The following is a 269,308-nucleotide window of genomic DNA, read 5'->3' as shown; positions in this document are numbered from 1 at the left end:
TTGATTCTAGATAGATTCTGAGCTAGACTCTGGATATGAAATAACAAATATTTGCAGTAAGACCAAAAAAACAAAAAACAAACAACAAAACCAACAAGCAAACAAACAAACGAAAGGGAAGCCAATAGAAAATTAAGCCAGTAGAGAAAAAAAATAGAAGTAGGAGAGATTGGGGAGAGACAAGGAGTAACAGCAAGGCAGCAAACTACAGAAAGATAGAAAGATAGGTAGAAAGACCAACAGACAGAAGGACAGAGAAAAACAAGGAAAAGTATGACTAAGAACTAGGCATGCAGCAGGCAGGTGTACTTGTGCTGAGCATAACAAAGGGGCCCTTAGCTTCTAATAACATAGCAGCATAGATTAAATTACTGTTTCAAAATGTCTTAAAATGCCAGGGGAAGTAACACAAATATTCCTTTAACTGTGCAGCTGAGCCTTCAAGGAAGGAAAGTGGTGCTCAACCAGTAAGCCTCCGACTGTGGTCTCACGTCCAGTCTTAGATCCCAGGGCTTTGGGCTGCAAAACAAGGAGTTGAAAGTGAGACCCCTGCCATCAGACATGAGAAAGACTACACCCTACATAAAAGTGCAGACTTGTGAAAACCACCCAGTAGCCTAGATAGTACACACAGCCATGATATAACTCACATGTTCAGGCATGCCACAAGTTGTCCTGGAATCCATCTGAGCTGTTGATGTGAAGTTGCAGGTTAGGGAACCAATAGTAGGGGAATCTTCTTGCCCTTGGCTTCATGTTTCCATGTGGAGGAGCTTCCTTTATTATAACCCTATTGCCCTCTCTTGATCCCTCACCTCTCCAGAGGAGGAAGAGCAACTTATCTAACTAGGAGGTTGGCATATGAATTGGACACGTTTTACTTCAGCATTTTCCTTTTCTTCTATAGCTTTTGGGATCTGCCAAGCCACAGAAAGTATGCATTTCCCTCTGCTTGTTCATGTTTAAAGTTCCAGAGAGGCAGGCAGGGCCCACTGTCTTTATGACTAGATAGTAAACCTCTTTAATATGAATATACTTGCTATTCCTGTTTACTATGACTCTTCGTTGGGCCTCCTCAGACCCTAATATGAGCCTGCTGACCCTCAGGTTTGGGGGTTCAATTTACACTGCTTTGTGGCTCCATAACACAAAGCCTTATAAATTAAAATAGAACATGAGTCCACACAGGAGATCCTCCTGAGATGCCTGAGAAAAGTAAGTAGAAAACTACCATGTGGGAAATGTCCTACCACACCAGGATTCATGGGATTCAGAAAGACAAAGCCCACTGAAGACAAGTTCACAAACCCAAATAGATTATGATGGTGATAGAACTAACATTTCTGAGCAATTCTTATGTATCATAAACTTTCTAGTCATTGTAAATGTAACATTAATGCATACTATCTCATTAGGATAGGTTCTTTTAATATGTTCTTTTTACATTTGAGGAAAGTCAGCCATGAAGAGTTTGTCTGCTACTAGTTCAAGATCACTCAGCTAACAAATACCAAATTCAAAATTCAAATCCATGTGTTCTGATGTCAGAGTTTAGTCTCAACCTTTTCCCAAACTTCTCCATGGAACAGGCAAATAAGCCATGAGCAATGTCAGAAGACAAAACAAATGATTTTAGAATGCCAAGCATTTCAAATAATAGCAACAGAAAAAAAGACTATAAATAGGTGTTGAGTGACTGCAGACATTAAAAGAAGAAATTGGAAACCTAAGAACAGAACAATATGAAAGAAACTTCCATAAATGAACAAAACAGTCACTGAAATTGAAAACTCAATGGGCAAGTTAAACAGCAAATTAAACATAACCAACTCTTCAGAGAGAACCAGATAATGAGAAATAGATTTGAGGAAAATACACAAAAAGCAGCAGGGAGAAGATATGGGAACTAGATAGACCGTGATGTCCCAACACATGTCTATTAGTCACTCTACAAGGAGAGAACAGACAAAATAGGGAAAGGCAAAATATGCTAATGTCTGAGAACTTTCCAGCAGCGTAGAAAAGCAGCAATGTTCATATTGAAAATAACAATGGGTTATGTATAGGATAAAGAAAAGTAAATCTGGGTCTCCTAGGTGGCTCAGTTGGTTAGGTGTCTGCTTTCAGCACAGGTCATGGTCCCAGGGTCTGGGGACAGAGTCCCCTATTGGGCTCCCTGCTCAGGGGGAGACTGTGTCTCCCCCTTTCTGTGGCCTTCCCTCTACTCATGCTCTTTCTCTCTGTGTCTGAAATAAATAAATCTTTAAAAACAAAAAGAAATGAAAAGAAAAGTAAATCCAAATCTAGGCCTCTTCATGAAAAAAGCAGGAAACTGAAGATAAGTTGTTGGAAGCAACCAGGGAGAGCAAAACCGAATGGCTAAGAAAGAATATATCTCAGACCAGCAACAGTAGAAACCAGTGAACAATAATACCATATCATCAATGTTTAGAGAGGACATCACTGTCAACCTGTAGTAGAATCCTAGACCCGCTGAAACTTGCATCCAGGAATAAGCGTGTCATGAAGAAATTTTAAGACAAAATTTCAGAGCAGTTCCCGCTTAGAGACTGGAAAAAAATTAAAAATACTAAAGGGTGTACTTCATGGAGAAGAAAACTCAACCCAGAAAGATCTTATGCTGCAAATAGTGAATTTAAAAAGGAACAACACTGAAACAATCTCCAGGCAGATCACAAACTAAACCACACAACAAGTCTCGATAAATGTGAGAATGAACTCCTATCAAGCACCTTGTCTAACACAACATTATGACTCCAGAAATCAATTACACAAACAAATTGGAAAAACTCACAAACACATGGAGGCTAAACACCATGTTACTAACCAATCAACAGGTAACAAAGACGTCACACAGGAAATCCCCAAATTCTTTCAAACAAATGAAAATGGAAAACACACCACAATCTATGGGTCACAAAGAAAGCTTTTCTAAGGGGAAGCTCAACAGTGGGCAACACGGGCATAATACAAGAAACAAGAAAAATTGCTATTAAACCGTCAAAACTTACATCCAAAGAAACTAGAAAAAGAGAAAGTCCAAAGTTAGTAGAAGAGAAATGATAAAGATCAGAGTGGAAATAAATCAAATAGAGACTAGATAATGTCAATGAAACTAAGAGGTGGCTCACTGAAAAGACAAAAAAAAAAAAATATGGATAAACCTTTAGATAGACTGATCAAGAAAAAGAGTGTGGGGCCAAAATAAATAAAATCAGAAATTTTTAAAAAGGGAAAAATTGGTAGGTAAATATTAATTAGAAAATAAGGATTTTAATTAATTTAAGAGTATGAAAACAAGCAGAAATTAATATTCTACAAAGAAACTTGTATGAAGCTGAATTATTGGAAGAGGTGAGGAATTCTCAGGTTCTTGTGTCATCCCCCAGGAGGGAAAGAAAGCCACGGAAGGGGCACAAACTGTAATAAAGCATCCTAAAAAACACACAAACACTCCAAGCTGCAGTATCCAGCCTCTTGTATTCCATGGCATTGCCTGGTTTGTGCTGCCACAGGGGGAAAAAAGTAAGTTCATTTCTCACTCTAGCAATAAAGTAATTTTCACTTTGAAAAGGATAAGTAGGGGGATCCCTGGGTGGCTCAGCGGTTTAGCGCCTGCCTTCCGCTCAGGGTGTGATCCCGGAGTCCCAAGATCAAGTCTCACATCAGGGTCCCTGCATGGAGCCTGCTTCTCCCTCTGCCTATGTCTCTGCCTCTCTCTCTCTCTCTCTCTCTCTCTCTCTCTCTCTGTGTCTCATGAATAAATAAAATCTTGAAAAAAAAAAAGAAAAGGATAAGTAGGGTGCTGGGTAGTTAAGCATCTGCCTTCAGCTCGGGTCATGATCCCAGGCTCCTGGAATCGAGCCCCACATTGGGCTCCCTGCTGAGCCGAGGGCCTGTTTCTCCTTTTCCCTCTGCCCGGTGCTCCCCTTCGTTGTGCTCTCTCTCTCTGTCCAATAAATAAATAAAATCTTAAAAAAAAAAAAAAAGAAAAGAAGAAAAGAAAAGAAAAGAAAAGAAAAGAAAAGAAAAGAAAAGAAAAGAAAGAAAAGAAAAGAAAAAAAGAAAGAAAAAAAGAAAAGAAAAGAAAAGAAAAGAAAAGAAAAGAAAAGAAAAGGGAAGTAAAAAAAAAAAAAAAAGAAAAGAAAAGGGAAGTATATTTGACCACTCATGTCAGAGTGATAGAGCTGTCACACGTGGCCATGGGGACTCCAAGAACCAGGTTTGATCTCTATGGCCATGTGGCAGCCAAGGGTTCAGGCTATCCTGGGCTTTCTAACTTCACATTGTCCCCAGTTTCATGAAACAAACACTCTGCTTCCAGCCCCTTGGCAAACGGCACACGGGGGGTTCACGTCTCAAGATTACACAGGGTCCATTGTGCAGATGTCGGGCTTGACGCAGATAAAATCATTTTGATGTCGAACGTCTAGCCGTTTGTGTGCCCAGGCTGGTTCTTACTGGGGCCTCTTCAGGCACAGAGTAAAACCAGGGGAAGTGAACAAAGAAGTAGCAAGGCGCACTCTGCATTGGAGGAGCAGGATCTCACATGGCAGGGTGAAATGGATATTTGTGGCCTTCTCAGGAACTTCCTCTTCCCTCAAAATTAGAGTCAGAGACTCCACGGGTTATAAGAGCCAGACTTTGGAAAAAAGGACAATAAGAACAAACCACCTTTTTTACACTTGTTATTCTGCCCGTGGTGTTCTGTGTATGATTTCCAGGACAGGGATCCGATTCTCCTGCACTATCAAAGCATCAGGCTGGATGTAATGCGCCAGCTCAATCGGCCTTCATAGAGGGGGCCAGATCAGCTTGGTGATATCTTCAAGGACAAGGCAGTGCCAAGACTGAACCAAAAGTCCCAATCAGGCTGCCCGAGCATCTCATCTTCTCCCCTTAGCCCTTTCCCTGGACTCATAGAACAGGTTAAGGATTACTATTTCTCTCCTTTTAGGTTGTCTGCCTAGCAGGCATTACTTTGTAATCTCTGAAAAACATGGCAGATGTGTCCCAAATTGCTCTTTCTTCTGCCTTCATTCAACAGTTACCTGGCGTTTGACTTCCCATTACCTAGATCTGTTTTTGTGACCTTTTTTTTTTTTTTTAATTTGTTATGTTTTGGCTTTGGTTTTGTTTTTTTCTATTAGAAGGAATATTTTGTCAATCGCTGGAAGGCACAAATAAGTCCTTCTCCTTTCTCTACGTCAAATCTTCACCTGTGAAGTGAGTGGTGGGTGGCATGAGTTGTTTTCCAGGATCCCTGCTGACATCCCCACTGTGTGCTTTGAGATCTGTCAGCAGACTCCCCGTGTAATCAGACTTGTTTTTCTGCCACACGAATTCTGGAGATTTCTGATTTCACATTTTGTCATTCCTCTCCACACTCTTTTACTAGATTGGGAAATTCCAAATAACGATAGTAATAACTACCATTGATTTAGCACCTGCTTTGTGCTTTGTATTCAAAGCATGTTAATATACTAACTCCGATCTTTACAAACACTCTGCAGCTTACATACTATGAACTGAGTCGTATGAACAGGGAAGCCGAGGCCCACGGAGGTTCAGTGACACGGCCAAAGCTACCCAGTATTGGCACCAGAATTCAAATCCAGGTCCAATGACTCCTGGGCCCACACCCTGCAAACTCTAACAGACAGCCTCTTCCTCAAAGACAGACTATAGCCTCACGAATGTTGGGTCTCCTGCCACTAGGGTAAAATCATGTTGTCCTAGGAATTATGGGGTAAATAAATATCTCAGTTTCCTTTCCACTGGGCATGTCCACTGCCCTCCCTCTGGTGCTTCTTGGAGTCCATCCTCATCCTGTAGCTTTAAAGATCCCAAACAAGGGCCAGTCTTACCAAAATCACATCCCTAGTGGCTCTTGCCTGTGCTGTGTATCATTCTCCCACTTCTGAAATTCTTCAGCATGCCCTACCTACATATTATGTATTTAACATATACTCCAACAAAGCCAATCCCTAAGCACACAAAAGAGTAGAATGTTCTTCTCCCTCAATTTCTCTATCATGAAAAGTTTTACCGCATCTTGAAGACTCTGCTCAAATATCACTTTTTCAGGAATGTATTTCCCGACTCTCTCTAGCCAAACCAATTAAGTACTGAGTGTTCCATCAGTATTTGGAGCTCATTTCGACTATAGCACGTGTTACATTATATTGTAGATATTTGGTGCAGGTCTTTAGCACTCCAGTATCTATAATATGTGCCCCTAGGAGGCAGAAACCTCTGGTTCATCTTTACTAGGTCCTGACACATAGAAAGTATTAAAAAATTATAAACTTCAGAGGTAAAGAAGGCAAGCATCTATAATCAAAGGTCTCTCCAAATAATTGTGCTTATGGACTTTTTCTATTGGAATGTATTTGGTATTGTCATTAAAAATCACCAGAAGAGCAATTAACAGGGGCGCCTGGGTGGCTCAGTTGGTTAAGTGTCTGCCTTTGGTTCAGGTCATAATCCTGGGGTCTTAAAATCAAGCCTAGCATTGCACTCCCTACTCAGTGGTAGCCTGATTCTCCCTCTCCTGCTCCTCTTGCTTGTGCACTCTCCCTCTCTCTGTCTCTGTGAAATAAATAAGTAAAATAGAATCTTAAAAAAATAAAGAAGAGCAAATAACAGGATGGGAAAACAAAGAAGGCTGGAATAAGAATGAAAATAATATGAGAATGGTTAAAAAACAAAGACTATGTAGTGGAATTGTCCATGAAAACAAGCAGCTAATTTAAATTAGGAACTAGTCACAGGAAATAATTTAAGAAGAGCTTATGTTGGAAATAGAACCTGTCAGCTTTTTCACAGTTACGATTAACAGCTCTTAGAAGAAGGCATGGAGAGAAGGTCTCAGCACATGGACACTCAACCCATGGTGGTTGCCTGATAGATTGTCATTTGAGGCATGTGACTTGCAGGTTGGTTTTTCTAGTTCATGTTCTTGTGTACATATTAACTGCTTTATCCACATAAAAATTACAAATATTCCAAGAATCACTGTGAAAATATGCATTTCTTGAATACTTTATGAACATGAATTATCACAAAGCAAATGCAGAAGCATGGAATGAAGGAACACAGAACAGTCGAATTGGTATGGCCTTTGGAAGTTCAAATCCTAATACTGCCCTACCCCAGCTGTGTGATGTGGTAAATCCTGCTTCTTTTATCTAAATCTTAGGGTTTTGGGGAACCACTCCTTTTTCGTAATAAAGTTGTTAGAAAAGTTAAATGAACTAAAATGGTGAGTTGTCTCTTTGGACCTTCCTTCTAAAAATTGATTGTTTTGGTGCAGAGGATAAAAGTTGGTAGCTGGTTCGAATCTTTCCTAGTCTTAAATGAACAGCCATAAAAAGCAAAATATTGTATCTTATTGAACTTGCATTTCAATCAAGTCCAATGTACACCTCACACTCTTCTTCACTTCGCTGGTGATGCTTTCACTAACAAAGTTCAAGTTTGCTCTTTGTCATTGCAACAGTACCAGCTCCATTGCAAATTGTTCATGATTTCACTGCAATCTGCATGTTTACTAACTTTGGGTTTGAGTCCTGCATCTTTTAATCTGCCATTTTTATATCAAACACATTTAAGGATCAAATAAAAGATCACTTAGGGATGCCTTATTCTTCCTTTCCTGTTTTCCCTGTCTGCTCTCATTTCCTAGAGAGTCTTTTTCTATTTGTTCTGAAGTGCTTTTCTTGAAGGCTGTCTTCATAATTCAAATGAGGTGGACAGTGGACAGGTATTTGTAAGGCAGGAGTGGGCCACCTACCAAGATATGTAGTAAGCATGCTTTCTCTCTAAACTCCCTTGTTCGGTAAACAAGCATGAGGACATGTATGCTATATTTATAGCCCCTTTATCCAAATGAAACGGAGTCCCTGAGAAGGCCAGGAGAGCTGGGTGATGGCAGAGCTGAGGTTTATACTTGGACCTGTTTGATTTCACAGCCTTGGCTCTTCCAGCTCATCTTAGTTAGGAAGCTATAACCAAGTACCAAAAAACTAGCACTATGGTATGGAAACAACAGAAACTTCTTTCTTACAGTTGTAGAGGTCAGAAGTCTGAGATCAGGATGCCAACATGGTCAGATTCTGGGGAGGCTCCTCTTCAGGTTGCAGACTGCCACCTTCTCCTTGCATCTTCATATGGTAGAAAGGGTGAGGGAGCTGTCTGGGGTCTCTCTTATAAGGGCACTAATCCCATTCATGAGGGTTCCACCCTCACAGCCCAATTATCTTCCAAAAGCCCCATTCTTTGTTACTGTCACACTGGGAGTTAGAATTTTAACAGATGAGTTTCAGAGAACACATTCAGTCCATTGAGCTGCCATGTCCAGCATCTTCTCATGCTATCTCTTTCTCCAAATGTCTGCCATGAGTGTAGTTATGGATACCTTCTTCCTGGATCACTAAGATTGAGAGCTGGCCATACCTATAGGGTGGAATCCACTCTACAGATTAGTCACCCACTTTGCTCAAGTCAGGCCTTAAAACCAATCCCCCACCAGGAGACATAGTCAACTGCCCACTGACCTTTAGGCCACAGCTGCCACCTGGTCACTTCAGAATTTTTTTGCCAAGACACCAGCAAGCAAGGTGTAATGGTAATCAACTGTGCAGGGGTAATCAACTGGGATTATCTGTAACAGAGCCCCCGCCGCTGAGCAATGGGCCTGCAGAAGAATGAATTTGACACTCAAGAGGTCTACAGAGCTTCACTTGATGCTTCCCTGCCCAACCTTGACAGAAAGTGCTCAAGTACTGAGGCTAACCCCTGAAAAGAGCCTGTTGACCAAGGTCTGAGACCAAAGAGATGAGGATCTGTGTTACCAATCAGGTAAGACAACTAAACCAGCATAGATATCAACTAGAAGTAAAGGGAACCTAGATAAACCAGAAAAATGATGCGATTCAGATATAGCCTGAAGACCAGCTGCAAAAGTGGAGCTATAGATCATCCTGCTAACCTTTTTTTATAAGTTTCTCCAAGAAAAGACTCCATCCAAGATCCAAGAGAAGCTGGTCTCAAATGGCTTACATGTAGCACATGAAGCAAGCAGATCTGAACAGAATGAGGGGCAGAAGGTAGCAGATATTGTGGTGTGTCACTCTGATCTCCTTCAGGCCCAAAGCATTCATCTTCCCATCTGCCAAGAGTGTCTGTCCCCTGATGACTGTGCCACTTTGTCTCTTCCTGGGAATTATCTTAAGCCAGAGGGATCTGTCTGCCAACCCCAGGGGCAGTCCTCATGCAATGACTAATCTCTGCAGAGGTACAAAACTTAGAACTCTTGCTCCAAATTGGGACAACCCTGAAGGGTCATCTGTCCCCCAGAGCCTCCCAAGCTTTTAGTTGAGTTCTCTGTGCTAAGCGTATTACAGTTGAATGTCTCCCTCTGCCTATCCCAGCCTTTCCTTACTCCCTCATTGTGTGTTCCTAATAAACCTCCTGAATATATATATTTGATGTGTTTCAAAAAAACCTGACTAGACTCTATTTATAGTCTGTTTATTTCTTTAATAAATGACAATAATGGAGTTGACTCACATTCTACTTGTTCTTTATTCTCCACCTCTCTGTCTCAATTATACATCCAATAAATGAATTTACTGTGATCTATTGTCATTCATGCCTGTACACCACCATAAACATGTTTTCTCTCCATCAAGTATTTAACTCTGTATTTCCTTCATTATATTTTCTATATGATCCAGTAGATTTTTTTGTCTATTTATTTCACCCCATTGCCTGACTCTTGAGCAATTAAAATACTCTTTCTTGGAGAGATTGGGATTGATTTTCATGACTACACAATGTAAGATATTCATAGCTATTCTGTGATTCTGTCTTTGTTGAGTGGTTTTCTGCTTGCTGTCTCTCCAACGTTAGACAACTCCTGTTGACTTCTGATGCATCGAGACTGGCTGAATGGCTTTGTACTTTCCACTCTTTTTGTCATTCATCTGGTTGTTTTCAGACTTGGGACCCTGGCACCCATAGAACAGAGCTGCCAGATTAAGGGAATAGAAATATAAGACAATTCAATCTGAATTTCAGATAAACAACAAATATAACTTGAGTATGGGTGTGCATCCAACATTACATGGACATCCATGTAATGTTTAGGAATGTACTTAAACTAAAAGTTATTATTGATATTAAATTTGAATTTAAATGGATGTCCCATATTTTATCAGGAAATCCTACCACAAAATATATTTGAAGTGGGTAAACACCGTAGAACAGTCATCATAGTGTTCAGAGTACGGGATTTGGAGACAGGTTTGAGGACAAGCTTTTCTCTATTAGCTATGAGGCCACAAGCTAGTAGCCTGAACTTGCTCAACCACTGCTTTCTTTTTTTTTTTTTTTTTAAGATTTCATTTATTTATTCATGAGAGAGAGAGAGGCAGAGACACAGGCAGAGGAAGAAGCAGGCTCCATGCAGGGAACCTGACCTGGGACTGGATCCTGGGTCTTCCAGGATCACGACGCCTTGGGCTGAAGGCAGCGCTAAACCACTGAGCCACCCGTGCTGCCCACCACTGCTTTCTTAAACTATAAAATGGGCATAATTGGCTTTGCCCTACTTCCCAGGTCCTGATAAGGATCAGAAATGTGACAGGAATGTACTTTATATAAGGTCAATGCATAAACAGAGGCTTTATTTTTTTCTCTTTTTTTTAATAATAAATTTATTTTTTATTGGTGTTCAATTTGCCAACATACAGAATAACACCCAGTGCTCATCCCGTCAAGTGCCCCCCTCAGTGCCCGTCACCCGTTCACCCCCACCCCCGCCCTCCTCCCCTTCCACCACCCCTAGTTCGTTTCCCAGAGTTAGGAGTCCTTATGTTCTGTCTCCCTTTCTGATATTTTCTACCCATTTCTTCTCCCTTCCCTTCTATTCCCTTTCAGTATTATTTATATTCCCCAAATGAATGAGAACATATAATATTTGTCCTTCTCTGATTGACTCATTCCACTCAGCATATTACCCTCCAGTTCCATCCACGTTGAAGCAAATGGTGGGTATTTGTCATTTCTAATGGCTGAGTAATATTCCATTGTATACATAAACCACATCTTCTTTATCCATTCATCTTTCGATGGACACCGAGGCTCCTTCCACAGTTTGGCTATTGTGGACATTGCTGCTATAAACATCGGGGTACAGGTGTCCAAGAACCATACGATCCTCTCATTAGATGCAGAGAAAGCATTTGACAAAATACAGCATCCATTCCTGATCAAAACTCTTCAGAGTGTAGGGATAGAGGGAACATTCCTCAACATCTTAAAAGCCATCTACGAAAAGCCCACAGCAAATATCATTCTCAATGGGGAAGCACTGGGAGCCTTTCCCCTAAGAGCAGGAACAAGACAGGGATGTCCACTCTCACCACTGCTATTCAACATAGTACTGGAAGTCCTAGCCTCAGCAATCAGACAACAAAAAGACATTAAAGGCATTCGAATTGGCAAAGAAGAAGTCAAACTCTCCCTCTTCGCCGATGACATGATACTCTACATAGAAAACCCAAAAGACTCCACCCCAACATTGCTAGAACTCATACAGCAATTTGGTAGCATGGCAGGATACAAAATTAATGCCCAGAAATCAGTGGCATTTCTATACACTAACAATGAGACTGAAGAAAGAGAAATTAAGGAGTCAATCCCATTTACAATTGCACCCAAAAGCGTAAGATACCTAGGAATAAACGTAACCAAAGAGGTAAAGGATCTATACCCTAAAAACTATAGAACACTTCTGAAAGAAATTGAGGAAGACACAAAGAGATGGAAAAATATTCCATGCTCATGGATTGGCAGAATTAATATTGTGAAAATGTCAACGTTACCCATGGCAATTTACACGTTTAATGCAATCCCTATCAAAATACCATGGACTTTCTTCAGAGAGTTAGAACAAATTATTTTAAGATTTGTGTGGAATCAGAAAAGACCCCGAATAGCCAGGGGAATTTTAAAAAAGAAAACCATAGCTGGGGTCATCACAATGCCAGATTTCAGGTTGTACTACAAAGCTGTGGTCATCAAGACAGTGTGGTACTGGCACAAAAACAGACACATAGATCAATGGAACAGAATAGAGAATCCAGAAGTGGACCCTCAACTTCATGGTCAACTAATATTCGATAAAGGAGGAAAGACTATCCATTAGAAGAAAGACAGTCTCTTCAATAAATGGTGATGGGAAAATTGGACATCCACATGCAGAAGAATGAGACTAGACCACTTTCTTACACCATACACAAAGATAAACTCAAAATGGATGAAAGATCTAAATGTGAGACAAGAGTCCATCAAAATCCTAGAGGAGAACACAGGCAACACCCTTTTTGAACTCGGCCACAGTAACTTCTTACAAGATATATCCATGAAGGCAAAAGAAACAAAAGCAAAAATGAACTATTGGGACTTCATCAAGATAAGAAGCTTTTGCACAGCAAAGGATACAGTCAACAAAACTAAAAGACAACCTACAGAATGGGAGAAGATATTTGCAAATGACGTATCAGATAAAGGGCTAGTTTCCAAGATCTATAAAGAACTTATTAAACTCAACAGAAAAGAAATAAACAATCCAATCATGAAATGGGCAAAAGACATGAACAGAAATCTCACAGAGGAAGACATAGACAGAGGCTTTAAATTGCCTTACGATAAATACCTAGAAGCTCTGTTTTTGGTCAGCGGGTATGTCTACTGTTGAGGCTTTGGACACACATTTACAAAGTGCTCTCCAAGAGTCTTGAGATAAGTATGTGAGAATGTCTGCTTTTTCTCCCAAACCAATGCCAAATTTTACTAAATAATTTCAGCAATTAGCTTGTTATGTGGTTTTATCGAGTACACTTGATGAAAACCAGTATCTATGATCCAAACTCCCAGTGGAGTGTCATCTCATGTGAATAATGGGCCTATTATCGGGGGTGGAGAGCCTAGACTCCTTCACAGGATAGCCCAATTAGGTCCAGCACAGTTTTCCCTCAGCAAATAATATGTAAATCACTATTACCCTGAGTCCAACACACCAGCAAATGTCAAGATTTAAATTGCCCCAGCCAAAAAGCCTCTGCCCACTCACAAAGAACAGCTGATTATTTGAAGATTAGTTTACTGGGATCTTATTGAAATGGGTGTAAAGGCAGGACATATACTAGGAGTTCAGTATAAATGCCAGCTCTGCCATTAACCATCTCAAAGCCTTTAAGACAGTTGCTTAACTTCCATGGGCCTCAGCAAGTTGAGCTAACTCATCTCTCAGCTTTTCCAGTCTCTGAAAATCTCTGAATTTAGAGTTTGAGATTTAATTACTCTTCCAAGAATCCTAAACTCCAAGTCACATCTCACCTACAGCTATAATTCATTCAGCCCAATAATCTGTCTGAAGCAGGTACCAAGAAATGCTTCCTAGGCTTTATTCACTCATTATTTTATAGATTATTTATGCTGTTCAAATAGTGTTCAGTAAATAAGAATAAGTAGCTTTGGAAACATTAGGCAAATTGTTAAAACAAAAAATAATAATAATAAAGGAGCCAAGAGTAGGACAGGAAACACTTGGGCTGAAGAAAACTTTAAAAAAAAAAAGAGAGAGAGAAAGTATGTGTGCCTGGGGGCTGGGGTGACAGAGAGAGAGGGAGAGAGGGCATCTTAAGCAGGCTCCCTGTTGAGCGTGGAACCCGAAGCAGGTCTCAATCTCACAACCCCTGAGATCAGGAGCAGAACCAAAACCAAGAGTTGGACACTTGAAGGACTGAGCCACCCAGGTGTCCTGGCTGAAGATAACTATTATGATAGAATGTTCAATTTAGCAATAAGTTTCCTGTATTGCAGGCAATGCAATCAACCTCAGTTGACATAGGTCTCAAAAGCTGACCAATGGAAGCATAATTGCTCATTAGGAAAAACAACATTTCTGATTTTGTTTCCTTGTGCTAAACTATAAGTGGACCTTACAAAGATCTTGATTGGTTGGTTATATCATTGGAATATCACATGCACATACCCACACACATATTATATTTTATATAAAATATTTCAAAATTCAGGATGACTATCTATAGGTAACTATCTATACTTGTGCTATCTAATAGAGTAGCCATTAGTCATTCATGCCTATTAAACATTTGCTCCAATTGAGATATGTTCTAGTGCACAATACACACTGGATTTCTTTATTTTTTTCAGATTTTCTTTATTTATATGAGAGACAGTGAAAGAGTAAGAAAGCACAAGCAGGAGAAGCAGCAGAGGGAGAGAGAGAAGCAGGCTTCCCACTGAGCAGGGAGCCCAAAATGAGGCTGGATTCCAGGATCCTGAGATCATGACCTGAGCTGAAGGAAGATGCTTAACTGACTGAACCACGCATCTGCATACTACATACTACATACCACATGCTACATACTACATACTACATACTATATTTCAAAGACTAAGCAGAAAAAATACATAAAATATCTCATTACAATTTTTATATTGATGTTTAAAATGATAATATTTGGCTATATTGGATTAAATAAACTATATTTTAAATTATTTTATTTAAATAATTTATCTTAATAATAATTTATGATTTTATTTTTTAATTATTAAAACAATTTCAACATCTTTCTTTTTCCTTTTGAAATGTGGTTACTGAAAGTTTAAAGTTAGGGGTATGGCAAGCCCTCCTGACTTGCATTATATTTCTGTGGACAGCCCTCATGTACAATAATGATAGTAATAAAAGCATCAATTTATGAGCAGCCAGCAGGTGCACACAGTGTGTGGCCAGTATCAAAGTGAGGAAGAGAGATTATAGCTAGCCCCCAATTTTGAAAAACTAACATGTGAAAAGGCATAAACTAGTTTCCCCAAAACAACTCTTCTCATATTTTAGAGTTCTGAGTCCTCAGGTCTTATTGATCAGCCATTCATTTTAATCATATTAATCTTATTAATCATTATTTAGAGATCAGAGAACTGAGTTCAGATCTAGTGGACTTGGATGTCAACCCTATCTATGCCCCTGGCTGACTTTCCCCCAGGGCCTCACTTTACCCTCTTGTGAATTAGATGAGCTAAAAGCTAACATCCAGTAAGTGTTTATTACGCTCTAGGCATTCATCCAAACACTGTTCATATGAACTTATGCAGCATTCATAACAATTCTATTAGAGTTCCTTCTCCATCTGAATTTTTCAGGTGAAAAAAAACTGGGTCACAAAGAGGTTAATCAGCTTTCCAAAAATCACACAAGCTAAGAACTAAGGATGCCAGGTTTGAACCAGTTCACTTAGCTCCAGAATCCAAGCACACAAGATCCAGAACTGGATGGAAACAATCAGAAAGTGCATGATCTTAAAGACTTTTATAGGCATAGTACACATACCTAGCTGAACATCCACCTGCTTTTATCATCACCATTCACTGGCAATTTTAAACAAGGTCAGTGAGAAGGTGCACATTCCTTCAAAATAGCTGCTATTCTAAGTTGAAGCAATTGCTGTTAGTACAGTTGACTTTTACTAATGTGTACACAAACCAAAGCAGCATGTTCTTTGTCCATTAATAAAACTAGAGGTCTATTCAAAGAACTGCCCTGACATGGGCAGATCTAGCTCTGCACATTGTTTTTGAGAGTAAGTGTATAATGATGAGGGATCTTTGGGCTCCCCTCAGCTGTACATGCGGCTCTAGTGTCCAGCAGGTGAAGGAACATACCCCTCGATTTACCCAACAGGTGAGAGATAAACAGAGACAGTGCCATGATGTAAAGAGAAAAAAGAGGAGAGTTCCTTCTGTCATTCCACATGATCACTCGGGATGCTTATTTCTGTTTAAAATTTTAAAGACTGAAATGGTATGTAACACAAGGTGTAATATTTTTATTCAGCAAGTACAAATTTCACTTCATACCTGAAATATATTCATCCCATTTCATGGCTATTATGCCCTAAAGAGGAAGGCAGTACCAAACACAGGTTTGATAAGGATTATGCAGCTTCTTGAACGTCCTGCTTTGCCCCCCAAAATGCTGTGTTTTATGGTTATATCAACTCTCATTCTTCACCATCCTGAGCTGGGCAGCTCTGAGCACCCAAAATACTTCTACAAAATGAAGCAGGTAATAAATGAAGTTAGTTTATACCAGGTCCCAGGGGTGTCTTTCATTTCATCCGATGCTTTGCTGGACCTTCTCCACTATGTTTCTCAGAAACGAGATTTGCCAGATCACCTTAAAAGTGGTGTCTACAGTTGAGGAATAGGGACGCCTGGGTGGCTCAGTGGTTCAGTGCCTTTGGCTCAGGGCATGATCCTGGTCCTGGGATCAAGTCCCCCATCCAGCTCCCTACGAGGAGCCTGTTTCTCCCTCTGTCTTTGTCTCTGCCTCTCTCTGTGTGTCTCTCATGAATAAATAAATAAAATCTTTAAAAAAATAAAGTTGAGGAATAACTTTTTCTGCATTTTTGTACCTAAAAGACCCCAGAAAAGCCTGCTAGTAAGACATCAATAAGTATCTACCTAATAAATGCATGAAGTCCAATATTTTCTCTAGTTGACTACATTGATGCCCCTGGGGAAGAATTAAGATATTTTAAACAATAAAGAAAATTACTGAAGTCTGAGTTTCCTAGAAAAAAGAAGGGTGAGCAATTTATGAGCCAGTTCCTTCCCCTATTTTGTCAGCCACTGGCCCAAGCTTGTCCCATGCGGTGTCAACTCCACTGTGGTGCTTGGCTATGTGCCCTAGCTCTTCTTGCCAGGCTCTCAGAAAGCAGAGGCCCCTTGGGCCTGATGGGGTCAGACCCAGGCTCTGGTGTTGCCACTGTCATCACCTCTAAAGACTCCTTGAAGGCCATACTAGAGCTTGCCTCTGTCCTAGAAGAGGCAATGGTAGGACACAGTGATGGAGGAAGAAGACAGGTTTTGCTATTGTAGAAATTGTAGGAGCAAGGGATCCCTGGGTGGCGCAGCGGTTTGGCGCCTGCCTTTGGCCCAGGGCGTGATCCTAGAGACCCGGGATCGAGTCCCACATCGGGCTCCCGGTGCATGGAGCCTGCTTCTCCCTCTGCCTGCTTCTCTGCCTCTCTCTCTCTCCTCTCTGTGCATTCTCATAAATAAATAAAATCTTTAAAAAAAATTATAGGAGCCAATGTCAGGAAAAGGGCATTGACTGCAAACACCAGCCATTTCATCAGAAGTACATAGACTGGGGTCACTAAAAATAATAATAAATAGCAGCTGAGATGCACTAAGCATTCCCATTGAATCAGACTCCATATTATTCCCTGGAGCCACAATGGTGAGGGGGAAAAGGCACAGTCCTTCTTCATAGGCTATAAATGGTTTAGCTGGAAAAACAGACAATAATCAAATAACTGCCAAATAAATGAAAAACCGCCAAGATGAGAGGCACCACTGAGAAAACATTACACCATCTTTCCAGAGCTTGTGAAACAGGGGAACTGCTGGGGAACAGAGGTGTCAGGAAAAGATTCTCTGAGGATGCAGCAATGAAGGAGAGATATTACTGATGAAAGGAGTAATTGAGGTGACCAGAGGGAGGGAAGGCACAGAGGGGTGAAGGTGCACAGACATCCATCCATGGCTGGTGAGGAGTGGGGGGGTCCTTTGAGAGTGGGGTAGGTGGTGACCCTTGGAGCAAGTGAGGGTGGAGTGGTGGGTGGAGGCTGGGTCAGGAGAGGCCCTGACCAAGCTCCATCCTGGGGATTAGCAGTAGAAGCTACTGGGGGGCTTAGCAGATTTGTTGACCAGACCAGTAGTGTGCAAAAAGATCACAATGATGGTGCAGAAGAGAATCAACAACAAAAAAAGAGAAGGATGCAGAAAGACCAATGAAGAGGCTGCTAGAACTTGGAGAGAGAAAGTGACAATGGAGCTGAAAGGAAAGGAGAGAGATGCGAGAGATGGTGGCATATGACAAGACATCTTAGGACAGCAGATGGGACTGAGCTGGAGAAGGCTTGCAGTTGAATGTTGTCACATAAGTCCGTTTTTACACCTCGACTCACGTGTCCATTACTGTGGGCAATGCATGGCTTGCATGACTTTTCTCCTGAGCATATCACTTCACACATTTCCAGATCATGTACCTTTTCATACCCTCTTTGGTGACCTAGCAGAGCACTTTTTCCTAGGAACCAGATATTCTATTATTCAAGAGCAAACCGCCACGTACTAACAGAAGGCTGATTTTTTCATTCCCACTCCTGCAATGTTTAGGAACATATGAAGATGAAGGTTTACATAGATTTCTGGGATTATGCATTTTATTTAGTTAGTTAGTTAGTTTTAAATATTTTATTTTTTATTTATTTTTAAGTAATCTCTACACCCAACACAAGGCTCAAAATTACAGCCCTGAGATCAAGAGTCCAGTGTTCCACCCACTGAGCCAGCCAGGTGCTGGGATTATGCATTTAAACAAGTTTTTTTTTTTAATTATTCATGAGAGACACAGAGAGAGAGAGAGATAGAGATATAGGCAGAGGGAGAAGCAGGCTCCCTGTGGGAAGCCTGATATGGGAGTCCATCCTAGGACCCTAGGACCACACCCTGAGCTGAAGACAGACACTCAACTGCTAAGCCACTCAGATGCCCCTTAAACAAGTTTTGTGAATGGTGAGTGTACTAATAACCAGCACCATCTCAGTTTTTTAGTCTGGTTGGACAGAGTCATCTCTTTTCTTGAGGAACTTGGGTTTTGACACACAGGACAGGAGGCACAAAGAGATGGGCTATTCACAGTTTGCGTGAATGTAGGAAAGACTGTTAACCTCAGTGTTTTCTCTCCTCACCTTTACAAAATGGAAAACAATCTGCCTCTTTCATCAAGCTGTTGTATAAGCTAGTGAGAGTTTTTTTTTCAAATAAACTATAAATCACTTATAACAAGGATCATTATTATTACCACAATAGTCGTAAAAGGGCGGTCAAGTGTGCTAGGGTGTAATGTAGAATTCTTTTTAATGCAACGGGAAATATGATACTATTTTTTTAGTGCGGTAAAGCTGGTAGTAGAGAAAAAATATCATTAAATTCTCTTAAAGATATAATTATGATAAGAAAAGATAAAATAAAAATCATGGTGGAAGGTATTAAATATTAAACTTGTGTGAAACATCGGAATAAAATCCCGTGAAAATTCAAACAGGCAGATTGAACTTGTGTCTCTGGTGATAACTTTTATTTCATAGTGGACTTTATGCTTGAACTGGCCACACACAATTTCTGATTGATAACTTTTTAATGAGGTTCTTTTCAAAGTTTTAATAGTCGCCACCGCTAAAAACTATCTTTGTACAAGTAGGTGATAAAATGTAAAACCATTTTAAGACCATTCAAAATTTGCAATGGCGGAAATTAAATTTGCAGAATCCAGAAGATCTTTCTCATCTTTCACTGACAGAAGTATTTAGGAAATGTCTGGCGACTACGTAAACAGATTTCAAAAGCAATCAAACATTTTCATACAGAGTATTTCAAACACGGCAGAAGTTCTCATTTGAGGAAATATGCAAATGGTTTAGGCGGTTATCCTCTACAGCTACTTTGGACTAAAAGAGGATAGAAGAATCACTAAAAGCAAAGAGCAAACTACCACATCATCAGCAAATCGAACAGAAGTACCCTGTATTTGTGAAAATGGGGTCTCTGGGCTGGCCCATGCAGCTGTGGCTGTGGACATTCTAGAAGCTGCCTCCAACTGGCTCCCTCCTACCACTTGGGCTGCAGGCTGTGCACCTGGAGCATGATCTTCTTCCTCAACCCTGCAGATGTCTGGTCCACAAAGGGCAGAAACCGTGTTCTGTGACTAAGGCTGCCTGGACATGCTTCACATTTAACAGTAGAACAAGAAGAACCAATGTTACTTCTTCTGCTCCCTGCCTGGAGAGGCCCCACTTGACCTCAGTCACCGTGCCTTACTCTTCATCCAAAAACTCCCGTGAGTTTGCCAAACCAATGGTCTTAGGATCCTGGCACCCACAGAGATCAGTATGACAAGAGTGCCCCAGTAATCTACTCTATGCCAACCATATTCGAGAAATTTCGAGTTAAAGGAACCTCTTCTAGCCTCTGTAAGAGGAAGGTAGGGGCATATGTACAGGAGAAATTTTCAAGCCCAGTATTAGTACCGTACGTGTGCTGGCATTCCGAGGTGATGGAGATTGGATTCAAATAAACAGGCCCTTCCACAAAATGTCTCATCTGTTAAGCAGTGGAATACAACCCTATCTTCTGTGCCCGCCTAAGTGGTGGGCTAATTTTAATTAGCAAGGACAAAATGGAGCTTTAAATCTAAAAGTGAGCATGAGTCAACAGAGCATTAGATATGTAGGTTGAAAACAATGACTAAAGGTGCAATTGCAACCAAACAACACCTCAGAAACAAGAAAAAATAAAGCTAGTTCACATCACACAACTCTTGTCAGGTAATAAAGAGTTCAGCACCATTCAACTGGTAATTTCTGTTTGGTTAAGGAATCATCAGGTAGAAATCGTAATTTACTACAAATCCCATCAGTCGTGCCCCATTCGAGTGGGAAAACATTGCTTTGAAGGGAAGAACCCCCTCTATTTCTTTTAATTTTTAATTTTTAGTTTTCTGCACAGGAAAAACTTTAAAATAGGAATCAGAGAATCCAAATCTCTCAGTATCCTATGGGTCCCTTCAGACATGTCACTTAAAATCTGCGATTCAGTTTTCCATTTATAAACCAAAGACATGAGCTGAAATTATATCAGGCCACACAACTCTAAAATTCTAGAGTTCTATCTTTGATTTATTTCCTCACAGAGCTCAATCCATTAGGAGTCTTTTATTCAAGAACCATGTGCTTTTCCAGATATAAAATGTCATTGAGATGATCATTGAAAGTCCACAGCATAAAATAATGATGAAAAAGATGCCAGCTTTGGGTAACATGAGTAGGGATGTGGTGGTGCTTATCACTGTATCCTCAGGAATGTTTGAAATATTTTCGGTGCTCAGCATAGATTTGATAAATTCAAAAGATCCTTGCTAAACACATAGCCTTCCTCAATTGTTTTGGATGATTTTATCACCTACTTGTACTTCCTCAACTTGTTTTGCTTTGGTTTTTGAAAAAGAACTTTGCTTTAACCTCTCAGTACTAATGCTGGATGATATATAGGAATTAAGGGAGTCTCATTATGGGTAAAATCCCGAAAAAAAAATATTTTTCTTGGGGATCCCTGGGTGGCGCAGCAGTTTGGCGCCTGCCTTTGGCCCAGGGCGCGATCCTGGAGACCAGGGATCTAATCCCACATCAGGCTCCCGGTGCATGGAGCCTGATTCTCCCTCTGCCTGTGTCTCTGCCTGTGTCTCTGCCTCTCTCTCTCTCTCTGTGACTATCATGAATAAATAAATAAAATCTTTAAAAAAAAAATATTTTTCTTGAGTCAGCAGTGTTACCCTAAACCATCAGCATAGTAACAGGACTGTCTTCCCAGAGTATGCCTTCGAGGCGATCATTCATTGGACCATTCATTCCTTCCACGAATATTCCTTAGGCATCTACCCTGAGTCTGGCACCTATTCTCAGTACAAGGGACATGGTGGTAAATAAAATGAACAACAATCCAGTTTCCATGGGATTTATATTCTAAAGGAAAGACACAAGGAAAAAATATATAAGTAGAGTATGTGACAAAGAAAACTTGCAGACAGTAATAAACGTCATGAAAAAAAATAATAATCTGGAGTAGAAGGGATGGGGAAATTGGGGCCAGGAGGAATTTCTGGTAGTATGGCTCTGAAGAGAGAGTTTAGGAGCCATCCTATGGCAAAATAAAGGCAGTCAGAGGAAGAGCTGAGGACCCAGAGGGCTGCCAGAGGCAAGGACAAGCATCAATAAGTTGGGTGGCTTACCAGTTGTGGAATCAAAACGTCTCATTCCATTTGATCTCCAGAATTTATTCATCTTCTAAGTACGAGTTTGTCATGCACAGCATGGTGATTACAGTCAACAATAGTGTATTGTATACTTCAGAGTTGCTAAGAGACTAGACCTTAAATGTTCTCACCACAAAAATAAGATGATAATTATAGACGTGGTAAGAGATGTAAGCTGCCCCTATGGTGCTAATCATACCACAATCGAAAAAATACCAAGTCAATACACAGTATACCTTAAACTTACACAACGTTACATGTCACTGATGTCATTCATTCATAAACAAATAGATACATAAATACAGCTGAGAATGAAAGATCCAAGAAAAAGTCTTACTTGACCTCTTTGAACCCCAGTTTATCCCTTTGTATTAGGGATGATAATATTGCCTCACAGGATTGCCGGGAGGATTACATGGAACAAAAAAGTCTGTCAGTACCAACCCATGATGTGCCAAGAGAACAAACCCCCTTACATAACACCGCAGGTGGTCTGGACCTACTTTTCTTGCTTCACTTCAGCCTATTTCCCCTTCCTTACCCTAGACGCCAATGCGATGTATGCTCGCAGAACCCTAAATGTGCCAGGATTTTCCATTTGTCTCTGCCTCACACTGCTGCTTCCTCTACTTGAAATAATCCATATCCTTCTTGTCTTAACTCACTTTTACTTGCTTACTAAGACCTAACTCAACCAATGCTTCTTGCCCCTTGGGCTGCAGCCACTAATTCAGTTCTTTGTCTCACCCTTTCTCCTGCACACTCCCTGAGAAGGGAAACAACTCCATGTCTGCACATTAAGTTCCTATGTAACCTGGAGCAAGTAGGTGCTCATGGAATGCTTATTGGGTAATCCCCGTGTCAGCTGGGGTCTCCATAGTACTGAAAATCTGGACATCACTGGCTCCCGCTGTGAAGTTCAAATTTCTAGTGTCAGTCAAGAGAAGCTGGATTGTTCCACAATAACAAACATCTCCAAAGCTCAGTGGCTTAACACAAATAGAATTAGCTCTCATTCATGAGCCATGTTCCACTCAGCTCAGCTCTGGGATCTGCTCATTATAGTTCCTGGGAATCAAAAAGTCAGGGGCTCCTTCTTGACATTTGATTCCTTAGTTACTACCACAGAGAGAAGGGAACTCTTGAATATCTGAAAGGGTTTAGCTAGAAGATTCTCAAGGTCCCATTTTCTGACTTCTCATCAAATTGTCAGTTTCCAATTTGACTAGAATTTCTATGAGAACTACTCCTTTGAATATAGTTCAAGAGCTGTGTGGGATGGGGAGAAAAGGTCTGCACACACACACACTCACAGATACAATGCACATGTGCATGTGGAGGTATGCACACAACCTTCAACAACTAGTTCTGAAATATCACAAGAGCTAATTGCCATGTGTTTGGGATGGAGGTGATTTGCCTGATGTTCTGCTATCTGGGCAGTTACATTGCTTTGGAGTTAGAATTCAGGGCCATACACAGGTAAGAGTTTCTTCCCCTCCACCTAAAATAAAATCTAGTTCTGCCAGTAGATAGTGAGTGATATTGAGCAAGCCATTTAATTTATATGAAACTCAATTTTGCAATTCTAGTAATCAATAACATGAAGGCCATAATAACAATAGCAGTAGCAGCTTATAACCACTGGGCACCTATGTGCATACATTACCTTCATTCATTCTCATTCTTACACACATGCACATACACACACACACACACACACACACACACACACTATTTTGACTGGTGCTATTATCCAACTGGAGATAAGGAAGCCAAAGCACATTCAAGAGAAATAATGTGCCTCAGGCCATGATTAAGCCAAGTTGAACTCAAGTCCAACTCCAGAACTTGAGCTCTTAATTCTAATCCTACAGATGAGGTAAAACAGGGCAATAGTGCCAAGAATCCAAATCTGTGAGTACATTAAATGAGAATGGGTTTATGGAAAGCTGGTAAAATGTGAAGAGGAATTCCCCAAGATTACTCTAAACCACTGAAGACAGGAACCATGTTGCATTCATTTGAGTGTTCTCTGGTATACAGTAGACACTCAATAAATGCTTGATTAGTCAGTAAATACTAATTCAGGTGATCCATGAGCCATGTTGCAGTAGCCACATGGGGTACTAGCGGATCATGCCTACCTGACCAAAGATGGTGCTCTAGGTAAAAGCACCTGATTAGGCTGTTGGTGAAGCATTTCTATCCTCTGGGAATGAGAAACATGGAAGCTTCCAGAGACTGATGGTCTTGGAGCTAAGTTAGTTCAATGACTGAAATGTAGAAATATAGAAAGAAAAGGAAAGAAAAAAGGAGAGAGGAAGGAAAGTATGAGGGATAAGAGGGAAAGAGAAATAAAGAAGGAGAAAGAGAAGAAGAAGAGGAAGAGGAGGAGGAGAGGAAAAGTAGGGGAAAAGGGAGGATGAGGAGAGGAGAGGGAGGGGAAGTAGGAGCAGAAAAAGGAGGAATAATGTCAAAGGGTAAGAGTTGTGGTCCTTAGTCAATTTGAGGCCTTGGATATTGGGACCCCCGCTCAGGGCCACATGGCTACCCTAAGCCATCTCTTCATCATGGGGGCTCTCAGATGAAGTCGGGAGGGGTGGGCTCTTAGCTCTGGACACAGGGAGAAGGCATGGCCAAATCCTGCCTTCTAGCCAGTCAACCTCACCAGAAACTGAAGCCAAAGGACGCAGCTTTATTTGTGATGACCTCCTTTCCGGTTCTGCAGCTACAGTGTCTAGACACTATTTATTGGCAACCTCCCTGGGGTTTGTAAGTACACTCGAGTCTAATTAATCAACCTGACTAGTAGTGTGCACAGTTGTTAAAGAGTAACCACAGCTTTAATGAAGACCAGAGAGTACCAGATGTCGTCCCCTTTGATCTTAACTTGGGCTATTTTGTCTCCTCCTCCCTGTTCTTTCCATTCCCTGCTTGGCTCCTCACTCATTTCCTGTTCTGCTCCTGCCTTTTCTCCTGTGACTTAGTGATGAGCACATGACCTTCAAAGCCTCTGTTGATACTGAGTCCTGTTTCTGAATCATGCAGATGAATCGCTGTTTGAGCCTGATAAGGCCTCAGTTTCCCCATTGGTATTGTGGGGGCTGATGATGACTGCCTCGCAGAGTTCTCATGTGGGTTCCCTATGGTAAAGCCTGTGGATGCATTGGGCTTACCCTCCTTTTCCCCTCCCTCCTGCCTCTCTTCCTCTTCCTCTATTCTTCCTTCCTCTTCCCCTTGAGGACAATGACATCAGAACTTTTGCTGCCTTCCTCCCCTTTTTCTCCTTCCTCCCTCCTTTCCTCTTCTTTTCACTTCCTTCTTTATTTCCTCCCTCCCATGTTCCCTCTCCCTTTCCAGGCTTCCTCCTTTGCTCACCCTCACCCTTTGCCACCGAAGTCATTGCAGGCACCATGGACTTGAGACTTCTCTGGGTGTCTGGCAAGGCTGGTAAATTTGTAAACGACTATAGCACAAAAATAGCACTTGAAGTGGCAAAGTGGATAGAGGTGTGTGTTGTTTGTGATGGCTGGAAAACTGTCTTTCTCTCACCTTCTTGGCTGGCAAGGAATATACAATGAAATGAGAGATGGAGGAGGCCAGGAGAATCTCCCCCCAAACGTCTTGGAGGTTCTGGCTCCATGTTTGCAAGTACCTACCTGGAGGAAGATGAACCACTAAGCTAGTTATGCATGTACTGCTGTGGATGGAATTGTGTTCCTCCCACCATAGTCTGTATTGAAGCCCTAACCCCCAGTGTGCTAGCATTTGGAGGGGAGGGCTTTGGAAGGTAATTAGGGTTAGAGGAAATCATGAAGGTGGGACCTTTGATGGAATTAATGGCTTTATAAACAGAAGAAGAGGGATCACACAGAGCAGGAAGGCAGACATCTGTGAGCCAGAAAGTAGGTTTTTACTAGGAACTGGATCAAGAAGCACCTTGATTGGACTTCCCAGTCTCAAGAACTATGAACGATAAATGTGTGTTGTTAGAGCCCCCAGCCTGTGGCATTTTGCTATGACAGCCTGAGCAGACTAACGCAGGTATGCTCTAACTTGCAGCTGAAAATAATACCAATCAATAACCTCTTGGCCTTTGGAAAGAAATTAGAGTTCCAACCCTTCCACAATCTGTATCTGAGTAGGGAAGTTATTCTGGATGCGTCCAGATGCATTGAAAGCACCCTCCTGACCCCCCTCCCTGACAGAGTGGCACCAACCCTGCTATTTACAAGGTGCTCTTAACAACTTATATCATGTACTCCTGAGAGGGGTTGCTCCAGAAGGAAGTGCCCTGATTAGAATCCAATTTAACAGTCTCAGGGCTATTGTCTTTCCTTTGCTAATTTTGAAGATTTTTTTTTTCACCAGCTCATACAAAGTGTGAGTTTTCTCCTGGCCTGGCTAACTCAGCTTGCATGGTTTGCCTCTATCAGCCACTAGTCAATTAGTTAGTTACCAACTAATGACTAAACTAGGTCATTTTCACAAATTCATTTGAAAGCTGTTTACTAAGTTTCTATTATGTGCCAAACCCTGAGGAGACAGTGGCAAGTAAGGCAGAAAGGTCCTTGCCCCCAAGGAGAAAATGTTTTAGTCAGAGAAGGCAGAGAACAAGTAAAACAAGTAAATGTGATCATTGCAGATGATAAGATGTCCGACATGGGAAGTGAACAGATATTTTTGGTCAGAAAATTCTGGGGTCAGGTAACTTAAGGCAAGAATCACTCCTCTGAGGAGGTGAATTCTGAGTGAGACCAGAATGAGCCAGGCAAGCAGTGATCTGGAAAGAGACTCCAGACAGAAAGAACATCAAGCAAGAGTAAGAGGAGCTTGTCCTGTTCACCTTTTCTTCTTAGCTAATCAGTGAGTGTCAGTGTCCCAGGGCCTAGTGCAAGTGTCTCGTCCTGGTATCTCTACTGTCTATATCCATCCATCCATGAATGAGCAAATAAAGTGTAAGAAGTGAAATATCCCTAGTGCCATAGGAAGCTAGTGAGCAATTTTAAACTAAGAAGTGATATTGTCTTGTTTATGGGATAACCCCTACCTCAAATTCCTGATGACTGGCTATTGTTGTTCTTATGGCTATGGTTTTGTTTTGGTTTTAAGAAACATACTTTAGGGCACCTGGGTGGATCACTCAGGGAAGCATCTCACTCTTGATTTTGGGTCATGATCTCAGGGTCGTGAGATTAAGTGACACACTGGGCTCCTCACTCGCATGGAATCTGCTTGAGATTCTCTCCCTTTCCCTCTTCCTATGCCCCTCCCCCCTCCCTGCCCATGCTCTCTCTCTCTCTCTTTCAAATAAGTAAATAAAATCTTTTTAAAAAGAAAAAAGATAGATGTACTTTACTGGGACAGTCAGATAAAGTATCAGTTACCTATTGCTGCATAACAACTACAAGGGGCACCTGGGTGGCTTACTCCATTGAGCATCTGCCTTTGGCTCAGGTCATGATCCCAAGGTCCTGGATTGAGCCCCACATCAGGCTCCCAGCTCTATGGGAAGCCTGCTTCTCCCTGCCCCTGTTTCCTTCTCTCCTGCTCTTTGTCTCTCATGAATAAATAAATAAAGTCTTTTTAAAAATAACCATAAAATTTAGGGGCTTGAAACCATAAACATCTGTTGTTTTACAGTTGATGTGGATCACAAATCCAAAAGCAACTTAACTGGGTGATTCTGGTTCATGGACTTCTAGATACAAGGCTTGATTGGAGCAGGAAATTTCACTTCCAAATAGCTGCTGGAAGGGGGCATGCATTTCTTGCTGATTTTTAGTAGGAGGCCTTAGCTCCTCAATACATAGGATGCCTGAGGGTCCTCACAATATGGTGGCTGACTTCCCCAAGAGCAGGCAATGCAAGGGAGGGCTAACAGAATGGTCTAACCTTAGAAATGATGTGCAATTTCTGATGCATTCTATTGATCACAAAAACTGATTCTCATATGATAAGAGCATGAACATCAGGATGTGGGGGCTTCTTGGAGGTCATCTTAAAGTCTGGCTACCACAGATGAACCAAGGGGAGGTGACTGGATAGAGATGTACAGCTTGCTAGGCAAAGAGCTAATAGCAGCTATAAGATAATCTCTGTTTCTACTCAAGACCCACCTCCCACATGCTTCCTTGTATCAGATCTCTTGATCAGTAGAAAGGTGGCCATGTTCTGACTTAGGCGTAAGCATGGGATATAGTTCTGGCCAAGGACATAAGTATGGTAATCTTCTAGGGGGATCTGGAAAGACTTTTTCACCTCTGATAAGAAGGAGATAGGAGAAAGAGCAATTTCCTATCTCTGCTTTGATTTTTCCATGTGGTGCAAGAGGATGAATGCTAAAAGAGGCTGTAAACATCTTGGAACCATGAGGAAAAGGCCAAAGGAATTCTAGAGTTGCCAATACAAAGCCCCAGATATAACTGACTTCCTGAAACAAACCAGCAAATTTCTACATCCGTACTTCTTGTCATGTAATAAAAATAACCTTATTTGTTTAAGCCACTCTTGTTTGGATTTTCCCATCATTTATTGTCATTCTAACTCATAAAGACATCTAACCCAGATATAGGAGGCCAGGGAGACATTCCCTGGAGGAAATGGTATCCATGCTAAGAGCAGAAGGATGGGCAGGAAGACACTCCAGGAAACAGGAGCAGCAAACCCCTAGATTCAAGGAGAAGGGAGAGCAAGATATGTTTGGGGAGCTGAATGTAGTCCAGTGTTGCCAAAGGTCTGAGGGAAAGATGGGCAGCAATGGGAGAGGACACTGGAGAGGAACAGTCCTAGAGACATTTGTCTTTGATTGTAAGGCAGAGAAGGGCAAAGAAGAGTCATTGCACTGTTTTAAGCAGGGAGCTACATGTTGGCCTGAGCAAAGGGAGGTGGGGAGTTGTTCTTTGGTTGATACAAAGTTTCAGTCATGTAGGATGGCAAGGGGGTTTTGGGAATATGCTGCACAGCAACCTGCATGTAGTTGAAGGTATTGTATTGGAAATTTGGAAATTGCTGGGAGGGTGAATTTTATGTTGTGTGTTTTTTTCCACAATAAAAAAGAGTGGTACATTCATATACATACACACACACACATATACATACATATATATTTGTTTGAGAGAAAGAGCACGGGCAGGAGAGGGCCAGAGGGAGAGGGAAAAGCAGACTCCTCATTGAGCGAAGAGCCAGACAGGGGCTCCATCCCAGAACCCTGAGATCATGACCTGAGCTGAAGGCAGACGCTTAACCGACTAAGCCACCCAGGCACCCCAACACATTCATATTTTTAGTTTAGAATGATCACAGCAGCTGGAGAAAGGAGGCAGGCTATAACTAGAGAGACATGTCTGTTTACTACCATCATCTAGGTGAGAGAAGATGTGGCTAGAAATTAAAAAAAAAAAAAAAAACAGCAGTGGAAGTGGAAGAAATAGAAGAAAGTTGTCATCTACTCTATCAGTAGTTAACAGATCTTATTAATAGAGTGGATGAGGTAGGATAAGGTCTTAAATATTGAACATTTGCTACATGTGTTATACTGTACCATGTGTTATACTTTATGATAAATTGCCTTTAGTTTTCGCAAAACCTGGCAAAGTTGATATTTTCTCCCCTATTATGAAAGTTTGAAAGGTTAAGGAATTGGTCAATGTCATGGAGATAGTACCCTGTAAAGTTAGAACTCAAGAATGAGTCTTCTTGACTAAAAAATCAACTCATTTCACTAAACTACGGCTTTAGGTAAACATATTTTTGTAAGATTATTTATTTATTTATTTATTTATTTATTTATTTATTTATTTAAGAGCGAGTATTGTGTGTGTGCATAAGCAGGGAGGAGAAGCAGACTCACTGCAGGGAGCAGGGAGCCTCACACAGGACTTGATCCCAGGGTTCTGGGATCATGACCAGAGCTGAAGGCAGGCGCCCAACCCACTGAGCCACCCAGGTGCTCCATAAGCATAATATTTAATGATTCTAGAAAGCATCTGAGGACTAGACCAACCATTTCCAAACATTCATTTATTTCTATGTAGTGTGTGTATATGTGTAGCTCACACTATCCAAATCTATTTGATTCGTATTTGTATAACAATTCAAATATCAATTTGAGGAGTAAGAAATACCATGTTAAACTAAAGTTTATGTTTTGTGGATTTCAAGTATTGTAACACCAAGAACTTGATAAGAGCCTTTTTCTGAAATTTTATCAAAGTTTCTTTTGTTCTTTACTTCAGAGAGGAAGAATTTGGATGCTAAAAAATGCCTTTGTATGGAGTAGCAAGACATAATTGTTATTATTCTATTTTAGTCCCTTTTATTTATTCTTTAAATGCTAATTGTGACCCATCAAGTAATTTTGCAGTCTCTGATTTGGTTGGAATCCACAGTGTAAAATATATATATGTATATATATATTTTATATATATATAGATAGATTGGGAGGAGGAATGAATCTCATACACTTGTATATATAAATCATATTTTGAGATATTAATTCATGGGGTTCACTTTTGTGTGCTCCTCTTTTTCCTTGTCTTCATTCAAGCTTTTTTAAAATTATTTCCATAAAGAGGGAGCAGAAAGCAAAAGCAATCTTTTCATCTTTTGTTTTTACAAAAATATAATCCCCAAAGAGAACTCTAGAGTTACAAGAAGCATAAAGTGTCAGGAGGAACACATGTGCATGGGGAAAATCAGATGGGCTTGGAGGAAACATAAAGCGAAGATTTTCATTAGTGTAAAGGGGATACTCCCAAGCTGGAGCAGGAAGAGAGACTGACACAAGGATGGACAGAGAGAAACAGAAAAAGCAAGCATGTCTTAAGTAATGGCTTTTCAGTAGTGCCCTGGAGAGGATTCATCACCCCAGAGAGGAAGGGCAATGTGCTACATCCAGCACATGGGACAGAGGCAGACCTATGAAGACTCTCCCACAGAGACCATGAGAAAAGAACAAAAGACCCACTGCCTCAGTGGTGACCTTTATGAATGTAGAGCTGAAGACCACAGGGCATGCACATTCATGGGTGCACACTCTACTCCTGACACACCTGGGCACTGCTGCAACAGCCTAGAACCGGGGCATCTCTCCGGAGGGTACAAATGAAAGCCTCAAGAAGGATGTGAGTTAAATGTCTCGCCAACTGGATAAAAACAGAAATACATTGATTTTTGAAAGAAATATATTTATTATACACTCGTTTAAGGGACAGATCCATATATACCACTTCATAAATGTGTATAAATATTTATATTATAATGTCATCTATAAATTTTTAGCTTAATATTCTACGTAGATTCCCAAAGGTTTCCTGGGGCGTGTGTGTCAGTAATGGGGGTGAAATATTTACAAAGTAAGATGTTTTGTGTTATTGAAATAGCACTCAGGTAGGTTTTTTTTTTCCCAAGAGAATGAGGAAAATGATCTGCTTTACTTCCCATGGAGTCTGATCATTTTGTCCCAAGACTTCATATGTGTGTCAAATTAAAAAGCAGGTCTTAAACCATGGCCAAAAGAGGGTCTGGTCATATGGGTGAGCTAGCTGGAAATTCTCATATTTTTTCTTTCATTGTTACCACTTTTAGCTAACTTCACAGTTTCTCCAATGGGCAGTATACGTGTGTGTTCTTGTCCTATGATTTCAGTAAGTGAAGCCTTAGTAAGTGATGTCATTCATAGTAAGCTCATGCTGTAATTAAGCGAAAGACAAGGGAATCATCTTTTTTAAAAAAGATTATTTATTTATTTATTTGTTTATTTATTTATTTAAATAAATTCCTCTGCAGGGGAGGGGCAGAGGAAGAGAATCTCAAGCAGACCCCACAACCTTTGGGACCTGATGCTGGGCTTAATCTCACCACCCTGAGATCATGACCTGAGCTGAAAACAAGAGTCCAACTCTCAACTGATTGATTCTACCGGGAATGTGTCTTTTAAGAAGAAAAGAATATTTAAGTCCCTTTAAGATGTCTTCCTCCCATTTGACAAATTTATGAATTCTACATATAAATATGGTGTTTCAGAATTATTTTCCCTCTGATGAGACTCTCTTCCCCTTCTAGGCACCAACATCCAATTTAAACTAGTTTCTGTGAAGACCCAAAATGTACACAAAAGGTCTTTTTTTTTCTCTCTCTTGCATTTTTCAAGGCAAAGAAAATACAAGATAGAAACAGGATGGATACTTTGTTTTTCCTATTAGACATTGCATTGCATTCCAGATGAAATGTGGGTCCAAGGTTTTTAATTCATACACTGTTTCCATGGATGAACCCTACTTACTTTATTAATTTAAATAAGGTTGACACACAGTGTTATATTAGTTTTAGGGTACAGCATAATGATTCGACATTTACATACACTTTGAATAATGGCCGTGATAAAAAAGTAAGCCCTACTTACTTTACCCATTGACTTTTTCCTGGACTTCCATCAAAGCAGTTAATAAGGCCTTTGATATTTCCTAAGAGTAACGCTTGCAGGCAAAACAGGCATGTCCTCCCCCCACTTGCAGCTTTATTGAGGTATATTCGAATATAAAAAAAAATGTGCATATTTAAAACTTGTAAAACTTGGTATAAAATGTGAGTTCATCACCACAATCGAGTTGACACATCTGTCACTGCATTTTGTTACCATTTGCTTTGTTTTTTGTGTGTGGTGTGTGGTGTACATTTAAGATGTTCCTCTTCACTAATTTCATGTACTCTTCCTTTAAGGATTTCCAGCTTTGGAAGCTGCCCTGTCACAAACACCCTCCTTCCCCTTGGAAACAGGATCTCTCTGGTTTCAGGTCCCCTTCCTGAACTGAGTCCATCTTTTCTTTTACATGTGAATATTTTATGTCTTTAGTGAGTGGCAGGGTTTCTACGGGTATCTTGAAAAGGGCCCAGGGCTAATAAAATTTAAATTTATGTATTAATATACTTAACCTACAAAGTCAAAGATGCATTGGAGGAAAACAGATTTCCTTTTCTTTTTTTTTTTTTTTTTAAAGCTCTAATTTTTTTTTAATTTATTTATGATAGTCACAGAGAGAGAGAGCGGCAGAGACATAGGCAGAGGGAGAAGCAGGCTCCATGCACCGGGAGCCTGATGTGGGATTCGATCCCGGGTCTCCAGGATCGCGCCCTGGGCCAAAGGCAGGCGCCAAACCGCTGCGCCACCCAGGGATCCCCCAGATTTCCTTTTCTTAAACGCACCTCTGTAAATGTGGCCAGTGGTATGCATTGGCATCACAAGGCAAACAATAGTATGTTCTAATGGGACAAGAGGATGCTTTCCCACCACTACTCAAAGGAAGTAAACAAAAGCAATTATTTTGGTTAAATCCAGTATGTGAAAAATCTGCTTTTTCACAAACTGTAGAAACAGCATCTGTGGATTGAACCGCACAAAACCTAACAGACCCTCTACCCAGACAAGAATTAGTTCTGTTACTTGTATCTGCCATTCGGGGTCATGCTACCAGACTTCTCAAAGCCTAAAGATTTCAAAAGTCTCTTACTTAATTTGCATTTGGAAAGTCCAAAAATATCTGACATTTTCATTTCTATCAGTATTATTTAAATTAGGTCAACATTTGTTGACTACTCTGACAGCATTTTTACAAAGTGAATGCTAGAATTATACAATCTAAATTTATTTGCTGGAAAAAAAATAAATTTATTTGCTGGAATTTTGTTATCTATTAACCATGAGATCCCAGGCAAGTTACTTAGCCACATGGAGCCTCAGTATCTTAGCCAGTAAAATGGAAATAACACTTTTTCTCTTTAACTCAGAGAACTGCTGTGATGCTTAAATGGGATGTTTGTAAAGGTCTAAAGTGCTCAGTAAATTGTTGCTAATCTATTTTTTCACTCTTAAAGGTTTTATTTATTTATTCATCAGAGACACAGAGAGAGAGAGGCAGAGACATAGGCAGAGAGAGAAGCAGGCTCCACACAGGTCCTAGGTTGAAGGCAGGCACTCAACCCCTGAGCCACCCAGGCGTCCCAGTTGTTGCTAATCTTATTATCTTCACGTACACATGTGAAAATTAATAAAGGGAAACCTCAGTAAAGTCAGGGAGGGAGGCAGGAAGAGCAAGCCATAACCGGCAGAATTACAACTACAGGAAAAATTGTAATGTAGACTCCAAAGAAAAATCATCAACAGATAAGAATGATCAGTTCCAAGTCCCCAAGAGGTAAGACCTACACCGAATCTTCAAGAAATCCTCTACCCCTGCAACTTACCCATGAGAAACTGGCATCACCCCAAACTCTTGCCTTTCTCCAAAAGACTTGCTTTCAAATCAACCCTCCCCAACTTTCTCCTTCTCCTTATAAAATAGCATTCCTCTCCGTTGTCTGTTGGACTGACCTGTGTTTTTTCCATAGCTTGTATGTCCCAAATTGCTATTCCCAAGTAAACCTGTTTTTTTTTTTTTCCTGGTAAAATAACTGATGGCTTCGTGTTTAAGATTAATGCCATAGTTGCTAGAAACTGGAGGTGAAAAAAAAAAAGAAAGAAACTGGAGGTAATGGGGCCAAGGAAAATCAGTTCTCCCCTTCAATGCATTCACTGCTTCATGGGGAGACATGAGAGACAAATGGGTAAGGAAGTGGGGGCAGAGCCAGTCCCCATAGTAAGTGCCACACCAGCAGTACCAGAACAGACTCGCAGACAACAGAGATGGGTCCACCAAGAAGACAAGGCGGTAAAGTGATCAAACACGTGTATCTGGGGTCTTAGGAATTGCAACCCAACTTCTGATACAGAAGGCACAGAATCCGCAGAAGTCCAACACATGCCCCTGAAGAATGTGAAAGTGGTACCAGGGTTTATAAAGGCAAGGTTACATAAGTTGTTTTGAAAGAATTGTGATTGGTGCTGGCAAAGTTTAAACTGACTTCCTATACATGGTTGGTTATTTGGCTAACAGGTGTTACATTATCTCTATTTTAGTCCATAGTAGGAGGATGTGTTCCAGAAGGTGGTAGATTTGCAATTGACAAAAGTCAAAAGTTCTGAGAATTACAACAGGGGATGTGCCTAGCCCCTACTTCCTTGAGATCCTTCTGACTCTATTTTGAGTGACTCCTTTTAGCAATGCTTCCTCCTTTTGGAAGCTTCTTTCACAGAAGGAAGTTCTGAATTTTCACAGGGAATAACAGGAAAGGATTTGTGCAGAGACACTGTCCAGGCTTTGAAGGATGAGGTGAATAGTATTTTGTGGGAAGGAAATGGCTGGGGAGATAGAAAGATACGGGGACAGTCCAAGAGAAGGCAACTGTGTATAAAAAGATAGTGAGTTTGCAAAGCATTGTCCCTGAACATAGCAGAGAACCACCCATAATAAATATGCAGGGAGTAAGTGATCACATGACCAGATGCCCATTGTAGCCTCAAAGCAGTTTGTTACCTTAAATGATCATCATTTGGTGGTTTGCATTCTCCAAAAAGTCTCTCAATATTTGTGTAATGCCAACACTGTCATTCGAAAACAGAATGTTTTGGGGGCTGCATGGCACTGTATCATCCCAACAAGAAGAATTGGATCTAGTTGTCATCCATGCTCTTGTTTAAAACAACCTGTTCTAACACCCCTTATGGCAAAGGAACTTTCAGAGGAGTCAGTTGACCAGATGCAACATTTTCTCCCTGATATTTTAGGTTCAACCTGAGTCTATTAAATTCTTTTTTTTTTTTTCTGTAGCATGCTATGCTCATTCATCAGCTTGAGTCATTTTATCTGATTGGGTCCAGTCTCCCCCTCTTTGGCATGCCTTCTTTGCTGCTGAATAAATCATCCTGGGATATGTCCAGGAGGAAGATTTTCATAGGAAAGTTCCATCTGCATTCAACCTCTCATTTATTCAGGCTGAGTTCTCAGGCTCCCAAGGAGAAAGATTGAGAAAATAAAGAGGTGTCTTCCACTGCCAAGTTTACTAATATGGTCATTAGCACAGATGACTTGGGGCAGTGCCTGCAGGGAGAGGACACAGCTGGGCACACATCCTGGCATACGGTCTGCAAGAACCAGTCTCCCTCCCCCACCAGCCTTCTGCCCTCTTGGGGTCTCTCTTCAAGTCAAGACACTCCTTACTCCCCACCCCCACCCCTTCACTCCCCCACTCCCCACCCCCCACCAGACTTTCAGGAGAGCTGGAGAGGCTGATGAGTCCAAGCAATTCAGAAAGGGAGAAGCAAGCAGTGTTTCTTTTCGGCGACGATGATCATTAAGGTCTAGATAACTGCACAACTGAGTTTTGGGGAGCGCTTTGCCCTTAACCCCAGCCCCTTGGGAGTGGGACAGCTACTCCGGGAGATCTTTATAGTTACATTAATTCATCCACAAACCAGCTTAAAAATAGAACCGACCTTCTTTCTATTTAAAACCGAGCATTTAATTTTGTTCTCTTGAGAAATGGTAGACTGACAACTCTAAAGGTCTGGGATTAAAGGAGTCTTTTTGAGGGTGTATATCACATCCCAGAAATCTACTGTTATGAGAGACGGGGAAATGTTAGCCTTCTCTCTTGGGAGTCTCTATACAAGGCAACGGACCGGTTCTGGATTTAAACGGAAACGCATGTGTGTGGATAGGAAAGAATAAAAAGAAAAGAATTGGATCCTGTGTTTCTGGGACACAGTGGACACAAATAACCCTTGGCGATGGAGTCTGCGGCTGGGGAGGGGACCTAATCTAGAGCTATTCTTGCTCAGGGCAGGCGGAGAGAGGGGAGTTCCTCCTCGGGAGAGCAGGGGAAAATCGCTGGTTCCGGAGGGCTGCGGGGGCAGCCTGGCGGTCTCCTGGGCTTGCACGGGACGCCACGGGGAGCCGAGAAAGCGCCCGGGGCCTGACGTCATTGGCCATCAGCTGACTGTGCTCAGGGCCCGGGCCCCGCTGGCTGCAGCCGCAGTCGCTCGCGGTGGCGGAGGTGGCGGCCACCGCGGCTCCGCCACCTGCAGCCGGGCTCGGGGCTGCGGCCGCTACGCTTTGCCCCGGGCGCGGAGTCCAGAGGGCGGGAAACCGGGGCTGCAGCGGGCGGCTGGCAATGCGTTCCGCGCGTCCCCGTCTCTCTCCCCCTACAGTCAGCAGGGAGAAACTTGGTGTGCGCGGCGCTCGGGGGACGAGCCCCCACCCCTCCGGATGGGGGTAGGAAAGGCTCTGGCTGGAAGCGGTCTCTGCATTTGCAGCGCGAGAGCTGGTTTCGCCAAAAGACGCCCGGGTGGTGGTGGTGGGGTGGGGTGGGGGCTGGGGGGGGATGGAAAGAAGACCCCCTGTTTCATCGCGCTGGGCTCTCGGAGTCCGTGGGCAGAGCGGCCTACGAGTCCTGGCTCTGCACCTGCCGAGGACTGGAGCCAGTGCCTAAAAAGAAAAAAAAAATGTATATATATATATATATGTATATAGTGGAGGAACCGGCCCGCGCGGCCAGCTGGAGCGCTGGATGCCCGCGCGGGGGGAGGCCGGGGCGCGCGCGGTCGTCCTCACCCACGCCGGCCTGCGCGTGCGGCTGCCTCCGAGACCCGGGGCGTCCTGGCCAGGTCTGGGTGCCAGCTCCCCGCCGCCTCCACCCCCGCCCGCCCGGTTCCGGGGGCGTGGCTCGGCGTGGGGGCGGGTTTAAGTCGCCGCGGGTGTCTGACCGATCTGACAGGTCTCCAAATTGCTCCCCGCCGCCGGGTGCCCGCAGCCCGCTTCGGAGCGCGCCGGGGTGGCACGCGGCGGGTCCCTGGATCCGGTGGCGTCTCCGTCGCCTGCCCCGCGGCTTCGGGCCTCCCTCCTCGCCGCACCCGCCCAGCCGCCGTTCTTGGCCTCAGGGATCCGCACCCGGTGGCTTCTCGGCGTCCTCAGGGCCATTGGCTTCGGATCCCCACTTTCTCCTGCGCCCCCCCTCCCTCCCGGGCCTCCCAGCTCCCGGCCCAAATGGACTCCGAAGAGCGAAGTGGAGGGAACGGGAACAGTGGGCTCCGACCCCTCGGAGGCACAGCTGGAAGGGCCGACCTCGCCTTCTAGCCGCGACTGGGACCCCGCCGCCCTCCCGCTTCCCCGAGGGATGCGACGGGCCAGAGCCAGCGCCGCGCTGTCAGCCCTCGGAGAGGAGACGGCCAGAGATGCGCCGAGGAGGGAGCCCCAGCACACCCCCTGCGCCAAATTAACCGTCTGGTGACTCGCTCGCCCCGAGGCTCCCACCTCTCCGCCTTCCGCGGGGCACCCCTCCACCCCCACGCCTCCCCCTTCTCTGCCCCCGCCCCCCAAGCTCCGCCCCGGCTCCCCATCCCGGCGCAATGGAGTTCTCCGAAGGGCTCTGCTCCGGCCACAGCGGCTAACTTCGCACCCGCCGCCGCCGCCGCCGCCGCTCCCCCTCGGGTCGGGGGTGCCCCGAGCCCAGTGCCGCAGCCCGGACCCGCCCGGCGCGCAGCAGAGCGCAGCACGGCGCCCAGGCGCCTCTCGGAGAGCCAAGGCTGCGCCAAGACGCAGAGCCGAGGAGCGGCCGGGAAGCCCGAGCCGGAGAAGGGGGCTGCGTGGCTCCGAGCGCCCGCGCCCGCGCGCATCCCAGCCGCGCCGTGGGGCAGGGGTCCGCGGCGACCCTCCGGGCGCCCTTTGCTCCGGGGCGCACTATGACCTGACGCGCGGGGGGCGGGGGGCCTCCTGTCCTGGGCTCGCGCGAGCGGGGCCGCGGGGCGGCCGCGGGGTCCCCGGGACCCGTCCCCCAGGCGCCTCGGCCCGGCGCCATGGAGCTCTCCGAGGTGCGCTGCCTGGGCGGCAGCGAGGAGCTCTACACCATCCACCCGACGCCCCCGGCCGGCGACGGCGGCGGCAGCGCTCGGCCGCAGCGGCTGCTATGGCAAACGGCGGTGCGGCACATCACCGAGCAGCGCTTCATGCACGGGCACCGGGGCGGCGGCGGCGGCGGGAGCAGAGGCTCCGGCAAAGCCGCGGCCCCTGCGGGCGGCGGCCCCAACCACCCCGCGGCGCAGCTGTGCGGAGACGCGGCGCTGCCCCTCTACTCGCTGGGCCCCGCGGAGAGGGCGCACGGCACCGGGGGCACCAAAGTCTTCCCGGAGCGCAGCGGCAGCGGCAGCGGCAGCGGCAGCGGCGGCGGGGGCGACCTGGGCTTCCTGCACCTCGACTGCGCCCCGAGCAACTCGGATTTCTTCCTCAGCGGGGGCTACAGCTACCGAGGGGTCATTTTCCCCACTCTGCGCAACTCTTTCAAGTCCCGGGATCTGGAGCGCCTCTACCAGCGCTATTTCCTGGGCCAGAGGCGCAAATCCGAAGTGGTGATGAACGTGCTGGACGTGCTGACCAAACTCACCCTCTTGGTCCTCCACTTGAGCCTGGCCTCGGCCCCCATGGACCCGCTCAAGGGCATCCTCCTGGGCTTCTTCACGGGCATCGAGGTGGTGATCTGCGCCCTGGTGGTGGTCAGGAAGGACACCACCTCGCACACGTACCTGCAGTACAGTGGTGTGGTCACTTGGGTGGCCATGACCACCCAGATCTTGGCAGCAGGCCTCGGCTATGGGCTTCTGGGTGATGGCATCGGCTACGTCCTCTTCACGCTGTTCGCCACCTACAGCATGCTGCCACTGCCGCTCACCTGGGCCATCCTGGCCGGCCTGGGCACCTCGCTGCTGCAGGTGGTCCTGCAGGTGGTCATCCCCCGGCTGGCGGTCATTTCCATCAACCAGGTAACTACTGCCTGCCTAGCTCTTCCCTCCCCTTGTCTCCCCTGGGTTATTTAGGAATAGCTTTTGGAGAGGCCCGCTTGCCTGGCTCACTTGGAGGCCCCTCCCCCAGCCTGGCGCAGTGCCCTGCACTTGGGAGGTCCTGGGTGTTGGGGGGATGGTGTTTCACCCATCTTAGAGGAGTTGGAAGTAAATGACCTCTAAAGTTTCTTCCAGCCCTGCCTTTCTCTTCTGCTTCTGTGAGTAATTCTTCTCTGTCGCCAGCTAAGAATCAGCCTTCTTTCTGTTCTGCACACTTCCCCCAGGATCTGTAGTCTCAGGAGCAGGAGACAGAGGGGAGGAGATGCACCCCGATTTAGAAGGTGACCCATTCCTTAACAGCTTTTACTCACAAGAGTCGCAGCAGGCTGTTTTAAGGGACTTTGGGATTCAGAGTTGGGATTCTGTGCCACAAACCCTCAATTCTAGGAGGAAATAATAACATGTGTTGAATAATAATTGCTGGTGGGGCCCCTGCATATGTTGTATCATCCAGTTTTTCCGACAATTCCATGATACGTATTTTACTTAGGAATTCTTTACTGCGTTGGTGATCTAAAAGGATATCTTGTCTTATTTTGGGGGATCCAAACCCAGTGCTTTGCATCCATCAGCCTCATCTGGGGCTGGTAGGGTGGGCAGGGAAGTGTCTTTGTAAAAAATGCAAGTTTTGCTTAATTGATAAAGGGCATTTTGATGTAGATGGTCTGAAATATTTAGGTGGAACCTGACCCTCCATCTCTTTTCTTCCTTTCTTCCTGTCTTTCCCTTTAAATATGGATGTGTTACTGGGAACAGAGTTCCCATTGTCTGTGAAGGAGAACGTAGATAGTGACTTTAGTGTTGAAATCCATTAAAATCAATAGATAATTAATGGTCTGGCACTTTGTTTGCCAAATCCTTGGTAGGTAGCAGAAGACTGAATTTGGGGAGTTTCTCCATAAAAATGAGGGAAGCATGTCAGCTGAAATGTTTCCACATAGGAGACTGACACAGGTGCTTGGACAAGGGCCTGCTTTGTATGTTTCTGCTCCAGACTCAGCTTCTGCGCCACTTTACTCTATTGGAAGCTTAAAAACTCCTCTTCCTTGTGTTTGGGTTTGAATATATCATTGAATAACCAGGTACAACACCTCGGAAAGCTGCTCGTGCTTTCTGGAATGCTGGCACCTATAGAGCGCTTTGCCCATCATTGACCTTCTGGGCTTCTAGTGGATTAGGGATTCTCTGTCTTCTCTGATGGCTCTGTATACCTTTGCTCAGGTTCCTTACCTGTTTGGCTGCTTTTAAAGTGCTTTTTGAAGTCTTCTTGGGTAGAACAGAGTATTATGAAGTGCTTGGCTGTGATCATTAGGCATGCAGTGGGAGGTGAGAGGCTCTGTTTGTAAGGGCTGGTCAGCTAAACTTCTTATTAAAGACAGCAATGAATATTTTCTTGAAATCATGGTTAACCTTTCATACGCACCTCTGATAGGGACACCTGAGTGGCTCAGTGGTTGAGTCTCCCTTTGGCTCAGGTCGTGATCTTGGGGTCCTAGAATCAAGTGCCGCATCAGGCTCCCCCACAGTGAGCCTGTTTCTCTCTCTGCCTAGGTCTCTGCCTCTCTCTGTGTTTCTCATGAATAAATAAAGGTTTTGTTTTTTTTTTAAGCCCCACATCTGATAAAAATCTCAATTAGGGATTGTGCAAAGTATGTTTTGCGAACTGTGTCTTTCCATCCGTACACTTGGATCTGAACCCCACTGGCCTCTAAAAGTCTCAATTCCTTCCAAGTTGCCCTGCTTTTTTGCATTTTCTTTATTATGTACCTCCATATTCTTTATTATGTACCTCCAAATCATCAGACTCTTCTTCCCTCTCTTATCCCCTTCCCCTTCTCATCCCCCTTTTTGTCCTTCTCCTCCTCTTTTTCCCTTATCTTTTTTTCGCTAGGAATTGTTTTCACGAGATACCATAGGTGTCTCTCTTTTGCAGAAAATCTCATTGATCATAACCCACTGCTTTCCATGCAGTAGCCCTCCTTTAGTACACATTGCTGAGAGACTTCATCAAGTAAGTTTGGAATAGTATTTAGAATAACAACATCCCAAGTGGCAAATGATGAATATTTTCGAAGTTCTAAGTATAGAGACACTTTGCTTGCCAAATGAATCCAGAAAGTAAATTTTGGCTTCATATTTGTTTTATGCTCTACTCAAATACTACCAGATGGGAGAAGATTAAAAATAACCCCAAAATGTCTTCCCGCTCCCCTCTCATGATAAACAGTCCCCCACTTGAAAACCAAGCTCCAGGTACATCCAAACCAAGCTCATTTAGACTTTCTGTTTGGGTAGGAATTGTAGATAAACTACAGTTTTCCAGGGGAGTCAGCTCTTACCAGACTCCTGGGAAACAGCCAGAGCGCTCTCCTCCGACTTCGGGTGCTGAAAAGACCTTTGTGGCTTTGGCTACAAAATGTTTTCCTTTGGCGCCCTCTAGAGGTCTAAGTGGCTTTCCTAGCTCTTGCAGGTGGGGTGAGGTGGAGAATTAATCGCTTTTTAAAACATCTCTGATTTTTGAACAGGTACTGTTTAGTTTTCCCTGTTTGGGAACATGCGAAGCATGCCCTGCCAATGACCTCTTGGAGCAATTAGAATAACGTCCTAACTCCTTGCCATGGTCACCCGGTCCCCTTACAAACTGGTTGTTCCTTCTGTCTCTAATTATGTTTCCTTTTCCTCTCCTCCCCAGGCTCCAAATCACAGTACCTTTTTCTGCTCGCAGAGATCCTGAGCTCCTTCTCCACTCCCTAGGCTTTGTGCCTGCCGCCTAGAATAATTTTTCCCAGGTCTTCACGTGACTGAGACGTTCTTAGTATTCTGAACTCAGTTCACATGCTACTCCCTGGTGCATGGTTTGTTCTGTTTTCTCCTGAGCACGTTCACTATCTGAAATTATCTTATTTGTTTGTATTTACTCTGTTTTTCCCTCACCCCCCACCCAACAGGAATGTAAACACCACCTAAAGGCGTGGGCATCTATGCGTTTACCAGTTTATCCTCAGCACCTAGAAAAATGCCAGGCACCCAGCAGGCACTCAGCACACAGACACTGAATGAATAAGACTGTTCATTGCAAAGGCAATATTATAAAATATCCAAGCCCCCTCACGTTCTGCTGGTTAAAGCTTCCTACTTGCACAATCACACATAAGTTGTTAGTGTGTAAGGAAGTCTTTCATACATAAACCCCTTTGGAGAAATCAAAGCACAGTGATAATCCTTCACATTTGTACAATGCTTTACATGTAACTAAGGGCCTTTACATACATTATCACATCTAATGATGACAAACAGATGACATCCTTCACTCTCGTTCCATAGAAGAAAAACAAATTTCTGGGAAGTTTAGCGAGCCATCCCAAAGATGGTGAACCTAACAAGTGGCAAGAACACAATTCAAATCCTAGCTCCAAAGTCATTCATTCTTAAGACATCTTTTGGGGGTTTCCTTTCAAACTACATTTGTGTCAACTCAAGCCTAAGGAGTACCTGTTTCACTACTCCAGAGGGCAATACCTGGTATAGCACATGAATAAATGTTTAATGAAAAAAGCCAAAAGGAAATCATGAGAGAAAAATGTCTGAATTTCTAGGCATAGGCTCTTTGCAGGGAGCTCATCATCTTGCTCAGCTGGATACAAACTTGTCAACCGAAGACCTTTGACCCTGGAATATCATCTTTCTCCACATTTATCCTGAGTCTCATTAGAGGATGGCTCACATTTAACGTAGCATTTTCAAGAACCAAGAAGCTACAGGAGAGTGTAAAGTCAACACACCTCAGCAACTGTTTCACTTACTGAAAATGCCATTTTTCAAAAGTAACATGAGTCAATGATTGCCTTCCCTTAACCCAAGCTATGAGAATCTGTTTTTGTTCTTTTCCTACAGACAGAAATTATATCTGTAGTTTGGCAGGGTAACAGCCAAGCTGCAAATATCTGCAGATACCCTATATGACGAGACAGGGTCTTCTGTTCATTTAGAGCATCATGTCCTTACACCGTGGACACAGGTAGAACAGGAATAAGGCCATCCGGGAGATTCTTTGCTGTCAGCAGAGGTAGTTTATATTTTCTCCACTCAGTGAACTGTTAGACTTAAATCATAAACTTCCCACCCAGACTAAGAGGTATTGTCCACGGCAGATACATATGAGCACCTGTGTATGTTCCAGGTCCCAAGTGGCATTGGAGATATGAAGGAACCTTCCAGAAAGTTCAAAGCTCAGTCAAAGGGTTGCTTTTCTATCTACTCTGGCAAAGTTCAGTTATAGGTAATGTGAGGGCTGCAGCTCCTCCTTCCTCTGGATGCCTCCTCATTCACCTCAAGTTAAACCTGCTTCATGTACATCATTCAGGTAGTAGAGTAGTTAGTGCCTTTGTCCAAAGACAACACAGATTTTTTTCCTCCACATCTTAAATTATTTATCCTGCCAGTTCACTTTACCCATCTAAACATTTATTACAAAATTACGTAATATGCACAAGTAAACCATTAATAATAAGGTCATATTTACTAGGTTCCTTCATGACTCAGGTAAGTTCTAAGGACTGTTGCTGTAATTCGCATTTTACTCTCCCTTAATTGCTGGTGACCGTAATGCAAGCTACCTAACATCTGGAACTCCTCTTGTTCTCGTTCTTCAGCTCATTAGTGACAAAATGGTGAAGATCATTTAGTTATTGGAAAACTGAGAGGCAGCAATATTTAACCACAAAGATCACTGCAGTATGTTTCCTCTTGGGGATTCTGAAATGTTAAAGCTTGTGGCTAATTAGTCTTCTGTACCTCTTGGTGAGGCAGATAAGCAGAAGTGTCAGAGTAAAGGTGATTTCTCCGAGATAACTCTAGGAGTCAAAACAGCCAGGTATGCAAATCCAGGTTAGTTAGTGCTCAAGGTCATGCATGCCGACAGATCTGAATTTCCATGCAGCATTTTCTTTACTCTCTTACACAAATCTCATCAAACAGTAGAGGTGAGAGCCAGAAAAATACTAACTAAATTGTGGTCATTAAATTTAACTAATAACGAGGGACTTTTAGTTTACGTTTGACCTTTAAAAAAATCCTTTGGGAGAAAATGCATTGTTTGTACTGGGTAAGATGGTGGTTAATGATATGAGCAGGGTCAGGTGAGAAGCAGCCTTTGTGTATGCTTTAGAATGCATTTTTGCTGATTTAGGTGCGCCTGGGTAGCTCAGTTGGTGGAAGGCCTGAGTCTTGATTTCAGTTCAGATCATGGTCTCAAAGTTGTGAGATCAAGCCCAGATTGGGGCAGTGTGGGGTGAGAGGAGACTCAGGGGTTGCTCTGCACTCAGCAGGGAGTCTTCTTGAGATTCTTTCTCTCTCACCTTCTCCCTCTGCCCCTCCCTCTGTGCACTTGCAAGCTCAGGAACTCTCTCTCTCAAAATAAATAAATCTTTAAAAAAATACATAGAATACATTTTTTGATGGTTTAAATGAAGGATTGACTTCTGCAGTAGACATAAAGTCAGCATACTAGGATTACCAATCTCTCTCCCCCACTTGTAAAATTTAAACCTAAGTGTATATTCTGTGTTCTTTGTCTAAATCTGCCAACTCAAATCAAAACAAAGGAATTGTATGACTACTTAATGTACAGCAAATGGCATGTAATTTATTTATTTATTATTTGTATTTATTTTTTTAACATAATTTAAATCATCCCAATTTGGTGGTTAGTATCAAGGTAAGTGCTCACTTGGAAACACAAAACATCCATTAAATGAGCGCAACTGGGCCTTTATTTAATGCACCTTGCTAGTTATGGTGTGCAGTTTTTTAAACTCCAAATACCTCCATTTCTGTACATTTTCCTTTAGCAAAGTCATTTAGGCTTAAAAAAATAATTGCAGTGTCCCAGCATGTCTGAGAAAATGTCTTTCAAAACCAGATTTGACTGTCACCATTCCCAAGAGGTTCTTCTGAATGCCAGGAAATGGAAATATTACTTTTTCTTTCTTGTGAAAAATGTCCAGAGACCATCCTTTTGGTTCTAATTCTCTCTCCCTCTCTTCTTTCCTTCCTTCCCCGCACCCCCCCCCTTTTTGTGATGGAGATGTAGGCTTTGCCAAAGATATTTTTAATGACTACTGGAATGACCACTTAAATCACTTCAGCCCTGGCCTGTTACCACCCACCACCCACCCCCCCATCTCCACCCCCCAATCACCCCCCCCACCCGCCCCCCACCCCCGCTCTAGAGTTGCAAATGAGCTTGGTGCCTGTGTATTTAGAGACATTGTTGTAAAGTGATTGTAAGTTGTGTGCTTTGCAAGATTGAATTATGAATTTGTTTTCCTTCATATCCGGTAATGTCACCTGACCAGTATCAGTGGGTCAGAGCATAATTAGATCAAAACCGGGAAGGCCGGGAGGACTTTTCCTTCTGGAGCAGCTGCTGCAATGTCATGCTAAGTAGGACAAATGCATTAGTCATATTTACACCTTAATGATTGATGGCACTGTAAGGGCTCATCAAGAATAAGTAAAATAAGTTAAAAAAAAAAAAGGAAACATAAAAAGAAAAGAGCGTATCCCACAGTTCGTGTTGCTGGTAACGTGTCATCAAAAGATACTACCACAATCATACTGCCGTGACATTTCACTGTTGTCTAAATATTTCTTGGGATGCTAATTTATTCATTTCACAAGTGTATCTCTTTTAGTTGATCCTACATGGGTTTATTTTCAGAACACAGGAGACACTTGCCACATTCCTCTCAAACCTTTCCTCTTACCCACAAATGGGCACAACATTAATCCTTCGAGAACACTAGCAGGTCCTGAATCTTCAGTTGGACAGGATTTCAGTTCACTCGATGTATTGCTTTTGAAGCGTGTTCTTTGTTTTCTGTCTGCTGGAAATCAAGGTAACAGAAACCGGAGTTTGGCAGATTTCTATGTTATATAGGTTCAAACCTTAGTTAGCAAGAGGATGGCTCCTGGAAGAAATTTCTTCACTGGCATTTCTTGGGGTCTGGGTGCAGGAACGCCACCTCACCCAGCCAGCCACAGCAGAGCAGCACCATCTGCCCTGTGCTTTCCCAGGAAATGGAATTGGATTTACACACTCAAATGATATCATGTGCGTTTTGTTTATGAAGGACTATTTTAAGGAGTCAGGTCAGTTTCACAGCACTCAGAAACCAGCTCTTCTCAAGGCAAGATTTCTCTGTCAGCCCTGCAGGGTAGGGAAAGAACAAGGTAGATTAATTAACCCCTGAGGTGCCAGACATTCCAAGGGAGGCCAAGCCACAGCCTGGTAGGAAGAAGAGCCATGCCACCCCTAAATGCAACTGTGTGACCACCACCTTGACCAAGGGACTGGGGTTATAACTCAGTGGGTTGTCAGATAACCCTGCCATTCCTTGTTTCTTGGATATCTGTGATCTGATATTAGAATTTCATTTCTCTAGATCTTGTATTTTCTTTTTTTTTAAAGATTTATTTATTTATTTATGATAGACATAGAGAGAGAGGCAGAGACACAGGAGGAGGGAGAAGCAGGCTCCATGCTGGGAGCCCGATGCGGGACTCGATCCCGGGACTCTAGGATCGCGCCCTGGGCCAAAGGCAGGCGCTAAACCGCTGAGCCACCCAGGGATCTCCTAGATCCTGTATTTTCATACGTGTGATATCTTACACATTCCTTAGCTCCTGGGGGTTTCTCTTCATTCTGAGCCACTTCCTGCCTTATATGCCAAAATGTCTTTGAAGCACAAAATTCTTCTAAATCAGGAAATGATAAAATTCTACATGGTGAGGGACATGAGCTAGATGTGAAATTAAATCACATCAATGGGTTTTTTAATGAGGAAATTTTAAAAACTGCCCTTTCTATGTAGAGTGCACACAGGTATAAAATATGAAACAAGAACTATATCCACTTTCTTGTATAAACAACACATCTTGTTCTGTGTCAGCTAGCTTTCCAGTTGGCTGGAGGAAACCATTTCAGAATCTTTTTTATTCTTTCTGGAATTACATGCTGGATACACACGATTGCTTATAAAACAGAGATGACTGAGGATTAGGAAGTGCATAATCAAAATATATATATATTTCTTTAGCTTAGAACATGGAAAGATGAAATGTAGCATAAAAATTTTTAACAGAACAAGACCAAGAAAAAAGGAAGAAGCCTCAGAAGCCTAGGGATACAGGGATGTAGAAAATATATGGTAAGTGTTCTCAAATATTTGGGGTACTACCACAGTGAAGACAGACTGGTTATTTTATGTATCTCCTCTGGGACAGAATAAAGATCAATTGATGGTCACTATAGTGTGAGAGACTTGGGTTCATCTAAAGCCAAGATTTTTAAAACAAACAGACCTGCCTAGGAGGCTGCTTTTTGAAGTGATGAGCTCCATGTCATGGGGATTCTTCAGGGGAAAGTTGCACAGCAATCCATAAGGGATGACCTAAAGTAGATTCCGTACCAGGAAGACTTTTCCTGAAAGTCAGTTGAAAGCCATTGGCTTTCATCTCCAAGCCATCATGACCTCTTTGTAGGCAGTAAAAATGAGAAGGCAAAGGACAAGAAGCAAAAGGCTAAGATGGCCAATGGGTATTTGTCAACTGAATGAGTTGCCCTTCTAGGAGCTCCTCTGGGATCCCTGCCCAATGACATCTGCTTACATTGTGGGGACCAGAATACTGGACACATAGCCACTCCATGGTTAAGGGAGGATGACAAAAATAGATGAGCTTTTACTGCATCTCAAAAAGTAAGGATTGCATAGGAAGAAGGGGAGAATGAAGATTGAATAGGTAAGTTGTTCGACAAGTATTTGTTTCCTACCTATTGGGTTCTAGGTTCTGGGGCACAGCTATGTACTGGACAGTCAAGGTTATTGCTGTAATGAGGCTGATACTTGAATGGAATTTGGGAGGAAGTTTGTGATTCTAGTGCAGAGGTAGGGAGGTTTGTATCTGGTTCTTAGAACATGACTGAAGTGGCACCTGGGTGGCTCAGCTGATTAAGCATCCAGCTCTTGGTTTTGGCTCAGGTCATGATTTCATGGGTTGTGAGATTGAGTCCTTTGTCAGGCTCTGCACTCATTGGGGAGTCTGCTTGAAGGATTCTCCCTCTGCCTCTCCTTTCCTCTCTCTCTGTCTCAAATAAATAAATCTTTTATTAAAAAGGCACATCTGGATCACAGCATTCAGTAAATATTTTATACAGATGCAAGTTTCAGGCTTGTTTTTTGTTTTTTACTACAGACCTCTAAAGCATGAAAAATCAAAGCTGTGGTGGGCTTCTTTTAGGAGTTGTGTGAAAGGGAAGATCAGATTCTAGAAGACATTATGGATGGGTATGAACCTTCCTTCTTAGTGAAGAGAGTGTATGGCGACCCAGGAAAGGGCCAGCAGATCAGTTATTTAAGGAGTTCCTTACCACAAACTGAATGCATCCCTAGTCTGGATTGGAAGATGTGGCAGGTGGGAGTGACTGCCTCATGCTGAGGAGGGTCAGGCGGGTCTACAGCTCTGGGCATGCCCAGTTGGTCTGTGTTCACAGTGACCCCAGCTAAAACCTCGGAGCTCCAGGAAAGCCATCTCTACATGCAAGGTAGGCAGACCAGGTGCTTAGGCAAAGCTCAATTCGTTCCCTCTCCTTGTTACATTGCACATCTGGCATTAGTCCCCTATTACAGTAATGTCATAACATTCCCTGTGAGTCCCTCGAGATCAAGGGTTGTGTCTTATACATCTCTGTGTTCCTAGCATGTAGCATAGACCCTGGCCTGTGAAACAGTCCTGAATATGGTTTTTTTGTTTGTTTGTTATTTGTATTTAAATTCAATTTATCAACATATAGTATATCACCAAGTGCTCATCACATCACCAAGCATGGTACTTTTAAGTGAATGGAATGAACAAAGAGTACATGACCACCTCCTTTCCACTGACCTACCCCACCCCCTCCAAATCACACAGTATTCAATAAGGAATGAGTAATCAGTGAGGGAAGAGAAATTTGTTTCTCTAAGAAAGAAGAGAAATATCAAAAGAGGAGGTCATCGGGAAACCAGAGAACACATCCATAGTTACCCCCTTCTAAAGTGCTTTGGGCTGGAAGCCCCAAGTGGAGTTTCTGCTAGACAGGTGTTTAAAAAGTTAGTACACAACATGAAGAAAAATCCAAGTGATGATCCAGATCACTTAAGTCAAAAAAAGAAAGAAGGAGAAAGGGGCCGGGAAAAGTTAGGCACTAGACTATCCATTAAGTGTGTGTTCATTTGTGAACATTTTAAATGGATCAGGCCCATCCACACAAAATAGAATCCTGACATGGGGTTCACTTCATTTGCTTCCTTCTTGGTTCTTCAGTACCTTGGCTGTGAACCCCAACACCAGCATCCTGCTCAAGTATTCTTTGTGGCACACCCCAAAAGGCTCCTTTGGCCTAATCTCTGGTCTTCAGTCAGTGTTTCCCTTCTAGTTTCATACAGGTACAGCTGTGGGCAAGAGGCTCTCCCACCTTCAGACCTCATTTCTGGCACCCCACACCAGAGCAGAGGGGCTGGTCTGACTCACTTCTAAGGGGACAGCATCACACAAAACTGGTTGATTTTGAGGAGCATGGTAAATAGATCATTGCTTAGACTACCCTTCAGCTTAAAACCTATCACAGAAAGGCCAGTTTGTACCCTAACTGGATCAGTTCATCTGTAGACTGCATCACAGAAAAATCAAGCCTGAATTTAGATATTAGAACCCCATGCAATTAACTAAAATGGTCCTCATGAAGTCCCCCCAAAAAGGTTATGAGTTAAGCCTTCCATTTTTGGAAGTATCCCACTTAGTTCCTCTTTCTGCTGTCAATTAGTTCAAAAAACAAAGTCAAAATCAAGAACAGCAAGCTTGTTTTCTTTTAAGTTCAAAGTCAAACTTCCCTTGTTACTTGGGTGAGCTTTCCTTGCCTGTTGGTGGTGGGTAGTACATGTGCACATGGGTTCATGGCCCCTACAGTCAGTTTCCAATGAACAGAGTCCCCTCCTTCTCACTCTTTCTCTTTTGTAAAGATTTTATTTATTTATTCATGAGAGACACAGAGGGGGAGGTAGAGGGAGAGGCAGGCTTCCCATGGAGCAGGGAGCCTGTTGCAGGACTCGATCCCATGACCTTAGGATGACAACCTGAGCCAAAGGCAGACGCTCAACCAACTGAGCCACCCAGGCTTTCTTCTCTATTTAAGAGACAGATGCAGCTCTTCCCTTTTACCAAGTGAATAATGGCATCATAAGCAATCCTTGGGGCCCCGCCCACGCCATTTCAGCCTGAGTCCCAACTCTGAGCTCTGCCAACAGACAGAGATATTTTTTAAACCATGTTAAGAAAATTTCCTTAAAACAAATCCTCATCCTATTTTTGCCACTTTTTTTTTCCCCAGCAACTTTGGCCAAATGGCCTTGGCTTCTTCAGCCACGAGTATCTTGATGCCTAAAAAAGTTTTGTGAGTAGTGAAGAGAAATACAGGATCATCAAGGGTTCCCAGAACCCCAGACCAAGTTAGCTACTCCTGCTCTGCTGACCACATCACCCTTTCTCTGTTCATCCGCTGCTGGTCTCCACATCTCCGGCCGGCTGGGCTGTGAGCTTCACAAAGGCCGGGGTTGTACCGAGTCATGGTTGTGTCTCCATGATATAGTCTAGTGCTGCTTACATTCTTTTTCTTCCCAAATGTTTCAGTTCTCCTCTTCAGTGTTGGGATTCCTTTAATATCTGTTCCATGTATCTCCTTCTTAACTCATTGCACACATCCCCCTGGACAATCCCTCCCTTCCTCCACTACTGACCATGGATCTAGGTGCCACTTACTCCTCTAAATATCAATCTCTATTCCAGTTTTCTTGGCCAAGTTTAAGACCAGGCCCCCGACTGACCTGCTGGACACCTTCAGTTAAGGGCAGCTCAATCTCAACAAACCAAAAATCATCAGCTTCCCACCCATCATCTGTGTGAATTCCTGATGGTGTTGTCTTCTGTTAACTGGGATCTGCCCATAGCTATCCATCCTCCTCCTTACTGCTCCAGTGTAGGCCTCATGATCACTGAACTCTGTCTTTCCCTGTGCTCCTCCAAGCCACCCCTCACCCACCAGGGAGTAGGCTGCTCCTAAATTTGAGGATTGTTACCACTCGTGCCTGGGGGTAAATTCCACTGTTGAATCCATCCCCAGTTTCCTGATACCTTCTGCTGGGCTCCTCCTGTGTCTGCTTTTTGGGGCAACTCTTCTGTCATCTTGTCCCTTGTCTGCCAGTAGTCACCTGCAGGTCACCAGCTCCGGGAACCCTCCCCTCAGCCCCTCCTCCAAGACACGTGCCAGCTTCAGAACAAATGCCATTTGTTCCATCAGAGAATTATGTTTGCTCGTTTGATTGTAAGAATCTGAATGAACTCTGGGAGGCATTTAAGAGAGGAGGGCTAGGCAGACACTATGGAATTTGACAAAAAGATAAATGGTCTTTCGAGCAAGACTCTTTCAGTGAGGAAGGACATGCATTGAGAGGTGCCATGAGCCAGACACACATATCACAGGAAGCACTGGAGTGTGAACCCAATGCGGCATGAGGATTCAGATCGCCTGGGATTGACTGCCACTGGTAAATTTATGACACCAATAAGGGTCTTAATCTTTCTGCACCTCACTTTCTTCAACTGTAAATGGGAATAATAACACTAGTTCAGAAAATTGTTGCAGAGATGAAATATACATGGAATATTTAGAATATTTAGATCTGAGCTAGTTCATAGATTTTGCACAATACATTTTATTTTTTATTGTAGCTTAGTTTTTTAAATTGACCATCTTTTCTGTGGACTCCTCTGCCCTGAGGGGTCCTTTCTCTGGCTTTACTTTTCTAAACAACTGTGTACAGTAGACCAATGCTTGCGAATTTTAATATGCAGAAAAATCACCTGGAGGTCTTGGCTCAGCCTTTGGATTTAGGAAAGGGATCCCAAGATTCGGCATTTCTAGCAAGTGCCCAGGTGCTGCATGCTGCCAGCCTGTAGATCTAGTTTGGGGAGAAAGGCTTTGGTTGCCCTGACACTCCAATGGGGGCTTAGGTCCCTGACTCTGGACTCTCCTCATTCTCTCTACATCCCTCCATCATTTATTAGTTCATACTTCTATTTAGTCCTTCATATGACAAATACATATGGAGTACCACTGTGTGCAGGGTGCAAGCAGTAGGATAGGGTGGTGAGGACAAGAATGCAAGATTCTGCTCTTAAATGGATTCTAATCTAGAATGAGAGTCAGCCATTGATCAAATAGGGACCTCAGTATGTGACTATGTCAAACTGAGTTAAGTACTTTTAGGCCAGATGACCTGATCTGGTGCTAGGCTATGACTAGGTTTAGGCTAGGAAGGCATCCAGGGTACAAAGTGTAAAAAGGCTCTTGCTATTGGATGCCAATCCTGTGATGTAGTCTGTCCTGCACATCTTGCTTATCTCACCCTCTCCTGGCTCTGGTTTCTGTTTCAAAGGAGAAATCTGACTTGGGCTGAGATAAGGAAATTATTCCTAATTAAGACCCACAAGAGGAATGGGGTTGTCAGGTAAAATTGGAACTATGGTGTCTTTATGTGTTTCCACTACTAAAATGTATGCTCTCTGAGGACAGGCTCTGACCTTGTGTATATCCCTGGACTAGATATTGGCACATCCCAAGGGGAGCTCGCAGCAGAGGCTTACCGAATAAATCCCTGAATAAGTCACCTTAGCATGAGTATTGTTGCTCCTCTTCTCATAGCAAAGGATGCTGATCTCAAAGTATTACATCATTTCCCTTTGGTCCTACTGTTAATAAGGGATTCTAAGCCACATCTGTCACGTTTCAAAACTACCCCTGGATTTGATGGTCTTTTAAGGCCACTTTACCTCAATTAACGTTGCTGGTTTCAGAGGCAAAGAGTTAAAAGTAATAAAGAAGAGGAAAAACAAGATTTGTATTCCAAATGGTAGCAATGCTAATAACAATGTTATTGCTCTTTGAAGCCAGGGGACCACACATTGTATTAAAATAGCACCCAAACAGTCATCAAAAGACTGACCTCAGACTTTATATCCAGTGTGGTACAACTTTGTACAGACCAATCCATCTGCCATGGCCTCAGAACGAATTCCTCACCACTCTGAAAGTCTGTCACCATGAAATGATTTTTGAGGTTCCTCCTAGCTGTAAAATTTTTATTCCCGTGAGTTACAGTGATGTGAATGTGGGGATTTGTATGCTTTCCTGGTTCGTTTGGCTCCCAAGATCAGAAAATGGCAGTTCTTATTAAAAACATAGCTTGCTGAGGTCATTGACCTCTGAGAAGGAAGAGAAATATTATGAATAATGATTGAGCAAATACTGAGAGAATTCCTTATTAGGTGGTAGTTAATATTTAATTTCTTCTAGTAGTTTAATTACACTGACACCATGAGTTGTGAAATCGCGTGTCATTTTAGCGATTCAATTTGTTTCAAAGGGAATAGTGATGGAGTTATTTAATTGACAGACAATTGTTTCTTTTGAATATTTAATTAGTGACTTTGTGGTGCTTGTCAGAATTGCCTATCTGGCTTTTTCAGAATGTGCATGTCTGCTGTGATCAACAAGCCATTTTATGTCAGTATTACCCAGAAGCAATGGAACGGGAGTCTGGCTTTTGTGGTTCCCTCTTCTTTGTCTGTAGACCCCCAAAAATAGACACTGGGGTCTGGAGGAGCTCACTGAATGTTACTGTCCATTTGTCACTTCATCTGCAACAACATGAGATGAGATTCCTGGACATTTCAGGCATTTCACTGTTTATCAATATGGGAGGGGCTGAAGACTATGAAATGCTGTGAATGGAGAAACAACAGTCACCAAGCACTGAGTAGTAGTTGTGTTACTTCTGTAAAACAGATGGGTCTGCATGCTGTGGTCACAGGTAACGGGCTCGCTTGCTATGGGGTTGCTGCAGAGCTCTGCCCAACATAGGACAGCAGCTGCAGGTGGGTGAAGTGAGAGTGCCCTGCCACCCCCAACAATAATGATCATGTCAAAAACTGAGAGCAAAACTGCACCCAGGGTAAAGGAATGTCCACTAACTTTTAGGCTACCCACTGTTACTCCAGTGTGCCTTTCATGAACAAACCACCAGTCATTAGGAATCACCGTTTTGCCATGTGTTTAGAACATTCTTATAAGGAAGAGAAAGCATCTTGCACTTGTTGCTGCTGTGTCTCCCTATGGATAACCACACTCAAGTCTTCCCTTATAGAAGGGGAAAGAAAGTTCATCCTAATTTTATAGAAGGGAGAAACAAATGCTCACTTGACATCTTGCAAAAAAGACTTTGGTTCCAGGTAATTTGAATGTAAAAAGTTCTGAGAAGATCAGCCTTTAATTAATAAACTAAGCTTAGATAATAAACTTTACTTTTTCATGCACACAGACAGGATTCAAGCCATAAACCTTTTTAAATATTAAACAACCATTAAATGACAACAAAATGAATCTATTGACAAAATTGGTAGGAAAACTCATAGTAAACACCAAGTTCCCTCCAACAAATAGGATAAACAAAAGATTTTAGAATAACAGGAATCCCATCTTCAAAGTAGACTAAGCAATAAGACATGAAAGTAAGGAAAGAGGCATGGCATTGGTGGAGAATGGAGGGAAGTCAACTCTTTTGGCTTCCTTCCTGCATTGCAATTCTATCTCTACCCCACCAGCCAAGGCACCACCAAGCTTCCCCCTCAACACCATTTGAGAACTGCTCCTTTCAAAGTCCTTTTCCAGGCCTCTGACTTTAAAGAACTTGGATGTTCCAAAAGGCAGAACCATCATATGGTTTCACACACATCCTGTCCACTCCTAATGGTATTCCGGCACTAGTAGTAGAATTATAACCTTCACTTCAAAATGAAGAAATTAAAGTTCAGAGGTTAATTTGACTGAAGTCATTCAGAATGTGTGTGACCAAGTGAGGATTCAGCCTCAAGTTTGTTTGGCTTCAACCATACATGGGTTCCTGCTGGCTCCTGCCACCACCACCCTGCACATACCAGGTTGCCATTGAAATAAATGTATATTCATATTTAATAGAGTGTTTCTTTCATTCAACTGTCTCCAGTGTGCTGAACTGGAGGACTGAAATTTCAAATAAGATCTGTTTCCTTTCTTTAAGTCATTTATATTTTCAGGGCAAGAAGACAAGAAAGAAAAGTTTATCCATTGGTACCTGGCTTCCTCCTATATGGTCTCTACAAACAGCTACAACGGGTTTCAGATCTTGAAACTATAAAGATGTGAGAAATGGTACACTTCCTTACCTGGCTTTCTGTGCATGCTGCACATAGCCAAAGTAAAACTAACATTTAAGGAAGATACTTGAAACAGAAGAACTTAAAGTTTTGATGACTTCACAGTTTACCATCTGTCTTCAAGACCAGATTTGTGGCTACACCAGAAGGAAAAGCAGAGGATCATTACATAATTTATTAAAATATTCAAACCAAGCCCTTTATACTTAAATCCCTTCTAGCAAAATAAATAGCTTCTTGGGAGTAATCTAGACCTAGTTGCCCATGTGATTTTGAGTTTCACTTTATATTGTCTCACATTCTTTAGAATGATAAACCATTTGAGGACATTGACTTTCTATCTGGGGCAGATTTCTGTGTACAGCTGTATCTTAGAGACTGCTGGGTGGCTGCCAATATGCATTGTCCTTCTTCCTTGTGTCTCGAGCCAAATTTTTATCTTGGGAGGTAACGTGTATCATGTGCATTTATATAGAGAGAAGGAGGGGGGTTAGAGGAGAGAGCGAGAGAGAATGAGAGAGTGTGTGTATGCATGCTCACAGACATACCTCCTTTGTACCTAAGGGTAGCCAATAAAATAGAGGTATTCATTACTGGAGGGTTTCAGAAAGTTTTGAAAAGATACCTGATTCATCTGGGAGGACTTTTTTTTGCCCACTCCACCTCCTTTAGCCATCTTACTGCCAGGTGAGCAGATATGATGGCACCTCCACCAACCGTCTTGGGCCATGAGGAGCCATTGAGGATGGAAGCCACACAGTAGGATGGTGGACCACACAGAAATCAGAATCTTAGGACACTGTTAATGCTCAGAGGTCACCATACCAGCCCTAGATTGCTCATCCCTACATATTTTTATATGACATAAAATAGGCTCCAAATGTGTTTAATCCACTATTATTTTAGTTCTCCATTATGGCATCCAAATCAATACCAGCTGCAAAATATATTCATGGTGTATCAGCCAATAAATTAAAGTTCTCTACTCTTCGAGATAGTTTTGCAACTCTTATACTTGACAAGCTGATCATATAAGACGACAGACCCATTTTCATTTGGTGATTTTTTTTCTTTTTTTGCTCCATAGTTGAGATTTGGGGAACAGGAAGACCTAGATCAGATGTTGTCTGATACATAATTTATAGTACTAAAATAAATGGCAGGCAATAATTATGGCTGGAGAAGATGTGAGGAACTATTTCCCAAGGGAGGCAACTGATGTTTTCCTATATATAGCTCTTTGAAATTGCACCAGGCCTAGTGAGATTAAAAAGTCATCCTTGAAGGTGCCCAGCCGCGAACATCAGCCCATCATCAGGGGTGTGGGGCAAAGGGGAAGGGGCTAAGCTAAATAATTTTTGATATCCCTTCTCATTTGAAGCTTATGACTCTGTGGCTCGATGTTATAAATAATTGGTTAGATGTAGAATAATTGGACTCTAAAAAGGAGCGAAGTCCCAGTAACCTCCTGAATTTCAGAAAGGAGTGCTGTATCTTTACATCCAGCAGCTTCCCTGTCCTTGTCTTCTTTGTGGCTCTCCACCTCAGTGAAGCCAAGGGTCTGTCATCCATCCTTAGAGCTGCCCGAGCCAGAAAGCCCAGAGGCACCCCCAGCACTTCTCTGTCAGTCCCCATGGCCAGTCTTTTGCAAGTTCTGACAAGTTTGCCTCCAGAATGTCCTCAAGCCCACCCACTTTTTTATCTGCTCCTTTCACTTTGGTGAAGGAGACACTGTTCCTCACCTGAATCACAACAGCCTCCCTGCATCATCTTTCAACCTTTTCCAGTCCGTATGATAGGATGATGGCTTAGAATCCTTCAGTAAATGTCAGTAACTCCTCATTGCTCTTAAAACAAAGGAAGAACTCCCTCCTGGGACCCACCTTTTAGATCTGCCACCCTTTCCCCTGTCCTTCAAATCATGTGACCTTCATTCAATTCCTCAAAAGACCCATGTCTTTTTCTGCCTCAGAGCAGTCCCAGTTTCTATTCCTCTCTTGCCTGAGGTGCTCTTCCCTCTAATTCAGCTCGGGGAACCTCTCTCAGGGAAGCTTCCTCTGCCCTCTCTTAGGCCACCACTTAATTAAATTTTCAAATTCCCTCATGCTTTTCTTAGAAAACACATAGCACTGTGTATATGTTGTGAGAGTCTTTTTTTCCATGACTTTCCTACCAGATAGTAACTGTGAAGAAAATGGGAATGAGTCAGTTTTGCTCATTCACCAGAATATTCTCAGACTCCCATGTTTGATAAATGTGTGTTTACAAATGAATGAATTGGAATGGCTAGGGCTAGTGTTCAGGCCCAGTTGGGACTTCTGGTTTCTCTGGAGGATGTCTAACGACAGATTTCAACTGTCCAAGAAAGTGAGATGACACTGGTTTGGACCAGGGTTCAGGATAATGCTTCTGCTGGGCTACTGGCCTATTTCTCTATGGCTTAAATCCTGGTTAAGGCTAAAGCTTGTAGATAAAATATTTTCAGTACCAGAGGCTGAACAGGAATCCTACCAGGAGCAGATGACCTAATGAATCTGCTAAATTGTAACTCCAGTGATCCTACACAAAATTGTCATGCCAGGGTGATGCTTTTCTTTTAATAGTCTATGTTCTGGCAAAAAATACTTGTGGCTTCCACTGTCTTTAAATAGATGGTATCATTAAAGTGGCAAATAACAATTTTATGAAACATAATACTCTTGTCTTATTGCTTAGTTCTTATGGTGGATCTCATTAAGGCTGATTTAAGCAAATAAATATAAAGGACTTTATGAAGAGGAAACTGACACTGATATTGATAGATAGGTAAAGCACTAGACAGACTACTGAGGAGGATTTTTGAGTCATGTTGTCGCTCATTTATCTTCTCTGTTTTGGGAATGGATCTGAGAGGAGTGAAGAAAACATTTAAAAACTGGGATATAGATTACCCTATTTAATCTATAAATTTACTACCAAATTTTTCTCCCAATTATGCTTGAATACTCTAAGGGTGGGAATGCACTTCCATCCTAAGGAGCCCTTTGCCTTATGTGACAACCCTACTTATAGAAAATAACATTTGTGATGGACACAATCTAGGCAGTTGTCCTAATTGTGTGTTGCAGAAAGGTCAGTGCTGCCTAAGATAGCACACATTATCATTTTTATGACTATCAGCATTACCATCAGTTTCACCACCATCCCCATCTCTTCCCCTTTCATCATCCCCATAAGAGTCCCTAACATTTTCAGAGTAATTTAAGCTAGAAGACAAGTGTCATTAACTGTGACTGAGGAAGACTTCATCCTGGACATAGCAGATGAACTTGAAATTCATGGGTAGGATACGGAGATACCCACAAAATGGCATGATGATGAAGTTAGACCTCCACTGGGAGAAGATGATATGCCCACGTTCATGCCCTTGGCTAGATCTTAATCTTCAGGAGACATACACTCTCCTGTATTTCCTCTCAGAAGAAAGTGTTTTGGCCAAGTGAGGGAGAACACATGCTTCGGAGTCCAAGTGCTTGCTTTTGGATCCTGCCACCACCACTCATTAGCTTCTGAGCTGGCAAGCTACTCAACCTCCATAAACCTCTGTTCTTTCATCTGTAAAATGGGGCTAGATATGGTGTGTGTCTTATATGGGAAGTGCGAGCTTTCACAGAGGTGATACGGATAACATCTTGGAACAGCACACAGCCCGTAAGTATCACCTGCTAATAATTATATATATAGGCTGCAGGGCAAACTGTGATGGCAGAGACATTGAGTCTCTGATTTACTGCCATGTCTCCAGCTCTAAAACAATGCCTCACACATAACTAGTGCTCCGTAATGATTATGAATGAGGAAATAGCTACTGGGTAAGAGTAGTGTGGCTAAACTGAAGAAGTTGGCAGTAAGCTGAGGTCAAAGCATGAGCAAATAGCCTGATTTATGAAAATAAATGCCTCTGATTTTTTTAAAAAAGATTTATTCACTTATTTGAGAGAGAGGGAGAGAGAGTGGGTGGGGGAAGGCAGAAGGAAAAGGACCATCTCAAGCAGACTACCTGCTGAGCACAGATCCTCATCTCACTGCCTTGAGATCATGACCTGAGCTGAAATTAAGAGTTGGATGCCCAACCAACTGAGCCACCCAGGTCCCCCTGCCTTTGGTATTTTGAATGGGTATTTCCAAATCCTTTGAGAGCTGGACAGAAATATATATAATGCAAACTTCACTTCTCCAAGATGTTATTTTACCAAAAGAAAAAGAAAGATAAAGAACCACCTCTCTATCTTTGAGTGATCTCTTTGACCTTTAAAACATAATAATAGCTAAAGGAGACAGTATTGGAACTAACATTGAGTCACTATTTTGATTAAATATTGAAGGAGAACATGTATTTCAAAGCCCACTTCTTTCCCTTGAACTAACACTTACTCCAAATGATCCACTCAGAGCACTCATACCAAAAAATATACTTGGCATTTGTAATACAACTTATATTTTAAATTTTTCTGATATTTAATGTACCCGATGGTATAATAACTCTATCACTGAGGACAAATTTCTAGCCCCACTGCCTAGTGGGCGAGGGAGCTCAGGCCTGAAAGATTTCTGTATATCCAAACACCAGGCAGGCTACAATCCTGGGCTGTTGATCTTAGTTCATTTCCTACTGGATTTTTTTCTCTTACATGTTATACTTCTCTGATGCCATTTCTAAAACTCTGATGGGCAAAGGGAATTAACTGGTCACAGGTTGTGATTGCTAATGGGATCTGTTGCCTGGTCCACTTGGGCAGTGGGGTCAAAACCACTTGGTGTGCACAGGCGACAGGAGCGACCCCCTGGTGGCCGCCCTGCACAGACACCAGGATGGGATGGGGTGGGGTGGGTGGGATTGGCTCTTCAATACAACCAGCACCTGTTCCAACATGGCTTCTCAGCATTTCCCTTCCTAGATCATAAAGAGCGGTTATGCAAACATATTTTCTGTACTTAAAATCAAAAGCCAAGACAATTATCTACAGAATAATTCCCAGTGGGAGCAAGGAATTCAATTCCAAATACCTCCAATCATCCAGCTCAGATTTCTACCTGCTTTGCCTTTAGAATTCCTGGCGTTACAAGTCGGAGAGGATGGTCAAGGCCACCAAAGACCACTTCGGATCAAAGCAGGCTTCTTTTATCCAGTATTCTGGATGGGGATCAGGACAGCGACTCCTGGAGCTAAAGAAATTTTAGGAGGATTTCAGGAGGCAGCTTACATGCCATTTTTTATGAAGCCAGTTCTAGCTGATGGGCCAAGAGCTTTTTGGAGGATAAGATCTGAACCGAGTATGTCATCAAGGCAGCTCCTTCTCTGCTAGAAACCTAGCATGACTCCCCATTTCATGTTGGGTCACACTGGTGTCCTTCCACCTCCTGCTCTGTCTCCTGCTACTCTCTCTGTTGCTCACTCTGCTCCAGCCTCATCTCTGCCTTAGAAGTTCTCTGGACATTCCCTCCTGGTCCTACTCCTGGTGTTCCTCCTGCCTGGAGAGTTCTTTACCCCAATAACTCTATGATCCACTTACTCTCCTCCTCCAAATTTTGGAAGGAAAGTCAGCTTCTTGGTCTCAGCAGCTACCCTGGGATTCTCATTAGTAACCTCTCTCACACTACATACCTGCTCCCACATCCTCTCCCTGTTACTCTGCCTGTTTTTTTTTAAATTAATTAATTTTTATTGGTGTTCAATTTACCAACATACAGAATAACACCCAGTGCTCATCCCGTCAAATGCCCCGCTCAGTGCCCATCACCCATTCACTGCTACCCCCCCGCCCTCATCCCCTTCCACCACCCCTAGTTTGTTTCCCCAAGTTAGGAGTCTTTTTCTTCTCCCTTCCCTTATGTTCCCTTTCACTGTTATTTATATTCCCCAAATTAATGATAACATACACTGTTTGTCCTTCTCCGATTGACTTACTTTACTCAGCATAATACCCTCCAGTTCCATCCACGTTGAAGCAAATGGTGGGTATTTGTCATTTCTAAAGGCTGAGTAATATTTCATTGTATACATAAACCACATCTTTCGGTGGACACCGAGACTCCTTCCACAGTTTGGCTATTGTGGACATTGCTGCTATAAACATCAGGGTGCAGGTGTCCCGGCGTTTCATTGCATCTGAATCTTTGGGGTAAATCCCCAATAGTGCAATTGCTGGGTCATAGGGCAGGTCTATTTTTAACTCTTTGAGGAACCTCCACACAGTTTTCCAGAGTGGCTGCACCAGTTCACATTCCCACCAACAGTGCAAGAGGGTTCCCCTTTCTCTGCATCCTCTCCAACATTTGTTGTTTCCTGCCTTGTTAATTTTCCCCATTCTCACTGATGTGAGGTGGTATCTCATTGTGGTTTTGATTTGTATTTCCCTGATAGCAAGTGATGCAGAGCATTTTCTCAAGTGCATGTTGGCCATGACTATGTCTTCCTCTGTGAGATTTCTCTTCATGTCTTTTGCCCATTTCATGATTGGATTGTTTGTTTATTTGGTGTTGAGTTTAAGAAGTTCTTTATAGATCTTGGGAACTAGCCCTTTATCTGATACGTCATTTGCAAATATCTTCTCCCATTCTGTAGGTTGTCTTTTAGTTTTGTTGACTGTATCCTTTGCTGTGCAAAAGCTTCTTATCTTGATGAAGTCCCAATAACTCTTTCATTTCATTTCATTTCATTTTTGCTTTTGTTTCTTTTGTCTTCATGGATGTATCTTGCAAGAAGTAACTGTGACCAAGTTCAAAAAGGGTGTTGCCTGTGTTCTCCTCTAGGATTTTGATGGAATCTTGTCTCACATTTAGATCTTTCATCCATTTTGAGTTTATCTTTGTGTATGGTGAAAGAGAGTGGTCTAGTTTCATTCTTCTGCATGTGGATGTCCAATTTTCCCATCACCATTTATTGAAGAGACTGTCTTTTTTCCAATGGATAGTCTTTCCTCCTTTATCGAATATTAGTTGACCATAAAGTTCAGGGTCCACTTCTGGATTCTCTATTCTGTTCCATTGATCTATGTGTCTGTTTTTGTGCCAGTACCACACTGTCTTGATGACCACAGCTTTGTAGTACAATCTGAAATCTGGCATTGTGATGCCCTCAGATATGGTTTTCTTTTTTAAAATTCCCCTGGCTGTTCGGGGTCTTTTCTGATTCCACACAAATCTTAAAATAATTTGTTCTAACTCTCTGAAGAAAGTCCATGGTATTTTGATAGGGATTGCATTAAACGTGTAATTGCCTGGGTAACGTTGACATTTTCACAATATTAATTCTGCCAATCCATGATCATGGAATATTTTTCCATCTCTTTGTGTCTTCCTCAATTTCTTTCAGAAGTGTTCTATAGTTTTTAGGGTATAGATCCTTTACCTCTTTGGTTACGTTTATTCCTAGGTATCTTACGCTTTTGGGTGCAATTGTAAATGGGATTGACTCCTTAATTTCTCTTTCTTCAGTCTCATTGTTAGTGTATAGAAATGCCATTGATTTCTGGGCATTGATTTTGTATCCTGCCATGCTACCAAATCGCTGTATGAGTTCCAGCAATCTTGGGGTGGAGTCTTTTGGGTTTTCTATGTAGAGTATCATGTCATCGGCGAAGAGGGAGAGTTTGACTTCTTCTTTGCCAATTCGAATGCCTTTAATGTCTTTTTGTTGTCTGATTGCTGAGGCTAGAACTTCCAATACTATGCTGAATAGCAGTGGTGAGAGTGGACATCCCTGTCTTGTTCCTGATCTTAGGGGAAAGGCTTCCAGTGCTTCCCCATTGAGAATGATATTTGCTGTGGGCTTTTCGTAGATGGCTTTTAAGATGTCAAGGAATGTTCCCTCTATCCCTACACTCTGAAGAGTTTTGATCAGGAATGGATGCTGTATTTTGTCAAATGCTTTCTCTGCATCTAATGAGAGGATCATATGGTTCTTAGTTTTTCTCTTGCTGATATGATGAATCACATTGATTGTTTTACGAGTGTTGAACCAGCCTTGTGTCCCGGGGATAAATCCTACTTGGTCATGGTGAATAATTTTCTTAATGTATTGTTGGATCCTATTGGCTAGTATCTTGTTGAGAATTTTTGCATCCATGTTCATCAGGGATATTGGTCTGTAATTCTCCTTTTTGGTGGGGTCTTTGTCTCGTTGTGGAATTAAGGTGATGCTGGCCTCATAGAAAGAATTTGGAAGTACTCCATCTCTTTCTATCTTTCCAAACAGCTTTAGGAGAATAGGTATGATTTCTTCTTTAAACGTTTGATAGAATTCCCCTGGGAAGCCATCTGGCCCTGGACTCTTGTGTCTTGGGAGGTTTTTGATGACTGCTTCAATTTCCTCCCTGGTTATTGGCCTGTTCAGGTTTTCTGTTTCTTCCTGTTCCAGTTTTGGTAGTTTGTGGCTTTCCAGGAATGCGTCCATTTCTTCTGGATTACCTAATGTATTGGCGTATAGCTGTTCATAATATGTTTTTAAAATCGTTTGTATTTCCTTGGTGTTGGTAGTGATCTCTCCTTTCTCATTCATGATTTTATTAATTTGAGTCTTCTCTCACTTCTTTTTAATAAGGTTGGCTAATGGTTTATCTATCTTATTAATTCTTTCAAAGAACCAACTCCTGGTTCTGTTGATCTGTTCCACAGTTCTTCTGGTCTCAATTTCGTTGAGTTCTGCTCAAATTTTAATTAACTCTTTTCTTCTGCTGGGTGTAGGATCTATCTGCTGTTTTTTCTCTAGCTCCTTTATGTGTAAGATTAGCTTTTGTATTTGAGTTCTTTCCAGTTTTTGAATGGATGCTTGTATTGCAATGTATTTCCCCCTTAGGACTGCTGTTGCTGCATCCCAAAGATTTTGAACGGTTGTATCTTCATTCTCATTAGTTTCCATGAATCTTTTTAATTATTCCTTAATTTCCTGGTTGACCCTTTCATCTTTTAGCAGGATGGTCCTTAACCTCCATGTGTTTGAGCCCCTTCCAAACTTCTTGTTGTGATTTAGTTCTAATTTCAAGGCATTATGGTCTGAGAATATGCAGGGGATGATCCCAATCTTTTGGTATCGGTTCAGACCCGATTTGTGACCCAGTATGTGGTCTATTCTGGGGAAAGTTCCACGTGCACTTGAGAAGAATGTGTATTCAGTTGAGTTTGGATGTAAAGTTCTGTAGATATCTGTGAAATCCATCTGGTCCAGTGTATCATTTAAAGCTCTCGTTTCTTTGGAGATGTTGTGCTTAGAAGACCTATCGAGGGTAGAAAGAGCTAGATTGAAGTCACCAAGTATAAGTGTATTATTATCTAAGTATTTCTTCACTTTGGTTATTAATTGGTTTAAATATTTGGCAGCTCCCACATTCGGGGCATATATATTGAGGATTGTTAAGTCCTCTTGTTGGATAGATCCTTTAAGTATGAGATAGTGTCCCTCTTCATCTCTCACTACAGTCTTCGGGGTAAATTTTAGTTTATCTGATATAAGGATGGCTACCCCTGCTTTCTTTTGAGGACCATTTGAATGGTAAATGGTTCTCCAACCTTTTATTTTCAGGTTGTAGGTGTCCTTCTGTCTAAAATGAGTCTCTTGTAGACAGCAAATAGATGGGTCCTGCTTTTTTATCCAGTCTGAAACCCTGTGCCTTTTGATGGGGTCATTAAGCCCGTTCATGTTCAGACTTACTATTGAAAGATATGTTTAGTGTCATCATGATATCTATTCAGTCCTTGTTTTTGTGGATTGTTGCACTGAACTTCTTCTTAAAGGGGAATTTTAAGAGTCCCCCTTAAAATTACTTGCAGAGCTGGTTTGGAGGTCACATATTCTTTCAGTTCCTGCCTGTCTTGGAAGCTCTTTATCTCTCCTTCCATTTTGAATGAGAGCCTTGCTGGATAAAGTATTCTTGGTTGCATGTTCTTCTCATTTAGGACCCTGAATATATCCTGCCAGCCCTTTCTGGCCTGCCAGGTCTCTGTGGAGACGTCTGCTGTTACCCAATATTCCTCCCCATAAAAGTCAGGGATTTCTTGTCTCTTGCTGCTTTAAAGATCTTCTCTTTATCTTTGGAATTTGCAAGCTTCGCTATTAAATGTCGAGGTGTTGAACGGCTTTATTGATTTTAGGGGGGGATCTCTCTATTTCCTGGATCTGAATGCCTGTTTCCCTTCCCAGATTAGGAAAGTTTTCAGCTAGGATTTGTTCAAATACATAATCTAGCCCTCTGTCCCTTTCTGCGCCCTTGGGAACCCCAATTAAACGTAGGTTTTTCTTCCTCAGGCTGTCGTTTATTTCCCTTAATCTGTCTTCATGGTCTTTTAATTGTCTGTCTCTTTTTTCCTCAGTTTCCCTCTTTGCCATCAACTTGTCTTCTAGGTCACTCACTCGTTCTTCCACTTCGTTAACCCTCGTGTTAGGACTTCTAGTTTGGATCGCATCTCATTCAATTGATTTTTAATTTCTGCCTGATTGGATCTAAATTCTGCAGTCATGAAGTCTCTTGAGTCCTTTATGCTTTTTTTCTAGAGCCACCAGTAGCTGTATAATAGTGCTTCTGAATTGGCTTTCTGACATTGAATTGTAATCCAGATTTTGTAACTCTGTGGGAGAGAGGACTGTTTCTGATTCTTTATTTTGAGGTGAGGTTTTCCTTCTAGTCATTTTGCTTAGTGCAGAGTGGCCAAAAACAAGTTGTATTGGGAAAAGGAGAAAAAGAGAGGAGAGAAAGAAGGAAAGAAAAGAGAAAAAGAAAAAAGAAAAAAGGAAGAAAAAAAGGAAAAAAGAGAAGAAAAAGAGAAAGAAAAAGAAAGAAAGGGGAAAAAGGGGTGGGGGAAGCAATCAGAAATAAAAAAAACAAAAAACAAAAAACAAAAAACAAAAACAAAAACAAAAACCACGGGGGAGTATCTTCTGATTCTGTGTACTTTAAGTCCCTTGACTCCCCTGGAACTTGTCCGTCTAGCTGGTCTTCTGGGGGAGGGGCCTGTTGTGCTGATTTTCAGGTGTGAGCACGTGGGGGAGCTGCTCTGCCCTCTGCCTGGTGCAGGGCTCAGTGGGGGTTGTTTACCCCGCGAGGCCCCAGGAGGAACAACCCCAGTGGCGGGGCCAGCTCTGGAGCCCTGGAGTCAACCCCCGCAGTAACCACAGAGCTCTCCGTCTGCAGGGCCTGGAGGCTCCAGGGCGGGGCCGCTGATCTGCTCAGCTCCGGGCAGGAGCATCCTTGCGGTCCTGGGCCCTCCCGGCCTCTGCCTGTCCTGGGGGGAGGCCAGATCCTGGGCTGTGTCCCCGGTGCCCAGTGCTCCTGGGCCTGCGCGGTTGGATTCGGGCTCCCGGCCCGCAGCCCCCTCCACAGCCCCCTCCGCGGAGCCGCCCCCGCCCCCACCCCCCGAGCTGCTCCGGGTCCCGCCGTGGCGCTGCAGCCCTTAGGGAGCTCGGCGCACTCTCCCGGGGCGCAGGTGTCTGTTAACTGTCCCAGGGAGCCCAAGGGCATCCCCGCCCTCCTGGGTCCTGCTCCACCTCCCTGCGGGCCCCTTTCCACCCGAGAAGGTTGGTGCAGCTCCTGCTCCTCCAGGACGGGGCTCTCCTGTCCTGGGGACACTGGCCCCGGCCTCAGCCCGGCTCCTTGCGGGGCCCCTCCCCCTTGGAGGCCTTTTGTTTCTTTATTTCTTTTTTCCCCGTCTTCCTACCTTGATAGAAGCGCGAACTCTTCTCACTGTAGCGTTTCAGCTGTTCTCTCTTTAAACCTCAGGCCGAATTTGTAGATTTTCAGGATGATTTGAAGGTTTTCTAGGTAATTTGGTGGGGACAGGTGATTTGGGGACCCTACTCTTCCGTCATCTTGCCCCTCCTCTCTGCCTGTTTTTTTTTTTAAATCACTTTTTACCCCAATAGTTTACTTCATTTTATTGTTTACCTCTGTCAGCAAGGCAGGCACACAGGAAAATTGCATCTGCTTTCCATAAATGAATCCCAGGAGTCTCGAACAGTCCCTGGCACACAGTAGGCACTCGGGAAATATTTGTGGAATGATGAATGAAGGAAGGGATTTCCCTCAAAGACCGTGTCTTGATGTCTGCTCACATTCTCTTACGGTCACAGGCTTTTTGTCTGGGTTTAGTATCAGTTGCAGAGTCTTGAAAAGAGAGGCCAGACATCTGAAACCAACAGACTTGGATCTGCATTTCAGGGCCAGTCCCAGCTCCCTGACTGTGTGCATAGAAAGTTATCCACCTCTCTGAACCTCAGATTTCTCACCCGAGAAGTGGGCATCTCATCCCATTCTGACGCGTTATTGTCAGGAATGACATATTGTTCATAAAGCACCACGCAAGCAGGAGAGACTTACTGAATTTCACTGTTGTGTTGTACTGGCAACAACTGGTTAAAGCTATACATGCGGAATCATGAGAGATCCAATAGTCAAAATTATACAGAAGACAACAGGCATATCTGAAATGACTTCTTAAATAAAACCTGTATAGCATTGGGTGACCTATATTTTACCTATCACCCTTTCTTTTTACCTTTTATGTTATTAAGGAATTTACTGTGAGTGGTTTTGATAATTGAATATACACTTGACATAATTCCTTTGGATATCTGCATGGTTTGCTCACCTTTTTGAGTCTCTGTTCAAATACAGCCTCTCAGGTTCAAATACAGGTACCTTCCTGATCTCATATAAAATAAGAGGTCATTCCTTTCTCCCCTCATCACCTTTAATTCTCTCCATTGCATTTTTTTTAACCAATGCACAAGAAGTGCTATAATTTTGCATGTCTTCATTTATGGTCTATGTATGGTCTATGTCCCTGTATGGTGAGGGAGAGTCCATTTCGTTTATTGACATACACCTAGAGACTATTCAGACATAGGCTATGAATCAAAGTGACTGCTCTTCATTCAAGCAGCTACTCAGGAATGTAGTTTGAAGATCTGTATACTTGGCCTCTGGCTCATGCAGCAGTGTGCACCATAGGTAGGGTGACTACACATCACAGTGTACCCAGGATGCTCCAAATAGATGCCTATCTCCTCTCACTCTCCAGATGGACCAGTTCACCAAATCGATGACATTGTCACAATAGCTATGAAGTCCAAAAGAATTAGGCACAGCACATAATCCCTCATTAGAGGAATTTACAGGCTAGATGAGACGGGGAAAAGAATGAACATTGATAGGAACAGCTAAGGGAAACTGAACCCTCCTCCTACATCAAGGGCTCTATGTAATTACTTCTCTCAGTCACAGTAACCTGTGACGTGGGTACAGTTGTTATCCTCCTTTAACATGAGGAGCATAAGGCCTAGAGAGGTTAAATAAATGTCTTCTCTTCCCACAACTAGTAAGAGACAGAGCTGAGATTCAAATCCCAGAAGCAGATGTGTGCGCTGCCTGGTAAGCATAGCAGGTGCCACGGCGGGGCTTTTCCGAACATGACCTCCTTTTATTCCATGCCAATCCTAGAAGGTTAATTGTCCCACTTCTTTAAATGGGGAAAATCAGCTTCACTGCGTTCAGTGGAGGAATTAGGATTAAAAGTTAGAATAAGCATGGTTATGAGAAAATTGCAAAGAGCATGGTGTTAGCTATTTGTCACCATGGGCTGAAGACATTCTGTGTTCCTGGCTTCCATTATATTTTGACTTCCTAATGTGTCACAAGGTATATAACTCAGCAGTGGAGACCAAAACACATTGCACTTACTCATAACCCCCGTGTGTTAAATTTTGGAAGAATGTTTTATTTGATTCAGATGCTAAATGAGTACACTTGACAAAGCAAAGGTAAACAAAAGCCTTGTTAATACATACATCCGTTCATGTTTATTCCCTACAGCCGATGTCGACCAATGTTTATCCTCAGAGAGATAGTCATTTTTAAACCACTCTATGATCTGTACTCATCGGAGGAAAGGAATTTTGCGAGACTTCTTTGCTCCTCATCTTCGTAAAATAGGACAGTTGAGAAACTTTGTGGTTACTCCATATAAAATCACCTTCCTTATGAATTAGGCTACTCCACTTGGACATTAATAAATTATTTTTTTCCTTCTCTCTTAGGTCAATTGACATTCCTTTATAAACACTTTTTTTTTTTTTTTTTTGGTAAAGTAAAGCAGAAGTAATTTGGCCTTCTTTTGGGAAGTCCGGAATGAGACATGGATGACTTGGGGAAAACGCTCCAATTTTTGATGTGTGTACTGTACTTTATTAACCCTGAAAAACAGATGCATTTTTAAGAGAAAACAAGCTCTTGGTAAGGTGCTGTTTTTAGCTCAGTAACTAATGATGAATCAAAATGTTTCTTCAAACCCAATTACCCAATAAAAATTGCCATAGTAACCATCACATTACACAACACATCCTCATGCTCACACCACAAACTTCCTTAGGAACTGCTGCCACCACCTCCTTGACACCGCCATCTGCTGTGCAATGAGAAAGAGAGTTGGGGGGAACATCTAAGAAGGGAAACGTAATTCTGACTTGTGCAATTCATTGGAAGGTGAAGGATTCTAGGGGCAGAGACATACTGCTAGAAAGATCATTTTTTGTGGAAGTCTAGTGTTTTCCACCATGATCTAGGAGTGGCTCAACCCAAGAGCAGCAGGGGAAATAAGATTAGAGCTTAATGTAGGATCCCTCTCCTCCTCCACCCCTTCCCCCCATCACTGTGCCTGTAATAGGTGTCCCCTGGCTGTTTTTTTTGGCTGACCCTTCCTCATTTCTCAAGTTTCATGGAAATATTTCATCCCCAGAGAGGCTTTCCCTGTACTACTTGATCTAAATTAAAGTCACCACAGGATGCCTCGTAGGGATGGAATGTTAGTTGTCTCATTTGCCATTGGAATCTCAAAGAGATCCGACTTGAGACTTGGAAATATTTATAAAAGGAACAAAGAAAGGAGAAACTACCTACAAGACGTCACCATCATCATCCATCTGATGGTCTGGATGGTACAAACTAATTGTATTCGTTAATTAAATCATACATTCCACAAATACTAGAAGCTGACAACTTTAGTAAGGGCAATGAGTGCTTTCTGGCTGCTACAGATTCAGTCCTCCAAGAAACAGACTCTAGGAGGGAGGTTAGTGGGTAAGAAGTTTATTAGGGGAGGCTGTTGGGATCAGCATTCATGGACAGGAGGACTTGGAGGCAGAAGTAGGCAAAGGGACAATTGAGGGGGTTTCCACAGAGACCTGTCCCTGCTGTGGTGAGTTCTGAAACTGAGGTGATCGTTCTGAGATCTCAGAGTTGGAATTATGAGTACATTCCAGGTGTTCTCCTGGTTAATCAGTCCTGGGCATGACCTTGGTGGGAAGGTCCTCTTCAGCTAGGTGGTCTCCCAAGGAGGTGGACAGCTGAGGGCTGTTTGCCTGCAGTAACCACGGGAGGATGCATCTTCCATTCCTGACGAGGATCTGGTCACACCACAGTTCATCTCTTGTGCCTCCAGGATTTCTTCAGCACTGAAGTTCTGAGATCCATTCTGTGATCTTGGGAAGATTTTTCTTGCAGAAGCTTAGAGGAGGACAGCTAATGGGGTAAATTGTAGCCCTCACTGCTGCAGCTCGTCTTGGGACCCCTCCTCTGTGCTTTGTTCTAGATTCCCATCTCCTCAACTAGCATCTCTGTTGGTCTTGGTGGTCTATCTGTTGGCGTCATGCAGATCTAACCCCTCAGACATTTGAGCTTCTGTTCACCTTGCCTTTTTCAGCCAGGGAAGGATTCTTGACTGAATGATGACTCTTCCTGCCTAATGGCCATGTGGCATGAGGACCCAGCCTGCCATATTGTCTACTTGAGTGGGACTCTTGGTTGTCATTTGGTGGAAGTGCTCAGAACCCAAGGTTCAGGCCCTGTAACCACAGGCTCCCCAGGTGGGTCCCCAGGAGTGATGGCAACGAAAGCCCCTCCTTCTTCCTCCCCTTGTTTCCCAGACTCATCCATCCTTCCTACTGGGGCACGGCACCATATAAGGCCTTTGATGGAAAGTGCTCACAGCCTCCTAGAGGGTGGCATCTCATATTTAGAGGGTATTGACTACAAAATGGCACCAGGGAGCTCCCTCGTTCTCTCATGGGAGCACCTTCTGGGAGGGGGTAAACAATGCAACCACTGGGTCCTGCAGTCTCACACCTCGTCTTGCCCCACACACCCTCTGCCATAAAGGACGTCCATTGGTCTGGAGCTCCTGGAGTCAGACTCTTCCACACACATCTATCCACTGAGCTCTAATGGAACCACCCCAGGCTCACACTGTCCCCTCCTTTCTAGATTTGTAAAGTTAACCCAGGAAGAATAAACAAAAGCAGCAAAAGCAAAATTCCCAGCTCTTCCCTGCCCTGTGTCATGAACAGAGGGAGAATAAGGTAAAGGTGGCTGTTTCCTCAGTGACCTGCCAGTGACCTGACCAGGGGTCTCCATCAGCACAGGAGCAATTCACCTGAGTCACAGCCCAGCAAGCCCTTGGCCTCCTTCCAACTGTATCCATAAAGCACATTAGATGTGCTGCCTGACAGGCCCCAGATGAGAAGGGAAGAGAAGTGAATCAGTGTCCATTTGGGTCTTCAAAACATAGCTGATTCGCCTGCCGGTGAATATTTATAGACTTCATTTCCTACACAGTGTTGCAAAATGCCGGTGCCTGAGGCTCCTTTCCAGAAAGTACTCTTCATTCTTTTCTGACCGCCAGCAGCACATGGGCATGAATTCATTGTTTTATTCTAAAAACATTTGTGAGGCACCCACCATCACTAACTACTCTGGCAGGGGTTGTGTGAATCAAGATGTTGGCTTCTCCTGTGGCTGCTTCTTTGGTTAACGCCTCCATTTTTCTGTAACGTATCGTAAGAGGACCTGTTGCTGCTTGTGTGGAGCCTACACCACACTGGAATCACAGCTTACACTGGGTGAGATTTTAAGGCTAACAACTTAGTCAGAAATCCTGCTGTAAAAAAAAAAAATCCCTGAAATGCCAGAAAAGTCAGTAAATGGCTGTATCATCTCCATAACCCAACATCACCAGGTTCCCCCCTGGTATGAGCAAGCTCCAGGAGAAGCAGTTGGTTTGTGTTGAGGGACCATGATGTGTGAAAAAGATGTGACTTTAAGCCTAGTACACACCTAGTCCAGTCAGGGTGTGTAAGCTACTGAAGACCACTGGCCTGAAACAGGTCATAGATGCTATACTCACCTCCTCATGCCAGGTCATGAGTGCTCACAGGTGGACAGTATTGCCCAAGCCATTTAGAGTGCTTTATCCTTGGATTTCTGTCTCCTTTTCTTCTCCCTCCCTTTCTCCCTCCCTCCCTCCTCCTTTCTCATCCCCAGCTTGTAATGAATATGTATAAACTCAATGTACATATGCGAAAAATCCACTGTGTTCTAATTTGTCACCTTGTGGAACTCAAGGTCAAATAAAGAACCTTCCCCCAATATACTATGCTCATTGGACATAACTTCTCTGGACTTGGCTCTTGGTCTTATATTATGAACCATTATAATATATGTTATATAACCATTTTATATAGTATATAATATATAAATGTTTTATATTATAAAATAACAGCTGACTGGGGGCATATGTGCCTAAGCTCCTAGAAGAAGCATCTTTTCTTAACATGAAAGCCATAAGCAGTGATGCTAATGACAGTTCCTTGATGAGGCCATCTCTAGCTGGGGACACTTGAGGAATTGTTTCAGACTCCTAAAATAAAAGAGGATCAGGTGTCCTGCCGTGGAGGATTAGATGCAGAAACATGGAGTGGATTTTGGCATTAGACATCCTCCCAGCTTTCCTGTCAAATGCAGGCATTGGGGGTGATGGCGGGGCTAAGACTTTGTTTCCTTATTCATATAAAATGGTAAAAGTTCTACTTGGCAGGATTAAAATGAAGATTTATTTATTTATTTTACAGAGAGAGAGAGAGAGAGAGCATAAGCAGCAGGAGGGGCAGAGGGAGAGAGAATCTCAAGCAGACCTCCTGGTGAGCACGGAGCCCAACATGGGGCTCCATCTCACGGCCCTGAGATCATGACCTGAGCCAAAACTAAGAGTCGGATGCTTAACTGACTGCACCATCCAGGGACCCCCAAGGATGAAGATTTATTGAGTTAATGACACTATTCGGTGAATGAAGCCTTACGCATGTAGTAGATGCCTCCCCAGCTCCCACCCCCCATATCTGGCCACTCACAGACCTACTGTTCAACAATGCTGGGCTTTTCTCAGCTTCCCAAATGATCCTCTCTTATTCTTGTCACCAGGCCCTTCCACATACTGCTCCTTCAACATCCCATCCCCATTCTCGACCTGTCCAGTTCCTTTGCGTTATTCAAGCTTCTGCTTAAATGATACCTCCTCCAAAAAGCCTTCCAAGACCCCTCTATTAGACTCCACTTTAATGCACTGTCTTTACAGCATGGTGTTGTTGGTACTTAAAAAAGTGGGTTCTGAAGGCTGTCTGGCTGGATTTCAAGCCTGGTCCTTCCACTTATGGAGGAATGACTGGAAGTGAGCTTCTTAATTTGCCTTTGCCTCAGTTTCCTCATCTGTAAGTGGGCTTTGGGCAATCGTGCATCTCTGTTTTCCTGGGGTGGTTGAGGTCCATGCCTCTGATTCCAGAATCATTGAATGACTAACCCCTTTCACTGTCAAAGTTGTTTTATTTGAATGATTAATTATTGGGTCACTTAATAATAGTAATCATAGTACCCACTTCATTGGATGACCTGTGAATTAAATGAGTTGATACAGGCATAACTTTAAATCAGTGCCTATGACACAGCAGGTGCTCATACTATTTATTAGTTAATGATGTCAGCTGTTAGCATGACAGCCATCAGTTGCCGTTGGGGTATCTCTGCCCTGACACCCACCAACCGATTTGAGAATCACACAGCTAATCGTCTCTCTTCCATACCAGACTTGAGCCCTTTGCAGGCAAGGACATCATCTGTCCTGTTTTTATTACCTCTCGGTGTGCAGCTCAGTGGATTGGTCAAGGTTAGTTCTGCAAAGAAAAGAAATCCATGTAACAAGGCTAGAAATGTGAAGATACTTGAAAGATGATTGTTGTATTTTGCAAACAAAGTGAGTTTTGAAAACAAAGGTACGCACCTCCCACGTATCTAGTAGTAATTTACTGAGCATCTACTGTGTGCTGGTGACTGCAGAACTCCAGGGTAGGGTTTCCCCACCTCGTCGCTGTTGGTCATTGAGCAGGGTGATTGCTTGTTGGGGAGGGAGGCTGTGCTATATAGTGTAAGATGGTTAGCAGCACCACTGGCCTCCATCACCAAAGGCTGTGGTGCCCCCTCAAGGTGGGACATTCCAGAATGTTTCTAGACATTGCCAAATGCCTCTGGCTACACAAAATCTCCCGTTTCAGATCCACTGCTCTAAGGATAGGACCTTCCATCTTCACCTTCATAATAGTGTGGGGAAGCTGGGAGGTCTCATACTCATGGGTTTTGTATGAATGTGATTCTGACCTAGCATAGACACAGGCCTCTGATTTCCTCTGAGTCATTAATATTTATGACAAGTTAATTCAGTGATATTCATTCTTTGTTAGGGGAAAGAGTAATTTATCAAACCATCAATCAATAGAGATCTTTCTGCATGAAATATTTCATGTTTTCTACTGTTTGTACATTCACTCATTATCGTGTGCCTACTGTTTGCCAGATATGGCTTCTCTTCACCTTAGCCATTATCTCTGTTGGATAGGATACCTTTTCCTTCCTTCTTTGGTCTGATGATTCAGAAGTATTATATGCTTGTTGCAAACAAGAATTGTGAATGGTTTTGAAGGATCAGTCTCATCAAAAATGAAAATCTTTTGAACAAACATCTCTGTGGAAGGGTTGTCACTTGGCCTTGGCACTCACCCATGCCTTTCTGGGGAATTATCATGAATCTTTCAGAAAACATCAGTTCTGACATTTCTCATTCTCATTTCTCATCTAAACACAGTTGGTGAGAGAACCAGCTATGGTTCTTTGTAGCTTCCTTTTTTTGTAACATTGGCCGTCATTTGCAATGGCCCAGGAAGTGATTTGTTCATGAAGCCACCAGGAATTATTACAATGTAGAAATACTCTTTGTACCTGTCCTCCTACTTCACGAGGAAGAACACTAGACTAGAAACCATGTATTCTAGTAAATTCCCAATTTTTATAAATTGGGACAGGTTACCAACCCTGACAGGTTGGTGAGCTGATGTCACTCATGACCACACCCTTTCCCTGTCTCAGTTTCACCTTCTACCTCCCACATTCACACACATACACACACATGCACACACACACACACATGCATCCACGCGCACATGCTGCTACCCCGAGACAACCATGAAGACTGAAAGGACCTACCTTCTTTCCCCAAAATTACCCCAGAATGATGGGTGGAGGCAGGGGTCAGCAAGACTTTTCTGCAAAGGCCCAACTATAGGGCCCCCTGGGTGGCTCCGTTGCTTGAGTGTCTGACTCTTGATTTTGGCTCTGGTCATGATCTCAGGGTCCTGGTATCAAGCCCTGTATTGGACTCTGCACTCCACAGGGAGTCTGCTTGAGATTCTCTCCCTCTCCCTCTGCCCCTCCCCTTTCTTGTGCATATATGTGTGCGTTCTCTCTAATAAATAAGTAAAATCTTCTTAAAAAAAAAAGACCAGACAATGAACAGTTAATAAATATTTTAGATTTTGTGAACCACATGATGAAATCCTCCTCTACCTCCACCTCCTCTATCTTCCCCTCCTCCTCCTCTTTCTTCCACTACTCCGTAAATAATGTGAAGACCACTCATAGCCTACCAGCTCAACAAAACAGGCCCTGGGCTGATTTGTCTGGCCCATAGTTCATGGACCCTGAGGAAGAGCATGGATGAAGACTCCTGCTTTTTGCAGGACTAGGATGGTTCAGGTTTTAAACTAAGTTCTGTGTCCCAGGCAAACCAGGACCATTGGCCACCATGATACCCCTTATGAGCTCCGTGATCTGGGTAATTACTTAGCATCTCTGGGCCTCACTTTTCTGTGAAACAGAGCTGATAAGACTAAGCAGGATTGCTGTTGAATTCTCTATAAAATGGCACATTTAAAGGCCAAAGGACACAGTCTGGTACACAATCAGGGTGTGGAAACAGAAGTTCTCCTACACTCTTCTTGCAAAGAGGTGGACCAGAGATTATAGGTAATGGAGTTACTCTGGCAGCAAAACACTCTTGGTATCTTAAGGCTATTTGTTTTATCCATCTCTCCAATGACAGTGGAATGGACATGATAACCATGTGAATATCTTACCTGCTTTGCAATAGCATGGTATATCTTTAAAATTTGGCCAACCACCTGTTATGTTTCTCACATTTAAGAAAGTTAACCTTGTCATTTTGTACCTTGTCCAGTTTGAAGGGGTTTAGCCACTTATTTTTTACTTCTTCCTCATGTCATAATTTCTTAACTCCATGAGAAAAATCTTCTCCCTCTGTTCTGTTATTCTTCTAATTCTCTCTCTCTCTCTCTCTCTCTCTCTCTCCAAAATTTTCTCATTTTTATGGTCTTCTGAAAAGACCACATTGTCCCTTCATTATGTTGTCATTTCTCGGGACACTGGTCATGGAAGTTGGGTTTTTTAATGTAGGTTTTCCATTCGTCTGTGCTACTTCTTAGAGCACACCAGCTGAGTTCAGCAGGACTCATTCATTTCTTTCTATCTTTCTCTTAGATGTCCACGTAAGTTTACTACTTTATCGTTCTGTTATGTTTTTAAACTTCATTCCATTCTCCTCGTGATTTATTTTTCCAACTCAGTGTGTACTATTTATAAAGGGTAGGCAGGAAGCGTGGTCATGGGCCGGCAGTGTGGGAGAGCCCACGTCCCTGGCGGAGGATGTTGGTGGTATTGTCTGTTCCTCCGGTTCACTCAGCGACTGCTGGGGATCAGGTTTATCATTCCTCCGTGCCACTCTTCACCGAAGCCTCACAGATGGAGTTTACCCTGGCTGGACGCATTCCACGCACCACATCATGAGGGATCTTTCTGAAACATAGACCTGGCCGTGTTGCCTCCCTGCTCAGACTCTCACTGAGTTATCACATGACATAGAGGACAACAGAGCAGTAATGACCATCACCACAACCAGTCAGGACACTGAGTCCTCACTGTGTGCTTTAGGCTTTTGGCTCATTGCTTTCATCAATTGTCCAATGATATTTTTAGAAAAGGATTCTTGTTTTACAGGTGAGGAAATTGGAAAGCCAGAGAAATGAACTAACTGGGCCAAGTTCATGCAACAGGGAGGTGGCCGGCGTTTTTGGGAATCCAGATCCTTCACCATGGGGCTAGACTGCTGAGGTCTATGCAGCGTGGCAAACTGAGCTATTTAGCATCTGGTCCTTTGAGAGAGGAATGGCTTGCCTCAGTCACCCTGAGGTACATGGTGATTTAAGGACCACTCTGTCTGACTCCAGAGTTGGCTCCCTAGTCCCTTCCTCTACCGTCTTCTCTGATAGTAAATAATGAGAAACAAACATTGTTTGTAAAGTACCTTAAATACCAAAGATTTTAATACTTTGTGGTCCTCTGAGGTTATTTCTTAACCTGGAGGAAGAAAATTTGTAAGACATCATTTATTCAGAAAAAAAAAATTATGTTACACCATAGAATAGAATTTGGGAAAAAAAAGATGGCCTTATATTTAAATATATATCCTACATCTATTGGATATCTGTTATCTCTTAGGTACTTTCATACCCATATACATATATATTATATATTTTATATAATTTAATATATAATATATATGTAGACACAGATATGTATGTATATACATTACTTCTATGAGGCAAAGTTTTATTCCCATTGTTCAGATGAGAAAACAGAGGCTCAAAGAGGCAAAAGGTGACTTGCCTAAGGTCAAGTGCCCAGTAAGGAGAGAAGATGAGGGATGCAAACCCAGGTCTCTGGCGACAGAAGCTACAGCACTAGGCAGGTGCAAAAGCCTCTTGTGGGTAGCTGCTTCACTCACTCTGTCAGGACCCCAAAACCTGAATGCACCTGGGGGTTGTGGAGAGTATTACAACTTCCCGATATTATTTTCCTTATTCGCCCCTGTGTTCGTGCTTCTTTCTTCTGCAGCCCTTCCCTCTGCCCGTGTGCAGCCATCAATGTCCATGAGGACAGGCCTAGGTCCAAAAACCGAGAGGCCCAAACATGGGGACATTTCTCCAGTTGTCAGAAGGACTTGTGAAAACACGCCACAGCTTGCAAAGAATACAGGCATTGGGAGTCAAGAGCCTGATGCTACTCATGGCTCCTGAATCTCCTGAACTGCTTACCCTTGGGCACGTTACTCTTGGCGCTTTGGTTTGAACATTTACGGATGGAGATAATTGGTGGCTGAGAACATCTTTGTCAGGAAAAGAGAGAAGAATGCAGACACCTGGCTAGCACAGGGCCTGGTTCACACTCAAATGTTCCCTGAATCTCTGAATTGATGCAAGTAACCATTTCTAAGTTGTGTTTGAAGGCCTTTCCCTGCCTTAGGTGACTCTTATTTCCTAGAACTACTTAAATAGCTTCTGGACTGTGCTAGAACAGATCTGGTGAGCAGCACACACAGCTCCTCCAGGACTCCTTCCCCATTCCATGCTCTACCACTTGAGCCACAAAAATGGCCAGATCCTATTATCTATCCTGCATATGCTGCGTCCACATTTGTGGCTCAAGTGAACTTGCATTGTGTTAGTATAGCAGAGGGCTCAGGGAGGAGGTTGGAGGGCACAGTAGTTCAAAATGCCGGCTCTGTGACCCGGGTTCCACCCCAGCTCTGCTACCGTCTTCCTTTATTATCTTGAGCAAATGAACGAACAGTGCCTCCCACATTGGGCTACTGTGAGGGCTAAGTGAATGAAAACCTGCCAGGTACTTAGAATGATTCCTGGCACATACCAGGTGCTCAATAAATACTAGGTATCAATTAGAGAATGATTCCAGACCTTCATCAGCTAGGTTCATTTACCTGCAGATACCAGGCCTCTACCTGCATCTTTCACCTATGCCCATTATGTGGTGAAACATTTAGCAGGCCTCATGCATTGTGTGGTATTTATTTGCTAAATTCTATCCCAGTCCTGAAAGGACTCCATTTCTGCTGAATATCAAAGGTCTCCTTCAGGTCCTGGCCAGCCCTTGCTTGGATCCTGCAAAGTCAGACTTCCTGCGTTCAGTTCCCTGCCTTACTACCGTGATGGCTGTTTAACCTCAGACAAGCTCCTTAATATCTCTGAACTTCAGCTTTCTCGTATGGACATAACAGTACTTCCTTCCCCATTGAGATTATGTAAGAACATATGTGCAAATTACTTCCTAAGATACCCTGCACTTAATATGAACTCAAAAAAGTAAGTTATACTTGCTATTATGCAGTCTCCCAATTTCAGCCTGCGTAGCCTCCACAATTTATACTGCAATATTAATGCTAAGGACAAATCAAGGTGGAAATCCTTTAAAAATTAGTTTTCAGCATTTCATATAAATTAGGCTTCAGGCTAACAGTTTTTAAATTTCTGGTTTCCATTAAAATATTGAAAATTATCCAAATGCAAATCAATCCTTATTGGATTGTGACACATCTCTCCTTCATTTTCTCTCTAAATTTTAAAAATAAAACTATCTCCAGGGACAGAATCACTTTTCCAGAACTGGTCTTTCCACACAAATTAGGACTTGAGTGGATGCTTCCGGAGACCCAAAAACAAGTGGAAGGAGGGTCTTGCCTTTGTTCTTAATAAAGCAGGTGTCCTCCAGCCATCAACGTCCTGGGCTGCAGACCCTGGTGATGTTTGCTGCACAAAGTGAGCCACAGACAAAATGCAGTGCATCCTCCAGTGGAACCAGAAAGTGCACACTTTGATTATGAGGACCCCAGGGACCCAGTCTTCTTCCCTCACCTCCAATCTGACTACTTGGCAACGAATAGCAGGAGATCTTTCTACAGTGACAAAATGCAAATGGAGAAGCTGACTCTGTGAGCCCTTCTGGCTCTAAGCCCCCTGACCTGAAACAGCAGTGGCCCCACGTAGTCTTTGCCCTGGGGTGGGAGGAGGCCCCTGGGCCCACAGAGAACCCTTCCATGGCCAGGGGATGAGGGATGGGGGTGGGGGGACGTGGGGAGGGACTCATCCTTTTCCAAATAAGGTTGCGGAGGGCTTCCTACCTCAGTGATGACCCTCTTATTCCCAGAGATGATAAAACTGGACGAAAGCTGTGGGTTATTGAGATTTCCACCTGTGAGTATGTCAATTGGACACAGTTGGATAGACATTTGTTGAGCACTAGGATCCTAGGCTCTGCGGAAGAGATGGAGATACCACAGACATGGTCTTTGCCCTCTGGGAGTTCAGAAATTAGTAAGGCCTGTGGACCTACAAAAAGGAAGGCTGGCGTATTAGTAAGCCCCCTGGTGCTTCTGTGCAGTCACAGCGATGGAGTTTCTGGAGTTCACTTGGTCTCCATTCTTTTTCTGATATTCTACACAAAACCCATCTGCAAATCAAGCCATCCTTTCCTTTGAAGAGCATTTTGGGTCCAGCCCCATCACAGCATGTGCATAATTGTCACCCTACCCTCGTCTGAGCCAAATTCTCCAGTGGGATTTTTTTTTATGATTTTATTAATTTATTTGATAGAGAGAAAGCACACAAGTAGAGGGAGTGGCAGCCAGAGGCAGAGGGAGAAGAAGTCTCCTCACAGAGCAGCAAGCCAGATGTGGAGCTCAATTCCAGGACCTTGGGATCATGACCTGAGCGAAAGGCAGATGCTTAACTGACTGAGTCATCCAGGTTCCCCTCCAGTGGGACTTCCATAAGAGCCCTCCGGCTTGTCTCTTTAAACCTGGGCTTGCCCTTCCTCCAGTCTGTTCTGTTTGGGGCAGCCAGCATCACCCTTACAACATGGAACTTGGGTTGTTTTCTGAGTCCCCAGAGCTTGGAACTCTCCAGTGCTTTCGCATCTCATAGAGAGAAAACCAATGCAGGTTTCCCCTGCTTTCCAAAAGTAGAATTCTCCTATGGAACTTCTAATAGACCGAAAATAGTGTAAAGCCAAGAAGCAATTACAGTTAACTTATATGGAAAAATGTTAGCATTCCCAGACCCCAAAAAACAAAAATTCCCAGACCCCACCTTTTAGGCTTTTCTGATACACTTAGGACACATCTTGCTAATGGATGCACACAATTAGTTGAGATAAAACACAGATGCTCACAGACACAAAGCTCTGGCGGTTGATGCTGAGATGCTGAGTGTGGTCCCCAAGAAGGAGCTGGGTGCTGTCATTCTCCTTGCTCAGGGTGGCTGTGGCTTCTGTGACATACCAGTCAATTCTAGACACTATTTTTACTTACAGCAAAAGCAAAAATCTTCTTCAGATTTCTTTCAGGTAACAAAAACAGGTACTAATGTAGGTTTTTGTAAAAGCAAATGGCATAACATGAACTTCTGAAAAGGGGCATACCTGTACCCCTATCATGACGCAAGATCCTACTGGGCCTGGCGCTTTGTTCCCTTCAGAGCTCACCTCCTAAATGTGTCCCCACTCTCAGACATCCCTCTCCACTGCAGAGGCAGTGGGCTTCATGCTGGGCTGGAGTGGGCTTCTAGTTCTCCTGCCACAGAGCCTCTGCACTTTCTATTCCCTCTGCCTGGAATGCTCTTCCCAAATATCTTCATGACTCATGGCCTCATTTCTTTCAGGTTTTTGCTCAAATGTCTTCATATCAGAGAGGCCATCTCTGAGCTCCCTGTGAAGGAACAGTCCCACTCTTCCTTATCATTTTCTATCCTGCTTTTGCTGTTATATTTTTCTTCATAGCATTTATCACGTGCCACCACCACCATGTATTAAGTAGTCCTTGGTTTATTTGTGGATTGCCTGTCTCCCACCACTAGTGTGTGAGCAGGCTTTTATCTGCTTTGCACATAGCCAATTTATGAAACTATATCTGATGTAGAATTTTCTTCACAAATAATTTTGAATAGATACATTAATTAATAGGAGCGAGGGGTCAGGAAGGTTTATCCATGGCAGTTTACAGATCTGCAAGTGTAGAGAATTAGAGCATTGATCAACAAATGTTTCTTAAGCATTTCTCACTTAGCATATCAGCTCCAGGGCAGAGGTGGCTTACAGAGGAGGCTCACGGGGATGTAGGTAGAGCTGTAGGTTGGAGGATTACATAATATGACCAATCCAACAGAGTCATCACACTATATGCAGCTCCTTCATGGAACCACAGGTCCGCAGCAGCCACAATGGAATAGAATTTCTTCATAAAATTTAGTTACAAAAAGCAACAATAACTTACTGAACATTGCAGGGTTTAGGCGGCACTTTGTTGGTGCTAAAATCCAGCATTTTGTAAAATGCAGGTATTTGTAAAGTCAGTTACTGACAGAGAAACAAGTCTGTGTATGTTTGTTTCTGGGCTCTGTTCTCCTCCAGCACCTCTGCAGCGCTCTCTTCAGCTTGTTTCCCTGATGCCATCTTGCTAGAATTTCATAAGTGAGTCTGTCCTATTTCAATACACAGACACACACACACATTAACACATATGCATGAATGTACCCATGCAAACATATATACACATAAATTTCCTTTTATATGCATATACATTTCTCTTTATTTTAAGCATTGAATTTGTAGGTTTGTGTTTTAATATGGTTTTAAATGGAAAAGTTTTAAAGCTTTTCAAATTAAAGTTAATTTAAAATACATCTTAAAATGGCTCAGCGGTTGAGTGTCCACCTTTGGCTCAGGTCGTGATCCCGGGGTCCTAGGACCAAGTCACGCATCAGGCTCCCTGCAGGGAGCCTGCTTCTCCCACTGCCTCTATCTCTGCCTCCTTCTCTGTGTCTCTTATGAATAAATAAAATCTTTAAAATTTTTCTAAATAATATTTTACTTAATATATCATACACAGTGGCTCATGCCATCAAATATTTTCCTGGATTTTATGTTCTTTTGTGTATGCACACCCTGGTAAAAATATGCAGTTTCCAGGTGCCTGGGTAGCTCATTTGGTTGAGCGTTAGCCTTCAGCGCAGGTCATGATCCTGGAGTCCTGGATTCAAGCCCCACGTCTGGCTCCCTGCTCAGCAAGGAGCCTGCTTCTCCCTCTCCCTCTGCCACTGCCCCTGCTTGTGAACTCACTCTATCAAATAAATAAATAAAATCTTTTAAAAAATATATTCAGTTTCCTTTTTCTCCCCACAAAAAAAGCTGCAGTGAAAATTCCTTAACAGAAGTTTCTGGTCCTATGCCTGATTATTTCCTTAAAACAGATAACCAAGGGATGCCTGGGTGGCTCAGTCGATTAAGTGTCTGCCTTTCAGCTCAGGTCATGATCTCAGGGTCCTGGGATTGAGCCCTGCATCGGGCTCCCTGCTCAGTGGAAAATCTGCTTCCCTCTCTCCCTCTGCTGCTCCCCCTGCTTGATCTCTCTCCCTCTGTATCAAATAAATAAAATCTTAAAAAAAAAAAAGTTGGGTCAGAGGAATCAAAAGAAATTGATTGTAAAATTCTGCAACATGTTGCCAATTTGCTTTCTACTTCAGGAATAATCAGGTTGCTTTAATAAAAGAAAAAAACTATCTTTAATTTGAGATTTTGTGCTTAGTGGCTCATTTTCCACAGGTAACTCTTTAATCCACTGGCATCTATTGGTGTACATTATAGCATGAGGTGACCATCCATCTTTTTTCCCCAGTAGTTGATTATTAGCGCATCGTTTTACTGACAATTATTTTTTTGCACTGAATTGTTGAGCTGTATGCATCATAATAAAAACTCACTATCTTCTCTTTTGTCCATTTCTGGGCAGCGCACTCCATTTATTTCTTTAGTTTGTCAGTTGAGATTTTCTCGGCTGTCACAGAATTTTACTTACTGAAGCATGATGATTCGTATTACCTTTTGGCTGGGCAAGCCCCCCCACTATCCCCACCCAAATCCTTTTTGTAAAAATGTCTTTGGTACTCTAACTCATGTGTTCTTTTCTATAAAAGATTTATTTATTCATTTCAGAGAGAGAGAGGGCAACAGTGGGGGAAGGGCAGAGGAGGGAGAGGGAGAGAGCAAATCTCAAGCAGACTCCCCTCTGAGCATGAGCCCAATGCAGGGCTCCATCTCATAACCAGATCATGACCTGAGCCAAACCCAAAGTTGAACCCTTAACCAACTGCACTGGCTTCCACTTGGGATTATAATATTGAAGTTATAAAGTGATTCGGGCAGTATTCACACAGTTAACCACAATTAGCATCCCTTCCCTGTATGCCTTCCTCCTTTACCCTCTGTAATGTTGTATACTTTAGATTTTCCCCCCAGTTCTTACACATTTGCTATTATTGTTGTCAAGGATAACCTTTAGTGTTGCACATTGTCGTTGCTATTGTGAATAAGATCACTGTTTCATCACATCCTGTAAATGATGATTGGTGGTACATAGGAAAGCAGTTTATCCATTCATCAAATATCTAGTATTTATTAGGTGCTGAGCAATTAGCAGGCACTGTGCTGAGCACATCCACTCTGCAAGGCACTAGGTGTCAATCGCTGTCTCAAGCAAGCACCATCCTTGCGTTATAATCCAGGTGACAGACAAGCATCAAACAGCCAACCCAGCAAATAAATATTTATAATTTGTGATAAGTGTGCAAGAATATTGTCCACTTTAATAGGTGTTGCCAAATTCATATCTTCAACAACTAGGCATGAAAGTGACTTTACCCCACAACCTAGCCAGAGGAGTATGTCTTCAAATTTTTGATCATTGACAATTTGATGAGTAAGGAAAAAATGCCACACCTCGTGTGTCCATAAACAGTATATTGTCTACTTTTACTTGCCTTTCTTTTTTTTTTTTTTGTCCTATGTCACTGGATCATACTTTTTTAAATGTTACTATTTTCTGCATTTATCCATTTGGATGCATGTGGGGGTAGTTCATAAATTTTCAATGCTGAGTAATATTTCATTATTTTAATGCATCCCAGAATAGGTACCCACTAATGGTGGACATTCGGATTATTTCCAGTTTTAAGCCCTAATGAAGAATGCTATTCCAGACAGTCCTGGGGATGTGTGGTTAGACACATGCAAAGGGGGCTATGGAGTGGAAAGGTGAAATTCTAGGGGGGGACAAATTAAACAGTAATGTGTAAAGTCAAAGTAGCTGCATCATTTCACATCCCCACTGGCATCCTTGCCAATTTGATGATCCTCCACTATATATATTTTTTCTTTTTACAGCCAATCTGGTCGGTGTGGAATGGGTGCGGACTTTAACTTACAGTTCCCAGATTGATTATAGCACTCCGTCTGTTTATCTTTTTTGCACATATTGAATATTCAGATTCAAAATATCTGTTTATCTTTTGCCTTTGTTTTCTATAGGATTGTTTCTATATTCTTATACATTTGTGTAACTTCGTATAAGCTAAAATGAATTCTTGGCTGGTTATGAGTATCACAAATATCTTTTCTTAGTTTTGTGTGTAGTTTTTTTCTTTCCATTTTATTTATGCTAACTTTTAATGTATAGAAATTCTTAAATTTTAATTTAATCAAATATATTCATCTATTCTTTCTAGTTTGTATTCTTTGTTCTTTATTTTTTTTTAAGATTTTTATTTAGTTAGTTGAGAGAGAGAGAGAGAGCACGAGCAGTGGGGGGGGGCAGAGAACGAGGGAGAGGGAGAAGCAGACTCCCCACTGAGCAGGGAGTCCTATGTGGGGCTTGATCCCAGGACCTTGAGATCATGATCTGAGCTGAGGGCAGATGCATAGCCAACCAACTGAGCCACCCAGGTGCTCCTGTGATTTATTTTAATCTATCAAGGTAACAAAAATATTCTCCTAGATTGTCTTCTAAATTCTTTATATTTTTGCCTCTCATGGACTTTAATCCATCTGCAGGTGCTTTTCATGTTTCTTTGGATGGCATTAGACAGGGGTTTACTTTTAATTTATTTTCTAAGTGAATAACAAACTCCTGACATCCTTTATTGAAAAATCCCTCTTTTCTCCTCAGTCCTATGATGCCCAAACTTTGGCCTTCGTGTTTCTGGGTTCTCTGTTGACATCCACTGGTCAATTTTTGGATACCTACATCATGAACATGATACTTTAATTGCTACAACATTATGATAAGTCTCAATATCTGGTACTGCAAGTCTTTCTATTTTGTTCTTCTTTAAGAATATCTTATGTATTTTTGACCCTTTGCCCTTCCATATAAATTTTAGAATCATTTTGAATTCCACTGAGGGTAAAAATACTCAGAGATTTGAGAACTTTACTGTAGCAATTCTTTCCTTTCCATAACATGGTATATAACCCTCTATCTATGTAGGCCTTATTTGATTATTTTAAATTAAATCCCATTATTTTCTCCACTAAATTCATTTCTTTCTGTTTGTTATGGGTACATAGAAATGCAACCGACATTTTATTTTGATTTTATAACCAGCATCCTTGCTAAATTATTATTAATTTTAGTAATTTTTCTGTGGAGATTTTTGGATATTCCACATAGATAATCATTGAAAAATAATGAAAGTATATTTCTTCCTTTCCACACTTCATCACTTTCATTGTGTTTTTGTGTTTGTCCTATTAATTTGGTTAGAATTTTAGAATGGTGTTGAATGAATTTGGTGGTAACTGGCATCCTGGTCTTTAAACAAATGCTCCCGAACCTTTTACCATTGAGCAGGATGTTTGCTTTAGGTATTTTTGGTTTTGTTTCTTGTACATATTCTACATAGTGATTACGAAAGTTTATTTTTACTCTCAGGGGGTTTTTAAATGAAAACATACTGAATTTTATCAATGCTGTTTCATCTCAATGGAATGATTATATGTTTTTTAAAAGCTATAAATGTGAATTACATCAGTTGAGGTGATATTGTTAAACTATCCTTGGATTTCTGGGGAAAATTCAAATTGTTGTCAATTTGAATTATTTTTTTCTATACGTTGTTGAATTTGATTTGCTATATCATGTGTAGGCATTTCTCTCCCTGCTAATGAGTGAGATTTACTAGTTACTTACCTTTACCCACCAACTACATTGGTTTTGGTATCAAAGTTATGTCATCCTCATAAACTGAGTTAGGAGTGTTTGTAATGTTCTGTTCTCTGGAAGAGATAAGAAATTTTTAAATTCTTTCTTCCACAAATATTTTATAAAATGCCCCAGTGAAGGCATCTGGGCCCATTGCTTTCCTTGTGAAAAGATTTTTAATTATAGTTCCATTTATTGACTTTTTCTCCTTTTTCTTGAGTCAGTTCTGGTAAAGATGTATTTTCAGAAATACATCAATTCCATTTCAGATTTTTTATAGCTTTAAACTTCATAACATATTAACTTTTAATTTCTGCAATATCTTTGTCCCATTTCCTATTCTTCATATTGCTCATTTGGACTTTTTCTCTCTCTGTTTCTTTAAGTTTATAAGAATTGCTATCCTTTCTTAGTCTTTTCAGAAAACAAACTTTTGACTTAATTGATCCTCTTTATTGTATATTTGTTTTTAATTTCTTTCTGCTCCTATTTTTTTTCCTTCTACATGCTTTGGATTTATTCTGCTTTTTATTTTTTGCTAAATACTTAAATTGAATGGATAGCACATTAATTTTCAGACTATTTTTAATAAAGCATTTATTACTGTATATTCCTCCATGAGGACTACTAAATTCTGTTCAGTAGTATTTTTTTTAAGATTTTATTCATGAGAGATATATAGAGAGAGGCAGAGACATAGGCAGAGGGAGTCCCATGCAGGGAACCTGATGTGGGACTCGATCCCAAGACCCTGGGATCACGCCCTGAGCTGAAGGCAGATGCTCAATCACTGACCCACCCACCCAAGTGTCCCTTGTTCAGTAGTATTTTCATATTATTCTTTAACTATACATATTTTCCATTATAATATATTCTTAGATCCTTGAGTTAGTGGAAATATTTTTAATTTCCAAACATGATGTTGTCGTAGTTATCTTTTTAAATTTCTTTGTAAATTGATTTTATTAGGCCAGCCCGGGTGGCTCAGCAGTTTAGCGCCACCTTCAGCCCAGGGTGTGATCCTGGAGACCAGGTATGGAGTCCCGCATTGGACTCCCTGCATGGAGCCTGCTTCTCCCTCTGCCTGTGTCTCTGCCTCTCTCTGTGTGTGTCTCTCATGAATGAATAAATAAAATCTTTGAAAAAATAAAAATAAATTGATTTTATTATAGTAATTGACTATAGTTATATGGTAGTAGGTCTTTGAAATTTGCTGAAGCTACCTTCAGGTTTTCTCATAAAATCTTATTTCTAAGTATTCAATGTGTGCATAAAAAGAATTTGTACCATCTAGTTGTTGCATACTGTGTTACATTTCAAGTTTCTTAGTTGTATGAGCTATTCAAATTGTCTCTATCTTTGCTGATTTCTTTTAATCTGCTTGCTCTGTTGACTGCTGAACATGTAAAAAATAGATCACTGATGATAGATTTGTAAATAATGCCATAGACTTACACCATGCTTTTCATTGTGTATTCTGAGATATGTTGTGAAATGTGGTCAAGTTCACAATTTTTAGCTCTTTCTGATGAGTTAAAGTGCTTATCATTTTATAGTGACCTTATCACTACTGTTTTTTTACCTTCAGCTCTCTTTCATATATAGAATCTACACAGCAAAACCAGCTTTGTTTTCACTTTCAAACTTTTCAGTGTATTTTATTACTTTTTAAGGATTTTGTTTATTTTCTTTAGTATGAGCAGGGGGAGGTGCGGGGGGGGGAGAGAGAGAGACAGAGAGAGAGAATCTCAAGCAGACTCCACACTGAGCATGAGCCCGATACAGGGATCAATCTCACAACCCTAAGATCATGACCTGAGCCAGGCCCAAGAATCAGATACTCAGCCTAGAGCCACCCAGGCACCCCTCATTTCAGTGTACCTTAGAAATGTCTTTCTTTTTACTTACCCTAAAAATCGTTATCAGAACTAGAAAGCATGTCCCCTGTCTGTAACATTTTTCTCTGACTACTTTTAAGATTATTCTTGGTTTAATGATTTATCTTTTAGTTTATTGGTTTTTCTATTCTGTTATCTACATTATGCTATTAATATCCTCCAATGGCTGTTTCGGTTTTCAATGTTGTGTTTTCCACTTCTAGAATTTTCATTTTGTGTGTGCAGTTTCTATTTCTCTGCTAAGATTTTATTTGCGGGATCCCTGGGTAGCGCAGCAGTTTGGCGCCTGCCTTTGGCCCAGGGCGCGATCCTGGAGACCCGGGATCGAGTCCCAAGTTGGGCTCCCGATGCATGGAGCCTGCTTCTCCCTCTGCCTGTGTCTCTGCCTCTCTCTCTCTCTCTCTCTGTGTGTGTGTGTGTGTGACTATCATAAATAAATAAAAATTTTAAAAAACTGTTAAGATTTTATTTGCATTCATTGCTGGCATATTTACCTTTCCATCATTGAGAAAAGTTATAAGGGCTATAATAATAGAACTGTTAGCTATTTCTTTTTGGCCCCTTTCCTTTCTTCTGATCTGCCTTTCCAACCATCTAAAAGGCTAAAAACTTCAGCTAGTGAGAGAACAGAGGTGAGGCAGAGTGAGAAAGAGAGAAGCATTCCTAATCACACCTCAAGTTTCAGTTCAAATCCAAATTTGCAGTAGAAGAAGCTTTAAATTGGATACAAAGGTCAAGGGAGGCCTCTCTGAGGGGATATTTCACCCAAGACCTGGGTGAAAGGCACAGTTCTATTAACCTGACACTAAATGTTTGGATTCCCACCCTAAGATTTACCTTAGAGGGATAACTGTGTGGCTCAGCAGTTGAGCATCTGCCTTCAGCTCAGATCACAATCCCAGGGTCCTGGGATCAAGTCCTATGCTGGGATCCCCACAAGGATCCTGCTTCTCCCTCTGTCTTTGTCTCTGCCTCTCTCTCTGTGTCTCTCATGAATAAATAAATAGATAATCTTTAAAAAAAAAAGATTTACCTTAGATTTTTTTTCTTTATGTTTTCCTCCTTGTCTCCAAACAGCTCTTGTTTTAACCATCTGACCAGCCTGTGTTTGCAAATGTGTTTCAGGTGGTGGCCCAGGCAGTGTTATTCATGTGTATGAACACGGCTGGAATCTTCATCAGTTACCTGTCAGATCGGGCCCAGCGCCAAGCCTTCCTAGAGACTCGGAGGTGTGTGGAGGCCAGGCTGCGCCTGGAGACGGAAAACCAGAGACAGGTACCAGTTGGAAAGGCCTTGTGTCTGAGCTACGTGGAGCTTTTTTTTCCTTCCCAAACACCTCCTGACCTCAAGTGTATCCTTAAAGTTTGTATCATGGATCCCAGAGTCTAAAATAGTTACATTAGACTTATAGCTCAAAGCCGGTTGATCTTGTTTTCCACATTCAGTTAAATGCTGTCTACAAGAAATAAAACGATTGGTCACAATGGGCTTTTCTGACACTTTGGCTGATATCTATGTTTGTGAACAAGGCCATGGTTCTTGAAAACCATTAACATTCTCATTTTTTACCATCTTTTTTTGAAACTGGGTATTGTTATTTCAAATGCATATTTTCATTATATGCCAATTCAGATTGTAGTAAGCTTATGGAAGAATCCTGAACAGGTTGAGTTCCTAATACTTCATCCTGATTCTCAGAAGAGATTACAGTACACAACAAATTTTATGGGACAGGATACCAATCCTAGGACAGGGGATGTAGTAGGGAAAGCAGAGGTTGGGTTGGGTTGAGGGCCATGAGTTTCCAGTTTGAAGAGATTGAAATGAAGTTTCTTGGACATCCTGATTGGGTCGATATTATAAGGATTTTAAAAATAGTTTTGGCCCTAATTTATATGTTTCCCCATAATGAAATTAGCTTTTGAAAAATATTTGCCCCATGAAAATTGTTCATATAGTATTAAAAAGTCATGCATATCTTTGCCTCTGAAGGCCTTTTTCAAAGAGGAATAACAGGAATATATAGAAAATTGGTTATGGAATCAACATATAATCTCTTAAATTTATATGTTCTTGGGAATTCTATGTTCAATAGATGTATTAGTTCTATCATCTCAGGCACTCTTAAAAATGTTACATCTGTGGATACCCACTTGTTATATTAAGCTTGATACAATAATAGTTTGTGAAATTATAAAAAAGCGCTGCATTTTCTTCATCTTAACTTGATCAAATTGACACTAAAACATGGATCTTTGAAGTGAGTAAAGCTGGCTTGGCGTGATCATGGGTGAGGCAGGTAGGTGCAACCAGCTGAAGTTCCAATCCCACTGCCATATGTCATTGCCAGGGGCACAGAGGAAACTACTAAATTTCCAGGCCTCACATGGACTTCACAGGAATCAGAAGGAGAAAATTTCTAAATGAATGTCTAGAACAATTATGCAAGCTCATAAAAGATTTATTATAGCTGTCCTGAATATCCCTGTAAAATAATTTAGAAAAATAACTTGAAATCACCTTGTGCACTCAACAGGAGTATCTCCCAGGATGATATGTTGTGTTCCTCCACAAAACAGAGCAGTTGCCAGCCGGGCCCGTCACTCTTTCCATGGGATGCATGCCAGTTCAGAGAATACTCCTGCATTAATAATTTATTCGACTGTTTTTGATGCTCTGTTGCAAAGAGAACTGCAATTGGGGATGAGATGTCTGGGAAGCTCAGGCTCAAATTTACTGTTTATGAAATATTAGAAATACTGAAAATGCTTGCTTTATCCTACCTATAAGACTTTCCTTCTTTTTTCATCCTTCAAGTTGAGTGTCTTGGAGTCACAGTAAGGACTATAGTCATCCCACATGGTAGAGGGACATTCCTTTGTCCTTTATAAGCTTTATTTTTATAAGCTGGTGGAAGGAGGAAGAAAACAATCCTATACAAAGAGGAGAAAAAGTGACAGCTGGAATGTAATGTATAGTCACTGGAATTAATCCATAGCCATCTTACCTCCTAGTTGGGTCACCAAAGCCACTGAACCCTCTGCCCTGGTTCCTCAGCCCTACACGTGGAAAGATCTTTCTTTCCAGCTTTGTGTTTGCCTCAAGTAAAATAATGTGTATAAATCAATATGGAATTATAAGTCAGCAGGTGCCTGGGTAGCACAGTCATTTGAGCGACCGACTCAGGTTTCAGCTCAGGTCTGATTTCAGGGTCATGAGATCAAGCCTCACATTGGGTTCCACACTCAGCATGGATTCTGCTTGGGTTCCTCTCTAACTCTCCCTCTGCCCTGCCCCTTCTCTCTCTCTCTCTCTCTCTCTCCATAATAAATAAAATCTTTAGCAATTTATAAGTCAGCTCATTAAAAGAAAAGCAGTCTTTGGTGCAACATTCTTTGTTCTAAATTTACAGCAAAATATGCGATAGGTTGTTACAGTCCTGTGCCCACGATTCTAATAATGTATTTATGATATATTGACCACCTCCTGGCCCCAGAGGCAGTAGCTAAAATAGCTGGCTCTGTATCACTCAATGTTAACATTTGGTCTTGGCTTCAAGTCTCCATTGTCCCTGAGAACTTCCTAGGTGGTCAATGGGCAGAGAAGGCTTTCCAATCAGACTGCTCAGGATTTGACATCTTTGGTGAATTAGTTACTCTCTTAATGAGTTCGAGCAAGCTCTGAGCTGTGGTTTCTGCATCTGTGGCATGGGGATAATACCCTTCCTGAGGAGGCACCTTAATGAGAAGTACTATGTGTAGTACTCTTGCTGCTCAATGAAGAGTTTCTATTAGCATGATTGTGCATAATAATTTCTGTGAGTCAGCCAACATGGCTCAGTCCCAGGAGGACTCCTATGGGAACATATCATGGACTGGTTTGTCTCAGTGGAAACCCCATGTGAAAGTTACTCATTTGGTGGGAAATCGGGATGGTGGTCTGCCTTAGGATTCCAGCAGCCAGAGCTCAGCATTAGGTTCCATGTCTGTTAAAATATCACGTGTCATTAACAAATCTAATCTCATTTACCTCTTATCAGAGCTAATTATAATACTGTAACTTAGAAATTCTATACCATGCAAAGGAGACACTAGAAGGTCCTAAGTGACAGCAGGTCCTTTTTCCTTGGGAAACTATCCCAGAGGACACTAAACTATATATTTTTTTATACTTACAAAATGCAGAATCAAGAGGTCTCATTCCAAAGAAACGTTCAAGTTTTGTGGGACTTTTCAAGAGCTGGCTTTAACTCATGGTAGGATACACAGGAAGTGTTTAAATGACTTAATTTGTTCAATCATGAATTAATTTATTTGAAGATCAATTATGTGCCATGAACTTTGCTGCACATTGGAAACATAACGGTGACTAGCAGTTGGTTCCTAGTCCTTCAGAATTTACAGGTATGGAAAGGGATGGTTACACAGGTGCCTCGAGCAATAACATATGGGTGGTCAAATCTAGAAACAGGCTGATGGAAGGCTACATAAAAGAAATGATGCCTGAGTTGACATGTGAGTAGGATTTAGCTCAGTAGAGAAGCAGTGAAGAATGCCATGTAAGAATGCCACACAAACATCCTGAAAGAAGGGAGAACACAGTTTGTTGGGACAGTTATGAGCACTCCTATGATGACTTCTCCCATCATTCCTTTATTTACTCATCCATCCATTCATCCATTCATGGTGGGGTTACAGAGACCAGTTAGTCTCAGTCTGTACTCTGGATTGGGCCTGGAGGATGAGTAGAACTTTAATTATTAGAAGAGAGGGAAGAAAGAATTAGTGAAGATACTGAGGATATTATATATATATATATATATATATATATATATATATATATATATATATGATGTGATGAAGGACAGCAACATGCAGAAGTAGGCATTTTCGACACCCCCTAGCAAAGTTGTGTACTTCCTCCAATGGCATACCACTGTGCTCACTTTTCCGTTCAATATATATTTATTGAATGTTAACTATATGCTGATGGTGCTCGATGTGCTATGCATGCCAAAATGAAGAAAATCCATTACACCTAAGGAGCACTGAACCTCGGCCATTGCATACCTGTTACCCTGTTAGGGTAACTGACCCCTTAAGAGTAACCCATGGCTCATTCCTCCATGTAGCCCACCAAGAGTGCCTGAAAACCAGCATGGAATATATGGTTATAAAATGACTGAGATTGTCAGTGTTTAATAGTGGTTACCAATAATTTTTCCAAAGAAAGTTGCCAAGCAGTAGCTAGAGGCTAACTGGCACATGAGCCCTTCTCCTTCTTGCTTGGCAGGTCCTACAGCACAATGAGATGCTTGAGGTCTGGGGAAGGAGGTTTTTTCCTTGGATAACCTAAGGTTGTATGTGTAGGTCTCCAGTTTAGAGCAAGCAGGCAGGACAAATGAGCAAATGTTAATACTTCGTGATCAATGTCTCTTCAAACTAGGTTTTTAACAAAGCTTCTTAAAGATGGCTCTCAACATCTTTTCCTCCCATAGCAGCTGGCACAATGGCAGGCAGGAACTACTGAATGGGTCCAAATGTTGAAGTGTTTCATTTAGATAATTGGCATCAAGAGGTTGAGCACATGTTGGCTCTTTCCTTTGGAGAGGCAAGGGCACTTTATCTTTAGCTGTAACTAGCCCAGCTCGTGCTAAACATCTCCTAGCTGGTCTCTTGGTCTCCAGCTCCTCTTCCTCCAGTCTGTTTTCCCTTCCAAATTCTGGTCTGGTTCAGAGCCAGTATAGGATAGGGGTTAAGAGCCAAACTTTCAACTTCTGGAAGATCTGTATTTCAATCCTGTTTTCTGTGCTTCCTGGCTGTGGAAATGTAGGTAAACTACTGCCTCTGGAGACCTTGATGTTGTGGGTGTAAGATGAACATGATGATGCTGCCTTCCTCCAAGGGTGGTGAGAATTAAGGATGAACACTTATTAGCCTGAGGCAGAGGATAATTCAAGCTATATTAAAGAGGATGCTGTGATTTTAATGACATTGATGTTACTTTTCCCTGCAAGAGTGGCCACATTCCCTCCAAGATAAAATCCAAACCCCCACACAAGGCCCAATAGGCCCTCCACCTTCTAGCACCCATCATCTCTCCCCAGACTCCTCCCCCCTCCCTCTCCACTCTTGTAATATCGTAATATGACCATCAGATCCCTGAATTGCTTTTTGACTGCCTTGTACTCTGTGATTCTCCAAGCCTGGAAAACCCACCTCCCTTCTACTGTCTTCACCCCGAAAATTCTACACCAACATCCCTTCCTCCATGAGGCTTGCTTTCATCTTTCCAGGTCGAATGGAAATGCTTTGCTCCTGCTTCCAGCATGTCTTAAAGTTAACTCTGTTATAGAGCCTGTCACACTTGATGACATTTGCTAGTCTGAGTTGCTCTCTGTCCTCCACAGCCAGTATGGACCACTTAAAGGCACCTGCTCTTTCCAATTCATCTGGTTCTCTGGCATTTATCCAGCACAATGGCTGGAATATAAGATCTTCTGATTAATGTCTATTTAACTCAGTTATATTGAATTCAAACTTTGGCTCCTGGTCTTCCTTCTGCCCACATGAGGGTTATGTTGTAATAACTGTCCTATGTAAAAGTAAAGGGACTTGTGCCTCCCGTGACCCCCATTAAAAATGGTGGGGAGAGGAGTTGTATCCAATTCAGGATAGACTGGGACAGGCCTAACACATGTCTTCTACAGATTTGTTAGGACATTTTCCATCTAGAAGCTGAATCTTAGAACATCTGTCTTTGTGGAGCTGAATTCTAATTATTGTAGTTACTATAATCCCACTTTTCCCAAATGATGCAATGGCCCATGTTTATTTTAAATATTAAAATGCATTAATTGTTTTTCTTTTAGTTTGAGAATTATTGAAACCTGCTTATGGTAATCATGGCATTTTGAGGTGTCTCAGAAGCTCTGGGGGCACTGAAATAAAGTTTCTGATGATGCCATATGTTACAGCAGCAGGAAGATTATTATTAAATGTAGCAGATGTTTTAGCTGTATTAAAGCAATTCTGCTTAACTTAAACATCTTCTTTAGACAACATTGATGTGAACTCTCGGTTTGGACAATAGTTTGGGTGAGAAAGATAGGATTCCTACTGATTTCTGAGTTAAGTTTGATTCACATTTGTGCCCTACAGAATCTAGGGAAATGTTTTTATTTATTTTTTTAAGATTTTATTAATTTATTTGAGAAAGAAAAAGAGAGAGAGCGTGCACATGAGCAGGGGGAGGCGCAGAAGGAGAAGCAGGCTCCCCACTGAGCAGGAAGCCCGATTCAGGACTCAATCCCAGGACCTTGGGATCATGAACTGAGCTGAAAGCAGACACTTAACCAATTGAGCCACCCAGGCACCCGGGAATTGTTTTTAAAGTTACAGATAGGGCAGCCCGGGTGGCTTAGCGGTTTAGCGCCGCCTTCAGCCCAGGGCCTGATCCTGGAGACCTGGGATCGAGTCCCACATCGGGCTCCCTGCATGGAGCCTGCTTCTCCCTCTGCCTCTCTCTCTCTCTCTCTCTCTCTCTCTCTTTGTCTATGAATAAATAAATAAAATCTTTAAAAAAATAAAGTTACAATAACTAAGTAAGGCAGAGCCTTGTCATTCATTCATTCATTCATTCACTCATTCATTCAAGGTTGAACCAAAAATTCCAGAATCTTAGAATATTTGGAATTTCTGCTCCAACTTGCTGTCTTCTCATTATATCCCAAAAAACCTCTGGAGTCTCCTATCATCGAGCCATTTTTCTACTATTTTCCATCTCTTGCATTCAAGACTATTCATGTACCTTCCATCACGCTCATCCTTATCTGTTATTAGTTTATTTCATATTAACTATTCTCTAGTGTATACTGGAATGTTCTTGGTCTCCTAAACATTGTTATTGCCTTTTTACACTCATGCCTTTGCTTCTGCTCTTCTCCCTACCTGGCCCAACACTCCTTCCATCCCTAAACCTCAGCCCTTTTTCAGAGTTCAGCTCAAATATCACCTTCTCCATAGAGACCCATTCTGTTCTCCCCAACTGCGACCTCCGTGAGTGGTGTGTGTGTGTATTTCTTTAAGGTGTTAATCTCTTTCCACATTCAGCTGTGCCCTTTGCTTTATTTTTCCTTCTCCACTGTAAATTCATTGGGGATGGAATCTATGTTTCATTTATGTGCTTCACAGTAACTCTGGATCTAGAAAGGGAGAAGCCCAAGCTGGGAAGAAGAGCAGAGACAATGAACATAGTCATGAGTGTTGTGTTTTCCCAGTAGTCTTTTTTTATTATTATTATTAAGATTTTATTTATTTAGGGATCCCTGGGTGGCTCAGCAGTTTAGCACCTGCGTTTGGCCCAGGGTGTGATCCTGGAGGCCCGGGATCGAATCCTACATCGGGCTCTCTGCATAGAGCCTGCTTCTCCCTCTACCTGTGTCTCTGCCTCTCTCTCTCTCTCTCTGTCACTCATGAATAAAATCTTTGATTTTATTTATTTATTTGTGAGAGACACAGAGAGAGAGGCAGAGGCATAGGCAGAGGGCAAAGCAACTCCCTGAGAGGAGCCCGACGTGGGACTTAATCCCAGGACCCTGAGATCACAACCTGAGCTGAAGGCAGATGCTCAACCACTAAGCCACCCAGGCACCTTTCCCGGTAGATTTTTATGCAAAAAAAAATATTTGTGAATAAATAGATTTGGCAAATCCTCTGGGGTGTTCAGTGTCTTTGCTCTCCAAAACCAGTAGTCCAACCTCTCTTTGACAGTTAACAACTCCTCTTCCTGCATCTTCCAGGCCAGCTGCTCTTTCTTCCCTTTACATTAATGACTTCACGTCGGCAGATTTCAGCCTTGAATCTAAAAAAAATAAATGTCATTTCAAGGCATCTTCTTGATGGTCTTACTCCTGCAGGTTTCTCCACCTCCATGCTCTCCTTCTGTAAGTGTCATTTCCTTTCTTTTCATGATTTTACTTCCATTTCCCTCAGATATTTTGGGAATAAGAAGTGAAATGTTATTCCTGTCACCGTCTTCCCCCAGTATATAATGCTCTGCAACTGGGCTATCCATTTCCCTTGATATTCTAGAATATTCTGGAGCTGTGTTATTCAGAGACCACCAGCCACATAAGACTGCTGTGCAGTATGTGAGATATGGCTAGTGTGACTGAGCAATTGATTCTTAAATTTTGACTAAATTTAAAAAGCCATTGAATCACCATTTTTGCCTCTGGTCTCCCATGTGGTGATTTACCATGACTTCAGCCATCAGCTTCTGGATTGTTCCAGGTCAGTATCTCTATCACCATATTCTTTTCCTGAGCTCCAGAAGCCCCTCCTCAGTATCCTGCTGGGCAGCTTCATCTGCATGTCCCAGTGGTATCACAGGCTCAGCCTATTCAGGAGCTTCTCACCACCATCCCCCCACCAAATGTACTTTCTTCCAATATGACACATTTTTTTGACGCAATCCATCCACATCAAATGTGACAAGAATTCCTTTGATGCTGTTTCCACCATATATGTGCTAACTGTCCCTGTATTTCTTTTTCTAATACCATTTAAGCCCTCCCGCACTGATTAGCTTTCTAATGGGTGCTACCCAGTTCCTAACTAGTGTGAACTCATCTATCCACCTGTAGTCACTCCACCCTGAGATTCCGCTTGAGAAAGAGGTTGTCTTCGCATTTTCTTTCTGCTCTATGAAATGGAAGACACTACCAACATATGACACCTCATGGAAATGCATGAAGCATGTGGCTAAGCTGTGGAATGACAATGGCTGCATTTCTCTACCCAGGATCACAGCTTCTTTCAGGCAGCCCTCTTCTTCAGCTACAGGATTTGCCAGGTTCCAAGAGTATTTGTAGAGTCACTCTTCCTAGCCTTCGGATGTTGTACCATCCATTGTTGGGTTCCTTAAGATTTCATTAACGTCTCCGTTACCCTTTTTGAGGTACCAATTGTGCCTTGCCAGGACCCTGAATTGCATGTTCCTTAGCTCCCTTTGCATGAGATGTCCTGTTACCACCCCTCACTACCTGTGTACGTAAGGCAGTTTAGTAGAGCTAGAAAGATGGGGGGCTCAACCACCAGCCACATGTGGCTACTGAGCACCTAAAATATGCTTTGTCTAAATTGAAATATGCTGTGAGCATAAAATACACACCAGATTTTGAAGACAATATCAAAAGCAAAAGGAATGCAAAACATGCCCTTAATAACTTTTTAATTGTTGGTTACATATTGATGACTCATCAAAATAATATTTGAGCTGTTATATTTGATCAAATAGAATATAGTATTGATGTGAATGTCCACTGTTTCTTTCTACTTTTTAAAATGTGTGCACTAAGGAATTTTAAATGTGTCTCACAATATATTGCTACTAGACAGGGCTACCCTAGATGCTCCTCACATTTCCATTATATGACTGAGCAAGTTGTTCAACCACTTTGTGCATGAGCTTTCTCATCTCTCAATTAGTAGTGATAATTCCTGCCCTAACCCATGGGGATGTTCTGAGAGACAATTACATAATGCCTGAAAAAGTGTTATTTCAACTGTAAAGAACTCTACAAATGTTAAAGCTATGCCTATGAGAATCTCACCAACACCCCCTGTAGGGAGCTGATGCTCAGACTTCCCCTCTAGGAAGCTCCATCCGCTCTTTCCAGTCATGAGATATGATTGCCACTGAGGTTTATAGTTAGCAAAGAGTTTTCCACTTTGCCTGGTGTCACGATTAGCACCATGATTCCCTGTAAGTGCTGCTAAGATTCTGAGCAGTTGAACAGAGACTTAGTGTTAATGGCCTTGACCCTTCTAGAATAGCTGACTTCATTCAAGGTTTTCTGTTTACTTCTTGTGGGTGGAAAACCAACTCTTGCATTCCATCTGGCTGCCTGATTCTCTGTGATCTTCCCAGGACATTATTTGCATTTTTTGATGTGGTGGAAATAGTGTGAACTTTGAAGAAAATAACTTGGATTTGATTGCTGGTTCCAACTCCACCTCTGGGTCACCTTGGGTGTGTATCAGTTAAACTCTCTGAATTTTGTATCTTTCATCCAACAGAAATGATAATCCTTATATCTAAAGGTGGCTGTGAGGAAATCCAGCATATGGGTGAAAGTTGGAGGCCACACTTCGGTTCTTGAACCTTTGGACCCCCTGGGTCATATTCTGACCTTTAATAGCAGAACACACTGTGATTCTAGTAACTATAGTTTTTCCTCTTGCTGTTTGTTATCTTACCCATATTTTCCATCCCTGGGCAGTACTAATTTTAAATACTCCTCCTATTCAAAGAGAGGCTATCACCCTACACTCATTTGCATACAATTAACATTTTCAAAGGTAGTTCAGATAGAAGGAATCCATCACCATCACTGCCCTTAATACCTTTAATCCTGCCTAGAGAAGATGAGGAGCAGCCAGAGAGCCAAATGGGCCTCTTTTATCTCACAAACCCGTCTAGGGAATTTTGACTAAAGAAATTGAAATTGGAAACCTGACACAGCCCAACTATAAAATGCCAAAGGGAGGGCATGCTCGGTTGCCTGGATATAGTTGAAGGCGCATCTCAAAAGTGGTAGTAGAATAGAGCAGAGGAAAATAGAATAAGTGTTTTTAAAAAACGATTCATGCCTAGAATAGCTTATTTCAGCTGGATTTGAGTACAGGTCCATTGATGGGAATTCTGTATCATCTGTTTTGTATAAACCACAGGCAAAATGGATCCACCATAAAAGAAAACATAATTTAAAAATACTTTTAAGCAATCTGAGTACAGGGCCATTCTAGAATCGTTTGTGTTTGTTTTTAGTCTTTTGCAAATGTCTTGCCTCCCCTAATTTGAGAGCAATATTTTAGAAGGAAACTGAGTATTTCAAAGTGTTCAATTTCTTTTTCATAGAAACAAGCGCTTGTTTTCTTTCCACGCTAATATTTTGTTGTTTACACTATACTCAATTTAATTTGATGATAGCAATAGCAAGTACAACTAATATAAACAGATTTGTGAATAAACACTACTGCCTGTTCTTTAAGATAGGACATAAGTGAGGGAGCAGACATGGGTGGGTGGTGGATAGCCTGGGCCCCCAAATTATGAACATATTGGAAGCCTCCATGAATCAGTTAAGTGAAGATCTACTATAACACAATGACATTTTAAAAATTTATTTATAAAAAATCAAAAGAATCCAAACTGATCTTTTAAAAATATTGAAACTACTTTTGATTAGCAAGCAAAGTCTACAAAGTTGAGACAGGCTGGTCTCAAGGCAAGAAGAAACACAGAGACAGAGAGGAGAGACCTCTGGGGCAAGGGGCAAGTGCAAAAGGAGGCAGAGACTGGAATTGACAGATGTAGGACTCCATATAGACTTGAGATTGGAGAGATGCACAAGCCAAGGAGCACTAAGGACTGCCACCAGAAGCTAGGGGAGCAACATGGGGCAGTCTTTCCCTCAAAGTTCCTGGAAGGAGCCAACCTGCCTACACCTTGATCCCAGGCTTCTGACCTCTAGAACACTGAGAGAATAAATTGCTGCTGTTTTAAGCCACCTGATTTTGTGGTGATTAAGAATCTGATGCAAATTTCCACTGCCTTTAGAATCCAGTCCATTTCTTACCCTGCTCTTCACCTTAAACATTACCTGGATAGAGTTAGCAGCAACTAGTCTTATATAATATTTACTGTGTGGTCCATGCTGTATTATGATGCTCTTTACATATATAGGTGACCCATCTTGAGCAACACGGTGGGTCCATTATACGTGGATTTTTTTCAATAAATGCAGTACAGTACTATAAATGCATTTTCTCTTCCTTATGACTTTTTTTTTTAAGATTTTTTATTTATTTGAGAGAGAGAGTGCACAAGCAGGGGGAGCAAGGCAGAGGGAGAGGGAGAAGCAGGCACCCTGCTGAGCAGGGAGCTCAAAGCAGGGCTCAATCCTAGGACCCTGGTATCATGACCAGAACTGAAGACAGATATTAATCAACTGACCCAGGCGTCCTGGAAAATTTATTTCCGAGAAAACACCTACAGTGTTTATAGGCAACTTAGTTGCTGCGTGACAGTAGAGTCAGACAGACCTGGTTTTGAATCTCAGCTTTTCACCTCAGTAACTGTGTAAACTTGGACAAGAATGCCACTCGATGTGCCTTTTCCTTATCTGTTAAATTGGAATAATCTGATGTACTTCACTGACTATCGTGAGATTTACTTGAAATAAATGCTTGTGGCATGACTGAGGAACAGGCACCCATGGGTCCTCATTTCCCCAGCCCCATGTCACGACTAAGTGTTCCAAAGTGCAGGCTTCTTGTTTCCTTGACAGAGCTAATGGAGTGGAGCCATCGGGAAGTCCGCACATCTTGGAATCCCCACAGGCTGTATGTTCTTTGGGGCCAGAGTCTGATTCATCTCTCAGGAACACATGAGCCTGGCACACATCAGGCATGATTACTGCTTATTGAAGGAAATTGAATTGAGTAAACAGAGACAAATATGCTTTTTTTTTTTTTTGTATGTAATAGGAAAGTAGAGAGATGTGTGGTGTGACATTTGCAAACGTGGAGTCAGAAGGACTTCCAGAGTGTGCATAATTTCTCCTGGCCTGATAGATTTTAGAAAAGATTTTTGAGTATTGATTAAATTATAAAATGCCTTCCTGCTCCCCTGCCCCTTGCCACAGTTACACATGAGTACTTTTCATATCCATGGGCCCTGGAGGAGGGTGAAATCCTCTCTGGGGACATAGATGTTTCTCTCCTAGACCTCATGGACCAGCTTCCCAGTCACTGTGAAGGGCAGAGATCAGGAAACCACTACCACCACAGCTTTTAGCTCTAGAGCCATGCCACCTTCTGGGCCCGCCCTGGCAAATGTGGATAGTGGCCACCTTCCTGACCACCACAAATCTTGTGACTAGACTCCAGAGCGATGCACTTAAAATTCCAATATCTCCATGACTACGACTGCCAGTGACAAAAAGCAGAAGTAGCTGGAAAATAGCCTCTGTCTCACTTCCATGTTCTAAATCTTGCAGGAGTACATCTAATTTACAAACTCCAAATCCTACCCAGAGCTGCAGGATTTGGGGTAAATGCAGGAATTAACTTTCCAGGCTCTTTAATTCAGAAAGGGATGTTTGGGATCTTCTCACTCTTCAGACTGCACCTCCCAGTAAGAAGTACATTTTACCTGATGATCTAGTATGACAAAGGCATATATGTAAGATAGAGAACATACCCATGAAACCACACTTAACTCAGAAAAGATATCCAGGAAACCATTCTGATGTTTTTCTGTTTTTATTTATTTCATTTTTCAATGCTGTGTATGATCCACTAAATTTGATGACAAGCTCACAAACATGTCACAAACTCCAGTTTTTAAAATGCTGCATGTGGTAGGGAAGACCCCTGAGGGTTAGGCCACCAAGCCCACCACACCCCTCATATGCCATTCCAGCAGACTCTCTGGTCCCTCTGGCCAGAGCCTTTGACTTGTACGTAATTGTGATGCCTCAGGACCCAGGACCCCATGGGGAAGCATCTGTCCCTCCTCCAAGGTGATGGCTACCACTCTTGACCATAAAGCACAGAAGTAGGGGAGGTGGACAGCCCATCAAAAGACAATGAAGTGGAAGCATGCATGGTGCTTTGGTGGACAGGGTGCTAGTTTCATTTACAGACGGGGGGCAGCTTTGGAAGCTTGTGGCATATACACATCATCAAGAGTATTCAAAATGACACTGGCTTTCTGTGCCAAACTTACCAAATTTTTTAGTCTGGTACTTCGACTTACAGTTAGATTTCTTGGGCAAATTTTTTCTCATTTCTCAGCAAAATGTTGTTGTAGACCATTGTGGCTTATCCAAAAAGGCACATGTTGAAAATAGATGTTCTAATATATTATTTACACTAGATATAGTATCTAGTATTAGATGTTTATATTATCTAATATAAACCTTCTTTTCTGGTCCACTTAAGAGGTTAAAGTGTAGAAAGAAAGGAATGTGGGGAAGGAAAGGTGACAGAAAAGCCATCAACCTTGGTAGAACACCAAGTACATGAGCAACTCTGGTGTCACTTCCCCCTTGAGACCCTCGCAGGACTGTGGACGGCTGCTTATCATTCCCATTGTCTAGATAAAGACATTGACACTCAAGCAAGATCACTCAGGTAGAAAAATGAACTCAAACCTCATGTGTCTTACATCAGAGCAAAACCTCTTCCTTCTCACAGGTAATGTGAAGACCAGGCTGGTGAATATGGGGACTCATTCCTGTGGTTTCCTAAATGCCTCCCTAGAGAAAACACTTTTCATTTTAAAAGAACATAATATGTTCACCTCTGACTACAAAACAAGTTAATATATACAAATTGATACCTGAGAGAATATCAAAGTGTTTTGGTTCCATTGCTATATTTAAGGAATATCATTTTTCAGGCTTGGGAAGCCATTCCAAAATAGATGCTTTGTATTTTTTAAGTTTTATTTTTAATATTGTCTTATTTCTGCTTTCGTTGTGATACCTTGCAAGTTATTTCGTCCCGACAAGGCCAAATGAATTGAAGTCTAAGTTTTGATCTTTCAGAGAGAGAGAGAGAGAGAGAGTGTGTGTGTGTGTGTGTATGGCAAATTGATCCCAGCCCTGTTGACAAAAGGAACAAAGTTTAACAAAACACATGACGAAAAACCATAAGAGACCTATATTGACCCATATACACTGAAATTTCTGTTCTCCTGAAATGTTGGAAGAAAGGGATGTTCTATGCCATTGAATATGCCAATTAATACACAATTACCCTGTGAATCAACTGCTCTCAGTTATTTGTTTCCAGGGTTCTCAGACACTATTGAGAGGATTGTCATGAGGGCATTGATGTTTCACGGTCTCTCACTATGGACTGTCTTATTCGTTCTGAACTCACCTGTTTCCCTCTCATTCTCCTCTGAGTAGTCACCATTCCTCAATCCTATTATCTCTGAAAGATGCAGTGTGAGTCATTCATAAAGTGAATTTGCTGGCATTTATCAAGTGCCTACTATGTCCCAGACACTGTTCAAGGTTCTCAAGATACCACTAAGATCCTTGCTCTCATGGACTTGCGGGGAGATGAGAGGAGATAAGCAGTGAGCAGATGAACAAATGAATAACTATGAACTTATTCATCATGATGAATGCCATGATTATGGAAACTGATGAGAGGCAAGGAGAGCCTGGAGTGCTATTCCAGATGGGCTCAGAAGAACTGAGGTCTGTTGGAAAAGGCAAACCAAGCAGGGAACTGAGGCAAAAATATTCCAGGCAGAAGGAATACCTACTGCAGAGGCCATAAGATGTGAACAAGCTTGCCAAGGAGCAGAAAGGTTCATGTGCCTAGATGACAGTGATGGAAAAGAGACGAGTGATGAGTGACTCAGAGATGAGTGATGGGAAACTGGACCAAAGCATGTATCTGGGTCATGTGAATTTAGATTAGTATTGGTCATCCCAGTGGAGTTGTCAAGTAGGCACTTAGATGTAGAGCTTAGAGTCCAACAGAGAGGTTCAGGTTGAAATACAGTCTCTAGAGTGGGTCAACGTATGTACGGTATAGAAAGCCATGTCTCTAGAAGAGTTAATCCAGGAAAGTAGTGTAAACAAGGATAGGAAGAAACTCTGGAGTCCCCCAACATTAAAGGGGTGAGTAGAGGAGAAATAATCAGCAAAGATGTTAAAAAGGTAAAATAATAATAAAATGAAAATCATGCCAACAACAACAACAACAAATCAGAAGAGCAGAGCGCATGGACTAGAACCAAAAATTGTTTCAAGGACGAATAGTGGATGCCTCCCTTCAGTGGCTGCCAGAAGGTCAAGGAACATGAGACCCACATGTGACCCCTTCTTCCTAAATGTAGAGTGACAGAAACCAGAAGATGCAAAGGAGAACATACTATATGATTCCACTATATGAAGCTCAAAAAAACAGGAAAAACTCATCTATGTCACTGGGAGTTCTGACTCTCAACAGCTCAAAGCATTTCATCTTTCACATCTGTTATCCTAGCATCTTTTGGAACATGCAAGAGCCAGAGTGGTGCCCTGTGCTGGTGTTTGTTGTAATGCTGTTAATATTTTGTTGCAGTCATTTTTAGTCTCCCAGCCAACTAGACCACAAGCATGGTGAAGGCGGAAGAGAAGCCCTTCCCCTGCTTTGCCCAGTGAGGTGCACAGCAAAAAGCCTGACTCGCTCCTTCCTTAGTACCTGCTTGCTATATAACAGTTCATCAGATGCATGAATGAGTAGCAGATGATATTCTGTGATAGATTACACAAAGAAGCAGAAAAGCTTGTGACAGGAGAGGCAGCTCCAGGTGGTCCACTGCACCCGAGGAAAAAATAAACTCTAAATCAGCTCCATAGTACAGAGCCTGGTACATAGACCTCCCTTGTTAAACATGGATCAAGACACCTGGGTCTGCCTTCAGGTGCGGCCATGTACTCATCTGTGCCTTCGGCACAGCTCTCTGGTCTCTCTGTGCTCAGATTCCATATCTATAAAGTAAGTATAAAATATAATATGTATTATATATAAAATAGAAGTAGATTCCTCATGAGCTGTGATGAAGACAAAACGAGATGATTCATGTACAGAGCTGGACACATAGGAGTGATCAACAAGAGTTGGTGGTAGCGGTGGCAGTGGACAAAATTGTTTTGTTGATATGATTGCTATTCTTCCTTAGGCATTTGCTTTGTCAAATAGTGTGTTCCCTACTTGTTGAAGGAGTAGTGACTTGTTGGGGACACAAAAGTGATTTTTGGGGTGCTGTCATGTTCTGCTTCCAGGTCTGGGTTCTGTTCAGAAGAGTATGTTCAGTTTGTGGAAATTCATACTGCTGTACATGTAGAATATGAACACATCCCCCTATGTAAATAACACTTCACTACAAATAAGAAAAAGATACTTCAGTGGTTTCCCTTAGCTTTTTTCCCCCCAAAGATTATTTATTTATTTATTTATTTATTTATTCATTCATTCATTCATTCATTCATTCATTCATGAGAGACACAGAGAGAGAGGCAGAGACATAGGCTGAGGGAGAAGCAGGCTCCTGATGTGGGACTCAATCCCTGGACACCAGGATGATGCCCTGAGCTGAAGGCAGATGCTCAACTGCTGAGCCACCCAGGTGTCCCTTCCCTTAGTTTTTAAGATGAAGTTACTCTTCCTTAGCTTAGCACACAAGTGCCTGTAAGACCACCCCTTATCTTCTCTACCTTCAACTATTTGAAATGCTGTGACTACACCATCTCTGTTACTTCCTCATGGCTTCACTCATACAGTTTCCTCAACTTAAATGCAAAACTCCGCTCAAGTACCACCTCTTCCGGGAAAACTTCCCTGACCAAGTCAAGATGTCCTTAACTGGACCCACAGTGTCCCTGATCTTCCATCCATCACTGCATTTACCACCTTAATATCTTTACATACTTGTCTGAAGTTTGGTGAGTGTAGCCACTTTTTTTTTTCATTAAATTGTGTCATTTTATGTAAGAGCTTGAAAAATAATGAATGAATGGCTACTTAAATAAATGGATGAATAATATTGAAAGGAACCCCTTTTCAGATTTATGATCATAGAGAGATGGAAATGGAAAAAGAGCTGAAGATTCTTTACTACAGGTTACACGGGCTTCTCCTAGGATGTACATTCATTTCATGGCCAGTCTTGATTTTTTCCACTTAACTCTATTCTACAAGGTGCCCTCTAACTGAGCAGTGCTTTCACTTCTAAACAACCTGAACAAGAGTATGGAATGCAAAGGACATAGCTGTAACCAAAGTTTATTATTAACGGGGAATAATAAACATGACAATGGCCACCTGTTAGCCCAGCTACAAGTGAGAAATATTTAGTAAGCATTTATCGGGTTCCTACTGTATACCACAGTATACACTATCCAGGTATACTGACTCACATGTTCAGCGACTCTGGCAGGAAAAACTGAGCTCAGAAAAGGGGCTTTCATGGAGCCTCTCTATGTACCAGGTATTATTAGATTATCTCAATTCATTCAACACCCCACGAGGTAGGTGTTATCAGCCCAGTATCAAGAGATTTGGCTGTGTAATCACACAACTAGGAAGAGAGGGAGGAGCAGTACAGAGGTCCTTCTGCCTCTAAAATCCAAGTTCTCTCATCCGCTAGATGCCAGTTGTTAAGCAGAGAAGTGGGAGCTCGTTGAGTGTGTTGAGTGTTGCGGGGGATCAGCAGATGCTGAAGGGAAGGGGCAGTGAGCTCCAAGCCTGGTCTCTCTCAGGTTAGAGAGAGGGAAATGCACGGCTCTTTCTTTACCACGCTCTCCCTTGCCCAAGCCCCACATGAGTTTTGAAAACCAGAAGCAGTTCTTTATCAAGCAATTTCCTTTTGGGACATGCTATGTAAGAGACAGCCTTGTGTGGCTCTGGAGTGGTTGAGAGTTTGAATGATTTGGGGCTAGGGAATGTGTCTGCATTTTTCCTAGAGCCTTGCCAGCAGGTGAGCAGTCTCTGCTAGCATTGCATATTGTTTCCACTGCAATGTACAGGGCCCATGTGTTGTTCTGTTGGTCCACCAGCATTCTGGGCACTACTGAAATGACCATAGTAAAACAGAAGACAAGACACTTTTGGGTTCTTGGGCCACTGTACAAGCAGGATATCTATCTATCTATCTATCTATCTATCTATCTATCTATCATCTATCTTATATATACATATATTTATAATTTAATATATAATTTATATATGTTTCTATCTCTGCATATATATGTTTACATACCATTTTTCCTCTGTTTTGTACTGTTTCATTCCCTGTGGAATTTCAAAAACTCTTTGGACAATTTTCCAGCCCATCTACAACAATGGTACCTTCTTCCCTTGGCCTCTCCAGCTCTCTGGATTGCTCTCTTTGCCCATTGCAGTGGCCTGCATTCAGATCTGCTCTGCTTGCTGGAGATGTGACAACAACTATGTCATCCATTTTCTGTCTGTCCCCTCACCCTGAAATCCATTCTCTGTAGTCATGAGAATAATGATGTCACCTCCCACCTCTTCTCTCACTTAAAAAATCACCGGCTCCCGGTTCCCCATTAGCTGAAGACCAAATTTCTTGCCATATGATACAAGGGCCATTCCAAATTGTTTCCAGTGGAATTCTCAAGTCTCAATTCTGACTAGTCCTTTGCAAAGAACCTCAACCGGTGAACTCACCAGCAAATTTGCTGTCCTCTGTCCAACCCCTGGGTCTTTGCTCATCGCCTGAATGATCTTCCCTCACTCTCACTGTCGACCTCCTATTTTTTAAGACATCATAATATCCAGTAAAGCCCCTCTGTGAAGAAGGCAAAGCAAAGTTCAATGCCTGCCTTTACACTTCAGAAAACTCAGATTCAGAGAGATTAAGGAGCTGGCCCAAGATCAGACAGTGAGGAAGCACATGCCAGAAAGAGACCCAAATTCGGGTCTTCTGATTGTGATTTCCAACCTATCTATCAATGTCTCTTTATTGAAAACTACGCAATGCTTAGTGTTGTGTGAGAAAAGTGGCAAGCCTTATGTAAGAGGACCTCTCAGCACACTCTAAAAAGACTGAAATCCTGAAGCCATAAGAAGTGCTTAAAAGAAAGATTTTTCAAGAGATGCTTCTTGGCAGCATATTGGGTACCTAATGTCTTCTGCATAGCAAATGTGCTCTTGATCCCTCACCTTTGACTAAATTCCTTTCAGGAGAGCTCAGCATCATACCTGAGCATCACAGTGCCTGTGGTTTATTATCATTTTATTGCCAGAGCAAAAAAAAAAAAAAAGCCTCCCTTTTTATTTAATAACGTTAGAGTTGTTGATACAAGAGGTGATCCTCACCTAAAGATAAGCATGCTTGTGCTAAGCCTTGGGGAGGGCAGGACTGGTGCCAAAGGCATGCATTGCCCAATGATGGGTCAAAGAGCCAATGATTGTGGGGAGGAAAATATGCTGGGTGCTCTGCTAAGTGGACGCCTGGGGAGTGGAGGGGAGCATTTTGTCACTGATGTCGTTTCAGCCAGTCGATGAATGGTGATAATAATAAAAGGCAAAGCAACATTTAGTTCTCTTGCTATTGTTTTAAATTCTCGTATTGCACTTCCTCCCCTGACTCTCAGGGCATGGTGCCGCTGCCAAGCATTTAATCAAATGTATCTCACTGGGTCCTGAAGATAACCCCAGAAGGGAGCTAGAACTACTATCACCATTTTGCACATGAAGAGAATAGGCTTGGAGACGTTAAGTCACTTCCCTATGGACACACATCTAAGTTTCAGGATCTGAGCTGTGGTCTGTGAAGGCAGGGCCTTGGTTCTTGTGTGCTGGCTGCTCCCAGGATATAGACATTCAGCAAATCAAAGAATGAGGCAAATCAAAGAATGCTTAAGTATTACCAAGTCTTGGGGTGCCTGAGTGGCTCAGTGGTTGAGCATCTCAGGTCGTAATCCTGGGGTCCTGGGATTGAATCCCTCATCAGGCTCCCACAGGAAGCCTGCTTCTCCCTCTGCCTATGTCTCTGCCTCTCAATCTGTGTGTCTCTCATGAATAAATAAATAAAATCTTCAGGGAAAAAAAAAAGCATTATCAAATTTTGCCAAAGCAATTCCATGTTCACACAAACAGAAACACTCATTCCTACTTATTTAAAAATTTTAATTTAACATCTAATTAAATAGAGTGAGCACACTAACAGCTAAACCAACATAATTGCATTTGGGAGTAAGCCCAGTGACTCCTGGCCAGCACAGGGCTACATACGGAATAGAAGTTGTGGGCATTTAGAGAGCTCCCTATGAGTGCCCAGCTGACAGGTGTGAAGAAGGGTCTAGAAAAAGCAGAAGCACTGAGTCAGGTAATCTAGGGAGTTGGTAGGTGGAGGTCAGCCAGGAGAGCTGTTACTGAATTACAGTGGTACAGGTACTGGTCCAGAGGCTGGTGCAGGTTGCAGACAGAGCAGAAACAGGCAGGTCAACGCAGCATGGTAGGATTCAGGGGGAGCTTTATGGAGGTGGTGTCACTTCAGCAGACCAGATAGAGAATGAATTCCAGGGGCAGGTCCAGTATGATCAGAGGAACATGTGGCTCATCTGAATAGCTGCCTGTTGGGTGGCAAGTCCCTATGCCAGTGATGAGTATATGCCTTCCTCTGAGACCAACTACCAAATGTCTAGTCTCTGCAGACTCCAGTTCTCATCACTTGCTCTGTGTCTTTCTCTGAGTCTTGATGACAAACTGAGTAGAAGCCCAGCCTCTCCTCCTTTACCTTGGCAACTCTTTCAAGGCTCCCAAGACCTCATCTGTGGCTTATAGTGCAGTCTGTCCCAAGTCACTGGGTTATCTGTCCACACTGTTGGTGAAAGCCTGCTCCTGACTTACTGTCAGTGCTTGTCAAACTCCTGCCGGCCACCTCTCTGATACCATGACTGTCACTTCTTGTGTCTGTCATCTCTGAAACTGAGCCTGTAAGCCCCCCATGGAATTCAAGACCACATCTGCTTGTTCACTTCTATATTCATCGCAGCTGACATACTTGTCTACAATAGAATCTCAGTAAAAATGTGAATGAGTGAATTTCAAAAAATACTGTATCCCATAGCCTCAGTACATGCTGTCCTTCTGTGCCTGCGGCACCTTCTCTAGTTTTCTATAGGATTGCTTCCTTCTCTCCTTTAGCTTTCCGTGTAGGTCACCATGCAGAGTCCTTCACTGACCATTCTCTAAAGCAGCCACCAGCTCCCCTGAATCTCTCCCAAGGTCCATTTATTAGTTCTACAACACTGGCTCTCCAGAGGCAAGTGCCATGCCTGTTCTTGTTTTCTGCTGATTCTCCATGCCCAGCACTGTACCTGTCACATGGCACCTATTCCTTGACATGGTAACTAAATGAACAAATAGATAAATTACGGTCCAAGTTCCAGCGAAAAAAGAAAACGTAGGCTTGAGTCTTCACCATGTGCTTGCCAAGTGCATGACCTTGGACTGTCCTATTTCCCCTAAACTCTTTGTATTTCAGTATCCTCATATATAAAATGGGATGAAAATTGTAACTTGCTACCTCCTAATATGAGGTTTTTGATTGGATCCTGAATACAAAGCATTTGGTGTGCTACAGTGTGAGTGGTCAGTGAAAATAAGATACTGTCTGTAACCCCAGATATATGTCTCTTACCTTCACTGCAGTTAACACCTCTTTGCCCGCAGTAGAGTCAGGTCTGGGAGAGATCTCAGTTTATAAGTCTAGGGGAGTGGTGAGTTCTTTCTGAAGCCCTTAGGAGTCCCTGCTGTGTCTAAGCCCAGAAATGCTGCCTGCATGGAGGCCTGCCCTGCTACCTTACCCTCCCCCAAGACAAGCATCTGCATAAGATAAAGCTCCTGAATCCCTCACTGGTTTTCACCTGGACATCCCCCCAAGGGTCACTGTAGCAGTTGATGCCCATGAAGTCATTTGGATGATGACGTGAATAGAACGTGTTATGTGAGCTGAGAGGAAGTCTGGGCAGGAGCCAGTGGTACACTTTGAATCAACCTGGGGCCCTTTTCATTGCAGATGGAAAACACTCAGGGGAAATAAAAAGATGTGCAGAATATGAGCACAAAGGCCACCCAGGCCACAGTCTGGCTCCAGGAAACACTCTTGTACTTCTGATCTCTAAAGCCAGAGAATCAGATATTGTGCCTCCGCAGGAGCTGAAAATTGTATTAAGGAGTGAACTTTCTCATTTTCTTTTTGATTGTGTTTTCGGGGGACTTCAGTGATGTTTCTCAAGCAGTGAACAGATCTGAGGGAAACGAAAGTATTGAAAATGGGCTTCTATGAGTAGACCAGGCAAATTCCCATCATCTTGCATAAAATGCTTTACAAAGGGAGGAGCAGGTACTGGTCAGTTTCCAGTAGCACCACTGACCAGAGGCTGGCAAGTCTTAGTGCTGGAGAATGTTACTATTAAAATTTTAATTTAAATTTTATAAAAGATTTTATTTATTTCAGAGAGAGAAAGAGTATAGTGCATGAGTATGGGGTGGGGGAGAAGGAGAAGTAGACTCCTGACTCAGAACTGGATCCCAGGACCTTGAGATCATGACCTGAGCCAAAGGCAGATACTTAACTGACTGAGCCACCCAGGTGCCCCAAAATTAATTAATTAACTTATTTATTTATTTTTAAAGCCTTATTTATGTATTCATGAAAGAGGCAGAGACACAGTCAGAGGAAGAAGCAGACTCCCCATGGGGAGTCCGATGTGGGACTCGATCCCAGGACCCCGGGATCACAACCTGAGCCAAAAGTAGATGCTCAACCACTGAGCCACCCAGGTGCCCCCATACAAAAATTTGGTTCTAAAGTCTCCCATAAAAGCATTAATGTCATAGTTAGAGGATTAAATGCACATTGCCACTCAAAGAATCTGTTCAGCAAGCAATCATCCTGTGCACGGACCCTGCTGGCCATAGTAGGGGATCCATTCATGAGCTGGGCACAGTTTCTGCCATCTGTGGGTTCACCATTTGTTTAGGAAGTATTTATTGAGTGCCTACTATATTTAGGCAGTGAGTGCCCCTCAAAGCCATGATTAGCACCTACTCCTGTCCAGCAGTGATGCATGAGCAGGACCATGGATACCTAAGAAGTTGGCAGATAGAGCTAATGAGGACAAAATGGACATGATGTAGGTCATTTGCAAGAATCATGCTTCTCAGTCCCACAATTAGACAGCTTTCTTTCTTTTTTTAAAAATTTTATTTAGTTTTTATTCGTGAGACACACACAGAGAGAGGCAGAAACACAGGCAGAGAGAGAAGTAGGCTCTTGAGGGGAGCCCGATGTGGGATTTGATCCCGGTACTCAGGGACCACAGCCTGAGCTGAAGGCGGACGCTCAACCATTGAACCACCCAGGCACCTCATGAAATAGCTTTCAAGAGAGGAGAAGCTGCATTGTATGAAGCTCTGTGGGCATTTCACTAATAAAGCCCTTCGCATAGGAACAGCAAGGAAGGAGGGAATTCACACCAGGCCTGTCACACATTTTATGTCTTGAATTCTCACAGCAACCCTGGGAAGTAGATAATTTGATTATTATTTACCAAATTAGGAAACTAAGACACAGAGATGACCAAGCTCACTTAAATATACGTGACTATCAGTGATGGAGACAGAGTCCAAAGTCCAGTCTCCCTCAAAACTCAGGGCTTCCCCCCACCCAAGAGTCCCATCAGAGAATAACGTGGTAAAGGACTGCCTCCTGGCACTGCCACTAGGTAACTATGTAGGTCATGCAAGTAATTTAATCCCTCCTGGACACAGTCCATTCGATGGCAGTAATTATTTGTGCCTGCTTATTTTCAGGGTTTTGCAAACGAATGGTGAAAATCCTCAAGATCCATAAATAACTATGAAGATACAAGAAACTAATGATTGGAATCTACCTGTCTTAAGCTCAGCTTCCACACTGTAGCAAATTATACAACAAAGAAGTCAGATTTTTGCCCACTTTCCACAACACAGGTCTTTTTAGGATTTAGGTCTTGTTGCTAGTTGACTAACTTGTTTTGTTTTTATCTACCATGTTGATCACAATGGAAGAATATTATTTGTCTACACACAGTCCAAAAAAGACTGAGACACACATGGGCTGTGTGTCTCATCTCCTCTCTTGATAAAGAGTTGGTGCCTCCAGAGGTGACTGGGTGGCTCAGTCGGTTAAGCATCTGCCTTCAGTTCAGGTCATGATCCTGGGGTTCTAGGATCAAGTCCAGCATTGGACTCCCTGCTCAACGGGGAGCCCGCTTTTCCCTCTGCTTCTGACTCTCCTCCCTGCTCATGCTGTCTCACTCACTCACTCTCTCAAATAGATAAATAAAACCTAATACAAGAAAAAGAAAAAAAAAAAAAAGAGTGCCTCCTAACTCTTGCTTTGCTGTTTGTTCCCCATTTCAGTAATCGTAGCATGCTGTCCCCACCCACCAGACTCAGAGCCTGGCCATCCCCGTGGTCGCACTCTGTCTTTCTCCTACCATCCCAGCTGGCTGCCAGTCCTCCAGATCTGGTCTCAGCATCACCTCTCACCTGGAGCAGTTTCCCCAGCTGGTCTCTACCTCTACCCTGGGTCCCCACCTCACATTCCCTTCTCCAAACCATAGTCAGGGCAATGTGTTAACATTTTTAAATTGAAAATTACATCGGTTTACATGATTCCTCAGCTTGGGACCATTCAGTGGCTTTCAGTTGTAGATGGAATGAGATACCAACATCTTCCAGGGGCACTCGAGATCTGTCTACACCTGCAGCCTCATTGCTTGTTACTACATTCCTCTGTCATGGCCCTCCAGCCGTATCATTGCTTTTTTTTTTTTTTTTTTTTTTTTTTTTTTACAATTGAACACTTGCTGTGTCCTCTCCCTGGACCTCTCTTCTTGCACTGCATAGGGCTGGCTCATTCCAGTCTTTCAGATATCAGCTTAAAGATCATATCCTCAGAAAGGTGCTTTCTATCCTGATTTGAGTCGTGTCATACTCTGATCATGATCTCCTCTTGCACTGCACTTGTCACATTTTTTTAATGTGTGTGGGTGCCTTTGAATGGGCCTTACTGTTAGAATGTGAGTTCCACAATAGTAGAACCCTCATCAACTTGGATCACCACCATCTACTTGACCTCCCACACAGTGGCAAATACCATGTACTCAGTAGATACTGGTGGTGTTCAAGAATGGCATGAAGTTAGCAATTCCTCAAGAAAGTCAGTCAAGAACCCCATGCCTCCTGCCTGGTGCATGCACCATCTCAGACTTGCTGGTCAGCCTAATGGGACTGTCCCTCTCCACTGCTCTATTCCAGGAACGGCTCGTTTTATCTGTGCTTCCTCGGTTTGTCGTCCTGGAAATGATCAACGACATGACCAATGTTGAAGATGAACACTTGCAGCACCAGTTCCATCGGATCTACATCCATCGTTACGAGAATGTCAGGTGAGAAACACAGCACCCTCACCCCAGCTCTGTGCATGATCAGGGTGTGTGCCTGGCTGCTCCCATTGGACTGCCGTGACTTCTGTCTGCTTGAATGTCAAAGCCTTTCTCCATGTGGTTGATTAATTCCTTAACCAGTGATTATTCATCACGGAGTTCATTTCCAAATTGAGGCTTGAGAAGAATGTCAGAGAGATGCAATTATGTTGGCTTGCCTGCCTTTATATTTTGAGGTGAAAAGCAAAAGCCTTTTACACTATGTTTGAAAAAATAATTCCAGAATGTGAGCTGGAGACCTCAAAGGCGATTACATAGATCTTCTCCTTGTATCCCTATAACTTTCTTTAAAACAACATAAAAAAGAACTGTGGCTGATTTTTCTTTTGTGAACATATTTTTGGCCAACCCACCCATCCACCCAACTACCCACCCACCCACTCATCCATCCATCTACCAACTCTTGCACCTGCCCACCCTTCCACCCATTTACCCATCCATCCCTTCAGCCATCCATCCATTAGTGTCCTCTCTATGCCCAGCACTGCCCTGGACAGTATGGTGTGTACTGAAAAATCAGAGGTGGGGGGCAGCCCCAGTGGCGCAGCGGTTTAGCGCTGCCTGCAGCCCGGGGTTTGATCCTGGGGACCCTGGAGGACCCTGGGGACCCACGTCGGGCTCCCTGCATGGAGCCTGCTTCTCCCTCTGCCTGTGCCTCTGCCCCTCTCTCTCTCTGTGTCTCTAAGAATAAATACATAAAATCTTTTTAAAAAAATCAGAGGTGGGGGCTCCTTGATGAGACAGAGTAGCTTTAAAATTCCATCTCTACCTCTTCCTTATATGTGACCTTGGGCAATTTACATACCTGAATCTCAGGACCCTTCTCTGTAAGGTTAACATCTTAATAAAAGCCACCTTGCAGAGGTTTATGCAGATGATCTAACTGAAGATATATACAAAGCATAGAATAGGAGTAAGCATACAGTAGAACACTGGGCATATTGTTGATGGTCTCAGACATGTTTCCTAATTATAAGCCGAAAGAACCTAGGAAGCCTGGGTGGCTCAGCGGTTTAGCACTGCCTTCAGCGCAGAGCGTGATCTGGGGACCCCAGATGGAGTCCCACATCGGGCTCCCTGCATGGAGCCTGCTTCTCCCTCTGCCTGTGTCTCTGCCTCTCTCTCTCTCTCTCATGAATAAATAAATAAAATCTTTTTAAAAAATAGGCAGAAAGAACCTAACCTTGGTTGGTTTAAAAGAATTAGAAAGGCTGAGTAGTAGCTCACATAGTAATTGGGGAAGGATGGAGAGGCAGGCTTAGCAAATGGGCCAGAATCAGAGCAGAGAGATAGACCAGTGAGGACACTGCCTCCACTGTTTCTGAAGAATCCACTGCTTGTGCTACTAGCTCTGTCGCCTTCCCCAACATAGCTACCACCTCTTGGATTGCTCCTGCAGTCCCCCAGGATCTGGATGTGGCTGCCTCTGCCCTGCAGTCACTCCCTGCTCCCCCTGCCTTTTTGCAAGGCAAGGTAAAGCCTGGGGCAGATGTGTCTGATTGGTTTAGACCAGTCACTCACCAGAAGTGCCTGAAAAGCAGATTTCTGACACTTTCAACTCGTCCAGTAGAATTATATCTCCCTCCCACTAAATATCATGGGGTGAAAATCCCCAAATGTAGGGGGAAATTTACACGTTAAACAGCTCTTAAACTAACCAGTGTACCCGTTAGTCAGAGGGAAGAGCAACTTTTCCTTCTTACCAGCTTCTCTAGGCATTCACTTGGCATACTGGGACACTCATTTGAAAGGAAGTCCAACAGAAAGCATGATTCCGATCCAGTGAGTGTATCCATAGAGGTCATTATCAGAGTTTTGTCCAAGAATAGAGCTACACTGGGTATAAATGCCTGGGTTGGCAACACAGCCTTTGCCATATAGCCACTCCAATGAAAGATACTCCCCAGATCCACAAATTGGTCCCATCGACAATGGAGACTCATCAGTATCAGTGTAGGTAATGGGCTCAGGGAAGTATCTATAATTATCACACAGTGTGATGTTTTTTTTTTTTTTTTTTTTTGGTGTTCTATTTTTAAAGTAAGCAAAGGGTGCAAGTGAATCATAAAAAGAGGAAGACCTAGAGTGAGGGAGGAGGGATGGGGATATAGATTCTGGGATCATGCCCTGAGCCAAAAGCAGGTACTCAGCCACTGAGCTGCCCAGGCATCCTGTTGGGAGCATTTTTTTTTTTTAAGCATTTTTTTTTTATTGGTGTTCAATTTACTAACATACAGAATAACACCCAGTGCCCGTCTACGGCCATACCACCCTGAACGCGCCCGATCTCGTCTGTTGGGAGCATTTTTAAAATTATTTCCAGTCCTGTGTCTTTGTCTTCAGGGCAACCCACCTGAAATAAAGTTCATTCTTTCTTCTCTGTTGCTTTTATTGTTGTTTGTTGTTCTGTGACCCTGCTCTAAAAGCAGTCTGCTGGACATGTCTGATTATTGATGATATTTCATACCATTCTTTTTCTCCTGCCATGTATATGTGCCAGGATAGGGTACAGTAAGAGGTGCAGCACTCGGGTGCCCTTACTGTGCCACGGGGCCTGGGACCCAGTGCATTGGGTCTTTCATTCCAGAACACATTCTCGGAGCCACATCTCCTTCCAGACTTTGGCAGCATCGTTTCTTTTTTCAGGGCCTCATTTTCCTTATCCAAAAACTGAATGGTTTGCAGTTGGACAGTTTGGGTTCTCATGTTGATTTCAGCTCTTTCCATGTGAGACTTCCCCAGGTCCTCTCTGCAGATCCACTTGGGCTGCATGATGTTTTACTGGAAGCCTTTTGGGCTTCTAGTCCCTCTGCCCAATTCCATTCGTTTCTCCTATTTTTCACCAAATATTTAAGACACATTATTTAGAGTACTACTATCTGCTCTAACACATAACTTCTCAATTTCACTGATTTCAATTCAATAAAATTTATTCACACAACTGCCCCTTGCTGATGCTCCTGGTCAATGGGTCACTTAGGGACAAAGGTCCCTGAGTTTTATATCTGTGCCCTCCACTGGGACTCAGAGATTTTGTTCAGTTCTTGGAGGGAAAAGGGTAGAAAAGACATACCTGCTTCATCAGCACCTTGGTCCAGAAATGGCATGAATCACTTCAGTTCAGATTCCATTGATGTGACCTGATTGCATGACTCCACCCAGACACAAGAGAACAGAGTCCCCAGCTCAGCAGCCTCTCCTGACAAGGAGTGACAAGGGTTCGTGGATTTGGTGTATGATTTACTTATCTCCCAAAGCTCCCTTCCCCCTTCCTCTTACCCAGCCGCACACTATGTCCATTGGCACATTTGCTGGCACACATTGTTTGGATCTACTCAAGGGGTAATTTTGTCTTTACCTCTCCCAGTGTTAGACTAGACAATTCAGTGAACCTTCATTAGGAATCAGAAAACCCTCAATCTTATAGGCTTACTCAGTCTATCTGGTTTCTGGGCTGGCTCTTCTTTCCATCCAGCCCTGCCCAGAAGGGTGGCCACCACATTGGCCGTTTAGACCAGAGTTTCATGTACAAGCAAAATGCAACTGAGTGGGTCCAGAGAACCTGTTGACTTTTGAGACCCATCTGCATGGCAATCTATGAAACACTCTCTGAGTCCCAAAAATTTCCCCAAACCCTCCACTTACCAAGGACTATGCTGTGATTTAAAAGTTACCTACTTGTACATAATAGTACAGAATTGCTTCGGTGATCCTTCTTTATTATCAAGAAAATGGAAGCTCAGAGAGGTTAAATAATCTTCCCAAAGACACACAGTTTAGAAGAAGAGTCTACCCAGGGCCCATATTCTTAATAATTCTTTTGAACCCTGCTAAAGCTTCCTCAAAGTTTCTCTATTTGCAGAGTAACTATTAGGTAATGATACTTATTTTTAGCCATATAAGTAACTTATAGGAGCAAGTTCAAATTATTTTTGAAAATTAACATGGGCTCTTCAATACATTCTAGAATGAATACACTCTAAGATGATTATCACAGAAGGTTCCAAGTTCATACCTAGAATCAAGAGACCTGACCTGAAGCTCCTCACTTGGGGGTAGCAGAATGGACAATGCAGAGAAAACCAGGGCCCTAGTTTCTGCCTCTCATCTTTTTAGTCAACAAACCCTCGTTGCATAACTATAGTTTAAACATAAGTTATCTATCTTGGATGTGTACTAGAATCACTAGGGACTCTTTTTAAAGCAGATTCTGATCCAGTGGGTCTGGAATGGGGCCTGAGATTCTGCATTAGATGCCAGTGGTGGCCACGACCACACTCTGAGAAAAAAAAGACTGCATTCTGAAGATTTCTGTTGATTCAATTCAGGAAGCATGTCATGGGGCCACCGTGTAATAGGCACGGGGGATACAGCAGTGACTTTCTTCATATCTTTTAGTTAGTAGATGGAGCACACTTAGTCCTAAATAGTTGTGTTGTCAAGTGTTAATGCCATGACAGGCAGCCCCGTAGACTGGGTCAGAGGCTGGAATAGGAATGACTGTCTGTGCTTGGGGAATTCTGTATAAAAGCAGGGTCTCAATATATGAGTGGGTTCTTGAAGGACAAGTAGGGGTTTAATAGGTAGCTTGTACGGGAAAGAGAGGCTTTGCCAGGGAGCAGGTACATTGGGTTCAGACACAGTTGCATAAAGTCCAGTGTGTTCAGAAGACCACAAGAAACTTAATGATATTGGATCACTGAGCACATCTGAAACTTTCTTGTCCTTTGGTCTGCAAATCCATTACTCCTTTCAATAGGCTACATGCTCTGTAAGGGCTGTGATGGATGGTTCTTTCTGCTCACCACTATAATTCCACTTTCTGGCACAAGTAAGCATTCCATTAATGAATCGCTGAATGAATGAATGAACCATTCTTGGTATAGACAGATAGATATTACTAGTTTTGGGTGAATGGATCTGTTGAGTGAGTTGGACTGGATGATCAATGGGCCCTTCTACTCCCACCTGCCATGGCAATGACTGTCCTTAGGTTGAAGGTAGCATACCAGAGTGATAGAGTATAGATTCCAGAGCCAGGCTGCCTGGCTCAAATCCTAGATTTTCATGTGCGGAGGCAAGTTACTCGGGTCTCAGTGTCCTCATCTGTAAAAGGGAGATGGTCACAGTAGGTCCTACCTCATAGATTGTTATGAGGAACAATGAATTAGTACATGTGGAACTTAGGACATTATCAGTCCACAGTAGATACTCTGTAAATAGTGCTGTTCCTTTTGTTCCTGTTTATGTCATCAGTTAGGAATTCTTTTTGCTTCAAGAGACAAATGATCTAATTAATAGTCATTCTTTCTCCCCTGTTACCTTTCTTCTCTCAATATCTCTCAAATGCAGTCATTCAATTATAGTACTTTTTTTGTAAAATAATAAAAAGAGCTAATACACTTACGGAGCACCTTCTGTGCCAGGCACTGTGCTACACACTTGCTGCCCACCAACAAGGCAGGTTCTACAATTATCTCCAGTCGAAAATCAAAGGCTTAGAGATGCTCGGGAAGTTTCCCGAAGTCCTAGTGTTCATGAGTGGTGAGCTTGGCTCTGAACTCTGATCTGTCTAGACTCAATCCTACCTACCTGGCAGGTGCCGTGCCATTGGAACACTGTACAGTACAGTAACCGTGTTGTGACTTGCCCAAAGGAAGCTTCATACATTAGAAATCTAAAGGCATCATGCCCATGCTTAAAACTCTTCACTAGCTTTCTATCATTTTCAGGACAAAGTCTGTGTTCTTCAACTGTCTTAGCAGCCCATTTCCAACATTCCCCCGCCCCACATCTCTAACTCACACACACCTTTCCTCTTCTTTCCCCAGTCCCCTTGACCAATGCTGCCCTCTGACTAGCTGCCCTTGAATTCTTGCAGTGCTGTGGTACATTTGCCACATTTCCACCAGACCCTTGTAGATGCCGATTTCTCTGCTCAAACCTCCCATCCTTCTTGCTTTACCATCTGTCTAGTTCCATAGGTCCTTTAAAACTCAGCTGAGACTTTGCTGCATTGGCAAAGTCCTGATCCCCTGTCAATGGTCATCCCCCAGTGTGTCCTTCTGCCAGAGTACAGTGGTCTCCCTGTTACCTGTAGTTTCAGCTTCCCACAGTTAACTGCAGTCCAGAAGCAGATGATCCTCCTCTGACTTAATGTCAGAAGGTAGACAGTAGCCTGACACTGGAGCACAGTGCCTGCATCATTCCCTCCCCCTACCCTCCTCCACCTCTGCTTCATCTCATTATGTTCAGAAAGATGTTTGTGGAGAGACACCACATTCACATAACGTTTTTTACGGTATGTTGCTATAATTGTTCTATTTTATTACTGTTGCTGTTAATCTCTTGCTGTGCCTAATTTATACATTAAACTCTATCATAGGCATGCAGATATAGGAAAAAAACAGTCTAAATAGAGTTCAATACTATCTGCAGGTTCAGGCTTCCCCTGGGGGTCTTAGAAAGGATACCCCCACCTGCCCCTGGATAAGGAGGGGGCCGCTGTACCCATCTCTATCCTTTGTTTGGCCAATCTCAGTCTGTACACGGTGAGCATCTTGAGGACACACACTGCGCCTTTTTTATCATTTAATCGAACTTCCTAGCACAGTGTGTAGCTAAACACATGGTAGATGCATAAATATTTGCTGAAATTATAAGGCATTAAATAATTAATTCAAGCAATAGGTTTTTTTTAAAAACTGGGGCCTAAGAATTTCTCATGAGCCCATGAGTGGGCATCAGGGAAGGTGCAAATTCCTCGAAATGATGTGCAAAATTGTGAATACTTGTGCATTTTTAATAGAATTTCCTAGCCTATATCAGATTCTTAAAAGGGTTTGTAATGGAAACAAATTTAAGAACCACTGAATTCTGAGAGCAACCAATATAAGTCAACACACATTCCACAGTGTCTTCTGGCTAATTAACCTATTGCATTCAAAATAAGTTAACGCTGATCGTAAGACTCCCCGTTATTTTATCCAACACTAAGGAAAACAAAAGCCAAAAGTTTGACACAGTGCTAAGATGGTATCCTAGCTGCAGAGATGATACAACATGAGAAGTACCCCAGCTCTTTCTAATGGTCCTTTTTTAGTTGTTAATTTTATTTTCCAATACAGTTAACACACAGTGTTCTATTAGTCTCAGGTGTACAGTATGGTGAGTCAACACTTCTTTACATGACTCAGTGCTCATCACAATTAATGTCCTCTTAATCACCTTCACCTGTTTCCCCCCTCCCCCACCCTCCTTCCCTCTGGTGACCACCAGTGTGTTGTCTGTGGTCTGTTTCTTGGTTTGTCTCTCTTTTTCCCTTTGCTCATTTTTTTTGTTCATTTGTTTCTTAATTTCTTCATATGAGTGAGATCATATGGTACTGGTCTTTTTCTGACTTATTTCCACTTAACATCATACCCTCTAGATCCAACCACATCATTGGAAATGGCAAGGTTGCACTCTTTCTAAAAGCTGAAAAATATTCTATTGCATATGTAGACCACATCTTCTTTTTTTTTTTAAATTTATTTTTGATAGTCACACACGGGGGGGGGAGAGAGAGAGAGAGAGAGAGAGAGAGAGGCGGAGACACAGGCAGAGGGAGAAGCAGGCTCCATGCAGGGAGCCCAACGTGGGATTCGATCCCGGGTCTCCAGGATCGCGCCCTGGGCCAAAGGCAGGCGCTAAACTGCTGCGCCACCCAGGGATCCCCGACCACATCTTCTTTATCCAGTTATCTGTTGATGGACCCTTGAGCTGCTCCTATAATTCAGCTATTGTAAATAATACTGCAATAAATGGAAGAGTCTATATTTTTTCAAATTAATGTTTTCATATTCTTTGGAAAATACCCAGTAGTGGAATTACTGGATTGTACGGTAATCCTATTTTTAATATTTTGAGGACTCCATGCTGGTTTCTAGAGTGGCTGCACCAGTCTGTGTTCCCACCAGCAGTGCACGAGGCTTCCTTTTGCTCCACACAGAGGGGCCTCTGCTCTTGTGTGGGTCCCTGAGAAGGTGTGGTGAGGTGGGGTGGGGTGGTGCCCTATGATGCAAGTGAACAGTTCCAACTGCCACATGCTCTGAGTAGACTATGAGGCAAGTCTCCTTGCCTCTCTGAGCCCCCATTTGCTCATCTTCACAGCGGAGTGCCTTCCCCACAGAGTAACCGGATGGATGAACTTAGTTCTCAGACAGTGCCTTGCTTTCAGAAGGCTTTCAAGGACTCCCCTGCCTTCCCCTACTTTCCTTGTTCCTTATGCCAAATATATGCAGCGATAAGACCTGACCTCACTTAAATCCTTAGTAAATCCTTAGTGAGAATTTTAGGTAATTAACTATTCTGTTCATGGTCTCCCAGCGCTGCTACTTATTCCCATAGTTTTTGAAGAATGCCTAACTCTATTTGCCTGCAGGTTTAGGTATGTCATTTGCCAGAGATAATGAGATTTTTTATTCTCTTTTTCCCCCTGTGTCCATTTCACTCTGTGTCCACAGCATCTGCATTGCTGTTCCTTGTGAAAATAGGAGGTAATTCACAAAGCTTCATTTTGCTTTCCAAAACAAATTGATCTGTTCATAGTGACAAATTCCCTTTGGGGTTGTTTGCATTGCCCACACTCCATGGCCCTGCACAGGAAGAAGGGCTTTCCGTTGCCCCCTTGTCCTTCCTGAACCTCTGGGTGGACTCTGTCTGCTGAGATGTTTGTTAAATACCAACACGTTCATCCTGACTCTCGGGGCAGGGAGAGCGAGAACCTCAGACCACGGTTGATTTATTTGGATGATGTTGATGTCTTCCAGGATGGAGTAAAATATTAATATGCTTTCTCCCCTCCCCACCCCTCCCCTGTTGTCTAGTATTCTTTTTGCAGATGTTAAAGGATTTACCAACCTCTCCACGACCTTATCCGCCCAGGAGCTGGTCAGGATGCTCAACGAGCTCTTTGCCAGATTTGATCGACTGGCGCATGTGAGTGGAATTTAATTCCCTTCTAGCCTCTTGAGGGAGTGACAGACTGCATGTGAAGTTAGAGAGAGAAGGACTCAGGCTTCATCACCGAGTTTGAAGGAGATGCTTCCTCTTCCCTGGCATGGACCCCCAACCCTCGCACCTTCTGGGGACCGATGTTAGTTATTTGTAGATCTCAGATGGGAGGTTTGTGAGATGAATTTTCCTAGTTGGGAGATAGCTGAGTAACAGTTAAGCCAAAACCCTTTTTATTTGTTTCCTGCCCTCCACCCTCCACCCCTGTCCCTGGGATGTGGCCAGGTGCCATCAGGCTGTAGACTCAGTTTGGTTCAGGCAGCGATGGCTGCCCACAGCTTCCCCATCAACTCCAGCGATCTGAAACCAATTAGCCTGTTCTTAAGAGCCACTCTTCCACTGGACCACCATTTTGCTTGCTCTAACCTAACATCTTTGTTTCTAGCCAACAAGGCGCTACCTCTATTTTTCAGCTGGCTCCAGAGAACAGGCTAAAGGAGATGGACGTTTGCTATCAAAACACATATTTCTAGTCTTAAAATCACTCACATTGCAGAAAAATATCATTGTCGTCCTGTATTTTAGAGGGGCTTTGGGTTGAAACAGGCATGCCTTAATTTCCTCCCTTGTAAAGTGCGTCTATCAGTGCCAACTTCACAGGGCTGTTGAGAGACTCAAAGGCAACCACATCAAGTGGGAGTTCATTTTTCAGAGCATCAAAATGTCTGAATTTAAGGCAGCCTCCCTCCAACAAGAGGCACTCATACGTGGGTCTGAGTACCTGCTGGATGTGCACTGTGCACTGTGTAGAGGGGATGAGAACAGTAAAAACACACTTTGTCCTTCCTAGGATAAAGTCTAGTCAGGGACACATCAATAAGTGATCATTACACAATGTGCTGTGTGTATGATGAGGGTGAGTCTGGGAAGCTGTGGGAAGGCTGCCTAAGTACATAACCCCAGCATCAGAGAAGACTTCCCAGAGAAAGTGACTCTTGGACTAAGTCTTAAAAATGGGAAATTAAAAAATAAATAAATAAAAATGGGAAATGCAATAGAATACTATCTTGCGACAAAAAGGGGTAAACCAGTGAGACAGACAGCAATCAGTCTCCAAAGCCATATGCCAGGCAAGAGAAGCCAGACCATAAAAGCCTAGATACTTTATGATTCCATTTATAAGACATTCTAGGAGAGGCAAAATTATAGAGATGGAAAAGAGGTAAGTGGCACCCAGAAGCTGGAGGTGGATGGAGTAGATTGCACAGAAGCATGGGGTACAGTGATTTAGAGAGTGATGTAGCTGTTCTAGATGTGAACATAAGTGTACCCTTTACCAAAATAGTAAGCTTTATTGTATATAAATTATACATCAATTTGCAAGGTGAAGAAACAGGGACAGTCATTTTTTTAAAAGATTTATTTATTTATTTATTTATTTATTTATTTATTTATTTACTTGAGAGAGAGCATGAGTCGAAGGGGCAGAGACAGAGAGAGAGAGAGAGAGAGAGAGAATCTTAAGCAGACTCCAAGCTGAGCACAGAGCCCAACATGGGCTCAGTCCCCAGACCCTGAGATCATGGCCTGAGCTGAAACCAAGAATCGGACACTTAACCAACTCTGTTACCCAGGGCACCCCTGGCAGGGAAGGTCATTTTATGCTGAGGGGAGAACAAAAATAAAGATGCCATTCTGTATGTGTGGAGAAACCAGAAGAGATTTAGCGCTGCCAGAGGGGCAAGTGAAAGGTGGGGAGCGGTGGAGATGAGGCCAGGGAGAAGGAAAGGGATCTGCCAAGGAACCCAGGTTGTCACCTGTAGCTATCAGACAGCTGTAAATAGGACACTGGCATGACAGAGGAGGGGGTACAAACCGAGCCCCGCCCACCTCACAACAGGAGAAAGCTCAGGTTTCCCTGAAGAGCCGGGAATTTGGAGGTGGGAAAGATTGTATGCCAACTCTTTTTACTGTTGCCCCTCTGGGGCTTGGTGCCAGTCCCAGGAGTTTTTCTACTTCACATTATGGTTCTGAAGATTTCCATTCAAAGACCTGCGATAAACAGAAATGGCCTTGCAGTGAGAACCAACAGATGTGATTGGGGTCAATTTTTAGGGTCCCAGTAAACTCCAGTGGCCCATGGAAAGGGTTGCTAAGTAACATCTAACCCAAGTTGTTCAACCAATGTTTAGTACTTGGTACCGTGCAGGATTCTGGCAAGAAAAGAACAGTCCCTGGTCCTCAGCTCAGGTCTGGTAAAGGGAGAAAAAATCCATAAAAACTGCAGGACAGTGTAGATCCAAGCAATAATAGGCCCAGAAGTCCCAGTGGAGGAAGGAAGGATGGGCCAGGTCTTGGGTGGGGGCAGGGGTTGGCGATGCTGGTCATTTGGCAGCACCCAGAGAAGAGGCCGTGTACAGACTGGATCTTGAAAAAGAGCAGAAGATTTGCTTTCCTGGTATCAGATTAGACAATAAAACAAAACAAAATTAAAAAAAAAAAAAAAACCTTCTAGGCTGATCTGTGGCACACGTGGGAAAGCATGAAAATTCAAGAATGTGCTGCAGAAGCAGAAGCCCACTTGGAGGGCATGGTGCAACTTTTTAGAGGATGTGGGCTTTGTCCTATAACCAAGCCTTTTACCCTGGTTACCTGGCACACAGTGCCAAGGGAGGAGAAAGAGGGGGGTACCCCAGTGGGTAAAAGGAGCTCTACTCCATTTTCTGGGGTGAATCTTGCTGAAATTTTTTTTAAATATTTTATTAATTTATTTATTCATGAGAGACAGAGAGAGAGAGGCAGAAACATAGGCAGAAGGAGAAGCAGACTCCCTGCAGGCAGCTGGATATGGGACTCAACCCCAGGATCCCGGGATTGCAACCTGAGTAGAAGGCAGACACTCAATCATTGAGCCACCCAGATGCCCCAGTCTTGCTGAAATTTTAAGAAAAAAAATGTTTGAAGGAAAAGAAAACACCCAATGAAGCATAGTTACATGATGGAGTAAAATTCTTGTTAATTTTGATAAGACTATTAAACATTAGTAAACTGCCTGGTACATATTATTCAACATTCTGGTTTGCCCCGGATGCCCTAAATCAGTTCTCACAACAGACCTACAAGACAGGTTGTTTATTCCCATTTTACAGAGTGAGTGACTGAAGCACCAGGACATAGTCTTAGGACTACTGGTAAGTGGCTGCCTCTGTGATTCGGGCCCACAGCCCAGGTGCTTGCTCTTGACCACCAAGCAGTGCCACGGGCATTTCAGGAGATGGGACACAAGACATGACAGATGTGCTGCTGTTCAAGTAATTCTATCAGAATTGTAATGGAGGATAGATGAAAAAAAAGAAAGAAAGAAAGAAAGAAAGAAAGAAAGAAAGAAAGAAAGAAAGAAAGAAAGAAAGAAAGAAAGAAAGAAAGAAAGAAAGAAAGAAAATACAAGTGACTTGTCTCTTAACCTAGAGTCCATCTCCAAATAAGTACTCAGCACCCAGTAGTGCTTGGTAGCTCCAACTCCCGCCCCGGGTGCATCCATATATACCACTCTCAGAGACCTCCCTGGAAAAGTTTGAGAAACTCTGCCAATGAAAACAATTCTTCACCTCTGAATGAGAAAACCTACTATAAGTGCTCTTGCCCCACCCGTGGACGGGTCACTTAACCAACTGGGTCAAACTCTATTTCTGTATAAAAGGGTTTTAGGATTGACCCTTTTGGCACTCTTTTAGCATCAAAATTCTGTGGCTTTATAAGGATTCTCTATCTGCCTTGCCATGATTTTTTTTGCTGTAGATTTTGTTTACATTGCATATTGGAGAGAACTCACCTTGCTTGTAAACTTCACACACTGTACCCATTTATCCTACTGCATTATTGAAATGCAGGAAACTTCAAAGCTTCCACTTCAAGTTCCTCTTACTTTGACCGAACTCCTGGGTGCCCTTGTGGTTCAGGCTGCTTAGAGTAGAGCTTTTTGTTTTTGTTTTTTGACCCTTGATCATGCCCCTGGCAAATTTTTAGTGACTTTCCATCTTTGATCTTTTTTTAGAAAAATAAAGTAATGGCTGCCTGTCCTTCCTCCATCTGAATTAAGAACAAAGAATTTGCATACTATCATGAAGGTTTTAAAATTGCAAAACAAAGAACATATTTACTGTTATGCAGTTGTTTTAAATTCCTGACAAACCAGCAGCCTAAATTATTGCCGTAAGGAATGAACCCAACACTATGGAAAGTTAATGAACAGATTAAAAAGAATGAGCTAGCTATTTCTGTACTGACATAGAATTTCAAGACATGTTTTGCCTGGAAAAAAAGCATGTCTAAGATGTGTAAACATGGTATGTAATATGGTTAAGGATGTGATACAGCTACAGAGCATGAAAAATAGTACATATATATAAACAGGTGATGTAGATGGACACATAGTAGCCTCTGAGGAGGGGAACTGAGCCAGGCTTCCAGGGGGCTGTGTGTCTGAGGAGGAGGGACTGCCCAAGGGGATTTATCTACCAGGACAATATATTCATGTCACTTGTGTAATTACAATTGATAGAATATTATAAAATTGTCATGATTTCTAATACAACTTTTTCAAAAATACATAATGTTTTTGTTCTGAGAGTCTTTCACTTTGTATTGATTTTTTTTCTGATTTACTAAAGCCAGACTTATTATTATGTGAAATTCAAACATCAAAGATATACAGAAAGTGTTATATCCCTGTGATCCTATCCCTTCCCGACAAAATAACCATCTTTGATAATTTAGTGCATTTATCACCTCATTATCATCTATGGCCAACATAATATGATTTCATAAATTTCCAAAATTTGTATACTATATCACAGCCATCGAGATGGAAAGAAAAGAATTATATTAAGACTCACTCAATAAAGTTTGCAAGAAGACCCATGCCCTACTTTATTTTTCCTTTTCAGTATATTTTTCCAAAACAAACTGTTTCCTTAATATAAAGTTTCTGAAGCAATTTCTGGTAAAAAGAAGTTGCCTGGATATTACTGTCAAGTCATCTGACAGTTCATAGGAATTGATCAGAAAAATATGCCTGTGAGTTGTCAGAACTTGACAGACCAGACAAATCTTTCATGTGTATATATTTTTATATTTCACACATGCACATACACACACACACACATACACACACACACCATTTATGTTGGGTTCAAAGTTTTTCAAAGAGGCTGCCAGCCCCACCTTTTGTTTACGAGAAAAATAGGCCCTGAGCACAGACATATTCACTATACTGTGTATGTCTGCTCCAGAAGGATAATAAGCCATTTTACAGTTTCCATCCAAAACACGTTTTTATCAGGAGATCTACCATTCTGGACTCTGTCATCATGTCTTCAGTTTCGTAGAGAAAGAGCATAGAGTGCAAAAGTCAGATAGACATGAGTGTGAATTCCAGTTCTGCCTCTAACTTGCTTTGTGACCTTCACTTACGACGTAAGCCATCTATGAAATGGCACATGACTCAAAATGTGGTCATGATGACTAAGATAAATATTATGTATTTAACACATAGCCTGGCATGTAGTAGATGCTCAATAAATATTACTTCCTTTCCCCACTCAAGTTTTTCCAAAATGCTTTTACTTCTGTCTTTTTCAGGGAAAAAATTACTGATTAAAAAAAATTACTGATTAAGAGGCAGTGAATATCACATATAGTCCATCGCGTTTCTTTTATTTTTTAAGTTTTTATTTAAATTCCAGTTAGTTAACATACAGTGTGATATTAGTTTCAGGTGTACAATATAGTGATTCAACACTTCCCTACATCACCTAGTAGTCATCACACCAAGTGACCTCCTTAATCCCCATCACCTATTTCACCCATCCCCCCACCTTCTCCCCCTCTAGTAACCATCAGTTTATTCTCTGAAGTTAAGTTTCTTGGTTTCTCCCTCTCTCTTTTTCGCTTTTGCTTTTTTGTTTTGTTTCTTATATTCCACATATGAATGAAATTATATGGTATTTGTCTTTCTCTGACTGACTTATTTTGTTTAGCATTATACTCTCTAGTTTCATCCATGTTATACAAATGGAAAGATTTCATTCATTTTTATGGTTGAACAATATTCCATTGTATATATATACCACATCTTCTTTATCCATTCATTAGTTATCAAAAGAAAAAGCAGAGCAAAGGAAACGATCAACAAAACTAAAAAGCAACCTATAAAATAGAAAAAGATATTTGTAAATGACATATCTGATAGTTAGTATCCAAAATATATGAAGAACTCATAAAACTCAACACCCAAAAAACAAATAATCCAATTTTAAAAAGGACAGAAGATGGGAATAGACATTTTTTCCAGAGGAGAGATCCAGATAGCCAACAGACACATAAAAAGATGCTCAACATCACTCATCATCAGGGAAATGCAAATCAAAACTACAATGAGGGGCAGCCCCAGTGGCCCAGTGGTTTAGCGCTGCCTTCAGCCCAGGGTGGGATCCTGAAGACCCAGGATCGAGTTCCACATCAGTCTCCCCCCATGGAGCCTGCTTCTCCCTCTGCCTGTGTCTCTGCCTCTCTCTCTCTCTTTCTCTGTGTCTCTCATGAATAAATAAATAAAATCTTAAAAAAAAAAAAAACCTACAATGAGGTATCACCTCACACCTGTCAGAATGGCTAAATTCAACAACGCAAGAGACGACAGGTGGTGGTGAGCATGTGGAGAAAGGGGAATAGTCATGCATTGTTGGTGGGAACGTAAACTGATTCAGCCACTCTGGAAAACAGTATGGGAGTTCCTCAAGAAGTTAAAAATAGAGCTGCCCTACTACCCAGCAATTGCACTATGGGGCATTTACTCAAAGAATATAAACCTGCTAATTCAAAGGGATACATGCCCCCCAGTGTTTATAGCTAGCATTATCTACATGGCCATGGTTACTTTATTATGTATTATGAACAAGATGAGTTATTTTTTTTAAAGATTCATGAGACACACACACACAGAGGCAGAGACATAGGCAGAGGGAGAAGCAGGCCCCATTGGACTCCATCCCAGGATCTCAGGATCACAACCTGAGCCAAAGGCAGATGCTCAATCACTGAGCCACCCAGGTGCCCCCAAGATGGGTTATTTTGACACGTTTCCTATATGGGGCATAGTAACTCACTTATCAGGGTCTTCAGTGATTTAGCCAAGGTCAAACAGCTAGTAAATCTGACCAGAATGCAGATGTTGGATTCTTAGACTAAAGCATTTCCTGGTCTACCCTTTGCTTCCTCCTTCCCCACTGCCAATACCCAGTGCTCCAAAATACTATCAACCTGAGTCACTCACAGCAGGTTGTTCCCCCCAAACAGTGTGGTTGACTGAATTCAACTGCTGAGTCTCTCAGCCTCAGTGTTCTCAGCAAAATCTGAATCTGTGATTTATTTGATCAGTGGTTCTCAAATGCTCTTTCATAATCAAATATCGGGCAGTTTGATTTGTGGCCAAGAGATAAGATATGTACATATTTATCTGTAATGTAGTGAGTTTTTGTAAAGCTTTATTTAATTCAAAAAATCTTTCCTTTTAGGAATTTTTTTTACTTTTTTGATATTAAAAATGCCCTTTCTTTCATAAAGTCATGAGGATAGTAGATGGTACTTGGGTTGTTATTTTTGTTTGTTGATGGATTTTTTCATACTTCTTTGGCAAAATACAAAATTGAACTCTATAGCAGTCCTTCAGGCCATCTGTGTTTTGTTGTTGTTTTTTTTTTTTTTAACTGTCCGATGGATGGCACAAATCTGGAAACTGCCAGGACCCAGGGGACAAATACTCTCTGGCTCTGTTCCAGCCACACACTAGGGGTTTCCAAAGATACAGCACATGGTCTTGAGTTTCTCTTATTGATCAGACCCCCACCAGAAGGTCTTTTGCAAAATTAGCTGCTTCAAAGCAGCCAAAAGACAGGAACCACAAGCTCCTAAAAATAACCCTGGGACAGCTGTGCATGCCATCAGAGTTCTGAAGATTGCATCTGTGCCCATTTGGGAAGGTTGGCAAAGCCCTGGCAATTGGATCCAAACAGGAAAGTGCTCATGCCAGTTCTCATTCTCTTGTCCCTGTCTGATATTTGTGTTTTGTATTGGGAGAGTGATTTCATTCATTTGTTACCTAAACACAGTGGCTGAATCCCCCGATCAGATCAGGAAACCAGCATGGTGCCATATGGGTTGGCAGGACAAAGATGTCCACTGTGCTGCTGGTGTGTCAGTGGGCCCCTTTCTGTGTGTGCCTCCTCTCCTCTGCCCTTGGACCCTGCTTTCCCAAGAAGAGCCCCACACTCCCAAAGCCCCTAGGTTTTTAGGACTTCAGATCTGAGTCACATCTCAGAAGTCATTTGATCCCACCCATGTATCCAAGGAAGACAAAAGGGAAAGGTATCTGCCCATGATCATAGACAGAGATGTGAGGGAATAGGGGCAGGAGTCCAACTCCTCATCACAAAGACAGGTAACCCTGATTTAGTGCTCTTCTGATGGACCTTGTACTAAGCCTTTGATTGCATCATCTTAACAGTCCTTGCAGTCAAACAACAAGGTCCTGTTCATTTACCATTTTGTGGATGAAGCAGTTGAGGCTCAGAAGTCGCTGTAGGGAGTGTAGGATTTAATCCTGTGCAGTATGACTCTTTAGCTGTTGCTCTTAGCCCCTACATTATGCTGTGTCAAGGTCTCTTTCTTCTAAGACCTGCATCATCCAACCTTTTTCCATCCGGTGTGAAAATATGCACCATTTCCCTGGAGCTTGTTGCTCTTTGAAACTCGATAAGAATCATGTCCTCAAGACTGCGATCTGCCAAACAATGGTGCCATCCTTGTTACCTATGAGTACTGAAGGTACTACCCTTACCTTAACAAGGATAAAAATTGTACCGACTTCATAAGGTTGTTGTGAGGGTTAACTCTGTTTAATATATGGTGTATCGTAGGGGTGATACACCTACGTATCAGGATTATTATTCACCTTTGTATCAGGAACAATGCTTGACTTATCATAGTGCCCTATTGAGATTTTTTTTTTTATGAAAAAGCATATGAACTAGTACATGAATAAAAATACATGTATAAAATGATACTTAAGACATAGTCAGCCCCTCTTCTTAAAGTGCCAGTACCCTAGTTGGGAAAGGATCCTAGAGTCAAAAGAGTAGGGATCCTTGGGTGATGTATACTTTTAAATGCTTATTATTAGGCCAAGGCTGCTAAAAAATGTTAATTCAGAGACCTGATCTGCAAAAAAAAGACATCGATGGACAGGATTCACAGGGGAACACTGAACATGTGTGCTTGATATCCCCTCTTTGCCAGGCCTGCCCACATTATGGGTGTACATCAGAAGGCTAGGACATGGCAGGGCCGGGATATGGTCCTGTATCTGTTGAGCTCAAAATTCAGTGTTTTTCCATGACTCTATTTCACTTCTGAGCCCTTCAAACTCTTACTTAGGGCACCCCTGCACCAATCTCTTAGGAAGAAAATAGAAGTGCATTTCAAAGGTAATTGTTCCCTCACCCCTAAAGTGAAGACCACTGCCCTCGTTCCCAAGCCTTTCAGAAGCACTTACTTGTCTGCTGACTCAGTCCTCTCCTTTCCACCCTTCCTTTCAGGAGCATCACTGCCTTCGCATTAAAATCCTGGGGGACTGTTACTACTGTGTTTCAGGGCTTCCTGAGCCCCGCCAGGACCACGCCCACTGCTGCGTTGAAATGGGCCTCAGCATGATCAAAACCATCAGGTAATCTGGTATCTCCTCCCTAATACCCAAGCCTTCAATGTGCATAAAGACAAACCACCTTTGTGATATTTGTCTATCCCTTGTGGTAGATCACATGTTTGTTGAAAGGTGATATGCTGTGACTTATGGCACAAAGCCTGCATGCCCATGAACTCTCCCATATGAGCCAGTGAACCTGCCAGCTTCATTGCATTCTAGTCATGCCTCACTTAAAATAACTTGTATAGTGTATTTGTATTACCAATGTCCTGTGGAGTTGGGTGTGGTGCTTGCCTTCAAGGAGGTTACTGTTGAGTGGGAGACAACTCAATATGGTACAGTAAGTTCAGAGATGAATTCAACCCAGGGTGCCTGAGGGGGGATAGAAGAGGGACAACTCATTTGGGCCAGCATACTGGAGAAGGCTTTCCAGAGTAGAGCTGTCTAAGCTGTTATCTGAAAGGTGAGAAAGCATTAGATCCTGGAGGGCTGAAAAGTGTGGCTGGATTGTGGAGTGTTGGGATGTGCTACAGTGACAGCTGCCAAAGCCTGGAGAGGAAAGAGTGATGACAGATGGACTGCGGACTTGGAGCAGGCAAGGCTCCCAGGGCTTTCTCAGCCATGATAAGGGTTGTACTTTACCCTGAGGCCAACAGGAAATCATTATAGGGCCACCACCAGGAATGGCTCCATGAGTGTGTGACAAGTGCTTTTAGCTTGGTCAGTGGATCTGACAAATAGAAGTTTAATCAAGAGGGCAAGAGTTATTGGGGTCAAGGACTTTGGAATTAGACTGTGGCTTTGGGACAGGAGCTCAGTGTTGTTAGAGCTCTCTTGAGGTTCCAAATAAGATGCTCCAAATCGAACCTTTGAGTATTGTAATTTTCCCCAACCACAGAAAACACAGTAAAGAGGGTGCATGGGTAGAAATCTTCTCAGTGGCTGATGGCTTCATCTTATAAGGGAAGAAGATCCTGCCATTATCAGGCCAGAATAATCTTCCAGTGAATTCATGCCTTGGTTGTGTGGTCCAGTAGCTATGTTTATGATCCTTAGCTGTGTCAGCCTGGATTAAAGAGCAGCGGGAGAACAACAACTGTACCCCACACACATCCTCCACTGAAGGCTCAGCTCACCTGCTGGCTTCCAAGACCAAGCCTGAAGTGGGCAGGAGGGATCTAAGCAATTGGACCCATGACCAAGAAATTGTGCCTGACTCCTTCTACTTGCTGACAGATCCCTGACTTTATTCGGGTTTTGGGCAGAGGTCTCTTGACATCAGGAAAGGCTATGTAGGCCCTTAATTAAGGAGACGACAGAAGCTATTTCCCTAAATATGATATTGCTTCAAAGGTGTGACACTAGAAGATGATATCATATTCCTGATGGGTAGATATGCTACCCTGGCAGACAGACAGGGTCCCACCTCTGGAACCAACCCATGACCTGGGTCCAGTCAAGGGGGCATGGTGCTTTGCTATGGGGCGTGTGATAAAAAACCCAACCATCATCATCCCTAAGACCAAGGGGACAGGTGGAGGAAGAGAGAGGACATACCCCTTCTTTGTCAGAAGTGCAGAAGTTCTCATCTCTAGGAACCATGGACAGAGGAGCCCACAAGTTCCAACCCAGATTTCCCTTTTAGTAGATGGAAAAGGCCACAGATTCTTCGTAGCTATTTATTTGGACACTTGTGAGTCTTGCCCTGGAAACTATGATGAATTATAATATTTTAACTAGCTCCAAGGGAGGCAATGGGACCAACAGCCAGAAGGCTCACTATTTTGAATGCATTCTACAGCTGATTAGGTATGTGAACTTTATTCTCCCAGCCAACTGGTAGGTCAGTCAACAAAAAATCTGTGGGGCTCTACCAAGTGTCAGATGCCACCACACTAATCCCTGGAAGTACAGTGATGAACAGGTCATCGGGCTTTCTCTTACGCATGGGTATCCATTAGGGAGATGACTTGGATTTACTGTCTATGAAATGAGGAAATTGGGCCAGACCAGCTCCAAAAATCTTTTGTCAGTTCTGTGATTTTTTTTGGTCAGCCACATCAAAATCAAGTTTAAGTGGCAAAACTTTCCACAGGCTTTCTTTTAATTTTTTTTTTAAATTTGTATGGTGATATAATTGACCCAGAAAAATTATATGTATTTAAAGTGCAGAGTGCGATGATTTGATATGCGGATATGTTGTGGTGGCCAAGTTAATTAACACATCCTTTGGCTCACCTAGTGATCTTTTTCTCTTTTTTTGGTGAGGACACTTAAGATCCACTCTTCTGGCAAATTTCAAGGATACAATACAGCATTATTAATTATAATCACCATGCTTACATCAGATCTTCAGAACTTACTCATAACAAAAGTTTATACCCTTTGACCGATATCACCTTATTTCCCCCACACCTCCAGGCCTAGAAATCAGTCTTCTACTCTGTTTCTCTGTGACTTTTTTAAAATTATTATTTCACATATACAGTATTTATCTTTCTTTGTCTGGCTTATGTCACTTAACATAATGCCCTCCAGGATCATCCTCATGGATGCAAATAGTAGGATTTCCTTTTCTTTTAAAGCTGATTACTATTCCATTATATATATGTGTGTATATACAAACCACATCTTCTTTATCCACTGATCCACAGACTTCCCATTGGAGTTTGTAACTTGCACTTAAGCAGAAGAAATGCTGCAGAGATGATAATACAGAAGAAATGAACAGGGATTATCAAAATGCTTAAGATACTTAGCATGTTATCATTTCTCTCTCTGGAGAGAATCTTATTCCTCCTGACTGTTTTATCCAACTTAAGTCTCCTTTCTGGAGTTCTGGAATAGGTCAATGAGACATCCAATGTGGATAAGTTGAAATGACTCAAGGGTTTTGTCTCATCAGTTTCTTAAGGGCTGCTTTTACTCTCTTAGAATAAGACCATTCAGTAGGATATTTTTTAACTGTATGAATCAGAGTCTATTAATACTCAAACACTCTGATTATGAGGGAGGTGACTGGAGGTCCTGCATTAATTCTTCTAGTTAGCCACAAAATATGATTCAGAGGAATACATAGAACTCTGGGATGAGGTAACTTTAGTAGCAGTGGGCTCAGACTTCTAGAGCTGCCACTCAGAATCAAGTGTAGAAGCCTGAGGAAAGATTGGCAGACAATATTTCTACCTGAATGTGCGTAGAAGAGAATCCCATTTACATAACTTTATCACAATCCTAACCATCACTTACACAAGATGCAATTTTTTTTCTTTAGACCCAAAGGCATTTGCTGTACCTGAGAAACTACCCACTATCCACTATCCCATTCATAACATTATACATGTTGCCATGTAATGAAAATAAGTCATTTATTGACTAATGTCCCCAGACTAGTTAACTGCCCTGTATATCTGTCATAAGAGATGGATCTCTAGTTGAGGTATGATCCCCACCTTGTCAAGGCCTCTCCTTGTCCTTTTTTTTTTTTGGCATTTCCTTAAAGACTTAGGGTCACACACTGGTCCCCAAAGTGCAGACTAGCAGTGAGGGACTGGTGCTCTGTTGGTGAGATGGTATCCAGATCTTGGGTCTCTAGATCCCAGGAACTCCAGTGGTTTCTTTGTTGGATGAGATTTACAATTTTGGCACCAATGACAAACTAGAACACAAAGCAACCATGTACCATAGTCACAGGTGAGTCTAAATATGGGATGGAGATCCTCCTGCAATCCCAGACAGGTGAGGATGGGTTCTATGCTGACACTGAGGTCAGCTGCTGCTGGTTAGAGTACCAGCAGTATTCACAAGTGAACGAGAGTCCAGGCAGTCAGAAGAACAAGCATGACAGAAATAGTTTCCCCTGCATTTTGTCTTTTACAGAAGTGTCTCCACAGTGGCCTTTTTGACTAAGAAACAGAGGTGTTTTCCTGAAAACAAAAGCATGAAGAATATATTCTTCATGCTAGTTGCTAAGAATGTCAGAAGCCGTTTGTGTGTGTGAATGTGTGTGCATGTGCATATGTATATAAATGTGGTGTTTATGTATATGTATGTGGCGTGTGTGTACACATGTGTGGCATGTAGGTGTGAGTGCATGAGTACGTGTATGCACGTGTCTGTATGTGTATGTAAGCAAGTATGTGCAAGTGTGTGTGTATTAGGCATTTGTAGTAAGCCTTTTTGATCACAATTCTAAATTCAGACAGTGGGGTTAGTGCACAGATAGTTGGTGACCTTGTAAGTCAGCTGTGGCTATTTATGCCTCAGGCAATGGCAGGGGTCATGTTCCAGAGGAGGCATCATATTCCAGCCTGGGCATGAAGAAGGTAACTGCGAACATAAGTCACTCTCTCTCCAGTTGACTTTAGAGGAGAGGAGGCAGGTGCTAGAGGGAGGAAACTGGTTGGAAGGTGATAATGTAGCAATCCAGGGAAGAGATGTCAGGCCCTGAATGGAGTAAGAGCTGTGGAACAGAAAGGGGAGAGTGGTAGTATGCCATCAAACCTGAGATTCTGAGAGCCTCCATAAGAGACAATACCTGACATAGACATTTAAATTAAATGAAGCATTTATCAGTACAGTGAGCTTATGTATCAACTGATGATGCTTCAAGAATTTGGGGCAGGGTTCCACTTTATTGAAGATAGAGTTCATTGCTGGATCATGCTGATTGTGGTCCCTGAATGGTGACTTCTGGGGAACATGCTGAGTATATGTATGAAGTGAGCCCATGGCCTGCAGTCAGCAGATTTCTGCTTCTTCCTATTATTAGGTGAGTGGCTGAGGACAAGTGTAACTTCAATTGTCAGAGCCTATATGGACTTTTCTGTAAAATGGGGATCATAGGATCCCAACTTTGGAGCGATCAATTGAAAATTCAAATAGATGGCAGGCACATTGTGACCATACAAATATTTAATAGAATCTGATAGTTGGGGCTGAGTCTGAACACTAGGAATTTGACTCAGTTAAGTTATAGAAACCTATTCCTTTCTCGTGGTTTCTATTCTAGTAAAATAATAGCTAAGGGTTTATTGAACATCTGCTCTACTACTTGCCAAGCACTGAAATAAGTGTTTTACATGCATTATCTCATTAAGTCCTTGTGACAATTCTAAGAGGTAGACAGGGGTGGTAGGCAAAATATTGAACAACTAGAGTGGCCGTAGTACCGGCTAATCAGAATCATCTAGGGCAGCCAATCAGAATGGATGTCAGCCATTAGCAACCAGTAGAGCTGTCTGGGTTCATCCTTACTAATTGAAACTCTGGAAGTTGGCTTCTCCTTTACCAGTGAGGAAACTGGAGCTTATAAAGTTTGTGTAATTGCCCAAAATCACACCACTAGTCAACAGCAGAACAAGGAACACCCATCTGGAGCCGTCTGACACCAAAGCCATTGGCTTTCACCATCACAGTACCCTGCCTTTCAGCTCCAGGTTTCTACAATTGCTTCTGATGCCTGAAACGTGCCACTAATAGCTGAAGGCTCAACACATAGCTCAGGAGATCCTACACTTATTCCTAATAAATTAGCAGAACCAATATTGAGAAGGAGAGAAAGTCAGTAAACATCTGAGAATAACAAGATAATAAGCCTTAATCAAGCCTCATGGTAAATCCATTCCATCAAAAATACTTGATTTTAGAAACATGATATTAGCTATATGAATGGCAAAAAAAGTGATTGAATGGAATTTTATATCTAATGAAGCATTTAATACCATCTTATGCATGTCTGTTCATAAAATTAAATTAATTAAAATGGGTTTAGATAATAGTTCCATTAAATAGATTGAGAAGTGGCTCCAGGTGGCTCCTCTTCACATGCCCCGGGTCTATTTTGGGGAGGCTTGATAGCTGAGAAGACACCGGAGTTAAGGTGGGCTGTTCCATGCAGTAGCTTTATTAATGATCTACAAAGGCTTCCTTGATGAATCTTAATGAAAATTGCAGAGCCTGGTCTTTTCAGTGCAGTTGCTAAAAAGTCATAGAATGACACCAGAATGCCAAGCAGGAACTGGCTGGTCCCCAACAGTTAATTGGAGCAAGATCTTAATCCTTGTGGCAGGGTTGCCTTGCCAAGCAACATTGGAGGACAAGGAATGAAAAATAGGAGTTTCTGCTGCCCTCATTTGAGGCAAGAATGACTAAGCCCCCTCTTGGTGTCTCCTGCTTTTTCTTTCTCTCTCTTTTTTATACTTCCTTTTTGCTCTATTTCTCTACTATCTCACTTCTCCCTCCCTCTCTTCTTTCCTTCCTTCCTTCCTTCTTTCCTTCCTTTCTTTCTTCCCTTCTGCCTTCTTTTTCACTCCCCTACCAATCACTGTTTGTCTCCCAATTTTGTTCCCCTAAACCCATTTCCCACCTTGTTCTGAAACGCCATTCACTACAGCACCCATAAAGTCCTCTCTCCTCTTAAAGATGCAGCAGTCAGAGTGGTCTTCAGTCCACAGACAGGAGTTTTTTTGTTTGTTTGTTTTGCAAAATTATAATGGTGAAAACAGATGATATTTAGTAATAAGAGTTGATAAAGCTATTATTAATTGAAGGCTCACCATGTGCCAGAATATACACAAAAGTTCCTGACCTAAACCCTGGGGGATACTACTATTACTTTCCCCACTTCCCAGAGGAGGAACCTGAAACTTTGATGGGATGAGTAACTTCTGACAGTGACACACAGCTTGTAAGTGGCAGAGAAAGACTCTGAGCCAGTTTGTTGGACTCTGTAAATGTTCAAAGGCAAAGAAATACTTAGATAAATTTTGACATGCTACCAAATGGGAAAATGGGTAACTATTAAGCATCATGGTTTACTAAAATTAATATTCAGTGGAACAAGAAAATGGTTGTGAGTTTAAAGAAGTATACTTTCTAGAGTATACACACACACACACGCACACATACACACATCTGGGCAAACTTAGTTTCTTAAAAATCTATTTTAGTAGAAAAAGAGAAAAACGTAAAGCTCTGTGATGGAAAATGGATGGCCAGATGGTTTCTCTCACTAGGTCTGCACTGTTTAGGAACAGAATTGCAACATTAGGTCTTTCCATTACTTTCTACCCGAAAAATAGGAGTCTAATGCTGAAGGAAGTACAGGCAGCAGCAAAGGGTCTGGAGAGCACTCAGCTTGGAGTCTGGCACAGTGAGGACTGACTGGGGCCATTACTTACTGACCTCGACTTAATGACTTACCCTCTCTCTTGCTCAGGCTTTCTTAGCTGTGCAGTGGAGTAAACCCTCCTAACAGAGCTCTATGAATATGGACACTGACTTCCTGACTTGTCCATTTGGTTAACTGCTTGCATCTGCAGAGTTCTTCAGGAGACGCTTGTTGAATGAAGGAGCAAGTGAATGAACTCTGTGGCTTTTGATAGTTGTGAGGATGAAATGAGATCATGAATGTAAAAGGCCTGACACAGAAAGGAAATAGACACACCCAGATTCTCTTGGAGGCTCAATTCCCCCATCTGTAAAATGGAAGCTTAAAACGCTGAGTTACCTACCTCTCAGAATTGCCGTGGGAATCAAATTGAAGCACTTAGTGGAATTGCAGCTTCTATGCTAGGATGAGACATGGTGGCTTTCAAACACTTTAAGAAGCACATGGGCCCCGTGTTTTGTTGGGCAGTCTGACACTGACGTCCAGCAGAGGCCATAGAATGGGTCATAGCAGAAGGTGAAGCCAGGATCTATAGCGACCAGGCCGGCAGCCCCCACCACTACGGTGAGAGACCTCTGGAGAACCCTCAGTAAACTCTGGAATCTACAGAAGGGAGCTCATTATAAGTTTGATGCCTCTCGAATTAATTTCTAGAGATTGTCATTGGCCTATTGGGCGGAGTCAGAACAGATCCCAGTGCTCCATATACCCCTAAGCATGGCTTCTCTTTTTATACAAATAAGCTATGTAGGGTAGTAGAAATGGACCATTGTGTTTGGGCTCACACATCTGGGACGAAATTCCAGCTGTTTCATTTGTAGCTGTGTGACTTTAAAGAAAGGCACTTCTTGAAACTCAGTTCCCTGGAAAATGGTGTGGGTAAGAATAATACATTACAGGGTTATTGTAAAGGTAAGATTTGACACCTGTATTTTACCCTGCACAGTGATCCCAGATGACCTCCATAACTAACTTTCTTGCCTTTCTTTTTTTCCAGAATGTTCAAGGGTACCGTTTCTTCCAGGTAGCTGAGGGCCACGCAGTTTTTATTAAATTATGTTAGTTCATCCTTTGCGAGCCGATTTATGTGTAGAACTGCCTACCTGGTATATTAAATGGGTGGGTTGAAGGCATTTTGTTGTAAATAGAGTGAATGCAGGCACAGTTTAAGCAGAAAAGGGCTGTGTGATCAATTTATAATCTTTTATCCAATTCAACATGTGTAATATTCATGTAAGTATAAGCTGTTACTACTAACAAAAATTAGTATCAGTTATTACTTTTGAGTGTTTGCTTATATCATGTTAAGTGCTTTATATACATGATTTTACAAAGCCTCCTAAGAACTCTGCAAAGGACTTGCTGTCTTTGCCATTGCATCTGAGAGAGCAGGATTTGGAGCCTAATGCACCTAGCCAGAGGGCCACAGCCAACAAGAGAGGAAACCTAAGTTCACATCCTGGCCTCCTTCAATGCAGACTCTGCCCCTTGGTGGTGTTGAGAGTGATTTGCATTGAGAGGTGATATCATACCACTGCCAGAGGAGAAGGGGGAACATATGTGTTTGTTCTAGCTCCCACAGCCAGCAAGGATCAAAGCTCTGGTTTCTACCCCCAAAAGCTGGAGAGTTGGGCATCCTTCCCCCCACAGTACTAACTGCTCCAGTGGTAAAGTTGATTTTTTTTTTTTTAGAAAGAGAGAAACAGAGGGGCTGAGGGAAGTTAGGCAGGATGAGAGGGTGAGAGGATCTTATGCAGGCTCCACACTCAGTGGGGAGCCCCGCAAGGGTCTTGATCTTATGACCCTGAGATCACAACCTGAGCCCAAATCAAAAGTCTGACCCTTAACCAACTGAGCCCGCCAGGTGCTGCTGAAGTTGGTCTTTTTATTCATCCATTCATTTAACAGTAGAGAGAGTCTGATTTACAGATCAGTGATGGCTACTAGATTATGCTTCCTATCATTCCTCCAGCACCTTCTACAGATTGATTAGTTGGCTAAAACAGAACCATTTGAAGCATTGAAATCAAAAGAAAACTTCTCGGGGTTTTCATGTTTTACCATATACCAAGCACTCTCCTCTTTGATGGTTCAAATAAAAGAAATGACATCTTCAATTTTTGTGCAGGTTGATTGTTATGTTATTGGTCCCCAGCTGGACATACAGCTGCAAAAACTAATAATAATTTCTTTCCTTAAAAGAAATCTTAGATGGAAGCCCACAATGAGAAACAGATGAGATCAAAGCTGCTTTATTTGAAGGGGAAAACGTGGCAGGTTCAAAGACATCTCCGTGGTTCCCTGGGACTTGTAGAAGATTCCTAGGACAGCATGGAGCTATAGAGCAAGAAAGCCTTGGAGCTTTGTCCATTAATGCAGTAAATGCTTTTGAGCACTGACAATACCTATGCACTCAGTGCGGTGTTAAGATCTGGGCATGTGGAAAGAAAAGATAGTACCCCTGCCTTCCAGAAGCTCAGAGTTTGTGGGGAGGAAAGAGAGGGTACACATAGTTAGAATGCAAGTGATCTATAGTCATATTCTTTTTATTTGTGACTGATGAGGCACAGCAAAGTATCCCTGGGGCTCTGCTTGGAAGAAGTGAACAAGCCTGTAACTCAGAGCAGAATGCCTTTGTTTCAGCTTCAAGAATGCTCACAGGTCCTCCCCTCAAGAGCTGATCTTGAAACACATAGTGTGTGTGTGCTGTTCTGTGCAACCACCGGGTAGCCTCTTCAAGGAAGATCAATACCTGTAAATTATTCATTACTTTTACACAGTTCATTCCTAGCTTTCATTTAAGTCAAATCCCAGACATAACAAAAAGAAAGGAAAAAAAACAGTGCAGTAAGGAAATTTTGTCTTATTAGGATTTTTGTTTTGTAGAAGAAAATAAAAAATCTAAATGCCTTTTCATTAAGATGTTCCAATGTGTTCCCTGTATCATGTTAATTACCTAATGGCATTAGCACAGTGTGCTGTTCAATAGTCCCTCACAATTAGTTGGCAAAGCATTTTAACATCCATTACCTCCTTCGGGGCTCACAAAATCTCCGTTAGTGAAGCAATCTGCTAGAGCTTTATTTCACAGCTATTGAAACTCAGGGTCAGACCAAGCTATTTGCCCAGGATCCCATGCCATATGCAGGACCTATGTTGCAAAGAGGGTGAGGTGGAGAGACCCAACACTCCAGTTTGGTCCTAGAATCCCACTTGCCAACTATGTGAGCACAAGGAAATCCTTTTACTTTCTGGCTGCGGTTCTTCCATATGTGATAAGCAACCAAGTGCCTTCGCATGTGCCAGATACTTTCTCAACTCGACATACATCTGTTTGCTTCACCCTGACAATGCTATTATTATTCCCATTTGATACATGCAAGTTAAGTAATTTCCCGGAGGTCATACAGCAAGTAAATGGCAGAGCAAGATATAAACTCAGGTAATCTGGTGCCAGAATCCATATTAACCCTTACAGTGAAGAAGTGATGAGAAGAAGGTAGATTGGGACTGATGATCATACCAGTCAGCCTAGCGCTGGTTATGCTGAAGCAACAAGCATCCTCCCAAATCTTAGTGGCCTAAAGCAGCAAAAATATACCTTTTACTCATATTTCCTGTCCCTATGGTAGGGTTGGGGGAAGTGGCAAGGTACCACTCTACATCATCCCCATTTAAGAACCCCAGTTTAGAAGTCTCCTCCAAGTGTCCTCGAGTGACAATTGACATAGAAGGAAAGGAAAAAAGAGAAAGAGAGAGAATGTGTGTGATTGTTCAGGCTCTTAAAGCTTTTGCCCAGAAGCAAATCATACATGTCACATCTGTTCACATTTTGTTGGCCAAAACCAACCCGAAATATACAGGAAAGTACAATCCTACCAGGTGCTTGGTATTGTAGTACTTGACACAGCTGGCGGATCCACAGTTGACCTCTCCCAGCGACCTGCCCCACAGAAACTCACTCTGCAACTGTGTCAGAGCTGAAATGTGCCTCTTGAGTGCTGGATGCTGTTTCTCCTCTTGCCTTATTCAAGTTTTCCATTTGGCTTCTACTATTTGCTTCATCAGTGGACAAAGAGTACTCTATAGTTTTAACTTAAAAGTTAAAGTCAAAACATTGATCCAGAAACTAGAATCTTTACCAGGGACAAGAATTGTGTCTTCATCCACAGACCTTCCTCTGTGGCTGCCTTCCTCATATCTGATTTATTTCAATATTTCTATATTTTCAACCCACTGCAATTTTACTTTCTTATTTAAATCACTTTGTATTATCTTACAACTTGTTAGAAACAGGAAATACAAAATTTGGTTTTGTACATGGAATCATTCTTTTGGTTATTCTTTCAAATAAAAAGAAGCTTTATTTCTTTTTATTTGAAAGAATAAAAGGAAGCATAAAGATCAGTGTTGGGGGGCGGGTCATGTTTTTAAGCCCAACTATTTACAAGGCATGAATCTCTAAGTGTGGTTTCAAGGGTTGACCATATTTTACCATTTGAATTTCTTCCTACACACAAGACATCATTTAACTCAAACTAAAATTGTTTGAACTGCTCTGAAAGCAAAGAAGGGATGTGGGTGCCTCTAGAAACCTTCTGAAAATAGAATTCCTTTTCTCAAGAAGCCTCCTCAATGCTTACAGTCTGGGATGGACCCTGTGAGGTCAGTGAGGGCAACCCATATATCAAATTTGGGTAAAGATGTTCAAAGAGCTATAAATGGAAGTTCTAATATTATCTTCCTGCATGCCCATGGATGAACCCACTCAGCCCTGAGATGGGAGCACTTTGCTCCAGAGACCACTGCTTTTGAGGTAGGAGGTCAGGAAAGAGTCTTCAAGGAGGGAGTGATGGAATGATGAGGTCACATTTGTATTTGAGCATGGGCTGGAAAAAGATCAGGCTGGGGCAGGGCCCCCCGACTAGAGCATGCTGCACTAGAGGATTGGTGAGAGGAACGGAGAGAAAGAAACAGAGTGAAAATGAATATACTTGGCATGGAAATGGAGTATGTCACAGAGGACAGAATCTATAGTTGATCTCAGGTTTATGTGCTACTGGACAGAGAAAGATAATGATGCCATTCTCTGAGATAGATTGCACAGGATGAGCAGGTTTGGGGAGAAGGGTGATAAGGACACTTAAAATTTCAGGTAGAAGACTAGGAGAGCTCAGAGGAGCAAGAAATTCCTTCCAGTTACCAGAAAATCTAAGAAGGCTTCAGAATAGGTGGCATATAAATGGGCAGGAGTGGAACTTACAGAGTTGGGGAGGATGGGGCTGCTGCCAAGGCCAAGAGTGCCCACTCTGGCTTTATGCATGTGTCTCCATTCACCTATGTCAACAGGTATGTGAGGTCAAGGACAAAGCATGATGTTGACATGCGGATCGGAATCCACTCGGGCTCGGTGCTGTGTGGCGTGTTGGGCCTGCGGAAGTGGCAGTTTGATGTCTGGTCTTGGGATGTGGACATTGCGAACAAACTTGAATCTGGAGGAATCCCCGGGTAAGTCGAGACAAAGCCCTCTTCTTTTTTTCTTTTTGCAAAGCCTTCTTCTTGTTTAACTTCTGTCACTTGCTCACTTTGTGACGATTTGTTTCCTGTGTGCAGAATTCAGAGGTAGCCATCTAAGAAGCACTTGTTTGGAGAGGAGTCAGAACACTAAAATGTCATACAAATATTGGCCCCAAAAACCTAGTGAAATTCATCACAGGCAGTGAGGATGGTGGGACTACATGCAGGTGTTCAGGATCCAGCCCTGCAAAACATTGGTTTTTAGACTTGATTTCCCACTGGAATCAACAGAGGAATCTTTTAAAAACACTGGTGTCCAGACCCTATGCCAGTGCCTGTAAAGCAGAATCTGTGCAGATTCTGTAACTTGTCAAAGAAGTTCTCATGGGTAAGACCTCCTGACTTTCTATATGACCTTACCCTACCTTGAAAATTCACCTCTTCAAATTTGGCTGGCAAGACCAGTGGATATTGGTACCACTGGAATCCCCAATAGTATTTGTGACTTGGGAGGGTTCACTGAGCCCTGAAACGTAGTAGTAATATTCTGCTTACACAGATGGGGCCTAGTAAGATTTTAGGTATATGTGAACCAGTAAGTTGTACTAAGTTCTTGCATGTACTCTAACAGAATCTGATGATAGATGATAGATAGATAGATAGATAGATAGATAGATAGATAGATAGATAGACCAATCAAGAGGCAGACTCATATTCCTTTCCCCAACTCTACCTTTGGAGTCACAGAGTTCTCTGGTGTCTGCCATCATTCCTTGCTAATTATATTTAATATCGGGTAACATGGTATCATGGGAAATAAACTGTAGCAGGTATCAGAGAAACTATGATTTCGACTCGGGCCCATACTAAGCTCTGTTACTTTAGCAAATCGTAAGAAGCATGCATAGCACCTGGTATGTGATTTTAGCACAGATGTGGCTTCCGTTGCTATGTCTGCATGATCTCGGGCCAATACTTAACTTCTCTGAGCCTCACTTTCTTCACCAGAGACCGTAATACCGATATGGTACCTTGGGATTTTATGTCCTTCTTCCTTAGGGGTTTGTTCTCTCATCTGCCATATGTACACAGCCCACCTCACAGGTTCTGTCTGAGGCTATATAGGGCAGTGGGTGTGAAGCACTTTGTAAACTGTGGGATGATGTCCTCGTGCCAGTTGCCATCCTTTTAAGGGAGCTCTCACTGTCTTTAATGGTCACCACTACTTGCCATGCAGGCTTAGAACTAAGATATGCCTAATGTGTCACCACTGGGTTTTTTAAATCCTTAAATTCTTTGGGATTTTCCTACAAATAAGTACCAGCTGAATTCAAACAAACCAGACAGCTAACCCATCTATGTTTATGTCTTTAATGTGTCGCCGCAAGAAGAGTTGCCATACTCTCAGCAAATTCCCTTTGCCAACCACAGAGCACAGCTTCGGGAGGGGTGTGACATTCTGCTTTGACTTCCGGAGGCCAGTTTAGCTCATATTCTCAATCATACCAAGAAACACAAGAGTAACTGAGTTTAAATCTTAGGATGTGTTGGAACTGTGGATTTACTACTTTTCAGTTATAGAAGCTGAGGCAAGTTGCCGAATCTCTACCGGGTTCTTTTACTGTAAAGTTGGGCTGAGGAGGCTATCCACCTCAAATAAGCTGGTTTCCACTAAGAGAGTACTTGCAGAGTACTTAGTCTTCTGTACAGTATCCAGGTCTGCTGAGGCACAGGATGTGCCGGTGTGCAGAAATATAGTAAAACCAAGACAGGTCTCCAAATCCTCCGTGGTTTGAAATAGTTTGATCTTATTTGCTCTTCAAATACCTATTTTCTTTTCCTGTCAATCAAGATATATAGGAATAAACTCAGCTTACCTTTCCTTTCAGTGAGAATTAGCCCCCAGTTCAAACACATATTGAGTACCTGCCATGCAGTCACCAGTCTGCTAACTACCATCAATATGTTACATCCTTTGATCTTATGACACTCCACATAGTAAATACAGACATACCTTGGAGATCTCATGGGTTCAATTCCAGATCCCCACAATAAAGCAAACATGGCAATAAATCAAGTCAAGTGAACATTTTGTTTTTCTAGTGCATATAATTTACACTATACATATAGTTTACACTATACTGTAGTCTCCTGAGGTGCAGTACCATCATGTCTTAAAAAACAGTGTACATATCTTAGTTTAAAATATTTTGTTGCTAAAAAATGCTAACCATCATCTGAACTTTAAGCAAATCATAATTACTGATCAGAGGTCAGCATAACACATCCAACAATAATTAAAAAGATTAAAATCTTGTGAGGATTACCAAAACATGATACAGAGACCTGAAGTGAAGAGACACTGTTGGAGAAATACGCCAGTGAATTTGCTCTAAGCAGGGTTGCCCCAACCTTCAATTTGTAAGAGATGGAATATCTACAAAGTGCAATAAAGTGAAGTGTGCTGAAACCAGGTGTGCCAGTCTTAGCTTTCTTGTTTTTATAAGAAGACTGAGGCTCAAAGAAACTAAAGATGTCACATAAAAACAGCTATTAAGTGCCTCACTATGCATTGCTGTTAAATCACTAGACTAATTTATCCAACTTGCTCATGGCTGTCTTCTTATTGTGACTCTCCAAGACCTCACTATGTCCCCAGAGGTTAGCATGATGCATAGAACAGAAGAAGAGAGAGGGAGGTGTACAACTTGTTGGCTTAGTGAGTGGTTGGTACCTTGATCCTGAGGTCATGCATAATTGGATTAAAACCCTTTCTCTGGTATGGACACCAGCCACATGGCCCCAAGCCAGCAGGGATTCTCAAATTTAGGCATGCATCTGAATCACCTGAGGGCTTGTTAAGCCATGCAGCACTGGGTCCCACCCTCAGAGTTTCTGATCCATATGTCTGGAGAAGATCTAAGAATAGGCCTTCCTAACAAGGGCCCAGGTGGTATTGATGCTGCTGGCCTTGGTCCCACACTTTGAGAACCATTGTTCCTGAGCTTTTTGTTCAATGAGATAATGCATGTAAAATCCCTTGTCCTGTGCTCAGGAAATTTCACTGTGGTCATGGTTGTAATGATAACCATATGATACATCTATAAGGTCTTGAAAAGTCTCTGAAAATGGAAGTCCCTGTCTCAGTCCTGCACTGCCATCTGCCACTGATACAGCTTTAGGCCAGTTACTTACTCATGGTCTGGGCCAATTTCACCATCTGCAAAAAGAGGGGAAGAAATGCCTGTGCCTGAAAGTTGTTGGGAAGAATGAAAATTATACAAGATGATCCACTGAGCCAAGCATATAGTAATACCTTCGGCCACAAAATGACTTTTATGCAAAATAAGTGTTACCCAATTGTTACATCTTATTTACTCTCATGACTCTTATTATTATATCCTGGCATTTGAAATTACCAGAAGATGTTGACCCAACATTCAATATATGAGAATATTGTCTGAGAACAGATTCATTTCTTTGGGGGAGAAAATGTAATTACCACACTGTCATCTGCAAAAGCTTCACTCTCAAGCTCAAGGCACTAGCAAGGATGAAAATGAACATCTGAAGCCCAGTTCCTATCAAAACATTTAAGTGTGTATTGATTAGAACTTCAGCAGAAAAATCAGCAATAAATAAAAGTGAGGATGTCTTCCACTGTGGAAAACATAATATTGATTTAGTATATGCAAATATTAGTCTCCTGGAGCACTGATAGCAGAATAATAAAATGTAGAATCCAGATAAAATATCAAATGAGGTTGGTATTTAACTTAATTATTTTAAGAGAAAATCAACCACCAGTCTTAACAAAACCCTCCCAGGAGTTTCATTTTGCTTGGGAGAAAAAGACAGCTTGGTAGCACCTGCCTCTGACCTTGATCCTAGAAAGAAGACTTGGAGCATCCATTTCATAGAAGGTCAATGACTTTTCTATTTGACTGAGTTCCCACGTGGTAATAAAATTCATCATGAGAATAATTTGCACTTAGAAGACATTTCTCCAGAAAGTTCAAAACATGTGTCCCATGCTTTTATTTTTAATATCTTGCCTTGCCTTTGAAATCAATGACTATGTATGATGACACTTACTTGGAAAACATGGTGAATGTATCTGAAGTGATCAGAAATGCTTTTTTTTTTTTTTTTTTTTTTTTTTAGTTTTGTTTCCTTATATGTCCTCTGCAGTAGGTTATTCTCTGGAAGCAAGGAGCATAACAGGATGAGTAAAAAGGGGGAATGGGGAAGTAGAGCTAGTACTAAAAGTATGATGCATTTGGAAATACTCTTTTTAAAAAATGTTATTGTTTCCTTGGATATACATTCTCTAAGATCGCAAAAGCCAAGCAAAATACTGATCATCTACCTTATTCATCCATCTATTCATTCAGAGAAGCAATAAAGTCAGCCTAAGGAAAATGACTTTTGAGCTGAATTGGGGAATAGGAAATAGTCATGTAGAAAACATGGGATGAGCATTCTAGGCAGAGAGAATGGCTTGTTCTGAATTTGGTAGGCATGACATTGTATCTTGAATTTAAAGGAATGCCAATTACTTGATTAGTTGGAGAAAGCATAGGGTATAGGAGGGGAACAATGTCAGAAAATGAGCCCTGCAGTGATACAGCCCAGAGAATTGGGGCTTATAAGCCTTCTTTAGAGCTTAATTGTATCCTGTAAGCCTTGAGAAAGTATGGAATAAACAACAGTACTATGATCACAGAGGCATTTTTGAGAATACTCTTAATAATTTAAGCATGTGCTTTTATAGTATGTACAGTGACCCCAAGAGATGGGTACTTTTATTTTCCCATATTTATGGTAAAAACACAGACTTGGTAGAAAATTTAAGTAGCTTGCTCAAGATCTCCCAGCTAGCAAGTGGTAAAGCTAGGGTTTTAATCCAGGCAATCTGGCCAAATAGCCCATGCTCATAATCACCATACTAATCTACCCAGACCACCACACAGCACAAATAAGTAGTCTGAGTTAGACAGTTAGAAGGACAGAAAAACTCTTCCCTGAAGGATTTACCATGTGAAGTTCCCACAAGTCAAGTCTGATCCTTAAGGATCATTAAGTCTTGATGTCATCTGTTGTTTTGCTGTAACAAAATAACAACTTGGATCATGAGATGTGAGACGGTGATGATGCAGTAATGAGTCACTTACCTTGTGAGTGAGCCTAGCCAGACATCTGCCCACCTGTGTTCACAGATTTGCTCCCTGCTCCTTGCCATATACACCTTATAGAGTAAATTGCATATTGAAGAGGTTTTCTATAAGACCCTCTATGCAGCCCCGTGAACTTATAAGACCTGCCTTTGTTCCTAAGATTATAGACAAGTTGAAGATTCTAGGCACAAATACATGAAAATTAAAATGGTAAGAAAAGTCCCAGGACACTAAGAGAACTGCTGTTGTTGAATGGTGATTTGAGCAGTGATTGCTCTTGGGTTCAGAAACATGTATGTAGGTTGTTTTCTCAATACAGTCAACAACACCAAAAAATCACTGATTCTTGAATGTTGCTGGGATCAGGCTAATGACAGTCATAAGAAAAGCCAAAACAAGTGCTTAGGTATAACTCAGTAGGGCTGTATTTTATTGGAGGCTGCAGTGCCCCTTGAGGTAAAGTCAGCAATACGCTGCTCATTGATTTGTGCTTGTACTCCTGTTTTCTTTTATTCTTTCTGCTTTTTCAGGGGAGTGCATATCATCCTAGAGAGCATGTCTTCTCAGTACCTATGGGTAGCCCTGATGTTGGTTTTGCACAGGACAACCAACAGCGATGGCCTTTGAAGGCCGCCCCAGGAGTGTATAATGACCTATGCTTTGTGCACACAGGAGGATTCACATTTCCAAAGCCACGCTGGACTGCCTCAACGGTGACTATAATGTGGAAGAGGGTCATGGGAAAGAAAGAAACGAATTCTTGAGGAAGCATAATATAGAGACCTATTTGATTAAGCAGCCTGAGGAGAGTCTGCTGTCGTTGCCCGAAGACATTGTCAAGGAGTCGGTGAGCTCCTCAGACAGGAGAAACAGTGGGGCGACGTTCACAGAAGGATCCTGGAGCCCCGAACTGCCCTTTGATAACATAGTGGGGAAACAGAATGTAAGTCCTGGCTTCCTTCTTCTGGTTAGCCATGAATGCATGCTCAAATGCAACCCCAACCCAAATGCATTCAGAGAAAACCAATTCATCTTTAACCTTTCTGGGTTGAGTACCATAATTGCAAATGATTAAACATCTCTCCTCAGGACAGACTTAAACTATGTATGCAATTTCAGGAAATGCCAGAAATATCAGAGAGTTCCCAATGCGCTCTCTCTCTCTCTCTGTCTTTGACCTAGCTGAAAATAAATGTCATGTGAAGGTGGATTATAATTCCCAACCCCACCCTCAACTCCCTGCAAAATTACTCATGCTGGGAAAACTGATGTGATTAACCTAACAACAAAAGTCCATGGATCGAGTCCATGAGAATGCCATTCCTTAGGTAGCTAGGATGCCAGGAGTTCTGAGTTGCCCTCTGAAATTTAAAATCAAAAGGGTACCATTGATCCAGGAATATAAAAGCAGTATCAAGTGATGCCAAGGGTAAGCATGAGAACTTCAAGAGTAACCGGCAATTTCAAAGCCACCCACGTAGTTCTATTCCTATTTAGTGTGGATTTGCATCTTAAATAAGGGATAGGGCTACAGAGAGTCAATACATAGGGGTAAATCACCAATAATTATTGTAAAATTATTTTGTACAAAATGATTTTGTACAAATTATTGTAAAAACTATTTTTTTCCAACTACCAGAATCACACTAAATCCAATGAGTTGCTCAGACTATAAGCTGTACTGGAGAAATAAGGTTGATGAGGGAGAGAATCAGAGGGATTCAGAGATGCTCCTGTCCCCACTGTGCTTGTCCAGAGCCTGGGCAAAATCACCTGCTCTCCTTGGAGTTTACTTTTAATCATTTAGGCCAAGTACAGATAGTCAAATTCATGTAAGTTCATGGTGTAGCTCCACCATACTTTTTAAAAGAAACAAACAAAAGCCAACATATAAGACTTGGAAACAATTTCTGACAGGCTCCTGAGGCAAGTAAAAGCTGAAAGCACTGTGAAAAGTGTCAACAGCTTTATGAGGATGTAAACGAGTTCATTGTTCTAATCCATGGACCTAAAATTTTCTTGTTAACTGGTAGATAAGAAAAATTTATCAGGCATTTAAAATGGAGAAGGTTAAAATGTTCAAAGTCTTCCCTCCTCCTTCTGCCTTTGAAAAATGGATGGGGCACCTGAGGCCAGGTTAACCGGTTTCTTTCTAGTTCTGTGTGAAGAAGCTACAGAACATGGATCAGATTCCACTGGGGAAGGATGTAGGTCCAGTGAAGCCCGCATGCCTTGTCAGAGTCTACCTTTAGGTCTTCACTTTTCTTTTGTGAGTGTTTAATTCCACCTTTCCAAATTATATGTCTACACAAGTCATCACTGATTTCAGCACCTACTGCTTTCCATCCTTGGATTGGTATGCATGGTACAGTTTGCTGTTATACACAATAATGGTCTTGTACACTTGTTGCAATGGGTGGATGGCCATCCGACTGTCCTCCCTGCTCCCTCTGCCTGTTGTTAGCTGGAGCCTGAATGTCGATTATTAAGAGGAAGGAGATACGTGCCTCAACCTGGATACCTCAGTAACTCTGCATAAAATTCTCTCTTGGTTTTATTGTTTTTGTTTTTGATCATTCCAATGGAAGAATTTCGTATTTAAGCCAACTGTAGAAATTGGGATAATTCCTAATTGCTCTAATCTCTGAGCTACCTAACCTTGCCACTAATAGTTGAGAACCAAGAAGAGAGAGATGGAGATGCTTGGTTTTATGTCACGATTCATCCATCTGGTAAAATTATAGAGGAATAGTTGAAATACTCTCTTTGCTGATTTCCTGAAGATATTTGCTGGTGTTATGAAATAGCTGTGATGACATGTCATTATCAGTCAATGATTATTAATCTTGGTCTTTAACCATACCACGTATTTCTTGTGATGCCTGAGTTTTGCCTGGATATAACCCATCTGTGCCATGTTCGGCATGAATAATCTCAATTCATTTTGATGCCTTCAGACCTAAAAGCCAGTGAATGTGTATTGATATTCATAAATAACCAAGTGGAAATGACTGAATTGATTGAAATGCTCACAAGCTCTCAGAGTTTGTACTTAGGCTTAGCTCTAGAAGTCAGTGAGCTGTGTTTGGAACTCAGAAACATGACATGCACCTGGTAGAGATCAGGAATGGTCTGGCTGAGCCTACGCTCTGCCAAATATCCAGTCAGTTCCATAGAAAGTCCAGACCATCTGAGTGTTTGCATAGCACAGATAAAACATACTAATGCATCACTGGGGCTTTTCCAGCTAAATTGGCCAGATGTTTTGGCTTCTATTAATTCATAATGTGTGCTCAGAAATATTGTTAATGACATCAGTATGCTGAGCCATAATCTGTGCTATGTAGACAGCAGATGTTCAGATAGTTACATTCTCATGCATTCATTCATTCAATAGATTAATTGAGCCTCTATTATATGCCAACTACTGCTAGTAATAAAAGAGAATGGGAGGCAGAGGAAAGAAATACTTTAGAGGTAAAGTCAGCCAGTAGCTTACATGCATTGTGAAGACAGGAATTACATAGTTCACTTACCCACTGTTTAGCCGGCAGTTAGAACACTACCTGGTAAATAGAAGGGCTTGATTACAGTTTGTTGAATGAATGAATAAATGAAATGATAGTGATAGGTGGCAAGGGAGAGGAACCAGTTGAGTTTGATGTCCAGGTTTCTTTCCTGAGTGACGGGGTCAATGGCCCAACTGCCCTCTGAAATAAGCACTCCTGGAATAGAAGGACGCTGGAGAGAAACACAAGGTATTCAGTTCAGGACATGATGAGCTTGAGGTGCCTGGGATGGATCAAGGACAGATTTTCAGAAGGCTATTGGACACATACTTCTGAAGCTCTGGCATGAAAGAGCACTGCAAGAGAGGTAAATCTGGCAGTCATCAGGATTTGCATGCTCACTGAAAGCACAGATCACTAGGGAATATGGCATAGCGCGGATACTGGGAGGCACCAGGCAGGAGGTGAAAGAGAGAAAGGATCCCATGACAGACAGGCAGGAAGCAGTCAAAATGATCGAGAGAGAATAAGGGAAAGCGATGACATGGAAGCCTGGAGAACAGAGCATTCTGAGAAGGAAGGGGTGATCAACAATGTCAACTATAACTAAGAGGCCCAGTAAGGTGAAGACTAAAATCTACCAGTTGGAATTAGATTGAAATACATTACTGGCAGGAGGCAGATTTGTTGAGGTGATGAAGTTGGAAGCCAGATTGTCACAGCTGATAACAGAGAGCTCTGGATCTCTGAGAAGAACCAGAATGCAACCCCTCTCCCCTTCCTGATGACCATTTCAGGAGTCTATCAGTCTTTCAAAAGAGTAAGAGGAGTCACTAAGAATTCTGACTCCTTGTGTGAATCTTCTAGTCCCTGTCTATACCTGAAGATATTATCTTGGTTCTGATGTCATCTCCCTTTCTTCCCCTCTATCTGTACCCATGTGGGTTAAAATTACTGGTTCAACCCTCTGAGCTCTGGTATCCAGGTTGTACTTGGACACTCTGAACACTTACGCTTTGCATCCCTAACTCTTGACATGGGTGGGTGTTCTGCTCATTGATTTGATGTCTTGGCTTCCTGAAGCCAGGCTTGGTTACCAGTGAGGCTCCCTGTGTTCTGAGCTTCTGGATGGAATGAAAGTAAGAAAACTAGAAGGCAGGAAGTTTAAATCACAAGTGGACTATTGAAAGTAAATATTATAATAGCATAAGTAGGTCATTGAGGTAGACCAAAGATGAAAATTTTGACATTTAGGGGAGGATGTCCAGAAACTTCAAGGTGAGATTATTGGATGAGTCATCAACAGGGTCATTGAATCTCTCAGAATAAAGACAAAACTTGGGATGTTAAGTTAAGACTTAAGAAAATGGTCCTTATGTAAAAGATCACATTTCCCTGCTGGTTCCATGCTGTATCTAAAAATCTGTTTGTGGGCTTGAGCTTTTATTCAATTAGATATTTAACAGGCACTCAGTATTCTAGATCCTGAGGATCTAGTAGTGAGGAGACAAACTTGGTCTCTATATTCTAGGAGTTTGCCTTTTAAGGGAATGGAGAATGCAGACAACCAAGTAAAACATGTAAGTGCTACAAAAGAAGTAGAGATAGATGAATAGCAGGTTGATAGAATACTGTAGAAGGATTATAGAGTCCTCTGAAGATTCTATTTGAGTGTTGAAAGGACCATGGATGCAAATAACCAGAAAAAGAGCCTTGCAGAGAGAGGACCTGCTAGTGCAAAGGCCCTGGAGTAGGAAAAGGCCCTGGTGTGTTAGAAAAGGAGCAAAAAGGCCCTGTGGCTAGAACATCATAAGCAGAGAAGAAAGGGATATGAAATGAAGTTCAAGGAGATGGGAACTCAGTCATGCAAGCTTGCCAGTTTTAGATTTTATTCTAAGGGAAATGATAGAAAGGTTTTAAGAAGGACAGTGACATGATCACATTTTGATTTTTAAGAGATCACTTTGGCTACCTTGTGGGGAATGGATTCTAGGGGCAACAATGGACTTACCATCAGACGGACTGCATTGTAGACTTAATGATTCAAGAGGTTGCCAAAGAGTGAAGCTTTCCTGTCGCTGTAAAAAGTATGGTGTGAGGTCATTAGTCATTTTTACTTGATTTTTTAATGACAAATGATAGGCCAGGGGAGGTGCAGCTACTCTTTCAGAAGCCAGCCCCCTGTCAGAGCCAAGAGTCTGTCCTCAGATACTGTGCAATCCTCAGCACTGTCCCGTCCATCCCTTTCACATTCACCGTGGCATCCCAACACAGACATTTTGCTGTTGTTACTCCTCCAGGCTTTTTAGAAGAATCATCTGGAGAAAAGTATACATTTGCTACTTCATTGTCTATAGTAGTCATTTCTACACCGCAGACTGACTTGGGTCATCATTATTACCATGAAAATAATGTGGGCCCTGTGAAGACTGAAAACGTAGGTAAAATTTCTGTATTCCACACAACAAAACAAAATGCGAATGCGCTTCATTGCTGGGGGTAGAGCTTACTATCCACGGCATCGCTAAGGCTAACAGGGGTCAAGAGTCTGGGGTCGGGCACCATGTTGGGAGTGTTGTTCCTCTCTTTTCTATTTAATTTGCGTACACCAACCTTACAGGGTAAGTGTGACGTGCCTGGTTTACAAATGAGAAAATTGTGATTCATAGACATTCATTAATTCCCTGAAGGACGTGTATCCAGTAAATAGCAGGGCTGCAATTAAACCCAGTTATGTCTGACTCCAAAAGCCACATACTGTTGTCCATCAAGCCACACTGCTTCCCCTTTAGATGCTGTATTTCTACCTTCTACTTTGTTTCCAGGTCAATCAGTCTCAAAGGGTATGTGTGTGTCTGTGTGTTTGTGTGCACCCTCTAAAGATGGGTCACCACTGATATTTAGGAATTTTCTGTGAAAGCTCCAGGAAATGACCTGATTTTCCTTGAGCTTGTCCTGGCATACTAGGTGGCGTATCACCCCATGAATGTCCTGATGTGATAGCCGTTTGCATGGCAAAGGCTAAGCTGGGCAGTCTGTCCTGTGTACCTAGTAATAAAACAACACCCCACCATTTGATGTAGTCCCCACTCGCATTGGAGAATTATGAGCCCAGGAGACTAGATGTGGAGGGAGTGGGCTCATATTGGGTTATTATGTCATCCTCAATCCCAGATGCGACTATTCTTAGACCCTGCTCTCTGTGTCCAGAGGGAGAAAAGAAAGGAATTCTCATGTGGTTGCCCTGCTGATCAAAACCCTCAAGTTGACCTGAGGCTGAGGGTCCCAGGCTCCTTGTATTAAACTAGTTAGTCCTGTCAGTTGTGAGTCTCGTGATCTAGGGGCAGATCTCTGCAGGACCCAAAATTTGCCCAAATGGGAGTGGGAAGGGAAAACTCCAGAGAACTAAGTTAGAGCCCTGCTCTCTCCACTTACTACCTTCAGGCCTTGGGCAGCCACTTCTCTCCTCTGAGACCCAGTGTTCTCATCTGCACCAGGGCAGGTCTGCCTGGAGGATCCCTTCACTTCCTTTCAGTACTGACGTTGGCCCATTCCATTTCTCAGCCCCAGGTGCAGGCCAGGGGGTCTGTGGCTGTACTGGTGAGTACAGTTTACTGTACCTACGCTTCAGAATCCCACCCTCCCAAGCCCAGGAAACACATAATTCACCAGGAAGCAATGGGGATATCCACTGGTTACAGCTATCCTAGTGGAGGATGGCAGTTTAGCATAATTATTATCCACTGAACTGTCTTGAGGAATCAATATCAAATTTAGCAACAAGCTAAAGCAAATAAATAAAAAGGTGTTTGGGGTCAAATTTTACCTAACTTGAGAAGAAACCTACCCCGTCTCTCGGGATTCTGGACAGTTGAATTTTGACTATATGAGGTAAACACCCAAACATCATTACAAACATTGTCACGCTTTGCCTTCCTTCAGCGTCCTGCTTTCAACATGATCATTATGTTCTGTTGAGTCATATTGATCACAGGGGTTTGGTTTCTTAACTTGGGTTTCTACCCCTAAAGGGCAGGAAGCAAAGTGGCAGGTGCCTTTTTTGTGCAAACCAATGTCCACAAGAAGAACTCTCTAAATCCAAGCTTATTTTACCTCTGTCATCCACCTGATGATAGCAAGTAAGTCACTCCCTACCAAGATGTTCATTTGTTTATTCATTCATTCATTCATTCATTCATTATCCAGCTGCTCATTGACTAAAGGCCACTTGTCCAGTGCTGTGCTGGGGGCTGAGGAGAGAAATGAGAAAAGAGATCCAAGCTGGCAGAGACCTCATTGTCCCTGAGAATCACCACCAGGTCAAAAGCTCAGTGTGAGCTTGCTATCATTATAACAGGACAGCATTGGCAAAGGGCAGAAAATTGAAGTAGGGTAATTGGGAAAGACCCTCCCAAGGAAGTGGCTATGACACTGAAATCCACACACAAGTAGGAGAAAGGTCAAGGGTGAAAGAGCAAGAACCCAGGAGGAGAGGATGGCAAGACCACTGTCTTGGCGTGGGTTTCTGCTACTCAAGAAGAAGCACCTGCTTCTTCCACACACCCCTCACCCACTGAGAACTCCAATCTAAAATCCCTACTCCTAAAGACGCCTGCAACATTGAGTATTGCTTTTAAAGAGAAAGAAGGTGTGTTCTCAGACCTTGCTGCTTTTGTGATAAGCTGCCGAATGTCTAATTGTCCAGATCCAATCTTGTAGGCAGGAAATCACAAGTGAGTTTTTCTCCATCAGTAACTTATTTTTAAACATTTTAACATCAGATTAAGCCTTGATGTTCACTGGATGGGACATCTGCAGGCTTTGGGGGGGTAGAGAACATGGAGGACTTTGTACATTTCCCGCAGTGCATCTGCCCTCTTCCCGTAACATGACTTTTTCTGACAACAAATCTCCCCAGGCTCTCCTTAGCCCTGACTCAGAAGATAGCCTCTGAGTTCAGCTGGGGAGAGTCATTAGAAGGGTCTGGTTTTTCACTCTCTTCAGACAGGCAAGTGGATTTGAAGCCTTCAGGGAGCATTGAGTGGATTAAGTAGGCAATTTGATCTATTAACTTTGACTAATCATTCTTCTTTTCTGTGAAGTTCCAGGGCTAGATTAAGGTGGGAGAGAGAAAGGTAGAAGTGAGCTTGTGGCTCATGTGGCATTGCCAGCTTGCAAATGTGCCATAGTTGGCAAGGGTACAGCACACAGCCTGTGCTTCCCGGATGGCCAATAACTGGCTAAAACCTTTCTAAACAAACTGGCTGGACTCAACTTTCGCCAGGGAATGACTCGTTGTTTGGGGAGTCACAAAACTGTGGCCTGAGGAACTAGAACCAATGAATGCAGATTTGATCTTTAATTTTAAAGATTTATTTATTCAAAGAGAGAGTGAGCACAATTAGGGAGAGGGACGGAGGAAGAGGGAGAGAAATCTTCAAGCCCCAAAGTGAAGCTTGATCCCAGGACCCTGAGATCATGATCTGAGCCAAAATCAGGAGTCAGCCACTTAGCCAACTGAGCCACCCAGGTGCCCCTAATATATGATATTTTACATATGTGAAGATAGGTAGCAAGAGAAAGAACAAAAATCTGAATTTTTCCCCCCTGACTCCTTTATTTCCTTGAACTGTTCTAAGTTGTATTAACCTTGGTGCTAATTTAGCCAATGACTAGGTTAAGACTCTTCATGTAAAATTTCTTCATTGAGCTACATCAGATTTCTTTTGTCTTCTCCCCACTGAAGATACTTTTTTCTTGTTCTGACCCAGTGCAAGTCATATGTGTGAAGGTTTTTCTTCCCACACAAAATGGCACTTGATATGAATGAGTTTGTGTTCCTACTTTTTAAAGCAGTTGGGTACATGTGACATAACTCACCATTGCTGATGCTCTGTACGGGGAAACCAGGGTTACCACTCTCAGGTGGTTCCACTCCCACCCAGAGCAGACACTTGACATTTCTTGTGGCCTCAGCCACCTCATCTTGGCTATTCATGCACATACTTATTTTTACTTCACTTAGGGTCAAAAAGGTATCGCCCTGGAGCTTCCTGGGGCATTAATGCAACTTTTTGAAAGGTTTTCTCACATCTCAAGGTCCCAAACTACTGTCATGAATTCCACATTAGGAACCTCTAGGTTCCATTGTCATTTTTCCTATTCTATGACATTTTTAGTTCCCAAAAGGATCTCCCACCATGACAAGTAAGGGCTTCTCATACATCATATGTGGTAGCACCCACTCAGGACTCCGTATCTCAGTATGATAAACTCAAAAACAAATGCTGGTGATAACAACAGCCCAGAAAAGCTAAATTAGTGAGATAATCCAGTAGAAAAGTCTATGGTAGAGAAGTTAAGAAGTAGAAGACACAAAGTCCTAAAGACGTAACATGACCTGAGGAACTTCTTTTCCTTGCTCTGTCCTGCCATACCTGCTGAGAAGTAAGAAAGGCTGGGTTCTTGAAGATCAGTCATTTGTAGCTCCAAAGGAAGCAAATTACATCAATAGCAAACAAAAAAAATGATGTTTTTAGTAAAAAACATCAATAACTAGATTTAAGAAAAGAAAAAAAACTAGATTTAAGTAACAAATTGTAGAATAGGAGCCTGAAAAACACCTCAGATGGACAGACTTTTTAAAACACCAAACATGAGTCATTTATCAGCAACTCACACAATACTTATTTCCTACTCTTAAGAAAAAGTTACTTCAAGACTTTGCAAAAGAGAAATGTTTAGGTAATACTCATATTTCAGTTCTCTCCAAATTTCTAAGAACGCATACATGCACATGCACACACACACTCTACCCACAAGCATGGGCTGCCCTCCTCCTTTCATGTTTTCCCCTGTGGCATTGACAGTTCTGAAAAATCTACATCTTGGAGGTTCACAAAACAACAACAACAACAAAAAGCCAGTAACTTAGGTCCTGATATGTTTGTTGATTCCTTTCCTGAGCTTTAAGTACCTATTTTGGTAACCTCAAAGGTCATTTGGTCAGTGGGTAGTGGTTACCTCTCCAACCACAGCCTCTATGACATTTTGGTCCAGTTATTACAGCGCTACAGATATTTTGATCCACACCTGCCCTGTGACCCTATAAACAAACACATTAGTGTCAGAGTCTCCCCAACTCGAGTCATGTCCTGAGCAGGAACCCTGCCTCTTTCCTGGGCTTACCCCATCCCATCCCTCTCACTCATTCAAACCTGACCCTGAGATGAGGGCTGGGGTTTGCGTATGTATTCTACACATTATGCTGTGTGTGATATTTTAAAAGCTAAAACTTTGATTGGCAACTTGCCTCAAGTCACATGGCTTCAAAGTGGCCATATCTGAATGGTTGTGCCAAGTTCTGTTTCAGCCAATCCTACAGAGGTTCAGCAGCTCTTTTTAATTAAAAATGGCCCAAGTGTGTAAGTGACTCAAGCACAATCATATTCCCATACTGAGATGAGCATCTTTCTTAGAGACTCAAAGGATAGTATCAGAGTAAGAAATCCTGAATTAGCTTAATGGAGGATCGGCTGAACAGAGCCAGACAAACTTCTCAGGCAGCACATAATCAGTGTCAGACACCACTTGTCCTGGATTAACCTGGCTCTGAGGTCTTGGAACAGAGCTTGGAGACAAAATCTGTAATACTGGTGATTCCCTCTGTGGGCTCCGAGTCCTCTTATCCTGAGGGCCCTGCTCCCATCACCTGGATCTGTGGTTGGCCTGGAAGTTCAGACACAGCTGAGTATTTGCCCACACTTCATCGAAAGAGAACCAAAACCAGTGAGTCCAAGACCATGAACCTCCAGTAGGATGAACTGAAGCAGGAGCAAAGCATTAAATGTCAGGCAAAGCACACTGGGGAAGGGAGCTCAGCATGTCTGACACCTCAACTCCCAAATGAAGAAACTGTCTTAATGATCCAGCTTATCAATATTACTTGAAAGGTCAGGAGTGAGGCTGTGGGCTTCAGATAGGTAGAAAACTCTAGAAAATGCTTCTTGAGGGATCTACCAGATGTAGGGGTCCCTCCTACATCATTGCTTTATTCTCTTAATCCTAAATTTCAGGATACAAAGTGACAAAGGCCAATTAAAGCATTTCATACAACTTTGTTCCTTATCAAATGTAACATCCAGACATTGCATACTTTCAGTTCTGCCTAAACCCAGAAAGCAATGATTATCCAGGTAATCTGGGCCCCAGACTCATGTCTGAGTGCTCACGATGGAGGTTTGGGAACCAGGTTATGCACGGTTGCTGGAAGCACAGGCTGGTTGGAAACTTCTGGACTGTTATTTCAGCAAACAGAGTTCTGCCCTTGGTTATTTCATTTCTAGAAGCAGAAGCTATGAGCTTATGAAAATTATTGAAACCTCCTCCCATAGTGATACCACATGGACCTCTCCTGCAATCAGATATCATTGGCCATTATTTGGCTTTGTTTGGAAAACAGATTATTGTGACAGAAATATAAAACATAAAAGAGAAGTAACTGGTATCCCTAACTAAAGCACTGCCAGGCATGTGATCTGAACGTGATTCTTCATTTTCTCTTAGGAGATGGGTAAAGTTGCAACAATCTTGACTAACACACCTTTTACATGGAGGATGGCTCAGTTCCCTAGCATTTCCATTCCTATAAGAAAGAAGAGCTATGCAGTAGATTCCAGGAAGCCCCATAAAGATGTTTCCCCAAGGGTTCCCCAACTCAGTACTTACCCAGATGCCACTGAAAACCTTCTTCCCAGGAAAGTGTTATGTACCATATCTAAGGAAATTTCTGCTCCCCTATCCCTAGATTGGAGGGGGAAAAAATGTGTCTCTTTCAAACCCAACAACAAACATTACCCCTGAGGCCCTGAATGCAAATCATCGTAGATTAGATCACCTCAAAACTTCCTTAAGAAGGGAGCTTTCTTTAAAAAGGAACCAAAAAAAAAAAAAAAACACCTCCTTTTATTTTAAAGATTTTTTAATTTATTTAAGAAAGATGCAGAGAAAGAGGCAGAGACATAGGCAGAGGGAGAAGCAGGCTCCATGCAGGGAGCCTGATGTGGGACCTAATCCTGGGACTCCAGGATCATGCCCTGGGCCAAAGGCAGAAGCTCAACCGCTGAAACACCCAGGCGTCCCTTTTTTTTTTTTTTTTTTTTTTTTTTTTAAGGTAGGAGCTTTCTCTTCTGGGGTTTGTATTAGGGTTTTAATAAACAGAGAAAAAAAAATAGCTCTAATGTATGCAACTGGGTGCTATCATTCAGGTGTAGTGTCTGTTCCTGGCCATTTCTTCTCATGTTTGCCTGATTGTAGGACCTGGGAAGTGGGGTAGGAAGTGAAAGGCAAAACCTCAGTCTTTTCCACAACCCAAACCAAGCAGGTGGCAAGTTTGATGTAGAGCTGCAGAGGCCTCCAGGGTGAGCACAGGGAAATGCTCCATGGAGGCCATGGAGGGGTGAGCAGGAGTTGGCTGAGGAAGCCTTGGCTGTAGCTGCTTCCTAGTGCAGGCTTCAGCCTGAGCCTGGAAGCAAGCAGAATCTTGGTAAAAGATGAAGCATCTCAGTACAGTGAAAGCCCCAAGCCTGCTGGACTTGACATTTTCTCTGGGTCTTTCCCACATCAGTGACAAGTTGGCCCATACCATGGGAGCCCAATCACAACCATCAACATCCACATCTCAAGGCTGCCATGTCCATCTCCCAGGGGCATTTTCATTGATGACCTCCACTTCAGGCTGTCCTGTGGCCAACACTCAAACTGATGTTAATCCAGGCTTTGATTTTGTCATCTGTGACCTCTGGTGCCTCAGTGGCCAGCATGGGGAGGTAGTAAGGGAGGGGGGATGGCATTCTCTGGATTGTAGAATCCTGGATAAAACCTCATGTTGACAAGCATCATAAGGCTGTCTTTCAAGGCTCTTGCTCTTGGCTGGAATTGTATTCAACTGCGTGGTAATACCTTTTATCTCCTGCTGACCAAAGACTAGGCATTTGATTGGATAGTAGAAAAAAAAAGTACTTTTTATTTAATAAACACAGTTTGTTAAACAGAATCTTTCCCCATCAATGTCCACTGGGGAGAGAATAGGAAAAAAATAACATGATTTTTGATAGCAAGAGTTTGGAAACAATACCCTTACTAGTGTTCTATGTAGTTTCTCAGCCTGACAGCCATTCATTCATTTATGCATGCATGCATTCACTCCACACATCCTTATTAAGAATCTACCGAATATGCCAGATGTTCGAGGCTGAGTTATGGATAAAACACAGTACCTGACCCTCAAGGAGACCAGAACCTAGAGGAACAGACAAACACACAGCAACTACACTACATCATGGTAACCGCTGTGCTGAGGATAAATGCAGGCCCAAGCAGGCTTCCTGGAGAAGATGATGTATAACTGGTTTTTTAAGAAGTGGTAAGGCATGCAGCTGAGATAATCTGGGTTCGAATGCATAAAATATAATGGGCTGAGTAATTGTTTAGTGCGTCATATGGCAGGTGTCTAGGCTCTGGCACAAGGTCAGATATCATTTGCATTGGGTCTGATTCTATACACTAGAAGGTGGGCACATAACAGGAAGTTAATAGGATCTTCCTCGGGGATCAGAGACAGGTCCGCAGGTAGAAAGTGTGAACAAAAGCAGCAAAGAATTTCAAACCAAAACCAACGCTTCCCACCTGGTATTTCATGGAACATGTAGAGGTGATTCAAAAAAAACAAAAACAAAAACAAAAAAATCTTGTGGTTCTAAGTGTGGCAAATGCAGAGTTTTAAAATCTCATTTCTGCAGAATTTAACAGTACCTTAATTTCGATAATGTGTGCTGTAAGTCTCCAAAGGAGGACGTAAGAATTGTTCATTCAACATACGTGCTGAATGGCTGCTAAGTGCCGGGTACTGACTGGCATAGGCACTCTGGGTCAAAGAAATTAACAAAAGATAATTCCTTCTCTCAGGGGGGACTGGCAAGGAGAGATGGCAATAAACAGTAATAGATCCATATTTCTTCAACTGATTGGTCCTCAGAACCATTTCGTAAAGAAGCATCCCTTCATTCTGTGTTCTTTGGAGCAAGTTTTTTGGAAAAGATTCAGCTAGGAGAATTAATGATGACCTCCCCAACTGCCAACACTACAGCTGTGTCAGCTGATTACAGTGTCTCTAGGGATGTGTTAGAGGGTGTTTGGGTATTAGAATATGTGACCTCTAAGAGCTAAAGTGTTTCAGACTCAACAACACTGGATGTTTCTGGAGGGTACGGCTTTAGCCTGAAATCTTATTGGGAGGAATTTATTTTCTGACACAACCTGATTAAGGAATACCAAAGTTCATGGCCATCCATGAAGTGACAGGGCAGTAGGAAAAATAGATTTTCACTATGTATAAAGTATAAGACAATTGCCAAAGAAAAGTCATGGGCCAAAACCAGATGATGAGTTTAAGAGGATTTATGGCTTGCTCCAGTCCATTCAAATGCAGTTTACACAAGCATACCTGAAGCCTGTGATGGTGAGTGTCACCCAAACCCCAAGATTCTCAGGCAGACCTTATGATCAGAAACTTGGGAGAAGGGGCCCTGGTTCTCATCTGGGCTTTGATCTGTCCTAAGTGCCTATGAGTAAGGAGGTAATTGGAATGTGTCAGGAGGGTGCAGATCTTGCTTAGGATAAATCCCAGGGCTGCAGTGCCTTTTTGTGAAGACACTCAGATAGCCAGCTATCTGAGAGGCCAGCTCAGCAGCAACCTTTGATATTTCCTAACCTTGCTGCTCCAGTCTGACCTCCCAAATACCTGGAAACAGCAGCTGAGGTGAATAAATGAGGATACACATTTAGGATTGTATAGAAGCACAATATGTATTTCAGTTATACATTGAAACATATATTCAGATATATGTATTCAATTGTGTGTGTATATGTGTGTGTGTATATATGTGTGTGTGTGTGTGTATATATATATATATATATATATATATGATTCTATTATTCTCCAGGCATTTCCCATTTCCTTCCATTTCATCCATTTGTTTCTTTATTCCTAGCCAACTGCTTAAGTTGTTTACATAAAAGAAAAATCTTGACATTTTAGAGGTCAATTGCAATCAGAATCCCATTTGAAAGCTTATGCTATTTTTTAACATGATCTTAATCTTACTCCTACTGCAGCTGTCCATCGTAAAAAAGAGAAAAAGGCCTATTCTATTAAAAATAACTGGTTCCATAATGACTCTAACTCTTCACATGAGACCCGTTACACATTTCCCCAATACTACTTATCAATGAATCCCCGGGAAGGTTATCAGCACATGGATTCTTGGTGTCAGCAGCCGTATCTCACTTGATCAAAGCTTAGTGGTCATCACTAATAGAGGAGGAGAGGTATCCCAGATCATCTCGAATCATAGTCACCCCCAAAGCCATCCATGCTTTGCAATGGTGCATGGGGGAGGGGACAGGGTGAGTGAAAGCAAATGGTTTCCCTCCTTAATTCCAATTCACGTGACACCTCGAGTTGATGCTAGTTTTCCCTTGAACACATCCTGAAGCTGTGAGGTAGGTACCAGAGAGATTGCTGGTCAAACAGCAGGTATGATGGTCATATGTCGTTGACAAAGCAAATGATCAGAAACGGGTCCCCCGAACACTTGACTACTGCAATAAAATCCTAGGGATATAATTGCAAAGAATAAAAATAATTGCCTGGATAAGAAAAGAATTCTCCAGGGCAGTATCATTGACATGTTGATACCAGAGCTCCTTCCCAGCTCTTTTCACTGTAACCTGGTAATAATGATGAAAAAAAGAGAGGTGCTTCCAGGCTTCTCTTTTATTTGAAGGAGCCACACAGCTGATAGAACTGTACCTGTGTGTGGGGAGGGTAGGAAAGCTCTGACAGGTGACTTTAAATGGTTTCTGCCTTCTGAAGCAGCCTATTGTACAGGCAACCAGAAAGCAATATGTATTGCTGGTTTTCTGAAGAGCTGCTTATAGATCGGAGTCGATCCCTCACGACATCTTCACCAGTGCTGATCAACATAAGAAAAATGAGGGCAAAGCAGAGAGTTATCCATTAGTTTAAATACATTCAATGTAAAGGACTGTCCTTTGTTTCGAGAGTATAGCATTCTTGTTGAAAAAAAAAATGCCCTTTATTTTATAAAGTGGGGGTCATACCAGACAGCTGTTATGGCACTGGTGGCTGCTATTGTAATTTATAAATCGGCTCCAAAAATATTTTTGCAACTCCCCTTCTCTGTGAAAACCAGAGGCACAACAGCTGGTGAAGGCATGAGGGATTGATAGAGTAGGTAGGATCAATTTCGTTCACAGAAGGAAAACTGCGAGAAAAATTAAAATGTCAGGGAGAGAAAGAAATACCTAATGATGAATGTGATGAGCTGATACTTAGCCAATTCCAGGTCCAGCTGTTTGGCCCCAGCTCCAAGCACTTGCTAGGGGAGCATTTGGCACCTCTAAGCCAGAGGGTGAAAGTGCACGCCCAGACAACAGCAGCATGAGGGCTTTCCCTCCTTTCTCCAAGACAGAGAACTCAATCTTATCATTTTCCAAACTGTGTGCAAAGAATTTCTGCCGAAGAAACCAGTGGGAGCTGCACAGTGTGGCCTTTCTGAGATGCTGTTGTAACAGCATTTAGTTCCAGGGGCTCAAGCCCTCTGGCCCTGCATGGTTCGTGCTGTTCAATTTTCTGGAACATTGGTCCCTGCTTCCTTCTCCCTGCTCCAGCCCTCCTCACCTCTCATCCTGCCTTACCTCCCCCCTAACATCTATCTTTTTCTCTGCAGTAGCCTCCTTGGTATTCAGAGCTGAAATTAACTGCTTCAGCGTCCTATGAGCATGTACTTTACTTTCTAATGTTGGCACATGCAACTCCATCCTTTATCCTGGGCTGGAGAAAGGGTTTCAGTAAATTCTACTGGTGATAAAAACCCTCCTATGGAGTTCTTTAGAGACCTCGAATTTGAGTTACATTGACCATCTCCATTAAAGTTAAAATGAAGAGTCTAACAGCACCATAGGAAGACTCCTTATGGAATTGGCTAGAAGATCTCCATGAGCTCAAAGCCCCTGCCTCTGGCTCTGGAGTCAGAAGATCTGACCAGGCTGCAGATGAGCCGCAGGCTCTTGAGCATGTGTCTCTGAGGCTCACGGATACACAAAGGGTTCGGGCAAGAGGGCATCCCAGGTGCTCCGTTGGCTCCCACAGGCTGCCCAGGCTGGGAGGCTGGCAGAGAAAAGCAGATGCAGTGAGCGTGTACAGAGGCAAGGCATTTTCACTTCCTGACTCTACAAATGCACCACATCCTGGGAAATCTCCTGGAGGAGGAAATGGGCACCCCTGTCCCCATCCATATCCCTTCAGCTCCAGCTCCCACCGGTTTGTCCAAGCAGTTGTCTTAAATTGGAGCTGCGAGCAAGCACTGCATTTGGCTCGATGCAGCCAGTTGGTGTTGTCACCTGCCGCAGAAAGAGCAGGAGACAAGGAGCTTCCATGCCACACCTGGCGGATTGTAAAAGCCAGTGCTGTTGCTGCGTCCATGTGACCAGTCAGGGTGACCATGCCTTTCCCCACCTCATGCTGTTTACCCCTGGGAAATGGTGAGAGGCACAGCTGCTTGCATTTTTTTGCCTAAAGGAAATTAAGCACATATATCTATGTGAAGATACAGATATATCATGATCTATGGGTGGGGGGGGGTGGAAAACCAAATTTGTGAAGTGCAAAAATCTAACCATCTTTGAATTTAAGGAGGAGATCCTGGCACGTTTGGCTCTCTGACCATGATGAATGCCCAAAACAAACAAACAAAAAAATGCAAGCCCTGGGTCTCCCAGTCTCTCCACCACCGTTAAAGGAAGACCACACCAAAGCGTGGACTCTGCTCGGTGGGAGAAAATCATTTCTGTGGGCTTTTTTTTCAGCTATTTTACTTTCTGTTATTTCTGTTGACTCTCTTTCTCTCATCCCCGGTGTGTGCCTGGTTAGAGAAAAGGTCTTGATTAACATCTCCAAGCCAACAACCCTTGAAATACCCAAACCAAAGGAATTCAGTGCACCTACTTAGAGGACAGGCAAGTGTCCCCCTTGATGTGATATTTTGCCACGGTGTGTTTCTCTGAAGCAAACGCTAACTGATGGACTTCTGTAGGTTTCACTGAATACGACTGCATGCTCGGAGTGCTATTACTGTTTGCAATGCAACCTTATCTAAACACATTGCATTTCTTTTTAACCCAAAGGGGACTCGCAGGTTTACTGTGTTTGCATGTGCTTTCCCCCTAGACTCTGGCTGCCCTAACAAGAAATTCAATAAATCTACTTCCAAACCATCTTGCACAAGCTTTGCATGTCCAGTCTGGGCCTGAGGAAATTAACAAGAGAATAGAACATACCATCGACTTGCGGAGTGGCGATAAATTGAGAAGAGAGCATATCAAGCCATTCTCACTGATGTTTAAAGACTCCAGCCTGGAGCACAAGGTAGAGCTGGGTCTCTATAGTGGCTCTTTTTCTGAAGTTACTTGTCATAAATGTTCACGGAACCAAAGAGAGAGAGAGCGCGAGCGAAAGAGTGAGCCCCGGGGCTGCAGTGATGATTTGTGTGTTTGTCGTCTGTTTGTTTGGTTTGGTCTGGTACTGTCTTTTCTTTTTCTCTTTGCAAATCATGAGTAGACTGAAGGCCATGAATGGAGATGCTGGTTAGATGAAGAGGGCCTCAGCTTTGCTCCTTAAGGAGAAGATAACTAAAAGAATAGAGAGGTTTGGAGATTTTTTTTTTAACCCTGCATGATAGTCGCACCCACTTGCTTTTGCTTTTAGGAGAACTCGTGTTGGTCGTAACCCTCTCACATGATGTGTGAGGAAACCCAATAACTTGACACAAGCATTAGTGATAAAAAAAAAAAAAAAAACACTGCCTTTCTTAGATGACAGACACGTCTTCTCCCATTTTCCCAGTTGTCAGCTAGCTCAGAGACCCCCTGGTGTAGGCCTAGTGAACAGGAGCCAGGTGGTGGGGTTCAGCACTGGGTTGGAATCCCACCTTCGCCAATTCCTTGCCATGGGGACCTTTAGTGAAGCAGCCTCCTGAGCACGAGTTCTCAATGCACAGTGAGGATAATGGACGAGCCTCCCAATTAGGCTGTTGCAGAGGCTCCAGGCAATGCCCTGATTAGGGTAAGTGTCCAAAAAGGGCAGCCATCACCATACTGATAACAATGCCTTCCCATGCCTCTGTCCTGCACTTGCTTCCAACTAACTGTAAAGGTGGTAGGATAAGGAGGCAAGTGCTGTCCCTCATATCGGGGCTGCTTTCCTCTGCACTGATGGGAGCTAACAGACCTTCCCTGATGAGCACAGGAGGTACTTGGCCTCTGCAGGAGCCTCAGGCAAAAGCAGCAGGGAACTTGCCAGCAAATTTCAGGAGTTTGATCCAATACTCTGAGAAGCTCCAGTGAGCAATTTTTTGTTGTTGTTGTTACTTTGCTCAGCTGCCTGGGACATTCCGCTTTCCTCGATTTGGAGAATTCACACTTCTGTGCACATGCACTGTTCTCGATGAGTTTCTGTGATTAACTAACTGAAGGTTGCAAACTCCAAAATTAACATCTTCACCTCTGGCCCACAATTTGAAATGGATTGTGCTTGTGTACTAACAAAGCAAAAAGAGACAAAAGATTGTGTCTCACTGAACAACCCTCCTCCCCAAATAGCAAGTAGGCTTTTCTTCCTTGTAATATATTGAAGGGCTTAAGGTCCAAATCAAAGACATTCTCTTCCATGGTCGCCACATCGAAGGAGTTAGAAAAAAAAAGGGGGTGGTCTGGTAAAGAATCTACTCAGTTAGCCTAGGTAAATGCCTACATCCAGAGCTATATAAAACCCTTTTGTTCATTCTTGCTAAAGATGTACTTGCTCCGCTAATGACCTGACCCTTGCAGACTGTAGATAATTTTTAATGTGTTTTATTCAGTAATGTCTGCATCTCATCTACAGTACCTGGTGGTGGAGCAGAGGTGGATCTGGGGGTGGATGCAGGGCACAGAGTGTCTGAGATTGATTTCTGGGCACAGAAGAGATTCTTCTGGGTGAAACAAAGTGTAGCATCCTGAACCAACATGAGGGATTTGCCCACTGACAGTCCAGCCTTGCGCTATCCAGCGTGGGCTCTGCACTGCCTGGGTTCCTCACAGTGAGGACAGTGGGGCACATCAGAAAACAGTCATTCTCCTCCTGTCGCAGAGACACTCTTCATTGACTCTTGCTCTGAGACTCTCTCTCTAGGGTCTGCATTACTGTGGAGCAGAGGATATATAATAAGTAATAACCATTGGGTGTCTACCAAATACCAGGCACTATTCCAAGCTGGTAGCACAAATTCACTGACAATTCGTGTGAAGTGAGTGCTGTTATGAGCCTTATTTTATACTTGATGAAATGGAGACATGGAGAAATAATTAGGTGGCCTACCCAAAATCCACCTGTCTGTAGAGGGCCCTCTGTGAGCCCCCCGCCACTGTCTGGTCTGTTCACCACATTGTCTCTCCTGGGAGTCCTGGGGCTTGTTCTCTGCCAGGCCTTGGCATAAATGCAACAATTCTGTGGTATCTTCATTCTCTCCTCTTTGAACTTTGGATGAGGTGGGAGGCAGGGATAGGAGGTTTGGGGGAGAAAATAAGTAGGAAAGAATCCTGGAACCTTAGCCGAATTAACACAGTGCCTTCAAATCCATAAGGTTCTAGAACTGGGGAAGAATATCAGTGTGCATCTACTGTGTGCCTGGCGTTTATGTGTATCAGTTTATCGGATCCTCAGAAAAACATTACTATCCTGCTTATAAAAGAGAAACTGAGCCACCGAGAGTTTAAGTAGATATCATAGATCTCAAAATCTGGCTGCAATATTCTGTTGACTCTAAGGTACCATCAACCATGAGATTTTCTATGCAGTGCTAAGTAAGAAAACCCCAGTATGGGGAATCTGGAGGGAACTCCTCCTGATAAACTGGGCTTACCCCTTGAGGTAAGGATGGACAGGAAAAAAAATCCCACCCAGCAGTTAAAGGGAGTAAGGAAACCCACATGCCCATCTCCTGGAATTGGTTAGAAAGAAAAAAATAATAAGGAGCTGTCCAAGAGGTTCAGCTCCAAAGTGGAATCCACTTAGCGCTTGATTTCACACACTGAACATGGTCTTTAAAAAAACTCAGGCAGAGAATTGGATGTGAAGAGGTCCTGGGTTGATGTTGCCCCCTGCTGGCCAGCAGAAGCAAGGCTTTAAGAACAAAAGATGCATTCTGGTTTCAGAAATGTTAAAAGGTGAGGGGAAAATTGTGCATCTTAGAATCGCATACAGTATTGTGACCCCAAAAACTTCTTTCTTCCCACTGCCCTACCCTGCTTCTCAGGAGCAAGTTTGGACCATAAAAGTATGTTTTCCGAAAGGAAAATAGGAAATGGAAACCCTGATTTTTACCATTAGAATTTTTATGGGGAAGAAAAGGCTTCATTTCGTTTGAACAATGAGATGTGTGAACAAGGGAATGCATTCTCCTCCCCATTTTTATAGTGAATTAGGGAACAGAAAAGCTCCTCCAAAATGTCATTCGGACATTTCCTGATCCCATTCGCTTATAAAGATGGGCATCTCTACCAATGGTGTTATGTGAAATAGGACTTCCATAGACCTCGTGCTGCTGTACAAATAATTGTTGAATGAACGAAGGCTCAAATTAAGAAGTTTAGAGGAGACTGTCTTGACTCCTGTAGCTAGTATCGAGACATGACTCTTGACAGTGGAGCTTCAGGAGAGAAGACTGTGAAATTCTGTTCCCACCCTATCATGTCACTTCATGGTCACACACACACACACACACACACACACACACACACACACACAGGTATCTTTTGAGTTAAGCTTCAGAGCAGCATGCTCATGACTTGAGGCATCACCAAGTTTGGGCAGCACATGTTCCCTTATCTCTCTGGTTTGCCCAAGACATTTATTTCCTCATTGTGATTATGAGTAGCATCTCCCTTCACTTTCAAAACTCACCAGTGTGGGTAACAAGAAACATGAGCCAGGGCTTGGGCCTCAGCCAGGTTAGAACTCATGGCTTTTAGCATCTCTAGCTCCCAGCAACCCCATGAGGACTACCTGGGCAGACCCCTGGATGGAAGTGGGGGGGGCATTATCCAGGCATCAAAGATCCCCTCCAGGTCTTCCCCAAAATCACAGAAAAATCCCATGCCCTTCTTTAGCCTCAAGCTAAGAATTCCCTGAGAGAGCTACAGATCTCAGGAGCAAATAAAAATTAGAATTATGGTAAAGGGATGTAGAAACATGGCATGTTTGTCAAATACTGTTGATCATACTGGATTTTTTTTTCTTTTCTTATATGTGACTTTTTTCTTATAAAAAATGAATGCCTTTTCACTAACAAAGTTTATGCCAAGCATATAAGACAGAAAGAAGAAAGTGCTCTCTCGACCCAGGATAACCACTGTCAACATTTTGGCATCTGCCACACTACACTTTCATGACTGTGATTCTGTATACTTATCTAAGGAAATTTTTTTTTATTAAAATGGGACCATGTTGCACATAATGATTTGTGATGCACTGTTAAGCACTCTTTGCTTGAGCCTTTTCCCATGTTATTAAATATGCAGTTGCAAAACAATTTGTAACTACATACTACTTTGTTGCATGTTTTAACCATTTTGGGGCTTTTTACCCAGATTTTCACTGTTACAGATTATAAACTGCATTGCAGTAAACATTGTCTTAGTTAAATCATACATCCATGCTTAATTCTTTCCTTGGGATAAGATCCTAAAAATGGCAGCAAGAGAACATACATTTAAAAATACTTGATGTGCGTTCAGAAATTGCTGTCAAAATGGTGCCTTTACTTTTAAATTGCCACTTTGATAAGAAAGAGCACCCCCCTGTCGCTTTTGCTTTTTTGTTTTTTTTATTATTCTTGAGGCTGGAAGTCTGTCTGTACATGTTTTTATGTTTTGGTCTTTCTATTTCTCCCTTTGTGATTGGCGCATTTGTCTTAATTGTCATCTTTCATTGAGGTGCTCACCTCAGTGTTACTGATTTGTGAGTATTCTTTATATCTATAGCGAAAGACTTAACCCCTCAACACTTAGAGGAAGGCGACATTTATCAGCCTCTGGTCCTCATTTCTCTTCTAGGACAAGACTCTTTATTTATTACTTGTGAAGCTTAGGATGGGGAAGACAATTAATTACAATTATTTATGGATGTTTTCAGGCCAGATAAACCAGCCCAATACCTGTAGTGCCTGAAGAGAGCTCAGTAACACAGGGACATGTACTCAGAGGGACCTCAATAAGCTTAGTGTTCAAATAGTTATTGCCACCTTCCTCATTGCGAGTAAAGAGTAAGCTAAGTTTAATACATACTTCAGAATTGGTTTACGGGAATTTATGCTTTCGATGTGTGCATTTTAGGAGGCTAAGTATTAAAATCAAACCATATCAATGATGACTAGATTTCCTTCTTTTTTTTTCAGTGCTGGCATCTTTTTGCTAAATTCCAAAACTTTTTCCTTTGAGAAAAGGCCTCCTTACATGATTGTGAAAATTCTAAATGATAAAAAGCCTCTTTGTGCTATGCTGATATTTTTTCAAGTAGAAGATCATCTGAGGATCTTTTTAAAAATACAAGTACCCACCCATCGCTCTGTCCAAAAGATTCTGATTTTCCAAGGAGACCTATCTTTAGGATTCCAGGATTCTTTTGTCCCAAGTTGGTGCCCCCTCCGCCTTCTCTGTCCTTGGCTGCGCATTAGGATTTGGGATTGTCACTTGCCAAACACCCTCAGAGATCAGGTCATAACAGAAGGTCCTAGATTCACACTGGATGCCAATATGGCCTCAGGCAGGCCTAGAGGGAATGTCTCCATAAGGCTCACAGTGTTCGTAGAGGCTCAGACTCTGGAGTCAAGCAGACCTTGGTTCAAATCCCACTTTGGAAATAGAAGTAAAGTACGGTTGATGAATTTATGGGTTCTTAGTGGATGCTGACATGTTGAGAGCCTTCCCTCATGCAGATGGACATTCATAACACCTCTCTTATCCCACAAGTGTCTGGTCTTTGTTAAATGACAGAAAAAGAACATACACTTGATTACTGGATAGACATGGCTTGAATCCAGTTTCTACCAACCACTGACTAGGTGACACAGGACAAGTTGATTTCACTGAGAGAATGATGATCATGATACCTGCCCCTCACTAGGTTGTAGCGAAAATTAGTTGACATGATTCTCATGTAATAGATTTTTGAATAAACGCAATAGTTATTCTCTTCCCTTTCTTTGTGATTAACGCTATGTCAATCCATATCTGGGTGAGGCTAGACCCTCACTTAACAGAAATCTCAGACTTCTAAATCTTTTTTAAGGAAACTACCTCACTAAAAATGGTGGGAAGAGACATTGTTACTGTGTCTTGTATACCAGGATCACAGCCTTCATAAGTACATAATCACTTAAGTATGTAAAGGTGGGCACTAACCAACTTCATACCGGCAGGACATCGCAGGAGGCCTTCCCAGCCCTCCCTGCCAGTCATGAGAACACAAGCAGTGGTCGTCTTGGCCCCTGGGATGTATTGAAATATGTAAGAGTCATTCAGTTGTCTTTTCTCCAAATGATTGTATTATTCCAAATTCTCCATTATCACCATCTTCCAAATAAGATGGGCAAGATTGGCTCTCTTTAAGGCATTGCATGCTCGATCACCCCCAAAGGCCATGCCCTTCTTCCCTCAACACCAAGCCAGCTAGGGATTTTATATTTCACACATAAGTCTTACTTATGCTCCAAGCTCATGATCCCTGGGAAGCCCCTCAGGCACAGCTCAGAGTATTTGCTACGTACTGACTGCTTCGGACATAGACCAAGGCAGGTGCTGTTGGAAGACAAACATGGCTTCCACTCTATCCGAACTGAACACTCTAGCTTGTGATCTTGGGCAGATCATTGAACTTCCCATCCTCACAAGGTTGCTGTGCAGATGAAAGACAGATAATTCTTAATGAGTGCCTCAAAGCAGCAGTGCTGCAATGCAACTGACATTTGTTGATTGCTTACTACTCTACTGGACCCACCATACACATTTTATATTTGTTACCTCATCTAATTTTTACAGCAGTCTTTTCATGTAGGTATTAGTTTTAATAAATGAGGGAAGCTCAGCAAGTTGGGGTAACTTTCTCAAGGCTCAAACGTGTAGAAGACAGCAGAACAGGTATTCACATCTAACTCTTTTTCCAAAACTCAGATTTTTTTTTCTACTGCACATTGCAAGATCTTATTGTTTTCAAGTGTCTGCTTTTCACATCATTTGAAATGTGTTGAGGGTGAGGCTGGTGGGATGAACAGGAGGCATTATATAGCTATGCATGTGGCAGATACCTGGGGGGGGGGGAGCAGGAAAAAAGCAAAATTAAATGGAAATTTCTCTCATCTTTTGTTTACCACTCCCACACACACAGACCCATGCACATGCACAGACTCATATGCACGCATACACATACACACACACACACACACACACACACACACTGCCACATGTTCTTGGCAACACCCAGATAAAACAATGACCACCCCATCACTCTCACTGTCCATGCACCTCTGAAAGTCAAATAACTGAATAAATAGATATGTAAGATCCCTCTGTCTTAGGGCGGGGGGTGGGGGGTGGGAGGAGGGGATAGGAACGTTGAGCCCTCAAATTGTCCCTGAGCTATGTATCCAGAAAGAAGGCTGGGTGGCATGAGCTATAGAGGAATGAGTTGTGAGACCAAATGGCTTGAGAGGGCAGGCAGACTAGAGAAGTGCCATCTCTAAGGGCCAAAGGCATGTTAGACTAAACTGAGGGTGAGCTTCCTTTTCACACACAAGTCAGCAACCAGCTTTTGTCCACTTTCTAGGTAATAACAATAATACCTGTCATAGACAGTACTTGTAATGAACCAAGTTTTGTGCTGATAACTTTCAAAACATTCCTTTGATGTTACCCTTCTTTCTGTCAGCAGCCACATAAAAACAAGGATTTGTCACACAAGGGAGCCGTTAGATAATCCTTTGGCTGAGTACAGCTGGTTCTTGTCTGCATTCAGAATTTCTCTCCGTTTCATCTACCTTTTATTAAGAAATCGAAGTTAAGTAGTGGCTTGAAAGAGTTCTGGAAAAATTCATCATAAACTTTGACATGTTTTTTTTCTTTTTTCCCATCTACTCCTGTATAACGAGTGGAATGACATCATTAAGGAGGAATTTTGGCAAAGCCAAGAAAGCTAGGTGGATGAATGAATTTTCTAATGGATTAGGATATTGGACTCTGGAATTAGGTAATGAAGAAAAATGCATGTATTTTTTTTTTCTGGGAGAAGTTCAGAATTTGTTGAACCATTCTGTTTCTTATTTAGGTGCAGAGAGATAGGAATCTGGATCCTGAACCATATGGTCTCAGGTGTTCTCTCTTATTTTTCTGAATCAGATGCTTCCTGATCATTTCCATGACCTTCTGTTTTAAATTATTTTTAAAAGAATTATTCTGTTGTGGTCTCAGGTTATTCTTGAGTTCTTACTGCTCTTGTAAGGCCCAAAGTAGCAATTATGTAGGCCATCTCCTTCAGGTGGGAAGAATGGATTTCAAAAAGGCTTCGGAAGAAAAGCCATCCCTATTCAAACAGTAGCTTTGTGAGACTCCTTTATGTTCATGATATTATCCTGTAAAATTACTGCTATTTCTAACACCCTCTAGGGCAGTCAAATGATATCAAGAGGCATTTCACTTGTCTCTTTTTCCCAGGCCAATTAGCTAGCTCCAATCCCACAAAGCCAGGATTTTCAGTGTCAAAAAGACCAACTTCATCCATAAGTGCAATGTACAATGGTAGAATTATAATGATTTCAACCCAGAAGACATTGGCCCCATCCTTAAAGCAATCCTAAAGCTTCCTGTGATGACATTACCAACACCTACAGCCTGAAGCTTCTAGGCAAGGAACATAGGAGTAGTTACCACTCCCTTGGGCTTATCATGGCTTGGGGAACTGAGTGAGTCAAGAAAGGAAGAATCTGTCCTCCCAAGGATGGGATATTTGGGAGAAAGTGACCTGGAAGATTTCAGTTGAAAACTTTGGAAAGTCCTGTTTGGAATTCTCATATGTCAGCCAACCTTCCTACCAAAGAAGGATACCATAATATGCTATCAAAACACTTTAATGATATTGTATGGTCTTTAAGGATCTTCTGTTGTGGCTAGGACAGTGTTCTCCCAGCCTCATTCTTCTGAAGTTGTTCATCTTAGATATGCGTTTGCATGATTTCTCATGAGCTTAATATTAAAGATGAAGAAATCTACCTTTGTTCAAAGGTCAGGTTACTTGGGAAGCAATATGACAGTGAGACATTCCTCAGACAAACCTGTCACTCAGAAATACTCCTGATGATGATTTGGTTAGACGCTAGACACCAGGATAGGGAAGACGGTCTATTTCAAAATATGAAATTATTGAAAATTAGTCCCTCCCCTTTTTTGTTGCAATCATGCCTTTTACTCAAATGATCAATTCAGGGTGCTCTAGCCATTGTCATGCTACATAATGCATGAGTTTAACAATAGAAGTTAAAAAAAAAAAAACAATAGAAGTTAAATTCCTTCATTCATTCATGAAAATGAGCAGATGGTCCCAGCTAAGATTCTTCTTTAATTTAACAAACATAAGAATTTGTACTAATGAGAGGTGTTTCTCGAAAATGATCTCTTTTTCCAATTAGATTTATCCAAAGATGGAACAGGCTCTCAAGTGAGGGGTGATTTCCTCCATCACTGGCAATCTTCAGGCAGGAGTTAATGGCTCATTTTGGAGAGATTTTATGGAGTGAAATTGGCATGAGTAAGCATTGGACCAAGGTGACAAATGCAATCCAATCCTCCTGTAAAATTGTGTGATCTCACATATGCAGCTGGATAAAAAGACAGTATTGTTGCAATGTGGACAATTAACGAGGTCATTGCCTTGGCTGGAACTCTTTACATCTTAAAGAGATGCGAGAAATTAGCCAGCACTCTTGAGCTCATAGCTGAAGTGGCTAATCTAGAAGAAAAGGATAATTTTCCTCTACATATATAGGAATATTTTCCAGGCCTGACTCAGGTATAGATACAGAAGATTGGAAGCCCTGTTCATCACCTCTGAAAGCTAGCTTCCCTGGTCACACCTTTATAGATGAAGAATCTAGAATAGACTTTTCTTTGTGTGACCAAACTCAGGTCCCAGGCTTCCTTTTGATAGAACCTGTAGGAACCCGTAGATCCTCATGGCCCCAGTGTCATTTCTAAAGATCCCTTTCCAGAGGATGCAGGGCTGATATACCCAGACAAGAACAAAATGGAGCACACAGTTTTCCTGCCCCCACTTCTTGGAAGGGACCCCATGTCTCAACTTGGTCAAACAAGGAGGAAACTTTTATTTTTAAAAACATCTTTTAATCACTTGGAGATTGTGGTTCTTCTTATTCCATTACTCCATTAAAGTTCATTGTGTCTTTCCTTCCCTGCTGTTGGTTCACCCACGCAGGCCTTAAGAAAAGGGCTCTTTCCTTGGTATTGCTTTGCCCTGAGGATCCATCCATCAATCATGAAAATTCAGCAGTGGCAATTTATTAAACTCATTCACAGGGTGTTTCTAAGGACCATGCTTGGCCCAGATCATGCTTTACTCTCATTCTAACCACAATTTACATGAACACAAATTTTTAACATGTTTCCTTTCTTGGTATCATGAACCACATCACTGAGATATAGCAAGACACGCTACAGTGCACTCTGTGAAGAAGATAAACCTGCCTTGAAAACAGCAAGGTAGCAGCTGATAGTGCAGCCAATGAGACGTGGCACTCTAAGGCTAGACTCTGGATCCGTTACTTCCAATCCCTGAAGTCCCAGGGTTGAGTTACTCAATTATTCTAATCCTCAGATTTGTTATCTGCAAAATGGGGATATGATACAGTGTCTTCCTCAAAGTGTTGTTGTGAAAGCCAAAAGAGCTCATCCACGTAAACCACATGGCATGGTGCTTACCCTGCACCAGGCATTAGTTATTATTATTAAAATATTTTGCAAGATTTTGACCATTTCCTGAATCAACCAGAACCCAACCCAGATTGGAAAAAAAAAAAGTAATCTAAATTCTAATTGAAGATCTCAAAAAAGCATTTGTAACTTGTTCCAAGTGACATGCTTTCTTAATTGATATTAATCCCAATATAGTTGGCTCAAGTACTGGTTTCAGGCATTTTCTGCTCTCAGACAGTGGTCTAATAGAGCAAACACTATTAGAGCTGAGAGATGTGGCCTATTGTCTGAACTTTGCCACCAATCCCCTAACTGACCTTGACAAACTCTTTCTCCATATCTGATGCTCAAATGTCTCATATACCTACACATGTATATGAATATATATTTTAATATTTTCTTGCCATATATATTCATATTCTCTTGCAGACCAAGGACTCAGTGAATTTTAAAGGCCCAGTGGTCATTTCCAAGGATACCTTTCCTAAAAGTCCCTGGAGAAGTGGAGAATTCTTCCTGCTGGTCGAGGATCTTTTAGGAGGCAGGGGAAGGAATAAAGGCAGGGTCTTTTCCTGAGACAAAAAAAAAAAAACCACACACACACCACAAACCACATACAAGATTATAATTCCTTTTAAAAGAAACCTTTCTAACTTGATGGACCAATCAGTCAGCCACACTCTAGGGAACCCTATGGAGTACAAGGAACCATTTTGTACAGTGGAATGGAAGACAGCATTCTAGAAGGCAACACCAAGGTTGAAAGCAGGCTTAGAAAAAGTAAAAAGCATGGCAATAAAATAAGTACAACTAATTGATTATAGGAAACACTTGTATGAGGTTGCCATGCCCCTTAGGCACCTGCTCGAGGCATTTTGCATCTGTTAATTCTTTCATTCTCTCAGCAACCCTAATGAGAGAGTTCCTATTATTATCCTTATTGTCTTGGTGAGCAAACCGTGGCATAAAAAGCTTAGTAAACTTGTCCAGGGCTCTATAGCTGGGAGGTATTGGAGCCAGGGATCCAATCCAGGTAGTCTCATTCTAGTTTAGTTCATTTTGCTCACCACTGAGACTTAAAAGGATAAGAGGGGCCACGTGAGGACAGAATAGACGTGAGGTGAGCAGTGTCTAGTGATAGCAGGAGAGAACGGACGTGTGACTTAATATAGCTGCGAGCCTGAGCGTTCAGACCTTCACAAGTCAAGAGGAAGTGAAATGAATCACTACCTAATGTCAGTACCCTATTATCCGGAGCCAATTAGGAATGTTCTTTCCATAGTTCTGTCCTCTTTTGTGCTTCCAAAGTAACCATGCGCTCCATTCTGAAATCCAGCATTTTACATTCACTTGACATCAGGGTCCCAAATATTAGAAGACTCTTTCTTGTGACGGTGCTGGCACTGGATCCAGACATGAAAATAATAGAATTTATTATTAAATTCTGGGACAAATAAGATAATAACATTGGGAACCTATGAATTATATTCATCTCCCTCTCTGACAGATCAGAAAAGCGAAGTTCAAAGAAACTGGCTTCCCTCACAGTGAGGCACAGAGTGGAAGATTTGGAACCCGAGAAAGTCTTTCTAGCCTGCTTGAAACACCTAAAGCTATGTGCAACTTTAGGTTGGACAAATGAGGACTATGTGACATTTTGAAGGTCATCAGTGAGAAGCATTCAGGAAAGGAAAGGAGGCAGAGACTCAGACTTGGGATCTATAGGAAAGATCTCTTCACAGTAAAAACGGACCCAACAGGGAAAAGGAAGCCTTTGCAAAGGAGTGAGTTCTCAGGCACTGGGAGTGACCAAGTCTAGGGTGTTTAGAGCCTGTCCCAGACCAGAAGAAAGAAACCCACTTGCCCCAACAAAGCAGAGAAGGTCATCTGAGGAAAATCAGCAGGCATTTGAGTAGATCTTAGGGATATCACAGAAAGGATTCCTCAAGGCCATTACAACTCCAAGCTGTGGTGATGATGGTGGGGATGATGAAGATGCAGAAAATGAGGAAGATATGGATTAGGTATACTAAAAGTTGTTGTTGTTGTTTTAAAAATCTCACGATCAGGTCAATGTCACAACACTGGTGTGAAATTCATGAGCCAGCTAACAAGGGATAATTATATCTCATACAATTAGTTGTTAAAAGAAATTCAAACATGTATCTTCCCTTGCGTTAACTCCTTTGGGGCTAACTTACTGATTTCCATGCTGGCATGCAGATACCTGTCTATGATTGTGTTCCCGTTCTTAGGTAGCACTCTTTGTAATACAGATATTCTGTAGTTTTTTTTTTTCAGGAGTGAGGGTGACTTCTCATGATTCTTTGGGGAAATATTCCAGTTTCCCCTCCAGACACCAAGCAGGTTGTCAGCAAGCAGACAGAGGTCTCAGTACTGGGGAACAGATGAAAAATCATTGCCCTGAAGCAGCAGTGAACGTGCACTCTCTGAGTAGTGTTGCACTTCCCCCGTGGAGCTTGCCAGCTGCAGGACATTGCTATTCCCCACATCTTAGCCATAACACTCAGCAGTCCATTAAGTCTAAAACCCCGACCACACCAAGAAGTAGGCAAGAGAATAAAAATCATGCAACTGTTGATGGTGACTACCGCACCAACCACAAGTTGGACTGATTTTATTATTTCGTTGACCTGACCCAAACCTTCTCTTGGTATTGGGGATGTGGAGCCTGCGGTATTGCCAGAATTTTATTTACTTATTTCTTTTATATAATTATGGAATTTCAAACCAGGGATTACAAAGTTCCAAAGCCAGGCTTAGCTTTCTGTTCCCCTGACCTAAAAATGATCTGCATGCTGTGTCATCTATGGCAAGTTGCTTGACCTCTCTGGCATTGAGGGAAAATGAGGGGCTTAATTGAGACTAATTCTTCAGTTATAAAGATCCTTTCCCCCTTCTGAACGAATTGGATTCTTCTTCATTTAGGGACCCCAAGATGGTTCAGAAAACTAGACAGGAATAGGGAGAGTGCCTATTGAGTGTTGGCCTTCCAGAAGCTTTTCAGGCTAAACAGTGAAATTACTGAGCCCTCTGGATAATCAAAATGAAGTTAGCACCATTCCACAGGGCAGCCTGGAGCAAACAACAGAAGGACATGGAGCACATGGGGCGATCATTTGGGTTTCGCCATGTGAAATGAAATGCACTTGCTGGAGCTCTCTTAGGCTGCTGTCTCTTCTAATATTCTGTGATCTTATTTTTTTTTAATAGTTTTCATGAAAAAAGGAAGCCGGAAGACTCAGGTGAAACCTTTGCCTGTGTCTCACACCTAACAAAAAACAGCGCAAGACCCTTCCATGACTTAAGTTTACTCATGAAGAAAATCAATGTGAATTTGATTTGTGACATATATGGATGTGTGCTCTTCTGTTGGTCCAAGTGATGCTAGCTCAGAAGGAGGAGAGCTGGAGAGGCTTGCGCAGAGTCCCCATCCTATTCCCTTTTGCTGCAAAGGGAATTGTATTCACACCTGGGCTCTCCCTGGAAAGTTGGAGGGAGGGATGAAGTTAATGTTCCATGAAGGGTTAATTAAGATACAGATTCCTCTTTAAAAAAAAAAAAAAAAGATCATGTAATGCTTTATTTCTTCTCGCTGTCTTCCCTCAACCCAAGCACTGGTAAAACTTAACTGATCCTGAAGTCGACTTTTGCTGTGAAGTAATTTATTCTCCTTTTTCTTTTAATTACAGTATTCTCAAATGAGGGATGAAGTATTCAAGTCAAACTTGGTGTGTGCATTTATCCTTCTTCTGTTTATCACGGCCATACAAAGTTTGCTTCCTTCTTCAAGGTAAGTTTTCAGATGAAATATCTCTGTGAGTTCATGGTCCCTCACCTGGAGCCAGCCAGCTGATCTTTCCAAGGGATCAGAATTTAAAATAATGGGTTCCAGGATCCACACCCAAATGTTTGACGACATCAGTGTCTATCCTGGTTGTCTTACTCTGCGTAATCCCATTGCTCTGCCCTAGCAATGGTCTTGCCCATAATCATAATAAAAACAACAAACAAAATCAAAACAGGTCCCACTCTTTTTGACATTGCACCCATGAAGGCAGCAAGTAAGTATTTGAGCCTCTATCACCCTGGTTTTGTTCCTCTGTTCATCACCTCTTTGTTGTTCATAGATTCAGCATCCTAGGTTCCTGGGCCAGCAAAATTGGCACTTTAATCATACTGCAAACACCTATATGAGGCCAGTCACTGTTCCAAATACTTTACATGCAGTAACTCATGAAATCCCCATGGTAACGCTGTGAGGTAGGTACTGCTCTCATCCCCATTGTAAAGAGGAGAGGACTGAGGCCCAGAGTAGTGGAATACTTTGTACAAGGTCTCACTGTTGAAAATGTTAGAGCCCAAATTCCAATCCAGGAAGTCTCATTCCAGAGTCTGGGCTCTTGACAGTCTATCAGACCCAGACATATATTGTACAGGTCACAGGTGCCAGAGCCAGCATTTGAACTTTGTCCTGGGTCAGTCCAGTAGCCATGCTTTTTGCTCTTCCTGCACTTTAAGGAAGCTGCTGCCTCCTTTCTCAAGTAAAGTCCCTTCTCCCGAAACTTGCCTTGAATTTTCCCCTTTCATGTAATTGACACATATTTGTCAAATTCTAATACAGGTTGGCAATATGCCAGTCCTTGAAGGTGTATAATGTTGTAAGAGGAGGTCTGCATCCTCTAAGATGTAATTTAACAGGAGAGAGAGACATCAATGATGATGTCCAGTTAATGAGTGTGTCATTAGGGGGAATGTGCTAAATCCCTGCCACAGATTGTCTCAGCAAAGCCTCAAAGGCAACCAATAAGTGAGTGGGCACTCTTATTTCCATTTTGTAGATGAGGATTTATCTAAGGTCACATACCTATATAATGGCTGAGCTAGGAATTGAACCCAGGATAGAGTCTGAGTTTCTAACTATTTAGCTACTTTGTACCAAAATCACCATTTCATTCTGACCAGATAGCTTAAGGGAGAGTTTGTAGGAAAGGTAGTATGTTGAGCTGAGCAGGATGAGATAGAAAGAGTATGTGGAAGAGCATTCCCAGCACTGACAAAGGTACAGGGGTATGAAAAACTTTGTGTTTGTAGTGTAGAGGGCGAGTCTAGGGTAAAGGGTTTGTGTGAAGATGTAGTAGGCGCCATGGCTGAAGAAGGAGTGAACTAACACAGGCTCTGTGTCTGCAATGATAAAAGGGGTTCAAGCTAGGGAACACTCCAAGAATGGCCATGCTTGACCTTCTCTGGATTAGCAGGGATACTAGGAGAAGGAGAAAGGGAACTCCAGGGACATGGTGGCAGAAGGTGGTGTATTTCTGAATCTTTCAAAATTTCCACATATCTGAAAAGCTAGATAGCAAAACCAAACACTCGGTGGACTGTATTGACAATGAAAACAGATGAGATGATGCTCCATAAATTCCCAAATAGAAGTGGGTGGAGACAATCTCCCAGTCGCCACAGGATTAGTGTGACATCAGCATCCATGCAGGAGGAATCAAAAACAAGCAAGTAGGCACCTGTCATGTCTGGGAACAAAAGAACTCCAGATAGACAGAATATCTATCTAGCCAATAAATATTCACTGGGAAGTACCACAAGGCAAATTGAAAAAGCAGCTGGAAGTGAGGGAGTTTGTCCAATCCAGCACCCATTGAGTGCAAAGGCCTACAGTAGGGTCTGAAGAGCGAGAACTGTCACACACTGGGAACCTGCCACACCGACCACCCTGTCTCCCTCCCAGGATAGCACCTTGGAAGGATCTGTGTGGGGGTAATCAAGAAGATCCCACAGTCCACAGTAAGGACTATAGAAAAGAGGAAAAGCGAGGGTTGTTGTAAAAGTGGAAAGAGAATATAGCCATCACACTTTTGAACTCCACATAAAAACAACTAAAGAGAGAGCTCTGGAGAGGTAAAAATTAACTCTCCTAAACCACACTATTTCTAGAAGTTCAGCAAAGTTAGTTTGACACAAAGGTGAGCAACAAAACATGCTAGTGGCAATCCCATGCTCAGCTATTATATGAAAAAAGAGAGGAAAAAGTAGATCAATGTCCTTACAGTTGATGAAAACACTCCAAACAAGCCCACAACGTATATCAAACCTTTAACTTACTACTTCAAAAGGAATGGAAGCATCTCATGTGACTCAAGACATGAAATAACAACCTAAACCAGAAGTAGAAAAATTTAGAAAATCACAAGAGAGCTCAGGAAGGAAATAAAAAGGAAAAGAAAGATACATTTCAGAAATGAAGACCTAAAAAGAAGGAACATAGAGGACATAAACACAGCAAGGGATGCCTTGAGAGGAACAGAAGGTGAGAAGGAAGAATTTTTTTTTATTATTAAAAAGAAGAGTAAAAGGCAGAGTCCCCTCTCCCAACCTTCCCACCACACTGACAAGAATCCAGAATATTAATGGTGGACTATGGCTGAAAGAACTGCAAGACACAGACTCTTTCTGAGGAGGAGTTCTCAGAAGAACCCAGTTCAAGAGGGAGGACAAAAAGAAGAACAAGAGGGATTTGAAGCCACTGGTACCTGTGTAGCTATTGCAAACACTAAATGTAGCCCAATTCCAAGGGAGGTTCACTGAAATCCTCATAGTAAAGATCAATTGGCCTCAGGTTCTCCAATCTGATACAGTGTGACCAGTTTTCAGCCAAAAATTACAAGGTATCCCAAAAGGAAAGAAGAGACAAAGCAGTCATTAGAATCAGCCTCAGGGATGACAAAGATGACAAAATGATCAAAAAAGGAATTTAGTATAACTATTTTTAATGTATTAAGTGTTCTTCATGAATTTGAACATCATCCTTAAGCAGAGGCCATGCTAATCTTCTCTGTGTTGTTCCAATTTTAGTTTATGGTGCTGCTGAAGCAACCACAGTATATTAAGTGTTCTAATGGAAAAATTAGACACCATGCAAGAACAGATAGGCAGCCTAAGAAGAGTGAAATTCTAAGAAAGATCAAAAGCAAATGCTAGAAATAAAAACACTGCAACAGAAATTATGAATGTGTTCATCAGTAGATTCAACAAGGCCAACAAAAGAATCAGAGAGCTTGAATATAGGTCAGTAGAAACTCTCAAACTAAATACAAAGAGAAAAATAAGTGAAAAAAAGACAAACAGGTCAGACCATTTAAGAACCCACTTAAATACAAAAACTCAAATATGTTAAAAGTAAATGGATGGAGAAAGAGATACCATGCTAACACTAATCAAAATAAAGCTGTAGTAACTATATTAATTTTAATCAGAGTAGACTCAGTACAAGAAAAATTATCAGTGGCAAAGAGGAGATTACATAATGATAAAAAAAATCAGGTCTCAAAAGGACATAACAATATGTATGTTATGTCTGGTATCTGCCTACAAAGAGAGTGTCAAAATACATGAATATTAACACATGGGCCAAAATAAAATCTCAAGAGAAATTTCAAAATATTTTCAATGAAGTGAAAATGAAAATACAATTTATCAAAATTTGTAAGAAGTAGTAAAAGCAGTGCTTAGAGGGAATTTATGACAATAAATGCATATATTACAAGAGGAAGATCTAAAATCAATAATCTAAATTCTACCTTGGGAAACGAGAGAATGAAAGAAATTTAAACCTAAAATAAGCAGAAGGCAAGAAATCATATAAATTAGGACAGAAATCAACAAAATTGAAAACAGGAAAACAACAGAAAAAAATCAACAAAACTGAAATCTGGCTCTTTGAAAATATCAATAAAATTGATAGTATCCTGGCCAAGTAAACAGAAGAGAGAGGCAGAGAGAGCAACACACACAGAGATATTATCAGTATCACAAGTGAAAGAAAGCGTTTTGCTACTGATCCCATGGACATTGAAATGATAATAAAAGAATACTACATACAACTCTAAGTCCGTAAATTTGATGACTGAGATGAAATAGACCAATTTGTTGAATGAGACACAAACTATCTAAATCCATACAAGAAGAAAAGGTTAACCTGAATAGCCCTCTATCTTTTTATTTAAAGATTTTATTTATTTATTCATGAGAGACAGAGAGAGGCAGAGACATAGAGGAAAAAGAAGCAAACTCCATGCAGGAGCCCAATGCGGGACTTGATCCTGGAACTCTGGGATCACGTCCTGAGCCGAAGGCAGACACTCAACTGCTGAGCCACCCAGGCATCCCTGAATATCCCTATACCAATTAAAGAAATGGAGTTAATGATTTTAAAACTGACTAAGAAATAAAACACCAAATCTAAATGGCTTCACTGATAAATTCTACCAAAGATATAGAGAAAAAATAATAACAATTCTACATAACCTCATCCAGAAATTAGAACTGGAAGGAACAGTTCCTAACTCATTTTATGAGAGCAACATTACCCTAATACCAAAATCCAGTAAAGATTTTGAAATAATGCAAAACTATAGACCAATATCTTTCATCAATATAAACACAGAATTTCTCAATGAAATATTAGCAAATCAAATCCAACAATGTGTGAAAATAATTATACACTAAGACCAAATAGAATATATTCCAGATAGGCAAGGTTTATTCAGCATTTGAAAATCAAACAGTGTAATCCACCCTATTAACAAGCTAAAGAAGAAAAATTGTATGATCACATCAATTGACACAGAAAAAGCATTTGACAAAGTCCAATGCCCATTTAAAGTGAAAATTCTTAGAAAACTAGGAGTAGAAGGGAACTTTCTTAACTTGATAAACACAATCGACAAAGAACCTATGACTAGCATCATTCTTAGTGGTGACTGACTGGAATCCTTCCCCTTAATATCAGAAACAAGATGAGAATGTACTATGTCACTACAACTACTTAATATCATATTACACATCCTTGCTAGTAAAATAAGACAACAAAAATGAATAAAAGGTATATGTATGGGAAAGGAAGAAATAAAACTAGGTGTTTCTGCAAATGACATGACTTTCTACATAAAAAAAATCCCAAAAAATCCACCACAAAAACTAAAACTGGTGAGCAAGTGTAGCAAGCTCACAGTATACAAAGTCAATATATAAAAGTCAGTTGCCCCCATATACCAGCAATTAAAAATTAGCATTTGAAGTTAAAGAAAATATTTTTAAAACACCAAAAGTTAAATACTTAAATATAGGTCTAACAACATAGGTACGGGATCTGTATACATAAAACTAAAAACACCAGTGAAATAAATTTTTAAAATGTAAATAAGTTCTATGTTCATGGATTCAAAGACTTGATATTACTAAGATGCCAGTTCTTCCCAACTGGATCTAATCTGTAAATTCAATACAGTATCACTCAAAATCCCAGCAAGCAAGTTTGTAGATATCCATTGATGAAGTTAGTTACACAGAGGAGGCAGCATAACCAATAAAATACCAAAAAACAAGCAAACAACAAAACTAGAGTATTTATACTACATAATTTTAAGATAATATAAAACTACTGTAATCAAGAGAGTGTGATATTAAAGAAAGAATAGACACCTAGTTAACAGAAGAGTGAGCCCAGAAATAGACTCACACTAATGTATATATAATCAACTAGTTTGTGACAAGGTGCACAGTCAATTCAATGGAAAAAGGATTTTTTTTTTTTTTTGGCAAATAGTACTGGAAAAATTGGATGTCCATATGAAAAAACAAAAGAGCCTATACACCAAACCTTGTACCTTTCAACTGGAAATGGTCCATATACCTAAGTACAACATTATAAAATTCCTAGAAGAAAACACAGGAGAAATTTGTGATCTTGGGTTTAGTGGTGAGTTTTTAGACATAATGCCAAAATCATGATCCACAAGAGAAACAACTGACAAGTTGGACTTATTTAAAATTAAAATTTCTGGTGTGTGAAAAACGCTGGTCAGGGAATGAAACCACGGGCCACAGACTAGAATAAAGTATCTGTAACTCACATATCTGATAAAGGACTTCTATCCAAGATACACAAAGAACTCTTAAAACTCAACAATAAAAAAAAAAAAACTCAACAATAACAAATGAACGACCCAATTTTTTAAAATAGGCAACAGCTCTGAACAAACACCTCACCAGAGAAAGTACACGAAGTCAAAAGAGCATATGAGAAGATGCTCAATATAATTTTCCATTAAAGAAATGCAGATTTGGGGATCCCTGGGTGGCGCAGCGGTTTAGCGCCTGCCTTTGGCCCAGGGCGCAATCCTGGAGACCCGGGATCGAATCCCACGTCAGGCTCCCTGTGTATGGAGCCTGCTTCTCCCTCTGCCTATGTCTCTGCCTCTCTCGCTCTCTCTGTGTGTGACTATCATGAATAAAAAAAAAAAAAAAAAGAAATGCAGATTAAAACAATGATGCTATACCATCACATACCTATTAACAATGATGAGGGCCAGAAAATAAGGAAGCATTAAAATACACACATACACAATGATGGGAGATTGTCAGAGGGACACAGGAATCCTCTGAAAGAGCTCCCAAGAGCCAAAATGGAACAACCTAAGGAAGAAAATAAATAAAATAGAATTGGGCTGTAACCCAAAATATAAAATAAATATCTATGGGTTAATCCTGATAGAAATGAATGATTCAATGAATAAATCAATTAAGAATAGATCAATCTCCTATTCAGAAAAATCCCAAATAATTTATATACTCTGTCCTCAATGGTGTAATTTAACTTCTCACTCCTATGGGGGGGATGTGGCTATGCTTAAAGTAACTTCCTTCCAAAGAGTACAGTATGCATGGAGGGAAAGCATGGAGAAACATGACAAATGTTCCCAGTCAGCTGATAAAGGTTCTCATCAACAGTGACGAGTCATGTTGGATGAGAATGGCACACAACCTCTGTGGTCTTCCTCTCAAAAACCCATAACCTAATCATGAGGGGGTGGTGGTGTGGGAAATATCAGAAAGGGAAACAGAACATAGACTCCTAACTCTGGGAAACAAACTAGGGATGATGGAAGAGGAGGAGGGCGGGGGGTGGGGGTGACTGGGTGACAGGCACTGAGGGGGGCACTTGACGGGATGAGCACTGGGTGTTATTCTGTATGTTGGTAAATTGAACACCAATAAAAAATAAATTTGTTATTAAAAAAAAAAACAAATTCCAATTGAAAAACATTCTACAATATACCTGGCCAGTATGCCTCACAACTGTCAAGGTCACTTAAAGCAAAGGAAGTCTAAGAAACTGTCACAGTGAGTAGAGCCTAGGGAAATAGGACAACTAAAAAATTGAAGGTGGTATCCTGGATTGGAGATATAAATATGAAAAGTCCCATAAAGAATGTCCAACCCAGTATCTATGAGCATAACAAGGGGACAGGCAGTGCTGTTGAAATGATAATCCAATTTTTATTAAAAAAATTTTTTTGAAGATACATATGATTCCAGAGTTGTGGCAAGAAACACACAAGATGAGCCTGGAACATCTTGTCCTACTAGAAAGTAAGGAAGCCATCAAGTTTATTAGCCATGTCTAAAGGACTCGGAAGCCATGGTAAAGAAGTTCCCATTGTCCAAAGATGAAATCATTTAGCTTTAGTATGGCTAGTTGTTAAAATGTTCAGTGAAAACCCACCAAATATTTTTAGCTTTATGAGTTTATAATGACATTTTTGAAAGTTGGTAACCAATGGTTGAAGATAGAGAACTGATTGGTTATCTTGGAAATTGTTAAAAAAAAAAAAAAAAGAAAAGAAAAAAATATGTTTTCTGTCTTGCCTGCACGAAGTGTACCACAAAATCACAAAATAGATGAGTGGAGACATCATAAAATTATTCATGCTAATAATTTTCAAAGAAATTATAGAATTAAAATAGCACCATTTTCTAATATCCCAGTGAATTAATGGATCTAGGAATTGAGCATCAGAGGATGTTATTAGCACAAAAGGAGAGACAACCATGTCTCCTGATAGGAAGAACACAACACTTTTATAGTCTTACCAAAAGGATTAAATCTAAGTCTGATCAGGGTTTTGAATCCAGTTTCCAACTTGCAAGAATCATGGAGGATAAAGGATATTGAATGAGTCTGCAAAAGTAAAATCCAGGCAGTGGGAAATGCTATAGGCCAACGGCACATATTCTTTAATAAATAAGTTGTAATGAAAATAAAGAGACAAAGAGAGAACCTGCACATTTTTTGAAAGACTTAAAAGATAAAGAAAATTCAATTAAAAATGGCAAGATTGGGATCCCTGGGTGGCGCCAGCCGTTTAGAGCCTGCCTTTGGCCCAGGCGCGATCCTGGAGACCCAGGATCGAATCCCACGTCAGGCTCCCGGTGCATGGAGCCTGCTTCTCCCTCTGCCTGTGTCTCTGCCTCTCTCTCTCTCTGTGTGACTATCATAAATAAATAAAAATTTTTAAAAAATGGCAAGACTAAGCTGTAGTGTCTAAATATAGATGATAAAACTATAAAGGGGAAAGGAGAATGATTGATTGGGGGTGGGAGAAAGGGTTATAATAGTGCCCTACAAAGTTCTATTTTATGAACTTAGTGGTCATTACAAAGGCAGACACGTTATATATAATAGCTCATGAAGCTATACTTTGGTGTGGTTTTCTGTATTTATGCTTAATTTTTATCAAAAGTTTTTTAGTGAGAGAGAAAAGGAAAGACTGTGTACCTCTGCTAAATTGAATCCCTGTTATGAGCCAGACCTGCGTTAGATCCTGAAAATGTATCAGTGAACAAAAAAGACAAAAAAAAAAGTGCCCTCCTAGATCTTATAATCTAGTGGTTGGAGTCAAAGAAGTAATTAAAATATATTCATAAGTCTAGATGAATATGTAGCTACTTCTATGCTATATCTCCTCTGCTGTGCATGCAGATAATGCACATACTATATAGTAGATAGGTATTTGCTATGGCAGTGAATGAATCAGGAAAGGTACCAAGGAGGGCCACAAGAGGATGGTTTTCCTGACTCCCCAAGAACTATGTGGGATCTTGAGGATGCTCTCAGGGTGGTGAGCTGCAAGAGACAACAGGGTCTTGCCAGATTCACCCAAACTTCCCGGGCTCCCCTCTTTGCTCCTGCCAGTGGAGAGTCAGAAGCCAAGAAGGGCCATATCTGGTGCATGCTCCCCCCTGACTCCTGGAGCACGGGGTGTTGACGTTCCCAACAAACATCCTTTATGTGCCTGTTTGTGCTAGACAGCAGAGGTACACAGTCCTGGTCCCTGCCGTCATAAAGCTTACAGTGTCAGGGGTGGGAAGATAATTAGCCAAATAGCTAGGATGTGTAGGAATGAGGTGAGGCAAACAGATCAAGGCAGACTTCCCAGAGGAGGTGACATTGACATCTGGACTGCCTCCTGCTGGACCAGCCAGGTCACCAGAGAGGACTGAGGTTGGGGAGCGGGAGGACTGGAAAGTGAGTGTCTGCAAATGAGGGGTGTGTAAGGCTTAGCTGGGGAATTGTGATGGGTTGGCAGAGAAGACATTACCGAAGCTTTTATTCAAAGCAGTGATGTGGTTGACTTTGTGTGTAGAAGGATCACACTAACATGGCAGATGGAAAGGCAGGAGGGTCTTTAGGGAAGACCAATAGAAGGCAGTTGCCAGACTCTGGGGTGAGAAACGGTAGGGACAAGATAACAGTGGTGGGGGCGTTGGAGGGGGTGGGGGCGGGGACCAGAGAGGAAGAATTTGCTAGATGGTTAGGGCAGAGATGGATTGGGCTATGGGGGATGGAAGAGAGAGAGGAGCCCAGGGCGGCACTGGGACAGAAAGGCTGGGTGGGCTCCCTTCCCAAGGGCCATGACCAAGGATGGGGACTCAGCCCCGAGACCCGGTTCCTGGCTTCAGGGGAAGAGACGTGCATCCTCAGGCAGCAGCTGGCCAGCAGGAGTCTCTGACTCTGGGGTGCAAACTGAAATAGCAGCTGGAGCCCCAAACTCACCTGCACAGTCAAAGAGAAGAAACTGACAGTGAGGAAAGCATCCCCAGTTGATCCCTGACCAGTCGGCATGTTGTGGGATTGAGGGGTCCCTGTGCCCCAGACGCACAGCAGAGGCTTTCATTTACATGTGCTTGTTTCCTCTCCAACTCATTTTGTGTCTGATTGATTCTTTGCGGCTCAACAGATGGTAGGTGCCTTTCCCTGGCATTTCTTCTGTCATGGACTTTTGAGCAGAGGAGGCGGGCTCTGCCCCTATGACCACGGCTGACTCCCAGCCCGCAAAGCAAAGCGTCACGGACCCTGGCAAGGACAGTGCTTGCTCGGCCCTGGGCTCCAAGTTCCACACGCACGCAGATGTTCCTCTCCCAAAAGGATAAACTGAGGAAAGGACAGAAATATTATCTTTTGTGATGGTAGCACAGTGTATCTCAGTCTGCAAGCATGGTGATGAAAGGGTAGAGGACAGACAGGGAGGAAGGGGGGGACGAGAGATGAAAGGAAAGAAGGGGGAGGAGAAAACATGCAAGCAAGAGAAGGAGGCTAGGGGAAAAAAAGAAAGAGGCACCGGATCTTACTACTTCTGTGCACCTCTCTAGCTGTATGTATGTACTTGACCTCTCGGGAACCTCGATTTTCTCATCTGTAAAATGGAAATAGCAATACCCACTTCCTAAGGTTGCTGTGAGAGGTAAAAGAACCATATCGATTTTGATAAATTCTGGTTCCCTTCCCTTTCCTGAGCCGTAGTGTTTTCATCTGTTGAAGTGGCTAAGAATACCTACCTCTCAGGGTCGCTGTGAGGCTCAACAGCACTATTGGACCCACAGGCTTTGCAGATTCTGGAGGGTGGTACAAATGTCATCTTTGGATGTGATCCCAGCTTCCGTTTACGACTGCACCCCAAGCTGCCAGAGGCTGTTCACTCGCACTCATTGATCTCCACCTTCCCAGCAAACAGCCAGTCGTGATGCCAACCCAGACTCTGTTTTAAAGACAGACTGCGGAGAGCAATTAGAACTTAATATCTAGAAATGATTTGGAGAGAGCTGTTTGCAAATCCCTTGTCATTTTTTTTGGACTCAATTTCAGAAATGAGAGGTTTCCTTGCCTCTTATGGACACCAACAATGCAAAGCAAATTCAGAGCCCCTGGACGCCTGAGTAGCCCTATAATTAGATTTAAAAAACTATAATTGGTTGTTACAATGTTTATGTGTGCAGAAAGAAATGAACACTGAGGAGCTGCTGCAGAGAATCTTGGAGAAATTTTATAGGCAGCGCCAGCGCCTTGCATCTTATAATTAATATTCTTCCCATCGATCTTTGAAACGCCCTCGGTTTTCTGGATTTCACTGTGAATAGAGAAGACTTGATGTTTCTTTAAACTCGTATTATGTGCTAAGCACACAGCTTTATTATTTTAATCTCAGAGCCTCCTTTAAGAGGTAGACTTAAAAATTCTGGTTTTGCAGACTAAAAAATGATGCTCAGGAGAGTTAGTTACCTTGCCCAAGGCTGTGTCCTTGGTTAGGTTTTGGGGTTATGGGTTCAAACACCCAGGGTTTTGTTCACTCTTCCACTCACTACCCCACATGCCCACCTTTTACCTAAGACAGTAGGTCTTAGCTCCTTCCAGCTGCTGTAACAAAATACTACAGACTGTGGGCTTATAGACAGCAGACCTTTACTTCTCATAATTCTGGAGGCTGGAATTCCAAGATCAAGGCACTGGCACATTCAGTGTCTGGTGGGAGCCCTCTGCCTGGCTTGTCCCTATGACCTTATGTGGAGGAAGAAGCCAGGGAGCTCTGTGGGGCCTCATAAAAATGAGGGCATTGACCCCATTCACGAGGGCTCCACCCTCATGACCTCATCGCCTCCTACATGCCCCACCTCCAAATACCATCGCATTGGGCATTATGATTCAGTATCCAGATTTGGGGAAATGCAAGCGCTCGGGCCATTGCTCCTCCCTTTCCTTTGTTTCAGTAAACCCAGAAGGGAGTGCTGATCCTTTAAAATGGTATTAGGGGCTCAGGTGGGTTCTCTGTGCCAATCCCAGCATACCAAAACACCCCACCAGAAGTGGACCCAAAAATTCAACAGCTGGATGGGCAACAAAACATCAGTTTTGTACATTGCCAAGCAAACGCGTGCTTTGCCTGTGCAAAACTACAGCCTGGAATACAGAACGTGGCTGAAGTCAAGAGACCACATGGTGTCCGTTCTGAATCTCCTGGATCTCTACTTGTGTCTCCTACTCTACCTCCCACACCAGTGTGGGATCTCACGACTACAAAGCTGAGAAAGACCAGTACAAGGCACATCAACTGCCACCCCCTCCCCGGTCCCAAAGGAAGGAAGATCTGAGCAGTTGTCTGTTGGTACTTCCTGGTGACATCTGAGCTTCATTGCCAGGAGGAGATAGCCAGGCCTCTTCTTACAGAGAAGGTCCTGGTTCTGGCTTCCCAACCATCTTAGTGGGTCTACAAGAAGGGGCGGGCCAGCGGCCGAACTTCACATAAACACTGAACTTCAACAGTGGCTCTTCCTTCCAAGAGCCATCCCAGATAGGCTCTGATCAGGCTAATGGCAGACTCCTCCTAGAAGCAAGGGGATGCGCAGAGATGCCAGAGGGTGAGTGAGAAAGAAGCCTTTTCCCTATGAAGGCTGGTGAGGGGAGGAACAGCATCTTCTCTCCCCACAAAAAGAGTTAAGTCAGCGAGTAAAGTTTATTGAGCTCTGTCTGTGTGCTCAGCTCTATACCAGGTGTCATAGAAGAATCCAGAGAAAAACAGCCTTGAAGGATGAACAAGACATTCCCCCCAGGAGAGAGCACAGAAGCAGAAGAAGCACAGTCCTTAGGGCGGAGAGGAGAGAGCAGGAGCCCCAGGCCAGGCAGGCCATGCAGGTCCACAGACTACCCAGATGGCAGCGAGGACTGCAGAGGAGTCTGAGGCTCCTGCCTAGCAGCTCTCAGAGCAATCTTTGCAGGCTTTGCTTCCGCCTCACACTTTGAAATAAGGCATTCATATTCTCAGTGGCTGCCCCATGGTATTGAGACGCATCAGGCTTGAAATTGGCCCCCTTTCTCCAGGGACTGTCTGACAAAAGCGATCCACCTGTGTCCCCTTTCATTTGCCTCCCCTGGGTGCCCCAGAAGGATGGTGTGTTGCTCAGGAGTGTTTTTCCAGCCTGTTTTGGGGGGATGTTTCCCATCTGCCCAGAGCCCTCTGGGAACCCACTGCTGCACAGACCTTCTGTTCTTATCTAGAACTCCTGCAGAGATTTCCTGTCAAGGTGATCCATAAAATCAAAACTGTGCAAGCATTAAAAAAGAAGAAGAAAAAAAAGAAGAAAACTCTAAAACCTCCAACAAAAAAAGTCGGAGAGAGTGACTTTCCAGATTTTGTGATGCTTGAGCACGCAGAGGAATTTACCAGTTTTATCTATTCCCCACCTTGCAAATGACTTGCCTCCTGGGTGTCCTTCTCTCCTGATCATTTGACTACATTTCCTAAATTCCTTTTGCTGCCTTCTCTTCTTCCAGCCCATCAACTTCTTCTGTAGCTTCACCTGTGGTTCCCTTATTTCTTACCCTCCTTGGGCACACTCCTTCCTTCATAGATCTTCAACCGCCACCTGTTCACTCCAGACCCATAGTTCCACAACCGTCCCTCTAACTGCCTAGCCATCTGCATGGCCCTAGCTGGATGATCCACAAGGACCAAAAATTCAATTTTCCCCAAATCAAGTTCACCATCCTTACCCTCTATGGACCAGCTTCTCTTCCTGCATTTGCCATTTAAGACGGCAGAAGCATGAGAGTCAGCCTTAATGATGCCACTCTGCCATCCACCTCCCCACAACACACACACAAAAAACATATGAAGAGAACCACCAGGTCTTTCCTTGAACCTCCCAGTTATCAGTGCTGCTACCTTATGTCCCTCCCTTGGTAACTCGGGCCCCAACTATCTAAACCTCTGCTAAACGCTTTCTCTCTTCTTCACTCCATCCTCCACCTCCCACCATGACTGTTCCTCAGAGACACAGATCTGACCCTGTCCTTCCCAATTAAACATCTGGAACATATGTATCTCACTTCCATGTAGAACTTCATACACAGCATTTGGGAGAGCCCTCACTCTCGAGCCCAACAGCCTCACCACTTGGGTTAGTGGAAGTTCTAAACACAGCGGTCACTCTTACTCTCCTGATGCTCTTCTCATGCTGCCCACCTTTCCCTCCTTAGAACCCTCTCCTCAACCTCCAAGGCCTGACCCAAATGTCCCCTCTTTTGTGAGGCCTCCCTTGATTGCTTTTCCTGTTTTCTAGATGATGGTTGTGCAAAACCCTTTATGGATCATAGCGTATTATCCAATAGTTCATCGTGTGTATGTCCATATTCCCCTCTAGATTATGATCTCCTAGAGGATGGAGAACATGTGTCTATGTATCCCATGGTGCCAACTACTGTATCTGGGAAGAAGCTTGTTGAATGAATAAGTAGATGAAACCACGGAAGACAAAAAAGATGACAGCACATGTGGGAGGTCTATTACTCGTGAAAGTGATTAGGATGGCACAGTGGACTTTAAATCTTAGCTCTAACACTAACCAACTCTGCAACCCCTGGGAAGTTGCTTTTCTCTGAGCCTTAAACCTTCATCTGAAAAAAAGAAAAAGAAAGATAAAAAGACTTGATAAGTCTGTTCCAAGGAATGGACATCAGCAATTATATAAATTGCTTAGCATTGTGTCTAGCACATAATCGGGGCTCAGTATATTACCGACGCTAGTGCTATTGATAATAAATATAACAATTCAGGCAGAAGGATAGTGAGGCATTGTTAGAAGAAGGTAGGTCTAACTTCATTCACTAAACATATGTTTATTGAGCACCAACCAGTGGAAGATGCTAAAGTCAAATGGATGAATGTCACTGTTAAGAGGAAAGAGCCACTTCCATCAAGGTATGCTTCAATGTGCAACAGTTGGCTGGACAGAGAACAAGGGGTGAATTCCCAAGGGGAAGCAATATGCCTGGTGAGAGGTTGGTTGATAAGGAAAGGAAGCAGTTAGAGACGCCTCCAGAGATGGGGTTTGAGATCACTGAGTTGCTACAAACAGCCTGACACCCAGCAGAGGTGTCCAGTAGACAGGGGCTACCATGGGCCTGAGCTTTAGTGAGACCTTGAAGCGCAAGATGTATACTTTGGGATGATGTTGAAGCCTTGAGCAAGGATGAGTTCTCCTTAATGTACTACTCAAATCATACCCTTACCCATGTCTCAAGTGGCACATGGTATATTCCACGCAAATCTTGGTACTCAAGGACCAAACTGAGCAACTTGGAACAGGTTCCAAGTTCAAGTTCTTGGCATCGGAGTAGACCAAGAGGGAAAATGTTTCATAAAATCCACTACAAAGGGGAAAGGGCATCTGGGTCCCTCTCACAGCCGGGATATTGAGATAAAATTCCAGTGGTGTGTTACCTTGGCAGCAGTTGCCTAGTGAGAAAGATGAATGAATGATAAAAGAAGTAAAAAATCAAAAAAAGGACAGGAACAATAAATCAAGTCAAATATTTGATGGTCATTTCAAAATTTCTCCACAAAATATTCTAGAGATGGGTATAATAAAAATGTCTCCTGCTGATAGTCCTTTTCCTGAATAATCAGAGCTTTAGAGAATTATTGGGTGCCAGAGTTGGGGAAGGGCAGTCATGGATATGCTTACCTTCCAGTGTTGTCCAGTGAGTGGGGATCAGACAATCAATGCCATGTGACCCAACATTCTGGGTTTCCTTTCAGGGTGATGCCAATGGCCATCCAGTTTTCCATCCTGATTATGCTGCATTCGGCTCTGGTCCTCATCACGACAGCAGAGGATTATAAGTGTTTGCCCCTTGTCCTCCGGAAGACATGCTGTTGGATTAACGAGACCTATTTGGCCCGGAATGTCATCATCTTTGCATCCATCCTGATTAACTTCCTGGGCGCCATCCTGAATATTGTAAGCATTCCAAACCCATCAACCCTCTGGCTTCTCGCAGGCAGGGAAGAATGAAGGGTGTATGAAGCCTGCAGCTTCTTGCATGGGTACCTCTTCCCTTCATGTGCCTGGTGCAGCCCCGAGCTTAGGGACAGGACAGAGATGCAGCCACTGTCAGAGCTGTGCACTTTACTAGTGGCAAATTGTCTCTTTCCCAGTGGGGGAGGTCATTTGCTCCAAAGGAGCTCAGATGCCCGTAAGTTTCTATATTATTGGTGGCCAATCAATTATAACCATGAATCAGAGTTCCGTCTAATTAAGTACCTACCTGCTATGTGCCATGCACTGAAGGAGGAGCTGTACATGTTTTTCTTGTTAATTCCTCACATAAACCCCGTGAGGTAAGTCTCCTTATCCCCACCTTATGGCTAAGGAAACTGAGGCTCAGAGACATGAAATAACTTGCTAATAAGGTCTGTCTGACTCCACAACTCATGCTCATGCTCAAATGCTAAATTGTATCTCTGGGAGTGGGAGTGGGGGGAACGGAAATAAAAGAGCTGTCATTTCTTGAGCACCTACTATGTGCTACAGGTAGGTATTACCGTTCCCATGTGATGGATAAGGAAACTTCAGGAAGCTTGAGATCTTGCTTATGACTTTCCAAGAGTTCATATTGGATGTGACACATTGAACTCAGATGACTCTCCAGCTGCCATATTTATCATTTGCTTTTAATTTGGTGACCCATGTTTTAATGATTTCATTTTCTCTCTAGAATGGTAACATGATAGAGACAGCATTTTCTGTGATAATACATACAGTCGGTGTTGTCCATGACTTAGATTTTAGGGGTGATCTGTCTGATTCCAGGTTTTGAACTTGGCACATTGGGAGAGGCTAAGAGAGGCATCATCTTGTGGCTGAACCCATCATTGTGCCCTTTGGGCCCGAGGGAGGGTCTCCACAAATTCAGGGACCCAAACTGTGGACTCCCCCAATTGTCAGCCCATGAGTCGGAGGCTTATACTGCCTGAAATTAATTGTCCAGAATGGCCCAATAATTACCTAGAGTCTACGTTGCTCAAGCTCTGTGGTTGGCCTTGTCGTAAAGGATTCTATGGGATAAAGAGAAAGGAAAATCCTAATCTAATTAAAGTCATCATCTAATGACTATTTTATAGATTATTGCAATTGAAAATGGAAGTACTTAGGAGCATTGATCATGGCCTGCGGAGACGTAGCCAGGATCTCAAGTCTTGACGAATCAGGTATTTCCGGGGTGCAGGATTTGGAAAGAAGTTCAGTGACTCTAGGTCAGGGTTAACTCTGGGCCACCCATGCCACAAGGGTGCAGTAGGAAGTTCAGAGGCTTTGGAGTCAGATAGACCTGCGATCAAATCTCAGCTCTACCGCTTACCGGCTCGGTGATGCTAGACAAGTTACTTTACTTCTCAGAGTTTCATATTTTTCTATTGTAAAATGGGGATGAAAACAATAGCTACGTCACAAGGTGGTTGTGAGGCTTTTTTGTCCAAAGTGTCTGGCACAGAGGAGGCATTCAGCCCGTGGTAGCTACTCCTTCCTGAGCACCACAAAATCTGTAGCAATGTCTGGCCTAGGAAATGCACCCCCCACCCCGGCTCTCCTGCACCCCTTGCTAAAAGTCTTTCTGGAAGACGTGCCTCTCAGATCCCTGGAATCCTCCCAGCTGTGGATGAAGAGACAGGCTGCGAGCACAGCTCAGGCCTTCTCTCCTGCCATCTGGCTCTCTTCAGGGTCCCACAAGCACATCCCACTGCCCTATGCCTGGCTCCGTGGCTGGCTTATAAATGCTTTTTTCTGAGCCAGCACCTTCTTTAAAATGAAAGAGGAGATCCCAGCTGGCACGTCCATTCTGGAATGAAGCCCCCCTCCCCTGCCCAACCCCCCGTAGGGCCTGGTCTGCCCAGGCTCCTGCCGAAGCTCAGCAGTGACGCACACTCTGTTGCCAGCACTCGCACTGACTTTGTCGTTCCTGTGTTGTTGTGTTTTGTTTTGTTGTTGTTTTTCTTCTTTTTTTTTTAATCCGCAGCTGTGGTGTGATTTTGACAAGTCGATACCCTTGAAGAACCTGACTTTCAATTCCTCAGCTGTGTTTACAGATATCTGCTCCTACCCAGAGGTATTTATTCCCGAGCTCCCCTTGGCAAGACTTGGGCCTAGGTTCCTCCACCAGTTCCGCATGAGCAGGACTGGCTGAAAGGTCTCAGAAAGCCTTCCAGAGGCTGGCCTCCTTCTTCTGCCTCCTGCTCCTCCTGCCCCTCCTCCTCCTCCCCTTCCTCCTCCTTCCTCTTCTCTGCCTTCCCTTCTCACTCCTGCCTCTTTCCTACTCCCACTTCTAGGCTTTCCTAATTCTCCCTCTTTCCTCCTCCTCCTCTCTCCCTTACTCACCTCCACTCTATTCATTTTCCTCTTCCCTTTCCTTCCCTCCTCCTCTCATCCCCCCTCCTCATCTCGAAATCTTAGAGCAGAATGTGCTGTTGTTGCCAGCGCAGGGCAGAGTTATGGCTCAAGTGGCATTTGCTGTGTTAAAGAAGGAGGGAAGGAAGGACAAGACGGGAGGAGGGAAGGAAGGAAGGAAGGAAGGAAGGAAGGAAGGAAGGAAGGAAGGAAGGAAGGAAGGGGAAAGGAAGGAGAGAAGGAGGGAGGGAGGGAAGGAAGGAAGGAAGAAGGAGGAAAGGAAGGAGAGAATGAAAGAAGGAAGGAAAAGAAAGGAGGGAGAGAGGAGTAGGGAGGGAGAGCTAGAAAGAAGGAAGCTAGTGAGTCACAATCACAGCAAACCACAACCGAACTTAAAGCAAAGTGCAGCACCATAGGGTCAGGAGGTGTCCCAGCAGAGATTGTCCCACCATCATTGTACAAGTCTCACCCTCCCTTGGCCGCGGAGCCACAGGTCTGGCCCTGAGGCTTGGGGTCAGCCTATGGTGTCGGGCAAAGGACAGGTTTAGGCTGCGTTAGGTGCAGCCCAGACTTTTACACCTGGGGGCAGAAGTTCTGGGTCAGGACAGAGGACAGCTGGAAGGTCCTAACAGACTCTGGCCTGCCTCATGTCCTGAGGACCCAGGTAGACCCTTGTTCCCTAAGACTGCTCCACTGTTTGGGTGGGAGAAGGGCTCTGTGTTGTCTCATCTAGGCCCCAGAATCAGTGTGAGAAACATTCTGGAAAGGGAAGAAAGGCTCCTGCCACTTACAAGGTATAGAACGTCTATTTGATATGCAGAACATCATGAAATTCTCCAACTGTGTGGGGGAACAAGAGGTTGTCACCTCCACTTTCTAGATAATATAACAGAGGCCCCAAAAGAAACATGCTCAGTGCCACTCACCGCCACTCCTGCCTGCCTCCCTTCCTCCCTGACTTCCTTCCTTCCTTCCTTCCTTCCTTCCTTCCTTCCTTCCTTCCTTCCTTCCTTCTCTCCTCCTCTTCCTAATTCAGCTCACAAGACTAGGAACTGCAGTTGAAACCGTAGCTGGCTTGTTCTTGACCTCCTGCTTCTGCATCCAAGCTTGGTCCTCAGTTGCTAGGGAGGAACTAGGCTTTTCTTTAAGATGTCCAGGGCAGGATGGGACTAGCTGTCATGGGGGGACCTCCTCCCACCAAGTACTGAAGGATCACAGGCCTCGTGGAATCTGTGGGACACCAGGTCCCTGAGAACATCTAGGTTTGGAGGGCATGAGGAGTGTCCTGGGAGGCAGTGAGTTGGCCAACCATCAGATCTGGAAAGCTAGGCAAAGCTGGATTTCACTGCTGGCTGAGCCCTTTCACCTGCTAACAGTGGAATATTGAATCAGCTCTTATTCCCTCTCAACTTGAGCTTCCTTGTCTGTAAAGTGGGAAAAATAATACCCTCTTCATGTGGCTGTTGTGAGGTTAGGGAATAATCATGTTGTTGGGGTGCCTACCTAGACAAGTTAGCAGATGTGGAGCTCCCAACAGGTCATCTGACATGAAGCTGAGCTATTAATCTGGGCTTCCAGTTCACTCTAAAACAGTGTATCCCCTTAGCCCCAAACCTAAACTTAGGACCACAGCTCTCATGGGTTTGCCGGTCCTAAGAAAATGGCTTTTGGATGACATAGCATCATCTCTGTGCCTCGGTTTCCTTATCTATAAAATGAGGAGGAAAGTAGTACCTTCCTCAAGGGTGGTTGTGAGGATTAAGTGCATTAATCCATGTAACCTGTCCAGAGTAGCATCTAGCACAAAATACCTGCTCATTCAACATCAGCCATGATGCATTTATGATTTCCTGTAAGAAGGTTTTGAGCCTGCACTACCAATATATGTTTATCTCTAACTTACATTCCTGTATCACTGTGATAATGTATTGTGTACAGTATGGAACATATTCAAAAATTAGAAATGTTTAAAAGTGAGGTAAATAAGAGTTTCAGTACTTTCCTCCCACAACCAAAGGATCATCTTACTCTGGGGTGAGTAAACTGTGGCCTCCATTGAAATTCTAACTGCCACCTGTTTTGTAAGTAAGGTTTTATTGGGGCTTAGCCACACCCATTTATTACCAATTGTCTATGGCTATTTTGTTTTTGGTAAAGATTTATTTACTTACTAGAGAGAGAGCATGAACAGGCAGAGGAGTAAAGAGAGCCCTCAAGTAGACTCCACATTGAGCCCAGAGCATGATGGGGGCTCAATCCCAGGACCCTGAGATCATGACCTGAGCTGAAATCAAGAATTGGCCACTCAACCATTGGAACCCCCTGGGTACCCCAACTATGGCTACTTTGATAGTACAATTGGCAGAGCTGAATAGTTGCAAGAGATGGTGTGGCCCACTAAGACAAAATGTTTGCCAACTCCTGGCATCATCCTAGATGCAGGTACCCCACTGGCCTAAAAAATGGGCATCTGGACTCTTTCCATTACCATCTACCACAAACAACCTGATTTGACTGACCGGTTGCCATCTTAATATATATGGCTGTGCCTCTCTACCTAGGGATTTATCTACCAAACAAGAAGGAATCAGACACTCAGACCTTGTAAAAGGCTTAATCTACACACAAGGCTGCCCAGTACTCAACACACATTTGTCTTCAAATCCCTTCATCTCTCTGAGCTTTGGTTTCATCGTCTGTGTACCTGACCTCTCTACTTCAACCTATGAGAAACAGGACTCAGTCTGAAAGCATGTGCTAGAAACATCATATAAATATGGATGATGTGCTATAAAGCATAAGAGGCTGTTCTAATATAGGGTACCAAGTATATTTTAGTATTGAACTCGAGCTCACCAATTACTCAAAATGGATGAAGATACAGTAAATGAGAGTGAAGAAAGTGGCATTCCAAGGAGGATGTGAGAAATTGTCTGGGGGAGGGAAGAGACATGGGTTTGTGAAACAAAAGCAGATCACACACACAAATGTAGAGTGTCATTATCTCAAACACCTGCACAGGGTTCTCAGTAGCCTCGATGGGAAGACCTCCATTTTAGAGTCAAGCCCTTTATTATATGCACTGGCACATTTGAATAGTCAGTTGTATGCAGGAGCAGTCCGAGCTTGCTAACGTTTTCAAGGGCCCGAGAGCCAGTCTCCCATAGGGTTGTCATTATCTGTGTCTTTGCTCAATAAATATTAACTGTCATGATGAATATGAGAGAAGAAAGAGGGGGATTGAAAGAGGCAAGAGGGAGAAAGAGCAAGAAAGAGCCAGAAAGAGTAAGAGAAACAATTACAAGAAAAAAAGAATACACGGTTGAGTAAATGAGCAAATTTTTTTAAATTCCAGAAGTAATGATTAAAAAAAACTAGTGCCTTCACTTCTCTGCTTAACTCTTCATGTAGGAGTCTGAACTCCAAGTGGCTTGGAGGACACTTTATTCAGGGTGGTCAGAAGTCTCCAGCTGCGATGCAGGGTAAAATTAGGTTTTCCCACGCTCCTTGCAGAAGGAAGCCCACCAGAAAATTCAAACGAAGAAGAAGCATCAAATAGCTTTGTAGTAATTTCAGAACTTTTTCTAGTGGAACAGAGGGATGTTATATGATCTCTTTTTTTTTCCTGCACAGAGCTAATAATATGTTATGACTAAATATATAAAGAAGAACAATTTTTTTTTCCCAAATCACAAGCAATTTTTGGAATCGCCTTTCCCCACAAAGAGCGAAAAAGCCATAAAAGCACAGGGTGATCCAAAAACCAACAAGTCCCACCTCATTAAAGCTTAGATTTCAAGTCTTTAAGGACATTAACAGAACTTGGGAAAGATACCAGGTATGGGTGGCAGAGGCTGTGTGGTGACCTTGAATGAGCGAGGACTCTTCTTCTGCCATGTACTTGCTGTGCAGCCTTGGACAAGTCTCTTAACTACTCTGAGCCTTAGTTTTCTCACTTATATAATGGGGTTATTTGTTATTGTTTTGATTTGTGTTTTGGAGACCAACGTGGGTCTTGAACCCTGAGATCAAGACCTGAGCTGAGATAAAGAGTCAGCAGCTTAACTGACTAAGCCACCCAGGTGCCCCTATAATGGGATTCTTAATAATACCTACCTCATAAGATTGTTGGGGTGACAAATAGAGATGACATCCATAAAGCACTAATTAAATGTTAGTTTCTCCCTTGTCTCTTTCTTGAAGGCATTGGTAACAAGGGTAAAAAGGTGCTGCCCAAGTGGAGATCTGAACTTAAGGAAGATAGAGCAATAACAAATTTTTTTAAATGCACAAGGCTCCATGCTCCAAACATGGGTTTATCTACATGATCGTGTGTCCAGTGTATGACTAAAAACGTGAACAGGCTACATTTTCATAGCCTATTTCCCTTTCATCATATTGTTCTCCTGGCCTCACCAGTTGTTTCCAAGATGGTAATCACCTTGTGTTGCATCGACCTCAGGGAGCCAGATCCTTCCAGATTCTGCACTTGTTGCTCATGCTGAGGGGGTGGTCTTGGAGCACACACTCTATTCCAACAATGTCACCATGTTCCTCTCTGTTAATCATTCTTAGCTGACAGTGGATACTTCCTAGATGTATGTTTCACAATGTCAGATTGCTGTCCTCTCTATGGTTAATTGAAATTCACACTTAATTTCTGGAAGTCAATGGGATTCATAATCTGGATGGACATTATTGCTTTTTTTTTTTTTAACTGAATGGGAAAAAATCAGAGAGAGGCAAACCATAAGAGACTCTCTCTCTCTCTTTTTTTTTTTTAAGATTTTATTTATTTACTCATGAGAGATTGGGGGGTGGGCGCAGAGGGAGAAGCAGGCTCGATGCAGGGAGCCTGATGTGGGACTCGATCCTGGGACTCCAGGATCATGCCCTGGGCTAAAGGCAAGTGCTAAACCACTGAGCCACCCAGGGATTCCCTGGACATCACTGTTTAGGAATCAAATACAGACTGCATTTTTGATGTTTTTTAAAAACAGACTCTGATAAAAAAAAAAAAAAAACAGACTCTGATGATAATTTACAAAGATCTGAGCAGTCATCAAAGAAGCTCAGCCAAGATAAGGACATAGTCTTGCAAGTGAGTGTATTGACTCAACCAGTAAGCACCGCCAAGATAAGCATCATCCCACGTTTAAAAAAAAAAATTATGTCATAATGCCTTTACATAAGAAATAGATACTGTGTAGGCTCTTTGATTAGTTTTGATTCATAGCTTTCCTGGGATAGTCATTATTTGTACATATCATCAATGCAGGTATGTCTTTCCAGGAAGGATTATAAGGTTAAAGTATTGACTGAGAATGTAGTTGCTTCTAGAAATATCTAGAACAGTCCATCTGCCTTCAGCCAAAATCAGATAGAAACATCTCATCTACTTGTGGACTTTATTTTTTTAAATATTTTATTTATTTATTCATGAGAGACACAGAGAGGCAGAGACATAGGCAGAGGGAGAAGCCGGCTCCCTCTGGGGAGCCTGATGTGGGACTGGATTCCAGGACCTCGGGATCTCGACCTGAGCCAAAGGCAGGCGTTCAACCACTGAGCCACCCAGGTGCTCCTACTTGTGGACTTTAAATGCAGTTTTGACAGGTTGAAGCTAACAACTATAATAAACTAGAGAATATTCACCATTCTTCCCCTCGTATGGGAAAAAGAAAGGCCAGTCATGGAAACCAGGATCTAGAATAAGCCAAAGCAGTCGGATTGTGGCAGAGCACCCAGGATATGCAAAATGTCCCTTTCCCCTGCCTTACACATTCTAGTAAAAAGCGGGTTGGTCATCTCCACCTGCACCCGTGGTGACCCCAGGATCCTGACACTGTCACTTCTGGGCCATGCAGGGAAGGGAGGCTCAGGATGAAGCAGAGCTACCTCTGTCTTTGACCTGTGTGCACTTCACTGCGCTGCTTGTAACAAGAGTTATAATTGAGAATCAGATTTTGTGTGAATCTGAAAGTTTGGATTCTTTCTTTGAAGGACACTAACTTCTGAAAATTGTCAGCTGTCTTTCCTTTTGTTTCCTGTGAGTTTATAACGCCACAGAATTTGGCAGTAACCAAATGGGCTCCACAGCCCAGCATGTGTGACTTGTGTGGATCAGGATTCAAGTCCTTCTTCACATTACCACAGCGTGGTGTGCTCTTTATCAAAGATTGCTGGAAACTGCCTGGTCCCTAACATTTCTCATATACATCCTGCATTACTATTTTTCATCATTAAAACCTAGGAAGAAGCAGAGAACCCCATGACTATATGGGATGCAGACTTCTCGGGAATAGAAGGACTCACTGCAACAGAATGCATTTGACCCACTGCTTCATTTGATATGATCAGATTAAAGGACTTCACTGATGGAAATAATCCACTCCAAAGCAACATCCTTTCTGTGTCCAGATTTTGCACTGTTGTGATTATAGTGCATATAGAATTTTACATCTTGCTTTCCAGTATTATTTTGAAAACATTTTCTATACATTACCTTTGAAATGCTCCCCTGAAAATCTTTGTCTATGGAGATTTTTGTTTGGGGGAGGCTACATGTGTTTTTCACTCCCATCTCCTCCTTGTCCTCTCATACCCCCAACAATCTCTAATCAATGGTCTTATTTCTCTTCTTCCACAGCCCCTCAAACATGGGAGTCTCTATGGTTGGTCTCTGTATCTTCTGTCTTTACTTTTCATGTTCTGCTTGAGTGGTCTCCACAGCTGTGGAGTCAGCTGAACCGTGTCACCTGTGGTTGCCATGAGCTGACCTTCCTGAATCATCCTCAATACCTGAAGCTTGAGAAGCCTAAAGCTGAACGCATTTCCTTTCCTCATTCTCATTCTGTAGTTGGTTTTTTTCTGAGTTAATAGTTTAATCCCTGCTGGGATGTTTAGCACCAGTTCTGACTCCTCCCTCTTCCCACCTTCACATAAAACTAGACGTATCTCTTGCCCCATCTCTCAAGTCGGTCCCCAAACTTGTCATTAAACCTTCAGCTTTTCTCCATAAATTACAATTCATCCTGTACTAGTCCACATGACAGTTTATTCCTAGAACACTGATCCATAATTCCATTACAAACCTGAAACCCATCCATGGCTCCTTGCGGACTGCAGAACAAAGCACAGACTTCTCAGCAGGGCATACAAGAGTTTTTGCAATGTGCCTTTGCCTTCTATCTCTGCCCTGCCACACCTGTGAACCCCTCATGCCCAGAACCCATTCAGGGGACCCTCTAGGAGTTGTGGAGCTTCTGAGTTCCTGGGCTAACTTCAAAGGACACAGACTATTTGTCATTTGATAGGAACATAGTCATTATGTTGGATCCTGCATCCTCCTAGGTTCTAGGAAACATGCAACTTAGAGGTCCAGATGCAGCTCAAAGAGAGGTTTTCAGAAAGTCATGAGACTTCTGTAGCTTCCTGTTCCTCTCCATTTCCTGATCCCACTCCTGCTAGTTATTCAAGCCAGAAAAGAGACAGAGGTTAAAGCTCCTGATGTTATTTATCCAAGGTCCTCATCCTTTGATGTGGCTTATAGCATCACCATAGGGTTCAATTTTATACTTCAAAGAAGAAAGTTCCCAAAACTGTGCAAGGCATCAGGGTGGTTCCTTTCAGTAGGAGGAGGGCGGCTGGCAGAGCTGCCAAGAGCACACCAACACAGTTGGTTGAGGCAACAAAAAGAAAAAGATCCATCAATCCATTGTGCAAATGTGGGACTGTACTTAACTCTTACGATTTCAGATGTCTTGGCAGAGGAAGAAGGAGAGTAACTCTTTAGAAACTTACCTGCCTGCTTATGTTACTAGCTCTCTTTATGATGAATTAGGTGGTTCTTTGATATACCCAAGGAGTTCATTCTGTAGATTTGTTCCTTTGTTCCTTTGCATGCATGTCATTCCATCTTTCTAGAATGTTCTCCCTTTCCCATTTTCTGTCATGTGAATCCTATCCATCCTGCAGATCCAGTTCAAATCCACCTGTCCCATAAATCCAAACTTATGTTCCTTCTGCCCCTGTTCGCCATCACATTTGATCATGTAGCTGGCAGAGCACTTCCCACGGCATATTGCTGTTGGTCTCTTGACATCTGCTTCACATCTTAGACCACAGGGTGTGGTCCAGGCCATCTCTCATCTTGGAATTCCCAATGCCTAGCAACATGCCCTGATTGTAGCAGCCACTCAGGCAATCCTTATCACACTTTTTAAACTTAGCTGTTGTGCCCTCATAAAGTTTTGTTCAAGGACATAATCATTTTTGACAGCTTTGATTTAATACTTGATGCATAATTTGCATTGACATAACCATGCACAACCCTTCATTAAGATGCAAGTAACAATGAAACAGGACACTTCAGGTCTCTCCACCTCTCCTCTCTCTGTTAAAATGATGGCTTTGTGGCATCAAGCTGAGTTACCTGAAAAATCCTGCCAAGGGAAGATCTTAAAGGAGAATTGAAGGAAGCTCATCCTCCATTTGAGACATGGACATAATTGGATTGATTAAGAAAGACAAAACTAAATGGTGCTCTAGACACAGAGGTCTTGAGGGACAGGACGCTCGCTGCCTTATTCATTTCTGAGTCCACCCAATGCACAGGAAAGACACGGGGCCTTTGCCCTCTCATCAGGGTGCTATCCACATTTGTTGATATCACTGTTGAAAGTATACATTAATGAGTTGATTTGGCTTAAGAACTCAATAAAAGTATCTTCCATATTTGCTCAAATATTTCTAGAAGTTCTTATTGGTCTCTTCCACCCATGCAGAAACTGTATCTTTCTGTGATAGGAGAGAGGGGGCAGCCAGTTGCTACAAGTCACACATACAGGGACATGACTGCATGTGGCTGTCTTTGGTGCCACTTTCCAGTCGTGAGAATTTGAACAATTTACATAAGCTCTGTGAGCTTCAGTCTCCTCACCTGTAAAGTGAGAATTATGATTTCCCTTGTGGCCAGGTATTTTGAAAATTGTAAGAGAAAAAGTTTATAAAGATCAAAGTACTGCCACCAAGTAGGCCTTGACAATGCCAGTTTTATTCTTTTTCCCCACTGGATAGTCAGAATCCAAACCTGCCATCCAGAGTGATACAGTGCGATGCTTCTGTAAGGGAAAGAGGCTGGGAAGGATCCCAAAGAAGGCTAAAATCTGGCTAAGCCAACTGACCTGTGGGGGCCATGCTAGCCATGCCAGTATTCCAGCTCGAGTGCTGCCAGCCTGGCCTTTTGAACAGCCAAGTCTTGTACAAGGAGATTGATCTTGTCCTGGGGTGGGTGGTGTTGTGGCAGACAGTGTCCAGGGCACCTGGAGATGCCCACTGAGACTCCTCAGAAGAGTGGATGCTTGTCGGGAAAGTGAGGCTTAGTCACATGGATGAGCTCTGAGCAAAAGGACACGAGATGCAGAGCACAGAGGCCCAGGAGGATCAGGAAACAGCCTTGGGAGGCACAGGTAGATGGTGAGATGAAGCATATGTTGGGTTTGGAAAGTGAAGGAGAATCTGACTCGCACTGGCCATGTGAGCTTCCTACTCAGAAAGGAGAACACCATTTGAGGGGATGGTGAGCCATGAAAGGCCTTCGAGTCGAGGATTGCCATGATGAGGTCTGTGTTGTAGAAATTCCAGAGAGAGAAAGACAGTGTGTGTTCAGTGGGGGGTTGGAGACCACAAGCAGACAGAGCTGATGAAAACTGTTCTAGAACTGGAAGAGAAAGAGCTCAGAAGGGGAGGACTGCATGGATGTGAGCTCTCTGAAGGAAGTGGAGGCTACAGGTGTAGGGTGGCCTGTCTGTGGAACATGGGGAAGAGAACGGCAGCAAAGAAGAGATTGAGGGTTGTAGCTTAGGGCTGTTGTAAATGGTCCCCAAACGCCAGAGAACGGAGGTTTTGGGAGGTGGTGAGGAAGTGATAAGTTCTGTTGGAGGCAATTGGACTTGAGTACAGCCTGAGGTCTCCAGACAGAGGTGCTCTGCTGCCATCTCCATCAGGAGACCCGTGAGCACCCAGGCCAAGGAAAGCCACCCTCCCACATTCCTGTTGAGTCTGACCACCTCCCCTCTCTCTGTTTCCAGTACTTTGTCTTCACTGGGGTGTTGGCCATGGTGACCTGTGCGGTATTCCTCCGCCTAAACTCTGTCCTGAAGCTGGCTGTGCTGCTGATTATGATTGCCATCTACGCCCTGCTGACTGAGACCATCTATGCAGGCCTCTTTCTGCGCTACGACAACCTGAATCACAGTGGAGAGTAAGTGCCCGCCATCACAGCTCAAAAAGCTCTCAACTCCTAGCAGGGAAATAGAACCATTGGGAAAATTATTGAGATGGTGTCACCAAAACTTGGGGACTGTTGAATGTTGAGTTCTAGTTCACAGCTCAGGCATTCGCTGGCTGACAAGTCTAGGCAAAATCCTTAGTTTTCAATTTTAAAATTTGGGCTGAAGAGTAACTGAAGAGTAACTCCAGTCTCCTCCAAACCTAATAATTTATGACTCCTTCCAATTTAGCAGCTCCAAGATGCATAGGGTCTGATTATAATTTGTCTGTGACAATATTAATAGTAGCAGCCACTGCGCATCAAACACTTGCTACATTCCTTGCACTGTATTATTTGCAAAATACAGGAAAGCACAAAAAATAAGATCTCAGGCTAGATTTTTAGACTTCTTGGGACAGAGTCAGAGATAAGGCAGATAAAGCCAGTGCAACTCCAGGACAGGGAAAGTGAAGGGAGAAAAGGTTGGGAGTAAAGACAAGCCAAAACGGTATTTTGTGCATTGTGAGGAGATTGAAAGGAGACACTTAGCTCAGATGTCTCTGGATGGTCAGTGAGATGGGGAAGGCATCTCAAGTGGAGAAAGGGGGAGGAATATCCCAACTGGCTCCATCCCTTTCCTGTGTTTGCTGAGTCACAGCTCAGTCTCTGCATGAGCTTCCTGGTGACAGCCCCATGGGGAAACCAGACCCCACACCTGCAACATGGAGCCTCACCTGAGCCAGAAATGACAGAGGCAACCGGCCTCAGGTGTCGAAGCACAGGGCTTCCTGAGACCACAGTAAGGGGCCCACTGCATGAGAAAAAGATGAGGTCAAGATGGCCCAAATAGCTTCAGAAAATGTGCTGGAGACTAATCATATGAACATCTATGAACCAACGTCTGGAAATAAACAATGTGATAATGAATCATATTTACTTCTGCTTTCTTTTTTTAAGATTTATTTATTTATTAGAGAGAAAGAGAGAGAATCTCAAGCAGACTTCAGATTCTGCACTGATCGTGGAGCCCCATGGGGGGCTCGATCTCACAACCTTGAGATTGCCACCTGAGCCAAAATCAAGAGTCAGACACTTAACCAACTGAGCCACTCAGGCACCCCTACTTCTGCATCTTTTAAAAGGATAAAGTATTTCAGATAATTTTGCTGAAGTTCTTGTTCCTGGCATTAATCTCCTCTTTCTCCTAAGGGCCAACTTCTAATGCACTTAATGTGTATCATTCCCATCTGTGTTTTTAAATACATATTTAGTTTTGTCTATATTATAAATTACTTAAAACTTTGTTTCATTGTCAAGGAATATTGCACTTTTTAGATACATATAGGTTGATATCCACAGATTTAGTTCTGCAGAGTGTTTCCACAATCTGCAACTATAATATGTTCTGATGATATAATAGGAGCGTCCCAAAACATACTTATCTTTTGACCTATTAATAGACATTCAGGTTATTAGCAGTTTTCTCTACTTAAAAAATGCTTCAGTGCCCATTATTGAAAACCTCTCCTGAAACTTACATCTAAAAGCAAACTTGCTGGATTGTGAAGATCTGTATTTTCCAGTTTATACATAATTACCAAATTGTATAAACAATCTCCCTCTCACAAGCAATGGTCCTTTTGCTCCTTATTCTCATCTTATTAGACTTTTAAAATTCCTATTGAATTTATGAGTGTGAATTTTACAACATTATTTGTACATTATTGTACATCTTTGATCATGAGCAAGTTTGGTTATTGACCATTTGGATCTCCTTTTAGGTGAACTGTCAGGTCATATCCTTTGGCTGGTTTTCTGTTAGCTTGTTTGCCTTTTTCTTACTGGATTTGCAAAAGTTCTTTATAAATTCTAGATGCTAATTTGTATCTGTCATGCGTGTGCATCAGACACTTTATGGTCATGACCCTGTTTGATCCTTGCAGCAACCGTCTGAGGAACACAGGCTCAGAAAGGTTAAACAATTTTCGTGGTGTATATGGCCAAAAAGAACAGATGTGGATTCAAACTCAGCTCTTCCCCGCTCCAAAGTCCACCTTTGTCAATACTGCATACATCTCTTCTAAGTCAAGCTGAAGAATCTCTCACCATATGCCCAGGGTTCAAAGAAAGTCAAGGCAGTTTCAAATCAGGTAAAATGGTTAGTGGCAATGGGTAGCCCATGGCCAAACAGAGGACGAAGGGATGTACAAACAAAATAAGCCAGATTTGTGGTAAAAATAAAATTAAACCAGCTACAATTTAGTTGTTCAAAGGGGAACACAGCTTTAATGGACCAGCCAGTGCTTTGGCTTCAGATCCAGAGTCTGTTGCATTAGGAAGTCATTTCCCATCTCTGGGCCTCAGTCTACCAGTCAGTGAGATGGAATAGCTGTCCTCTCTCTGGGGCTGTGTGAGGCTCTGGTAGGCCTGGCACATAGTAGGTGATCCATAGCTGTGCATTCCTAGCCCCTCCCTCCTTCTTAGGAGAGAGGCTTTGTTCTGAATTCTGTTCTGAGGTCTTCAGGAAAAGCTTGTAGTGAAATTGTTAGGTAGGGTTGTAAGTGTCGATGCAATCCCAAGCTCATGGCTGCTGACATCTGAGTGTTTTTCTGTTTCTTTCTGAGTCAGGGTCAGTCATTGGAGAGTCTTGTATCAACTCACACCTGGCTCTCAGCAGATCTAAACTAATCATTCAGCCTTCTCTGTCCGCTGTGTTATAAATCAGCTGCTCAGTAACCACTGTGCAACCAGATGGCAGCCGCAGTCTGCTCATGCTGTCGGGAAGTTAGCCAACATTTTAGGACCTGACATAGATTCATGGGATTCTGCTAGTTGTTGCTGGGGGCCAGGTACCCCTGTAAAGGAGACTGCAAAGAGCCTTACACCTGTTGCCTACTGCATCTCCAGCGAGCAGGTCCCAAATGCTTCAGACCAGCATCTCCCAGTCTGCACAGGATGCCTCTCAGTGACAACTCCACATCTCAGTGGGTGATGCTGAGCCCAAAACAGGAGAGGCACCCTCTCCCCCAGTATCTTATCAATCTTTGGAGATTCATCTTTCTCAGCATGACTTAAGGGAAGCAGTCTATCACAACATGTGTGAGTACATGTTTAGGAGGTAAGGCATTTAGGGTCAAACCCCAGCTCTGCCATCAGCCAGCTGTGTGATCCCGAGGGAATTCATGAAAAGTGACGATCTCACTAAGCATGGTTTTTCTCACCTGTAAAGTGGGGATAATGACTGCTTGCTCCTATGTTGTAAGAATATCTGATCATTCAAATGTGATCCCAGAAACTTAGCACAAGACCTGGCATAGAACAAGCTCTGGGGGGATCCCTGGGTGGCGCAGCGGTTTAGTGCCTGTCTTTGGCCCAGGGCGCGATCCTGGAGACCCGGGATCGAATCCCACGTCAGGATCCCGGTGCATGGAACCCGCTTCTCCCTCTGCCTATGTCTCTGCCTCTCTCTCTCTCTCTCTCTCTGTGTGTGACTATCATAAATAAAATAAAAAGTAAAAAAAAAAGAACAAGCACTGGATTAATATTAACAATTACTATCCCACATTTCCCCTCCATGCTGTAAATGCTGCTGTTCTAGAAAGATCCTTACTCTCATCTCTGGCGGCTGTCACCTAACTGCTGCCCCAGCCCCCAATCCTGATTCACCCCTCTCAAAGCCATCAGAGCCATCTGGTCAACTCATTATCCTTCTTAAAACCCTGAAGGGGCTCCAGGGCACCTGGGTGACTCAGTCGGTTGAGCATCCAACCCTTGATTTTGGGTCAGGTCGTGATCTCAGGGTCCTGAAATCCAACCCTGTGTCAGGCTCCATACTCAGCAGGGAGTCTATTTGGGATTTTGTCTCTCCTTCTGCTACTCCCCACCTCACTCCCACCCCCACCTAAACACTCTCTCTAAGGGCCTCTTTATTGCCTCTAAAAAGCAAAAAGCCCTATTTCTCAAGGACTCCACATGTCCCTGATCTGGCCACCATGAATCCCCTAATCTATCCTTCTGAAGCTCCAAAGACCACCATGTATACATCCTGTGTTCCAGCTATGGGTGAGCATCTGCACGTTCCCCTGCCAGATGCGTCCATCTCCCTATTTCCAGTCCATCCCTCTCAAGGTCCAACTCAAGGACAGTAAAGCCCTCTCTGATCATTCCTCATTTTCTAATCAGTGCCCATCATCTTTCATCATTGCACTTCTCCCTCTGTGTTGCAAGCATTGATTTTCTTGTCTTCCTCTTCCATTAGAGTAGGAGCTTTTGAGGGCAAGAGCCATTACTCGTGCTTGAATTTTGGCACATAGGAGAGTCTCTGGCAGCAGGTGTCCAATTAAAAATTTGTTGAGTGAAACATTAAACAAATGACTGAAAGAAGCATTAGCTACTTGGGAATTATCTTCCACTGTTGACTCACAGCAAGCTGTGTCATCTCTCCACAACCTCTATGATTATTGCTCACCATCACCCTGAAACCAAGTATGTTCCCCATCCCGTAAGCACTTACATGTCCCACCTTTGCTAGGCCCTGAAGATTCACGAATGAATCAGACATTATTCTCATTTTCAAGGATCTTAGGGGCAAGTAATTATAAGTAAGTGCATATAGGAAGGCATGGGAGCTACTGGGAAAGTATCACTAAGATGTCGATTGACAGCCAGGCTTCACCATTCACTGGACCAGTGAACTAGAGTGAGGCATTGAACAACTGAGCCTCAGTTTCTTCTTTCCTGGAATATGGCTAATAGTATCTTAATAACTGAGATGACAATTAAAGAGGAACATGTATGTAAAGTGTTACTACAGATATGACATAAGAACAGCACTTTGCAAATGTAGTCATTAGCATAGCGACAGAATAAAGCATCATTCAAACTGGCTGGTTTATTTTGAGTTTCAAAAGGGGAAACAAGAGCTAATGGCTAGGGCAGCCCAGGTGGCTCAGTGGTTTAGTGCCGCCTTCAGCGCAGGGCCTGATCCTGGAGACCCGGGATCGAGTCCCACATCAGGCTCCCTACATGGAGCCTACTTCTCCCTCTACTTGTGTCTCTACCTCTCTCTCTCTGTGTCTGTCATGAATAAATAAATAAGATCTTTTTTTTAAAAGTGCTAATGGCTAAACTAAGAATTTGGCATCAGATGCACGGTGGCTAAAGCTCTGAACTTGGCTCTTGAGATGTAAATGCTCATCCTGGCCCCGATACAAATCAGTGGTATGAGCTTGGACCTCAGTTGCTCCCTGGTCCTCAATCTTAAATCTATAAAATAAAAGCCACACAAGGGCTATCAACATTGTCTATTATATACATAATGTGGAATAGAATGGATCCACCCAAACTTGCCTTGTGAAGTATTTAATTACATGGAATTATTTTCATAATATATATACTACAGTACAGAAGTAGGTCACGAAAATAGTAGGAACCATAGAATCCTAAATGTGTAAACATATTTTTGCATGGAGGAAAAGGAAATGACATTTAGTTGCCTCCAAAATATTTTTTAAAGATTTATTTATCTTAGAGAGAGGAAGACCTGGGGGAGGGGCACAGGGAGAGGGAGAAAAATCCTCAAGCAGACTCCGCCTGAGTATGGAACCTGACAGAGGCTTGATCCCAGGACCCTGAGATCATGACCTGAGCCAAAATCAAGGGTCAGACGCTCAACCGACTGAGCCACCCAGAATGCCCCCTCATTAGCTCCAAAATATTAACCACTGTTTTGTCTGGGTGGTAGGCATAAGAACAATCTTTATTTTCTTATTTGTAAATTTATATTAGCTTCCAAATTTAACACCATTAGCATAAATACTTCTGTAATGAGTAACACTCAAATTAAACATTAATTTTTATGAGACATCAGATAGGATGCTCTCTAAAGACTGTTAAAGCTTTTGAGAATTAATATTATTCTACATGTATTTTCACTTAATTATGTGCCTTTCTATTAGCAAAGGGAGATGGTCCTATTAATTCCATGATTTTATTAGCATAAATAAATTAGTCAAAATGTCCCTGGTTTTAAGTCTCTGCCACTCATTATCAAGGCAAGTGTTATAACTTCATACACATTTTGGTCATTTGGGTCTCTTAGAAGTTCTTCAAAGAATCACAGAAGCTACCAGGAAAAAAAAAAAAGTCCTTCTAAACTCAAATAACAATCATTTCTGTATATTCCTTGGCCTGACCAACTTGCTGTGCATATTTTGCAATCTTGACTCTGGCCCTCATTTTTCCATGCGAAATAAAGCTTAAAGACTAAGAAACCGTTCATAATCATTTTCTCTTACTTTTCCTCTGAATCTAGCCAGCTCCTTATTTGTGGTCGACCTCTGCTTTCAAGAGATATTTGTGTTTTCTCTTGAAAGTGTGCTATACGTGATAAATTGCTGGCCTTACAAAGGTCTTTGACATCCCAAAGGAAAGGATGTCAGAAGTGCGTGGGAGAGCAGGAGTTCGGGCAGGGCAGGGCGGGCAGGGCGCACTCAGGAGGAGTTAAATTCAGGATGTCTTCCATTTAAATGAATCTATGCAAAGAAGGGATTTGTTTAAAGCATCACCACCAGGTGCAGTAACAGATGCTGGCAGCTTTTAAACCAGGTAGCTAAGCAAGATATATGCCCCACACCTATAGAGCCCATCCTACTTTTAGGAAGTCTTATCACCCTTGAAGACTCAGCCCTGTGTTCTCAGGACACCCATCCTGGGTTACTTTCTCGTCCCATGTATTCCCATGGCAACAGGATGTAGTTTAACAAAGGAGCATATTGTGTTATGAACTGATCTCTGTGTTTGCTTCTTTCCTTTACTGGACTGTTTTGAAGGCAAGGACCATGTGCCTTCTTCATTTTCCATATCCCAGCATGTGCCCGACACACAGTAGTGCTCAATAATTGTATCACTGAGGCCACAGACAGCAGACACAATAATGAGGACCATCTATTATTAACATCTTATCTCTGAGGAAAAGCAGATGGAACTAGGAATTCACAAATCTGAATCTTGTGCCAGCCCACAGACATCCTGGCCCCCTGGGTCCCTGTAGGCACAAGAGCTCCCCAGGAGAAAGCACATTTCTGTTCCTGAGTTCCTGTCCTATCTGCCCAGCCCGACTGGGCCCCGCCCTGGATCAGTTGGGAGGGTCTTTTAAAAAACGTTAGGCAAGAGGCTGATCTTGGCAGCTGGGCTCACGCCCCCACTGCCTGAGCCCAGGGCTACTCCTGCTTATCTCCAGTAAGGAGAGGAAAAGGAAGGCCGGAGACCACCTGGGTGCCACAGGTGTTATCAGTGTTCACACACACACACACACACACACACACACACACACACGCCTCCCTCTACTCACTGCATCTCGTCTCTGAAGCCCCCCTGTGTCCTTAGGCCTCATCAGAGTTAAGTCACTCCTGAGTATGTGCATGTTTGGAGTTGTGGTTAGGAGACAATAAAACAGAGAGTGGCATGATCTGGTTTTCATGACACAGAAGATTCTGGTGACCATGTAGGAAGTAGATAGATGGTGGAGGGCAATACTGGGGGTACTGGAAGTCATGGTGACTGGACTCAGGTGTTAGAGGTAGAGATGGAGAGAGTGGAGGACTTGGGGGGTAATTGGAGTAGAAGAGCAGACAGGATTTGGATATTGAGGTGGTGAGGGCTGACTCCTAGGTTTGCCTTTGTACTTGGCTCAAGCACCGGGGTGAGTGGCTGAGGGGGGCATTGGCTGAGATGGAGAAAGGAGGTGATGGAAAGCAAGTCTCATGTCCCCAGAAACGACTTGTCTGAAACATTTTTATCCTGAGTGTTCTTCATTAGCCAGTGGAAGCCTGTCAAGGTGACTCTCTATTGCCACAAATCACCTCTGTCCACTGCCAGAGCTCACAATATAATTCCTTAAGATGACAGAAGAGGAGGACTTAGGTGGTTCAGTGGTTGAGCATCTGCCTTTGGCTCAGGTCGTGATCCCAGGGTCCTGGGATCGAGTCCTACATCAGCTCTCCACAGGGACCTTGCTTCTCCCTCTGCCTGTGTCTCTGCCTCTCTCTGTATGTCTTTCATGAATAAATAAATATTTAAAAAATAGTAAAATAAAATTAAAAAACCACACTTTTGCCACTGACCATCTTCAGTTAGTTGCCCCCTGGTTTGGTCTCCTGGAAGAGCTCAAGACAGGCCAGACCAGCAACACTTCACCTTGTGCCCCAACAAGGACTGTGAATGGAGCATTTTGGTGGGGGGAAGGGTGTCAGTCCAGAAGGAGATGACGCACAGAGAACAAAGACTTTATTAAAAGATACGAGAATTGAAACGGGGATTATAACAGTGCCTGACTCACAGAACTGGTATAATAATTTTAAAAATTGATAGAAGAATTAAAATAGCCCCCAATTCATAGAATTGATTTAAGAATCTAAGTGAAAGCACTTAGAACAGAGGTGGCCATGTCATCAGCACCATGTACCTGTCTCTGAAGGAGAATAGCATCTAAAGAGAAAGGAAGGGATCCTTGTCTTCACACGGATTTTTGTGATGAGAAAGTTTCAAAGCTCTTTGAAGCCTGGAAGTGTCCCACAAAGGGAAAACATTGTTATCAATGTGAGTGCGCTGTTGAGACACTAGACTCTAGCATCAGCCACCAGGTGTGACCTCATACCTTTGAGAATCCGCTGATTTCTGAATCAGCCTATGTGGGAACCCTCAGACAGCATCCAGTGGGTGTTCAACAAATATTTGCCCCTTTCTGTTTTCCCCTCTCTTTCCTGAACCTGGTCTCCTATTGAGTCTCCTTGGGGTCCCTCCATGGTTATAACCATACCACCACTTGCCTTTCTTCTTCCAACAGAGATTTTCTGGGGACCAAGGAGGCGTCGCTGCTGCTAATGGCCATGTTCCTGCTTGCTGTGTTTTACCACGGACAGCAGGTAATCTGACATTTTGCTCTAACCCCCCTCGGCTACATGGTGTTTCCCATTGCCCTGAAACCAGCCTGCGAGGCCTCTGCTCTTCCATGCAGCAAATGATCACCAGCTGCCTGCAGCAAGTTGCGATTCTTAATGAATCGATTCCTATTAAGAACCACCTAAAAACAAAAACAAAAACAAAACCCTAGAGAAGATGATTTGGCAAGCCAGGTGGTTTTAATGCCTTTCAGGTAGTTCTCTTTCAAAGAGGTCATTGTTACGAGGAAGGGGGGGAAAAAAGCTTTCAATTTCTGCCTGAAGCAAACTGAGATCTCTCCCAATTGCATTATTGCCTACATAAAATCATTGCTGGAGAAGTTGTGTGCTGTGCTAGGTCAACATGCAGGTCTGAGGATCAGCTGGGCCCAGGTTCCAGTCCTACCTCAGACTCTCGGTTTGTGGCCTTAAGCAAGTCGCTTGTCTCCCTGAACCGAGATCAGGTCTAAATTAGGATAGTAACACCTGAATGGGGCTGTTTTGAAGAATCGTTTGAGATTCTCAGGTGCAGCATTTTCCACACTGCCTTACATAAGTATAGGAAGTGCTTCATTACTTATTTGTTTAAGCAGATAAAGTGCCTAAAGTGTATTGATGCCACTTGCCTATGAGCCTCTACTCTGCCGGGGTCTGGGGCGGGCGCTGTGGCTGGCTCTGTACAAAACCCCATCCCTGACCCCAAAGGTTCCAGTCTCCTGGACGAACCCTAAATGATGGGATGAGGGACCTGCTATGTGTGGATCAGGCTGTCTGAGGACTTCATGAGTTGGAAGGACAAGAAACTATTCTGCATGGGAGTGTGATACCAGGCTTTGCCCCAGGGGGTGAGGAGGTGGTTACCTGCTGTAGCCAGTAGGACTTTCCATCCATGCGGACTCAGACCATGATGCTGCGGTGTTCATCAGCTGGGGTGATTTTCTCTCCCTGCTAAAGCCAGGCCCAGCCAGCTTCACTGCCCTGGCCTGGATCCTGGTCCATCTTTCTCTGGTCTGCATGCATTAAAAAAAAAAAAAAAAAAGTAACCAGAAAAGGGGGAAAACAAAACAGGAAGACTCTCAGCTAGAGCAAAAATAGAAACCTAGCACTGAGAAATCACCATGGAAACGGGGAGGTAATAAACCCTGAGAAACCCTGAAACAGCCCCAAACCCCTAGAACCTAGAAATGCATACAAAGTTATATGTAATAAGGGGGATGATAAATGTAGTCAAGGGGGAGAAAGAGAAATATAAAGACTTGACAAGGGGGAAGAGTTAGTGTGTATCAAGCTCCTACCATGGGCCTGGATTATCTGATGTCATCCTCCCAACGACCCAGAATGGTAGTTAACTACCAGTCTCATTTTACAGATGACGAAAGTCATGCTACTCATCTAGTCAGTAGGAGGACCAGATTCAAATCCAGATCTTTCTCCAGAGCCCACCCTTACCACTTCTCTAGACTGGAGACAGAAAGAAGTTAATATTCTTAACCTGTAAGGAGAAAAGGATGATAGTTGCTGCTTGGAGTTGGAGAAGCTAACACAATGGCCCAGGACATTCAATCTTGCAGTGTGTCGTTGATTTGGTTTTTAATGTGAGCAGAATTTATGGCAAAACACTGAGCCAAATGTCAAAACCTAGCCACCGCCAGAACTCCTGTAGTTAGATAATTCTGGCTATCTGTCAGAGCTGGGGTCATATATTCCATGTCTTTTTTTATTATTATTTTTTTTATTCATAAGGGACACAGAGAGAGAGAGAGAGAGAAGCAGAGACACAGGCAAAGGGAGAAGCAGGCTCCCTGCAAAGAACCCGATGTGGGACTTGATCCCAGGACCTGGGATCATGACCTAAGCCAAAGGCAGATGCTCAACTACTGAGCCACCCAGGTGCTCCTCTTCCGTCATTTCAAGCAATTTTATTTTGTGCTTTGACAATGCCTTTTCTCAATACCCTTTTAACATTCTGACTCAATGTATTTTATTCTCTGGTTTTCCTGGGAAACAGACAACCTAACCATGTTAAGGTTATGCATAAAGGAAGAGTATATTCATGCATAGTGAGGATCTGAGTGTTTAAGTGACATCTGATATTTCTCCTTCTAATTTTTAACTTTCAAAAGGCTCTAAAATGACATAACCACATCCCCCAATAGTAGCGTTACATACAGGTCTATAGGCTCTGATGTTGGGCAGAAGTATTCAAACCCCAACTCCGCCGCTTAGTAGATATGCGACCTTCAGCAATTTACTTAATTTTCTGAGTCTCACTCCTCTTGCCTGTAAAATAGGTGTGCTAAGAACAGGTTCTACTTCATAGGGTTGTTACAAGATTATATGAGAATGTTACAAGATTGTATGAGAAATCCCAGTAGTTTGCACACAGAATACGTTTTCAAAAATTGGAAGCTATGAATATTTCACTTGGAAAACAGATCTGCCGCTGAGAAAACAGGAAAAGTATTACTATACATCTGGTCCCAAGTCACTGAGGCCATAAAGCCAATAAGGAACACCAGACAGCAACAGGAACCCAAAACTTCCAGGTCTCTTTTGTCTCCACACCTGTCCCTGTCCCTCTCTACCAGAGGAGGCTTTTGGTGTCACTTGCATCACTTCTGCATCGTCTGTCTACAGCATTTGTCAGGCTCCTGTTTCTCTGAACCCAGTCTGTCCACTCCTGAGTCTGCTACCTGTTTCTACCAGTTTTTCTTTGTGAGTCAGTTTTTTAAAAGGTTGAATAATGCCCATAGCTGCATGGTGCACAGCAGCAGCCTGGTAATTAGACATCACCAGAGGGACAGAGGGAGTTATATAAGTGAACAATTGGGAAATTTCATCTTGCACATATGTGGAAGTGAGATGCCATCACTTCCTCCTCCTCCAAGGCAGGTGAGCATTCTAAACATCGGAAAGAGAGAGCAGTCACATGTCTACCACCTTGCCTGGTTCCCTTGCAGCCCTGAGGTGTGGGCTTTGCCTCAGGGGCTCCATTTATGGCAGAGGAAGACACACCAATGGATGGGGACAGAGATTAAGTCTTCAGCCACTTACTTCTGGGTCAGATAAAGACAGGCACCAGGACTGTGTGACTTAGAAGGAAAGATCCAAGCATTAGAACTAAATATTCCTTTTTTTGAGAGAGAGAGAAAGAATGAAATAGAGAAAGAGAGAGAGCATGTAGTGGGGAAGAGAGGGAAAGAGAGAATCCCAAGCAGGCTCCATACCTAGCATGGAATCCAATGTGGAGCTCAATCTCATGACCCTGAGATCATGACCTCAGCTGAAATCAAGAGTCAGATGCATAACCAACTGAGCCATTCAGGTGCTCCTGGAACCACATATTCTTAAATTTGAGTCTCAGCAATGTCGCTGGGAGGATGACTGACATTGAGAAACTCAAGGCCCAAGAACCACCATTTCTTTACTTGTAAGGAGAAAAGGATGATAGTTGTTGCCTTGGAGTTGGAGAATGGCTCCATGAGGTCAAGTACATATAGCACAGGGGTCAAGAGTCATAGCTTGGCATCAGAATGCCCTGACTTTGCCTTACTGTGACTCCATTTCCTCACCTGTGAAATGGGAATAATACAGTATCTAATGAGCTTCAGTGTATAGGAAGTTTTTAGAACAGTGCCTGGTCCAAGGCAAGAGCTGGACCAGCATTAGCTCTCCTTATGTGCTAAGAGCCTGGCACAAAGCTTATGAATAATATGTGTTCATTCCTTTGGTACTCTTCTCATAGAGCCACTTCCCTAATGGTTTGATGAAAATCAAGAAGGAGATTGCACTTCCATGTCAGTTGACATTTCTTGACCAAATGCTAAGGAATTTTCACTTTTAAAAATTCACTGCCTGAAAAAAAAAAAAATTCACTGCCTGGGTGGCTCAGTGGATCCTGCATCAGGATCCCCACAGGGAGTCTGCTTCTCCCTCTACCTATGTCTCTGCCTCTGTGTGTGTGTGTGTGTCTTTCATGAATAAATAAATAAATATTAAAGAAAAGAAAGAAAGAAAGAAAGAAAGAAACTCACTGCCCATGCCTTCCTTGTGCTGTCCACATCTGCTCTAACCATTGTGTTGAAATTATCTCTTTCCTTAACATGTTCACCTGTCTCTTGTTTTTCTCCCTTGACCAATGAGCTGAGAGCAAATCAAAGGAAGAGTTTCACACATCTTCATACACCCAGCACCGTGCTCGTAGTAGGTGCACTATATGCTAGACCTTTAGTAAGCTGGAAAGGCTTACTTTCCTTCCCCAGGCATTTAATAATAGGCGATGCCTCCCTGCTTGAGACTTGCTTTGTCAAGAGGCAGAGCTTGTACTCGGATGAGAGTCTCTTGATGGACATCCCTTCAACGCAGTGACCAGCCGTCACATGGCTGACATGTAAAACGTGTTCTTGTAACTGGGAAATCCTAGCTGAAATCAACTGTAGGACTCCAGATTTCCCTCCCTGTGTTTCCAAGTTGAATTCAATCAGATGAAAGGTTTTCAATAGAAAATAAATAAAAGACGATCTCCTGCTTCAACCAATCATGCATTTTTAAGGGAGATAACAAAACATTTCATTCAGATAAAAAAATACTGTCCTGCAACTTGACAAATTAAAATTTGATGCTCTTGAATCTGGAGGGGAAAAAGCTAAAGCACAGCTTTGATCTGACCTTATCCACTGTTGCCTTAAAGTGCAGTAGTATTTTATAAATCTATATTTTAGACATTTCAGAATTCTTTTGCATGTAATCATGTGATTTGATTCACATAATAAATCCATATAATAATCCATGCCTCTTGGACTAGACACAATGGAGACTATTATCCTTATTTTTTCAAAGGGGAACCAAAACACAAGAAGTCAAATGACTTTCCCAAGGTCACACAGCTAAACAGTCAAGACCAGCATTCTTTTGTGCAACCTGCTGCCTCCACTCACTTTTTGTTCTTATGGAACATTTCAAACCTATACAAAAGCTTATGAAATGCATAATGATCTCACAACTTCAACAATCATGAACTCCTGTGTCTTTTCTTGCCTGTCTCCCTATTCTTTTTGCTCATCTCTCCTTCCCAATTATTTTGAAGCAAATTCCAGATGTCCTGCTATTTCATCTGTAAATGTTTCAATATACATCTAATCAAGATAGAGAATTTTAACCTAATCACAATGCAATTAGACACTTTAGAAAAAGAAAATGCTGTTTCTTTAACATTGTCAAATCTCTAGGCCCTGGTTCAATTTCTTAATTGGTTTATAATTATATTTTTTAAGTGTATTTACTTGATTTGGGTTGCAAAGAAAATCTGTGTATTGCCATTGGTTGATATCATTTGTCTGTTAATTTATAAGATTACTCTCCATATCTTTTTTTCTGGCAATATTTGGTGAGAGTCATCTAACTTCTATAATGCTTCCCAGTTTAGAGTTTGCATCCTCTTGGGGCATTAAACACAGTCTGTTGTCCATTGTTTTTCCTGCATTGGTAGTTATGTTTAGAAACTTGTTGAGATTCAGGTTCAATTTTTTTTCTACAAAAATAAACATATTTTTGGTTGGTTTTGTGGATTATTGTTATCAGGCATGTAATATCTGCTCATATTTTTTTATTAGCAGCTATTGACAGGAATAGCCTTTGTTCTTTTATTTCATAGGTGATGATACCTCGATTCTATCAATACTCCATTAAGTCATTAGAGAGAATACAGTTTGAAGGAGAGTCTACTCCTCCAAGCGCAGCTCATAAAACAAAGTCAGGATAAATACTTAATTATTTCTCTGTCACTGTGTTCCCCATAAGTTTCCCAGTCAATCTGTCCCCAAACACCATCCAGAGATGATCAAAGAGCTCGTGTCTTAAGTGTCATTCTGACCTCTCACATGCTACTGTATTCTCTGTGCTTCAATCTATTGCAATCATTATCCTTATTAAAGCTCAATTTGTCACATCTTTGACATGTGACGGCCTGTTCACGTAACCCCCATAGTTTCTGGGAGTCTTCTTACTCTCTGGTGTGAAAAGATGGTCCAGACTTGTACATGTTCTGCCCTAAACTTTGGCCATTTCTGCAAAGAGTGCGAGCTCATTTTTGTAGCAATTGACATTTGGAAACCACAGGCTGGACACTGGGAGTTCCCACTGCTGCTAGATTTTCATTATTTCTAGGCTTTAAAAAATATATTCTACTTATTTATTCCTGAGAGACACAGAGAGAGGGACAGAGACATAGGCAGAGGGAGAGGCAGAGACATAGGCTCCTGCAGGGAGCCTAATGTAGGACTAGATCCCGGGACTCTGGGCTCCCGACCTGAGCTAAAGGCAGACGCTCAACCACTGAGCCACCCAGCTGCCCCTATTGACTAGGCTTTTATATCAGTGGGCCAACCTAGAAAATATATATATACCATGAATTCATAGTGATACTTACTGGCTTTTGTCTTAGACCCATCAGTTTTATATCTTTTATATCTGCACTTCTTTTTTCCCTTCCCAGAAATACCAGTTCTCAGTGACATCAATACAATTACCCATTTGCTTTATCCTGCAATTCACATGCAGTAGTCTAAGAGTAATGATACAGACACTACCACCTACAATACAATTGTTGTAAACAGTTTTAAGATCCTTTTAAGATCCTCTTGGAGTTCTTTTTATCCTCAGAATAGTTCCCTCTACAAATGTGTCATCAAATTATTGTGTTAAGATATTTGGGATATCTCCTCGCGGCATGGTTATATGTGTAGATTCATTTGTTTGTCTGCGTGTTTCTTTTTACAGTTTTTTTTAACATCTATGTAAACTTAATTTATAATTAAGTAAAATGTTTCCACGATTCTACAGCCAAGTTTATGAAACAAGATAGAATTTTAAAACTTTCCCACTCATTTTCTCTCCCCTCCCCTTTATTCCTTTTCACTATTTTTTACATTCCCCAAATGAATGAGACCATATAATGTTTGTCCTTCTCCGATTGACTTATTTCAGAAAGGGAGACGAAACATGAGACTCCTAACTCTGGGAAACGAACTAGGGGTGGTGGAAGGGGAGGTGGGTGGGAGGTGGGGGTGACGGGCACTGAGGTGGGCACTTGACGGGATGAGCACTGGGTGTTATTCTATATGTTGGCAAATTGAACACCAATAAAAAATAAATTTATAAAATAAAATAAAATTAATTAATTAAAAAAAGAATTTTAAAACTTAAAATTCTATCCCTATTTCCCTTCCTTCCTCATCTCTTCAGTAATGAGTTTTTATGTTTGACTTTTTATTCTTCAACTTTCCAATAAATAAAGAAAAATATATGGAGAAAGAGAGAAGTAGATGCTCCCTTTTATTTTTTTAATTCTTTATTTAAATTCAGTTTAGTTAACATACAGTGTATTATTAGTTTCAGGGGTAGAGTTCAGTGATCCATCAATTGCAGACAACACCCAGTGCTCATCTCATCACATGCCTTCCTCCATACCCATCACCCAGTTACCCCATCCCCCCAACCCTCTCCCCTCCAGCAACCCTCAGTTTGTTTCCTAGAATTAAGAGTCTCTTATGGTTTGCCTCCCTCTCTATTTTTATCTTATTTTATTTTTCCTTCCCTTCCCCTATGTTCATCTGTTTTGTTCCCTAAATTCTACATACGAGTGAAATCCTATGGTATTTATCTTTCTCTGCTTCACTTAGCATAATACCCTCTAGCTGCTCCTTTAGTAGCTCGAAGGTGGCATACTACACATGCTTTTCTCCACTTGGAGACTAGTTCATCAAAGCAGAGAGAAGCAGCCCCCCTTTTATTTTATAGCCATGTACAATAGTCTATTCAGCCAACAAAATGAGCACTGGGGTTGTTTCAAGCTTCTGCTATTACAAATTCTGCTGAAGGAATAATCTTGTGCCTCTGTCTTTCCAAATTTTTACCATCCACTGAGGCTTTCACATAACACAAAGGAAAGAAACCAGCTGAATGTTTTTTTTTTTTAATTTTTTTTTTATTTTTTATTGGTGTTCAATTTACTAACATACAGAATAACACCCAGTGCCCGTCACCCATTCACTCCCACCCCCCGCCCTCCTCCCCTTCCACCACCCCTAGTTCGCTTCCCAGAGTTAGCAGTCTTTACGTTCTGTCTCCCTTTCTGATATTTCCCACACATTTCTTCCCCCTTCCACTATTATTTATATTCCCCAAATGAATGAGAACATACAATGTTTGTCCTTCTCCGACTGACTTACTTCACTCAGCTGAATGTTTTTGATCCTTGAATTCAGGGCGTCTGACCACGTGTTTGGCCGTGCAGCATGTTGTCCATTCCGACAGTTAAATACTTGGAAAGAATGGCATCCCCCAAGCTGTGATAAATATGGTTTTGGAGATTCTTTAAAAAAGAAGCTGTCTGGAGATCCCCAGGTGGCTCAGCGGTTTAGCACCTGCCTTTGGCTCAGGACATGATCCTGGAGTCCTGGGATCGACTCCCACATCAGGCTCCCGCATGGAGCCTGCTTCTCCCTCTGCCTGTGTCTCTGCCTCTCTCTTTCTCTCTCTCTCTCTCTGTCTCTCTCTCTCTGTCTCTCTCTGTGTGTCTCATGAATAAATAAATTAAATCTTTAAAAAAAAATAAAAAGGAAGCTGTCCACTCTCCAATACCGAGATACTAAGACACAAGGGAGGTAATGCTATGCATTGAGAACCTACTGTGAGCCACATGCCTTCTCTGTAACTTCCCAAATAATTCTTCTTCCGGTCCTGCGTGGTCTCTGGTGTCCATATCAGCTTTAGAGATGAGGAATCTCTAACGAAGTCACTAGTCCAGGTTACAGCATTTGAATGTGGGACCAGGACTCTAAGCCACATCTGTGGCACAATGTAAAATCCACGATCCTTCTATTCCTTTCTTCCTCTTGCATAGTGATGAAGAGCTCGGACTCTGGCCTTGGACTCTGGAGTTAACTCCTATCCTGGCTTCCCCACTAACTACTGTGTGACTTTGGTCAAGTCACTCAACCCTGTTTGCTTTAACTTTCTCATCTGCAAAATAAGGATGGATAATGATACCTCCCTATCAGGGTTGTTGTGTGATGAAAGGAGTGAAGAAATGTGTATTGCTTAGAATAATAGCTCGCACATAGCAAGCACCATCTGGGTGTTAGCTGGCTTTATTATTTGTGGAGTCAACAAATATTGACAGAGGATCTCCCCTGCGCCGGGCATGGTACTCCACAGTAAGGGTGTCACTGAGCCAGTGAAGGGACTCCTGGTCTCATAGCACCTACGATCTAGTAGACAACACACACATCCCCAGATAGTTACATAATCACAAAAGCACAGGTGCCTTTATGTTAGGAAGCCCTGTGGAGTCTAATCACCGTTGGATCCCTGGGCCTCAGGCAAAATGCCCCTCCGAATGTTCGGCTCGGGCTCTGTTTTGTTTGTGAAGGATTCCAGAGAAGCCTTCTCCCCCTCTCACACTGTGTATCCCCCACCCCAGAGCTCACTCATTCCTTCTCTTTCTCTCTCATGCACGACAGCTGGAGTACACAGCCCGCCTTGACTTCCTTTGGCGAGTACAGGCCAAAGAGGAGATCAACGAGATGAAAGAGCTAAGAGAACACAATGAGAACATGCTCCGGAACATTCTACCCAGCCACGTAGCCCGCCACTTCCTGGAGAAAGACCGGGACAACGAGGTGAGCCCAGGCTGGTCCGGCCGGGAGGGAGTGGTGTTGGGAGGGGTGCAGTTGGACACACTGGTCCTGACCTCTGGGAGAATCCTGCTGCCCTCATGTGAGCACAGGAGAATGGAGACCATGCTACCCCAGAGCACCAGGCTACCCAGACTGCCTTGCACCATGAAGTCTACGCAGGGCCTCCCCGGCCTCAGGGGCCTCATCTCTAAGATGGCCTTAATGTGAGCGCCATTGCAAGACTGGATTGAGATTTGAGTTTTATATACCACTGCGCACGTGTTTCTGTGTATACATGGAGCAGGCTCTGCAACGTCTCTCTCAATGTGGGTGAGATGTTATCGCTGATGTCACCGGCTGATCCACTGAAGACATTTGGGTGCATGACCCTTGCCTGAGGGTAGAATCAGAAGAAACCCCCAGGATCCGTTTCCCACCGAAGCCTCCACAGCAAGATCAGTGGAAGAGAAGTGAAAGGGATGAGAAAGCTGCTGCTTGAATAATCTTCATGCACCCGGGTCCTGAAGGTCTCCTGGATGCATGTCGAAGCACCACCCACCCCACTCGACAGATGGAGCTCTCTAGAATCAGCTTCAGGCCTGGTTTTCTCAAGCCTCCCTAGGGTCAGGAAACCCTTTGCCGCAAGAGCTTCTTGACAAGGAAGCAGAGAGATTAGTGATGTGCATCGGGCAGGACCCCCAAAGAAGCAGGTGAAACACGAGCCGTCAGAGGAAAAACCAGAAGAGAGATGGAAACAGAACTACTTTTCGGTTAAAATACCAAAACAATAAGGTACTGGGATCAGAGGAGGAAAGCAGGAATTTGCTGGCTTTCTCTAGAGAAGGAGAGAACTTCCCAGAGCTGCTGAGGCTCCAAGCCATCAGCTGTTGTCCAGGCCAAACCTCCACTGAGCAAAATAAATGACCAGTTCGGCCTTAATCCTAGAAGATATTTTCAGTCAACTGTCTTGTCATGCTTCTTTGAGGTTTTAACTATTTCAGGAGTTCACACTTGACCAGTCTTAGCCACCAAGCTTTGACATGGCCTAGAGAATGTTAGCACTATAAATACTATTTACCGAACACCTGCTGCAAGCCAGGTACTGAGATAGGCAAGTAATGTCAAGGATCTTTCATTTCAGTTATAGTCTTAAGAGGAGAGATCACCACCCCCATATTATTGACAAAGACATGGAGGCTCAGAGAAGGCCATGACATACCCTCTATGTAAGCAAAGCTATGAGTCAAGTCCAGTCCCTTGGGTTTCTTCCCTCTGTGCTGCACTGCCCCTACCGTGTGGCCTGTAGGGGTTTGGCAAGACTAGGGTGTGTGTGTGTGTGTGTGTGTGTGTGTGTGTGTGTGTGTGACAGAGTAATGTGACATGGGAAGGGGTGACAGGCAGAGGCGGCACTGCTGTGATCTTCAGGAACTCCCAGTGCCCTGCTGTGTTATTGCGAGAGGCATCCTTAGCTTCTCTTCCCGCTACAAATCTGAACTACAATACAAACCTCTGAGAGTCTGATTGGGGTTTGGACATCTTGAGTGTGGGTCCCAGCCTCCGCGAGGCTGCAGCACAGCTCACAGATGTGAGCGGTAAGGCAATAAGAATGATTATCCCCATTTCCTAGAAGAAGAAACTGAGCCTCAGAGAAGTCTGAACACAACGCTAGTGAGTAGTGAGCTTGAATTCACACCCAGGTCTGCTTCACCTTCAAAGCTAGATTTTGTGTTTTGTGCCACATTGCTGTGAGGGCAGGATGGGAGAGAAGGGGCAGCAGTGAAAAGCGAGCTAAATACAGGTGGGCAAAGCCTCACCCCCTGGGACATCTTGTCCAGTGGGTTCTGGCTGTTGCACCCCACAAAGGTTCTGGCAGCTTCTACATTCTGTTGGACTTCTGACTTAGAATGGTGCTCATCACCCCAGGGCAGGGACTTTCTCACCAATACTCCAACCTGGCTATTGCTATTGCTCAGTCCTGGGAAACCTGCTTGCTCATTGTAGCTTTTTTAAGACCTGTAGAAAGGACACTAATGACAGCAGGTGTCCCAGGTGCTGCAAAGTCCAGATAGCACAAATTTCATCTCTGCCGCTCGCCTGCTGTATGACCTGGAGCAGCTCACCCAACCTCTCTGAATCCATTTTGTAATCCAATTAATGAGGAAACAATTCCAATCTTGCTGACTTTAGCGTGAGAACTAAATTGAGTAAGAACACATGAAGTGCCCAGCACAGCCTGGTGCCAGGTGGGTTCAGCATTGAAAGGCCATGTGGTGCTCTCAAAAGCCTGATGCCCTAGATTCAATCTTGGCTCCTCCTCTCACTACCTCTGGAACTAAGCAAGTGATGAACCTCTCTGGACCTCACTTTCCTCACCTGCAAGGCAACAATCCTTCCCAACTTGCTCTGATTGCTATGTTTCGATGAGTAACTATGCACAAAGTGTCTAAATGGTGCTTGGCACCTTTTAGAAGCACATCGGGTTGTCGCTGTTATTTTTGATCAGTGTGAGCTGTCATCTTTTTGGTTCCTTCCTGAGCCTAGTCTCCCACTGACCCAACTCATTCACTCATTCACTCAAATTCAGCAAGTATTTACTGAGGGAACCCCCATGCCAGGTGTTGTTCTAGGTCCTGGGGGTCAAACTGTGATATGGAGCATGCGTTTGCATGGGCAGATAGACATGAACATGAATAAATATGCAGCTTGGTACCCAGGAGTGATCAGTCCTCTGAGGACAGAAGAAGCTGAGTAAGAGAACAGAGTAGTGAAGGGGGTAGGGAGTGGACACTGGAGGGTCTCTCCAAGGTGGTGATGTTGGCACAGAAACCTGAGGATACTAATAAAGTCAATAGGCCTCAGACATTGCTTCTCCTTGGCAGAGAGGTGGCTTGACTCAGTATAAGAAACACAGGACCTGGAATCAGGGAGGTCTGGGTTCCCCAGACAAAGAGCCGACTGAGTCTTCATCTTGATATCTGGGCAGACCAGGGAGTGCACATATGCTCAAAACCCTCTACGAAGCCCAGACCAGAGGATGATAGAACAATAATAGTTCTTCTATATTCATCAATCCCTCCCCAGTTAACAGTGCTCTTATTTTTTTTTTGAGCCCAAAATAACAACAACAACAACAACAAAAACAGATGGCATATCCAAAGCAGTCGACTGGGGAGAGTAGAACAACAGGGCTGTTTTTATTTTTTTTTAAGATTTATTTATTTATTCATGAGAGACACAGATTGAGAGGAGAGGCAGAGACATAGGCAGAGAGAGAAGCAGACTCCTCGCAGGGAGCCTGATGCAGGACTCGATCCCGGATCCGGGGATCATGACCTGAGCCAAAGACAGGCACCCAACCGCTGAGCCACCCAGGCATCCCTGGGGCTGTCTTTAAAGGTGTAGACAGGTGACTAGAGCTCTTCCATGGCCCCTCCAAACCCCTCACCTCTTCTGTGTGCAGCACAAATTCCATCTTTGCTAATAACTAGCTATGTGACTTAGAACAGCTTACCCAACCTCTGTGAGCACATATCCTCCTCTGATTAATGGGAAATAATGCAGACCTTGCTGAGTTGGTGTGAGAATTAAATCAGGTGAGAACACATGAAGTGCCCAACGCAGCCCGGTGCAAGGTGGGTTCAGTATAGTTAGGCCACCTAGTGTGCTTGAAAGCCAGTGCCCTGGATTTGGTTCCTTCTGGCCACTCTCTTCTCCTGATAACATTTGGCAGAGAGGAATGAGCCTCCTCCCACCCCAGTCCTACCCCTCCATCCTCCAATAGGAAACAGCAGAGTTGAGATCTGAACTCAGGTCACAGGGCTTGGAGTTTATGCCCTAGGAACCCCAATACCTCGTGTTAAATCAACCATCCATTCAGAGGGACTTATTGGGTCCAATTTCCAGTCCCAGTGACATTTATTCCTAGGCACCATCCTGATTATTATTGTTGTTATTGCGGTGATGGCTATGGTCCTGGTGTTTGCTTATTAGCATTAGTAGCAGCAGTATGAGCTCTGGGCAGACTCCCTGGGCGGGTGTGAATTCCAACTCTGTCTCCTAACAACCGCAGGTCATGGGTAAATTACTTAACTGCAACATGCCTCAATGTCCTCACAAGTAAACCAGGATCTTTACCGTATCTAGGTCCTGAGGTTTGCGAGCATTCAGTGCGATGATGTGTGTGCAGCATCCTGTGTGATGCTTGTCGTGCGGGAAGCGCTCCATAGATGTAGCTGATATTATTAGCATTATTTGTGTTATATAAGCAATCGGAGCATTCTGGTTGTTGGCAGAGGCTGAGAAGTGAAACTAAGAAGAGGGTGGCAGGAGCTAGGATTGGTGAGAACATTCCAGCAGATAAATGATGATGAGAAACCCCTGGTGACCGGCCTTTATACCACAGCAGCATTTATATATCACCAGGCAGACATGGCAGGTGAGCTGGCCCACTGTGTCATGGAAGGGGTTTCAGAGGGCTCTGGTAGGGTTTTCTCTTGTCTCTCTGTTTGAAACAGAAAATAGAAATAATGGAGCATTATGGGCTGAATTGTGTCTCCTATAATTCATATGTTAAAGTCCTAACCCCCGAGACTTCTGGATGCAACTGTATTTAGAAATAGGATTTTTAAAGAGGTGGTTAAGTTCCAACAAGGCCATTAGGGCAGGGCTCTAATCGACTCTGACTGCGTTCTTCTAAGAGGAGGCGATTAGGACACAGACATACACAGCAGGGAGACCATGTGAGGATACAGGGAGAAAAAAGTCAAGGAGACAGCCCTCAGGAGAAATCAAGTCTGCAGACACCTTGAACCTAGACTTTGTAGCCTCCAGAACCATGAGAACATAAATTTCTGATGTTTAAACCACCCAGTCTGTGGCACTTTGTGAGGGCAGCCTGAACAAAGTGATATAATACATAAGAGACAGGTTTTTTTTTTTTTCTCCAAATCACAGCCAATTGGAGGAATCAGAGAAAGTAGGGAGTCAGGCTCTTCCTGGGGTATCACTGCATTGCTCAAGGCCAAGGTGAATGGCCACACTTAGAAAGCCCTGTACCCTTACTCTGCTCCCTGACCACAACCTGCACTCCCTACACCCTGCCCAACCCAACCCAGTGCTGCCAGTCACCACCAGCCTGTGCTCTTTTGGATGAGAACCAGCAAAGGCATTCATTCAGATTCCTCCACTCTGGAAGCTCAAGACTGATTGATCTTGAATCAGGGACACCATCTTTCTCAGATGGAGTGCGTGGAAACCAGATGAGACAAGCCCAAGTGTGCAGAGTGGGGAGGACCCTGGAGGTCCTCCAGCCCTGGTTCTTCCACTGCTAGTTGTATGATCCAAAACACCATCTTTACTCCTCTCTCTCTCTGTCTCTCTCTCATTTTCTTATCTGGAAAGTGGCAATAAGAATCGTGCCTACTTCACGGGACCATTGCAAGAATTAAATCATTGGATTCATATGAAAGCACTTCATAATCTTTGATGTTTCCTGCAAAGACCAGGGAGGCATTAATTCCAACAGTTTAGAGCATTTGCCTTGTACCAGACCCTATGGACAGCATGCATTATAGTGGGGGTTATAATTTATGGCATCCCAAAAAATATGAACCAGATGATTAGAACGGACTAAGATGAATGGTATGGGGTTTTTGCCTTATGGAATTCACACTAAAGGAAGAGACAAGCAGTAGGTGATAATTCAGGCAGCCAGGGATATGGAATCCAGTCCACAGGCTGTACTCAGCCTCCTGACCCCATCTGCGGGTCCGGGAAGGTTTGCAGAAGACATTGTATCTATGTGGCTAATGAAGGCAGAAAATAAGAGTTAGCCTAGCTAGGGAGGCTAACTTCAGGAAGGAAGGACATGTCCCATCAAGGGACAGACAGTAGGAATAAAAAGCACTCAAGTGAGATAAGAAGGTGTGTGTGTGTCTTCGTTTGACTCTTCCAGAAGCAGACTTTGAGACAAGGATTTGGGTGAAAATAATTCACTTAGAGGTGGTCCCAGGAAGCCAAAGTTAGGCAGGAGAGTGGGAAGAAAAGGCAGGGCTGAATTATCAGACTCATAACCTCTGGGTGGGGGCGCCTGGAGCTCAATCCCACTGGGAATTCGGGAGCGTGTAGAAAGCCTACCTCACAGCTCTCTGGCCCAGGGGATGAAGGAGCTGAGGACCATAAGCCACTGGCTGAGAGCAGCTCTGAGGAGCATTAATTTCCTGGAGCGGTGAGCCCACTGCTCCCGCGGGCAGAGTGCCCTCTGGCGGCCAGAGGAAAGCTCCATGCCAAGCGATGCAAGGGCCCACAGGGGGACTTCTGTGAGAGGAGCTCAGGACACCTGCAGCATCTGCGACCGTGCCTAGGCAGGAGCACAATGCTTCGGTGTTTCTGGAACACGAGGTCCAATGCAGGGACTCACAGGCAGTAGAGGCTGAAGAGAAGGGTGGAGATGAGGGCATGAGTCTATGAATCTGCGTCATGCGGCTGTGTTTGCACTTTATCCTGAGGGCAATCATGAGCCACTGGAAGGTTTTAAGAATGGGAGAGACATGGTCAGTGTTCTGTGTTTAAAAGATCACTCCAGCCACCACAGGGAACATGCCTTTGGATGGGACAAGATGAGTCAGGGAACACAGCGTGGGGAGGAAAACCAGTGGCCCTGATAAATAGCAATGGCAGGAGGAGCAGAAAAAAAAAATACTTGAGATGAAGAAAGCCAGCAGAACTTGCCAATGTATTGAATCCAGACGTGATGGGGAAGAAGGGGTCAAGGCATCTCTGAGCATCTCTAACCTTGATGACTCGGTAGCACTGAGGGAATGAGGGAGCAGGTTTAGGGGGAGAGAAGAAACATCCAACATTTATAGCTTGAGGAGTATGAGGACAACCCAGCGTGGGGCCCAGAAGCTGGGAGCCCGGGAACAGGAGCTGACTTGAAGCTGACTTGAAGACTCTTGTTCAGAGTCTGTCCCACCTGAATGTTGGTGAAAGGTTGAGAATAAATAAGATGGCCCGTAAATGTATGAACATTGGCCCAGGCAGTAGGTCAAGGACAGAACCACAGCAATCACCTACACTTCAGATGGGAGACAAGCCCCCCAAAAAAGGCATCTCTGAAGGAGCCAGGAATAAGGAACACAGATGCAGCATCACCAAAACAAGGGAAGTCAAGAGGCTCATGGTCTTGCTAGTGATGAGCACACCAACCTGCACAGGTGTCCCTAAGGACACAACCCAGTACCTGTGTAGTGATTTTTTTTCCACTTTGGCTGGCAGGCTGACCTGCTCTCAGCTGATATGTGAATGAACACTGCCAGGGTGGCAACGGGCAGTGGAGGGAACCAGTTTGAGAAGTTTGGATGAAGAAGAAGAGAGACTGGTGGGTGGTCACAGGTGTGTTCAGGATCCAGGGTGTGTCATACTTCTCCATATAGGGAACATTTGGAGAGGGGGAGGGATGTGGGGGAGGAGTAAAGAAATAAAGAAAAGGATCACCACAGGAGGATGTTGCTGAAGAAGTTAGAAGCGGGGGCTGTTGACACATCTGGTAGAAACATTGACCTTTGGCAGCAGGAACAGGCATTGTCTGCAGTTGAAGCAAAAGGGATGAAAACAAGAATGAATGTAGACACAAGGATGAGTATTGGAACAGAGCTGGGCGGCTCCCAAGAGCCTCAGATTTGCCACAAAGGCAAGAGACAAGATCATCTCTGGAGAGGAATCCAGTGGGGAGTGGAGTTAGGGACGGGGTGAGGGTTTGGACTCGCTACTGGAACAGAGAAGGAAGCTAGCCAAGGACAAGGGGTGTGCTGTCAGAACTCGGGCCCCCCACCCCGGGGCTGGAGACCATGAATTGTCAGTGGTCCTATGTGGACATGATGGTGTCAGAACCCTATTGTCTGTCCTTCCCGTGGTAACCTGTGTGTGGGTGTAGACATACACGTGCGCACGGGGAGCATCACTGCAGAACCTTGCCTCTACTGACTGTTTCTGGCTCTCTCTGTGTGTCTGTATGTCCAGGAGCTGTATTCTCAATCCTATGATGCCGTCGGGGTGATGTTCGCCTCCATCCCGGGGTTTGCTGACTTTTACTCTCAGACTGAAATGAATAACCAAGGAGTGGAATGCCTGCGCCTGCTGAATGAGATCATTGCTGACTTCGATGAGGTAAAACCAACACCTCTGAAAGCTACTATCACCGGTGGGCATCACTATTGTCACACCACATTCACTGTAGCAATAGCCATGTTTTGCACTCACAGAGCTCCAGGCTTCAGTCTGAACACAAACACGTATTAGCTAATTTAGTATCGCGGGAGATAACCACACCATTGTTTTTCCATCTGGGGGATCAAGATCAGAAGGCTCAGTAAGGCTGGGTAATCTAACCCAATGGCAAACAACCATCGAATGGCAAAACCAGGACTTGATTGGAGGCTGGTGCTACTCAGACATTGCAGAGGCTGGGCACTGATGGGGACATTTCTCCATCTGTACAAAGTACCAGAGATGAAAGCATCAATTAGCATTTGGTCAGAGACCTAAATACAAGTATATACATGCTCCAGGTAGTGGAGGCTCCTGTTAGGCTCCAAGAGTCTAAAGGACACATGACATGAGGGGATATACTCATACTACACTGTATTTACATTAACAGACTTGGCAGGTGCAATTGTCCTCGGATCCTCATGTTCTAGCTTGAGGTAGGGCACCGTCATCCATCCACTTGCCCAGGCCTGAGAAGGCAAGTGATTCATTGAGAAAATGCTCTGGAAGAAGCCATGCAAAGATGAGGGTTCATTGAGGTCTAGCCTCCTAGCCTGATCCCCAGGATCTCAGGAGCAGAAGTGGTACCACAGAGATGTTTCCCATGGAGGCAAGAGGGCCAAGCTTTTGTAAACCTGTGTTGGTCAGCCATTGGCTGTGGGCTGTCCCTTGTGTGTGGTGGTCAGGGGAGTGCCTCACTTCCCAGGTATTTCCAACAAGGAGGCTCCCAATGGCCCAAGGCGGTTCTCAAAAAAAAAAAAAAAAAAAAAAGGCTCCAGCAGTGCATTGTCAGCAGCCAGACAATGAATGCCATGGCATTCTTGAGAATGGCCCCATAAAGATGTAGGTGGCGAACAAGAGCATTTGTGACATCATTCAACAACATCCTCTCCCTCGATCCCCACATTCCATTTAGCTACTGAGTCCTATGGGTTCCTTCTTGATGGCTTTTTGGTCTGCCCCTTCCTCAGCATCAGTGCTGCCCCCTTCTTGCCTTGGGCCATCTTACTTCTCCCCTGGTTGACTGTGGCATTCCTGTACCTCACTTCAGCAATCACCAAAAGCACGACTATCTTTTCACAGCCTTTGAAACCTAAAGCCCATCAGTGGCTCCCTTTCACCAACTCCTCATGAGGTCACCTGAAGCTTTCCATTTGCTGCCCCTGTACCCTCTCCACCCTTACCTCCCACCATGTGCCACCCAGTACCCCCACCCAGCACCACCCAGCTGCTTACAAGCATGCCCACCTGGCTATTCCATACTCTGCTCTTTCTGCCCAAAATTATGCCATCCTCCCCATACCCTGTCCTGTCTCCCTCAACATCATGAAAACCCAATATTGAACAGTCCATTCAAACATCATCTCTACTTATGACATCTCTTCTAATCCTCCTTCTACCCAGGTAAATGTTGTCACTCCTATTTTAATGAAAAACTTATACCCTGAAACCTTCCATCATAGAGCCTGAAACTCTCCAGTGTACAGATCTGCCTCCCCAACTAGCCACTAGGTTCTGGGGCAGAGACCCATCTTATTAATATAGGTGTTTACCGCCTATTGCAGCAAATGCAAAACAATTTCAATATGTAACATTTAGTCGTCACTTATCCCTCAACAAAACCTACAGGATAGGAATATTAGCCTTTATTTTATGTTTATAAATATAAGTGAAGGCTCAGAGACATCAAGACAACCCAGGCTTTGCCACCATTTGTTGTTGGCAGTAGCACTGCCAATATTTGAACCTAGGTGTGCCATACTGTTTTGGTTTTTAATCATTAACTGGCATTTATGATTCCAGTTTTGTAATCAAAAAGGCAACAACGGCCATTTTGGTTATTCTAGGGATGGGGGTTGGGATCAAGATAAGTAAGACATAGTCACCTCCTGCTTCCACGGCTTCACAGTCTAGTGAGGGACAAGATGATTGAGTCACCTTTACACGGGAAGTCTGTGGTAAGTTTACTCATAAAGAGGGCCTTGTGTTTTGGAGAGTGGAGGGTGAGTACCTTTATTCCAGGTCTTCGTGGCAGGCCATAAGCTCATAAAGATAGAAATTATACTTTTACGTATCCTGTTAAATCCTCAAGGACTAGTGCTGTGCCTAGAACATAAGATGTTCATAATAGATGCTTACTAAGTATTTGCTAAAGGGACCAATCAATCAATTAATAAATGGTAGACAAAAAATCAGCTGGCAAATAGCAAGGAGACGATAAACTGGTGCAATCCAAAACATATATTTAAATTAAGAAAAATTAAAACACTAGACAAAAAAAAACAAAACAAAACAAAACAAAACAAAAAAAACACCCCTAACTGAAGATTGAGCCATCAGGCTTTGTTTTATTTTAAGCACTATAGCCCCCCTCCATCCTCCAAAAGTGCTCACGAGCATGTTTTTAAATTGTAGTAAATGAATTTGAACCAAATCTCTGTCTCTGTACCCCAATTTGTAGGCATCTGATGCCTTAAACACACACACACACACACACACACACACAGACAACGCTCTTAGTGGTAGAGGTGGGTTTTTGCAGAAGGAAGTTGGATTGGCTAGGAGAGGGGGAGATTGATTGGTTCAGGAGCTAAGTTTTAGACCAGAAGGAGGTGGGGAGGAGGAGCTGGAGAGAAGTGGGAGAAGAGAGGAGGGCAGAGATGAGGAGACAAGAAAAGGAGATGCTGGCAAAGATGCAGAGAAAGGGGAACCCTCTTAAGCTGCTGGTGGGAATGTAAACTGGCATAGCAGTTCTGGAAAACAGTATAGAGGTTCCTCAAAAAGTTAAAAATGGAACTATCCTCATGACCCAGCAATTGCACTACTAGGTATTTATGCAAAGGATACAAACACAGTGATCCAAAGGGGCGTCTGCACCCTGACACCGGGGCTCCTCACCGTACGGCCCCCACTTCATGGAAGGCCGAATGGTGCTCCCACACCTCACCACTCCATGCAGGACTAGTGAATTAATACAGGGGCTGATTCGGAACCACATTATGCCCCTAGATGCTTTTAGCTATATGCAGGATAAATGTGCTGCATGGACATTAGATGAAATGATGAGGCCTCTTGCTGTCTTCTGATTGACTTCTGAGGAGGAGCAGCTTTGCCTTGGCCTGAAATTGGCCCTTGGCCAAGTAGTTCCAAGAGAAGAGCGGAAGGAAGAGTCCCCCTGTCCCCTCAGGAAGCTGGGGAAAGGCAGGTGTAAGGACGTGGCGGGAGGGAGATGGGCACTCGAAGACATGCCAAGATCCCTGAGCTAACATTTTAACAATTGTAGGGCTGCTAAGATACCAAACCTGCTTAGGGGTATCTCAGGGCAAATGTCAGACATGATCCAGGCTGAAGACCTGCAGGCTGCTCCGGCCACTTCCTTTTCTAGGTATAGTTTGTGGAAGCTCAACCAGGGCTTCAGGAAACAAAAATAATAAACAAAGGTTGCCTCAGCTGTGAATCGGGCTACACACACACACACACACCCCAAAGCAAATCACAAAAGCACCTGCCAATGTTTTCCCTTATTTCCCAGAAGAATTTCTCTCCAGCTGGAATTTTTCTGATTTTCTTAGCTCTGGATTAATTTTGGGAGGATGCCTATAGCAAGACGTGTAGAAAACACCTTCTCGTCATCTTGGTCTGGCCCACCTGTCTGCCCAGCCCCAGGGTGGCATGAGCCCCTCAGCATATTTCAGTCTTCAAGGGAAACAGAGAGTTGGACAACCAGAAGTTATGTTTATACCTGCCAACATAGGGAAATAAGAGAGTAGGGAAATAAGAACTTAGCCCTGGGAGCCAAGGAGGTTTGGGTTTTGAACCTATGCTGTCCACTCAGGGCTGGCTTCATGGATATGTGACCTGTGTGGCGTGGGCAGTGAGACACAGTCAGAATCTAGGTATCCTTGAAGGTGAGCTAGGGATCTTCTGAAAGGTTGGATGTGGGTTGTGATGTTTTTATCCAAAACAACTGGATATGATGATACTCCTTAAAGAGTTATCTGGGCACACCCATCATGGCACCTGGCAATTAGCAGGTGCTCAGGAAACATATGTTGACTGCCCAACTACATGATTCTCAGAGAGAAAAGTAGCTGTCTCAAAGATGCTAAACCAGGCAAAAGTAGTCCTCGTTATGAGCCAGGGACCTCTTTCAGGAAAGCCCCCGTCTTCTCAGGACTAATACCATTGCCTGGATCTGTTTCAGCTGCTCGGTGAAGACCGGTTTCAAGACATTGAAAAGATCAAGACCATTGGCAGCACCTACATGGCTGTGTCAGGCCTGTCACCTGAAAAACAGGTAAAGGAACTCCTTGCACTCAGCCACAACATATGGCAGGGGCCTCACTGTTGTCATGTCGCTGAAGGCAGTGGGGCCACTGTCACCAGGCTGTGTGGGGAGGGACTGGTAGGGAGATAATCTGATGAACTGGATTGTCTAGTTGGGTGACGTACATTTGCTCCTGAGGGAAGTAGGATCTACTCGATGAATGGATGCTGCTTTATGATTGAGAAACCTCAAAAAAAAAAAAAAAAAGAGAAACCTCTAGGCTCCATTCTGAACCTTGTTGTTGACTTGATAAAATCAGGGTGAAGAAATACCCTAGATATGATTTAGTTGTGAGTGTTACCAAACCCCTAGTACCAGCCTGTTTTTTTGTTCTTGTGGGATTATTAATAATAATAATAGCTTCCACTCTCTTGAGGGCTGACTGTTTGCCAGGCATAGTGCCAAGTGGGTACACCAGCATCTACCTTCCAGGGTTAGTGGATGAATGACCTGAGACCGTGTCATGCTCCCCACACAAAAGCCTTATACCCAGTAGATCCTCAACAAATGCTACATGGCTATGAGTCTAAGTTACTGGGAAGAAGGAATCCTCATTTCTTCCTCTCATTCTTCCTTCGCTTGCTTTCCAACTAAGAACATAGAAACATTCCATGATCAGCTATCTGGTAAGACACCCCCATTAGTCATTGGGTGACTGGCACTCTATAGCAGGGGTCCACAAAGTATGGCCTGCTTGCCAGATCTGACCCACTGTTTTTGTCAATAAAATTTTATTGGAACACAGCCATACCCCTTATTTATAGTTTATCTTTGGCTCTTTCCAAGCTGAAATGGCACGTTGAGTAGCCAGGACAAAACCTAAAATATTTACTATTTGGCCCATCACTGAAACGATTCGCCAACCTCTGCTCTGGCGAGGCACGAAGTGCTTTCACACACACAATCTCACACAATCAGGGAGGCAGGCAGGGCACGGACACTAATCACTCATTTTACAGATGAGGAGATTGAGGTTCAGAGAGGCACAGAGTGCTTGCTCTACTTTTCCCTCAGGAGATCCATGAAATGTCTATGTGAAATGTCCCTTAAACAGTGTGAGTGCTTCAAAGGAAATACAGATTTCCTAGGCTGGAAACACTACACATGCAGGGCCCCTGGGTGGCTCCCAGTGAGGAGCCTGCTTCTCCCTCTGCCTGTGTCTCTACCTCTCTCTGTGTCTCTCATGAATAAATAAAATCAAAAAAAAAAAAAAAAAGAAACACTACATGTGCAAACATAAGAGCCCAAACACACACACACTCACACACATACACATCAGTGAACACACGCAGGTATTCATGGTGTGTCAACCCGCCAAGACGAGTGTAGACGTGAAGAAAGGAATATGATGAACCACGCATATTCCACTTGCTTAAGCAAGTCTGCCATCATCCTACATTTCGGGGACCCTGCCCACTCAAGTGTACAGGGGCTCACATACCTGGTTGTGTCCATCTTAGGGCTGCACAGCTGGGTTAGGACATAGGGCAGTCCCTGCTGGGGAAAGGTTCACATTCACCATAGTGACTATTGTTCTTGTCTCTCCTCTGCTCCAGCAATGTGAAGACAAGTGGGGCCATTTGTGTGCCCTGGCCGACTTCTCCCTCGCCCTGACTGAGAGCATACAGGAGATCAACAAGCATTCCTTCAACAATTTCGAACTCCGGATTGGTGAGTCACAGCTGGCAGTGTGGCAAAGGGACCCCCCCACACACATAGCTGGCTGGCCTGGCTCCATCAGACCCTCCCTTGCCTTGGGCCTCCCTTGCCCTGGGCCTCCCTTTGTCCTGCGAGATGCAGCGGGCTCAGGGTGACCTTGCAAGGACCAGGGTGGCATCAGTTCAGGCCTGTCTGGCCTCCTTCTTAGTCAGGGTGCCAGAAGCCAGGGAAAGATCATGGCCTGAGTGCAGAAATGCAGCGCAAACACTATGCCATACCTGCCTTTCCTGCAACGTGCTTGTGTGGTTTCCCATCCACACATGGCCCTGCTGGGGGAGGGAGCGGAGTGGCCTGTCATTTCATCCTGACTTCAGGTCCTCTGATGCTGTGGGCCAGTGTGCTGCTGCCTGGTTCCTCGGGACAACACCTTAAAGCAAAAGCAGGATTGGATTCCTAAGGATGTCAGGTGCTGTGTTCGTGCAGGGACAGGCAGAGAGCCTCTTGGCTGTTCACCTGGCCACACAGCTCATCCTTCCTTGAGCTTAGAGACACCCTTGAACAACACGACAATGCAACAGAAACCACAGTGATGTGATGAGTGACCCTTTATCATGTATAAAACTTGCCAGTTTCTTCAGGATCCCTGCTGATCTTCAAAGACCTCCTCCAGCACAGTGTGACAATCCCTGCTCCGGTCCACATTCTGCTTTCATATTGGGTAGACACAGGCCCAGAGATGGGGAGCAATAGCTTAACAATCACGCAGCCAAATGGATGCTCTGGCAGTGGCTCCAAGACTTGGGGACAGCCCAGTGACATTCTGGCTGCCAGGCTGCAGGCTAAAATGGCCTTTGCCGCCGTCGTCATGGTTCAGGTGTCCTCTGGCCAGCCTGCCGTCTAACTGACTTGGCCATCCCTGAGTAGCTTTCAAGAAATGGAGGTCAACAAACCCCAGCATCTGACTTGTCAGCTCTCACAAATGCCACGCACCTTTGTTCATCGAAATAAAAAGAAGTCATGTTTGTGTTCTTTATCTACAGCTGGGGTGTTCAGGGCCTATTTCCACATCATCCATTGATCCTACATGTCCTCTCTGAAATCATTGACCACACAATTGAACCAGGACTGAAAAAAAAAAAAAAAAAAAAAAAAAGTAGATCTTCAACCCTGAACGAAGTAAGGGTCAGGGACAACTCTGGGTGGGAAATCTCAGAGTGTTGGCATAGTTCAGAGGTTAGGATATCATTTGCCCAACTTCCCTGGGCCTCTTAGTTTGTGTTTTGGGTCTGCTGGGACCGACTGTATGACATTGGGCAAGCCTTTCAAACCCTCTGAATGTCAGTTCCTCGTGTGCAAGCTGGGCACGATATTATTTCCCCCCAACACCCGCCTTGTGGTTGTAATGTGGAATCAGATGGGGTAATGCCTGGGAAGTTCTCTGCAAATCATGGAGAGATCTTTGTCCCTGTGAATCCCATGCAGTCTGCAAGGTCTTTCTCCGATTTCTCAGCCACTTCTATTTTATTTTGTATGGGGCAGGGAGGGGCTTGCTCTTCCCTCTGCCTGGAATCATCTAACCCAGATATCTGCATGGCTTGTCTTGTCACTTTCTTCAGAGTCTGCTCAGAAAGGCCTTTCCTAACCACCCTTCTCCAAAATGCCCCCCTCCTACTTCTCTCTCCCTCTAACCTGATTGATTTTTCTTTATAGCCTTTATTATTCATTGATATATTACTTATTTTGTTTCCATCTCTCCCCAGTAGAAGGTAAGCTCCACGAGGGCCGGGGCTGCACGTCTTTTCTTTCCCACCATTTCCCTAGTGCCTGGAACAGTGCTGAAACTGTGCAGGTGTCCAGCCAGTTTTGTAGAATACATGAGAAATTCTAAGTCTAATAAGAAGGAGACACGCATACCCACCAACATGATTAGGGAAATGCTATCCGTCCTAGAAGAAGTCTATTTTTCTTAAAAGTGGAGTCATTGAAACTGTCTTATAAGGCATTTGCCAAATAAACTGTGGGATGGGGCAGACAGGATAGTTCATAGGGACAAAGGCATAGAGGTGGTGGTGGCCAGCAGGTGAGGAAAATTCAAGCAGTTGAGCTTGGGTACAGTGTGAGGGAAGGTAGAGGGGAAAGTGGTGGTGAAGGAGGCTGACCAAGCAGGCAAGAGCCAGATTCGAAAGGCCCTTGGCTGTGATCCCAGGGCACATGGGCATCATCCTACAGGCAAAAGGAGCCATAGCAGGTGTTGAAGTGAGTTGGAACTTGGTCAGACGGGTGCCAGCAAGAGCCCTCCCACTCCAGCAGCAGTGTGGAGGATGGTCTGCAGGAGGACAAGGCGGGGAGACTGGGAGACCTGTTGGGAGGCTTTGGCCATGGACCAAGGAATGATGCTCAGGACCTGGATGCAGGCAGAAAAGGAAAAGTCACCCAAGCTCTCAGAGCACTGTAAAAGCAGAGGCTGGAGGAGACCCCAGGGTCCTGTCTCCTGGTCCAGTGCTCTGTATGTCTCACAGGCCATGATAAGTCAGCGTCCATGTGAGAATAATAATAACTTCCTCTTGCGCACCCCCTGGTTGTCAGCCACTGTGCCAAGGCTTTACTTCCATTATCTCAATTCGTCTTCTACTTTGCAGATGAGAAAAGTGAGGTCCACATAGGCTAAGTAACCGACCCAGGCCACCCAGGTGTCATGGGTGACTGAGGCCGGATCTGGGCCCTGCGGTTTATCCACAGAGACCACACCCTCACTGGTCACTCTCCCAGCAGAACTGAGAACACCTCACTGATGTCCCTCTCCTCTCATCTCTCACCCGTTTGGTCACTCGCAGGCATCAGCCATGGCTCGGTGGTAGCTGGCGTCATCGGCGCAAAGAAGCCACAGTATGACATTTGGGGCAAAACCGTGAATCTGGCGAGTCGAATGGACAGCACGGGGGTCAGCGGCAGGATCCAAGTCCCCGAGGAGACCTATCTTATCCTGAAGGACCAGGGCTTTGCCTTTGACTACCGAGGGGAGATCTACGTGAAGGGCATCAGTGAACAGGAAGGAAAGATCAAAACGTACTTTCTGCTGGGAAGAGTCCAACCCAACCCATTCATCCTGCCTCCGAGAAGACTGCCCGGGCAGTACTCCCTGGCCGCGGTGGTCCTGGGCCTGGTCCAGTCCCTCAACAGGCAAAGGCAGAAGCAGCTTCTCAATGAGAACAACAACACGGGGATTATCAAGGGTCATTACAACCGGCGGACTTTGTTGACACCCAGCGGACCAGAACCTGGAGCCCAAGCTGAAGGCACCGACAAGTCCGATTTGCCATAAAAGCATTTTCTTTGTGTTTCTTTTTTTTGTATTTCTTTTATATATAAAATAAATATACTAATAAAAAGGTTTAATTTTTTTTAGAACGAGGATGGTTTCATTGGTCTTTGGCTACACTAAATTGAAGCTAGGATTGAGTTTCTCTTCCATCGCAAACACTTATTGGCCATCTCTGATGTACAAGGTACTTTGGGAAACAGATAAAATAAGACCACGTCCCTGACCTTGAGAGGCTCACAGTTGAGTGTGAAAGAGGGACGTGTAAACAGACATTCAACACAGCCGCCATTTATTGAGCCCCTGTCATGTGCAGGGCCCAATGCCAACTCTTTACATAATGACCTCATGTAACCCCCATAGTACCCTGTAAGTCCCTTCAATCAGCACGTGTTGAGCTCCCAGTGTGCCTCTGCTTTCCTAAGCTCCAAAGAAATCTGGTGAAAATCTTGGCCTCATAGAGCTAACATTTGGAGTGAGGTTAATAGACAATATTCCTATAAACCAACATGTAAATGATCTACTTCCAGATAGGGGTAAATGCAATAAAGAAAATCAGGACAGTTAGGATAAAGAACTGGGGGTCAGGGATGCTGTTGAATTGGAATTCACAAGGAAGGCTTCTTTGAGGCCCTGCTGTTGAATATGAGCTTTAAATGACAGCCAAGAGGCACCCCCGGAGAAAAGTGAAGGAGTCAGAAGAAATTGGGAAGGCCCCAAAGTGGGGATCAAGCCTACATGATCTGTTGGAACCACAGTTACAACATCAGTGGGTGAGGAGGCAGTTGTAGGTGGGTTACAGCCTCTCCTGGGAAGACTGCATTCTCCACTCCTCTCCCATGATCACAAACACTACCAGGAGAGTTTGATGCAGATGAGAAAGCTCAGGAAATCAAAAGATTTTCCCCAGATCACGTGGTTAGTTGTAGAACTAGGATCAGAGCTCTTTGGGTCGGTCAACGCTGACCGCTGTAGCAGGTAACTCTCACTTCAGTGGCTGAAGCACAGTGAGATTTGTCCCACTCATATCCTGTTGGACGTAGGGCAGGGGGACCTCCATGCAGTGATTTCAAGACTTAACCTCCTGCCACTGAGGTTGTAAAGCACTCTGCTTGATCCTCTATGTCCAGCCAGCTAAAGAAAAGATGGGAAGGAAAAGGTGTTGCTCAGAAGGTCTTAGGCACCTGGCATGGAAGTGGCACATTCTTGCTCTGTCATCATCCAGAGCTCAGTCATTGGCCCCACTCACTATAGGGGAAGTTAGGGAAAGGGGTCTTCCTGTGTCTACTACTAAGAGGAAAACGAAAGGTAGTGAGAAGCATAATCTCTTCCATAAGAATCTACACTTGTCTAAGTTCACCGCTGCAATCACTGAGCTCTTCTGGTAAGTTCTGTGTTAGAAGAATGTGCAAGGTTTAAGTCATGGAAGGAGAAGTCTAAAATCTAAACCATTCTCTAGATTCTTGACGTTTAACAACAGCCCATTCAGAAGAAACCTAGCTCCAGGGGACACGCTCTCAAGGAAACATGTACCTGAAGTAGCTCAGTGAGGACCCCCTGCCCCAGTAGAAGAAATACTGTCTCCAGAGAGGCACAAAGCCCAGGCGGGGGGTGGGCGTGGGGGCCTTGAACACTGAGCTGTCTTTGGAATGGCCTTTGCTCTCAGAAACTCTACATGTATCAAAGAAATACATGAGGTCCCAGTGGAGTGAAAAGAGGGTATCAGGTGAAAGCCTCTGTCAACTATAAAGCCTTCCTAACACCAGGCTTCATTTATTACCTTCACAGATGCAGAGAAAGCCTCCAGGTTTATTCAGGGCAAGCTGCTACATTTGAGCAGAGTAAAGCTCAGTGCGTGCGGAGACTTGGAACCACAGGAAAGCGGTGGCGGGGGGCACGGGTGGCAGCGAGCTGAGTTCATGTAGGCTGGGGACTTGGGGACTTGGCAAACGTCCCAGCAAAGAGACTGGCCTCAGTGATCCTGTCGGGCTCTGACAGCACAGTATCGCAAAGACAGAGGAAACTTGACATGGTTTGTCAAACTTTGGTCGGATCCACAGCACAGGGTCTTTCTGGAATCTATGGACAGTGTTCAGCAGAGATGCCCCGGGAAGCAGACAGGCCATGATGAGATGGGTCCAGCCCCAGGGAGATAGTTTTCCAAGCACAGATCTTGTCTCTAAACTCTGAGCTAGAACTTGGGACAAAGTCTCTGGACTAGAAGCAGAATGTGGCCCTAAGCAAGATCATGAAGCAGAAACCAAGGTAGGGGGCATTGGGCCAGCCCAGGCTCTTGGATGCTGCCAATATGGGGGTGACAGTGGGGCTGCTGCTATCAAGCTTCACCCAGAACCTGTCTGTCCCTGGCTCAGTGATGACAAGGCCCAAAGTGAAACAGAGGGAGGTGATGGGCATCCCCATCCTGAGTCTGGAGGTGTCCAGAACCCTTCAGGGCTCCATCAAACAGAGGAACAAGAGGGCAAGATGGTGTCGAGAATCTTCATTGGATCACCCAGAACCCTACCACGGGGGCATCTGGCCTCTGCTCCTATACAGCCCCGAATCACTGAGTCCCTGCCCCTGGGTCAGCCCATTTCATGGCACGGGTAGGTATCCAGCCTTTCCATAGGGAGGGTAGAAGGGCAAGAAACAGAACCAGGAAGCTGGCCTGTGGTTGACTATCTGAGAAGCACGCCTCTTCTTGGGCCCCGTATAAGGCTGGAGGGGGTGGTGAATAAAGGCGGTCTTGCTGAAATTAGAGCTGTTTTCTGTTTGGCCCCTTTTTTTGGTCTGTTCATCTCATTTTATTAAAAGAGCTTAAATGTCACATGATTTCTAGGAACCTGGTATAACTCAGAAACAAACCTGGCATAATATTCCAGCCAGAGGCTCCAACCTCCCATTTTCCCCCACTGAATTCTGCTTGGGAAAATCTTAGCTTTGATCTTATTAATGCCAAGTATAAACTCTGCCCCAAATTGTGAAATACAAAGAGAAACACAGATAGGGGCTGGCTAAGTCTACATATGTTCAGGCCCAATAGAGGGGCTTTCTTGATAACCCTGTATCTTTGATGATGTTGACATCTAGGTGCTGATACGGGTCGCCCTGCACCCCATTCCCCACGTTTATCAGCCTGTGTGGGTGATGCACAGCACAGCCCCTCTTAGAGAAGGGGTAAGGCATTCCTCCAAGGGCTGTGTCTGAGGACCTGCTGCCTCCCATTCTGCCTTCCCAAAAAGTCAGGGGGATCACTTGGAGCTCAGACACGTCCCACACCAGCCCCACTGCTTCCCTCCTTCTTAGGGACCATGTGAGCTAGAACTTAAGACAGGACTGTGTTATCATCACCATTTTACAGATGGGGAAGCTGAGGCACAGACATCTGAGCAACTCACCTGGTAAGGTCTTAGAACCAGAATATGAGGGTGGTGGGATTCAAACCCAGAGTCCTGCCCCTGAAGCACCACTGCCTAGCCCTGCAGTGGCTGCATAATATGCATTAAATGAAAGTTGAAAGTGTGAGCAGACTCCCTGCCAGCAGCCTGCAGGCCCAGAAGGCTAAGAAGGGAGGGCCATGCAGAACTCTGGAACAGCAGCCCCGCAGGACAGCCTGAGCACCACTCCCTCTGGTCCTAAACAGCCTCCCCTTCCCCCTTCTCCCTGCCCCCCCCCCCCAGGTCAGACAGCCTCCCACTCTCTTTGTGAGTTGTCATGTGCAAAAGGTCCCAATGCACTGGGTTGAGAGTTCCGAGGCCAGTTCCTTGAGGTGCGCAGACCATGGTTTGAATCCCCACTTGTCAGTGGTTTGATGTTAGGCCAGTAGCAGAACTGGTTAAAATGTCATATACTAGGGAATACCCCCAAAGAGGTCTCAGGCAGTGCTCAGTCATTAAACCTGTTAATAATGTTCTAACAACACAGGAATATTCACGCTAAATAGCATACCTAGAGTCTGTAACTCAGACCCATTTCAGGTCCTGTTTGTACCAAAATTCCTTATAAAACAAACGTCAGCTTTTAGAGCGTTGTGGAATTCAAAGTGTCGATCAACGATTGTCCACCCACCGTCGCCTTGTAAGGCTGCCGGGCAGATGACAAGCGACAATGTGCCTCATCATCCAGCAGCTTGGCCCTCTGCTGCACCCAACATAGCTTGTTGCTGTTATTACACACGATGGCTTTTCTGAAATAATAGGCATTTGTCATTTGCTTTTGTCTTTACATGTTGTTTATTTGTCCACATTTCCAAAATTTGCTTTAATGAGTATATGTTGCTTTAATAATAGGAAAAATGGTAATTAAGCAAAAGGAAAGCATGTGGATTGCCTTAAAGGTCTGCAAAGGATTTCAATGGACCCTCGGAGATTGCACACTGAGCCAGAGGGTCTGGACCACTCCTGGGATGGAGGTGGACACCTCACCTAGGGGACTGGCTGGACACCGTGCATGGCGCTCCCCACGAGGCCGAGTTGTCACAGGGCTGCAGTAACTGCTGCTGACCCAGATTTCAAGGCTGCCCTTCTGGATGCAGTGAGGGAAGGAGTGTCGGAGACTCATTTCCCTCCCCGACATTTTTATTCCAGACCCGCAGGCTTTTCTGACACTCTACTCCCTGTGCCAACCAGCATTTGCAAGCGAGAATGTTGCTCTCAGATTAGCTGTGGGCTCCAAACAACTGAACCCAATATTTTATGGATGAGTTACCAGGGGGCAGGGTGCCCTGCCGAATAGCACCCTGTGCTGATTTGAATTATTAATTGCATATCAGCCACACACCCCCAGCCACCATCCCTCCCCTTTGGCCCCAGGAAGATAATATCTCCATTCTGATAAGCACTCTGAGTCGACTCCATGCACCTGTCTTTTCCATTTATAAAACAGACAGCTTGACTTGAGTGCAATCAGCTTCCGTTTGGAAATAACTTCAAATATAGTTCTTTCATAATACACTGACTCCTGTCTTGACATTATTATAACAATAATGGTAATAAGAACCATTTTCAGAGTGCCTTATGGTTTGTAAAGTCCATTTCCAAAAGCGATTTCAGTTGGTTTTCATAATAACTCTCAGGGAGAGATTTTATTATCTCAATATGCTAGCACACCAAGGCTCATAAAAATTAATAAAAATAAATTTTTAAAAAACTCTATCTAAAAATACAGTGTTAAAGCTGAAAAGAGATGAAAGATCTTATGTGGTCCAAAGACTGGATTTTGCACAGAGGAAAATGAAAGCCCCAAAGCGGAGGCAGGGGAGGACACATTTGGCCAAAATTCAACAACCAGGAGTAGAAACAGCCAGTGCAGAGAACCAGATCCCTGTCTTGTGCCCTTTGACTCCACGTGGGTGCTCTGCCCTCTTCTCCTTTGCTCACTGTAAATAAGGCCTCCCTGTAATCTTAGGTCCTCCCTGCCCCAGGAGCCCGAGTGAGGTTGGCTCCAAGGCCTCCGGAAGCCCGTGGTGCCTGACAGCCTTCACGACCCTTGTCATAACCCTGCTTCTGGTACCCACTTCTCCACAACCCACCTCTGCTCCACACTGCTGGGACCCAACCCAAAACTCGGCCCCTTCTCGGTTTGTGCACACACGTACCACACATACACACTCACATGCATAGACACTCCAACACACCCACACACACTCACACATGCAAATACACTTCCACACACCCACACACTCACATGCATATGCACTCACACACGCGCACACATCCACTCACACACACACAACTTGCCCAAAGTACCCACGTATACAGTAGCTGAAAATTTAAGGACGGAAGACAAAGGATTAGGGAACACTCCTGAAGTAACACTGAAGTAACAAAATACATTGAAAAAAAATATTGGGTATCTCCCCTCTTTAAAGTGCTCTTTAACCTTCCCTCCAAGTGCATTTCCCATCACCCCAAACTTTCTTCATCACCCGACCTCCTCACCCTGTCCTTTTTCTTCCTTCCTCACTCCTCCTTCTGTCTCCCTTTCAAGAGCAGGTTCTAAGGCCCTGAGGTAGACCATAGGAGGCCTGGAACTGGAGCAGGATTAGGGGGATGAGTGTGGTGTGAGATGAGGTCAGAGAGAAAGCTGGGAGCCAGCCCCAAGGAGTCATCGATAATTCATTTGTTTGAGCTGCACTCAGTATCTCACCTCCAAAGTTCTTACCTCCAGGATACTTACAGTATTTTCCCAAAGACTGTTCCTTCAGGGGAGAATGCTAATCCCAGCTAGATGTATGATAAAATTTTCAATTCATTATGGTATGTCCTATATTTTCCTTATGATCCAAAGGACTGGAAATTCCCAAGCTATTGGATTAAGGTAGTGTCTCTCTTTTTGCCCAGAGGATTTTTAGAAAGAACCTAGCAAAACAATCGATTCAAAACTCTCTCTATACTCATTGAAGGCCCCACCTCACTCATTCCTCACTGGGGAATTCTGCAAGGCCTGTTTCAAAGGATTAGCATCACTGCACCCCCCCCAACACACACACACACACACACACACACACACACACGGGGCACCCACCACTTCAAAGGACTGTCCCATCTCACTCATGCTTCCTCCATAACTACGAGTTTGACCCTGGTTCCCAATCCAAAGAAACATTTCAACAATACAAGAAAATGGGGAAATACTGTCATTCCTTGTCCCTTGTCTTAAAACTCCTTCCCTCCTAGAGTCATTGATCAAACTGATGATTATTACAAATGCCAGCAGCCAACCTCTCATCTTTCCTTAACACTGGAAGTCCTACCATTAACCACCTTCACCATCCTCAGGGGATAGAGATTATTAACAACTGGAGGGGCAGTTACGGTACATGCTTGGAGCACCCAGTGAACAATCTATCAAGGATTCTTTTGAGTGATAGCTTGCTGTTCTACAAAAATGACTAAACTGACCCAAAAAGAAACTACTGAAGTTGCCCAAATTATGGACACTTTGGAATACCTTCCCTTGGGCACCAGTCTCTGAGAGAAGTGCCCTCTCTTGATGGCACTTGGGAGCTGCAGGGTGGCTTCTGATGAGTGCAGACATAACAAGGGAAACCCCCACTGTCCATAGAAGACATCACAAGCTGGGACTTATCTCCCCTGACACTTGCCATGTTCCTGTTGAAATAAATGTCTTCTTGATTGAAAGTAATACATCTCTTTTGTTCAGATGACCTGTACTTGGGATCATCAAATGGTTTTTAGCAAAGGCATGGGTGAGGATGTGGTGGGGAACTGGGAACATACTGAGGTTTGAAACAAATCCCTCAGCAGCCAGGCCAGAAAGAGACTGGCTCACCTGCCACCTGCCCACACCCTTTGGCTGTCCCCTCAACACTGAGGGCTCTCCTCCAAATTAAATGGGCCACCAGTGAAGGGTTTGAGACAGCAGAGTCACGTTTGGGCTTCTGCTTTTGCAGTAACATCTATCAGCAATGTTGTGTTACAGCTATAAGGACAAGAGTGGAGGCAGAGCGATGAGCCAGGAGGCCACTGCAGTAACCCGTGAAACATGGATGTGCCTGCACCAGGCTAGTAGCTGTGGGGGTGAGAAGTGGTCGGATTCTGGGGATATCTGGATATATAAACCCTGAGCTCACGATATTTGATGGTGGGTTAGATGTAAGGTATGGAAGAGAAGAGGCCAGGATAAACTCCCAAGGTTTGAGTCCTGAGGAACTAGAAAGGGTGCTGAGATGCGAAGGACAAAAGGAGGAGCCAGGTTTGGGGGGAAGGAGGGCCACGGATTTCAGGGTAGGGAAGACTACAAGTTTGCCTCTAGACAGGTGAAGTGGAAATGTCTATTGCCCATCTGGACGTGTGAGTGGAGTTCAGAGGAAAGGTCCAAGCTGGAGATAGTCATGATGCTTGACCCTGATGGAGTTTGACCCAGCCCACCACTCCCTTCTTGTAGAACACTGGCCTCCTTGCTCTTTGTAGCCCGTCTCTGCTGGTGTTTCTTTGACCTCTCTGACCTCAGTCAATCTTCTTAGAGCAGTTGTCCAACTCTAATCCTAAACTTCCTTCTTCCCATCCATGCGGCCCAGATCCATCATAAATCTCCCGTGACATCAACTACACCTCCACTGATAATTCTCAAACCCGGGTGGTAAGCCCAGACCTTTCTCCTGGACTGGGAAACCAAACATCCAGGCCCCACTACCTGGATGCCCCGTGAGCTTCTTGTCTAATCCTCTGTGAAGGAGCCCTGAACTTCCTGTTGCCCCTATGGCCCTGAGAGCAAGCCCCTAAATCCCCGCTCAGCTAAGGCCCATCTAGCTGGTTTTCCACCTCCCCTTCCCCTTCTCCTTCCTCCTTCTGCTTCCCTTACCAACACAACCACACACACACACACACACACACACACACACACACACACACACAGTTACTCCTGATTAAGATCCTGCAGTAAATAGGCTGGTTTCTCCTCCCATAGAAGAAGCTTAAAGCTATTTGACCTTAAGCCCACCTTCCTGGAATCCAGTGAAACCATGTCATCTAGTGGTTAAGTGTGTGGACATTGGGGTCAGGTGACCTGTATTGCAAACCTATCAACCTGCTGCCCAAACAAGACCTGTGCAAGCCACTGTCACTTTGTAGTCACCTATTTTTTCTTGACCAGACCCCCAATCCCTCAAACACTGTGCACCTTAAAAATCTAGCCCAGAACTGCATGCAGAAGGCAGTATGGGGATCCAGTCCCTGGCTTCTCTATGATGCAGAAAAGACCTTAGAAGAATGTGACAGTGGTGCCAGATTGACACCGACAACCAGCACAGCAGGGCTGTCCCCTCCAATTTCCCGGTGTGCACCACAGCTCATCACACTGCCTCTCAACCCAGGTGGATGCTGTCACATTGTATTGCTAATTGTCTGTGACTTCCCCATCTGCTAATTACAGATCAGATCAGAGTTCACGTTAACAGTTTAAAAAGCAATGCTCTGCGTCTCCCTTGTTTAAATTGAAGGAATCAATGTCTGATAGACAATCCAACCCCTGAAAATAGTATTTTGGCCAACGTTAAGGTCAATAGCATCCAGGCCTCATATAGGAACGGATGCATTGGAGGAAGGAGATGCAGAGCCCAAATAACAGATTCATGGCCTCTCAAGCTTCCTCATCAGATGTGAACCCCTTGAGACTGGGACCATGTCACCTTCTTGCTTCTAACACTGTGGCCAATACAGTGGCTAGCCATGGTAGGTCCTCAAAATCATTTGTTGAATGAATGAAAGAATGGACGAACCACTGGATGAACACGGGAGGGAATACGTAAATGAACAGAATCCAGGTGTGCCTCCTCAGAGGATACAGCCCAAACTCTCCGGAAAGCCCTTCCAGACCTGGCTCCTGACTCCTCTCCAACCATGTCTCTACTCACACCCTCCTGCTATGTCCCAGGCAGACAAATACCACTTCATCCCTCCCAGTCCGCTAGCATTGCTCCCTGCTTTCTCTGTACTTTCTCTACATTCCCTGGGCTGCGGATGCTGAGTTCAAGACTCACCCTAGAAGTCACTTCCTCTGGGGCACCCTCCTTGTCCACCTCACTACACTGGGTTAGCTGCTCTCATGTGTGCTTCCAAGCTTGCCCTACTTTGCCTATTTAGCATTGCCAGACTTTGCATTATGTTTTGGTTGTTGGCTTTCTCCCACTAGACTATACTGCCAAGAAGGGGGACCATGTCCAGTTTATTCTCAGGTCACTCCGTGCCTGGCAACACCACATATTGCCCCACACTGCAAACCACCATGGACTCCCTCTGTCCAGATGGCACTTTGCCCTCAGGGCTGACCCCTGGGCACATAGTTATTTTTTCTTCAAATAGGTATTCATTCTCTTCTAGGTGGTGAGGACACAGTGGTGAACAAAACATACAAACCCTTCTCTATGGACCTTGCATTCTAGGGATCAGCCTGACCTGTTAGGATTGTTTGAATATATTAGATTTTCAAAATGATGCTTAAAGCTGAGGACCCAGAGGCACCCTAATCCTGTCTTTCCCTTTTCCCCTTCATCCCCAAGGACAAGCTGAGAAACTCTCTCTACACAGACTTACACGTACATACTACTAAAGAAAAAAAAATATTCTGACACTTATTAAAATGGTAAGGAAGACTTAATTCAAGACTATTGCAAAGGGGAAAGAGATGGTATTCCACTCCAAACATGACAGGACAGTTGGGGATTTACAGCCAAGGAGAGGAGGTGGTGGGCACTGGATGAAAAATCACTGACTGGAGATGTGAAGGGTGGGGAGGTTCCTGCTAAGCTGACATTAAAGGGTTCTTGCCAAAGGCTGGTTGAGGACACAAACTCAAAGGTGGGACTGAGGAATCTGATCAGATATCAAGGATGGGAGTGATGACTTAGTAGGAATCTTGCTAAAACTGCTCTATGCAGACCTAGCAAGGACAGGACAGACACAGAAGGCCAAGGTTGAGACCTACTTGAAAAGAGGGCTCAGAGGAGCCCCTAACAAATTTTTGTCAAGGACAGTTTTATCAACGTATGTGCATGCGCTCACACACATACGCGATAGCAGCAGAGGAGTCAGAGTACTACTTTCTTAGCTGCTAGTCCAGCTGACAGTGACCCCAGGAGACTGCCCTCTGGCTCAAGTTGAACTGTGCTGGCAGCTTCAGTACTCAGTCTCCTACTTCTCCAACCAGTGGAAACAACTGAGACCAAGCAGAGTAGGGCAGAATGATGGAAAGAGAGAAATGGCCAGATCTCAAGCTGGAAGGGGATTAGGGGAGGATCCTGGCTCAGTTTACCAATTCTGCCACATGGAGAGGGACAGAAAGTCTAAGAAAAGAGCAGAGAAGAAGCTCCTGCATTATGCTATGTCCCTCTGCATCTAGCCAATCATTGCCCAGTAAGTGTCCTGAACTCACTTATTTTTTTTTAAGATTTTATTTATTTATTCATGAGAGACACAGAGAGAGAGGCAGAGACACAGGCAGAAGGAAAAGCGAGCTCCCTGCAAAGAGCCTGATGCGGGACTTGATCCCAGGACCCTGGGATCACGACCTGAGCCAAAGACAGACACTCAACCAGTGAGCCACCCAGGTTCCCCTCCTGAATTCACTTATATGGCGATGCCTCTTTCCTCAGGGGAACTGGGAGAGCTACAGGATTGGGGTGGGGGCAGAGTGTTCACACCATCCATGACAATCTTCCAACCATATAAATGACAAATGGATCCAGTCTTCCAAGGGGACCTTCTGGCCACATGAGTGGGGGAGCTGAGGCAAGAATGCAGATAACCCACCCCATCCTGGACTTGGAGCTCTGGGTCAAAACCCAGGCTGGCATCCCCTTCGGATGAAGCTTTGCATGTGCAAGATGGCCCCAGGTCAGAACTCTGGGATCTGTTACCCTTGGCTGAGCTGGGGCTGCATGTTGATATTCTTTGTTGCTTAAAGAGCCCACAGCCCCATTTAGCTCAAGCCTCAGTCTCAGACTGCAGTCGTGCCTCTGCTCATTAAATTCACTCTTGGCTGGCCACAATTTCATTTCTTTTTCTCCACTCGTTGTGTGAGGGCTGGGCAGAGAGGCGGCGGAGAGCAGCATGGGGGCCTCCTGGCACAGCTCCAGAGCCGCAGAGGAAATGCCACTAGCTGCAGAGCCAGGGCAGGAAAGGAGGCCGGCCTGGGCCACCCAGGGCTAAGCTCCCAGAGGGGAGGGAGCAGAGGATCAGCAGGGAACAGGAAAGCCTGGGGCACCTGAATCCAGTCCATGGCAACTGGCAGAGAACTCCTGCCTGGCACAGGAAAGGGGACCGAGAGCAGGCAGGGGAGGAGGAAGGCTATTTCCAGCATGCACGTACCTACCAATTACAGGGAGTACAGGGTCTTGATGAAAATGCCCAAGAGACAACAAGATATGAACCCTCTTTGGAGGCCAAAATTGCAGATAGGAGGATTGAGGTGAGGTTAAGAGCCACAGTAAAAAAAAAAAAAAAAGAAAGAAAGAAAGAAAAAAAGAAAAGAGAGAAATGGAACAGAAGTCAGAATTCTTCTGTTTATCTTTTTCACCTGGCAGCACATCTGCATTTAGAGGCGCCAGGAGTCCCGGGTACAAAGGCTGCCTCCACCTCTTCTGAGCAGCGGTGCTGGGGTGGTTACTCAATCTCTCCGAGACTGGGTTTTCCACCTATGCAGAAAGGAACCAGCTGTCCCTCTCTCATGAGATTCAAATGTCAGTTCAACATGATTCTGTGTAGAAAGTCGTCACTAACAGTACCCCGCTGCTTAGCTCCTGAGACAGGATGGGAACAGACTGGTCCAGAGATGAGTTTGCTGTGAAGGTTGGCAGGCGGGTGCTCGTCTGCTTCCCAGAACCCTGCCATGAGTGTGGAAACAGCCCTGGATGGGAAAAGAAGGCTAGGTTCTATGTTTACTGCAGCATAATTTGCAACAACTGAGATATGGAAGCAACTTAAGTGTTCACCAACAGATGAATGGATAAGGAAAGCGTGGCTTATATACACCGTGGAATACTACACAGCCATAAAAAGGGTGAGATCCTACCATTTGAGACAACGTGGATGGTCCTAGAGGGTATTATGCTAGTGAAATAAGTCAGACTGGGAAAGACAAATACCATATGATTCCATTCATAAGTGGAATCTAGTTTTTTAAAAAGCAAATGAATAAAACCAAAAGCAGAGATAGACTATAAATACAGAGAACAAACTTATGGTTGCAGGAGGGGGCAGGAGGGAGAGGGAGATTGGAGGGAATGGGTGAAGGGGAGTGGGTGGTATAACCTTCTAGTTATGGAATGAACAATTCACAGGAATACAAGGCACAGCACATGTCAATGATACTGTCGTCGTGGTGTAACAGGACAGATGGTAGCCACACTGGTGGTGAACACAGAATAACATATAAACCTGTTGAATCACTAAGCTGCACACCTGAAACCAATGTAACAGTATTGTGTGTCAACTATACTAAATTTTTTAATGTAAAAAAGAAGTTAAATAGAGAGAGAAAGAAGAGAGAAGAAAGAGAGAAAGGCAGGCTCCTCCCAGAGGAGCCCAGTCTTAACCACGTCTGCCTTAACAAGTCCTTGCCAAATTCAGCCTCCAAATGTGTTTGGGCCACCTCGTGTGCCAGGCACTCCGCAAGAAACCAGGGCAGGGGTACAGAACTACATAGGGGTGGTCCTTCCCTCCCTGAGCTTGTAGACCCCTGGGGAGCAGAACAAGAGACAAATGAACCTCCCAGATAACTGTGGGATCCGTGCCCCTCACGGAGAGTTCAGGACGTCGTGATCACAAGTGATGGCCATGCAGTGGGGACCACTTGTGCCACACTCCTGAGTTCTTGTCTGGGCACTTGGGCACTTCCTCATGCACCAGGCGCCCCTCTACCTCTCGAGGGTCCATGAGAATTGCGACTGACACTTTCCAAAATATCTTTGTGAGTTGAGAGCCACAGACAACGCCAAAGCAATTTAGAAAGTAAAGGCAAAATTGCTTCTGGTAGAGGTGAGCGCTTTGAAGAAGTGAGGTAGAAATTGGGGCTTAGTCCAAATGGAGTTGGGGGGGAGGGGCTCATTGCAGAGGAACAAATATTGGAGTTGAAACCTGAAGGAGCTGGCCGTAATAATGACACCTGTCTCCAAAGGAGATGATGGTGCAAAGATTTGTAATCAATCTATAAACGGGATGACATTCCTCAGGCTGCATCTAGCCCACAATCCCAGCCTGACCTTGTCTCCACCCCCAACGCCCCAGTGGGGACCAGTTAAGACACAGGCTCCCATCAAAGGTTCCACTAGACCAAGGCCCTTCACATCTGAGCAGCACCAGGCCGCTTCAGAGAGAATAATGATGAGGCTCTGCAGGGGCCCTCAGGTCCGGGAAGCTCCTGGAGCAGCAGCGAGAGCCCCTCTCTTTCCTAATTCAGGGAGTCCAGCCACCTGGAAGTCTGGGAGGCCCTTGGACCCACCAGGGCCTTGTCACTGGGACCTGCTTTCCTTTGCTGCCATCTTGTGGTCGAATATGGGAACAAAAGCCTGACGTGTGGGACACACTCCACTGAGGCGGATGCCAGCATTGACCAGGCGCTGTCCTGGGCGCCGGTGCTGGACACAGAGCAGTGCACAAAACAAAGTCCCTGACCTCACAGGGCTTGCAGTCGTGTGCACCGTCTGTCTGTCACCGTCAGACACTGCTGCCTAAAGGCTGACTCATTCCCATTTGTCAGAGGGATGACCAGGTTCAAAGAGTAAAACATTTGCCCTGACCTGTGGACAGCTTGTACGTGGAAAAGTAGGTTTGGAACCGAGAACTCCTTTTACTCAGCACTGCCTTGCCTTCCCATAGGGAGGAAGGGAGGTTGTCTCTGAGTCAGGGGCCAGACAACAAATCCTAAGAGAGCCACAATGTGCTGAAAGGAAAGAGCCCTGGGCCAGGACCCTGGAGACCCGAGTTTGAGTCTTGCCTCTACCACATTCTGGCTGTGCGACCTCAAGCAAAACACTAAGCGTCGCTGATCATCTGTAAAATGAGAAAAGCAAGACCTATGTTACCTAGCCCGTCTACGGTTTCTTCACCCACTGCCAGTTTCTGTTTTGTTTTGTTTTTATTTTTGTTTGAGCACAGAGCATGGATAGGATTGGGCTGGAAGTTGGCCACAAAGCTGGTTGAGTCTTTGCTTCCTCCAGGCTCCTTTCCATGCTGAAATAGCCTCTATCCTCGACCCAGACCTCTAAAGCTCACCCTGTCTCCTGTTCCAAGGCTGCAGGCCCTTTGGGCCCCTCCGGGTGCTCCCCGTCTGACTGCCTCCTCCTGTCCTTGTCTCCTTGCACTCTGAGTGGTTTCCATGATCAGTAAAGTAACGGCTCCCACCCTTACCCTTGCCCTACCCTGGGCATTAATCCTGGTAGAGCACCCCCATTGCTGGTCCCATGCCTATCCAGATCTCTTGTCTCCAAACTCCTCAGGCCCCACTCTTACAACTAGCTCTATCTGAAATGTGTCCTCCTTTCTCCATCGCTACTGGCACCATCCCTTTAAGCCACTGACCTCTCTGTCACTCCTTGCCCACATATGCCTCTAACCGGAGCTGTCCACCCTCATTGTCTCACTGCTTCACACCTGCCTTTCTGCAAGCTGACTTGTCTTTTCTTGTCTCCTCCTAGGTGCAATGTCCTGTTGCTGCATTTAGCACATCCCACCATGGCCTGCAACATCTTGATGGCTTCTCCTCCCTGGCTCTGGGCCCATCATACTCTCTTGCCTCTGAACACTCTGCCCTGGTCCACCATCTGTATGAGAAGCCTGGTCAAATGGCTCTGCTGAGAAATTCAATCTCGTGCCTGTTGTCTAGGTTGTCCCCCTCCTACCACCCCATTCCTAACCCCAGTCCTGGGCAATGTGCTTTAAGACCCTTACGGTTGCACAGCATTAACTGGGCACAGACTGCACTCTAGGCTCTGGCCTGAGCACATATCTTGAATTATCTCATCTACGCCTCTCAACAATCCTATTAGGATGGATGGTATATTATTATGTCCCAGTTTAGACTTATCCCAGATAAGACTAAGATGCTCATCCAAGGCCACAAGGCTCATAAATGGGGCAATCTATGTCCAAATCTTCCCTCCTACCTATGACACACACCCTCTGAAATTCAAATACGGAGGCACCATGCCAACAAGTCATCTCTGAGAGGTCAGGAAGTCACTTGAATGAAAGTTCTTCACAAAGTGGGGCATTCATAGGGATATTCAACGGTATCAGAAGTAGGTTTCCTTCTTATTACAACTGTGAGTAATACATTCATTTGTATGATCATATCCTAGTGGTTTTCCTTCCAGATTTACATGGTTCCCAATAAATGCTTATGAAAGAAGAGGCTAGGAGGAAGAGGGGGAGAGAGGGAGGAATAAAAACGGGAAGAATAAAGGCAATTTGAGTCATGGATTATGAAGCTAGGAAGTAGTCAAGGTCATGCAGCCATGAGTGGTCATAACCATGCAGCTGGACAATGGTCAAGGCCATGCAGTGCTGAGTGGTCAAGGCCATGTAGCTGGACAGTGGTCAAGGCCATGCAGCCATAAGTAGTCAAACTTGGGAAGTGGCACCGGGAAGTCTGGCTTCAGACTACTCAATGAAATGAAGCACTGCTTGCTCACTGTCTGTAAGGCCAGAAAACACACACCAACTGAAATGAAAAAAAGGGAAAACAAATAAACAAAAACTAGGCATGCCTTTCTCTAATCAATACTGAGTTCCTTCTCAGTCTCTGTGTGTTCACTCGGTAAATATATCTTATACGTTAGTATCCCTCTGGGCTCCTTTCTTCTTCTTGCCTCCTCTACACCAGTAGTTCTCAAAAGGAATGAGGTAGGGGCAAATATACCCCTGAGGAACGTTTGGCAGCATCTACAGACTTGTTTGGTTGTCACAATTTGTAGGATATTAGGGGGGAGGAGTGCTAGACCCTGCTCCCTACATTCTCCTGGTTAATCATACCCTTGCCCTTGATTCCCAAACTCCCACTAGGTGACACGCCCAGGTCGTATCTACACTTCAGGCTGCCTTCTGAGCTTCGAACCACTTGCTTGACTTCTCCACCGATCTGTCCCGCACATAGCTCAGAGTCAGCCTCATCTGCTCCTTCTGTGTTCCCAACCACACACCTCCTCATAGAGTAGTCCACCCATCCCAAGATCCACACTTTAACATCTCTGAAATCGAGACGTATCATGCAATCAGTGTCAGGTTTCACTAATGGCATTTTGGTTTCTTTCTTTGTGGCTCGTAAAATAATGGTGCTCTTCCCTTATCCTCTTACCATGTCTGCAGCTTTCCCTTGGCACAGGATGGGTGTGTGTCCTCTGTCCCAACTCACATGGACCCCTTCTTTCAGCAGAGCTGTGGGTGTTCGAGACTGGTCCCAAACTGGAGACACCAAGAACGCAGTT

General features: G+C 43.3%; 1 protein-coding gene and 1 non-coding gene across 4 annotated transcripts; one reads left to right on the top strand and one right to left on the bottom strand.

The window, feature by feature from the left end:
• The first annotated feature begins 37,661 nt into the window (after positions 1-37,661).
• On the top strand, positions 37,662-252,459 carry ADCY8 (adenylate cyclase 8). 3 transcript variants are annotated; one of them, XM_077847266.1, is made up of 18 exons: positions 37,663-39,692; positions 91,280-91,429; positions 117,070-117,200; positions 126,125-126,236; positions 135,902-136,029; positions 148,529-148,687; positions 154,546-154,816; positions 172,693-172,890; positions 187,250-187,350; positions 203,285-203,486; positions 205,540-205,629; positions 215,999-216,171; positions 225,026-225,104; positions 234,641-234,799; positions 242,816-242,962; positions 247,266-247,358; positions 248,945-249,059; positions 251,882-252,459. In XM_077847266.1, exons 1-18 carry the CDS (start codon positions 38,733-38,735, stop codon positions 252,367-252,369), a joined length of 3,756 nt encoding a protein of 1,251 aa, XP_077703392.1. In that variant the 5' UTR covers positions 37,663-38,732; the 3' UTR covers positions 252,370-252,459. The 3 variants fall into 3 exon arrangements, with proteins under 3 accessions (XP_077703395.1, XP_077703393.1, XP_077703392.1); XM_077847269.1 differs by lacking the exon at positions 172,693-172,890 and having other exon boundaries at positions 37,662-39,692; XM_077847267.1 differs by lacking the exon at positions 205,540-205,629 and having other exon boundaries at positions 37,662-39,692.
• On the bottom strand, positions 190,345-190,450 carry LOC144283872 (U6 spliceosomal RNA). The gene has a single exon (XR_013352379.1). It is a non-coding gene; the product is annotated as a U6 spliceosomal RNA (small nuclear RNA).
• Positions 252,460-269,308: the final 16,849 nt, after the last annotated feature.

This window comes from Canis aureus, chromosome 14 (genome assembly GCF_053574225.1).
Source record: "Canis aureus isolate CA01 chromosome 14, VMU_Caureus_v.1.0, whole genome shotgun sequence".
NCBI classification, from domain to species: domain Eukaryota; kingdom Metazoa; phylum Chordata; class Mammalia; order Carnivora; family Canidae; genus Canis; species Canis aureus.
Note: the sequence above shows the minus strand (reverse complement) of the source record. Positions and strands in the feature narration are given on the sequence as shown.

Excerpts from the sequence above, each read along its gene's own strand:
- ADCY8 (XM_077847266.1), top strand. The coding sequence starts at position 38,733 with ATGGAGCTCTCCGAGGTGCGCTGCCTGGGCGGCAGCGAGGAGCTCTAC. Across the intron at positions 154,817-172,692 it reads ACATAGTGGGGAAACAGAAT|ACTCTGGCTGCCCTAACAAG; the intron begins GTAAGTCCTGGC and ends CTTTCCCCCTAG. Across the intron at positions 205,630-215,998 it reads ATATCTGCTCCTACCCAGAG|TACTTTGTCTTCACTGGGGT; the intron begins GTATTTATTCCC and ends CTCTGTTTCCAG.